Source organism: Alligator mississippiensis, chromosome 4 (assembly GCF_030867095.1).
Source record: "Alligator mississippiensis isolate rAllMis1 chromosome 4, rAllMis1, whole genome shotgun sequence".
Taxonomy (NCBI): domain Eukaryota; kingdom Metazoa; phylum Chordata; order Crocodylia; family Alligatoridae; genus Alligator; species Alligator mississippiensis.
This window is the reverse complement of record NC_081827.1, coordinates 74,682,571-74,970,928: the sequence shown is the minus strand read 5'-3', so window position 1 is coordinate 74,970,928 and position 288,358 is coordinate 74,682,571. Positions and strand designations below refer to the sequence as shown.

General features: G+C 42.9%; 2 protein-coding genes and 2 long non-coding RNA genes across 13 annotated transcripts; 3 read left to right on the top strand and 1 right to left on the bottom strand.

The window, feature by feature from the left end:
- Positions 1-7,205: 7,205 nt before the first annotated feature.
- LOC109284145 (uncharacterized) lies at positions 7,206-24,904 on the bottom strand. Its single transcript, XR_002091480.2, has 4 exons — positions 24,842-24,904; positions 23,338-23,401; positions 19,539-19,635; positions 7,206-9,119 (listed from the first exon to the last, which is right to left on the bottom strand). It is a non-coding gene; the product is annotated as an uncharacterized LOC109284145 (long non-coding RNA).
- Positions 24,905-25,157: 253 nt separating this feature from the next.
- LOC132250030 (uncharacterized) lies at positions 25,158-42,531 on the top strand. The gene is made up of 2 exons (XR_009461619.1): positions 25,158-25,240; positions 42,196-42,531. It is a non-coding gene; the product is annotated as an uncharacterized LOC132250030 (long non-coding RNA).
- Positions 42,532-73,240: 30,709 nt separating this feature from the next.
- On the top strand, positions 73,241-231,059 carry OSBPL8 (oxysterol binding protein like 8). Of its 10 annotated transcripts, XM_059726106.1 has the most exons (25): positions 73,241-73,353; positions 91,269-91,379; positions 122,336-122,447; positions 133,168-133,204; positions 141,513-141,650; positions 181,623-181,693; positions 187,742-187,822; positions 188,975-189,076; positions 191,174-191,377; positions 200,830-200,914; positions 202,197-202,368; positions 204,971-205,208; positions 206,838-207,022; positions 208,690-208,771; positions 209,428-209,526; positions 211,170-211,266; positions 212,019-212,117; positions 213,963-214,081; positions 215,455-215,544; positions 220,542-220,678; positions 221,113-221,298; positions 223,074-223,161; positions 223,539-223,644; positions 224,222-224,327; positions 225,888-231,059. In XM_059726106.1, exons 3-25 carry the CDS (start codon positions 122,394-122,396, stop codon positions 226,021-226,023), a joined length of 2,712 nt encoding a protein of 903 aa, XP_059582089.1. In that variant the 5' UTR covers positions 73,241-73,353; positions 91,269-91,379; positions 122,336-122,393; the 3' UTR covers positions 226,024-231,059. The 10 variants fall into 10 exon arrangements, with proteins under 10 accessions (XP_059582089.1, XP_014451341.1, XP_014451345.1 ...); XM_014595855.3 differs by lacking the exon at positions 91,269-91,379; XM_014595856.3 differs by lacking the exon at positions 91,269-91,379 and having other exon boundaries at positions 73,242-73,353; positions 213,984-214,081.
- Positions 231,060-231,514: 455 nt separating this feature from the next.
- Positions 231,515-235,335, top strand: BBS10 (Bardet-Biedl syndrome 10). The gene is made up of 2 exons (XM_006269906.4): positions 231,515-231,720; positions 231,920-235,335. The coding sequence occupies exons 1-2, from the start codon at positions 231,530-231,532 to the stop codon at positions 233,958-233,960; spliced, it is 2,232 nt and encodes a 743-aa protein (XP_006269968.4). The 5' UTR covers positions 231,515-231,529; the 3' UTR covers positions 233,961-235,335.
- The last annotated feature ends 53,023 nt before the right edge of the window (positions 235,336-288,358 follow it).

Here is a 288,358-nt window from a genome sequence, read left to right as displayed (position 1 = left end):
TTAACAAGCTGTATTAACCATACATACAGAAAAATTATGTATTTGAGCTTGTCATTCTGAAATCATATTGTGAATTATTCATAATAAAGAAGCCATAGCTGGCTAAAAGCTGGCCAGATTTTCATGGAAGAAAAAGTGTGGAACACTTTTTTTTAAGTTAGTGCCAAGCACAAGGCATACCAACAGATGCCAGTGATTCCCAAAAGAGATAAAGGCCCCTCTGGGTGCTTTTCACTGCAAGATATCTAGGGAAGCATGCAGCAGGGCAATATTTCTGAAGGGAAGTAAGTGGGAAAATTAAAATATTTTTTGTTTGTTTTATCAAATAATTCATAAAATAGAAAAGTTGGAGAAACTAATTAAAATACAAATCTTAGGATCTAAAATAGAATTTGATAATTTGTATATATTTCCTTTATGCTCAGTTTGGAAATAACCCACAGTAAATTAAGGAACATCAAAAAAATATTCACAAAATTGAGTTGGCAAGGACTATACTAGAAACAAAACTGATATACAAGTTTGAGAGATCCAGCTTCTGTTTAAAAAAAAAAAAAAGATGAATCCTCACACAAGAACCCCTGCTCTGGTTGTTTGGTGCTGTTCTGAGTAGTGTGACAGTCTGCAGGCAGTCTGTAGAAGAGAATTCCTTCAGAACGATGGCAAAAATCACAGGTGGCAAAAATCTATAGTAAAATCTTCCGTGTTTCCTCTTCCAGCCACTGACAAAGTGAGTATAACCAAAGAAAAGAGGGTGTTGATGTCACTGGCACCTCATCAATTTTACACCAGCTGAGTCATATAATTGCATATGCTTGACACACAACTAACGTTTTATACAGAAAAAAGCACTTCTGCATATTTTGATAATGTTGGAATTTTGCCTCGATTTATATAGGGAGGATAAAGCAGAAATAACAGGCCTACCAGAAGTAGCAGCTGAATCAATTTCCAGTCTTCTAGTTTGCTGCATATAATCACCTAAATTGAACATCTGAGGTGAAGGTCTATAAATGTGCTTATTGAAAATTAGAAACAAGAGTAATGCCCCATTAAGGCTATTATTTCAAATCCTTGAGTACAAATTTTCACGAGAATTGCTATTCTAATTCAGAAGCAACCATCCACCCGGGTTTGGTAATTGCTGACTATCATTAGCCATGCAATACAAAATCTGGTTTATTAATGTAAAGCAATCCTGTAAACAATAGTGACATAGCTCGTTAATACTGTATATCTAATTGGGATTGATTTTCTTTACTCCCCAGGTGACAGCAAAAAGCAGGGCAAAATTTTTTCCAGTTGTAACTCATTTGAAGTCAATGAACAATGAGACTTGCTTACTATTCTTCCTGTACCTGAACCAACTGCAAATAGATCGAATAATATAAAAATGTAACTCAAGTATAGACATGATTCCCAAAACTACAAGATTCACTTTGATCTTAGACTATATTAAAAATCTTTGCATTTGATGCTCTAAGGGTTTAAATTCTTTAACTGTTTGACTTCCGCAACTGCATGTTCCATGAATTGTCTATAAACCCATCTGCTGGGCGGCTGAATATACCAGGTATTTTAACACTCTATTGATTTTAATGACATTTTAATGGATCATAGCAGAACAGCCAGCACTATGTTGTGGAGGATCTGCAGTGAAAGGCTTAAGTTAGCCCAAATATACTGACAACTGGAAAATATCTTGTCAGCTTCTGAGTGGAGCATCAAACAAAAGACAGTGATCCTTAAAATTACAGAAGGGTAATAGTTCATAGGGTGTTCAGCTGGACGCCAAGAATCTATGCATGTAGTGGTGTAACGAACAGAGTTGGTGCCCAGGACAAAATCCTGTGGCAAAGCGGAAAAGGTACATGGTTCCAGGAGTGGGAGTAGGGGTGGGGGATAGGGGTAGGAGTAGGGGTCAGGGTGGCGCACAGGTTCTGAGAGCAGGAGGCAGGGGTTCCAAGAGTGGGGGCAGGGGGCACGTTGGTTCTGAGAGCGGCGGGGGGGGGGAGTTATCATTCTCCCTTATCATGGCTTTCTGGGACAGTTTCGATACTAGTCAATTCCTTTCCCACAGCCATCTCATTCAGGAGGTCCTCTCCCTGCAATTCACAGGAGCCAGACTCACTGCTTGATCTCAGCACTGGCCTTATGTACCTCCAAAGCCCTACCTCTTCCATTCAGGTTGCTCTTCAGACACCCATGAGCGTTTCCATTTAGGCCTGATAGCCAGCTTGCCTTCTTCTAGTGGAGCTCGGCTCAGGTGCCTACAACTGTTACACCTGTGGTGCCTGGAGTTCTGCTCCTGCGATGCTTATTGCAGCGTAGCTAGCTCCTAGGATAGTCATCTTCACTCTTGTGCTTATTGCAGTGGTAGCTCCTATTCCAGCTGTTATTGGCCAGATTGTTTCACAGTGACTAGCCCTTGCTCAGCTGCTAGTCCTGATGGCTGTGAAAGCTTGGATACTGCCTCTTACACAAAAATGCAAGACAGTGGCTGGGGCAAGACTGGGTTGTGGTGACAAGTCTGCCACAAGAAAAATCAAGTCTCCACTACGGTTGCAACCCATTAGGCATAGAGAAAGTGGAGCTTGCGGCACCCAATACCAGACCCATGCCATAAAAATAAGAGTGATGGTTCCTCTAAAAGGAAAGTTGTTGGCAGAGACCTGACACGCTCATCACATATGTATCTCCAAGCTAAGAAAGCAAGAGAGAGAGGCTGAGCTAGCTAACAAGAGAAGGCAAGAAAACTACATATACATTTCAACTGAACTAGCAACTAAAAAAGACAAAAGACAAAATAAACATTTCAAGCAAAACCTGTAAAAGGTGCACTGAGTACAGGTAAGGTGTCCTGTACGTGACAAAAAATGCATGCCTTGCTATAAATAAATCATATTTCTCAAAACAGGCATCCAATGTCTAGGGTGTTACAAATGTCTCAATCATTCAATGTCTGTCTGGAGTTTTGTAAATAGACCATCACCGGTACAGGCTAGTGCAAATTTGCCCCATTATTAAACAAATACCCAAAAATAGGTCCAGTAACGAATGCCTCTAGGTATCCTGTTTAGCCACTCAAGACCCATCCCATTTAATTGCCGAGCTAGTCAGTAGCTGCAAGAAACATAAGTCTTCAAAACTGGACAAATCCAAAACCAGTTTAACAGTTGTAATGTGATGGTCACCCTTTCCCTTCCTGCTTTGTTCAGACTTTAATCAACCAACCATCAAGGAAAAATGCTCTGAAGCTATACAATTAAAACAGTATAAACAGCAAAACAGAACTGCCAGCAAGGTGTTCAGTCCAGGGAAGATCAAGAAGCCACCCTGCATCAAGTCCATGAGTGAAGAAACCATGCTCTGTGAAAGCTGTGAAGATAAGAACCGCTTCCTGCCTGCTTGGGTTAAACTCTCTTGCAGCTAAAATAATATGAGAATTGTAATAGCCCATGTATTGAATATTAAGAAAGAGTCTTTTCCTGTCATTTAGTTTTATAACTTATGTAGTTATTAAAGCAAACCTTTCTGCTATTAATCAACTGAGTGTTGTGTCAATTCTTAAAGCACTAGGTTTAAAACCCACTTGTAAGTGCAACAGTCCCATCCACCATGCTTAACCTGCTGCATCTCCTTAAAATAACAGGAGCCATTCTAGGTGGTGGATTTGCACAGAACTCAGTGGTATGTTCAAATAATGAAGCACTAAAATAAGCTCTTTTTAAATATCTACCAGTAATTTAAATCTATTCGTCCTTCTGGAATTTCAAGACAGGAAGTGGAGGTATAGATGGTAAGGGTCATCATCACATACAAAACAATACATTTTTCTCAGTTAAAAATTACAGTTAAAAATAGTTACAGTTAAAAATAGTACAGTTAAAATAAACTAGAAGTTTTACTAATATGCTAGAGCTGTATTATTCAGTTTAAGATTGAAGAAAAACAAATATAACTTCATTGAAAAGTGATAAAAACAATCTGCAGGGCTGTGAAATAGGAGATTCATTACCAGGAGCAGCTAAAAAGACAGCAGAATTGCAGAACACAGGATAGCTTGATTGCTGGAACATCAAGACCATTAAAAAATGAGAGGGTCAATAACACCATCCACGGCTGCTGAAAGAATTGGCCAGTGCCATAGCTGAGCCACTGGCACAGCTGTTTGAGCACTCATGGTGCTCCGGCCAGGTCCCTGAGGACTGGAGAAGGGCCAATGTGGTGCCCATTTTCAAGAAAGGGAGAAGGGATGAGCCAGGTAACTTTAGACCAGTCAGTCTTACCTCTATTCCTGGGAAAATGCTAGAGAAAATAATCAAAGAACACATTTGTGAAGGCCCAGCAGGGGAAATGATGCTGAGGGGAAACCAGCATGGGTTTGTCACAGGTATATCCTGCCTGACAAACCTTGTAGCCTTTTATGACCAGGTCACACACTGCCTGGATGCGGGAGCCAAGGCTGATGTCATCTTCCTGGACTTTAGGAAGGCCTTCAACGCAGTTTCGCACCCTATCCTCAGTAGGAAGCTAGCAGACTGTGGAGTGGATGCCTTCATGGTCAGGTGGGTGGCCAACTGGCTTAGGGACAACACCCAGAGAGTGGTGGTGGATGGTTCCTTCTCGGCCTGGAGGGAGGTGGGCAGTGGGGTCCCGCAGGGTTCGGTCCTCGGACGGATATTGTTCAATATCTTCATCAGCAATTTGGACAAGGGTGTGGAGAGCACCCTCTCCAAATTCGCTGATGATACCAAGTTGTGGGGCAAAGTTAGTACACTGGAGGGCAGGGAACAGATTCAGGCTGACGTGGACAGGTTGGATCAATGGGCAGGGAGAAATAGGATGCAGTTTAATAAAGATAAATGTAAGGTACTCCACCTGGGAAGGAGGAACCCTCAGCACACCTATAGGTTGGGGAGTGTCCTTCTCAGCAGCTCGGAGGCAGAGAGGGATCTTGGAGTCATAAATGACTCCAAGATCAACATGAGCCAGCAGTGTAACGGGGCCATCAACAAGGCCAATCACACCTTGTCGTGTATTAGCAGGTGCATGACTAATAGATCAAAGGAGGTGATGCTCCACCTCTGTGCGGCACTGGCCAGGCCACAGTTGGAGTACTGTGTCGAGTTTTGGGCACCGCACTTCAAGAGGGATGCGGGGAATCTCGAGAGGGTCCAGAGGAGGGCCGCTCACATGATTAGTGGCCTTGGTGATAGACCCTATGGGGGGAGGTTGAGAGAGCTGAATCTCTTCAGCCTTCACAAGAGCCGGCTGAGGGGAGATCTTGTGGCTGCCTATAAATTTATTAGGGGATGTCAACAGGCAATAGGGGAAGCGCTGTTTACTAAGGCGCCCCAGGGAATGACTAGGAATAACGGGTGTAAACTAGTTGAGAGTGGATTTAGGTTAGATATTAGGAAGAAATTTTTCACAGTAAAGGTGGCCAGGATCTGGAATGGGCTTCTAAGAGAGGTGGTGCTATCACCTAGCTTGGAGGTTTTCAAGAGGTGGCTAGATAGTCACCTGGCTGGGGTCATCTGACCTCAGTCCTCTTTCCTGCCAGGGGCAGGGGGTCGGACATGATGATCCATTGTGCTCCCTTCCGACTCTACAATCTATGAATCTATGAACCTGTGGAATGAAGTGTTATGAAGAGATCAGGGATTGGCAACCCCTGGCACGTGTGCCAGAGTGAAGCCGTTTTCCTTAGCACACCACAGCTGACTTGGACTCTGGGCATCTTCTGCCAGCAGCTGCCCAGGGCTCAAGCTGGCTGTAGCTGGGAGGCTGCAAACAGCTTCATGGGGCTCTGCAGCCCTGGCACCGGTTCTGTGGCTGTGTCAGCTGTGCGCACACCTCTGGGCACATGGCTGGGAAGGGCCCTGAGACAGCTGTGGCAGGAAGCTGGGAGGATGCAAACAGCTGCACTGGACTCTGGAGCCCCGGTTGCATGGTGGCAGCAGGCTCCGGCAGCAGCTTCATGCTGGCAGCTTGTGCATGCGTGACTCACAGTGCATTGCAGGAAAGGGGCTGGGGCAGCACAACCCTGGCCCCTCCCCCATCACCCATCCAGAGGCATGTGTGCAGCCACCCCCAGCCATGAGGACTGGGCCCCTTGTAGCTTCCTGATCTCTGGCATGCCACATTGAGGAGTGGGTGGACATTGGACATTGGAGTGATTTGGTCATGTACTGGCCAAATGTACCTTCCCTCTGTGACAGCCCTAGGACTGGTAGATATAGAACTGTTTGCCTTGCCTGCATTTTTCTTATTTGCTATCACTGTGTATCAATAAAATTTACCTATTATCAAATGGAGAAGTCATGGTCGGTCTGAGATGGCCTGGAACAAAGTATCTGGGTCATAAATCCAGTGCTAATATCAGCCAGCAGATACACACTGTTTAGGCTGTTAGGCTTCAGACATCCTGTGATGCATCAGCAGCTATCAGGATGGGGTCAAGGAGCTTAGCAGGCATGCATAAGCAGCAGAGGAGAAGCTGAGAGCTAGAGCAGTGGCTCAGATGGTTGAGGGGCTTTCCCCGTTCTGAGTTGGTGATCTTATATAAAATGTCGTTATGAGTGCTTACCTGTGCTTTTGCCTTCATGTTGTGCTCTTTGTATGAGAGGTTCAATCAAGGGTAACTCCAAGGTAAACTGGGTTTGGACAGTGGGATAGTGGGGTGCAAGTATGCTTCCTTGGGGGCCATTAATATATCACCTCCATCTGCTTTGCTTCCCATCTAATTTTACAAAAAATATCTGTTTTCCAGCAGACCTTGTATCAGCTCTGTAAGGTGTAGATCTTTTGTCATTTCCAGTGTTTTGTGGAGGAGCCATTGATGGTTAACTGTATTGTAGGTGGCTGTTAGGTCAATGAACACAGCTCCTGTGATTTGGCCTTTTTCAAAACTGTCCTCAATATGTTGAGTTAGATTTAGCATCTGGCTCGTTGATTTTCCAGGGCAAAAGCAGCTGTGTTCTGGGATTAGGTGTTTATCCACATATGGGGCAAGCTGGTTCAATATCAGTCATTTGTACACTTTGTATGTGTAGCATAGCAGGGAGATAGGTCTGAAACTCTTTGGGTTGAATGGATCTTTCCGTGGCTTTAGAAATGCCACTACCTGAGCATATTGCCATATTTTTACAATTTTTTAACTGGCTGTCCACACGTATAGGCAACGGAGCCATTCTCAAGTCTAGGATCCAAATCATTTGATTTATTCAGTAAGCATGTCATCAAGGCTGGCTGCTTTCCTGGTCTTCAGTGCATTTATACCAGCATTCAACTTAGTCAATAAGAAGGGGCTTATAACAACAGATCTTTAGGGTACTTGTAACTTTCCAGTCTGAGTTTTTTTGTTTGTTCTTGCACTTTTCCCATGCCGGATAAATTACCCCACTTCTTGTTTAAAGGCAGCTTGGGTATCTCTATCCTACACTGCAATCTGCAATATAGCCATACCCTCTCTACAACCTTTAAAGAATGGAATAATAGAATCATTCTGAAGTATTTTAAGACTAAATGTTACTCTCCTTTAATGTAGTGCAATTAATGGTTTGCATAAAGGTGAGAGAGAGAAATTGGCTATTAAGTTATGAAGATAATCTGAGAAGAAATTGCCAAGAGGTGTTACATAAGAGCCAACTGTTAAAGGTACTTAGCACATTCCTGGATGTTTTATATTTTTATAGTAAATTATCTGTCAAGATTACAATGTATAAAGCGCTAAAAGAAAGGACAAAAAACTGGAGGATGGGATGCCATGCTAAGGGAGGAAGAAATTGTGAGAAGAGACAGAGAGATGGAAAAGAACTCAGCAGTGAAGATAGGAGGGAACAGACAGAAAAATAATAGACCAAATGAATTGTTTGTGCATGTACCCATATGTGAAATAGGATTGAAGAGAATGGCAAACAAATGTTCGTTTTTTGGATAATGTAATGCTCTTCAAATGCCCTTCTCTTCAAGAGGTCTTGGCAATTCCTAGACTTTTCTACTTAAACCAATAAAATTCTCAAGAATTGGCAACTCTATGGAAACTGTAGGAAACAGCTGCAAACTAGAAGACTTGAAATTATGAGAAAGTGTGGTTAATGACTGCTGCACTATGTTCCAGTGTACAATAATTATAGGTATCTGGTAAAATCTAAAGGGGAAAGGGACAGATGAACTGGAACAGCCTAAGAACTAGGAAACTGTCTGAACTGCAGATTTCAGATGTGTATCTGCTTCTGAATTTCCACTGAATTTTAAGGGGGAAGCTGTAGTGTGTCATTTAGAGATATTTTCAAGAGGAATTTGAATGGGGAAGCAGATAATGATTCCAATTTTGCATTTACATAGTTTCATTCATGTGAGAATTTCTGGATGATAAAAGAAATCTATAAAATTAGAGAATGTATTTTGAGGTTCAATGGTACCAGCATTTGAAGAAAAAAAAGACACTTGTGTTATTGTTGTAAGAATGTAAGGACGCTAGTTCTTCCCCTCTGCATTTTCCTACACTGTTTTATTATTCCATCGTATCCTTCTGTCAGACTCTGCCCATCTGCTGTTTCTCAACTATGCTAAATCAGCACCACTAACTGGGCTGTATGTCAATCATTCAGAAAGCTCTGTTTTTAGGTGCTGAGTCAGGGAAAAAGGCAGGAGTGAACAGAGTAGGAAAGCAGAGGTAGGACAGAACAAGAGGTTTTAAAATATCAGATCACTATTTTAGGAAACTTAAAAGGCATTTGTAAACTGTGAAAGATTGTTTTTTACCTCTGTCAACCTTCTGTGTGTTTGAATATTTAACCTATTAAGTTGTACAGATACCTTTTGACCATGTAAGTCCAGGCACTGGTGTTTTAAATGTTAAATGGCGTTTTTCTATAGGGCTTAGGTAACGTTAACACGCTCTAGCTGATATCAATCTTTTGACCTTCTTTCTCACTTTGTCTTCATTTTGTTACTTCTTCCCTGCTGTTGCCTTTTTCCACTCATGGCCACACCACCGAGCTCAGCAACAGCAGTAGAATTGCTTGCTTCATTCTGCTGACAGCCTCATTTGATCAACCACTCTTTGGCTTTCACCTGCATAAGAGAAGTTTCCTGCAGATGTGTTCTTCCTGGAAGAAATTATAAGATTTGCATATTGTTAAGCATGACAATCTACTCCCTTAATCTTCTGCTTCCAGACTGCAGCATATAAGGAGCTAGACAAAAAGGTACTCTCTGAACTGCTACAGATGGCTTCTCATGAAGTGTTTGTTTTATTTCCTGTCAATCCCAAATTCCTTAGTGTCTCCACCCTTTTCCAAATAAAGTGGCATTTTGTTTAAAAAAAACCAATCTGCCTACTTAAGTTTTATCTGTTTGTCTTAGCGCCCTAGATACTGTGCTAGAGATTTTCAGAAGGTTGCACTAATCTTTGGTTAAAATTACCATTTACTTTAATGGCACAGGATGAATAATTGGGTATGCACTCTTTAAAATTAAATGGCAGCTACTTTCAGTAGCACATCTCCTGGGATATTGATGGTTCTGGGTTCCTGGCTTGCCCCCTTCAAGTGTGTATGCAAGTACCAGCTTTGCCCTGGTGTTGTCCTACCCGATGTTCTCTGGTTGCTCTACCTTCAGCTGCATCCTGCTCCTTCACAGAGGAGAAGAATGGAGAAGTGAGTCATCACAAAGCAAAACTGACCTCACTATCACCAACTCCTGTTCATTTGGTGAAGGATAGGAACTCCTCATCCTAGTCCCATGCACAAATATGATCCCTTCTTTTGCCCATTTACCTCAGACTCCCCACTTCTCCTATGCCCTTAATATTCCAGAGAGATGCACCATCTTTGCTCTCTACCATAACCATATGTCTTGAGTAGCTTAAGTGTTGAGCAGAGCAACACCATTGCTGGTGGATAGGAGATTTTTTGCGTGGTTATGAATATAATAGAACTGCTGGCATATAATATTGTATATATAAATGGAAAAAAAATAAATCCCACTTTTAACCCTACAAAAGTGGGAGGGAGAGCATGACTACAATGCTAGAAGCAAATAGCAGGGTCCTCCAGGTACCTGTGTTGAGACTGGTGATGTATAATATATTTGTAAATGACAAACAAAGGTGGGTAAATTAAAAGGTGGTCAAGTTTGCTTATGACACAAAGTTATTCAAAGTGAAAAGAGTAAGGCAGGCCATGAGGTTACAGGAGAAAAGTTACAGGAGGATCTTGCCAAATTAAGTAAATGGGCAACAAAATGGCAGATGATATTCAATACTGAGAACTGCAAATTGATGGACATGGGTGTCACGCTGGGTCATGGGTGGCCAGGTCTGGGACCACTCATGGATCAAGGTGCAAACTGGGGTCAGAAGGAACAAGCAGTTTCCAGGGACAAGCTGGGTCAGGAGACTCAGAGGTCAATATAAGAACAGGATCTAGAAACAGGCCAAGTCAGGAAGCTGGGGATTAGGCAGAGAGTGGAATCAGAAAGGAAGCTGGGTCAAGAAGCCAGAAGATCAAGCACAGAGCAGAGTTGAACACAAGCTGGAGAAACCAGCAAGGCAATATGGAATCAGGTTGAGCCCTGATGCCCTGACACTTCTTGTTTGGGTCAGAGATAGGCGGGGAAACTGGAGAGTCAGCTGACTCCAGCTAGCCACTCCAATGCAAGTGAGTGGGCAGAGAGTCCCTCCTAGAGGCTTCAGGACAGCCTTTGCCAGTCTGGATGACTCGGGGCATGCAGCATGCTGGCTCAATTTCTCCAACTGGCCTTTGTGGAATTTTTTGAGCAGGTTGGGGCATAAATGTTTTCTGCTGGCTCCCACACACAAACCTCAGGCCCAGATCCCTCCTAGCCTATCAAGCAGTGAAACTTCCCTCTGCCTCCAGTATGAATGTAAGACCTTATAGATTATTTTCCTGTCCCTGGATCATTACTCAGAGTGTAGAGGTTGGGTATGGTGGGAACCTATCTACAGCTTGATTAGTGACACATGAAATACAAATCTTCAGGGTCCAGGGCAGTTGTAATTCAAAGGATACTGGGTATATTTGTTTGGTTATGCAGAAGGAGCTGAGGAAGCTATGATCCAGTTTCCCTGTGAGCTGGTCTATTTGGAGGTATTCAGTTGACAGCCACACTTACTGCCCACAGAGTAGCGGGGCTTGCTGACAGTGCTGGTCTGCCTCCTGCTTATAAGCCTTTTATGACCTTTGCAGGTATTGCCTTAAATTTCTCATATTGGAGGGCTCTTGGAATCATTGTGAAGTTTGCTAAAAATATCAGCTCAGTATTCAGCAGCAATCAGAAGGATAAGAAAATGTTAGGAATTTATCATGAAAGGAAATGAAAACAGAAAGTATTTTATTGTATTACTTTAAAAATTGATAGCGTGCACACCTTGAGTACTGTGCATGGTTTTGATCCCTGCACCTTGAAAAGAAAATAGAAAAACTAGAAAAGGTACAGGGAACTAGAAAAGGCCAGTAAGGATGATTAGGGCTATGGAGGGGCTTCCATAGGGGGAGAGACTAAATAAGATCGGATTTTTCAGTTAAGAAGAGAGATGCTTGAGAAGGGACCTGTTAGAGGTGTACAAAATTTTAAATGGTGCAGAGATAGTAAATGTGATTTATTATTTATGGTATCTTAAAATACTAGAACTAGAGAAAAAATGAAACTTTTAGGTATTAGTTTTAAAACCAACAAAAATAAGTTATATTTTACACAGTGGGTAATTAGCTTGTGGAATTCATTGCCACAAGTTGATGTGGAAGCTGATACCTTAAACCAGTTCAAAAGAAGATTAGACAGATTCTTGGAGGAAAGGTCCATCAGAGAGTATTGAACATGGTGTATAGGGGTACAGCCTTGAAGACTGAACTTCCTAAAATTCTAATTGCTGGAAGCTGCAATGGGGAAGGAACAGGGTTTGGAAGGCTCTTGAGTCCAGGCCCAGCAGGGTATAAAAGAAGACTCCCTTGGCAACCAGGGAGCCAGTGGCCAGGGAGTCAGCAAACAGGGCCTACAAAATGGGTAAGCAGTTTGCAAGCAGTTGCTGAGGGCAAGAGGAGGAAGGGGGAGAGAAGCCAGGCACCAGGCACCAAATCCTGCCCAGGGAAGGTAAGTGATCCAGCTGCCTGTACCTTTGGTTTGCTGAGTATTTTTTTGGTGGGATGTGTGTCTTTGCGGTGTGTACTCTGAGAAGCTGTGAGTGATTGCTGAGTGATAGCTGCCTGGGCCTGACAGAAGCCCTAACGAGGGGTCAGAGCCAGTTCAGGCCAAGCAGTGTATAAAAGGAGACTCCCCAGGCAACCAGAAAGCCAGTGACCAGGGGCTGCAAACAGGGTAAGAAAGTTGCAGGCCCCTCTCCCCATGGGCGACCAGTCCTGACAACCGGGGGGGAGGGCTGCAACTGATCCTGCCAACCAGGGCGGGGTCCCAACACAGCCAATCTCACTGCCCAGAGGGACCCCTACAGCCAATCCCATGATGGCTGATCCCTGCGGCTGCTTCAGGGAGTGGCTGCAGCCACTTCTGGGAGCAGCTACAGTGATCATCCAGCGCTTGCAGGGGGGGCACCTGCACTCCCACCTGCCCCCCCGCCCATCGTCTAAGTGGTGAACACGGTTGGTCAGGGGGTGCACCGGTGCCTTAAAGGGGTGCATGTGCACCCCCGATGCACCCCATACATGTTGCCATTGCCTCCCCACTCTTGCCTCTTTTTGAGGGGCAAGCCTTTCAGCTTGGCACGGGGAAGCAGGAATAGAAGGAATCTTTTGGGGCCAATGAGCAATAAACAGGCCAGCTTCCAGGTGAATTTGCTAGGGAAGGTCTGCTTAGAAGAAGAGCAGTAAAAGAGAGAAAGAGACCCAGGGAAGGACATAGTAATGCCAGAGCCACTGCCACTGCATGCACCTGTTTCTGTCCAGGCAGGACTGCTCGCCATCAAGGCTTCAACCCAGGTCCAGGTTTGGCACTGTGGGGACTGCAGCTTGCAGGTTCCTTCCAGTGATGGCCAGGTCAGGGAGTTCCTATGGTGTAAACAGTGCCTCCTGGTGGTGTCTCTCAGGGAACAGGCAAGAGAACTACTGGAGGAGGTGATGAAGCTCTGAAGCATCCTCCACCATGAGGCATTCATCGATTTGATGCTGGAGGAAAACTCCGGGACTGTGGAGGAAGAAATGCCAGATGCAGTGCTAGAGAAAGAGGACGTGGGCACCCAGGAGAGTGGAAGCTGAAGGCTTTTGACTTCTGGCAGCAAGCAGAGATCTTCATCTCCACCTGCAGTGTTTCATCTGGAGAACAGATATGCAGCCCTGGAAGCAGAGAGGGAGGAGCATGTTTCTTTGGTGGAGAAAGACAGGCCAGACCTCACCAAGATGGGAAGGATGGAGACAATCACCACCAAGAAGAAGTGACAAGTGGTGGTAGTTGGAGACTCCCTTCTGCGGAGGATGGAGGGAGCCATTTGCTGACCTGATCTCTTGTCTCAGGAGGTCTTCTGCTTGTCCAGAGCCCGGATCCAAGATGTTACAGAAGGACTACCGAGGTTCATCTGGCCCTCCGACTACTACCCCGTGCTACTTATCAATGTGGGCACAAATGATACTTCCAGGAGAGACCATGAGCATATCAAAGTGACTACAGGGCTCTGGGTGCAAGGGTAAAGAGGTCTAGGGCTCAGGTTGTGATCTCATTGATCCTTCCAATCAAGGGAAAGGGCCCAAGTAGGAGCAGGTGCACCCTGCAGATCAACACCTGGCCGCACAGGTGGTGTTGCCAGCAGGGCCTTGTCTTCTTCGATCATGGGGTCTTCTTCCAAGAAGAAGGATTGCTGGGAAGAGATGGGATCCACCTGGCAAAGAGAAGGAAGAGCATCTTCACAGACAGGCTTGCTAACCTAGTGAGGAGAGCTTTAAACTAGATTTACTAGGGGATGGAGACCAAAGCCTTGAGGTAAGTGGGGAAGAGGGTGACCTGGAGGAAGAGCAAGCAGGAGTGGGCAGCAGGGGAGGTGCTCTCATACTTCCTGAGAAATCAGGGCAATCAACTAGTTACCCCAGGTGCCTGTAAACAAATGCACAGACTGGGAAACAAGCAGGAAGAATTGGAAGTCCTTGCACAGTCATGGAACTATGATGTGATTGGAATAACAGAGACTTGGTGGGAAAGCTGGGATGTGTCACAACTCAGTGATTTTGGTGCCTCGGCACGGTGGAATTTTCCCGCCACATGAGAGCCTCTTGCAAAAGTAAAGGCTTTCTGTTGTTGCAGAAAACCCCGGTGCAAGAGAGTTCCCGCCATTCGAATGTAAATTTGTGTCCCGCTATTGGCCAGTTCTAAATTATGCACACGTGGCGGCTAGTGATTGGCTTGCTGGCCATTTAAAAATTAGCGCGACTTCCGCCCAGGTCGGAGAACTTTGAGCACGCTGCAGAGTGCTTCTGAGGAGATCTGACTCGTGGCTGAGCTAATCGATAGCCTGATCACCTATCGATTCTTCTCCCCGTCACCGAGCGCAATCCCAGACGTATCCCTTTCCCTGCCAGCCCGATTTGTAGATGGACGTGCTGGCCTGAGCCCTGCCAGCTGGAACAACTAACGTAGTTGTTCAGATGACCAGACCGTTTTCGTCGCAACAGCAAGCGACGTAAGTAAAGTTTTACAACCATAAAGCTTTCTTGGCCTCTCTATTCACCAGCCCGCCCCGACAAATGAGTAATTATTAAATCACCTTGAGTCGGCTTTGGCCTTCCGAGACAGGATGACTGGAGCACTATTATGGATGGGTACAAACTGTTCAAAAACGACAAGCCAGGGAGAACAGTGCGGGGAGTTGCACTTTATGTAAAAGAACTATATGATTTCTTAGAGCTCCAGTATGAAGCTGGAGTGAAGCCTGTTGAGAGTCTCTGGGTTGGGGTCAGAGGGGAAAGCAACAAGGGTGATGTTATGGTGGGGATCTGGTGGGGACCATTGGATGTGGTGTGCCTTGATTTTAGCCAGGTTTGTGATATGGTCTCCCACAGCACTCTCTCAGGTAAGCTAAGGAAGCAGGATGAATGGACTGTAAGGTGGATAGAAAACTGGTTGGAGCATTGGGCTCAGAGAGTAGTAATCAATGGTTCGATCTCTATTTGGCAGCCAGTATCAAGTGAAGTCCCCCAGGGGTCGGTCCTAGAGCTGGTTTTGTTCAATGTCTTCATCAATCTGGAAGATGGCATAGAGTGCACCCTCAGCAAGTTTGCAGATGACAGTAAGCTGTGGGGAGTGGTGGATTTGCTGAGGGGTAGGGCTAGGATTCAGAGTGACCTAGACAAATTGGAGGATTGGGCCATAAGTAATCTAATGAGATTCAAAACCATATAAAAAGATGTCATCCTTCTGCTCTACTTGGCCTTGGTGAGACTGCAACTGGGGTACTGCATCCAGTTCTGGGTGCTGCACTTCAGGAAGGATGTGGAGAAGCTCGAGAGAGTCCAAAGGAGGGCCACATGCATGATTAGAGGCTTAGAGATCAAGTCATATGAGGAGAGGCTGAGAGACCTGGGACAGTTCAGCCTGGAGAAAAGAAGACTCAGAGGGGACTTGGTGGCAGCCTATAAATATATCAGGGACCTGGGGGAGCAACTATTCACCAAGGCCCCCCAGGAGAGGACTAGAAATAATGGGCACAAGCTGACTGAAGATTGCTTCAGACTACACATAAGAAAAAGCTTCTTTACAAGTTAAGCACTGAGGGTTTGTAACAGGCTCCCCGCAGAGGTCACCCACCCTGGTGACCCTGTGTAAACTGTCACCCACCCTGGTGATCTTCAAAAAGTGTCTTGCTGCCCATCTTGCTAGGTTCATCTGACCCCAGCAGTCTTTCCTGCCCAAGTGCAGGTGGGCTGAACCCAATTATCTGTAAGGTCCCTTCCAGCCCTTAAAAACTATGAAAAGCCTTGCTAAAATCAAGGTACACCACATACACCAGTCTCCCTGCATCCACAGAGCCAGTCACCATGTCATGAAAAACAATCAGATTGGTCAGGTATGAATCCATGTTGACTGTTCCTTATCACCTTCTTCTCCACATGCTTAGAAATGGATTCCTTGAGGATTGGCTCCATGATTTTTCCAGGGACTGAAGTGAAGCTGACTAGTCTGTAGCTCCCTGGATCCTCTTTTCCCTTTCTTAAATATGGGCATTAAGTTTGCCCTTTTCCAATCATCCTGGGCTTCTCCTGATCACCATGAGTTTTTAAAGATGATTGCCAATGGCTCTGTAATCACATCAGCCAACTCCCTCAGCACCCTCGGGTGCATCCCATCTGGCCCCATGGACATTCAGCTTTTCTAAGTAGTCCCCAGCCTGTTCTTTCACCATGGAGAGCTGCTCACCTCCTCCCCAAACTGTGTTGCCCAGTGCAGTAGTCTGGGAGCTGACCTTGCCTGTGAAAATGGAGGCAAAAAAGGCACTGAGCACTTCAGCCTTTTCTGCATCCTCTGTCACAAGGTTGCTTCCCCCATTCAGTAAGGGACCAACACTTTCTCTGATTTTTCTCTTGCTACTAGCATACTCGTAGAAACCCTTCTAGTTACCCTTCACATCCCTTGCTAGCTTCAACTCCAATTGAGCTTTGGCCTTCCTGACTTTATCCCTGCATGCCCAAGTAATGATTTAATATTCTTCCCTACTTATTTGTCCGAGTTTCCTCTTATTATAAGCTTCCTTTTTATGATTTAATTTCTTGAAGAGTTCCCTGCTAAGCCAAGCTGGTCTTTTGCCATATTTGCTAGTCTTCCTGTGAATCGGGACGGTTTGTTCCTGTACTCTTAGTAAGGCTTCCTTCAAGTACAGCCAGGTCTCCTGGATTCCTCTCCCCCTCACTCTGGCTTCCCAGGGGATCCTGCCCATAAGTCCCTGAGCGAGTAGCAGTCTGCTATTCTGAAGTCCAGGGTCCTTTCTCTGCTGCTCTTCATCCTTCCTTTCCTAGATTACCTTACCAGCCCAAGCCCTAGGCTTATATCCTCCCAGGGCCCTGCCCACTTCCAGTCAGCAGGCTGCCTGCAGGTGCCTGCTAATTGCCTCATTTGCCTAGCCTGCAGTGCTCCCTGACTAAGTTGCTTTTACCTTAAGGCTAGGGACAGATGTTACACATAAACTAGTTTAAATGATCAGAAACTAGTTTAAACCTGTAACAGAACAGATGTTCAGTGCATATAAACCAGTCTGAAAATGGATGAAACTGGTTTGAGATAAACCTAGTTGAATGTAGTATCAGACATAATTGATTTGGGTCAAACCAGTTTATGCAATATCTGTCCCAGACCCCTTGTTGGTTTAAGATATATCAGACTCCCCCAGCATCCCAGCATGCTCTTTGGGCAGGGCAGGGCTCTCTGCTCCACAGCAGGGTTGGACCTTCCCCTCTGCTCCCTGGCTGGAGCTCCAGCAGAGACTGCAGGCACAGAACATCTGCCTGGCTTCTCCCTGCTAAGGAGGGATTATTCACCCCTCCCCTCTGGTTTACGCAGACACCTCAGCATTAGCTAGCATACCACATGCTGGCTATGGTCTGTGCTGTTGGGCAGACAGGGTTTTTGGTGTTAATCAACAGGTAGCTTAATGTCCTTCCTTGGAAGAGCTGTTTAAGAAGAGCTATTTAAGAAGAGCTCCTTTAGATAATGGAGAGAGGCTTTGTTTCTTAATGGGTTGAAAGACACTTAATGGGTTAGAGGTAATAAACATTCCCTGCTGGGCTGCTTAGGACAGGGGAGAGGATAATAAAAGCATCCTGCTGAGGCCTGGCCACACCCGTCTTCAGCTCAGCCCTGTGGAAGGGAAGGGAGGGCTGCTCTAGAGCCCCCCCCCCAGCTTCTAGTATGAGCCACTGCAGGCATGTGCCTCCCTTTTCATTGCAAAAATGCAATGCTTATCCATCTCCAAATTGGTTCAAGCTTTGCAAGTTAGACTAGCCTGCAAAGACTGAATCAATTCAGACTCAGGCTTTTTGAATGTCTGACCCTAACCTAAAGAAACAGGAGACCCCAGGCTCTCTGTTACATGCTGTTACGCCATTCAAATTGTAGCATTTCACTGGTGTAAATCTGCTCCAAATCAGTTCTTATAATGATCTTGTTAATCTTTGATAAAATGGCATTCATTAGGTGAAAATGTTCAATGCATTGCAATCTAGACTTTTTTACCTCATATTTAGAGGAGCGACCCTTCTTTGTTAAGGGAAATGATTTAGTTTTTCTTGTCAGTGAGCACAGGACTTGGTCTGCTTTCTCTTCTAAGCCTTAATTTGACCTATTTAAGCTTTGTCTTACAGTGACCAGCAAGTTGGGCTTTTAACTTTACCAGATGCTGTTTGACTACTCTAGAAAATAATGCCAAGCTAATATTATATCTCTGTGTAATTACAGCTTTTTAGTTCAGTAGGGTATGATTAGCTCAAGCTGTAACTCATTTACGCATTATAATTACAGTGCACTCGGCCTCATAGTCAGCTCTGACCTACAAAGGGTGTGTTCCTAGTGTTATTTTTAACAATCTGTTGGTGATGCTTAATGGTATTTCCAGTGTTTTCAACAAAAAAATGTCTGAAATTCAATGAGCATTTGGCAGCCTCATTAGAGGATACTAACATCAAGCCTTTCTGGATATTCCTGAGTAGTTTGCATGCTGCTTTCATTTCTGCTCCTTGTACTGTCACTTTCATAGTGTTTCTTCATTCAGACAAACAACATAATAAAAGAAATGGGGCTGTAATATCTTTCTCTACTGTAGCACAAATGTTTGGGAGAGAATCCCACTTTTAAAATATTAGTAATTTCATTTCTGAAAATTGGGACTGTGTTAAAATCCACAAGTTTATCATGAGGCATATTCAAATTACAGAAAATACTGCAATATAAGAGACAGTCAAAAGGCATAAACACTGATCCTCTCTGTCACACATACATAAATACATACATACATACATATATATATATACACACACACATATACGCACACCCTACGTTAGAGATATATATATATATTACAATGGACACATTACTATAGATACATATATTACATTAGGTATATATTACAGTATCTATCTATCTATCTATCTATCTATCTAAATAGATAGATATAGATATGTACACATACCCACATACCTACTTATATACACATATTATATAACCTACTGCTATTAGAGGCACTAGGTGCTTAGTGGCTCAGCCTGATAAAATATGGTTTAAATTTGAATCATTTTAGTATCTTAGATGTGTATAAAGTAATACAGTTTAAAAGGAAGGCTCTCCCCTGTATTGTGGGAGATTTACCTCATGCATTTCAGTTAATGCCGCTGGATGTTATTATATATGGTGGAGTAAAAATCCTATGACCAGTATAAAAGAGTTACCCATTCCAGCTGAACTGTTGGCTTTGTCATGTGAGCATTTTACCACTAGGCACTGGACTTCAAAAACACTCCCTCTTTTTTTCTTTACTGAAACGGATTGATTTTTATGAAACCTCTTCTCTAAACTGCTCTTACCTCACAGTGCAGGAGACAGGAATTTTGATAAGTCTTTTCTGCAGGGCTTGATTTGACTTTCACATGCCAGTAAGAATGCCAGCAATCCTGGTCATTTCTTCGATAAATGGAGAGAAAATATTTCACATTAATACAATGATTTGAATGCCTGGGCCAGTATTTTAAGTTAGACAAGAATTAGCATAATGGCCTGTAATATAATCAGAACTCACCAATGTTCCCTTGTCCTGCTATGTACCTACAAGCCCTAGAAATATAGTAAAAAGGTAATTGAGTATAATTTAGAACGCATGGTAAATAATGTGTTACTGTACCAGGGCACAGGCCTTTTGGATTAAGGTAGGAGCAGAAAGTAAATAAGACTATTAATGAATTCAGAATACCCTTGCTCTGGAAGAAGTGATGTTGCAATAAATAACCAAGATAGTCAAAATTATTATACCTCCCCACCACATTAACTGGAGGTTTTTGGCGGGAAAATTGATTGTAGGAGCCCAGAAATTTTCCTCCCCCTTCCTTCTTTAATAAGAGACACTGGACTAGATAGAAAAGGCAAGCAGTTATTTTCAAAACAGCCACAAGTTGGGCTTCCCCTTTGCCTGCAGAAATGAAGGCTCACTTACAATTAAACTGTACCCTGAACTGTGTATCTATCGCTGTAGTAATGTGAAGGGGAATAAGCAATCCCTAATCTGAGGAAGAGGTTGATTTGGAGTTGTAGAAAATGGCTTTGCTAAGCAGTGGAGCTCAGAAAGCCCCACAATCTGCAGTAAATTACTACCCCTGAAATAGTAGGGAGAAATTGCTCTCAGAGCTGCAGTTGGAGCTCCATCCCTTAATATGGGCTTCATTTTAGCTGCACAATCCAACACAAAACGAAGAAGTAAACAGACACAGTTCTTCCTCCCCCTTCATGGGGTAAATTATGTTAAAAAAAATTAACTTCTTTTTACCATTACCCTATGATCAGCTATACATGCAACCCATTCTTCCCCCTCTATTTCTGTGGCATCTGTAGCTTAGAGAAGTGCCATATAAATTTGTTCTCCTGCCATTTCAACCTTGCTTCTCTGGTTTCCTATCCTGAAGACCTGGGCAACTCAAGCCAATGTATATGAAAGACTGCCAGGTACCAGATGATAGGATAAGCTGTCATAAGAACAAGCTCAGAACAGTGTTCACTGTTCATTGCTCTCAGAGTGAATTACATAGCTTAACGTCTGAAGACCCTGCAAAAAAAGGGAAGAGGCAACTAGGAATCAAATATATCAACTGCTTTTGAACCTGATAAATCTCAATGGAGTCTTCAAAAGCACCTTCACCATAGACTCTGCTTTTCTGTAAGTCACATACTTCACTTAAACATGAATGACCGTTAACACTTAAATATGTTTTTACTTCTGTTATCTTCTAAAAATAATAGGGTATAGGAGTAAATATGTAAAGAGGGTATTCTGTCACAGGGATAGGGTATGAATATACTTATCATCACTAATAAATTGAATAGTTCTAGGTTGTATAGGGCCCTATAATAAGTGACACAAAGAGTAGCATAGTATCAACAAAAGAAGACAAAAAACTGTGCTACATTCTCTTTCATGCACCATGGAATTATTTTGGAATTTTTTCCTAGGGAAATGTAGAGTTTCATGGCTCCTACATAGCTTTCCTGAGTATGTATAACATGTTAGGTTACATTACCTAGGGCTTGTTTCTACCACCACCATAGCAAGTAATGAAATGCAATTCATCATGAATATAGGTATCAAGCAATACATTAAAAATCCTTATCATTTGAAAATATGTTAGCAAGCACTGTGAAAATGGTAAAAATGCAAAGGGAAACAGAACCAAAAATGATGATGCCTTTGGATTGACTTCAAGATCACACAAGTAAAGTTGCTCTTTTTGCCTAGGTGTGTCTGTTCCTTTTCCTTGCTCACTACTCTGAATTTTTATTTCTTGATTTCAGTTTCTGAAACCAGAATAGGTGTGATCAAAGCAGCAGTTACTTATCTTTAAAAACATGGCCCAGATTAATTTATTTTTAGGTTTCTGAGAAAAAAATGAAAAGCCCAAAGAATTTATTTATTTTCTAACTAGAAAGAAAAATACATTATGAACCATTTATTAAATTAAACTGTACAGACTGTTCCAGCAATTTGGTGGGTGCCATTTAAATTACTTTTATTGTTGGTAAAAACTCAGGATTTTTTTGCTGGCATTTCAACTTTCATAGATTCATAGATGCTAGGGTCGGAAGGGACCTCAATAGATCATCGAGTCCGACCCCCTGCATAGGCAGGAAAGAGTGCTGGGTCTAGATGACCCCAGCAAGATGCCTATCTAACCTCCTCTTGAAGACCCCCAGGGTAGGGGACAGCACCACCTCCCTTGGGAGCCCATTCCAGACCTTGGCCACTCGAACTGTGAAGAAGTTCTTCCTAATGTCTAGTCTAAATCTGCTCTCTGCTAGCTTGTGGCCATTGTTTCTTGTAACCCCCGGGGGCGCCTTGGTGAATAAAACCTCACCAATTCCCTTCTGTGCCCCCGTGATGAACTTATAGGCAGCCACAAGGTCGCCTCTCAACCTTCTTTTGCTGAGGCTGAAGAGGTCCAGGTGCCCCAGTCTCTCCTCATAGGGCTTGGCCTGCAAGCCCTTAACCGTATGAGTGGCCCTTCTCTGGACCCTCTCCAGGTTATCCACATCTCTCTTGAAGTGTGGCACCCAAAATTGAACGCAGTATTCCAACTGTGGTCTGACCAGCGCCTGATAGAGGGGAAGTATCACCTCCTTGGATCTGTTCGTCATGCATCTGCTGATGCACGATAAAGTGCCATTAGCTTTCCTGATGGCTTCGTCACACTGCCGACTCATGTTCATCTTGGAGTCCACTAGGACTCCAAGATCCCTTTCCGCTTCCGTTCCACCAAGCAGGTCATTTCCTAGGCAGTAGGTGTGCTGGACATTTTTCCTCCCTAGGTGCAGCACTTTGCATTTCCCCTTGTTGAATTGCATTCTGTTGTTTTCTGCCCATTTGTCCAACCTGTCCAGGTCTGCTTGTAGTTGTTCCCTGCCCTCCGGCATGTCCACTTCTCCCCACATTTTTTTTGTGTCATCCGCAAACTTGGACAGAGTACACTTCACTCCCTTGTCCAAGTTGCTGATAAAGACTTTGAAGAGTATCGGTCCAAGGACCGAACCCTGCTGGACTCCACTGCCCACACCCTTCCAGGTCGATACCAACCCATCCACTACGACTCTCTGGATCCGACCCTCTAGCCAATTCGCCACCCACCGGACTGTGTAGTCATCCAAGCTACAGCCTCTTAACCTGTTCACCAGTATGGTGTGGGATAGTGTATCGAAGGCCTTCCTGAAGTCTAAGTATATGACGTCAACCCTGACTCCTGTGTCCAGGCGTTTTGTAACCTGGTCATAAAAAGAGACTAGATTAATCAGGCATGATCTACCTGCTACGAACCCGTGCTGGTTTCCCCTCAGCATAGTTTTTCCTGCCGGGCTCTCGCAAATGTGAGCCTTGATAATTTTTTCAAAGACTTTGCCAAGGATGGAGGTGAGACTGACTGGCCTATAGTTGCCTGGGTCCTCCTTCCTCCCCTTCTTGAAAATGGGGACCACATTGGCCCTTTTCCAGTTCTCCGGGACCTGGCCCGTGTGCCATGAGTGTTCAAATATTCCCACCAGTGGCTGTGCAATGACTTGTTCATTTAATAATTTTTTTACAAAATTCAGTATTTTCTGTTAAAATTCTAGTTTTTTCTAAGAAAACCTTACTTGAATATGTTCTTCCTCTTCAGGCGGGAGAGAAATTTCAGTTCAGTGCAGTTACTTTTATCTCCTGTTACAAAAATAATTTTTAGCAATGTGGTCAAGAATTCCTTGAGGAACACTGCAACTCCCATCTCCATACCATTTTCCAATGGACTTTTAGTCACAATTTAGCTCTGTGTTTGTAGATTATATTTGCTAGTACAGGGGTGCTCGATCCCCTGCCTGTGAGCCAGATCTGGCTTGCAGAACTGTGTGATTTCAGGACACCCCAAAGGTGCAGAAATTTGGCAGTGGGGGAGTGGTGGCAACTGCTATTGCCACTGCTTCCCCACCATCGCATTTCCAAGTCTGGTGGGCTCAATGACATGGCCTCATGTGCGGGACCTGGCCGGCACACAAAGGGCTGGAGCTGGGGCAGTGGCCCTGATTTGGAGCATGTGGGGCCAGAACTGAGTGGTGGCCCCAATTTGGTGCATGTGGGTCTGGGACAGAGGCTGCAGGCACAACATGCCGCAGCCTTGAGCGCACTGGATCAGGCCCATGTACTAGATCCAGCCCTTGGACCAACCCTGCACTACTCATTCAGCCCACAGGGTCATAAGGTTGGGTACTGTTGTGCTAGAACACACAGAGTGCTTTACCTTGCAGGGTTAATGCTGTCTTGTTTTCTTTTTGGCACGTGTCCTACTTGCTCTCAGTCCCATTCCTTGCCCTCAGTTACTTTTCTGGAACATATTCCAGTTCTCCATTCTGTATACTTAAACTGAGCTGAAGGATGAGCAACCTCACTAAGTTTCTCAGCTGCTCTGTGGCTGGTGTTTTGCTTCTTAAAGAGATAAGAGGATTGTAACTGCCTCCGCTCTAGTAGGTGCTCCCACGCCGCCCTCGCCCGGTCTCTAGATTTTATGGACTCCGGGCTTACAGGTGGGCCCTGAAGGCTACCTCTGCTGAAACCCGGAAGGCCCCTGAACTCGCCTGCCATGACTTTGAATGTAACTTCAGTGGGGGGTCCTCCCTTGGGATAGCCACTAGAGTAGGCGCGGTTCCCAGCGGGCTGTCTTGGGGCTCCGTCCTCCCCTACACCCCAGCCACTTGCCACCTGTGGTTCTGTCTTCTTTCGGCTCCACTGCTGCCCTCTGACCGCCACTGCCTCACCTCCGACCTGCCAGCCATCCACCCAGGTCTCTGGCTCACTATGGCGTCTGCCGGGGTCACCAGCCCCAGCCTGCTCCCTCGGCTCCTCCCTGAATCTGGGTGCTCTTCCCAGCCCCGGCCCTACTACTTTCGAAGCGGCCGGCTACTTCACCAGCCTTCTCGCCTGAAGCATAGCTGGTTCCTCCACTGGCCCTGCTGCTTAGGCTGCCGCTGGTCCTTTCCCTGGCTCTGCTGCTCCAAGTGCAGCCAGTTCCCCCACTGGTGCTGCTACTTGCGGCGCAGCCGGTTACTTCCCTGACTCTGCCGTTCCAGCTGCAGCCGGCACCTTCACCGGCTCTGCGGCGTTCCCTACCGTCAATTCCCTCTGAGGCTTCAGTGCCCCAAACGCCGCTGGCTCCTTCCCCGGCTCCGCGGCGTGTACCGTCGTCAGTTTCACTTTCGGCGTTTTAGCCGGCTCCGCAATCAAACCTGTGGCCAGCTGTGTTGCCGGCTTCCTTGGAGCTTGCCCTGGCTCCGCCCCTCGCTCTCAGCCGGACCGAGAGCGGCGGTTGCTCTCCTCCACGCTGGGGTTCCCCCTCGTGGTCCCTCCTCATCAACCGCCGCGCTGCCCTGGTGGGGCTGCTTTTTATTCCCTCCAGGAGGTGTCCTCCGCCCCCGCTGCTCAGCCACAGCCAGATAAAGGCCCGGCTGATTCCCCATGCTGGCGTCTTCGGCGTGCATGGCTCCCCCGGCTCTTCCGGTCCTGCAGAAGGTAAGTAGGCCTCCTTGCTGCCCTGGGGTTCCTCTGGCATCCCAGCTCCCCTGGGACAAGGATCAAACTATTAAGATAATTTTCTTCAGTACCAACTCTGATTCTTTCTGTAATTTTAGTAACACTATTTTACCACTGCCAATACAAATGTTCTTCTAATTTCCCTTTCTTCTCTGATGCATATTCCTGTATTCGACAACGTCATTTAGAGTTCCAGCAAATGTCTCTCCACAGATTTTGGCAAACTCTTCTAACTGCCCACTCCTTTATGATGGCGTGTCAAACTTCCGTGTTATAGCATCATAATTATTTTCTTGGCTCTTTAGTTATATAATATATCCAGACTTTCTTTCCATCATGCAGGAGAGAATTAACTGTCCCAGTTAAGTTGTTCTGCTCATTGGACTGAAATTTAACACAATGTACAATTTGTGGGGGGAAAGTCCTTTGAATGTTCCAAATTTCAAAACACTTCTGACCCCATGTTACATCATAAGAATGAGAGATGATACATTTCTTAAGACTGTCAGCACAACAAAGATGAGACTCTGACTGAAATTTCAAGTTTCCTCTAATTTTGAGTGGCCTTCTATTTTGGGTGTTTAGCTAGATATACCTGAGACCTGATTTTAAGGAAGAATTAGAACTCACATGTGTAGATGACATCAAGTCTTTTATTGATCTGAAATATTTATGTTACATACTTCTCTGGTCCAGAATTTGAGCCCTGTATTTACAAGTAAATTAAAATAGGTGATATTCCTCTTCAGCAATGTTAGCAGGGCAACAAAGTTATCAGTCAGTGTCACATTTGCTTAATGGTTGAGTTATTGCATAGTCAACGCTGTGTTCCAGGGATATGTCCTTTTGAGAGATTTGTCCTTTCTTGTACTGACTATGTCTAGTCAGATAATTACTCCTCTATTCAGAAATGATTCCTGTCCTCAGACAAATGTGCCTCATGCTTACTGTTCAGAAGTGTCTCCTCCACCGTCTTTCTACTTTTTGGCGAGGACAGTCTTTAGCAGAACAGCCTTCACCACTGCTTTCATTTACATATTCTTTCTTTGCGTATGTAGATTTAAAGAGAGAAGTGAGATCTGTCTTAAATCAATTGAGTGGCAGAACATCAAGGGGATAGCTTAAGCCCGATGTCATGGTGATGGATAAACTATAGGTACTTATAGGGACAACTGCTTCATGCCAGATTAAGATCAAGATTAAATCTGTGGAAATAATGTCTAATGATTTACTTGTTCTGAAGGCCTGAAACTAGATTTGGACGTGTGAGAAGCAGGTTTCTGATAGTAGTAAACAAAAACAAATCTCTCATCAGGTAACTAAAAGCAAAGAATCGGGAAAAGTAGCAAATACTAATAGAGAAAGTTATATTTCAAACATGGCAAGACCAAAGATACCGATAATTAAGGCCTAGAATGATTGCTGCTTCTAACGTCTGTTCAAAATGACACACTGCCCACATTTAACTTGGTTGAAATATAAACACTTTAGCTTCATCTGCACTGAGTCTCTAGAAACTAATTTAGGACTGCAACATTGCTAATTACCATTATAATCTGTTTATTGACTTTCCTCCAAAGACCTGAAACTACTTTACACTGTGGGTTGGCAACCTCTGTACTGGAGCTATGGCTTCAGCAGCAGGGGAGGTTTCTTGGCGTGGCACTGTAGCTGAATGTCCAGGGCTTCAGCACAGCAGGAGCTCTGCCTATGCCATGCCACAGTTGGCCAACATGGCCTCTGGCAAAGTAGGGTTTTCACTCCACTTCACTGCATCTAGGGGGTGGTGAGAAGCAGCAGCAGCCAGGTTCTAGTACCTGCCCCCAAGCTGGGTTGTGCCAGCCCCCTGCCAGAAAATGTTGCCAAACTCTACTTTATGGTGTTGCCAACTCTCATGACTTGTGGCATTGTTCTTAAAATCTATGCTTTGGGAATGTGAAAAACTTAGCTCTTTCATATATATATATATATATATATATATATATATATATATATATATATACTCACTCTCTCTCTCTCTCTCTCTCTCTCTGTATTTATATGCTAAGTCATATACAACTTCTGTGAAGTAAACAGCATGCCCATTTTAGAGATGGATGAACTGAAGGACAAGTCAATATAGTGGCTTTGAGCCACCCGTTAAAACATAAGCAGTAGCAGTACGTCATTGGTTACTCTATGAGGAATTTTTTCATGGACAAACACAAGTACCAGCTGAGCATGGTTAGCAGTTCTTACTCCTTATATCCTTTTTTACAGTGTAAGTTTTTACCTCTCCTATGCTGATACAGCTCTCAGACTGGGTAAAGGGCAGGTGGATAATGATGTCACCAATGCTTCAACCCTGTATGTCTCCCAAAAGTCTACTCAACTCACAGCACTGGAATTCTTTGGTTCCTGTGTACCAAGAGCACAAGGACCAGGGCTGTGCTTGGTTCCTGAGCAGATGTAGAAGGGTAGGAAAAGCTTCTCAAAGCCTTTGTATTTATATAAGTCTACTCATCATCTCTCCTTTACAACTCAGTGGTATAACAATGAATACAATTAAGAGTCCTGATTCTTCTGCCTTCTTTTCTGAACAGAGACAAAGCTATTGGAGACGCCTGCTCTCTCTCAGCTACAGAATATCAATTCTAGAAGATTGAACATAAATTCAGTCCTAAATTGTCTCCACTGAAGTGGGTAGATTTGTGGCCAAGATAATTAGCTTGAAGTCTACGCAGCTTCTCTGCACTAAATAGTAGTTATATGCTAAGAAGTCCATTTCCACAGTTCTTGCTCTCTCCCTTTTATTTTCTTCTCTCCCTTCTATTTCCTGCAGTTAATTTTGTTTACTCTTTCTAGAATAGCCTCACAGCCACAAAGAAAGATTAATGAAGCTTATGCTACTTGTATCCGGTTTATTAAATGCTCTTCCTTTCTGTGTTGTGCCCAGAGTGTGCTGTAAAGGATGGAGAATGTAGATGTTTTTAATGATGACTGAGCATTAGTGTTTCTTCAGCCCTGCCAATACTGCTAGACAAGTAAGAGGGATAATTGCCTTGCAAGTGCAATTAGTCTAGGAAGCTTGAAGGCAAAATTTCCTTAAAAAACCACCAACCTAAAATAAGTTATTTGACTGAGTCCTGTAAGTTTGGGGCAAATTACCATTTCTCACTTTAGATCTGGGTTTGTAAAGCCTTATAGTAGCTATTCCAATCTTCTTTATATTTGTTTCTGAAAATGCCATTTTATAATTTCAAACTCTTTTCTTTTTTTCACTAGTCCTGATACACAGATTTATTCTGTATCTTTACTTTCCTTTTACCCCGTTCACTCTTCTGTTTCTCTCTTCCATTTCCATCAAACTTCTGATGTTGAATGATTTACTCATTTCAAACACTGTGATTCAGTTTGCCACTTTTTTATTTACAAACTGTAAATAACTTCTTTACAAATATTTTATTTTTTAAAATGTTATTTTTTTAAATAACTTCTTTACAAACATTACAATACAAATAACATTGTATTACAATACAATACAAATAACTTCTTTACAACCATTACAATACATTACAATCACTTCTTTACAAGCAATAACTTTTATTTTTTTAAATAATTTTATTTTTTAAATAACTTCTTTACAAACATTTTATTTTTATATAATGTTCTTTTGTTTTAATTTTCCTAAAGGCAATGATATCTTAGGGTGCTATCTTTTTGTTGGACCAACTATGTAGTTGAAGTAAAGATAGACAAGCTATTCAATACAAGACAGCCCTGATGAAGAATGTCTTGCATTCAAAATCTTGTCTAACTTTATGCAAACTATATAATCGGTCCAATAAATGATACTGCCCTATGAAATTCCTGCCTCTCACTTAATTTGCCTAGGATTTTCTGTATTTTGCTGTGTATCCCAGGTCAACTGACACTTTCGCACAGCTTTGTCTCACCCACATGGCTCTAATGCCCAACTCCTGACTCTTCTGCAAGCCTGAGTCCTACCTTCAAGTTCTGGGTAGAGACAGATGTAATATTTGAAGCACTTCAGAAATGGAGTATTTCAGCCATGTATAGACCTAACACTGCCTGCCATGGGCTCCAGCTGAGCTGATTCAGAGGTATGCTGTCCAGTAAGGGGGCACAGCAGGGAAATGCAGTGACCTGTGTATCTGGTGGCAGAGCAGACTGTCAGTGTACTCTGTAGCACCCAGTCTCCCAGAGCTGTTATCAGTGAGAGGTCTCCTGTGCACCCCACCTCCACTGTCCTCGACCACCCCCTCTACCAGCACTGGAAGATTAAAGCGCTTCAAATAATATCTGTCCATGACTGCTGTTTCCTCTAACCCCTGCTCCTGCAACCCAATTCTTGCCCGCTCTGCATTTGTCTGCTGCCATGGTTTCCTTCCTGTACCTGTGTAGGACATGATGTCTTGCGTTGCATCAGGGCTGACAGTAGCATTACGAAGAGCTTAGATTATGGATTGTGTAGGATAATTTGGATAGGAATGATCCTGCCTTAGGCAGGGAGCTAGACTAGATGACTTGTGGAGATCCCTTCCAGCCCTACTTCTCTATGATTTCTACAAGACCAGCTGAGTCCTGCCCAGGAGCAGCAGGAGGAGCACTGAGAACTTAAAAGGGATAACGTCCCTGTATCTTGTATCACAGCAGGCTGCAGCAGTTAGGAGCAGCAATTGCTGGGACTGTCCCACTCATACTCTAAAACTTTGAGTTGCAGAATATTTCAGGTAGACAAAATATTCAGGGAAGTCTACTGTTGAACTCCAGTGTCTCTACTGAGCACGTGACCTGGCTTCAAATGTTTATAATCTGGCTACGTTTGGGCCATTTTTCACATCTCCATTGTAAATATCAAAGTATGGAGATGTTACAGCTTCTCTATGACATGGTGGTAAGGATTTTTTCAACATGGACAAAACAACATATTTTTCACTAATCTTGCTGCACAGTGGAACAATTTCTTTACTGAATTTTTTCAAATATATGCAAGAAAGAGAAAGGGGAGAGAGAGAGAAAAAAAGGCCTAAGGCATGGAATCCTTGAGCAATTCCAGAAAGGTCCAGTCTGAACAGCAGAAGTTTAGCAAAGGAATCAGCATGTGATTTTAGGCTCTTGGAATAGTAAGTTTCAACCAAGATTGATGTAAACGGAGGTGCTCCCAACTCCATTTATAATTAATAAGATTTATTTCTCCAACCAATATGAGAAGTAAGCAATGAATAAAATCTAGTATAGAATAGTATGTATGTTTTGCCAATAAAGTACTAGTATTACTATAGTAATATATATATATATATATACGGGAACAATGGTAGCTCGTCTCCTAGAAATCCATTTTGTTCCACACACATGAATCAAAAGGCAGGTAAAATAAAGTAAATGAGCATTCAAAGTGGTAAGGATGAAATTATCTGATTAGTCTTTTTCCTCTCTAATTCCTGTGAAGTGAATCAATTAATTTTAGACAAGGAATATAAGTTAACAAAGGTAGCAACTAATGACGCAGTAAAAGGTGCTAATATAATACAAACTTTCAATTTAATGAATTCTTTTAAAAATCCAGAAAGGACTGCCATATGTTATCATATCTCAAAAATGGCAGAATAGTTTTAGACGTTCAAATTTCAGACCTCTATAGTTCATCAGCAGGGACAATATTCAGAGGCTCTCCATTAATTATATTCACTTTTGCCAAAAGAGTGGGCTATTCAACAGCAGTTGATCATACCAACTTTTCTAATGTCAGCCTTTGTGAATGTCATTGCCCTGTACACAAGTTAATCAAACTGAACAGTGTTTAGTACTCTGTAATGGTCTAATCCAGAAACTGATCTGCCCGAGGGTAAGCCCGTGGCTTGAGAAGCTGCAAGTAAAGCCAGGGTGCCCACAGGGCCCATGGCTCATGCTACTGCAGCCCACAGAGCATGCAGCCCCTGGCTGCTTGGAAGCTGGACATCCCCGCTATAGATGAAGGACTTGGTGCCAGAAAACATATTGGTAACTGTGAAGTTTGAGATTTCATCTAAAGCCCAGTGGAATACATGGACACACAGTAGGTAAAAGAACTACAATACTTTTGAGTAAAACAGAGAGACTCACACAACACATGCAGTCAGAGGTGATTATTACCGGTGCATCATGCACATACAGAGGCTCTGTGGATAAAGCCCATGGTCAAAGGAAACGAATCATTTTCCCCTGTCTCTGTGTTCTCTCCTCCTTCCTGTCAAGACCTCAATCCCCAGCTCATGCCATTGCTAGAAACATCAATGCATAGGGAAGAGGAGGAATAATTTTTGTATGCATAGCCCAATACATTGCTTTGGTGTGCAGTGTTGAGTGTGCTGTACGATCCTGGCTCTTCAAAAGGAGCAGCAAAATAGCAGTAAGAAAAGCCCTTCCCACTCATATGCTGATTGAGAAGCTTTGGTCCCCATTGACCTAGCACCAGTGAATTACAGGCAAAGATAGAAGACTGCCAGGCTTAAGCCTACATCCTTAAGGAAGGGAAGAAGAAGGATCCTGGGAATTATAGACTACTCAACCTCACCATGATACCTGGAAAGATCACGAAGCAGGTCCTCAAGGAGTATGTTGTGAAGCACTTAGAGGAGAACAATGTGATCAGGAACAGCCAGCATGGATTCACCAGGAGTAAATCATGACTGACCAACCAGATTTCCTTCCAAGATAAAGTGACATGCTCTGTGGATGTGGGGAGAGCAGTGGATGTGATATATCTTGACTTTAGTAAGACTGTCTCTCATGTCATTCTCATTAACTAAGGAAATACAGACTAGATCAGAGGTGTCAAAGATACAGCCCATGGACCAGATATGGTCCACAGAGCTATATCATCTAGTCCCCAGTGCTGCCCATTGGTCTCAGATGGTGTCTTTACATGTGCTCCAAGGGTGGGTGCTTTAATTAAAGCGGCTCTTGGGAGCCATTTTATTTAAAGTGTCAGCAGCAGCTTGTGTATGCAGTGTCTCACGCTTCACAATGGCAGCGGGAATGCTTTAACTAAAGCTCAAGCTTTAGGTAAAGCCCACCCCCACCCCGCCGCCATTTTGAAGCATGGGGGCACTGAATACACAAGATGGTGATGCTGCTGGAGCATAGTAATTGGCACACCCCAGCAAGCTTGATTAATCGAGTTTGCTCTAATGTGCTGCAAGAATAGAAGGCTAAGAGAGGATTTGAAAAAAAGTCTTCAAATACTTGAAGGGTGATTACAGGGAGACAGCTCTTTTTCTGTGGCTGTAGGGGACAGGCTCAGGAGCAATAGCCTCAAGCTGCAGCAGGGAAAATTTAGATTGGAAATTAGGAGGAACTTTCTGACTCTGAGGGTCATCAAGCATTGGAACAGGATACCTAGAGAAGTTAGAAGTTTTCGAGAGCAGGTCAGATAGCCACTTGGATGGGATGGTTTAGCCAGGCACAATCCTGCCTTGAGCAGGGAGCTGATTTAGATAACTTTCTGAGGTCTGTTCCATCTCTATTTTCCTATGATCCTACAATCCTACCTGACCACTGGAGAACATCGGTACTCACATGTAAGGAGCACTGTCCAAAGTCTTTGTGGCATTATATCAAACTATGGTGATATCACCTATTACTGAACTACCACAATACACATTTTTCAGCACAATCAGATCATTTTCAATTCCACCACATGAAAAAGCTATTCTTATTCCTTTCCCTCACTTTTTGGCTGCTTAAACTGGGAAATAATAATAATAATAATAATAATTATTATTAGCCTCCTTTTTTTAGATGCTCTTAAACTTTCTCCTACTGAATGCCAGACCTTAATAAAAGATGATCTCTGTGCCTTCTCCACCTCTTTTCCACAATCACAGAACAGCTACTTGGAAACTACTGGAGTTGCTCACATGGAAAAATAATATTAGGGAAGTATTTCATATATTTTAGCTACCTATTAATACACCTTAGCAGCTGTAAAAAAGGAGGAGGAGGAGGAGGTGACAGCAGTGAGGCTGCTGTCTAGGACACAGAGGTCTCTGTATCACTAATACAACAGACAGAAGCAGCACATATTCCTTGCTCAGATAACACAAATGCAGATGCTATCTCTGTTTGAGCATTGAGCTGGCTCTGCTTCTAAAAAGGTTATTCAAGGTGAATTCAGTAAAAAAGAAGACCTTTAATAGAGCTACTAAACTACTATGCATCCATTTCTGAAAGGTAAATAAATGTTAGTGACTGTTGTCTCCTCTGTATATTGCAGCATGTATGTTTCCTTCTGTATCATTGCTACCCAGAATTTATTGTGGAATCATTAGTATGAAATCTTCGTGTTCTCCAATTCTAAGAACAATTCAAAGACCTATACACAGAAATGATGAGTTAGTGCATAAATGATCAAGAGCACCAGCAACACTATGTACATTTTCTACCAGGATATAGTTTGCATTGTTAGACATCTCCTTCATTACTTGTGACAACAATGAACATCACCCTCAAGTCAACAGAATGTAAGGACACTGTAGCAGGCCCCAGGCCCCAATGGCAGCCATGATGTCCCCCTGTGGCCACTCCAAATCTAGGATCAGGGCCCTAATCACTAGACCAATGGTTCCTTTTTCCTCCTGGTAGGATTACTCTTAGCTCTAGGGCAGAGGCTGGCAATTATTTGGGGACAGAGGGTCACTTACCAAGTTTTGGCAAGCTGTCAAGGTATTCATTTCCCTCTCCAGTGCAGGGAAGCAGGAACAGCTCCATGGTCCCAGGCCAGAAGCCTCTGCTAGGTAGGGGCTTCTGGTTTGGGGGCAGGGCTGGGTGGGCCTTGCTGCTGGGTCCTGCTGCTGGCTCCCCCTGGATCTTACTGCCCCTGTCTCTTGTCATCTTTGACAGGCAGCCATGAGCAAATAAATATTAAATTTTCTAAATTTTTTAGGGGCACTGCGGGCCTGATAGAAATGCCTAGTGGGCTGGATCCAGCCTCCTAGCCATATTTTGCCTAGCCCTTCTCTGGAGTGTTTCCCCCACTGTCTCAGTGATGGGCTACACACATGCTAGTAACTCTACTGAGGCACAGATTACTGGCACATGCACAGCACTTGGCTGGCTTGGACAAGCTCCTGAACCAGAAGTAGCATTGCCCCTTAGTATAGTGCTGCACATGCACCAGTGAGGACAGTATTTTCCTAGTTCAGACTGCTGTAAGTTTAACAGATTCAGGGACAGGCTCCCCAAGAAGCACTATGCATCACAGACACATGTAAGTCATATTCTTCTCCTCCTTCCTTTCTCCTGTCCTGGTATCAGTAAATTGTGATCCTTTCCTTGTCCTTCCTGTCTCAGCTGCTCTGGCTGTAAAGTAAGATAGAAGGGAGCTGAGGCTCTGTCTACTCCATGCTCACATGCTCCAGCCCTGCTTCCTCTTGAACATTCAGACTCCCTGCTAGCCCACCTACTAGTGTAAGCAAAATTCTTACTTCCTTGAATAGGCACAATGTTTATATCACCATCCAGTATTGATTTTGACTCCATATCCAGAGCTCTGAGCCTGTTATTTCCTGCTGCATACATGCCAGCTTTCAGCAGTACCAGTGCACACCCAAAAGCTTTGAGTGCTGCTCTTGCCATGACTGAAAGCAGCAAAGCCTTCTGGGGCATATTGGAGCTGCTGTGGGTAAGAAGAAAACAGATGGAAAATAGGTTTAGAAGCTCTGGGGATACCAGTGGTGCTTTTGGGTATGTGGATAGCAGAAAATGAGCACAGTGTAAGCAGCAGAAAAATGCTGATCCCTCTCACCTGCTCATAATTATTAGGGGTGTGATTAAGCTACCCCCTTTCAACACTGAATAGTACCTGTGACCAAGGGACTGGTATCTATTCAGAAATCATATTTAATATGGAGCAAAACTATGGTAAAAGTGGAGTTTTGGAAGTCTGTAAATTACTTCTTAAATAAAAGATGTAGAACGATGCTGACCTAGCAGCTAAGAAGCTATTTGCTGAAATAAAATACTGCACATCTAAGATGTGAATTTATGTTTATGTTCTTACCTAACATAGTTTGCCTTGTGAGGAATGTAAGTCAAGATGTGCTCTACAACAATTTCTTTTCTTTTAAATTTGATTTTCTGTCTTCTTTAATCCATCTTGTTTTTGGAAAGTGCATGGTCAATTTCACAGGCAGCCCTCCCCAAAGAGAGCAAGAGCTACAAGTTCTCTTGTGAATCAATGACAGCAGAGGCAGTTCCATGTCTTAATCCTAACTAGAGATCTCCTTTATGAAGACATAGGCAGGGGTGTCTTCTCCCTCTAACTTGCATCACAAAATCCCATGGGCAGGGGATCCCAAAGTGGAGACTCAACTTGTCAGAGGAGTAGAGGTGACAGCACCTCACCTGCTGAGTTGTCCCATGTATTTTAACATGATGCTTTGTGAAATAAGACATGCAGTCTGAGCAAAGGTAGCAAAATCAGGCGCCATGTAAGCATGACTACTTGCTTTTGCGGCTGCAAAATGGCCTATTAATTTATCATGTCATAAAAAGAACTAGCACAAAAACACTTTGCACAAGTTACAGCTACAGGCAGAACATAGTGACTAAAGCACCTCCACATGCCATATTACTCAGGGATCTAAACTTCTAAAATCTAAAAAGAGCCATTTAATACCATAAGAGAGGACTGCTGATTTTTCAAAGGTGCCTCATACTCAACTGGCTGCATACTGGCACCTAATGGTTTTAAAAGTTGAGAGAAAGGTTCTTTACTTATGAGATGTATAGGGGTTAATGATGGTTGTGATACAAGTGGTTTACATTAAAATAGAAAAATATGAATATAAATATGTAAGCATATTAAGATATGCCACCACTGTCAATATATCCAGTGGCATTATACTGGTACAGTGAGTTTTTAGTTTACCTCAGACATATATGACCTACCATTTTATCTGGTAAGGGCTGCAGACATTGTCAAAGAGTCACCATTAGGGAATTTTACTGAAGAAGAGTTTTAGAAAAGGGTTAATGAGATAATGAGATTTATAAAAAGGAAATGCCAAACAGAGCTCCAGTTTATAGCCTGTCATTGTAACTGGTCAGCTTAATAACCTACCATGACAGTATCGCAGCATCTGTCAAGTATTAAATTATCCACGCAATACTTCTGAGAGACAGAAAGGTTTCTTTTAGTTCACAGGTGGGGAATGACTTGCCCAAGAACACATGAGTGGGTGCATCTACGCATCTACACACATGTAAACACTGTGCCCAGGAGCAATAAACTCTGTTGCAAACTGTGTTGGAGTTTATTGCTACACAGTAATTGCATGTGTCGATGCACCCACTAAGTCCATAGCCTGATCTCCTGTGCCTCAACCACAAGATGGAAAATAAAAAAATAGTTACTATATAAAAATTAGAAGGATCATTTCTATCTTAAAATGCAGGTCTGAGTAAAATGTTCTTGCCTCTCATCACTTGAATGACCTGATTCTCAGAAAGTCCCTATTTGCCATTGGAGTCTGAAATGTGCTTCCCTTCACAATGGTTTTAACAAGCACCTGTTTGTCCTTTTTGATCTTCTTACATTGCAAGATCAAAACAAACTCCCACTGACATAAATGTAGGTTCTTATTAATCTTAAAAGTATAAATTGCTGCACCCAGTTTCCTTTATTGGATAAGCAGGGCCTGGGGTATTTTGTTTGTTGTTTGGTGGATATTACACAGTAAACTATACCATCTGTTGACAGAAGATCTGATCTGGTGTTTCCAGTTAAAGGTTTTTTTTTTCTTCTGTTATTAGCTACATTACTACTCTGTGGATTAGTTTCTTATCCTTTTTACAGCTTTCCTGGTTAAGTCATTTTGTGTGCTGCATATACTAACATTTTGTCTCAAATATTCTGCTCTAGTTTTTTAACTTTCAAAGTTGATTAACATTTTGGGGACATGCCTGGAGCACAACTCTTCAGTGTTGGACATAGCTGCCTTTTTGTCATGTTTTATAAATAAAAAGAATACGTTATTTCCTTTATAGCATTTTAGGCAGAAGTTGATTCAATTTAATACAATGTTCTTGCAAAGCAGGCTTTCTAAGCTGACTAGGAAAAATGCACGATCATAAATCCGGGAGTAGTTTTCCAATTCACTACATCTCTTTATTTATTGCTTTATTTGCAACATCCCTTTAGACCACTCTTGGAGAGCAAGAATAACAAGCATCTGTGTGCACCAGCAGAAATGACTGAGCTGCCCAAAAAACTCTGTTCAACAGTACAGGTGGGCTGAGCTGCTTAATTGAACAGATGTGCCTGCCTCAGCAAATTTTCCTTCTCATACATTAGAGATCATCTAAGCATGAAAACAAACAAAGGAATACTGGACTGGTTCTGTACATCATCACCTGCTATGAAACTACACCTACCTTTTCTTTCTGAAGAACACAACACACAGCAGGGACCAACTTAACACTGGTGTTGTACTGCCTGTCATTTGCAATGAAAGAACTAATGTTGGGGGACTAATAATGTTCTGCCTTGCTTTTGTATTGCCAGTTTGGAAAGGGAGATTTCACAGTTGGAAGCTGCTGCTTCGGGATCTCTTTCACTGCTACCTTTCTGCAGGACTCCAAGCCACCATATATCATAGACAATGTGCCACTTGTTTAAAACATAAAGACAACATCCGCAGTAGAGTAGAAACTGGTACTTGTTTAAATTCATTGAGGTTATCTGGAAAAACACTCCTTTTGTAAAGTCTAGTTACAAATGGTAAATGGTGCTTTCCCTGTTTACTGTAAAAGACAAATATTATTTCACAACTTATTGAAGAAAACAGGAGGCTTCCACCTTTACTTCAGTAAGCAGGTGGTGCTCTCCTGTCTCCAGTAGACATTAGACACATGCATGCACCCACAGCATGTCTCCAGCATTAACCCCCAACCCCCGAACAATATATGAGTAGAAGCCTATGATTTTTCTATTTGAATGTTACCCTTTTTAAGGCGAGTTCTCCATGCTGTACTAAGACCAGTAATAGCAAAGCCAATAGACTGCCAAAGCCTTTCAGGTTTTTTTTATTTTGCAAATAAACAATGAAATATTTGCCTTTATGCCAGGATAGATGTTGATGATGAGGCACAGCCAAAAGCAACAACAAAAGAGAATATTTTTTTCCCAGTTTGACTATATAGAAATATATGCTGGACTTTTGGGTGCCTATGTTGGCCTAAATATGGATTTACTTGCTTAAATGTAAATACCCAATTTTGAAAAAACTTAATTTATAGTTAAATTGTAGTTTCCAGAAGTGCAGTTTTTCCATAAACTCTTAAATCACAATAAATGAATGCATCATTCATTTTAATTGTGCATAGCTCAGGCAAACCAAAAGCAAAAAAAATATATTTCATAATCTGCTTTGTTAATTGTTAGCCAAGTGGTCAAATAAACAGATTATTTTATAAACTGGTGAATAGCTGTCTAAATTACACAGCAATAAAACACGGTGTATACAAATACACAAAAGATAATGCCAGTAGAACTACTCTTATTGATGTCTTCAGCTGTACTAACTATAGCTTTAGGTTTCCTTTCTAAACACTGGGAATCCATTAACATCAAAATAATGCAAAAAAGGCTTCCCAAGAATAGCCAATGAAAAGAAAGACAAGACAGACTTTATACTTCATGGAGTTGGTAAAGAAATCCAACTCTGTCAGACTATTAAGTTCCTAGGGAACTTCCTATATGAAGAAGGTCAAGTATGTTCTGACAAGGAATAAGGAGCTTTGGAAATGTTACCACTAAGCTATGACCTGTAGCACAGTAGTGATACATCTCCAATGATCTCTGTTTTCATAGAGTCATAGAGAAGTAGGGCTGGAGGGGGCCTCCAGAGATCATCTAGTCCAACCTTTCACCAGGGGCAGGATCAGCCCTATCCAAACCATCCTGCACAAATCCGTTGTCTAGCCTATTACCAAAACTACACAGTCAGGCCTGACACAATTACAAGACATAACATCCTAACCTGTCACAGAGCAGAAGGATCATGATGACCAATGTCCTGCTGCTGCAAAGGTTGTTAAAATAATAATAAAATAATAAGAAAGGTTGTTAAAATATTTTGTGCAATTACAGTGTCCTAGCATTTTTCATAGACTTCAGCCTAATACCCAAGTGTAACAGGGTGGTCTGTCCCCTTAAAAAGGGGCAGCCAGCCCTGTTAAGAACCTGCAGCTGGGAGGCATTCTGCTGATAAGGGAATGTCCAAGACCACAGAAGAGAAGCAGAAAGGATCAAGCTGTGAGGAGACAGCTTGCAAGGAGATGTTATGTTGCTGTACTGATGAAAAGTCAAAGTTAAAAGTCTGTCTTCAAATGTCTGGAGAAGATGGAGAATCTTGGTTTGTTCTGTTTGTGTTGTTAGAGATTGAAATTTGTTTGGTGGGAACTGAACTGCTGGGGAACTAATAGCAGAGCTAACTGACCTGTGAAAGGCAATGCAATAAAGGACCTGCTTATACCAAGGTACTTCAAATGAGACCTTTTTCTGCTCACAAGCTTGTTCGTGCTGCTGTGCTTCATAATCACCTCACACTGCACAGCCAGAAAGGACCAGAACACCCTGCCTATTTAATACCACAGGCTCTAATAATAATGATTTATTTTGATTTGAAATTATATCAGGACATGTCGGGGGGGGGGAAGAGGGGGGCGGATACCAGAAATATATCAGGATGTAAAAATGGCTGTATAGCTAAGCTCTGTACCCTACTGAAGCACTGAAGGTTTCCTGAAGGAGCTTCAAGCAGGAAGCTATTACACCCTACACTGTAAGAGCTGGGGTGCAATAGCAGAATGGCAATAACACCTTGCTACAGATCCAGAGGTACAAGTTGAAACTGAGCCCTAGATGAATGTCAAAGGCTACCCTCTGTTCTATGTGGGTACATCATCAGGGATCCAGATTGTCTCTGTTTAAAAATTGCAAATTCTCTGATAAAACCCCACAAATTCTCTGATTAAAAAGCCCCAAATCCATGATTAAAATAAAATGCCACTGTATATATAGGTATCAATTGAATACAATGTTTTATTGATATATTTACAATTTTAAAGTAATTTGGAAGCCTAGCAGTGCCTCAAATACTATTCCAATATTATGAAAACCTTAATCTGTCTGTCTGTCTGTCCATAATGTTTTATTTGCACTCTGATTGGCTGACTGAAACACCCAGCCCTGGTTGTTTCAGTCAGTCCCCACCCTGCTCCCTGCAGGCAGCAATGACGGAGCGGGGAGGTGTGGGGAGGCCACAGAAGCTGGCCTCGGCCCCTGCCCATGCTCCTTGGAGGTGGCAGCGGTGGCTCTTTAAAATTAAAGTGGCGCGGGAGGGGACAAGGCCACTGGCGCTGGCCTTGGCCCGCCCCTCTCCTCTTTCATTGTTGCTGCCTGCAGGGACAACATGGCAGCAGTAGGGGGGAGGAGTGGGCGCAATGCAGTGGCAGGTGGTGGAAGAGTGGGTCCAGGCTGATGTGGCAGCAGTAGAGGGAGAGGAGGAGCGGGCCTGGGCCCAATGCGGGGGAAGTGGGGAAGGAGCAGGCCTGAGGTGGGGGGAAGTCAGGCCGCCACGGTGGTGTGGGGGAAGCAGTGGGCCTGGCCCAACATGGCAGTGGCAGGGGAAGGGGAGAAGTGGGCACTGCCTGGCTGGGCAACAACCCCAGCCCCAGCCAAACTCCATCCCTCCATCCTTCCCTCCCTCTGCGGTGGCTCAACCTCCCCACCTCATCAGACTTACCTGCGAGGCCTGCTCTCCAGGCTGCCTAGCAGCCATGTGACTGTGTGAGTGTGCACATGCACATGGCACCCCCTGCCTGACTACCTTTCTCCCGCTCCCATGAGCCCCTTTAAGGCTGGAATTATGCCATCTTGCAGAGTTCTTTGCAGAAGTGGAAAATCCATGTGTTTGTTAAAATGTATTTTTCTCAGTCAAAGGAGAAAATCTCCATTTTTTTTCATTTTTCTGTGGGGAATGGAAAGCCTGGATCCTTGCTCATCACTGAAGCTGGGAAATTACAGCATCACATCTGGCTGTATCACTGCCTAGTCTGTTGGCTTCAAAGACTGGGGTGCCTTAATCATAATATGTAGCAAGGCTTGGGTAAAGTTTTGATTATTATAGGTCCACTTACAAGAAACTATTCTTCTCTCACAGAAAGATGGAAATTACTATCTGCTCAACTCTTGTACCTTCTAAAAAGGTTGACTCAGAAACGATAACTTTGGAAATATCCTTCTATTTGTTCATCTGACTGAGGTATGCCAAGCTAATACCACCAAAATCCAGGGCTCCAGCTGACAGGAGTACAAATTTAGAAGATCTACATCTCCAGTCTAGTCAAATGAGGAATTTCTTTTATTATGCATGAAAGAGACATGCAAATGGTAAATTTGGAAGAATTAGTGCAGCTGAATCTGATGACATCACTTGTGTTTCAGTAGGTCACACAATAGACATGGAGAGCCAACATTAAGGCATTTTGCAAGTGCACTGATTTAAACAAGTGCACTGGTTTAACTGAGCGATGTTTTTTAACTTGATTATTGGCAAATTGAAAACTGCTTAACATTATTTTATACCTGTGTTATCTTAACTACTAGTTTTGGATAAACCAATATAAATGATTTAAGTGTGCTTACATAAGGGAATATTTTAATTAAACCAATTAATTAAAAGGTACATAATTAAACTGCTGCAAGATTTTAAAGAATACTTTGGTTAAAATTTACTTGGCATGGTAAGAATACTTGTAAAAGATGTATGGAGTTGTGAGGCAGCAGTACTAGCTATAGAGCTTCTCAGAATCAAAGAAGACATTTTTAAAATCAACATAAATCCTTGCTCCAATACGATTTGCAGTCAAGCTATTTTTTATTTCAGTGGGATCAGAATTTTACTCAGAATGGAAAGAAACAAGAAGCAGAGGTAAGAAGTGAAAGTGTGAAGAAGATGGAAAGAACAATGTAACCTAGAAGCAAAGCGATGGACTTAGAAAGAAGCATCAACATACTCTGCATCTCTGTAGTCCAGCTGTCAGAGTAAACAAGCCCTCTTCTAACCATGTGCTCAATGGTATTATAAGCAGAGCTGGTAGCATGATAGTTAAGATTATCTGACATTTTCCATTATATGACCCTGTTTTCAATTGCTCTTTTCAACCCGGTTGAAATTATTGCAAACTTTTTTTTTTTTAAATAAAGATTAACCTAAAATGGTTCAACTGTTTCAGACTATGCAAAGACAGAGAAAAATATCTTGTTCTTCCCTTTTAAAAATGTATGACCATTTTTTTTGAGATACTCTTTCATATCCAAGTTTTGAAGTCTTGTAAAGGGGGAGCAGATGCCTTTGCATCATGGATAAACCATTTGTCATCCCCATGAAAATCTGCCACGCTCATACTGGCTGTGTTCAGCAGAGACCTGTTAAGAACTTGGAAGCTCAACAATCTCTGAAGATTTTATTTGCCCTGGGCATGTTCCATCCTAAGGCTGAACATGATGAACAGAACTTTCCCTGCTACTGCTGCTCCTGTTGGCTACAAAGGGCCAACTCACAGGATCTTCATAAAATTCTAGTTTATTGGACGGATGCAAAAGTAAGACCATAAATCTTGGTGCTGATCCCCTCAAACACACACACATTCATGCACATACACACACACTCACAGTAGCTAGCTATGAACACTAAGCACCGATGTCAAGATATACCTATCCCCAAGCACTGGAGTCCACCGTTGATGGCCAGTTGAGGCTTCTTTCAGTGCGATGTTATTTCAGAAGGGGGTCACTGGCTGGTCCTTCTGGCTGGTCAGGCAGGGTGCTGGTCAGGCCAAAGAGGGCACCATTGGAGGTCATTCTTCACTGCCTTTTATCCCTCTCTGGCAGACTTTGGTGACTCCCCAGTTCTCAGGCTTACCCAATCCAGGGGTCGTTGACCTTGAGGGATGTCCTTGGTAGCTGTTGGATAGCAGCTTTCAGCGCCAGGGGTCACGTCCGCACATACGTGCAGTCTCAGGAGTCTGTTGATGAATTTAGATTGATTCACTGCCATGATTATTAGAGTTCTGGAAGTAGTTGATCAGGGGGTATTTCAGCCCCAAGGGTCTGCTTCCAGCATTGACTAGTTCAAACCAGGGCTTCCGTACCTTTAACAGTAAAGTTTCAAGGAGTTCCTAACTCTGTATTGATTCTTTCCTCTTCTTGGTCTGTAGTTTTGTAGGTGTTAATTGCCGCTTGTTAACTGGTTTATCTCGACTACCTACTGTGTTACACAATCCACCATGATTCATTCAGGGACCCACTCCATACAGAGATTCCTGCCCTTGCTAACATTGTTACATGGTAAAACTTACTTTTAAACTTAAAGTACCTTTGTAAAAGCATCTACAAGCTCTATTTTCACTACAAGTACACCTTATATATATAAAAAAAATAATATAATAGAAGAGAGAGAGAGAGGAAGGAAGAAAACATAGAAAAGAGAAAGCATTCTCAAAAGTGGGCAAATACTGCAAAAGGGGCTTTTGCCATATGGAGAAGCTTCACATTTGAGGGTGGGGGCAGGCAAAAAGGTTTCTTGCTATACTCCCAGCTGCTGTGAGCCTCTGTGGCCCCAGAAATGAATACTGTGAACCAAGAGACTCTCAACTCCTTCTTTTCTAGTCCAGGAACTAAAGGGGAAGATCCTGGCTTGTTTAAAATTCAACAGCTGGACCAGAGTGAGGCGGGGGACAGAAATACAATGGGATCAAAGGAGAGTGGGGCTAGGAGCCAAAGGCAGGAAGGTGAAGACCGAGACTAGAATAGAAGCCAACCAGAAGGACTACCTTGAAAAGCAGACTGGGTTGAACTGGATTATTCTAGTTTCTCCCATAGTTCTCCTGAAGGGAGAAACTAGAATAAAGAACCTAGGTAAAAGAATAGGACTGGGAGTGGCAGACGGAGGGGTTGAGAGGGAGACTAAGGCTGGAAGAGAAGGTTGAGAGGCGACCTTGTGGCCGCCTATAAGTTCATCGCAGGGGCACAGAAGGGTATTGGTGAGTATTTATTCACCAAGGCGCCCCTGGGGGTTACAAGAAATAATGGCCACAAGCTAGCAGAGAGCAGATTTAGATTGGACATTAGGAAGAACTTCTTCACAGTTCGAGTGGCCAGGGTCTGGAACGGGCTCCCAAGGGAGGTGGTGCTCTCCCCTACCCTGGGGGTCTTCAAGAGGAGGTTAGATGAGCATCTAGCTGGGGTCATCTAGACCCAGCACTCTTTCCTGCTTATGCAGGGGGTCGGACTCGATGATCTATTGAGGTCCCTTCCAACCCTAACATCTATGAATCTATGAATCTATGGAAACAGATATTTCCTGTGTCACTCTAAACATTTTTCTGGCTCCAAAAAGCCCAAGCAAACAGACATCTGGGCCCCTTCTTGTGGCAAAAAAGTTCAAAATTATGGCCACGACAATAGTTGATAAAAAAATTGTGCTGCTTTTTTTGTGGCTGATGTCTGTTTGCTTTATGACAGAAGGGTGCAAGCAGTCTGAAGCTGTCCCAGACAGGTACTACCAGGGCTTCAGGGGCCCGATCCTGCACACTGTGGGAATTCCCTTGTAGGATCAGATTCCTAAAGCCCTGGGAGGGCCTGCCTGAGTTTCCACAAATGCAGAGGCATGTCCTTGTAATCTCCTGGTAGGGTATTCCCCAGATGTGAGTAATGCCCTGCCATGCTTCACTCTAGACAATGGATACCAGTGAAGCAGAAGAACTGTGCTGGGAAGCATCCCAGTACACTTGATCCTAATCCAAGGATGACATCTGTTTATAGCCTCAGATTGCACCATCATACAGTTTCTCATCGAGACTCAGGAGTGGTAAAGACAAGGAGCTGGAGGAAAGTGGAGGAGTAGTGTGATGATGACTGACTCCATGACTGGACAGTGCCTAGGCCTGTGGCATTCATGAATTTATAGGAAAGGGCCAAATGTTATTAGTTCAAGAAGCCAGAAGTCTGAGGAGTATATAAAGGCCACATAATGGATCAACGCAGCCTAGTGGAGTCTCTGGTCTCTCTCTTTTTAAATAAAAGATAAAAATGGGGAAGAGACAAATTCTTGGAGGAAAGGGCCATCAGTACCTACTGAGAATGGCAGTTAGGGATGCAGTCTCTGAATAAGAAGTTCTAAGACTGTAAATGCTGGAGGCTGCAAGTGAGAGAGGAACAGTGGAAAAAAGCCTGGTCATACCAAGTTCATTCTCCCTTTCAGCATATATTCCCTGCCACTATGTGACATAGGATACCGGGCAAGATGGACCTATGGTTTAACCCAGTAAAGGACAATTCTTATGTTTTTATCCTTGTTCTTCTGTTCATGTTCAGAAGTTTCTGATGTACTACATCTTGTATAATTTAGTATTAGCTTATCTTCACTGTGGTTGTTGCCTGGTCCTTCCTGTTAGCAGTGCTTTTTCTTACCACTAGAGAAAGAGGTCAAGGAATCTAGCATGGAGAAATTAGAATGAGGGGCCTAGAGAAGGACTGTTAGGTGTACAAACATCTACACATGGTTCACAAGATAAACCTAAAGATTTCATACAGGAATTCATAGTGTTCCCACTATAAGAATAGGACTGCCTGCTGGAGACATGCAGACATTATACTCTTCCTATAATGGGGGTACTTATGTGCCAAGAGGAGATAACAGGATCATTCCTACAATTTTATCACTTAGCCTGAAGCTGCACTTTTATTGTCCACTAAATGAAACAGAATTCTGCTCTGTTCATCTAAGGAGGCCACAATAGAAATATTTTAATAAACAATACTGGAAAAGTGTGTAATGACACATATTATAGTTTCTCACTTACTTTTGAGGTCATCAATGTAACCAAGAACTCAGAATGAATTTTAGTTGGTGGAATAAAGGGATTAACTGGGTAAGAATTTTTTTTTTCCATAACAAAACATAATCTCTATCCTAGCCCACTACTGCCGATCTGGACTCAACTCTTTGATGCGCTCACACAGATCTGTGCCAACACTTGAATTACTTCACAGGCAGCATGAAAATTTCTTGCTGCTGCCAAGACCAGAATCAATAAGTGTGCATCCTTTGTATCTGACAATATGTTATTCATGGTAAGCAGGCAAGTACAGAGGTGATTCCAGAGGACTCCAGGCAAAATATGTCAGGAACTGTGCGTGCCACCATCCCCACCTGGCTGAAAAAAGAGGCAAGGCAGGGAAAATGGATGCTTGATTTCCCAGGCATTCAAAAGGCTCTCCTTGCATATTGACAAGAGTGGAAAAGAAAGCAGGCAGGAAATAAAAGGCATTTATTTTGCCACCAAAATGCAGAAGCCTCTCTAGTTCCCCTGGTTAAGTATAGTATATGTCATGCTCAACAGTGAAATCCCTTGAGGTTTGGGACAGACTTCCCTGCTATTTCCTAATGAGTTACAAGGCACAGGATGCTGGGGAAAATGGTCAACAGATGGAGCTGGTGATTTGTGTATAGTCAGAAAAAGATTAGCAAGAGTTTTAAAGGAGCTATCTGCAAACTTTATGCACTGTTTTTACAACCCATTCATTATTCCTAGATTTGACATCTTCTGTGTGGTACAGGAGCAGTACACTTCTCTAATGAACACGATACAATGAGCAACGATGAAGCTGTAGCAAAAGCCTTTATGAAGAGGCCTCTTATGATCACCTCAGAAGTCACTAATTCATATTCTCTCTCAAAGTCTGATCTCTTGGCCTAGTCAAACAATATTTAGCACAGGATATGAAGCAGAATGGGGAAAAGGCTGATTTTTATTTCATATGTTTGTTGCTTTGATCCTGAGATCAACCTGAGAATTAGGTACAATTTAGAATAGGTAAGGAATTGTCCCAGCAGCCAGGTCAAATGCACATTAGCTATGTCCCTTTTCCCTTGGCCAAAATCCTGGCCCTGATGTAGGCTGCCCCTTAGACAGTATCCTACACTATGGATTGGTGGGGCTTCCAAGCCAGTCCTTTGTGACTTGTATGCTTTTCAGGCACTCATCAGATATAATAAGGGAACCTCCAAGCAAGCCAGTTATGTTGCTCCCCAGATGCTTTGTTTTACTTACTGCAAAGCAGCAGGAGAAGGGACTGAAGACCCTGAAGACCCCACTTTATACATATGAGAAATCCAGACCTAAACGGGGAGAGGCATAAAAACAAGTCTCACAATGGATGCAATCTTGCACTCCAAGGGTACCAACACTTCCAAGCTTTCAAAAATCATGAGAGCTGCCTAATAACATGACATTTTATTAAAACCCCATGAAGTTAGGATTCTTTTTATTTGCTCTCTGTTTTCAAGCATTTGTCACTATGCATGCTAGAAGCTTGATTTTTTTTTTAAACAAAGGCTGAAATTCTTATATAATTACAGGACTCTGGGGGCTGGAGCTTTAAGAAAATCAAATGTCACAAGGAACTCAAGACATCGAGACATTCATTTGTAACAGTTGTGGGTACTATGGCAGAGCCCAATTTGACTCAAGTAGTTCTCTCCACTTGTTTAATCAAACAGCAAATGTAAAGTGAAATGGGTCATTGCGTCAGAACAATCAGTAAGCAATGTAGCTCTCTCCAGGAAAACAGATACAAGAGAAGGAAGGAAAATAAGTGTAGGGAAGTTAAGTAATGTTCCAAAAGATAAGGCCACCCTATACTCATGGGTTTGAATTAATTCAATTTAGCAGGGTCAGATGAGCTTCATCCCCGGGTCCTGAAGGAACTGGCAGAGGAGATCCCCCTGGCAATGAACTTCATGAAGCTGTAGGAGACAGGTCAGATACCAGAGGACTGGAAATGGGCCAGTGTAGTGCCCCTCTTTAAAAAAGTCAAGGAGGGAGGACCCAGGGAACTATAGACTGGTTAGCCTCACTTCAGTACCTGGGAAGTTACTGGATCCTAAGGAAGGCCATTTGTAAGCATCAGGAGGAGGAAAGGCTGATCACAAGCAGCCAGCATGGATTTATGAAAAATGAACCATTTCAAACAAACCTGATCTCCTTCTTCAAAATGCACTGCTTGGGTGGATGGAGGGAATGCTATGGATATAGTGTATGTGACAGGGGGCCATCTCAAGACTGAGTCTCATCTTTGGCTCGCCCACCTGTCTAGGGGCAGTCTGCCCAGTCTCACCTGCCACAACTTGACGAATAAATAATTGGTGTAAAATACAGGAGGTTCCCCATTTAATGCCCAGATGCCAAGAGCATTATACACAGCACTGTACATCCTGACACTATGTCCTATGCCTCACAGGTGGCATCCAAAATAAGTTCTTAACTTCTGACCCAAACTCAGCCTCAAAATGTCTGAGGACTTACTGGGGCCTCAGGCATCAATGAACTTACCTTGGCCTAACTGCCCCTCTTCCTGGGCCTTCAACTTATGCCCTCCTACTAGGGCCTTCCACCTGTGCCCTCTCACTAGGGCCTTCACTTATGTTATCACACTTGTGGAGGTTGGCCGATGTGTTCCTCTTCAGGCTGCCTCTACAGCCCTACTCAACACCTCACCCCTGTACAGACCTTCAGGGCACCCCTGCACAGCCCTTCAGGTCACTCCTGCACTCCTACTCTGCATTCCCTTGCACAAAGTCCTTCATGCTGCCACTTCTCACCCTACTCTGTGCAGGCCACCATACTTACTTCTGCCCTCTCACTAGGGCCACTCTACTGCCCCTTCTCACTGGGGCCTCTGGGGTCTTGCTCCCCACCATGGGGCTCAAGTGCCTCTCACTAGGCCTGCCTGGCCTCTGTGTCTGTCTCTACAATAGGGTCACCCACCAGGATGTGGGAGCTAGGGTTGGTGCCCCTCCCCACCTTTCATTGGGAAGGCAACTGGCCTGGAATTTCTGGGGAGCTACCTTGCCATGGGCAGCCCCACCAGACCATCCTTCCCCAGCAGGGTGTAGTTTTCGGTCAGACCCAGGACCAGGAGCCTCCTGCCATCCCAATGGCTCCTGCCTTTACTTCCAAGGTGTTGTAAGCCACAGCTCCAACTGAGCAGTGTTATTTTCATGGCTGTAGCCAGCAAACTGCTGGCTCCCTTGAGGGCCTGAGCTCAAATGGAGGCTGCTCAGCCCCCTCTTCCTATCACATTGTGCTCCTGCTGTCATGTGATCACCTCATCAGGGCTGGCCCACACTTGCCGGCTGCCCTGCTCTGGCTCTTAAAGTGCCAGGCACCCAAAGGTGCTCTGCCACAGTGTATCTGGACTTCAGCAAGGCTTTTTACAAGTTCCCACACAACCTTCTTACAAACAATTTGGAGAAATGTGGGATGGATAACATTTTTACAAGCTGGATAGATAATTGGCTCAATAGCTGTAACTAAATGGTAATTATTAATGGGTCTATGCCAGAATGGCAGGAGGTTTTGAGTAGAGATCCACAGGGGTCTGTTCGGGCCCAGTGCTTTTCAACGTGTTTAGTAACAATTTGGATGCTGGCATAGGAAGCTTCTTGAGCAAGTTTGCAGATGACATGAACTGGGAAAGACCGTGAACACATTAGAGGATGCAAGCACAATTCAGAAGGATCTTGACAGGTTGGAAAGTGGGGCTAGAGCTAACAAGATGAAGTTCAACATGGACAAATGCAAGGTGTTATAGCTTGGGCAGAATAATCAAAACCACAAATACAAAATGGGGGATACCTGGCTAGATGGCAGCTCTACGGAAAAGAAGTTGGGAGTCTTGGTAGACCACAAACTCAATATGAGTCTGCAGTGTGATGCAGCCACACAAAGGTGAGTGCAGTTTTGGGCTGCATCAATAGATGCAAGACAAGGGAGGTGATAGTGCCTCTCTGCTCGTCACAGGTATTTTCGCATCTGGATTTTTTGCTGAAAAAAAGTGTTGTGTAAAGAGTTTCACCTCATTCTATTAAGCTGATACCTAACAAGCAAATGAGTTTAGAAGTAAGCTCATTTCTCCAAACACACTCTAGTTTCCTTGTTGTATAGCCCTATTATCAGAATAAAAAATAAGCAACACCACATTACCACCTCTGACCATTTCCAGGTACTTGTAGCAAATGGAAGCATAGCAATACACATCTTAATCCATATTCATACATTATAAAATAATTAACTACTTCATTATTGAATTAACTTTACTGTGTAAAGCATATCTTTAATAACAACTCTCTTTTACATGGCTCACCCACCTCTCAACTCTGTCTTTATGCTCTTATATTATCATCGGCCTCTGGAGGTTTAAATAAAAAAAAGGTCTTCACTGCACATTGTGTTGCACCAACATATTGTAAGAAACAGTCTCTGCTCTAGAGACTCTGAGTGTTAATTTTAGACATAAAAGTAGGAATAATAAACATGGGAAGAGGGTGGCAGATGGAGAAAAAACAAACACGTGAATATAGAGGCTACTCACTCGGCACAAATAACAAGTTTTTTGTTAAAGCTTTTACTGTTTCAAGACATAAATAAGCGTTAGGGATACCAGGTATTCTTGTCTGGTAAGTAATCTGTTTAGCTATTTTCAACTGGCAGTTTGCTATATGTCTCCTGGTAAAGGTAGCCCTTGAGGAGGACAAAGTGGGAGTTTAGTTGATTAGTTTTGGGAGGGTGTCCCAAGCATACCAGACAGCAAAGAAGAACATACTGACAACTGCAAGAGAAGCGTTTCCAGCTTCTGTCCCATGCCAAATGAGGCTGATTTTCTTACACATCAAAAAAAGGATGTTCATATCAAGTTCTATCACTGAACCATTCTACTGGCTCCCCTCTCCTTTCAGAAGCTGGTTCAGCACTGCTTTTGGGTGTTTGTTTGTTTTTTTTTTCTTTTTTTAACCTTCTACAGGTTTGCTTCAGTTATCTTAAGATAACTTACCTTTCTTTTCCCTATCTCAGAAGTTGTCTAGCCCTGGCTTGCTTTCTCTCTAAATAAAGTTTCCAAACTGTTAGTCTGAAAGCCTGCTCCAGGTTTTAGTATTGAGAATACCTTTCTCTTCCCACTTTTTTAATTCACACTTGCTTTCAAGTGTAATCTCAAGACTTTTTCTTCTCCAATGCCTATACTTCCCTCTGCTGTTGCTTTTTTATTTTCACTTTGCAGCTGTATCACTTAACTCTAAAATATTGAGATTTGCTTTGCAACACGTTACATAAAATATGTACTTTTATCCCTCTTGATTTTTTAAAATTTATTTTGTTCTTTACCTTGGCAAATCTGGATAAAATACAATGATTTTTTTACTGAGTTATAGGGGTATGCAAAACGGGCTGTATTCGATTCGGATTTGGTCCGAATCAGGGACAGTGATACGATTTGTTGATTCGGATCACTGTCCCTGATTCGATTCAGCCAAATCTGAATCTGAATCATAGAATCATAGAGCTGAAAGGGACCCCAAAGGATCATCGGGTCCAGCCCCCTGCATGAGCAGGAAAGACATCTGGGATCAGGTGACCTCAGCCAGGTGACCGTCCAGTCTTCTCTTTCTCAGTTGAAACCAACTCCAAATTTATAGCCATGTAACAGAACAGAATAAGGCCAGAAATGTGCGTTTCTTCTGTCATGTGTAGCAAATAGCCAGTCATTTTCCTGCAACATATACTCGCATCTGAGGTTCCACCATTAAATATGGTTCATGTTTTGCAACTTCCTGACTGTCATAAATGTGCATTGTGTGTAGGTTTGACTTTATGCAGCTACATCTAGTTTAGTATTAATAAGAAAGGATTACTGAATGACAAGTACTATTTTTCATTTCACTGACTAGTCAGTTCACTCAATACTAGTATTTCAAGTGTACCTTCTTTACTGCTTTTGATAGCCTCCCCCTTGGCCTCTCTCTTTTGCTCCCCCTGCTCTCTTCAGACCAGATCCTATTTCCCCTTCATGTGCCCAAGTGGCTTGCACACATTCATGTAACTGCAGTTTTTGGCACTTGCACAGTTTGTGATTCAGCACTGTGCCCACTATCCTACTGGACGTGTTCAGTAAGGCTGCACCCCAACCAGGCAGCAGCCCAAGAAAAATAGCAATACCTACGTATGTATGTAAGGCCTGGCGAGTCCTGAAATTTTAGTTGGAGAAAACACGTGACTAGAGGGTGTTAGGCAGAGAGGACCTTCCCTTGTTTTAACCCAATAGCTTAATGAGTACAGCATTTGCCAAGGAACAGGAGATTGCTTACTTAGCAGAGGCTTGGAATTGTGTTTTCTGCTTTCTAGCTAGGCCACAGGCTAGTCATCACCCAGAGAAATCTCCTGACATCTTCTTAAACCTGGTCCACCGGGCAGCCAAATGAAGATGTGTGAGGCCAGGAGAAAGAGCAAAACCAGAGGCTGTGCACCACAGGAAGGGTGGGAGTCCTAACTTTTAGCCTAGGCCCTTGCTTCTAGTAGGCAGAAAATTAACCAGTGCTGGCTATCCATTTTATCCAATGAATATTAAATGCAAGATGCAGGGGTTCAGCTTCAAAGGGAAAGCTGGAGACATCCCTGAGTATTGCATAGATTGTGGCCTAAAGGTTAGGGCATTTTGCTAAGAAACAAGAGAAGCAGGTTCAAAACCACTCTGAGTGTGCTAGGCTTTATGTCTGGGCTTTCCGCTCCCTGAACAAGTGTCCTAGCTACTTGGCCATTAGGCTGGAAGGTGGAAGGAGCCCCCTTCTCCTCCTTCTGGTAGGTTTGCAAGCAAATTGTGCATAAATGCCCACAACTGAAATTATGCAGCTTCATACAAGATGCTTAGGCAGGTGAAGGGTAAATAGGATCTGGCCCTTTTATGTTCTGGGGAGGACAAACTGGGCAGGTACAGGTTATGGTCACTACTGTAGCACTGGCTTCCTGGTGTATGTGCAGCACAGGCAGAAGAGAACATTCCATTTCCCTAATTAACACATTGATTCAGTAAAGCTTTTAAGTATATGCTCTGTTCCCTCAGTCTTGGTTTCATTAATGACAGATTATAGCTACTAGTTTTCTATATGTCCTTGTGATGTCTTCCCTCTGCCCCCATACACCCCTCTTTTCATGGAGAAACATGTTCCAAAAAAAAATTCTAAAGAGGCATAGAGATTTAATAACTTGGATTTGTTTGCATCAGTGGCATGTGGGTCTCCAGGATGCCACACAATTAACTCCAGTCTACTTTCCCCATAGTTTTCAACCAGCCTTATTGCTTAAAAATAGATGCACTATAAGTCTCTTTTGTCAAACAATGGAGACTTCAAGGTTTACCCACCAATCTTTTTAAATGCAGCCAAGACAGAGTTCATAAAAATCCTGGTAGGAACCAGATGGTACTAGATGTAGAGAATGAGGTATTGACAGTACAAATATTTGGTGACTGCTTCTTTGGAAGGCTAAAAAGCTAGCATCATCCCATGTTTAAAAGCAATTATTAGCTGACAGCTTTGCTAGCTGTCCTTTGAAAAAGTAATTGCTGGGCACAACTTTAAAAATGAATCAGGCCCAAAAGTCATTAAAAATCTCCCCTGGAGCCAACTAACTACCTGAATGTCAAATGTATTCAATAGTATTAGAATAAATGGCCAGCTGCTTCAGTACCTTCTCAGTGCAAGAATAATCCCATGCAGACAAGCCAGGAATAGAAGACACCCTGAGGGTGATACCATTGATTAATATAGCAAAAATACTGCCCACTAGACTCTACCAAAAAAATCACTAAGCTAAGCAGGCCAGATTGGAATGATCCCTGAAGGAAATGTTTTAAACAATACCAAGATCCTACATTACCATGCTCCCAGAGATGCAGTCTAATATCCCATTTTTCTTCATCTTTGAGACTGGAATAACATTTGACAGGACAGATGGAGAGGTCCTTTCACCATCTCTACATTTATTTAAATGGTAGAGATAAATGAGCCTTTTGAAACTCCCTTAGTGTTCTAAAGCTGGGAATCTCTATTTCTCATATTATGGCAATATGTTTCCATAGCCACCTAAGCAACAAGGATATTTATCTAGCTCACCAGGCTCTGGGCACTATTGGAATATCCTAATGATAAGTTATTTGTGTTTTGATTGTGAACCCTTTTGTACTATTTTTCATATATGCGAGAAAATGCTCAATTCTAATTAAACATTATTTTCAAGCTATAGACCTAGTTTTGCTAAGCATCAATTGGATAAAATCCTCATTTTCACCTGATCTCAGCTGGGGCTATAAGCCAGTGAAAATATATTTCTTTCACTTGGAATTTACTTGAAGGGGTACTTTCTTCCCATATGTTTAGTGACAGAAGATGGTAAACAAGAGCTGTCACTGTTGGCACAAATTGGAAACTTCCATTGTAGTCTCACTAGTGGTTGATGACTGAATTAATATAAAAACAGACATACAGTTCCAGTACTACTTGGAAACTTGCCACAGATATAGATGTTTGATGTATTGTATCAGCCCTATAAACTTCAATATGAGTATGTGTATGTAGTTTTTGATATAGAAACCAATCTATACTTTCCATATTACAGAAAAGCCCTGGACTGGGACAGCTGGGGAAAAATACACTTACTGTTTGTGTTTTCACTACTCCATTCTGCAGATAAATATGGGGCTTGAATAACTAGGGGTATGACTTGGGTACAGACAATTATTACTGGAGAGTGTCCCTGGGAGTTGTAACAGCTATATTCACAGATAAAAATTAAAAAGAACAGAGGACTCAGCTATTTTCCAAGGAAAAAAAAAATGATGCTATTGAAATGCTCCTGTAGTTTATGATACTTAAGCAAAAATATCCAGACAGCTTCTAACTAGATTTGGAGGACAAAGCTGCAGTATGAAGGAATGTCAAAAATTCCCTGAAGTTAGACACATTATAAAGCATACATGTCATACATAGGGACCTACTGAAACTGCTATTTTGTGTCTTCCGTGGAAAATGTGAAATAGGGTGTTCTCTGTGGAAAACAGTGGGCTCCATGATTTCAGAGGGCTTTCTAGGAAAATGAAAACTTACAGTCAAGCAGAGAAAAGGGCTGGAAGCCCTGTGGTCTTGGAGCAGGTGGGGAGGATGGGGCAGGGCTGCTTGCAGCAGAGAGGCTGCAATCAGCTGCACCCAGGTCTGTGGAGCTCAGCTCGTTGCCAGCGACAGGCGCATATGCCTTTGGGACAATGGTGAGGAAGGTGCTGGGGCTGCACTGCCCCTGGCCCCTTCCCTGCCATCCACCCCGAGGTGCATGTGGAGTTTAACTGAATGCTTAGACTGGGGATGGCCTGAAACCACAGCTTAATTACCCTGATTGAAGCCCAGGGAAACCATTAATCCACACTTAATAAGGCATGGATTAATGGCTTTTCCAGGCTTGATCAGGGTAATTAGCCACGATTTTGGGCCATCTGCCAATCTGCAGGGGGGGGCGGGACTGCCGGGGCCCCACCTCAATAAGTCCATGAAAATGGTGGCCAACTTCACAATCTTCCTGCAAAATCGGCCGCTGCCTCCTTGGGGAAGACCCCAAATCATGCATCATCTGTGATGTTCATGGCTATTAAATGTGTACTGAAGGGAAGGGCATAACTCTCAGTCTGTCATGGCCCAGATATATGACACTGGTTTCTACCATGTGTCACAAGGACATAAAACATAGGAAATAATGAAAAACAGTAGACAAGGGACCTTACAAGCACAGATGTTGAATTTCTTCAACATGTTCAGGGTTTTCAGGAAAGTCAGTGTCAACAAACAACAAGGCTTTTGAATGTCAGTAATTTCAGAAATAAACAGTAAAGTAACAGTGGATTTGTGTGAAACAAAGGCAGAAGGAGGAAATGTGCATGAGTTGCCTTTCACTGATGTGAAAATATTTTAGATGTTTTTGACAGGCAGAAGACTACTTAGTCATGACTTACACTTGGAGGGGTGGATCCTAATTTGATTTTCCAGTGCAAAATAAACATTTCACAGGGGTTCTGGGAGGTGCTTTTATTGTGATCTCAATTCACGCACAACTGTCTGTGAAATCAAATCATGTATGATACTAGACTATCTATCACAAAACTTCCACACATTGACCCGATAACCACACTTGGACAGGGAACATTTTTTATGTTCTGCAACAATTTGCCACAGACCAACCATCTGCAAAATAAGTGAATTTAATTCTACTGTCCAAGGACATACAAAAGATTTCCTAAAATGGTAACATTGGAAACTCCACAGAACTGGATGTTTCCACCTCCACACTAAATTGTCCATATGTTAAAGAATTTTATATTCTCAGCAAGATACATTTTTTGACTTTCCACTGTCAAAGTTTCTCAGATGTTCAAAGTCTTGCAGATATCTTCTGTGTGTGGTGGTGATCAACTTGGTATTTTTTATGGATCAGAGCAGTTACAGAAAAACAGCTACCTACTGAAAAATCCAATTTAAATGAATTAGGGTTCTGAAATGCATATTCTTGATTCAGATCTAAATTGCCCAAAGTAATGAGATGGATCCAAATCAGTGGACCCTCTAATGCAGTATTCTGCCTCTGACAGTGCCATCTTATTTTGAGGTAGCTGGGAAAAAAATCCTGTGGGGAAAAGTTACAAAATAACTTGATTCTAAAGGAGGCTTCTACCAATCTTAGTAGTTAGGAGTTGATTTATAGTCTGAAACATGAGTGTTTATGCAAATAGATCCTCTCACCAATAGCTGGACATGCTCTTGTTATCTATTTGCCCAATACAGTGATACTGACACAAAGAATTCCAAGAAAACTGGATTTAGAGGTATGCAATCTAACAGCTAAACAGCAGGAGGAGCAGGTGCACTCTGCCTCTCTGGTACCAAGCACTCTCGAACAGGTTAGGTCACTAAAATCCTACTAAAAGAGCTAAATATGTTCTGATAAAGTGCATTCTGCTGTACATGAGACATTTAACGGAAGAGTGGAAGCTCCTACTACAAAATCTCTGGCACTTGGCTAGAAAATGGGGGAGATAGAGGAACATATGGAGAAAAAAACTCTCTCCCAGGACAATATGGCAGCTGTCATAAAATACGGTATATTAAAAAAACCCCAACCTGTCAGACAGAAACAGATTAAAGACTGCAAAAGAAGAACCTGGCAGAACAGTTCAGAGCAAAATGTATTTGAATGTGGGAAGAAATGGAGGATAAAAACCTTTTGGTACTTGACTGAATGTCTAGATTATATGTAAAAGCCTGTGTTCTAAATAACCAAATATGATACAGTAGAACAATGCTATCAAATTCTACAGAAGAAAATCAAGAGCCAAATGAAGGAGGTGATACTGTATGATGAACTCGCACAATGCTAATGCCTGTAACATAGTGAGGAGCTCAACAACTGAGCTGCCCATAAAATAAAATGGGATCTCACTGCTGAAAAATTGTACTGATTCACATTCCTTGACTTTTGTCCAACAACACAGAGGAGAAAACAATGCTGTATTGTGGGGGAAACAAATAATAAAGATAATAATGCCAGTCTGAAGTAATTGAAAACAATGGGATTCTCAGTGGAAAGCAAGGTAAATTGAGAAATATTAGGCTTCATGTCTGCAAAACAGCACTTGGAACTAAATTCTGCTCTCATTATTCTCACCTCCTTGACTTATGATCAGGTACTGGCCCTATTTTTTAATTACACAAATCATTCAGAAAGCATCAAAATGTTTATTCCAAAACACCCATACTTTGTAGTCAAGGAGTTTCTATTGAAAATTATCCCTTAATCATGAATAACGCATCTGTAATCACATTATACACTGATTTCTAAACGGTTTAGAATATTAGCACTAAGTGAATCAAATACACAGATTGAATAGACACCCCAAGTAACAACACTGCCTGCATGTACCCGCACCCCAAGTAACACACTACCTGCAAAGCAAATTATCCTAAGCCATTTCTCTTTTGTGAGCTATGTGGAGAGTGTCCTGAAGAGAGCAACTGAATACCTCTAGAAGTGGTTTCCTTTAGTAATGATAACAGGCAAAAAACCATTTATTTTCATGATCAGATTTTGCAGTTACAGCAAAGAGCTGGATTTCAGCCTAACAGAAAAGCCTGTTTCAGATTGAGACTATAAACTACAAGATGCTTCAATCAATATATAAAGCTGAATTCATTTTATCAAAAGACAAGTGACTAATACCCTTATTGGAAATAAAAAGTGTTTGAGGTCTTCCATATAATTGTGCCAAACTTTTTATAAAAGTTATAATATCCTCTCAATTCATCATTCAAATGTTAGGTGTCAACAAGGTTTTTATCATGTTTCTAGAAAATAACTGAAAATCAGAAAAGCTCACTTGAGGTGTATGCCTATATATGCAATTGAGAGTGAAGATGTGCTTTACCGAGATACGAGACACATTCCAGGAAACCCCTGGCAGGACAGCAGAGAAACCATACTACTTTAGAGACCATTCTTTCTGTTGATCTTTCTTCTTATTTAACGTTATTAAGGAGACCAACCATGTTTACATTGCCATGACATTAGATGACACCATGCTAACTGGATTGATGAATTCCCTAATAACTGTAGAAATATTCTCTCATAAGCTTTGCTGCAGTTACTACTGTGTAGACGTATACAGCACCTAAGAACCTAAATAATGGAGCAACACCACATTACGCTGTACAAACAAAACAAAAAGATAATCCACCCCCGCAAAAAAAATCTTAAAATTAAAGTAACATTAACAATTTTATTCACAAAAATCTAAGTGAATTTAAAAGATTTTACTGAGAGATATGGTGGGCATTAAGTAGGAAAAACATAGTTCCCTGGTCTCAAAGTGGGCTGCTTTGCTCTCCTTCCCTTGCCCTCGCCTTCCTTGCCTCTCTACTGCCCCCTCAGCACCTCCCCCACCCCCTGATCTCCCTTCCCTGGCTCTCCAACACACTGAGCTGTCTCTGAGTTCTGGTCTCAGCTGAGGGTACTAGAGGGAAATGGTGATGGCAGAGCACTGGGATAGTTGCATTTTAAACACCCATCCCAGGCATCTTGCTAGAAATGGGGCAAAAACATTCATTTCATCAAAATAATGAGATACCTGGATAGGTGTTTAAAATGGGACTGTCTTGGTGAAAAACTCGACTGTAGCATGAAAGGGCACATAAGCAGTTGGCAGGTTTTGTGTGGAAGGATGACTGCACATGTGGCTGGGCTGCAAGGATGCCCTACAACTGGTGCGTTAGCTGATGGAATAGCTTGATGACTACAGGGTGGGCAGCCCAGCCGCTGTCTTAATTATTTGTTGCTTCCCTGCTTGACTTGAGCATGGAAGGAATAGGTGGAACAGCTGATTCCAAGAGGACTAGATCAATACTTTAATACTACAGCAAAGGCTGTGTTAACCGGTACTTTATTAGCAGGAAAACTCTATTAACCAGCATCCGAGGCATGCGGCAAAAGCAAAACCAGAAGTACCGGAGGCAGAGGTTCTTCCTTTTATAGTGGTTTTCATCCTCTCCTGAATATCTTCATGGTGAAGGAGGATAACAAGGAAAGTTCTAAACCCTTTTTCACATGTGGACCCCTACAAATTTTGAATGGAAGTGTGGACCCCTTTGAATTGTAAGTGTGGGTATTCATGCACTTTTGATTGATCATAGTAGTCTTTTATGAACCCCTTAGACATAGTCTGTGGACCCCCAGGCATCCACAGACCACAGCTTGAAAACTACTGCCTTAGAGGAAATAGAGTTAACTCTTTTGCTGCTCAAAAAAGACTTGACAGAGTTGTAAATGAAGTCACAGACAGGCTTTGCAACAGAGCCTGTACAGGCATATCACAAAAATGACCACGTGGTACACAGGACAGATTTGAATTGTTGTATCTAACACTATTTCCCTGATGTGTCTTGATACCACAGGATTTGTGGCTTACAGAAATGCTGCTCTGAAGGGCCCTCTTAATGTCTTACTCATCCTTCTGCACATCATAACGCTAATGAGTAGGAAAGCTCTACCTATAATTTGTCAAAATGTTCTGGGTCCTCAATCTGAAACTGTAATAGTTTAAGGTCATTCTGGTCTGTTCTTTGCCATGGGTATCCCTTTTGTCACAACGTCCCCCACAGTTGCATAGTTTCATAGTTGGTAGGGTCAGAAGGGACCTGAGGAGATCATCAAGTCTGACCCCCTGCCATGGCAGGAAAAAGTACTGGGGTCAAACGACCCCAGCAAGGTGTTCATCTAACCTCCTCTTAAAGACCCCCAGGGTAGGAGCCAGCACCACTTCTCTTGGAAGTTGGTTCCAGATCCTAGCCACCCTGACTGTGAAGTAGCACCTCCTGATATCTAGTCTGAATCTACCCTCTGCCAGCTTATGACCATTATTTCTAGTCACTCCTGGTCGTGCTCGGGGGAACAGAGACTCCCCCAATGCCTGCTGGTCCCCCCTGACTAGTTTGTAACAGGCCACTAGATCCCCACTCAGCCTTCTCTTGTGGAGGCTGAACAGGTTCAGGTCCCTTAGCCTCTCCTCGTAGGGCCTGCCCTGCTGTCCCCTGATCATGCGGGTGGACCTCCTCTGAACCCTCTCAATGCTGTCCACATCCCTCCTGAAGTGCAGCGCCCAGAACTGGACACAGTACTCCTTCTATGGCCTGACCAGTGCCGCATAGAGGGGGAGGATCACCTCCTTGGACCAGCTTGAGATGCATCTGTGGATGCATGACAAGGTGTGGTTGGCCTTCCTGACCACGTCCCCACACTGTCGGCCCATGTTCATTTTGGCATCAATAACAATTCCAAGATCCTTTTCTGCCTCTGCACTGACAAGAAGGGAGTTCCCCAGCCTGTAGGTATGCTGCTGGTTCTTCCTCCCCAGGTGCAGCACCTTGCACTTGTCAGTGTTGAAACCCATCCTGTTCTCATCTGCCCACCCCTGTAACCTGTCTAGGTCCAATTACAGCATATTCCTCCCCTCTAGCGTGCCCACATCCCCCCACATCTTAGTGTCATCAGCAAATTTGAACAGGATGCTTTTTACCCCCTCATCCAAGTCACTGATAAAGATGTTGAACAGCACAGGTCCGAGGACCAAGCCCTGGGGGACCCCACTGCCTACATCCCTCCAGGTTGAAAATGACCTGTCCACCACCACTCTCTGGGTGTGGCCCTCCAGCCAATTAGTGACCCATTTGACTGTGTAGGTGTCAACACCACAGTCCTCTAGTTTTTTAATGAGCATGGGGTGAGAGACAGTGTCAAAGTCCTTCCTGAAGTCCAGAAAGACTACATCCACTGCTACCCCTGCGTCTGAGGATTTTGTGACCTGGTCACAGAAAGCCACCAGGTTGGTCTGACAGGACCTGCCTCTAATGAACCCGTGTTGGTTGCCCCTAAGCATAACCTCCCCTGCTGGCCTCTCATGGACATGCGCCAGGATAATTCTCTCAAAAAGTTTACCCAGGATTGAGGTAAGACTAACTGGCCTATAGTTTCCTGGGTCCTCCTTCCTCCCTTTTTTGAAAATGGGAACCACATTGGCCCTTTTCCAGTCCTCTGGCACCACACCAGAGCACCATGAGTGCTCGTAAAGCCGTGCCAGGGGTCCCGCAATGACCTCTGCTACTTCCCTCAGCACTTTGGGGTGGAGATCATCAGGACCAGCTGATTTAAATACGTCCAGTCCCTCCAGAAGTTCCCTGACAGGGTCCTCACTGACCCTAGGCGTGGGTGCGCCTCTCCGGTGGACGGGCTGATCTGGTCCCTGCTCAGGAAAATGGAGGCAAAGAAATCATTAAATAGGTTAGTCTTGTCGTCTGGTGCAACAACCAGATTTCCTAGCGTGTCTTGCAGAGGTCCCACATTATCCAGTACCTTCTTTTTGCCCCCTATGTATTTAAAAAAGGACTTCTTGTTGTCCTTGATCTGGGTAGCTAGTCCCAGTTCCATCTCCGCCTTGGCCATCCTGACTGCCCCTTTACAGCCCTGAGCAACTGAGGTAGAGTCCTCCCTGGTGATGGCCCCTCCCTTTCATTGGGTGTACGCCTCCCTTTTAGCTAGAAGATGTTCCTGTATGCTTTTGGTGAGCCATGGGGGCTTTTGCGCCCTCTTGCCCCCTTTGATCCTTGTTGGGATTACCTCCCTTTGGGCTTGGAGGATCGTCTCCTTAAGGAACAACCACTCTTCTTGGACACCCGACTCCCCTCCCCTCCGGGACCTCAGTACTTCCCCAACTATTCTTCTTACCTCATTGAAATCTGCCCTCCTGAAGTCCAAGGCTGCTGCCTTGCTGCAGGCTTTTGCCACCCTGCACTGGATGGTGAATTCCAGCAGGTGATGATCTCTGTCGCCCAGGTGGTCGAGCACCCACAGCCCCCTCACGAGCTCGTTGCCTGTGGCCAGCACCAGATCCAACAAGGCGTCTCCCCTGGTGGGGCTATGCACCTCTTGCGTTAGATGGAGGTCCTGTATCTCGGCTAGGAACCTACGTGAGTGGTCAGACCTGGCTGACTACTCTTCCCAGATGTCTGGAAAGTTCAGGTCACCCATGATGACCATGTCTTTTGACCTAACTACCTCCGTGAGCTGACTTAAGAATTCCCGGTCTAGCTCTTCCCCTTGGTTGGGTGCTCTGTAGTAGACCCCCACCGTTAAGTCCCTTTCCCCTCGACTCCTTTGTATTCTAACCCAGAGCACTTCAGTGTGCCCCTCATCTGACCTTGTGCTACTAGATGAGGATGTGTATTCCTCCTTGATGTAGAGCGCCACACCCCCACCTTTCTTCCCTGTCCTGTCCCCCCTGTACAGCCTATAGCCCTTGATATTCACCGCCCAGTCATGCGTTGGGTCCCACCACATTTCTGTGCGCCCCACTATGTCTGGGTTGGTGTCAGATAGCAGGAGGGTAAGTTCCTCCTGCTTGTTCCCCATGCTATAAGCGTTTGTGTAGAGGCATTGTGTAGAGGCCTCCTGAAAATGTGTGCACTGGTCCCCTAATCTCAGTACTGCCCGTGCCCCAGTTTCTTACCTTGGTATTTATTCTGCTCATTGTTGGTCCAGGCTGGGCTGTTCTTGTGGGTGTCACTGGTTTAGTGGTCCAAGGCTTCCTCCACCCTCATCTTCCCCGTCCCCCGACAAGCCTAGTTTAAAGCCCGCTGGAGGAGATCCGCCAACCTAGAAGAGAACACACGCTTACCTTTGGGGGAAAGGTTGTGTACAGTATTCCAGATTTCTAACATTAAGAGAAAACCTATAAAAACCAGTTTTAACATTTCATTGGCTTAGCATAGCACACTAACTAGGCGTGCCTATACATGCAATTAATGAGACTAAAAAAAGTCCGGCACATTTTGAACTGGAGTAAACTAATCCCATTGTCACCATCTACACATGCATTTAAATTCAGTAATTTACTTCGCCATTGGATAGTACTTGTGTCTGACAGGACTGTCTGAAGGCTCTGTAAATTAGTTTACACTAGCCCAGTTGCTGCACACAAGTAGATGGTGACACTTCACTGTGCGGTAAATTAGTCTACTGAGCAGCAAAGCACACATGTAGGCGCACCCACCGAGTCTCAAACCTCTCACCCAGCCTTCGTTAGAAATTAGGGTTTCTTTCCATAGATGGTGTTATTGGTATCTGTCCTCTGTCATGTTCTAGTAAAGTTCCAAATATGGGGATGGTATAGTGCTAGAAGAGTACACTGGGATGATAAGGGTTTTTGAGGAGGTATAGGGAGAAGGACAAGTATAGTATGGATTCACAAGAAAGTTCCAACTAAAGAATTTTATACCTAGGTAGTCCAGTAATGATTTTAACACCTATGGGTTCTGCTCATCTAGAAATGGGCTCATATTTTCAGAATCCAGGGATTCTCAGCCTATGTTTTAAAAAACTAGTTTTTTTAATATCACAAATGAAACAACGTTACCTACAAAGGGCAGTGCTTTGAAAAGACAGTTGTAAGTGGCTTAACTGATGTCATAAAGCGAGTTGAAAGTGAGTTGTGAATAGAATCCAGGTCTCTTAATTCCCAGAATGGGATTCAATCCACTAGATGGGCTTATGAATTAAAGCTGTACAATGAAAAAGCCCAAGTGAATAACTCTTGTCAGAGTGAATTATCACATTTCAGGGCCCTCCTTTAGGGAGAACTATTGCTTAATTATAGGAAGCTTTGTACAGGGAAATTTAAAATCTATTCTTTCTAATTATGAAAAAATATTCTATATAGACTATTAGCATTATATGTCTGATTGCTGAGAAGAAATCTTCTGTACTCAGGAATATATTTTAGAATGTTTCTCCTAAAAAGCATTAAAAAAAGAAAATTCAGTCTTTTAATTAACTTCTAGTATTTGTGAAAAGGAAGAGTTAATGTCAATGGAACATTACACATGATAATCGACTCTTAGTGATGCTGCTACGTAATTGAGGAAAAGCAAAGGAAATTATGAAAAATATATTGAGCTAGAGCTGGGAAACTTTTTCAAAGAAACATTGTGCCTGGCAACGTTCTTTATAATTTCTTTGGTTCAAACATGAAGGTGCTTAGCATTCCTTGGATGCATTGAGTACCCATTAAAGTCAGTGGATGTCACTCAGCACCTCCAGAAATTGTTCATTACATTGCAGGACTGAGTCCTTACAGTCAGTTTGTACCAAATAAAAAATGTAAATGTAATAAATGTAGCTGTACACTATTGCAGTACAGCAGTAGCTGCTCACTGTGGCAGTATATATCTAATGACAAATTCACAGTTGGCCTAAGTGGAAACATTATGATTGAAGTCAGTGGAACTGCACCCACTTACAAAACGGTAAATTTTGCCCTTACCATGTGTATTAACTAGTCAGAGGCCATCTCACATGCTGGATTGTAGATTTTAATATACAGTATATTTTACTTTCAATGTTATTAGCTTAATTGGCTACAATATTTTTAAAAATGTTGTGATTATCATAATATTTTAATGATGTTCATCATAAAATGTTGAGCGACATCAATACTTCTATAACACACTTTGCAATGAGTTTCAGATCTAGTATTGTCAGCCCCAAAAGTTCAAAACTATAAGTAAGAACCCCCGCAAACCGAGATTTTTAAACAGATTATACTGTTGATTTTGGTGTATTTTCCAATTTATCTTCCTCCTCTCAGTATCTGTGGCAGTCTCCAAAATTTATAGCATAAGGCCCAGCAATTATTTATGTCTTGTTTAGATCAGTAATTCATTATACATCATACAGCACCAACATCAATTTTGCTCTTCTGACCCCGTATCTGCCTATCACCAACTCTAGCAATTAAATATGCCCCCCTGGGATTTACCTTCTCTGTTCCTCTCACTTTTCCTGGAGTTCTGTGTCACTGCCATCTCTCAGACCTGGGGAACAGTTGGAGGTGAATCCTAATCCACTTGTCAAGGGACAGCTTCAGGGTTTTTTCATCCTCTTCCAATCCTCCCAGGCCTAGTATGAAAGGAATGGATAAGAGAAGCAAGATGAGCAGACTGAACCATTTTTCACCAGGATGGAAAGCCACTTGGACCTATTAGGATGGGAGTTCATCAGTCACTGGAAAACTTGTTCCGCCAAGGTACAAAGCATCTGGTACAGGGGTGTCCAACCTTTTTGAATGTGGGGCCGGATCATGAACTTTTTATCACCCAGTGGGCCGGCGAGCCATATTCAAAGACCTCACAGGAAGCGGTATCACATCACCCCCACAAAACGAAAGTACAGTGTTTACTTTTGTTTCCTGTCACAGCACCTCGGGCCTCAGAAAACAGCTTGGAGGGCCGCATGGTGGCCCACAGGCCGTATGCTGGACAAGCCTGATCTAGTACCTTCATTCTGATATGCCACATAGCTGAGTGGAGAGCATCTAGACCAGTAGCAGCCAATGTTTTTGGCAGCCATACCACAAATTAAGTCCAAAGTATGAGATAGTACCACTCTAATAAAGGTCTGCTGATGTCATCCAGTGCCACCAAATCCCATCGCCACCAGGACATGGCCACACTGAAATTGGCAGCACCTAATCTTCAAGCCAGCACTGAATCCCAACTCCTGCCCTCTCCCCAAGTGCCGCACGAATCCTTTTCCATGCCCCAAGTGCTGCCTTGATTCCTGTCACCAGTTCCCCCTTTAATTTAATGCCTGGGGCTTGTGTGCCACATACACTAATTGCCCATGCCACTTGTGGCATATGTGCTGTGGGTTAGCCACCACTGATGTAGGCTGCAGTACTTCAGAGAAGGACCTAAGGGTTACAGTAGACTAGTGGTGCTCAAACTTTTCATCTACCAGGCTGGATGGGCAATGCCTGATCCTTCTGCAGGCCAGACCCAGTCCAGTGGAATAGACACAAGGCCCCATCTAGCATCTCAGAGTGGGGGGGCAACCTGGTCCTGAGAACCAGGCCCAGTCGGGGAAAGGGGCATGACCCAGTCCTCATCCAGCCCCATGAGGAGGGGGTGTGCCCTGGTGCCAACCTGGCCTGGCAGGGGAAGGGGGCATGGCCCAGACACATGACCCAGGCTTGAACCAGCTTTTTCAGGAGGAGAGGATGTGTCCTGGTCCTGCAGGAAAAAGGGAGAACAGCCCAACCACAACTCTACTGCATGGAGGAAAGGGAATGTGGCCCCGACCATGTGGGGGAGGGCTGTGTCCTGGCTTTGCCTCACCCCACAGGGCTTGGGATTTTGGCAGCTGGGAAGGGTGGCAGTACTGGCAGTGCTTCCCCCGCCACCAAATTTCCTGACCTATGGGGAGCCCCACAGGCCAGATCCTATAGCTCTGCAGGTCTCATTTGACCCATGGTCCAGAGGTATAACAACTCTGTAGTAGAATATAAGCTGAATATAAGCCAACAGTGTGCTCTTGTTGTAAAAAAGGCCGGCAGCCAGCTGGGTTATATTAGCAGGAGTGCCAGTTGCAAATCAAGGGAAGTAATTTTTTCCCTCTATTCAGCATTGATGAGGCCTCACCCAGAGTACTGTGCCCAGTTTTGGACCCCACACATCAAAGAGGATGTGAACAGTTTGAAAGAGGCCAGCGCAGAGCAACAGCAATGATCAGGGCCCTGGGAGACAAGGCTTACAAGGAAAGACTGAAAGAACTAAGGTTATTTAGCCTGGGGAAGATTGAGGGGAGATTTGACTTGAAGGGTCATAGAGTCTGTGAGGGTTGATGCTGAGCCACCTGGAACCAGTTCATCACCTTGCTAGGATGGTGTATTCCCAATTGAACTCACCTGTCATAACTTTGGTGTTAAGGAGAAAAAGGTAGGAAAAATCCTCGGAGGCAAGATGGCTGTTAATGATTCAGGAGGTCGGCTCCTTTTCGCAAAACTCCACCATCCCCACACCCTGCCCTATCCACACCAGATGTTTTGGGCTTGCTGTTCTTAGCCTTCACTGCCAGGAGTTCTAATTCCAGGGTTATTGGGTCCTTGTTCAGGGTGTTCCCTCTATTCCAGTCGCTTGCCCTGTTCTTCCCTGCACAGGGCCCAAGCTGGCCTTTCCCAGTTCAAATCTCACTCTTGACTTCAGGACTGGGACTGGAATTATTACCCTGCCGGGTAGTAACCTCTTCCTCACCCTTCTTCTCTTCCAGGTCCGTGGAGTGATTCACTTCATCCTTCTGAATTGGACTCACCAGATGGGATGTCATCACTGCCTTGTCTTCAACTCTTCTCAAGTAAGTTGGCTGCTGGGACTCTGCTCTGAGCCCCGGGGTCGAACCCCCTCCACCCCACCTCCCCATTGTGGTCTCTCTGTGCTCTCCACGCTTCTTTCTCTTTCTTCTTTCCTGGGAATCAACCCCAACTGCTTTGTCAGCATCCCTTAAATCTCCCATGCTGGCCAGCCAGGCCTGCCATGGCAGCATGTGATTCGCTGCCTCCCTGGCTTTCCTAGATGATTTGCTTTAGGGTCTGCGGCGCAGCTTTTTTCTTGTCCGGGCTGGATGTGTCTCTTTTTTCCCTCTGGGATCATCCCAGAACTGCTGGGTTTGCCTTAGTAAACTTTGATCTGCCATGGCCCTGGCTTCCCCAGCTGATTCCCCTGATCAGCCAGGGCACAGCATCTCTGCTGCCTGGGTTCATGATGTCTTTTCCTTTGTTCAGTTTCACCCCCAGTAAGTTTCTTTTCTCTTCTCTTTCCCTCGTGTCTTTGCGACAGAGCGTGTTAGCTGCCCTGTCACAGAGTCATACAGAAGTAGGGCTGGAAGGGACCTCTGGAGGTCATCTAGTCCAACTCCCTGCCTGAGTTGTTATCCCTATACAAACCTATACATCCCTATACAAACCATCCCATACAACCATAATCTAAACACTACATAAGGTTACCCTCAACATTGACACAACATAGACCTAACACCATAACATGCCACCATAACCTGCCACAATGTTCTATTTCTGTAAAATGTTGTCAATATACCCTCAAGAGATCTTGTGCAGAAGGCCATGCCTCCCACTACAGATGAAGGCAAACCCCCCCACAGTCCATACCAATTTGAGCATGGGGTAAAACTCCTTCTTGACCCCAGATATGGTGATCAGTCTGACCCTGGGCGAAGGGGAAAGACCCTCTAGCCAGGAACTTAGTGAGGTTCAAAACTAGACACAGAACTCCAATGTGGCTTCATCAGTGCCGAATAGAGCGGAATAATTACTCCCCTCAATCTGCTGGCAATGTTCCTACTAATGCAGCCCAGTATGCTATTAGCCTTCTTGGCAAAAAGGGAACACTGTTGACTCATATTCAGCTTTTTGTCCACTGTAACCCCCAGGTCCTTTTCTGCAGAGCTGCTGCCCAGGCAGCCAGCCCCAGCCTGTAAGGATGCATAGAATTTTTCCATCCTAAATGCAGGATTTTGCACTTAGTTTTACAGTAGCTAGGGTCAGGAGGGACCTGAACAGATCATCTAGCCTGACCCCCTGTCACAGGCAGGAATGAATGCTGGGTTCACAAGACCCCAGACAGGTGATCATCCAACCTCCTCTTGAATTTGTCCAAGGTAGGGGCGAGGACCACTTCTCTGGGAAGTTGGTTCCAGATTTTGGCCACCCTAACTGTAAAATATTGCCTTCTGATCTCTAACTTAATGTACCCGCCTCCGTTCGATTAGGAGCTCGCGCGCCGCCTTAGCCCGGACTCGGGATCTTGTGCCCCCGAGCTTCGTTGGTACACCCCAGGGTTTACCCCGGCTGGTATTAAGGGGGACCCCAGAACTCGCCTGCCACGACTTTGATGACTCTCTCAGTGGGGGGTCTTCCCTTGGGGTATCCCCTGGTGCCGGCCTCTTTGCGGGTACTCTCGGGGCTCTGTCCTCCCCTACACCCTGGCCATACGCCACCTCAGGTCTTCCTGTCCTGGCCTCTCACCCGTCCTCGTCTCGTCCTCTCTCTCGGCTCGGTCACCCTAGCCCCTACCGGCTGTCTTCGGGCCGGGTATGCCTCTCCCAGTTGGAGGGTGCTGTCCTGTCTCTTCCTTTCTGGGCTCTCTGCTGCGCTGCTCGCAGCCTGCTCCGCCTCTACCCGGCGGCGTCCCGCACTCCGCGGGTGGCGGCTGATCCCCTGCTCGCTGGGGCTCCGTGCTCCAGCTCTCTCCCTTCAGCCGCCCTGCTGCTTCGGTGGGGCCACCTTTTGTTCCTCCCGGCCGGCGTGCCCCGCCCCCGCCGCTCAGCCGCAGCCGGATAAACGCCTGGTTGATGGCCCGCACCGGCAGCGCCGGCGCGTGGAGTTTCTTCAGGTCTTCCAGCCCTGCGGGAGGTAAGCAGACCCCTTGGCCGCCGTGGGGGTCTCCCAGTGCCCCCGCTCCCCTGGGACACTTAAACCTATTCTCCATCAGCTTATGACCATTGTTCCTTGTAACCCCAGGTGGTGCTGGGGAGAAAAGAGCTCTGCCTATTTGCTGTTGATCCCCCCTGATGAGCTTGTAGGCCGCCACCAGGTCCCCCCTCAGCCTCCTCTTGCTGAGGCTGAACAGGTTCAGGTCCTTCAGTCTCTCCTCACAGGGCCTGTCCTGCTGCCCTCTCACCAAGCGGTTGGCCCTCCTCTGAACCCTCTCCAGGCTGGCCACATCCCTCTTGAAGTGCAGCACCCAGAACTGGACACAGTACTCTAACTGCGGCCTGACCAAAGTTGCATAGAGGGGGAGTATTACCCCTCTGAACTGGCTTGAGATGCACCTGCGGCTGCGGTCTGGCATTGGCGGCTCATGTTCATCTTGGAGTCAATAATGACTCCAAGATCCCTTTCCACCTCTGCTTTCAAGAAGGGAACTCCCCAGCCTGTACGTATGCTGTGGATTCCTTCTCCCAAGGTGCAGCACCCTGCATTTGTCTACCTTGAACCCCATCTTATTCTCGTCTGCCCACTTTTGTAGTCTGTCTAAATCTAGTTGCAGCCTCTCTCTCCCATCAAGTGTGTCCACCTCATCCCACATCTTAGTGTCATCAGCAAACTTGGACAGCGTGCTTTCCACCCCCTTGTCCAAGTCGCTGATGAAGATGTTAAACAGTGCAGGCCTGAGGACCCGCTTGTCTTTGTTGAACCTCATGAGAGTTCTTTTGGCCCAATCCTCCAATTTGTCTAGGTCTCTCTGAATCCTAGCCCTACCCTCCAGCATATCTACTACTTTCCCCAGCTTGGTGTGTCATCTGCAAACTTGCTGAGGGTGCAACCCATCCCATCTTCCAGATTGTTAATGAAGGTATTCAACAAAACCAGGCTCAGGACAGACCCCTGGGGCACTCCATTTGATACTGGCTGCCAGGTAGACATTGAACTAGTGATCGTTACCCATTGAGCCTGACAATCCAGTCAGCTCTCTGTCTACCTTGCAGTCCATTCATTGAACCCATACTTCCTCAGCTTGCTTGCAAGAATGATGTGGGAGACGGTACCAAAAGCCTTGCTAAAGTTAAGGTATGTTATGTCCACTGCTTTCCCCACATCCATGGAGCCAGTTATCTCATCATAGAAGGCAATCAGATTGGTCAGACATGATTTGGCCTTGGTGAATCCATGTTGACTCTTCCTAATCACCTTCTTCTCCAAGTGCTTAGAAATGGATCCTTTGATGACCTACTCCATGATTTTTCTGGGGAATGATTTGAGGCTGACTGGTCTATAGTTTCCTGGACCCTCCTTCTTCCCTTTCTTAAAGATGGGTACTCTATTTGCCCTTTTCCAATTGTTCAGGACCTCCCCCAATCACCACAAGTTTTCAAAGATAATGGCCAGCTGCTCTGCTATCACATCAGCCAACTCCCTTAGCACCCTTGGATGCATTGCATCTGGCCTCATGGATGTCCAGCTTTTGTAAATAGTCCCTAACCTGTTCTTTTACCACTGAGGGCTGCTCACCTCCTCTCCAAACTGTGCTGCCCAGTGCAGTAGTCTGGGAACTGACCTTGCCTGTGAAGACTAAGGTAAAAAGACGTAGAGTACTTCAGCCTTTTCCTCTTCATTTGTCGCTAAGATGGTGCCTAGTTCCTTCAGCCTCTTCTCGTCTGGTTTGTCTTCCAAGTCCTTGATCATCTTTGTTTGCCTCCTCTGGACCCTAACTTCTCCGTATCACTTTAAAATGTGGAGCCCTAAACTGCAAACAGTACCCCAGATGAGGCCTCAATCAGTACCAAGTAGAAAGGCACTATCACCTGTCATGTCCTGCACCTAATGTTTGTTGATGCAGCCCAAAACCACACTTGCTTTTATGGGGCTGCATCGCACTGCAGATTCATATCGAGTCTCTGGTCCACCAAGACTCCCTAGTCCTTTTCCACAGAGCTGCCATTCAGCCAGGTGTCCCCCATTTTGTACATATGTTTTTGATTATTCCACCTGAGGTTCAGCACCTTGCATTTGTCTGCATTGGATTTCATCCTGTTAGCTTTAGCCCAATTTTCCAAACTGTTGAGATCCTTCTGAATTGTGCTTGTATCCCCCAACGTGTTCACAATCCCTCCGAGTTTCATGTCATCTGCAAACTTGCCCAATCAGCTGTTTGTGCCAGCATCCAAATCATTAATAATCATGTTGAACACCACTGGGCCCAGGACAGACCCCTGTGGGACTTCACTCAACCCTTCCTGCCATTCTGACATGGACTGGTGAATAATTACCCCTTTACTTACGTACCTATTGCTTGCAGCTACCTATCCACCTTGTGGTAGTTTTATCCAGCCCACACTTCTCTGATTTAAGAGAAAAGCATTGCTGAAGTCCAGATACACTATGCACAGCATTCCCTTCATCCACCCAAGCAGTGAGTTTCAAAGGAGGACATCAGGTTTGTTCAACATGATTCGTTTGTCATAAATCCATGTTGGCTGCTTGTGATCAGCCTTTCCTCCTTCTGATGCTTGCAAACAGCCTTTCTTAGGATGTGCGCCTGTAGCTTCCCAGGTATTGAGGTGAGGCTAACCCACCTGTCCTTCCCCAGGGGGGTCCTTCTTGCCTTTGTTTAAAGAGAGGCACTTCACTGGCCCTTTCCCAGTCTTTTGCTTAGCAGAGGAATTAGCACAGCCCAGTTGAAGTCCCCAGCCTCAGTTGTAGCCCACGCCGGGGCAGCACTTAAAAACACCTTGCCACATATTGCAGAAAAGGGGGGCAGCAGCAAGCAGCAAAGCCCAGAAGAGCGGGACATCCCCGCGGTAGAAAACAGGCAGAGCTAACGGGGAGAGGGAGAACATGGGCTTTTGTCTGCAGCTGTGCAGGCTGCTCTAAGCGCAAGGCCTCAAGCTGCAGCGACGCGCGTGGGGGGTAGAGAGAGAGAGAGAGAGAGAGAGAGAGAGAGAGAGAGAGAGAGAGAGAGAGAGAGAAAGGGGTTGGGGGGGTGTGAGTGTGTGTTCCCCGGCAGGGGCGGGGCCACTCGAGCGCCCCGCCCCCCGGGCCGCACCAGTAGCCCCGAGCGGCGCCCTCACGTGACCGGGAGGGGGCGTGGCCCACCCGCGGCCCCGCCCCTCGGCCCGGCTTGAAGGCGCCGCGGCGGCTGATGAGAGAATCAAGTAGCGACGTGCTGGGCTGATCCCCGCGGCGGCTGCGCTCCTGCTGCCGCCTCTCCCGCGCGGAGGTGAGAGCCGGGGCGCACGCGGGGTGCCCCGAGGCAGGGGGAGGTGGTGGTGCGGAGCTGGGCGGTGTCCTCCCGTCCACGGGCGCGGGGCTCCTCCCCCTCGCAAGTGGGTCTCTTGCCCCGGGCCGGCGGGGGGTGCCTGTGTGGTGCTGCAGCCCCGGCGCAGGGGGAGATGCGGGCCGCCAGGACTTGTCGGGTTTGATGTGTCTCTTTATTGGGCGGCTGCACAGTTGGGCTAGGGCTGGAGTTTCTCTCCGGGTGTCGCGGAGGGCGCAGCTCGCGACCGCGGGAGCCGGCGGGGCTGGGCCGGGCGGGCTCGGCAGTGAGGGGCAGCCTCTGCGTCTCCGCTCCCTGGACTTGAGGGTGCCTGGACACGTGTGGGGAGGCTGCTCTGACCTGCTGCAACTACTGCACCTCATCAGTGCAGACTCGATTAATGGAGTCTGCTGGAGCGGGGTAAGTAGTGCTCTGCAGCCAGCCTCCTGTGTTTTGTGTATCGATGTCCCCACGGGGGTTTGAAATGCGGGGGGCTGAGCTGCCCCCTAAGAGATGAGCCCCCGTGCCTTTCTAAGCAGCTCAGGTTGGGGCGGCTCCTTTAAGTTGCCATTGCCACAAGCCCCCTCCCCACAGGAGTCCCAGTGTAACTTGAACCCTGGACCTACACTTCATAGTGGCTGTGGGGGCACTTCAACTCATTCAGTGAGATTTAGCTAAAGCGCCGGGAGCACCGATCTGAAACATGAGGATGATGATGCACAAGATGAAGCATTTGCCTCCTTGGAACAGCTGCAAAATGCCGTCTATGCTGGAGACAATAAGGGAGAGAGGAGCAGCGAGGTGAGTAGGGGAGCCCTGGTCAGACCTGGTTCATTCTCTCAGCAGCACGTGCTCTGCCACACTGTGACCCAGGCCTTTTGATGCACCATTCTGGAATGTGGGCCAAAGCCTACCAAGTACGCCTATAACCTTCCCGCCCCCCTCTTGATGAAGGAGGCCGTGAAGGGGATCTCAGTGATCGCTTGGAACAACAGGAAGACAAAACGGGGACAGGCGTGAGTGCCGTAGGTTGAATACAAGTGCAGCAAAGGGGGACGCTGGCCAGCACCCAATGGCCTTCAAATGAGTTCAAGGAGCCAGTGGATGCTGGCCAGTGAAACTGCATCCAGAGGTGAATGGTCAGTGGACAAGAAAGCAGCCCCATAATCCCTGAGGGTCCTCCTGGCCAGAGCTTCCTTCCTCGTCAAATATTTTGCCAGCTTGGCTAGGGTCAGTAGGAGGTTGGCCAGGAGGTCCCAGGACTTAATGAGGCCACGGATGGGGAGTGCATAAACAGGTAAGGGGAGAAGTGCAGCCAGAACCTCTGCAGGAAGTTCTGAGGAGACAGTGAAGGAACCACAGCCTGGCTACTCCAGGTACATGTGCAGTGACATGGGATACTGGGTACAGTGGACCTGTGCTCTGACTCAGTAATAAGTATTTATTTGGTATTCGTATGTTTTCATGACAAGCTTTTGAATGCAAGGTACTTTTCTTCATGGCTTATGTTCAAAAACTTGTCTAAGTGTAGCCCAACTATGTAGTTGGGCCAGTTAAGAATATCACCCCAAGAAATCCTTGCTGAGATAAATAAAGGAAATAATTGCTTATCTATCTGTCAGCAGTGCTAAAAAGAGCAAGTTATTGACTAACTGGCTAATACTTCCAAGGGAACAAAAAATACATTTCTGGCATCTTAAGATATACTGAAAGGCTGCTGGTTACACAGGACACTTTTAATAGAATGACTCTTTTAAGAGTGTACCCACGAGTATGTTAATAAATCACTGGTTTAATGAAACATTGTTAATCTGTTCAGATTTGTCTGACATCTTGTTTGGTGTTTTTTAACAAATAGGCTTTTACAAATTAGGGATGTTTGTAGAAATCACCTCCTTTAAAAGGAATGTAGGTGCCACAGAAATGAGCTGTTTCTGTCATGTTTTGATATGCAATCACTTAATTATGCATGGATTAAAATTTTATAACAACTGAATTCTTTAAGTGGCAGACAGGAAAGCTTCTTAAACATTATTTTTTATTAGAGGATTCTTTTAGCTAAATCTTAGGTGCTTTTAGTTTTTAATCTTTGGAAATAGATTAGAATATAAATCCGTGTTTAATGTATTAAAATCCAACTTGCATGCTTGAAGATCCACATACATTCATGCTGTAGTTACCCCGATCTTTTTTTTTTTCCTTCTAAATTAGTATAGTCTTTGGAATGAGGTTATCAGGGTTTATAAACTGCACCAAGTGACCGCAGCTATCCCATCATAGACATTGTGTGGGAGAGTGGATACGTGCTGCCATTCCTTTGCTGTCCTTGCCGACCCTATTCTTTGTCGTGGAAACACACACAGAGTACTTTTGGGTCAGGTCAGCAGAAGCTTTTATTCAAAAGAAACTACAGCTGTAGGGGGAGTTCCAAAGTGACATGGATTTCCCAAGCACTTGGAAGGGGTCCCCCCCCAAAAGCAAAATCAGGAGGCTTATATACTTTTTAACAGTTGCTTACAACTCACGTGATCATATAGTGAAATTAGCATGAAAAGTGGCTATAATATTATTTCATTATTTCTTTGCTGTAATCAGGATGGGAATTATGAGGGAGGTGAGGTTAGTTCACAAACCTCCTTCTTGCACCTGGAAATCTACTTTGTACATACTTTTTTTTTTTCTACCTTCAAGGCCGTGGTGAGCGAAGCATTTGCAGAAGAGTTACAAAGAACAAACACTTGCCCTTATCTGTTCTACTGTACAGAGCCAGCAATTCTACACAAAGCGGTTATGTCATCTTATAACTAAAATAATCAAAGTTTAAGGCATATATTTTTTCTGATTCCACATCTTGTAAGCCTGCATGAGTCTGAAACTGAGATCCCTTAGTAGTGGCCTTAAAACAAACAAACAAGCAAAAAAACATGGTTTCAGTTCACTGATACGTGGTATCTTTAGACAACAGTATAGGAACTTTTTGCTTGCTCTTTTTAATCTTGGAATCCAGTGCAGTCACCTAATGTGTGCTAGAAAAAACAGAGATATGTCTAACTTGCACCATGCCTTATTAGGTGTTGCTGTAAACTGGTTATTTGTGGCTGGCCAATGTGTAAGCTGCTGTACTTAACTTTTCAGAGTCATCCTGTAGCAGTTGGGCAGGGTTCTTACCTACTTTAATTCAATGCTAGTTTAAAAAAAAATGCTACTCACTGGGAAATAGAAGGGGGTCCCATGCTAGTTGCCCTGTATGACTAGTGAGCTGGTAGCCTTCAAGCACTGTTAAATTTATAGCATAGTCCTTTCAGAAAAAACACAGAGTGGCAAAACAGCTCTGAATGAAGCACCTTGTTCTTGAAACGTCCAAGTCCCAGCAGTAAATTCAGCATTGTTTCTACTTTAGCATCAGTCCAGGTAGAGATGGCTTTTTCAGTCTGGAACCAGATAAAAATAATTTTCCCTATATTTTTTGTTTGTTTGTTTGTTTAAAGACTGAGGTTTTGGAAGGGTGTCTGTCAAAGAAACTTCATAAATACTCATCTAAGGTAAACATTGCTTGGGAAACCTTGAAATCCCTTTGTTTTGTAAAGTTATATCCATGGGAAAACATGGGGCTTCTGCTTTTTGAGTCATCACCTCTATCTTAATTTTGCTTGATCTTAGCATTGCAAATTCATGTTTTAGGTGCTGTGGAAGAATCTGACATCCTAAGCCTCATCCGAATTGTAGCGTCTTGTGTGCATGCCCACACCCGGCTGCTGTGCAACCCTTTCCTTTTGCCAGCAGTTACACCACCTTCACCAAGCACAGTAAAACTCTTGCTAACATTTAGCAGTCAGCAGAAGACACGTGTGCCTCTCCCATGCTGTATGCCAGATGCAGCAGTCTCAGCGGCTGGTGTCTTTCTAGAATACACTTTGTGCTCTGGTGACAGCTGCCACAGCTGAGCTGCTGGAAGCACATCAATTTGTTTTGCCTTTGTTGGCCTGGTTGTCTGCCTTGGGTCTGTGGCCAGAACCGCTGAACTCCTAAAAAGGCTTGTGAATCAAGAAGGTGAAGGCTGGATTACGAAGTAAGGGTTGTGTTGTAAAATATAAAGTTCTCAACAGCTGTTGTGCCAGTTCATTTAATGTACTTCAGGGGCATAATCTGTTTACAGTGGATTCTACTTAAATCCATACTGGATAAATAAGTAGTTTGCTTTAACTGCATAACAAGATGTTGGTCCAGACTTTGGCCTTTAGGATACACTGTAATAACTAGTATGCAGACATCCAGAGTTTAGGTGCAGAACCTGCTTTGGTACATAGCCGACTATCTACTTTGTAGGTATTGCACTCAGTTTAACTGCACAGTAAGTGGCAACACAAGTGGTTATTTTATTTTATTTTTTTTTAGTTGGTCTAATAAAAGGTATCATCTCTGAACCAGGTGTACTAGAGTTTTGCATTTCTTTTCCTCTCAGACTAATTAGGCTACCAAATGCATCCCTGAAAAATGCTTATTGGCATTTATGCTATACCTTCTGGGAAATGGTATAATAAAGAAAGCAGATGCCATATTCCAATGTAGTGTTGCTCTGGCAATGGAGCCACATTGGTCTCAATGCAATAGGATTTATGACTACTTTGATGGCTGTACCAGTTTGAGGAAGAAGATGGAAAAGTGGGGTACAGTATTTAAAAGAGGAGACCAGATAAGGGGACTCTACCTAAAGGAATAGGATTGAGTGGCTGTTCTGGAAAACACTGTTTATACTGGCTGTGCCTTGGGATGGCTTTGGCTTGTCTATTCTGGTTTTTGGAAGTGTCCCCACATGCTAAGTTCTGTACAAACAAAAGCCAGATTTTTTTGTGTGTGTGTGTGGCCCCCAAGGACTTTGGTCTTGTGCTTTGTCCTTGCTAAATATGCAGTTAGCAGAGATCCTGCTAATAGTACTCCTGTGACAAAGATTTGGGGGGAGGGGACTGCAGCTGGAACACAGTAGAAGGTGAATTTGCATGGTTCCTATGTTTACAGGAAATGAGACAGCATAGTTGAGCTAGAGGTTTTAGAGCAGTACTGTTTCAAGCAGGCAGTGGGGTAAGGTGTGGGGGAGTTTGCTCAGTTAAGAACCCATTATATGTGACATTTTGGAAGAGCCATCTCTAGGTCTCTCTTTCCCTTCCATACGTTAGCTTACTATGCGGAATCGCTAAAGCTTTTTAAGGATCTTGGCGAGACTGTCTTTTCAGTCTTCCTGTTTACAAGAAAGAAACAAGTATTGCAAGATAAAGTTTTGGAGTCCTCAACTGCCATGAATTAAGTCATGGTTTATGGGCTATATCTGTGTGACCATATGTCCCACCTTGGGGACAGTTCTAGCTTTTGGAGGCTGTCTCAGCCGTTGGAGAAAATTAAAGCAAAAGTACTAAATTGGCATGAATCCACCTGCATGTGCCTGACTTCTGACTCAGGACCTAGGCATGTGTGGGTGGGTTCATGCCAATCCAGATCTTCTGCTTCAGTTTTGTCTGGGGAGCCCAGCCAGCATGCTGCTCCCTGGTCCACTTGTGCAGTAGAATTGGGATGGGGGAAAGAGCTGAGGGGTCATGTGCATGTGAGCACATGCCACACTGTCCTGCCTGGCACCACTCCTAGGAGCCATGGGGTGAGGAGGTAGGGGGTGTACACATGTGCTGTGCCGTGCCGTCCTGCCCAGCCCCATTCCTGGGTGGCTCAGGTGGAGGGTGGGGAGTACGCGTATGTGCTGGCTCCCCTCTGTCCCTGATTTTTCCTTCAAATTTTATTATGGTCATCCTAGTTATAGCCCCACTTCCTAGAGGAATCCCACTCTCCCTCTCCTAAGAGAGAGTTACCTTCAACTCGGCATGGTTGATCTTTCTCTTTATGTTGGGGCCCTTTTATGTTGACTTCCAAAGCAGGGCAGCCTTTCTCTGGAGAAAGAGGCCATCTTGCAATACTACCCTGGCTGCTGGGAGGAACTGCTTTCAAAAGCTAGTTGCAGAAGTTGAATCTCTTCAGTGCTTTTGCAGCACATACTTTGCAGCTGTAAAAGCAAGTGAAGCTGACAGTCAAGGTTTTGAACAGTAACGGTGAAAACAGCTACCCATGTATTTAATCCTGTTTCTTGGGTGCAAGGGGATATGAGCAGCTTGTAAGTGCACTGAAACTGCCTTCCTAAATTTTCCAGCCTGTCAAAATGATGCAGTGCCATTTCTTGGAGTATCATTCATTTTATAACTGAAAGGGATTAAAAACTCAGCTACCACTTAGAAAAACTCGAGTTTTGCAGAAATGGATGGTTTAGCGTCCACTCTTATCCTCAACTGGAAAAGGAAAACTGCTTTTGCCCAGAGGGAGAAAAAAAAAATACAAAACCCTTTTTAAAATTTATAAATTAGGTGAGTGTAGTTCCTTTCACTGATGAGATTTGATCAGTGCTGGTTGCGTAGAGGAAGTCATTGTTAGCATAATAGTTAAAGCAAACAAGTGGTCAGTCAATGGTGACAGCATGTTGTATATTTTTTCCAGTCACTTGGTCAGAGTGAGTTCATTTCTGCATCTACTTACTGAAGTCTGAAGCTAGTCTTGTGGTGCCCTTTAGCATCTGAAGATCATTAGCCTCCGAAATGCACAAAACAGTGTGTGGGGTCTTTTAATCCTTTGTTTAGAGAATGTTTCTATAATTGGAGACTTGCATATAGAATACATTTTCAAACCATTACTGTGTACTACGGCATTAACTTGCAGCAATTGCTTGAGTTACGGGCTTTGTCTTGGGTGACAGGTGACGGCCATGTGACCCAGGGCTAATCTGCTGTTTGGTGCAGTATGCCTTGTTACTCTTTCACTCCTTTGCAGTGCTGTGCTGTACTGTGCTGCTGCAGATTGATATGCTGCGGCTTCAGGGAAGCTCCTGGGACAGGGAAACGGGAGCAGAGAACAATCCTGCTTTTTGGGAGCAAAGAAATAGCTTGGACTTGAATGACTGAAGTTTATGAATTTTTGTTCTGCTGAATAGGAATGCAGGTTTTGGTTAGCAGTTAGCTTTTCCCTACTGCAGTTGCTCAGGCATCTAATGGAAAGGGTGACACATCTGGTGAATTATTTCCCTAACATTCTTAGCATTGAAGTACCAAACTTGACATCTTACTGTATAACTGATCTAACTTAATTCAGTTTTCCTCTCCTTTTGTCTGTGTTGCATTTGTCACATTGAGCTCTGTTTTCTATTGCCAACTTCTGGGGCAATGACCATTTGTGCAGTCCGTAGCACTGATCCAAGTCTCTGTGTAGTACTTTGTTAACTAGAAGGTAGGGCAGGGTGGCATGGTAGAAACTGACTAAATGAAAGCTCATGAGTCTCAACTAGTTAAACTGAATGAACTTGCAGAAGGAAGAGTTAAAAATTGAGAGGCATTTAAATACAGAGGGAAAGGACGGGACACTAATGAGAGGCAAAAAAGTGGGTTGAAACGGTCAATAGGGATGACAAGGTTAGTTAACTCCAACTATTAGTTCTTGTGTCTCACCATATGTTAATAGCTACTCCAGGTAACAGGATAATAATCTATATAGTCTCTGAAACCATCTTTAACACAGTTGAGTCTATGGATAATTTCTTGTTCTGCCACTTCATGTTCAAGTTAGTTCTTCAAATTTTATATAAGAACAGCAACTCTGAAGTCAGGGAGGGAATGTCCAGAGACGCTAAAGTGTTCTGCCACTGGCTTTTATGTCTTTCTGGACCTGAACTTAGGTGTCCACTCATTCTTTCACATAAGGGTTATCCTCTGTCCAGTGTAGATTGCATATATGGTGATGGCATATGTTAGGAAGGTAGAGGAGCAAGTGAATGAACCCCGGATGTCATACATTTCCTGTGGTATGAATTGTGTTTATGAGGTGGCAGTGCTGGCATCTGGACTGACAAGGCCTGCTGGCCTGGTGAGAAGTGGTGTTAAGTACATTGCTGGAAAGGCCTTGTTTGGGGTTGGGGGCTTGCCTGTAAGTTGGAACAAGCTTGCTTATCAAGACTACCTTGAGGGTCCTCATTCCCTAGGAAGAGCTAGAGATCCTTAAGGATGTGTCCAAGCTGGGTGGTATAGGTGACTACCAGAGGAGTTCTGGTAGGTAAATGAAACTATTTGAACAACTTGTGTTTTATTTCAGAGAGAGACAGATGGTTAACTCAGTTGTGCTCAGCCATTGGCCTGCAGGCCAGATATGGCCCCTGGATTTTCCCACACATCCAAAAGTTTGGTAGTGGGGGAGCAGTGACAGTGTTAATTGCTGCTGCCCTGCTGCAAATTTCCAGACGAGTAGAGAGCCCTGCATGAAATCATGCAAGCCTGTGTGGTTACCTTGTGTTGGTTTCTGACATTTTGTGTTTTCAACATAAAAGCGCACCAAAAGAATTTTAGAAATCGCCAAGTGGAGTGCTCATAATAAATGGGCCTTTGCTGTGATACACCTTTTATATTACACGCTTGTATAATTTGAAAGCAGAGGCCAAACAATGTAACTGAGCCATGGAAATGAAGAGCCTCCTTCAAAGTCCATCTTCTGTGTCAGCTTGTACACTTGGAAGGGAATCTCATGATCTTCTAGCATAATGCAGGCAATAGCACCTATCCCATTAATTCCATAATCATTGGATGTGAGCTTTTAGTTTGTCTTTGTAGAAGGCTATCTAGTCTTGATGTATGGCAGGGCTGTGTAACTTGCAGGCAGTGGGGGCCACAGGCTGTGTGGGCCACAGTCCACAAGGAGTGACTCTTCCCTTGCATGTGCAGTGTGGGCAACCTGGCTCCCAACTCCACTCTTGGCTATGCAGGCATCCCAGGCAGCTGCCCCTCCCCCTTTCTGATTCCCCTGGAGCAGGGGCACTAAGTAGAAGCTGGAGGAGGGCAGGGGAGCTGGAAGAGCCCTGTGGCAGCTATGCCAGGAGCCTGTGGGCAACATGCTAACCCTTCAGGGGTTGCCAGTTGGACAGACCTGATGTAAGGATTTGAAGGAATGTTCTATCATGCTCTTAAGTTGTTCCAATTGCTCCATGTTGAGACTGAATGAAGTGTGTGGTTTTTAAACTCGTTTTATTTTGGCTTCCAGCCATAGGCTTTCCCTAATGCCCTCCTGTTATAAAGCCCACTGCTGAAACATCCCTGCTTCCCAGGCAGTAGTAGACTGATCAAAATACAACCCTTAGAAGCTGAGTTACTATATTTCTTATTTTAGCTCTTGTAATTTTTTTCTGGACCCATTCAAACTTGCCACGATTTTTCTTCAAAGTGGTCAGTGTTTTTAATAATGTTTTAATTAATATTATACAGGCAGGTGATGCCACTTCTCTATTACTGCTAGGTGTTTTTTTGCTTATGCTTCCAGTGATCAAGATATTGCACTTGGAGCATGTTCAATTAGCAGTCCACCTGTAAGTCTTCTTCTGTGTCATTGCGTTCAAGGATATAGTTTCCCAGGTTTTGATCTCTGTTCTTGGCTTCTACATGTCACTTGGACTGTAATAAAATGCAGGTTCAAGTGAGTTCATTTTACTAGTCATTTCATCTGAGACTATAAGTGTATATATGTCAATTTGTTAGTCCACAGATTTGTGTAACTAAGCAGGGAACTATGATGTTTGGGAATAATGTTAATTTTGACCTGAGAAGAATTGGGCAAAACTTTCTCTAAATGCAAATTGTTACGTAACTGCCTAGTATGAGGCTAATCTGCCCCATCCTGTGAAACAGCTGGCCCTGGTTTATGTCATAACATGCACTAGATTAAAAAGAAACCTGGATCAGCTCCAGTCTCACTTCTTGTGTTCGGTGAAATACAAAACAAAGATCTCCAAATAGCTGAATTGATACATCTTATAGATGCAGTGTAGAGCAGAGTCTCAAGAGAAGCAAAGATTAAACTCCAAAATATATTTAAAAAAACAAAACAGAAATAAAACTTTGTTGCTCATGTTGAGTAACAACTTGTTTATTTCCCCCTGCTGGAATTAATAGGGCTTTTTGCAAGCAAGTGGTGGAACCCAGTCCAAAATAACTGAAGAGCTAAAGTCATTCATAATAATGACATCAGATTTCAAATCTAACCTGACCTAATTCATATTCAAGTATCTAATTGCACATAGCATGTTCTACCATGTTGGGTAAATTTATTTCAATAGGAAAGTTTGTGCAGAAGCGTGCTATTCAACTGCTTCTGTGTCTCTTGCAACTTGGCTTGGAAAAGGGTGGGAAAACTCATTCCTTGCTAATGCCCTTTTTTAGCTTCTGTAGCTTTGAGAAATGATCAATTCCAAAACTGTTAAAGGGATATTGTTATGTATCTTGTATCAGAATTAGTTGGAAAAGAGTGAATACTTTTCCCCCCAACCTGCTTGGCTGTCTCATCTAGAGCTATCTGCCTCTGGGTATAGAAGGCCATCCTGTAATCTAGTTACTACAGCACAGTATACTATATCTGGGGAAACGTGGAAGTCAACACTTCCAGGCAACTTAAATTGTATTGTGTCTTTCAAGACTCAGTTAGCCTAAGACCATGTTAGACAAATTTTTACTCTTATCTAAAATGGGCACTACTCTGGGTTCTTCTCATGGAAGATGCCTTGTCAAAACTTCTTTGATTTAGCAAGAATTCTCAGGAAGATTAAAATATATCAGAAATCTGAAACTGCTCATTGTACAAAACCAAATAAAACACTTGCATAACGCAGCATAATAATAGGTTCTGTAGTATCTGTAAATAAGCTTGTGGATTCAAATTAATTTTGGTTTCCTTGTACAGGATGTTTTATCTTGGACAGCATAGTCTAAACAGAATGTGATATGCCTGTAGGCTCTATGACTTAGGCTCATAGGCTTGTGCTTCACTTCCTCTCTTGCTTGGTATGCTGTGATGATAGGCAGCAGTAAAAAAAATTGAGATAAATGCTTTCAAAACAGCAAGCACTGATCCCATGGAAACCTATAGGAACTTTTTACCTATTTTAAATGGACAAGGGTTTGGCCTTAGATAAAGTGATGTAATTGTTTTATGCTATGACATGGTGTGTTGATCCAATTATGCTAGACACAAATAAGAATTTTATGCAATTACTTAGAATCATAAAGCAAATATAGTAGATGTCTCCTGTAAAACCAACCAACCTTTCCTTCTGTCATTGGTATTATTCTCAAGCTTGGTTCATAACTACCACTGAGAGCTTGCTTGTTGTGTTACTTTAACAGCTCATTTCTTGACTTGACTTTAGGTACTACTGAGCTATAATATTGTTGTCTATAACAACTGGTTTAGCATTGTTTTTTTTTTTTTCAGATTTTGGGGAGGGGGCACTTGAAGTTGTCATTGTGACGTGAAAAATTTTGGACTTACAGGACTGACTTCTGTTAAAGTAGCAGTTTTTTTCCCCTCTAACAAAGTTAATTTTGCATTCTAGATGCCTCACCTGAGTTAGGTTTTTGTTTTTTGTTTTTTGTTTTTGTTTTGTTTTGTGGGTTTTTGTGTTGTGTTTTTTTTTTTTAATTTCTAAAAGTAGTTTTTCAGAATAGACTACATAACCATTTCACTTTGAAAATTTTCTTGTAAAGAAGCATGCACAAATATATAAACATGCCTACCTTTAAGGTCTACAGCTGTTTTGTTCCATACAGGACATAACGCACATAATATAACTAAAATAGAACAGCGCTATTCAGAATCAAATTGGAGAAGAGGAATGAGTAAAATATTGATGCTTCTGAAATTCAGTAACGAACCTTATCTCAGGCATTCAAGTAAAAATTTGGTCTTTGAACTCAAGAGATCTTAGTCTTCATAGAAAGCCAATATATTAATTTGAATGTATAACATTATTTTTAAAGTCGGGAAAACTTTTTTTTGGTAAGTCTTTTCAGCAATTGTTCTTCGCTAAAATAACTTACCCCTCTCGTGACAAATTGTGTAGAGTTCCATCTTGCCAGTACACTTTCATGTAACATGGTGTTGACATCTATAATTCACACTGCTGCCATTTTACTTTCTCTTGGAAAATCTTTCCCTTCAGCTATGTGTGTAAGATGTTTGTAATGTACCACCAGCTGAATCAAAGGCACTGTGAGAACAGGCATGAGTGTAACAGGTGTCTGCTTAGGAAAACATCCTTTTGAAATGATGATAAAAAATTACTAGCTAAATCAAAGAGCTATGACTCATTTTGTTTAAAAATATATAACGCGACTGAGCTTGCCAAAGCAAAACCTGTTCTCTGAGACCTTTGTAACGGCTGCCTTCCCATTCTCGCTTCTGCTTTTACAGTATGCTGCCCTGAGGGCTTTATTTAAGACTTCCCACATCTTGGGATCCATTGTTTTGGTGCTGGCATTATATTGGTCCAGGTTATAGTACAGATGCACTTGTTCTGGTATAAAAATAGATTTTACTGATTTGACTCTTCCTTTGAAACTCTCTCTCCACTTGGCTGACAGGGCATTGTAACGCTTCTTTAACGCCCCAGGTACAACTTCAGTATGTAGACTGGATCCTTGGTTTCTTTCCATCTTGTTTCTATGCTGTTTGTCATTCATTTGTTCCCACTCTTATTTTGCAGAGTAGGGATTTGTTGTGGTTTGTTTGTTTTTGAAGTGCTGTGTTGCAGGAGCACACGCTGAGAATTAGCCCATGGAAGTCATTCTTAGTGTTTCTGCTTTAACCCGCTTCTGTAACCACTTGTTAACACTGCTATTAGCAGGAGTTGAGTAACCTACAGCTGCTTCTGGGTCAGAAATGCTGTTTTCTACTAGTATTAGGAAAAAATATGTGAGCACGTGAATTTGAAAAGGGGTCTGTGCCTTTTTTTTCCAACTTGTCTCTTTATAAATAGCTTTTATTTTATTGCAGCTTTCTAACAGCATGTATAAAATAGCTGAAACATTAACATTTATTCCATATGCCTAAGTTACAAAACTGACTAATATGGTTGTCCCTGATTTTAGAGTTTTTATAGTCCTCAGGCTTTTGCAGGAGGCCTAGTTCTGCTTTCTGGCAATGGTCAGAGCTTGTGTAGCAATGAAGTGCAGGGTAAGTTATTTTTAAACACATCTGGCAAAACAAGGCGCATTATGGCCCTTATTAACTTGTTTTTCATGAGGACAGCTGCTGTACCCCAAGAAGCCCTTCTGTTGAGGGGAACAGTTTTCTGAAGTGGATGTGGGTGCAGTTGTTAACATTTAATAGATTGCAAAAAGGCCAGATCAGTAGTATGGTTGAGCATTAAAAATAACGGACTCTTCACAGTGGAAACTTCTTGAAATTATTGGTTTCAGTATATGGAATTTACTTGTAGCAAAATCTTATTGGGTTTGGGAGTAGTGTAGTTGAAGTAATGGGCACGTATAGCTAGCAAGCTATTGAAAAAGTGAGATGTGCTATTTTGCTTAGTGGTTTATAGTTGTAAGTTGGCACTTAAGTTTCTGTTGCTGCATGTAAGCATCTAGTTCATGCAAAGATAAGGATGTGTATAAACAAATGTATTTTGTGTTAGTTTCTTGTGTAAGGAAAGGGGTTTCTTTGATATTATGGAAAACACTTTTAAAAAGCGGAGTGGGGAGGAGTGCAGCATTCTATCTTTGTTCTTCCTTCCACTTTACCTTGGCTGTTCCCCTTCAGAGGTCTTCAGGATAAGAAAAGAGTAATATCATTGTAGTATTTTTCCACCTATGTTGTAGGTGTTATATTTAATTGCTAGTTACTTTAACAACTCTGTATTTTTACTGTTAACCCTTTAAAGTTAATTCAGGAGAAAGATGAGTTGAATGATTCTTCTTTGGAGAAGGTAAAATTATGGGAAAGATGGTGGGGAAGCAGCTGTAGTAATTAAGGGAGACTGGGAAGGCAAGAGTTTAAAGAGAAGAAAACCAGTTAAGCAATTAATGCAATTAGGCTTTCCCCCAAAGCTGCAAGTATAAATCAGTAAGACTCCAGATTTTGTAGAAGTCTTCAGGACACCACAGTAGTGTCTATGTCTAGTCACTTTCAGCACTCTTCAACTATCTGTCTAAAGAGTACATTACTATAAATCCCCAGATCCTTTCTTGCTGTCTTCATTCAATCTATTTATTTCTGTCAGCCAGCCCAGGAGTGACAAAAGCAAATTTTATTTGGGGGAGGGGCATTAAATATAAGTGGAACTGAATGGCAAAACAGACTTTTCTCTTTTAGAGTCCAGCTTGGTTTCTCACCTTTGCTTGAAAGCATGAGACAAAAAAAAAAAAAAAAAATTCCTCTAATTGTAGTTTAACTTTTTGAAACTCCAGCATGTAAATTAAAGAGATACTGAGTATGTGGCTTTAATAGAATTCTAAGCTTCAGCCTTAGGTTGTCATTTTTTTTTTTTTTTTTAATGACAAACTAAAAAGCAAATAAGTGCCCTTTTAAATAGGTTTCTTGTCATCAAAATGTATCCACTCTTCTTTCCATGCCATTTCAGGAGGCATTTCTAAGAAAGGGTTGTGTGTATTTTCCCTGACAAACTCTTATTAAGTCATGAAAATGGGAATATGGAAAAAGATCAGTCGAGGGAAGAATCCTCATATCTGCTGGAAAAAAAGTAGCAGTTCTCTTTTCATCTTCTATGTTACTTCTACAGTTGTATCTCCAGCCTGCAAGAGGAAAGATAATATGCATCTTCCTATCTTTGTAGATTTTGCTTGTGAAGCAGATTTGAAAAAGGCATGTTCTAGTAGGCTGAGTAAAATTCCAGGGGTAGGAAGGTAAGTGAGTTCTGGTTGTTTAAGAATTCAGCTTCTTCCACTTTGATGTTTACTCTGAAACCTTGTACAACCAGCCTGACTTCAGCCTGTGCCTCATGATGTGAACATGCATTCAAATGACCTGGGAAAATTCTTCTAGGTTTGTTTCTGATATTTATTTGTGTGTGTGTATATATTTTGTTAGCTATAAAGATATAGATATCTAAACAAAAATCCTAAAGACTTAGTCATCTTCCACTGCAGTTCTTAGTAGAAGAAGGATTTGGATTCTTTACCACACATCTTTGGACTGATCTCCTGTCTTCCTTCTCTCCTTGTCTGGGCTCCTTTCCCTCCTTAAGTATAAGTTTCCTTAGCATTGCTTTGGGTTAGGATTTCAAAGCCTTTTAGTGAGGTTTGAGGAGTTATTTTGGCTTGGATTAAATATGTATATTAAGCATGCTGTTCAGTGGTGGTAGTGTTTGATATGTTTTTGCATCTGAGGCATGGGGGTAGGGGAAGAGGAGCAGAGCAGTATTAGCTGGATGAATAACATTTAATTGATATGTGGCTTCCCCTAACAAAAATACAAGTACATACAAGACCTGTTAGAGTTGATGTAATTCTTTCCCTTCCGTTTATACTCTTGTAAGACTGCTGCTTTAAATTGGGCGATTAAAACGGAGTGCTTTTCTACCTACTACTTGTCTTGGCTGGATCTCTAGCTGAGTTTTCTGCTCTCCTTTCCAAAGTTCCCTTTCCTCACTGTTTGTACAGGTACTTATAATAACAGGCAACTTCTGTCTCACCTTTTGTCATTGGGGGAGCCACACGTGACTCTCCGTACTTGTATATCTGCTGCATAGTTTTCCTGAATGGCTACAATCTTAACTTTCTACTTCCCTAGCCAATTGTTCATTCACTGTAGGAGTGCTGTTTAGGAATAACATTCTTCCGGTTTCAAGGTTGGCATAATTTGCAGTGGAAACTGACCTTGCGATCTACACAATTCCTCTAGACCGGTGGTTTTCAGACTGTGGGGCTGCCTATGGCCCAATTGGCACACTGCTGCAGCCCATGTGACATCTTGTTTAAAATTTTTTTTAATGAATACACAGGAAGTAAGTTGTGTGGGTGTGGTCCACGTAACACTGAGAGCTGCAAGTGTGGCCAACTATATGGCAAATAGGTTGAGAACCACTGCTTTGGACTGTCAGGGCAAGATGCTTTCAGTAGTGTTCCTATGAAGTGTATGATTTTTGACTCCCATGAATCTTTCCCCAGAGTGCTATCTGCCTTAGAACAAGAGTTGGACTCTGTGGAAAGCAAAAGTAATATCAAAGACTGCAAAAGTAACTTTTTTGTGAACTATCAGCTGATGATTACCAGCTAGGTCTTGAAATTAACCTAAGGTCACTAATAGAAAATTTTAGATTGTTTTGCTTGCAGTGGTTCTTAGAAAAAATTTGTAAGACTTGTCAACTGTATACAGCCTCTAGAATGCAAATTGCAAGGAAGCTCTTTTTAAAGATCTAATCTGTAGGCAATCTATAAGTTTCCTTAGCATTGTTTTGCGTTAGCTGTCTAAATTGTGTGCATGCCACACACAACAGGAAATAAGAATCTCTGCCTTGAAACATCCTGGTCTTAAAACAATTGGACTGAATTTGGACTCTGTATTATTCATTGCACTAAGGCTGATTCTGGCTGTCTCGCACAGCTCAATCAGGGCTGCCCTGTGTACTGCTGCCATCTGTCTCCAGTCAGATTGAGATGTGTGCAGTTAGCGCTGCAAGCTCTTTGCTTATCAGCGGCTCAGCATTTGAATTTATGTTCAGGCATCTCTGGGTTAAGTTTTCCTACCAGAAGAATAAACCTAGGAGAAACTTCCCAGATCATTCTGAATGTGTGTTTGCAGTCTTTAGCCATTTTGTGAGGCACAGGCTAAAATCAGGTTGGTCATACAAGGTTTCAGAATGTAAACATCAGGGTGGAAGAAGTTGAATTCTTAATCGTAGTGTTTAGGGTGGAAGGGACCTAAACAGATCATCAGGTGTGACCCCCTGTCCCGGGCAGGAACAAGAGCCAGGGTCATATTGCCCCAGTCAGATACCTGTCCAGCTGCCTCTTGGAGACCCCCAAGGTAGGAGACAGTACCACCTCGCTTGGGAGCCCATTCCAGAGCCTGGAAGCCCTAACTGTAAAGTAATGCCTCCTGATGTCCAGCTTGAACCTTCTCTCTAACAATTTATGGCCATTATTCCTAGTAACCCTGGTGGTGTCTGGGGGAACAGTCTCCTGCAATTCCTGCTGATCCCCACCGTCTGGTGAGTTTGTAAATGACCACCAGATCCCCTCTCAGCCTTCTCTTGTGGAGGCTGAATAGGTTCAGGCCCTTTAGCCTCTCTTCATAGGGCCTGCCTCGCTGCTCCTTGACCATACGAGTGGCCCTCCTCTTGACCCTTTCAATGCTAGCCACATCCTTCTTGCAGTGCGGTGCCCAGAACTAGACGCAGTAGTCCAACTGTGGCCTGACCAATGCCACATAGAGGGAAAGGATCACCTTCCTGGACCTGCTTGTGATGCAGCTGTAGATACACAACAAGGTGTGGTTAGCCTTACTGACCGCTTCCTTGCACTGGCGGCTCCTGTTCATCCTGGAGTCAACAATGACTCCAAGATCCTTTTCTGCCACCGTGTTGACAAGAAGGGTGTTCTCTAGCCTATAGGTGTGTTGCTGGTTCCTTCTCCCTAGATGCAGTACACTGCATGTCTTTGCATTAAATTCCATCCTATTCTCATCCGCCCACCTCTGTAACCTGTCTAGATCTAGCCGGATTCTGTCCCTCCCCTCCAGCGTGCCCACCTTGTTCCACAAGTTGGTGTTGTCAGTGAATTTGGACAACATGCTTTCCACACCCACATCCAGATCTCTGATAAAGATGTTGTACAGTACAGGTCCCAGGACCGAGCTTTGGGGGACTCCACTGCCCACATCCCTCCAGGTCAAAAATGACCCATTCACCACCACTCTGGGTGCAACCATCTAGCCAATTTGCCACCCATCTGACTGTGTCGGCATCAATGCTGCAGTCTCCTAATTGTTGGGTTTTTTGTTTTTGTTTTTTTTTGTTTAAGAGAATGTTGTGGGGAAACAGTGTCAAAGGCCTTCTTAAAGTCCAGGAAGACAACATCCATCCCAATGCCCTCGTCCAGGGACTTTGTGACGTGATCATAAAAAGAAACCAGGTTAGTCAAGCAGGACCTGCCCTCAATGAACCCATGTTGGTTTCCCCTGAGCATTACCTCTGCTGCTGGGCCCTTGCAGATATTCTCCTTGATACTTTTCTCAAAGGTCTTTCCAAGGACTGAGGTAAGACTGACTGGCCTATAACTGCCGGGGTCCTCTTTTCTCCCCTTCTTCAAACAACCAAAACTCACTTAACTTCCCCTTCCTGGAATTTTAACTTTTTTTTTAACTCTAGGACATAAGTTTTCCAATCTGCTTTACCATCTTTGTAGGTTTGCTTGTAAGATGCACATTATCTGTCCACTTGCAGGTTGGAGATATGACTGTACAGGTAACATAGAAAATTAAGGAGAACTGCTACTTTTTTCAGCAGACGTGAGGATTCTTCACTTGAGTCCTCTTATTCCATAATCCCATTTTCATGATGTAATGGGCGTTTGTCAGGGGAAAAAAAACCACCGAACCCTTTCTTAGAAATGCCTCCTAGATGGCGTAGAAAGCAGTGTGGATAGATTGTGTTGACAAGCCTATTTAAAGGGCATTTATTTGCTATTTTGTTTAAAGAAATAAATAAATAAATCTATATTTAATTTTAAAATGACAACCTAAAACTGAAGCTCAGAATTCTGTTTAAAGCCACGTACCTTTTATCTCTTTAATTTACATGTTGGAGCTTCAAAAAAGTCAAGCTATGATTAGAGGAAGGGGTTTGTTTGTTTGTTTGTTTGTTCGTTCGTTTTTGTCTCAAACTTTCAAGAAAAGGTGAGAAACCAAGTTGGACCCTAAAGGAGTAAAATCTGTTTTCCCATTTACATTTGCTTATATTTAATGTCCGTTCCCCCCCCCCCCCCCCCCCCGTAAAACTTCCTTATGTCATTCCTGGGCCAGCTGACAAAAATAAATAGGTTAAATGAAGACAGCAAAAAAAGGATCTGCAGGTTTACAGTAGTTTTACTGTTCAGTTTGTTTAAACAATGTAACAGTGCATGAAGCAGTGTAAAGGAGAGAACAATTTGACTGCTGGTGGCCCAGATGGAGTGGTTTCATGGGCTTTATGTTTGAGACCACTGGTATAGAGGTTTAAGGTGGATTAACTCTCAAATAGCTGGTGGTATAGTGGGTGGTGGTTGTTTGCTTGTTCTGTAGGGGAGGAAACAAGTTAAAAGAGCACAACTACAGCACAAGGTAAATGAAGAAAATTGAGCTTGCAGGATAACTTCACTTGAAACATGATCCACCCATATGTCACCTGCCTGTGAAAAGTGCTTTCGTTATCACGTATGGTACAAAATCTAAAATGAGCTCTGTCTCCCTCCTGAACAGTACAGGAGGAAATGGAAGCAAAATAGAACTTTGACATTTGCCTTCATTTTGAACGATCTATTCTTGTATTTGAAGTGTTCTCTTTCAGTTGCTTAGAAATATGTTCGCAGAACTGAAAATCTTTTTTTGGGGGGGGGAATAAAACCCTCTCCATCCTAAAAAGGGAAATGCACAAATATGAACGTTCAGCACTAATGTCTTAACTAAATAAAGTGTTAGTGCATCTGCTACCAGAAAGCTCAAAGGATTGTAATTGTTCCTATCAATTATTAATCTTCCTTTGCTTGTGTAATTATAGTTGTGTTGCACTTCTTGCTCTAGCTCCCTTTTTAATAAATGTTTTTTCTAAATGCATACTTCTCAAGGTTTTGATATTTAGAGGATATTATTCATTAAAGCACTTAAGTTTGCTTGCTAAATAATGCATTCACACTCTCTCTTCCACTTCTTCCCCCCCCCCCCCTTTTTTTTTTCTCTTAGATTCTGGTCTAATATGTATACTTGTTTTTCCTTTCTCCCCCTCCCACTTCTTCCAGTATGAATGTGGGGTAGGAGGAATAACTTTTTCTACTTGATGACTGTTGGTTTCTCTAGCACATTGCACAGGCAAAACAAAGGAACCAAGTGCTCCTTTGTGTAAAAGTCTTTTTTCTAATGCCGATCTAGTAAACAGAAAATATGTGAAATCACAGAACAGTAGGTTCCACTTGCTGCTCAAGATGGATTTCTCTTTTGAAACTAGTGGTCTGCCACTGTTTTCAGGCCATGAGCTAGAGCAACTTGGCTCAGGGCAGGGATGGATAGGTGCTGGGACCAAGCTGCCACTACTACTTCTCTGTGCTGTAACATAGAGGAAGCACCCATTCATAGTATCATAGCAGCTAGGGTCAGGAAGGACCTGAACAGAACATCTAGCCTGACCCCCTGCCACAGGCAGGAATGAATGCTGGGTTCACAAGACCCCAGACAGGTGATCATCCAACTTCCTCTTGAATATGCCCAAGGTAGGGGCAAGGACCACTTCTCTGGGAAGTTGGTTCCAGATTTTGGCCACCCTAACTGTAAAATATTGCCTCCTGATCTCTAACCTAAACCTATTCTCCATCAGCTTATGACCATTGTTCCTTGTAACCCCAGGTGGTGCTGGGGAGAAAAGAGCTCTGCCTATTTGCTGTTGATTCCCCCTGATGAGCTTGTAGGCCGCCACCAGGTCCCCCCTCAGCCTCCTCTTGCTGAGGCTGAACAGGTTCAGATCCTTCAGTCTCTCCTCATAGGGCCTGTCCTGCTGCCCTCTCACCAAGTGGGTGGCCCTCCTCTGAACCCTCTCCAGGCTGGCCACATCCCTTTTGAAGTGCGGCGCCCAGTACTGGACGCAGTACTCCAACTGCGGCCTGACCAAAGTTGCACAGAGGGGGAGTATCATGTCTCTGGACCGGCTTGAGATGCACCTTTGGATGCATGACAAGGTATGGCTGGTCTTGCTGGCTGCAATCTGGCATTGGCAGCTCATGTTCATCTTAGAGACAATAATGACTACAAGATCCCTTTCTGCCTCTGTGCTTTCAAGAGGGGAACTCCCCAGCCTGTATGTATGCTGTGGATTCCTTCTCCCAAGGTGCAGCACCCTGCATTTGTCTATGTTGAACCCCATCCTGTTCTCGTCTGCCCACTTTTGTAGTCTGTCTAAATCTAGTTGCAGCCTCTCTCTCCCTTCAAGTGTGTCCACCTTGCCCCACATCTTGGTGTCATCAACAAACTTGGACAGCGTGCTTTCCACCCCCTCATCCAAGTTGCTGATGAAGAAGCTAAACAGTGCGGGCCCGAGGACTGAGCCCTGGGGGACCCCACTGCTCACATCTCGCCAGGTTGAGTACAACCCATCCACCACTACTCTCTGGGTGCGCCCCATCAGCCAATTTTTTATCCATCCGACTGTGTAGGCATCAATGCCGCAGTTGCTTAATTTATTGATGAGGATGGGGTGAGAGACAGCGTCAAAGGCCTTCTTAAAGTCTAGAAAGACTACGTCCACAGCAACACCATCATCCAAGGATGGTTATGGCTTCTCCCCACCGCTGATGCCCCATGTCTGCAGGTTGGATCCAGTGGCTTTGAGCCAAAGTTTGCCAATCCCTGATCTAAACCATACAAAATAAGAGCAGGGTACACACCACAATTTAAATTCCCAATGATGGAGATTTCACAACTTCTATAGATTAATCTGGTCCAATGAGCAACCTCCCTCCTTCCCCACACTTGGAAAGCTCTGATTATCTAAATGAAATCTTCCTGTTTCTGTTTAGGCCAATTAACTTTTTCTATTCCCAGTGGATACAGGATAATTGCCTCTTCTGTATTTGAAGATTCTTTGCAACCCTCTCCTTGGCTTTCTGTTTTCCACACTAAATAACCCCGGGTTCTCTCGTTTTTTCCACGTCAGGCGTTTTAGGCCTCAGACTTGCTTGCTCTTCTCTGGACTTCTTCCCATTTGTCAATCTCTTCTTGAAATATGGTACCCCAAACTGGATACGTTTACTTCTGGTGAGCTCTATCCAAAGTTGAAAGGTGTGCGAGACTACACTATATGCAAGTCATAGAAAATGCCTGCTAATTTCATCATTTGCTTTTTCTCTTGAACAACATTGCATGACACAGATTCAATTTGTGATAAAATATAACCTGTAGATCCTTTCCTGCATTATGGTAGCCCTAGCCAGTGGTTTTTCTCACTTTGTATTCATATGTTGAATTGTTTCTTCCTAAGCAAGTGCATCTTATTTCAGCTTTTCATTTCATCAGGTTGTATCTTGAACCTCTAACAATGGTCAGCAGCCCTTGGCTGATGTGGGCTGGAGCTTGCAACCTGACTGTAGCTGTTGGGTGGAAGTCTTTTGCTACCCAAATCTCTGATGGGTCAGTTGTCTATACTAATTTGACCTGTTCTCCAGCAAGAGGAGCACGGGCTCACAATGGAAGCAAGTGCTGCAGAGAGGATGGACAGCCTGGTGCAGCTCCATGTTACCTAGCTCATGCATTGGTGGCACTTCCTCGCAACCAGATCCAGCCTGCAAGCTGTAGGTTGTCCACCCCTGCTGTGCAGAGTAGGAAATTTCCCCCAGCTTGATATAATCAGCAACATTTTTAATAAGTGAGCATTTAATTCCATCCTCCAAGGCATAATGAAGGTATAGAAGTATATCAAATCCAGAATGTTCTCCTGGGAATCTCTTTTGATTTACCTTTTCCAGGTTTGACATTTGATCCTGATAATCCAAGCAGTTGTGCCCATTTTTTTTTTTACAGTAATTTCAAGATCATGCTTCTCTTATTCTCTTTTGAGAACGTTGTGGGGGAAGGTGTTCAAAACCTACTATATCTTTTTCTCACATATACCTTGCACCTTTTCTTTCAAAACCAACTGGAGGAAATTGGGGTGCACACTTTTATATACAAAGGAAAGGGGCTTCCCTTGGATCCAGAAATTTGGCTGGTGGGAACAGAGTGATGGCATTAATTGCTGCAGCTCTGGGAACGATAGCAATTTCATGCTTCCACTGTTTTTCCCCTCTCCCTCCACCCCTGCCAACACACTTCCAAACCCATGGGGAGGGTCCCACAACTGTGCAATGGATCAGAATGGCACGTGGGGCCCATCTGGCCCAACCTGGCACACCATGTCTAACCTAGCACATGCTCCAAACCTGGTACACAGCCCCAGAGACTGTGCAGGATCAGACCTGGTACATAGTCCCTAGGTTGCCAGATTGATTTGTGCCTCGCAGCCCCTGGCAACCCTAGATCTTTGGTGCTTAACTGTACTACAAGGTAAACTTTCCCCCTTTGTGCCCCCCCTTTTGAAGGGGGGGCTTTCTAAAAAGAGCATGTGTATAGTATTCAGGGTTATACACAAAAAAAAAAAAAAATATGGTAAATAAATTTTCAGAGATTGCATCTGCTACTCATTTTTTCTCTCCCCCCCCCCTTTCCCCCCCGGCTCAAAAAAAGTAAAAATATAATTTAAGGTTCAAGTTTGCTCTAAATTGGGCAGAGCCAAGACTTGACTCTGAGTGTCCTGTGTCCAGCTGATGGTGGTAACTTCCTAGTTATTCTAAGCAGGTGTGCTCCCACCCAACAGACATGACTAGCTGTTAATATTCTGTGGATTATAAATCTGTCCTCCTCCTCCCTCCCCCCCCCCCCCCAACACTACCCACAATTTAACTGTAGATTTTTTTTTTTTTTTATGGTTCAGCAGCTAGGATGAAGTTAGCTATAACACTTTTGAGTAGGTACTGTATCCTGTAGTGCTGTTCAGTAAGAGCAGAAGATCAGCCAGCTCTCCTAGCATCCTACTTACTTACTTACTTACTTACTTACTTACTTCTTACTTAAGCTGTCACTGTAGGAAAGTCATAGCTTGACTCATCATTACTTTTTCCTATATTCATGTGTACTGAGAATATAAGGGTGCCTCTGAATCTTCCGAGTCTGAAGTACTGTTCAAGTGACTAGCCTACTCTGTTAGTAAGAATAGACTGATAGTTGATATGGCAGAAAAAATGCTCTTTGTAGTTTGAAGGAGAGAAGAGACTGGCTAGACATGGAAGCTAAGTAAACATCATCCTTGAGAGAAGGTCTCAAGAGAACACAGTTGAATTTCATCTATGGCATGTAGTTTATAAGTTTGCACACTGCTGATAGCATTATGATGTAGGATATAGAGAGTGACTCTGGAATTATGAAGACGGGTTTAAAGGCTTTAGAACACTTGAACATAAGTGTCTTGTAGATGGGGATATAGAAGATGAATAGCTTCTCTGTTAGGCTATACAAATGTTTTAAACCACTGACTAGAGCACTCTGGTCAGTATTCCTACCATATATTTGTCAATATTCTATCCATTTCCAAACTGGAGGGAGAAAAGTAAGCAAATTGACACATTTGATTTGTTCCAAAAATAAAGTGTTTGCTTCCAATAAAAGGCTGCATGTAGCTTGTTTAGAGAACCTTTGATGCAATGATATTTGGGTTCCTTTTTGGCCACAAATGTAAATACAGTTCTGGCACAAAAGGTATTTCTTATTTTGTCGAAGAGCATCTGGCTTTGGCTTGATCTAAACTGATCTTCTGCAAGCTGAAGTCTGCTCCAAAACAAGACAGTCCAGATGGTAGGAATTTAGAGTAATGAAAAACAGTTTCTAAAATAACTGCGTTTCTTATGTTTTAATGCAAACTCCAAAGGAGTTCTCCTCCCTTTAGAAAATGGGTGTGCAGGGCTGCAGGATAAAAACCAAACTAGCTCCTCTCTTCTTCGTATTCTTCCTTTTTTTTTTTTTTTTTTTTTTTTTTTTTTTCTAATCTATTCCCAAGTCTCAGGAAATAACTTGGGGTTTGGGGGAAAATCTTGGAGAACAAATGGCAGCATTTCCGAGGGCTTGATAGAAACTTTCTGGAGATCAGTTTTATTCTTCAAAAAATGAAATTTGCCATACATATGACACAGCTGTACCTGATGTTCTAGCTCCAGGATGCTTACTCTGCCTACCTTCCCACATAGGATATTTTGGATTCCAAACTGTAGCTTTTAACCTTCCTGGGTAGAGAGAGAAGGCAAATGTAGTGCCCATATTTAAGAAAAAGAAGGAGGATCCAGGGAACTACAGACCAGTCAGCCTCACCTCCATCCCTGGGAAAATGATGGAGAAGGTCCTCAAGGAATCCAGTTCTAAGCACTTGGAGGAGAAGGTGATTAGGAACAGTCACCCTGGATTCACCAAAGTCAAGTCATGCCTGACCAATGTGATTGCCTTCTATGCTGAGATAACTGGCTCTGTGGATGTGGGGAAAGCGGTGGACATAATATACCTTGACTTTTGATACCATTTCCCACAGCATTCTTACAAGCAAGCTAAGGAAGTACATATGGATTCAATGAATGGACTGTAGGGTGGATAGAAAGATGGCTGGATTGTCAGGCTCAGTGGGTAGTAATTGGTGGCTCAATGTCTACTTAGCAGCCGGTATCAAGTTGAGTGGCCCAGGAGTTGGTCCTGAGGCCAGTTTTGTTCAACATCGTTATTAGCGATCTGGAAGATGGGGTGGGTTGCACCCTCAATATGTTTGCAAATTACACCAAGCTGAGGGAGTAGTAGATACACTGGAGGGTAGGGCTAGGATTAAGAGCAATTTTAGGCAGATTTTGAGATTGGGCCAAAAGAAATCTCGTGAGGTTCAACAAGGACAAATGCAAAGTCCTGCACTTAGGACAGAACAATCCCATGCACCAATACAGACTGAAGGCTGACTGGCTGGGCAGTGGCTCTGCAGAAAAGGACCTCGGGGTTACAGTGGACACCAAGATGGATAGGAGTTAGCAGTGTGCCCCTGTTGCCGAGAAGTCTAATGGTATACTGAGCTACATTAGTAGCAGCGTTGCTAGCAGATTGAGGAGGGTAATTAATTATTCTTCTCTATTCTGCTCTATGTAGCACTGGTGAGGCTACATCTGGAGTCCTGTATCCATTTTTGGGCCCCCCACTATGGAAAGGATGTGGACAAATTAGGGAGACTCTAGTGGAGAGCAATGAAAAATGGTTCAGGGGCTGGGGCCCATGACTTTTGTGGGGAACTGGATTTATTTAGTCTAGAGAAAAGAAGACAGAGGGGATTTGATAGCAGCCTTTGTCTACCTGAAAGGTAATTCCAGTGAGGATGGAGCTAGACTTCTCCATGGTGATGACAGAACAAGGAGCAGTGGTCTTGGGTTGCAGCAAGGGAGGTTTAAATTGTATATTAGGAGAAATGTTCTCACTAAGAGGGTGGTGAAGCACTGGAACAAGTTACCTAGAGAGTCGGTGGAATCTCCATCTGGCTTGATGAAGCCCTAGCTGGGATGATGGTGTTGGGGCTGGTCCTGCTCTCTGAGCAGGGGGTTGGATTAGATGACCTCCTGTCATTGCTTCCAGCCCTAATTTTTTTTTTTTTATGATTCTAAGATGCTTAACTTGATGCATCATAATATATTTTGAGCTTTAACAAGCTAATGATCTGTATTTGTGGGGACTTTGACATTTGGAATGTAGGACAAGCTTTTTTGTGTTTTGTGTGGTGGAGCAGAAGAGTACAATTTGTTTCACTTTAGTAGTGGTTTGTCTGTTCAGAAAACTGTCTTTTTGCTAAAGGTCTTTGAAAGAATTTACTTTTTTTTTTTAATGCTATCCAGAAACTTTTTGCTGTGCGCCCCTGTGTTTTTTGTTTGCATAACTCATGCCGATTTTTGTATTTAAAAACAAACAATGTCTTGTCAAGCCACTTTTTAGAATTGGTTACCATAAAAATTGGACTGGAAGCTTCTATCCCTGGAAAATTTGGCTTTTGAAATGCATGATACTCTGTACACTTGTTTCTAAGGAACAACTAGATGTGACACTTGCAGAGTCCCATTCCATGCTCCAGAGCAATGAACTTTGTGAAGAAATCCTCTTTGAAACCTACATGTTTGGGTAGAATTTTTTTAAGGTGACTCTCTCAAAGCTCCTCTTGCCTATTGCTGTGTCCAGGTTTAAGATGCACTGCATGTGCTGAAGAATGAAAGATCCAACTTTTCCAAGTCTGGTTGGTTTGTTTTTGTTTTCATTGGGTTTTTTTTGGGGGGGTGGTAAGATACAGTCAACCTTTTTTTTTCAATCTTGACCAGCTCTTTTTTGTGATGTGGAAAGAATACTAGCTAGAAAGCCTTGCTCCTGTGCAGCTTATCAGCAAAGGAGCATCTTTTCAAAAGGGAGCCACATGGCAAACAGCTGGGTGGCAAACAGGTCCCACAAGTGTTTTGTTAGGCACTCCCTGCCTTCCCCCTCCTCGTCTCAGCTTTTCAAAATATCTGGAGGGGCTTTGTGGTCTTGGGGATTGTGTCCTATCTCTTAAGTAGGGAAAACTTTGTATTACCACCTGGGACTTACTTTAATCTTTGACTCTTAATGCTCCAAGTCAGTAGTGCTTGATCTTTTGGCCCTACGAGATGAGTGACCCAGGGTTGGTCTGTGGGCTGAATCCCATATGTGGTCATGCGTTGCGCTGGATCTGGCTATGCATATCAGCATGGTCTAGCATACAGGGCTATGTCGTCATCTGGCCTGTGGGCCTCCCCACAGGTCTGGAAGTTTGGCAGCAGTTAATGCTACTACCTTTCCTGCAGGCCTGGAAATCTGGTGGCTGGGGGGTAGATCTGGAGGTTGAGCATCACTAGTCTGAGTCTTCTTTCCACTTAGTTAATTAGCATTTTCCTTTCAGCACTTGCTCTTACGCAGGAAGTCTTGTCCATATTGGCTTAAGGTTTTGCAGCCTATGGCTTACAGGCTAGTTTTGGCCTGCAGAGCTGGGGCTTCAGCAGCATTTGGTTTGGGGCAGGGATGTAGGAGGAGTCTCTGTAACGCATGCAGCTGGGCAGGAGATCTTGCTGTACTGTGCTGCAGTTGGCTGAGCAGCATGAGCTCAGATAAAGGTGGACAGGTCTTAGTGTTGACTCGCCTCTGGTCTGAGCTGGGAAATTCCTGGTCTCCCTTCCCTGCCTCTGTTGGCAAATGTTTCAGGGATATGCAGACCACAGCTGTGATATAACAGCTAATACAGGGGGTGATAACAATACAGGTTATCAAAATCAGTCCAGTGTTAACAATGTTTCATTCAGAAATATGCAGATAATATTTGGTGGCTTGCACTGATTTGCTGCAGATTAACTCCCCTTTCCCCTTTTTAAAGCAATTTAAGAATTTGCCTGTCTATGATTCTGATCTGTTTTACTACCACCTGTAAGAAATGGTGAGTATTATAGGGGCACAGTGTTTTCATTTTGGAATTTTTCACAAAGATGGCTTTTGTGAATAAGGAAGGTTTTAGTTGGGAGGATTTTTAAAGCATCATTCTAATTTGCTATCTTGGTTGCTTATAGATATAGTTCATGTTCACTGTTCCTTCTTTCCTGTTTCTGGCTTGTGCAGACAGGAATGGTGTTTTCTGTATAAGCTTCAAATAGATTTCTGAATTTGTGATTTGGTGTCACATGAAATAATGATCATACTTAATACAAAAAGATGGAAGCAGTAGGAAACTATAAACATTACTTGGAGATGTCTTGTCATTATGGTGTGACAACCTCATATGTAAATGCTGCAGTAGCGTGACATTTGAATGTGGAAGGAGAATTATAATGATGTTAAATAAGTAAAGTTCTTATACTTCAGTGACTCTGCCTAAAATTTGAGACTTTCATGCTGAGGTATGGGGGGGGGGGAGGGAGGAAATCGCTGCTCAGGAATAGATTGTCTTGGAGCTAAGCTGGGGAGAGTACTTACTTTCAGGTGTGTGTACAGTAGGGGGTGTATGAAGTGGGCCATATTCAGCCAGATTTGGGGGACAGTGATTCAATTCGCTGATTTGGATCACTGTCCAGATTTCAGTTCAGCTGAATCTGAAGATTTGATTCCGATTCGGAGAATCAGGGATTTGGCCATAGGCAGAGCTTTATATGGGTTGTTTTTTCCGTTTTTTTTTTTTTCTACATGTCAAGTGGTACCAGGTGCAGCTCATGAACACTGAGATGATGGGGTGGATGGAGTGTCCCACAGGAGCATGGGGGGGGCCACATGCTTGGCGGCAGACGGGAAGCCTTCAGTTTGGTTCGGGGAGGTTAACGGATCTCCTAATTCGATTCGGATTCAGCTGCCAAAGCAAGGCAAAACTCCTCCGAATCGAAGCAGCAACTGAAGCTTAGCACAGCCCTAGTGTACAGTACTTCAGTATACGAAGTAGAGCGTTTCTGGAATTGGTGGTTAAGTGGTTTCAGGTCATTAGATACATTTCTAATAATGGGGAAAGTTTGTTTCTTAACTATTTACGAACTTGGAAGGCTAGTTAAATAATTTGCTGAATACAGTACTTATTGCTAGAGGTGCACTGATACATCAGTTTGATATTGGATTGGCACTGAGATATAAAAAAAAAATAAAAAATTGTCTATTGGAAATCGGCTTGATTTGGTCAATAAATGCCTGTGCATATGCACAGCTGCAGCGCAGCACATAGGCAGTGAGGAGCACAGACTGGCAGCTTGGAGAGCTGCGTGTGGTTGGTAAGTCTGTTTTATGGTAGAGGGGAGGGAAGGGGTCTGGTGTGGGAGCAGATGAAGGCCCCTGCAGTGAGGAAGGGAGTGGAGCAGGTGCTGCCAAGCCGGGGCAGGGGAGGGCACAGGATGGAGCTGCGCAGCCTGTCTGGGGGAGCTCAGGGAAGGGGTGGCCCCCTGCTGTGCACACCATGGGAGGGCATTGTTCTGGGGGGGGAAGCATGTGCCCCTGGAGCTGCGCAGGGTGGGGTGGGCTGCTGCTGTGTCCAGGGCTGTGCCATGTTCTTCCTGGCATGTAGGGGGTGGGCCGGGGCTATGCTCAGGGTGGGAGGTGGGGGCTGTGGCAGAGCTATGGCAGATTTTTAGGGTGGCTGTAGCTCCCTGCCCCAGCTGGGCAGTGTCTGTTCCAGCCCCAGCTCCACTCCCTCACCACGGGGGGCCTCGATCTGCCCTCCCCCTCCCTTTTCACCACAACTGACTTACTGGTCCTATTTTCCAATATGCAGCCCAGCTGCATCCTGCTGGTATTGGCCAATATGCCTCCTTAAAAATTGGCTCTTAGTATTAGCCCCCAAAATCTCTATTGGTGCACCCCTACTTATTGCAGTTGAAAAGAGAATATATTGTAACTACTTGTCAGTATTCGTTCATATTTATAATACGCAGCCAGTTAGTTTCTCTCACCAAATGATAAATCATGTAAGTCAGTCTGCAGTAATGTTTCTCATAATTTTAGCACTGTTCTAAGATTTATGGGGGTTTTTTTCTCCAGCAAAAACAAGGAGACTATCCAGTAAGTGGCACTTCTAATGTGGGGTGAAAGCTTTCACTCCAAACAGCTTGAGTTGCCCCCTGTCACATTTGCCTACCATCTGCCCCCAAACTCTACCTGGAAGGTAGAAAACCAACTTTGCATGCATCAAACCTTTTTTAGACCTACAGAAGCTTCTTTGAAATAATTATGCACAATTTGTGAACCATGTTCAAACCTTTACTTAAGTGAAGTTTTGTTTGCTATTAAGCGTTTATCTGCAGAGCCTACATGTTTTATTGCGGCATTTAGCATTTTATACCAATACCAAACAAGTCCCCCATTGGGGACGACCTTGCCAGAGAAGCATGGATTAAGCTGAACAGACTGAGGTCTGGATACAGATGCTTCAAAAAAACACTTTACAAAATGAACATCTTGAATAGCACACTGTGTGAATGCAGTGTCCTACAAACAGTATTTGTAAAGATTCCAACTTAATTGAAAGTTGCAGTCTTTACAAATACTCAAATGGGGCAAATGGAATCTGCACTTTGAGTGATAATACGTCTAATAATGAGTGATAATATAGCAGCTTATATATTTGAAAGCTGACATCTGACGCCATATGGAAGAGCAATGCATGTTCTAAGCATAGGTAGAATAATTGAGTTTGAGTCCAAGGATGTGTTCCTTAGCCATCCTAAGCAAGAAAAGGGTAGAAACTACTGGCTAGCTAGAAAAGATGCAGACTTCTTTGACTAAGCACAGACGTTCAAAAAGCATGAGACTGAATTGATTCAGTCTTTGCAGGTTAGTCTAAACTGCATTGACTGAACTGAGAAGCAAGTGAATAGACATTCACTTTTGATTCCTGAAATACAGCCACACCACATGCCTGCAGTGGCTCAGGTTAGAAGCCGGGCGTTAGGGAGGTGAACACTAGAGAGAGCGCTTCTTTTTCTTTGGTAGTGGCTGGAAGGCTGAAGAGAAACTGAGCTAAAACGGGTGGGGTGTAGCCAGGTCCCAGCAGGCTACTGAGTGCGACTTCTAGGCTTATTTCTGAATGGTGGCAGGGTTTGGTCAGCCAGTGTCCCAGCAGCACCTTGGGCGATGTGGGGGGGAGAGAGGGAGTTGGCGATCAGGTGGGTAAAGCTGGGCAGACCCTGGCTGGGGGGAAGAGGGAAGACAAGGGGGTTTATTCCTGCTCCTTCCCCTGAAGTGCTGCCAGGCTGCCAGCTGGCCACACCCCCACTGCTCAAGCCGTGAGCAGTGGAAGAAATACCAGGCAGGCCCTGGCTGGGGTCCCATGCCGGTGGGAGAGGAGACACAGGGGAGTTTCATAGATAGATAGATTCGTAGATTGTAAGGGGCTGGAATGGACCTCAGAAGATCATGGGGTCCAGCCCCCCTGTACCAGCAGGAAAGACAACTGGGGCAGATGACCCCAGTGAGGTGACTGTTAGTCTCCTATTGAAGATTTCCAGGGTAGGTGACTGCACCATCTCTGGAGGGAGCTTGTTCCACAGTCTGGACACCGTGACTGCGAAGAAATTTTTCCTAATGTTGAGCCTGAAATGGTCTTCCAGGAGTTTGTGGCCATTACTCCTGGTTTTCCCTAAGGGTGCCACGGTGAACAGTTGTTCACCGAGCCCTTGATGTATTCCCCTGATGTAGCCGTAAGCTACTACCAGGTCCCTTTGAAGCCTTCTCTTTTTCAGGCTGAAGAGTCCCAGGTCCCTCAGCCGTTCCTTGTATGGCTTGCCATGTGAGTCTCTGATCATACAGCTGGGCCTCCTCTGGACTCTCAAGCTTTAGCACGTTCTTGTTGAAGTGCAGCATCCAGAACTGGACACGGTACTCCAGTTGCAGTCTCAGCAGCGCTGAATAGAGCGGAAGAATCGCTTCCTTGCTGTTGCTGGAGATGCATTGATTGATACATGCCAGAGTATTCATTTGTTCTGCTGGCAACAGCGTTGAACTGCTGGCTTATATTCATACTGTGGTCTATGGTTACCCCCGGGTCCCTTCTGTTTGTAGTGCCGGTCAGTTTGGCGCCGCCAAGCCTGTAGGTGTGTAGGGGGTTGTTTGTCCCCAGGTGGAGCGCTTTACATTTCTCAGTGTTGAACTTCATCTGGTTCTGACTTGCCCAACTTGCTAGCCTGTCTAGATCCGCCTCTATCTGCAGCCTATTTTCGAACATGACCGTGCTTCCCCATAACTTGGTGTTGTCTGTGAACTTGACGAGTGAGCTCTTCACCCCTGCATCCAAATTTATTGATAAAGATGTTGAAAAGTACTGGACCAAACACCGACCCCTGTGGGGCACCACTGGCCACTTCTTGCCAGGACGACACAGATCCATTCACTGGGACTCTCTGGGTCCTACCCTGCAGCCAGCTTCGTACCCACCTAACTGTTGAGCAGTTAAGCCTGCAGTCCTCTGATTTTCTTCTGAGAACATCGTGGGATACCAGATGAAAGGCTTTTTGGAGTCAAGGTATACAATGTCAACCTCCTTTCTCTCATAACCTGCCACCTGGGTAACTGATCATAAAAGGAGATGAGGTTGGTAAAACAATCCTGCCAGCAACAAAGCTATGCTGGCTGTCATTCAGAATCCTACTTTCTGCAAGACTATCGCATATAGGCTCCTTGATGAATTTTTCCAGGATTTTCTCTGGGACAGAAGTTAGGCTAATTGGCCTATAGTTACCTGGGTCTTCCCTCCTGCCCTTCTTGAAGGTGGGCACAACATTGGCCCTCTTCCAGTCCTCAGGGACCTCTCTGTAGCATCATGAGTTTTGGAGCAGTTTTGCCAGGGGCTCTGTGATGACTTCAGCCAGCTCCTTCAGCACTCTCAGATGGAGTTCAATCCCCCTTCCTCCCCTCTGCCTCAGCCCGGTCTCCCATGGCCCTGCCCCTTCCAGTCCAGCATGGAAAAGTATGGCAGGAGCTGCTCTGCCCCCACCAGGCAGACTGGGCTGCATCCCCAGCTGGGCTTCCTACCCCCTTGTCAGCCAGCCCTTACTGCTCAGGTTAGAGAGTGGAGGGGTGTGGCCAACCCTGCTTTGCTCAAGCAGACAGCACACTCCAGGGGTGCAAAGCATGCTAGGATGCTGGGGGGCTGCTTTAACTTGAACCAGGAAAGGGTCTGGGACAGAAATTCCATAAATGAGTTTGATGTAAATCAGTTAAGTCTGATGCTATCTTCAGCCAGGTTTATCTTAAACTAGTTTTGGTTACTTTGAATGGCTTGTGTGCACTGAATGTCTGTTCTGTTGCAGGTTTAAACCAGTTTCTGATCACTTAAACCAGTTTATATGTAACTTTTGTCCCTAGCCATTGTGACGACATGCTCATCTGTCCTGTTAATGTGAGTGGAACTAAAGAGTGAGCCCCTTGCAGCAGTATAACTTTGTTTCTAAACACCTTCTGCATAGAGAGCTAAAACTTCCAAGAGGAAATGGAGGTGTAGAGAGCCTTCTGCTATAGAAAGTCTTCTTCAAAGGCCTGTATAACAAAATGACTTCCAGACTGAAGGCTAGTGTCCATATAAAGTTATGGAAACAGATTCCTCTGTTATACCTCACTAGGTAACAACTGAATGAAAGGCATGTTGCTGTTCAATAAATACTTGTCTCCTGACTTATGTAATGAGCCATTTTGGAAAGACTTTTTGCTGAAGTATGTCTTTGTTAGGTGATGAAAAGAGTGCTTTCCATTGATGTGCATGAAAACAACCTGAATTAGTTCTCTTTAATTGGTAATAATCTATGAAATGAAACTTGCTTTTTCTGCCAGTTCCAGTGTGTGTAGGCTGCTTAGCATTTTAATTACATTTTTTTAAGTTGCATTACATTTTAGTGTTTAAGATAAAGTATCAACAACCTTAAAAACAATATTTCATCAGTGTGTGGGAGAAAATATTACTAGATGTGGAAGTGTTTGGTATTGAGTGTTTTTTTTTTTTTTTTTTTCCCTTAATTGAGAGGAAAATCCCCCAAAACATAAGTAACCAATTCCTACATATTGGTTATGTATATGGATACAAGAAATGTGTGAAAATGTGAATCTGTCTGGCACAATGGTTTGAATAGTTAAACTTCCCTCTCTTCCTGTTTTCCTGCTTGTTCACTCATCCAAATGAACAGTCTGTAAATTTTATATATACTTGCCTGGAACAAATGATGAACTGGTGTATGTGGGGTGGGTGAAAAATATAGACACTATGTGGAAGCTTTTCTTAAATGGAGAGAACTCAGTCTGCCAGAGGACTTTCATTTCATTTCATTTTTTTAGAAGCTAATCCGTGGATGCCACGGCAGCAAACTGTCAAACTCCTTCCTGACAAGTGTTTGATACTTATAAATTATAATGTGGGAGGTTCTGCAGGCTTTTGTTCTAAAACCAGTATGGCACTTGCCTTAGTGACACAGTGATATCTTCTTGCTTAGGTGAAATACTTTCTGGTTCTGAAGTATGACATTTGATTTACTCTTGTCAGAATTGAATCACATAGAAAGTGTGGTCATCAGCAACTTATGGCATGGTCTTCTGAGATGAGGTTTAAAAAGGAGAGAGGGTGGGGAGGTGTATTTTTTTTTTTTTATTTTTATTTTTTTTCTTCTTGCTACTGCTTTGTGAGAATTTTGGGTCTCTTCCTTTCCCTGCCCTTTTCCATATGGGACTTTGACTTGATCTGTCTCTCTCTGTCTTAAATCAACTTCCCTTTGTGACCAAATAGTCGAGTCTTATTAATCATAGTCTATACACAAAGGTTGGTTGTGGATTTTTGTCTTCTCTAACTTCACGACATGTATGTGTCCTAACCCTAGTAATCTTGGCTGCATATTATCTGTACTCTGTGTACTGCGCTGGAGACTTGTGCGAGTTCAAACTCCTTTGAAAAAATCCAACAGTCTTCAGATAAATGTGTTTTAAAGGAGTTGACTGTCACTTTTTGTAGTGAATTTAATTTATCAGGTTTTTTTTTTTTAAATGCTTTCAGTGAAACTTTTCTCACTTCATTATTGGGTCATTTGAAAAGTAACTATATCAGGAGTATAATTACTGAGAGTCAGGTGTCAGAATTCAGTCATAAATTGGAGTTGGTACATTTGCTATTGAAATAAATGGATTTTCTTATACCAGTTATTTCGCAGCTATCAAAGGAGCATAGCTTAGGGTGAGCAAGGGGGGCCTGGAGAGAGAATTGATCGCTAGCCTTGAGTGATGCATTTGGAGGGCATCTGTGTGATAGCAGGAATCAGGGTCCTTAGGGCAAGTAAGATTCCCCTGCCCTTGCTGTGCAGCATTGCTTCTTTGAATGAAGATTGAATCTGGAATGGAAAACTGATCTGGAGTCTCATGGAGTAATAACAGATGGGACTTCTAAAAAGAAGAATGTACTTGCAGTCGTTCATGGATGACAGACATTATATGGCATGCATAATACTGAAGGTAGGTAATCCCCTTTTTATTCAAGGGATCTGCTACAACAAGGGTTTTCAACCTTTTTTTAGTCTAAGTAACCCCAGTGTCCAGACCCTGAGCAGGGGGGTGGGGATGGAGCACTGCTGCCTCCCAGGAGCAGGGCTGGGGTGAAGGCAGCGGTTTTCCTCTGCAAGGTGATTTTCTGGCCCTAGCGCATGTTTGCAAGTGGTTTCTTGTTCAGTGGGACAACTGCAGTGGCTCAGTTGACCTATGTGACATTCTGCTCACAGAAGTGGTGCACTGAAGGGGATGGAAAGGGCAATGAGTTTTGGGGTTTTTCTGTTTTTTTGTTTTTGTTTTTTTGTTTTTTTTTTTCCTAAATCAGGACTACAAGGAAAAAGGAGACATTTTTACGATAAAGGAGTAGTACTTACTTTACCCTACTCCCTTCCCTCACTTGCTTATTTCTGCCTTCCTACTCTACTAGTTAAACAGTCATAAGGTTGTGAAGAAAAGCAGACCTGTTAGGACATCCTAGGTTCCATGGAAGACAGCTTGTCCTTTTTTAGGAACAGCAATTACTGCTCCTGTTTAGTACTTCTCCCTTATTGAAGATGTGGTTAGCTATATCAGGCAGAAGGTAGGGTGGGTTGGTACCAATTAGTCTCTAGGCCTCAGAGGCACGAGCTATGTAAACTGTACTCAGAAAGGCATGAGTCTCCGAGATGCCATTCTGCCCTAGTTTCTGCCCTTAAAGGAGGCTGTTCCAGTGCGACAGCCAAAGACAAAAATGCATTTGTTGGCTTAGACCATGAGGAACTTTGTCTTCATGGCCATAAAGGCAAAAGGTTTCTTTTTGAAGCCAACACCTAGGTATTACAGAAATTGTTGGCACCTATTTGAAAGATGCCTCCTTGGTGCAGCTTAGTGTATATTTGAAGTTTCATAAAGAACCAAGCTGAGGCTTGTGGTTAAGTGCTTGTTCAAGCAATATGAAGAGTTGAGTGCTGCCTAGTATGTGCACAGCTGCAGAAGAACCTAGACCTATGCAAGTGTCGACATAAAAAACCATCATGGATATTCTTCAAGGAGATAATTTGAGATCTACAGCACTATACCCACTGCTGCTATTACAGATTTCAATAAGAAGCAGATTCAGAGCCTGCATATGGGGCATTCAGTACAGGGAAATGTACACCATGTAAGAATTGTGTGTAACTTTAACTGAAGTAAATATACCTAGCTCTTCTCTAAGTTCAAGATGCTCCTAGGCTTGAGACACCTTGCTTCTTGTCTCAGCCCCTGCTGAATTACACAATATTTGAGGGGTTGTTTTTTTTTGTTTTTTTGTTTTTTCCTGAAGACCCTTGCAGGAACAGAAAGTACTTTTTTGCAAATAAAGGAGTTATACACAGCAATGAATTTTAAACAAATTGCAAAAATTTAGGAGCAAGTTTGAAGCATCATTGCATGCTCTCCGGGATGAATTATTTTTCTGTTCTGTATCTGTATAGCACTCAGCATAGCATAGTCCTGATCCATAAGTAGAGCACTTGGACCCATAGGTACCATATTTACCTAAATCCCAGATGACTTGGAATTTAAGATGACTTCTTTCCCCCTCCACCCTGTTTTTAAATTCTAGACATGGAAAATTTTTATAACTTTTATATATATAAATTATTTTTTTCAAAGTCTAGAATCTAATTATTGGAGGCCTGGGGCACAGAGTCAGAGCTCCAGCAGATTCTGCCCCTCCCTCCACACCCCCTCAACACACTTGAAATCCAGGACTGGTGGGGGAGGAACCTTGCCTTCGGATTCAAGTAAATATGGTATTATAATATGAGGAGCTTGTGTGCATCAGAATATAACCACCATACAGCATAATGGTAACTTCATAACTTTTTTTAATTAGGAAAGACATAAAAAGTGCTGAAAAAAATAATTATAATAATTATGTAAAACCCAGTAGTATACTTGCAATACAATGCCTGCTTTGGGTAATCCTGTCTCATGGGATGCTATAAAAACAGAGAAGGGGACCAGAGCAGAGAGATTAAAGTCATGCTATGCTTGCATGCGAGGAACACGTGAGATGCATAAACCTAAAACCTTTAGCAAAGAAACATGATAAGCATTCACTGGGATCTCTAACCGGTAAAAGTCCTTGAATAAGTGATTTTACAATTAAATGAGAAGAGAAATTTAAGACTGATAAAAGGTTCACCTGCAATGCGAAAGAATAGAAGAATCAACCTAGCTTTGCTGTTTCAGGCTGTTTGCAAGGCTGGCACTTCTTTGAAAGAGTGGATGAGAGACAGCAAAGGGAGAAAACGTACTTAAAATGGTAGCATTGGGTTCGAAGTGGCAGTGTTGCTGTGCTTTAGATCTTTTATGTGCATTAAGTTTAGCTATTTCCAAAAATAAATATTTTGGCCTCTTAAAGTCTTTAAAATGGGTGTGTAGAAAGGACATTGATGGATTCCTGCCACTTCCCATTCCTGTTGCACAAGGTACCTTTTTTTTTTTTTCTTCCTTTAAGATCTTGGGAGGGGGGGAAGACTCGAGCTTTTGTAAAGAAAAAGGTCTTGGTACTTCATGATTTAAGAGAGATTTTTTTTTTCTTTTTTTCAGAAGCATAACTTTTGAACATAGTACAGTTTAGCCTTCTTTAGACTTCTTCTCTTTATTACAGAGTTGCTTATTAATGTTCTGTGGCAACTGTCAATCTTTGGTATCTTATTTAGTGTAAGCATCTTGGAAAGAAACTCAGCTCAACCGTATGAGTCTTATCATTCTTTTCATCTACGGAGTACAGAACTGTCAAGATCTACAACAAACTTTTTCCTCCCCAAAATGAGAACAAGGAGTTTTCTTCTGGGCTCTGCTAATAAAAATACAAACACACACTTGCCAAAGTTCATGTGTCACTAAAGACATTCCTGGTTGGTTCTGTCATGCACAAGTTGCTGTAATAGAAGATACTTAACATGGAAAGCTAATGCAAGGTAAAACCATACAAAAAAAAATTTAGAAATAGTAAGCTGGCCCCACTTGAAATCTCAGCTGAATTGCTTTTAATTACAAAACGGGTATTTTGATTACAAGTTTTGTACAGCCTGTAATTTGCATGTGAATGCGAGGACCACTAATGCTTATCATTGTATGTAATTGAGTTTTCCATATTTTGGCAGTAGAAGCTTACTGCTGAGTTTTCTGAGAAGGGAAACTGGCAAAAAAATTCCCTTTTTATCTTAGACTTTTCTGCAGTTAGTGTTGTACAATAATTCTTCAAGTTCAAGATGTGTATCTTAAATTTTGAGAGGCCAAATAAAGGTGCAATGGGCAGAGAACAAATTTTCCATTAAAGAGAACAATGAGACAGGAACAGTAGGTGTAAATACATGAAGTGACTTGTTTCCTTGTTACACATCATGGAGTATTGAAAAGATTTAGGAAGTCTAATTCTAAATTTCCATTGTTTATGCCAAGTTGACTCTTCCACTTTTTCTTGCTTGCCCAATTAGAATCGACTACCCAGTTTCACTTCCAGGTTCCTGCAGTATTTGCAGTCCAAACAACTTTTTACCTGATTTAAAGAAACAGATACTTAAAGTTTGAAGATTTGATGGGACTTACATTTTGAGTTTGAACTAGTCAAATGACTCTTTGTTTTTGTTTTGTTTTTTTTTCTTTCTTTTTTCTTTTAAGGGAGCTATGTCATCAGTTGTTTTTTTTTTTTTGTTTGTTTTTTTTTGACTGCATGCCATAATTATCATGGGAACTTCCTTAGATCCTTGTTTGTTGTCCTGTATCTCGTATGTTCTTGGCTTTCAAACATTGATTTGAGACTTTTACAGTTCCCTTTGCTCAGTGAATGAGTGAGAAATTATGATTTAGGCTTATTAAATACTTTAAATGCCACTTTTATACATTGGGTAGCTCTGTTCTACCCTGCCCCTGTATTTTGAAGTGTCACTTTTTTTTTAAACAAATGGACGGGTTCCAGAGGCTACAATAATTTTAATAGCTCTAGCAGGGGATCCTGCAAGATTAGAAAATGGCTATACAGTACTGAGACCAAGCTAAAACCTTTTTAGATAACCCACAGTCCAAGCATCTACACTCTTCAAAGACTTGCAAATGTATAAGTAATTAAGATTCATTTTACCTACCACCAAAATGTAGCCACTGCTTGACTCAAATCTGGGAATTAAAAAAGTGCACCACTTCAGGACAAGAAATGCAGAATGATTCATCTGGCTGAAACTACCCAAAATTCTTTTGGGACTTTTTAAGCAAACAATGTTGATGAGACAGTAGGGAAGCATTCACTTTTTTCCTTTGGGTGCATGGTAGGGGAGAGAATTTTGATATTACTAGATCCTAGGTGTTTGGAATACTTCTAGGTTTTCAGATAGAAGCATATTTGAAAGTTATGATTTCTAAGCTGCAGCCTGACACCTTACTTGGTCACTTCCTAATTATTGATTCCCATAGTAGAAAGTACTTTCTGGTAGCTTATTTTTGCAGTTTTTTTCTTGATAATTGCCATTTAGCTCTTAAGTAATTTGGATCCTGTTTTGTATACCTACCTGAGGGAAGGCACTAGATCTCGGATTCGCTCCCTCTTAAATTTATTAAACAAAATTATTCAGTGGGGTTTTTGTTGTCTTTGATTTAATCATTTGTTTCCAGGCCTGATCATGTGGTGATTCCACCCGCTTAAGTAAGAGTCAGGAAGGACATTGATACCAGTGTAGAGGTGCTTCTCATCTTGCTCTAGTTTGTTGTGTCCCCCAAAAAAACCCAGAGGCAAATCTTCACTGGTATAAGATACAATTGTGCGCATCACAGCATTTTTCATACTAGCTGTTTAAAGCATTTGGCTTATTGCTTGCTACTCTGCCACCTAGTGGCACAGTGCTACAACAGATGCACCAAATAGGCTGCTATGGTGGTGTAGGTGGGCGTTTGTCCATTCTTGGTCATGATGTTACTTGTATCTATAAACAGAACCAATGTAAATGATAAAGATGGAAATGTTATCAGCCTGAGGGCGTGAAACAATACATGGAATAATGCCACAGAGAATAGTAGAATCTGCAAGTCTGAATGCAAAAATTAGTGAATTGGGATTGCAAACCAATTGAGCAATGTTGTTTGAAAAAATATCACAAGCTGCTTACCTTACTGTTTTATGTTGGATGCTATTAGCACACAACATATGTGCATGAACAAAAAGAAGCTCAGCCCCAAAGAGCTTGTAATTAAGAGAGATACAGGATGGTAGGAAAAGAAGGATACAGGCAGTCCTTGGACTTGCAACACAATTGGTTCCTGAAAACCAACTCTTAAGTCGAAACGTTGTAACTTGAAACTGATTTTTCCCATAGGAAACAACGCTATAAATGGTGGATTGGTTCCTGAACCAAGGCCTTATGCCCTGTTTTCACCCAAAATAACCCAGAATTTTGTGCACTACTCAATCAATTATGGACTAGTAATAAAGCTACATTTATTTATTTTATACTGTACTGGGACTTATCTTTTTTTTTCAGTACAGGTAGTGCTGTAGTGGTAGCAGTGGCGACAAGCGAGCACCAGACGAACTGCCCGACAAATGGTTCCAAGACACGTGGCCAGAGCAGCAGCGTGCCACTTGTCCAGATGGGCATGGGGGGGGTGGGGATCTGCCCTAAGCACAGCCTGCCCAGCCCCAACCAGATCTGGGGGCACAGATTTCCCTGCCCCCCTCCCCCCCCTCACCCCATGCCCTCCTGGACAAGTGGCAGGAGCTGCCAGATGAGCTGCAGCTTCTCCCATGCCTGTCCATAGCCCCTATTCCCAGCACCACTGGACAACTGGGCAGGGAGGCATAGAGGGGCCATCCCACTGCCAGGGGCTTAAGCCTCCAAAAATGCCTGCTCCTTTTCCCCCCCCCAGCTTAAGTCTCCCTGGCTTCTGCCACCCTCTTTCTCTGGTGCTTCCTCACCCCACCAGCAGCCTGCCCCCTCCCCGCATTTCCCATGGGGCAAGCCGTAAGTCTTCTCTGCTGGTCAGAGGGGCCTGCTTCAGGAGAAGTGGCAGTGGGATGGATCTTTGCTGTTGCCAAGCCTCCCTGCCTGCCCCAGGGCCAGGGGCAATCTGTTGGCAGGCCACCCAGCCCCTACCATGCAGGGGGACACAGGTCTTCCCTCTAAGGCAGCAGCATCACCCCTGGGGCCATCCATGAGAGGGGCAAGGTAGACCGCTCTTGTCCAAAACCTCAGGTACCTGATCCAAAGGGGAGGAATCCTTCCAGCCCCCTGGGCTGGGTCCCTGCTGGCTTGTGGCGCCCCCAGCAGCCTCAGCCACACCCCTGCACTGCCCCACACTAGGCCAGGCCAGCCTGGCCCTTCCTGGAGGGCTCTTGGGCTCCTGGTGGCTGCAGGAGCCTCTGCAATGCAAAAGCAGCTGTGGGCCTGCTCCTCTTTTCTTCCTCCAGGCCCAATCCAAGTCTCCTGTCTGGCGCGTCCTTGGTGGGAGCGGCGACAGAAGGACCTGGATAAGCCGCAGCTTCTGTGGCTGCCCATAGCCCACGCTCCCAGCGCCACTGGAGCCGGGGCTATGGGCAGCTGCGGGAGCAGCCTGGCACTGCCTGCCTCACCACAGGGGGAGCAGCTGGACAAGCTGTAACTCAGTTCCTGGAGCTATGGGTGGCTGCTCCACCCCCCCCCCCCCCCCCTGCAGTGAGTCGGGCAGTGCCGGGCTGTTTCTGTGGCTGCCCATAGCTCCTGTTCCCAGCACCGCCAGAGTGCGGGCTGGCACAGCCCCGGCACTGCCCACCTGGCCCCAGCAGGAGCAGCCAGACAAGCTGCAGCTTTTTCTGTACCCTCCCATAGCCTCAACTCCCAGAGCCCCATGCAGCCCCGTCTGGGCAGCGCTTGCTCCAGCCGTAGTCTCTCTCACTGCAGGGGCGTAATCTGCCCCTACATGGCCCTTCCTTTCCCCCTCCCCTTCCACCATGACAGATGCTGTATCCAGCATTGTGAAGTCGAAACCCATGCCAGAACTTTGAAACCAGGTATCAATTTACAAATGTCGCAACTGCTGTTTGTCATCACTTGAACAGTCGTAAGTCGAGGACTGCCTGTAGTACAATGAACCCTTTATACAGTTAATCAGGTAGAGGGTTTTAAGCAAGTCTCACTGACAGTTTTCTTCATCTGCCCCTTAAGCTGGTTCTCACCAAGAGGATTTATACTCTGGTTGTTAGCATAAGCTAAAGCCTGTCTTCATGCTGCTCTGATACCCAGGTTAGCTAGATTAAACTAGTGTGTACAAGCATATCTGTGCTAAACTTCACATTCATTTTGCTGGGTTGAGGTGCAGTCAATCTGTGGCCAACTCCCCCCACTTTTCTCCCCTTCCATTGTCTTGGTAATAAGGTTCTGTATTGCTTCAAGTGTGTGTGTGTGTGGCAGCGTAAAGTTGGATCATAGCAGTTGACAAGGCTTCTTGTTCTCCTTAATGAAATTATACTCTGCATTTGGTGACTGTAAAGTATATACATTAATGATCAAAATGTGCTGCTTGTGCTTTCTTTCCTTTTCTTTTTAAATACACCAACTCGTTCTCAGTGGCAAAATCTATATGGATATTGGTAGGTGTCATTTTTAGCTCTGCCTTATGGAGTCCTTACTTTCATTAATATTGTGATGTAGCAACCGTTTGTAAATGCTCACATGTTTTGAAAAGGGGAATGGTAAATGTTCTCTTTCACAAGGAGAGGCTGTACCATAAGGTTGAGGATATATATAGGGCTCTGTATAGTGTGTGATTATGCAGATGCATAATTTGTGTTCCTTTACATTTATTACTAAGTGGTACAATAATCTAAGCTTTCACGTAAATTTAATCTGGCTCTTTTTTTTTTTTTACAATTGTGAAGGTAACCTTTGCATGGTGAGCTGTGTAAATAGTGCTGTGATTACTTTAAATAGCTTGGAACATAGGTTTGACTGGTGTTGACTGTTCCACTTATCTCTGTGAGATGCTGGCTCTAATCTGAATTCAGGATACTTAAATATTGACTCTCTTTTTTTTGTTTGTTTTTTTGCTTCCGATTATATTGGCAGAAACACTGTGCTAATGTATTTCATTGCTGTAAGATATAATGGTAATACTTGGCCATGATATAGGAAGGACATTGTTACTAGCTGTCACTGTGCTAGTATAGGGATTAAGGAATTCTCTATTCCTTTCAAAGCAGGACAAAGGGGGGGAAAGGGGCCAAGAGGCTTCCTTGGCTGACCAGAGAAATCCAGAGCAGTCTACAGGCTAAAAGGGGGGCATATAAAAAGTGGAAACGGGGAGATATTACTAAAGAGGAGTATACCTCCTCTGCTCGCACTTGTAGGGAGGCAGTTAGACAGGCCAAAGCTACCATGGAGCTGAGGATGGCATCCCAAGTTAAGGATAACAAAAAATTGTTCTTATATAAGGAGTAAAAGGAAGGCCCAGGGTAGAATAGGACCTCTACTAAATGGGCATAAGCAATTGGTGACACACAGGGGGGACAAGGCTGAACTCCTCAACGAGTTCTTTGCCTCAGTGTTCCTAAGCGAGGGGCAAGACAAGTCTCTCACTGGGATTGTAGAGAGGCAGCAGCAAGATGCCAGACTACCAGGCATAGACCCTGAGATGGTGCAGAAGCACTTGGAGGAACTGGATGCGGTTAAGTCGGCAGGCTCGGATGAGCTCCATCCGAGAGTACTGAAGGCGCTGGCTGATGTCATTGTGCAGCCACTGGCAAGAATATTTGAACACTCGTGGCATACGGGCCAGGTCCTGGAAGACTGGAAAAGGGCCAATGTGGTCCCCATTTTCAAGAAGGGGAGGAAGGAGGACCCAGGCAACTATAGGCCAGTCAGTCTCACCTCCATCCTTGGCAAAGTCTTTGAAAAAATTATCAAGGCTCACATTTGCGAGAACCCGGCAGGAGAAATTATGCTGAGAGGAAACCAGCACTGGTTTGTAGCAGGTAGATCATGCCTGACTAATCTAGTCTCTTTTTATGACCAGGTTACAAAACGCCTGGACGCAGGAGTAGGGGTTGACGTTGTTTACTTAGACTTCAGGAAGGCCTTCAATACGGTATCCCACCCCATACTGGTGAACAAGTTAAGAGGCTGTGACTTGAATGACTACACAGTCCGGTGGGTGGCGAGTTGGCTAGAGGGTCGGACCCAGAGAGTCGTGGTGGATGGGTCGGTATCGACCTGGAAGGGTGTGGGCAGTGGGGTCCCGCAGGGCTCGGTCCTTGGACCGATACTCTTCAATGTCTTCATCAGCGACTTGGACGAGGGAGTGAAGTATACTCTGTCCAAGTTTGCGGATGACCCAAAACTGTGGGGAGAAGTGGACACGCCGGAGGGCAGGGAACAACTACAAGCAGACCTGGACAGGTTGGACATATGGGCAGAAAACAACAGAATGCAATTCAACAAGGAGAAATGCAAAGTGCTGCACCTAGGGAGGAAAAATGTCCAGCATACCTACTGCCTAGGAAATGACCTGCTTGGAGGCAGGGAAGCAGAAAGGGATCTTGGAGTCCTAGTGGACTCCAAGATGAACATGAGTCGTCAGTGTGACGAAGTCATCAGGAAAGCTAATGGCACTTTATTGTGCATCAGCAGATGCATGATGAATAGATCCAAAGAGGTGATACTTCCCCTCTATAGGGTGCTGGTCAGACCGCAGTTGGAATACTGCATGCAGTTTTGGGCGCCGCAATTCAAGAGGGTTGCGGATAACCTGGAGAGGGTCCAGAGAAGGGCCACTCATATGATTAAGGGCTTGCAGGCCAAGCCCTATGAGGAGAGACTGGGGCACCTGGACCTCTTCAGCCTCCGCAAGAGAAGGTTGAGAGGTGACCTTGTGGCTGCCTATAAGTTCATCGTGGGGGCACAGAAGGAAATTGGTGAGGCTTTACTCACCAAGGCGCCCTTGGGGGTTACAAGAAATAATGGCTATAAGCTAGCAGAGAGCAGATTTAGACTAGGAAGAACTTCTTCACAGTTCGAGTGGCCAAGGTCTAGAATGGGCTCCCAAGGGAGGTGGTGCTGTCCCCTACCCTGGGGGTCTTCAAGAGGAGGTTAGATAGGCATCTAGCTGGGGTCATCTAGACCCAGCACTCTTTCCTGCCTACGCAGGGGGTCGGTCTCGATGATCTATTGAGGTCCCTTTCGACCCTAACATCTATGAATCTATAAGAAGAGTCATAATTTCAGAAGCCTCCACTGAAGTAGCATAAAATAATTTAATCAAACAAGAGAAACTGGTAGCACTGTACTAAAACAAAGGGGCAGCCACAAGGAGAGAGCCTGTAGGATCAATGCTTCCTAATGTAGTGTGCCCTAATGCATGCACATCTAGATGTATGATTTGATGTGGCTGCAGTCCAGCCAGCTCTTAGGTGCTAGTAGCTTGTAAGAAATTGGAGAGTCCAGCTCTAACTGAGATGAGATGTATTGGACTCCTGTGCAGTTACTCATGACTGGTTCTGGCAATGAAGACTCCATTTATAGTTTAATAGTTGAGTCTTTTGGAGGCTGAGAATAAGAATTGCTTTTTTTTTTTTTTTAATGCACAAAAGAACTATTGCCAGGAGTATTTTTATTTATTCATGACCCACATTTGATTGTCCTCCCTAAGATCTTGTTGATTCCTTTGTCATACGTAGTGTTCCGCATTCTCAGTTTTTATTTAAACAAACAAAAAAAATCTGGGAATTTTTCAGGGTTTATCTTCAAAACATAAAAACTGGGATGAAATCGGGATAAAAGGAAAACAATTGTTTTAAATTAGGGGAAAATCGGCAGTGAGGAAGGGAGGGAGTAGGCTGGGACAGTGGGAGGGGCACAGTGTGGTGTAGCCTGTTGGCTGCTGCTGGGGCTGCAGCAGGGAACAAAGTGGGAGGAGCTATCAGTGGGTGCGGGGTGAGGGGGCATGGCTCTTGCTGCTATACACCACCTGGGAGGACTGTGGGCTGAGGGGCCTGTGCCAGGCTGTTCCCAGGGGGCACGTGCCCCTGGATCAGTGGCAGGAAGTACACGGTGCTGCGCCCTGCCTTTTCTTCCCTGGCTGCACTCGCCCCTACCCTCTGCTGCAGTAGGCTGCTGTTGGGCTGCCTTGGCACTTGGAGGGAGAAGGGACCCAGCACTGGCACTTCCTGCCCCACCTGGGGTCAGAGCCAGGAGCCCCGTGCCCCCAGGCAGCGGCTACAGCCCCACAGGCCCATGTGGAGCAGCTGGGTGCAGCGCCTGCTGCAGGGAGTGGGACCAGGCTGTCCCACCTGCCCTCCCCCTCCTTCCCCAGCGGGGCTTACAGTTCCCAGGACAGAGCCAAAGCCGGAGCCGTCAGGGTGCAGCTCGGACCTGCCTGCCCCAGGAGTGATTTCTTGTAGCCCGGCCCAGCCCACCTGGGGTTAGAGCTGGGAGCCTTTCACCCGGCAAGTGGCTCCAGTCAACCTCGCCCAGCCCTCGCACTGCCACTGCTTCCTCCTTCCCCTGCTCCACATGTGTCCTTCCGTCCGTCTGTCCGTCCGTGTCCCCCCCCCCCCCCCCCCCCCTCCGGTCTGGCCAGAAATCTGCCTTGAGTAACAGGCACAGCGGCAATTCTTTAGCTTACCAGCATCACCTGTTTTTGTTTGTTTGTTTTTTCAGTTCAAATCCCTGTTAATTGGCACAAATGGGGAATGGGTCATTCCCCACTCATGCTAGTTAACAGGGATTTGAACTGAAAAATGGGTGTAAATCAGTAAAAAATGAATGACTTAAAAATCTGGGAATTTTATCAGTGAAAATCGATAAAAACAGAATGCAGAACTATAGTCTTATGATGCTAGGAAGCAGGCAACAGCAACCACTTGGTGCTGAAAAGTGCTGTTTACCTGCTAAGCTTGTTGACTTGCCAAAATTGACATGCTTCTTTTTACTGAAACTTTTGTATTTGAGTTGTCCTTTAAACTGTATACTACTTCTTGCCTGTTAAAAGAGCAGAGACCTAAACATAGAAATTGGCTTGCATTCAGCTATTTTCTTCCTTCACCATCCATCTTTCATGTGGAAGTCACAGATCCTCATAAGTGGTAGCTTCTAACAGAGGCCAAGGTCATATAGCATAGTAAAAATTCTTTGAGCTAGTTGCACCTATCGCTTGGCCCTCGTTCCCTCAGTGTATTAAGCATTCATACCTTAACTTGCCCTCAGGTGGAGTTACAGAGTTCTTCCATCCTAGATGGACTCCATGGCTGCTTTCAGAAAAGCAGGGGCATGCACTTGCAGTGGCACAAATTTTGTGACATTTGTGCTTTAGCATATGCCCCTCCACATGAACTTTGCTGCAGGACTAATTGTCCCACTGTGGGCAAACTGCATTTGCCCAGCCCCTCCTGGCTTTTCAGCCAGCAACAGCTGGAGGCTGGGGCCAGCACCTTGTGCCTATAAATAACATGGTTTTGCTTATTTTATGCCTCAGTTTATTGTGCTTGTAAAATGGGAAGAGGCTGTTTTTTGCGTTAAATTGGCTTGGAGTTCAAAACAAGCTGGTGTCTGTCTTTTGCAGTGGTTTTATAGTGTGGTATGAACAAACATCAGACCTCAGCATCCTGTTTCTTGTGCCTAGAAAGGAGCAGGAAGCCCTTTTGAGTCAGAGTGGTTTTGGTTTCTGAGTTTTTCACTCCAGTGACAAACAAGAGTTCAGTTATTGCCTTGTTTGTGACACAGCTAGTTTTTGGGTAAGTCACTTTGCACATTCATGCCATATCTGCAAAGTGAAAACACTTTTAAAACTATTGGGAGAGCTTAAATATTTACATTCTGACTACAGCCAGTGTCACCGATCAGTTCTTTTTCTTTAAAAAGTGGTTCTTTGTTCAGTACAGGTTTTGATATATGATGTTTGGAACTTAGGAGGTTGTCAAGAGAGAGGTTGTGGGGGAAAAACCTAATATTTCCTGTCACTCTTTTATGAATGGCGGGGGGGTGGTGTCTTTTGAGGAAAATGGTATAGCTAACTGTAAATACACAGCATAACATGCAAAATGAGATGGCTTAACTTTGGTCATTTCATTTTACAGTCTTCTTTTTTTTTTTTTATGTTATAGCCTCTTTCTGGGGGTAAGCTGTATAATCATCAAACGCAAGTAATGTAATTGGCGTATAGTAGCAGCTGGTCACTTTCTTTTCTTCAGTAATGCAGTGTTCCACAGTTGAGTGGTGCCAGGGATGCTGAGGAACAATTTTATTGAAGTCTGATTGTAACTTTGTTCTTTTTTTAGGATACGCAGGTTAGCAGGATGGAAGATTTCTAATTGAAGAAAAAGAAGAGAAGGAGATATGCAGAGCAACATGGAGACTCCGCTTTTTGATGGGGAATCTGATAGAACTTCAGTGAGTAGCTTGAATATTATTTCCTGTTCCAGTCCATACTCCTGAAATAAAATGCGAATGTTTCTTTATTATAAATAAGTTCTCAGCTTGTAGTGCTGTATATATTTACATTCAACATAGGAAGTTGTATTTTATAAAGTATTTGTATCAGCAGTAATGAAACGGACTAAGCTTTGCGGAGCTTGCCTGGTGACCTCACGTTATTACTTTTCAGTGCTACATAGTTTCTATGTATGAAAACTTTTGATAGGACTTCGGTATTCACCCTTTTGGTATGGGAAGCGGGGAAAGGCATTCAGGTAATCTTGATGGCCACCATTTGAGTAGAGCAGGATTGTCTTTTTGTCCATCAGCAGTTTTAATGGAAGCATTCTCTGAAGTGATGAGGGAACAAGGAGGGAATGATAGGTATTAGCAGGACTATTTCAAAGGCAAAAACACTTAACAAATGGTTTCCATGGAGGACTGAAATTTGTGAGGCAGGTAATATCAACCATTTTCAATTTGCTACTATTAAAGATTTCTTGACACATTTAACCTTTAAAAAGTAGCAATTTAAAGTGGCCAAATATATTTTAATTATAGGTGTAATGTTAAATATTGCATGTTTCTATTTTTTACTACAGCTGCTGTTAGAAATATTCTCAAATGGCAAGAACAGACTAGAGTTTGGTTTTTATTGTACTAAAGATGATCAATAGCACCTTCATTTTTTTTGCTTCTAGAAAACTTTTAACATTGAAATATGTTGCTTGCTTGAAGTTTTTGACAAGTAATACAGAAATACTATTATCACTTTGAAAATTTGGAATAAATACTTTGGAATAGGGAAGAACTGAAAAGTTGGGCTAATTCTGATCTTTTTATGAAGAAATATGGAACATTTTTGACAGACTTTAAGTGCTTTTGAAAGATCCTTTTCAAAGGAGTATGAAATAATAAAAAAAATTAACAAGTATGGATTTGAGGCAATTAATTTGACTGGACTCATCTGTGTAGGCCCAAAAAAGTGAAAATTTTGATCTGTGGAAGATCACTGTCATCTTGGAGGGCATTAATGGGAGAAGTCCTGTTAAGGTTTCTTGGCAGGTGTTGGTAGAGGGGGTAGAGCTTTCCCCCCTTAATTTTGTGTAGAACACAGGCAAATGGCCTGCTGTAAAACTGATGTAGATAAATCCCTTATAGAATTGTCTCATCTGTGCTGTTAGTACTATCTTTCCTTTTCTCGTATTGAACAGAATTTTGCCTTTGAGCAGGAGCTTTGGAATTCCATGGAGCTTTAAATAGTTTAGCTCAGGGGCGGGCAATTATTTTGGGCAGAGGGCTGCTTGCTGAGTTCCAGCAAGCCATCAAGGGCTGCGTGACAGGCAGGCCAGGGCAGATGAATATTGATTTTTTTTTTTTTTTTTTCCTCTAAATTTTTTAGGGGCTCCATGGGCTGGATAGAATGGCCTAGTGGGCTGCATCTGGCCCCTTGGCCGCTTTTTGCCCATCCCTGGCTTAGCTGATACAGGATTCAATATGAAGTCTTTTTTTTCCCCCTTTCTGAAGCTCTTGTATATTCTTGTGAAATTTATTTTATTGGTGGGTAACCTGCAGCATCACACAGTAAGCAAAACTGGGAGGTAGATGCACAGACTTTGCTGTTCTCAAGGTAACTTCTCTTTTTAACTGTTGCTACACATCTGTGTATTTAAAATAGCATTTCCACTATTACTGTTATACAACCATTTACGGACTGGTGGCAGGGTGGAGGGTGAAGATAAGAAAGAGGACATTTGGCCATGAGAAGACATAGTACTGGAAGCCAGGAGGGATTTGAAATGGGGTAACAAGAAACTTTGAGGTACATAAAGAAGAGGTGATGGCTTATGAGGCAGGTAGTGACAGACCTGTCAAGCCTTCCAGTTAACGGATTTTAGAAGGACATGTGGAAACAAATCAGCAATGGGATTCCTGGAAGAGGTGGTAGAGTAGAGTATGAGGAGATTCAGGATTTGAGAGAATAAAAAAGATTTGAAGATTATTAAGATCTTGTATGTCTTTGAAACAAAGTATATAGACACAATGAAAGGCTGGGGAAAGTAGCTTGAAAAGAGTATATCTAGATGGCGCAAGGTTGCAGATGTACGTGAGCTAGCTTTAGGTATTGGAAGCACTAGAGCTGCATTAGCAAAACTAACTGGCCTGGGCAGAGCATCACACTAATGTAGCTCTAGCATTGCTGGTAGCCAGACTAGGCTGGTATTCTCACCTGGCACTAGCATGGTTTATGGACATGGCTACATGCACTGAACTTGAGCTATATTATTTATTTAAAAGCTCTTGAGAAGAGAAGAGCATGGCTAAGTGTATTTCTGATATCGAAAAACCTAAGTAGTAACAGGAGCCTGTTTATCTCATCTAGCACTTAACCTGTGTATGGTTTTACTCCAGGTTTGTAGGAAAAGCAGCTCCCCCTTCCTCCCTGAACACAAATTGTTGCTTTCTTACAGAATTCCACAGGAGAATTAGATAACCAAGGAAAGGGCACAAAAATCTAAATATGCTTAAAATACCAAAATGAAGAAAAGGTATTCTCTGTACCAAAAATAATTTGCCCAAGTCTCTCCAGGCATATTGTTTTAACATGGAATTTTAGGTTGAATACAGACCAAGATATCAGATTTTTTTTTTTTTTTCTGTGATTATTTAAAAAATATTTTTTAAATATCTCAGAGATGTTCCTTTAAAAAAAGATTAAATTTAAATTCTAGTTTGAGTTGAGTTAGATCTGTGAAGTCAAAACCCTGAATATGAATGCCCTGGTCTTAGGGAAATTTGAATGTTGAACCCCTACTTTTTTGAGGGATGTAGGGAAAGAGTTGTTCTTGTGTTTGTACCATAGTTACGTAGGTGTTGGCTCCAGATTCAACCTCCCCTAAAAGTGTGAATGAAGTCCATTCGGCTCACTTGTGTTTTGAAAGCTTCCTTTTAAACCTCAGACCCTTTTTAGTTGTACTAGTCTTTTTTTGTATAATAAATGATCTGTGGCTTTTTACCAGATTTTTAAAGAGAACTGCCAACCTTCTGGACTGTGCAGGATTTCTACATAGTTTCCTGCCAACTCACCTTATGGGCTTTTTGCTAGCTCCATTGGTGACCTGCCAAATGTATTGCCATAGTGTTGAAAAATCGTGGCTTCCCTGTTCCATGCTTGAAACTAGGGGTTTGGAAGCTTCGACTTGAGACGGCTCCTTGCTTCATGATGGGTATTTGATGCTTGCCTCCCATGCCAAACAAAAATCACCAGGGTTATCCATGGGAATTAAAGTGGTGGTTATCTTGCATACCTGCCATTGTGACCCTTCCCTAAAGAAACTGAGCCCCTGCCAGTGTGGCAGAGCAGTTGACTCTATGTTGCCCCCAAAGGCAATAGTGGCCTGTAAGAGTACTGTGCCAAGTCCACGTGTTCTGTACAATGGTATTGTTGTTGTGATTTATAGATTAAACCCCACTTACAAATACTGGAGTGTTTTTGTGGTTCCTTTAAAGGTTGGATTTTTTTTTTTCCCCCATTTTAAATCAGAAAATTTAGGTTACTTTCATACATAGAACAAGTTGCTTATGTAAAACACTCCCTAGTTTTCACTAGGAAATGACTGTTCTTTCTTTTTTTGTGTGTTTAAATAAGGAAAATCAACTACAGCATTGTTAACCAGTAATTTTAGGTGTAGGTCACTTTTAGTTTTCCAACTTTTTGCATTGAATTTTTAGGTGTAGCTGTTAAGAATTCAGTGAAGTATGATTTTAAATATCTAATGTATAACCCCAGGTTCTTAACTCAGAATTGTAGTCTGTTGAATGTCTCTCTGTTAGGGAGTGATTGAATTTAGACTATTGGCAAATATACTGGTTGATTGGGTTTTTATTTTTCTTTTGATGCACAGGAAATCGGAGTGGTTGGGTAGGCACAAACTGCAGTGCAAACGTAGAACTACCCAAGATCACCTTTTGCTATTGCTACTGTTGATTCCAAGAGTTGTTTATGTATATAAAATGTCTCTTTTTGCTAGAGGTGTGTCTTGCCCATCTTTACATACAACCAACCCCCCCACCTTTTTTCCCCTTATACCTAAGAAACAGATTCTTCCTAAATTGGATATTAAATAGTTTAGATATGACTTTAATGGTAACTTTTGTTTGTTCTTTCTTGGCCTTCTGGGCACACTCACTAAAACTAGCATTCACTAGGGAAAACTCTAGAACTTTCACGCCATTTATCTCTACCTTTTGGAAGTCTAAAATATCTAATAAGCAATAGTTTTGTAAAAATTGTCTCATTTGCTGACCATGTCATTTTTTAAAAGCAGTCGCATCCCGTCTGTCTGTGTTGTGCTCCCCCTCCCCCCAAGTGTCTGGGTAGAATTTTCCAAGGCAGCTAAACCTGATAGAAAGTCCAGTGGGATTTTCTCTACTTAGGTTAAGGTAGTTAGCCATGTTAATCTGAAATTGGGGCAGGGCGTCACTTTAGAGACATGATTCATTCAAGAAGACCTCTTCCCCAAAAAAGTTAATGTCTAGGTGCCACGTTTCCCTGCCCTTTTTTTCTATATAGGTTGTTGATGTTTTTCATATCTGAAGGAACAGACAGACAACTCCAGCTCCTCATGGCTCCCCCCCCCCCCCCCCCCAGGTGAACTCTACCCAGATAGATCCCCACGTACACACAGGAACATGCAGTTTCCATTCCCAGGTACACCATACCTTATGCAGACCTCCTTTCTTCACGTTTTCATTTTATGGAAAGCTCGATGGTTCACAATATTTGTCAGGGTTCAGCTCTTGCCCTTAGGATCACCATGTGGCATGTATCTGTCCCAATTAGGGTTTTCAAGCCAGTCAATTGACCTGTCAATTGACTGCAGATTTTTGACCAGTCAGTCTGACAAAGATGATAGCAATTTTACAGAACACCCCAAAAATCTTTTTTTTTTTAGTTTTCTTGACAGAAATGTCACCTTTTTAAAAATTGTTTTTTTGACATTTTTCCTAATAGGAAAGGTATGCATTTTCTGTGTTATTTGGACCTATTGGCAATTTTTTACAGTTTTGACAGATATTTGACTGGTTAACTGACCAAACTTTATTTGATGGGGTCAAATACCCAACCCTAGTCCTAACTGGGATGTCTTCTCTCCCTGTCTCAGGTGGACCCCCACCTGCACAGCAGAACCCAGCACTAGACTAAGTAGACACTGGGGAATGGCCCCAAATAACTTAGAACAGGGTTCTCTGCCACCACCACTCTGGCTCCCCTGAGACTGAACCTGAGCAGCACCCTGGGACCTGCTTTCTGGACTGCTGTGAGCAAACTCTGTCTAATTGCTGGGGCAAATGGCAAATTACTTTGACCCTGTGGAGACTGTGTAGGCAACTTTGTTTTAATCTTCTGATTAAATTTACCCAGGTGTGCAGCTGATAGTTTAGATCAACATAAAATTGCACTTTAATTGGATACTTTTGTATAGATGTAAATTTGTTACAAATGTATTTATAATGTTGTCTTTTATGTTGGAAAATAAAGTACTGAATCCTTCCATGCTTTGGAAAGCAGAGCTCATTGGGCTCCTGTGGCTTTAAGATAATTCACAAAAAGGTTAGAATACTTGAAATATCTCCATACTGGAGGATTTTGCTGGCTGCCAGTAATCCCACAGGATTTGTTTCTGGATACAAAAGGATCTGTGGCTTGACAAGGGCACTCAGTCTGTCTTCCTCATTTTCCCGAGAGGTAGAATGACCTACAACTGACATTTAGTATAGTCTCTCCCTCTAATATTTCCTCCTCCTTCTCTTGTCTTGTTTGACTGAAGCACAGTTTTCACTTACAGGTAAGAGGGCATCTGCTGCTCTGCAGGTTAAAGCTTCATGGCTTAGCTGGTAATTGAGCAGTCCTGAAGGTGCTGGACCTCCAAGAGGGTAGCATATAAACATAGATTCATGTTCCTATTTGAGTGCAGCCACTTTTCTTTTTCCTCCATTTGAGGTGTAAACTTTTGGTTAGTCTGGCAGAAATCTACTTGAAGTTCTCCGCAGGAAGTGTTCATCAGAGATATACCATCTGGCTCCATCAGAGTTTGAACTCCTACAGTATTCTTTTAAAGAAGCTGTAGAGAAACAAAATAGAAAATGCAGTCTTTAAGCATGTCAGCTTTTGAAAAGATCACTGCTTTCAAATTGTGGACCCTCTCTATACAATTTGAAAATTTTTTCTTGTGGTTGCATAATTTTATTTTTATTTATTTATTTTTTTGACAGTATGATTGGAAGAGTCTTTTTGATAGGGAATAACTTTTATCTCAACTACCATATTTATTCCATTCCAAGATGAGACGCTCCCCCTCCTCACCCCCGCTTTAATATGGGAGGGAGCCCTTCATCTTAGAATTGAGTACAAGGGTGGGGGATGGGGCAGGTGGCTGCTAGGGGCTTGGGCTTCAGCCCCAGCCCCTACCTGGGTTCAGGGTTAGAGCCACAGCTGCACCCTGCCTCTTCCACTTCACTACTGCACCATCTCCCCTGGCATGCAGTCTCTGTTCCCCCACCTGCCCCCTTTCTTCCCCTCTGCCTTCCTCCTTACCCTTGCTGCATGCTGGCAGGCTCTATGCACACTGCAGCCTGGGGCACTGAGTCCACAACCCAGCCCTGTAGCAGCACTGCTCAGAGGGGTAGGCATATCCAGAGGGCAAGCTATTTGACTCACACTGGGGGTAGAGAATGAATGACCCTACAATAATTAGGTCCTATACATGGAAAATTACAACTAGTTTATACATTTTTCCATGTATAGAACCTAATTATGGAGTGGGGGAGGGGATGTCTTATATTCAGGGTCATCTTAGCGTAAATATGGTTTGTTTTTCAAAATGTCATCAGATACCCATGCATTTGCATGCATTCATTTAACTAGACACACATATTTTAAAATCAGTACAAGTTACAATGTTGACACTCAAATCGGAAAAAGCTGAGGGTTGTTAGGAAAATAATTGTTACTCTTACATCCCTCCCCCAACAGAATGTCAATATTTCTTTGAAGAGGAAGGAGCCTTGGCCAAATATTCTAGAGCAGACTGTTTCCCTAGATGGAGCACTTGGTACTCAACTGAATAAAGGTAGATTGAAAAGTTTCAAGCAGTCCTAGTATTTAAATGTGAACTTAAGCTGCAGAAGTCAAGGTAGAGGTCCACCTAATAGGCTAATTGATTTGGAGATGCTTAGAGTCAGTTGGTCTCACAGCTGACTACCTCATTATTCTGTGCAGACAGTTAGTTTAACTGGTACAAATGTCTGTAGACAGGTGTTTAAAAGCAGTCATAAAAATGCATTGTTAAAACAAATACTTAAAACCTTGAATCCATTTTTCTTTCCTGTTTACACTTGAATTCCAGGTCAGTTACCCTGGGTATTAACTGACATCAGAGGTTAAAGTAATCCATAGGCAGTTACTTTGTCCTGTATTAAAAGTTTACTTAATATAGTGCAGCAAAACACCATGAAAGTAGGGCTCAGCAGGGTAATAACCTTTTTTCCTTTAGTAGCCTGTATGTACTATACATACACTTTAATCTGTGATCATAATTTAAGGATGTCTTTTTAAAAAAAAAAAAAAAATTATAGAGCACTTGTGCATGTCATAAGCATTATTAAAAGTATCATCTGTACTTAAAGAGATGTTTCATAAGCAAGATATTGGATCTAGCTTTTTGGTTTGCTAGCCTTTTAAAAATGCTTACATCTGAGAAATGACTAGGTATAAATAACATTTTAATGAGGACAGGTCTGTTACTTGTCATCAGGTATGACTGCTGCCTTTTGTGACAGTTGTATTTTACTGCTCTTTACTCAGGTTTTTTCTTGCCTAGATTAAAAAGGCATGTGGGGAGGAGCTAGGTCTCATTTCATCGTGTGTATCGGTGGTTACTAAGTACCAATCGGTGCAACTTGTGTGAATTTCCTGTAAGCAATGGGACTGCACCTGTGCTTGAGGATCTGGTTTTAATATTAGAAAATTCATTACTGATGATCAGTGACAGTCTGAGAAGTGCAGGCTTAGTTTTCAGTTGTGCTGATTTTAAAAATGTGACTCTTAATATAGAATTCCTGGTGCAGTCTTCAGAGAGAACTTTATCCTTTTTAAGGTAAGTATATTTGTCTCTCTTGGGGGGTTGAAATTAGCTAGTTATGCAGTGTTTGACCTGCAGTGGTGCAAACTGCAGATGATGCAGATAGTAAAGTAGGAATCTGGGAAATATCTGGGGCTCTTGTCATTTAAAAGATACTGAACTGGATTACTTCTGTGAAGATACGAGCCTAAAAATATACTTTGATTTCCTTCCCCCCCCCCCCAAAACAAACAAACAAAAAAAAAATATGGTGTCTAATGCTTATAATTTCAGGCTTATGCTGGGTCAGCCAAAATGCAGTCTGTCAGTATGAGCAGACTGTTTATTGGTGAAGATCACAAACAGAGTTAGGCAAGCTTGTGTTACAGGCTGTAGCATAGCAGCACTTCGTACCAATCTGTAGAATTAGCCATGCAGTGCTGAAATATTTACATTTAAAGGCCTTGGAGACATCTTGGGTGACTAGCTCTGTTCCATGGTATCAGTAGTTCTCATGTCGTTACTTGCTCAGGGCTGTACTTCAGAGGCAGTTGGTGTAGGGCCTGTTGCTTGCTCTTTCAGTATTTGTTACCAGTATGTAAGTACAGACCATATAAGGATTAGGTAACTTACAGGGGACCAAAATATTTTTAAATTTTGTTTGCTCATTAATGCTTTATTTCCTGCTTCTTGCCTTTTTCTTCAAAAGCCTTGAGTGTGTGAGCTGGCAGATATCGGAACGACCAAGAGAGCTTGGTGTTCAGTGTCATTGATCCTGCTGGACTGATTCTTACACCTTTTGATGTACTTGTGCATGTTACTGTTTCTCTTGGCTGTGGTGTTCCTCTTAGATATAAAAACAGTATAAGATAATGCAATCCCACTTAAAGGTGTACTTTGTCCTAGTCTTGCTGTATTATGCATCTAAAAGAATTTAACTATACTAGTCAGCTGGCTCCCTTTAATTTGTGGGATTTTTGCAATCAAAGTTCCTTTTCATAAAAACATTTTCTGTCACCTGCTACTCTATGCAAGACCGAAGCACACCGGGGTAAAATTTGACTGCCTGACTAAATAGCTAGCAACTGGGGAAGTAGTCTTTTCAAAAACTGCCAAATGCAGCTAATTAAATTGAGGGGTTCAAAGAACTATTTTCCCTTTTTTGTGATGCATCATAAAGGTTACCTGCAACAAAAGTAACAATATTTTTAGACTGAAGAACTAATTTTATGCATCTCTGAGCTATCCATTTAGCAGTATGGATTGATTCTCTGAAGGCAGGAGACTTCTGATACCCCTTCGCAGGCCTGGGTACATCCTCACTTCAGTTCTCTTAACTCGCATGCATACTGAGATTTTTTTTTAAAGTAGAGTAGTGTTTGCATTTTGTAGGGTTTTTGTTTAAAATTTTGGGCCTGAACATAATACCAGAATATTTACTTGTATACAGTGTTCTGTCTAAATTATAATCCATGCTGGACTAGGTAACACTTTAAAATTGAAAGGAAGAAATTGACACGGCAGAGAGGCATTTTGGAGTGACATCTTAAGAGGAAAGATGCATGCTTATCGTGGTCACCTATGCTTCTCTCCTTTTTTTTTATCACACGATTTGTGCATGTGTATGTGTGTGTCCAGTTCTAAGTCTTTTGGGGCAGAGGAAGACCATCTCTTATATCTATACAACTTTTAGCATAACAGGGCCTCTGATCCTTATCGAGGCTTTGTGTTGAAATGGGTTTTATATCTTTACTTTGTACTCAGAGGTGGGGCATGCTATTACTTGGTAACTCTGCTCCATCCTCCCACAGTGCATGAAGTTATATACACTTCAATGGAAAATAAACTGAGGAAGAAATTTCTGTACTAAAAAAGATACAGATATTATGCAACGAATAGGTATAGACACACATTTTGGAAAGTTACTGGGAAAAAAAATGCCTCTTACCTGGTTTATAAATGTTAAAGCTATAGAAAGCAAAGAATACTTTGTGTTGTGAACAAATAACTGTACTTGCACTGAAAGTAAATTCTAAATTCGCGTTGCACAGAATAATAATGCCTAGCTGCATCATCCTAGTGGGTATTCACATATAGGAGTTGGTGTTTATGTAACTTCTGTTTTATAAAGTGAACAGCTTATTTTGCTAGTAGAAAAAAATATCTCCAATTCATTCTTCAGTGGGATTTCTGTCCTTTTTAGGAAAGTGTCCCTGTAAAGAGAAACAAAATACAAATGGACATGTCTCTGCTGTTTTATGTGAACATTTTAAAATTGTTTTACAAGTCCTACTCTGAAAGAGGGCATATGCTCACTAACCATACACAAGCTATTAATAGCCTTTCCTAAGCGTACTTGTCAATTATGTTGCTTCAGCTGTTTGATTTTTAAACTGCTAATCTTTTAAGGGCTTGCCTTCAGTATTGATATGCATGTTGTTTTAGTTATAACTAACTCTGTTTTCATTGTCCTTCTTCTTTCCCTCTGCTGCCACCTTTGCATATTTTGCTTCTTCCTGGCCTGGACTTTTTTGTTTGCTGTTCCTCGTTCTCCAATTGCACTGCACAAACAGCATCCTGGTGAAATCAGAGACTCCCATGGACCATCAAGTAAGTGAGAGTACTTTCCTACAGTATACTTAAATATATGAAAAGACATCTCTGTGGGAGCACATGAGTCACAGACTTTTAATGCAAGGATTTTCTTCAGTACATGGATGTTGCTGTCTGGTCTTGGTTCTTGTTTTCGTGAAGCATAGTTTTTTATAAGGGGGAGTGGGGTGGGGAAGAAAAGAACAGATAGGATCCTGAGAAAAAGAAATAAGGGAGAGCAGCAGAGTAAGGACCCTGGACTTCGGAAAAACAGACTAACTTGCTCAGGGAACTGATGGCCATGATCCCCTAGGACAGGGGATGTCAACTGGGGGTATGTGTACCCCTGGGAGTATTCTGAAAGGTCTTGGTGGGGGTGGGGGATAGAGGGCTGGGGTAGGGCAAGAGCAGGATTGCACTGATGCTGCTCTGCTGCTGCTACCCCCCCCCCCGGGGGACCCTTACTAAAAAGGGGGCTGCTGGGCATACACTTGTTAAAAAAGGCTGAAAACCCCTGCCCTAGGAGGCCAGTCCAAGAGGGAGAGGAGTCCAAGAGAGCTGGTGGTACTCTAAAGAAACCTTATTGAGGACACAGGAAGGAACCATCCCAATGCGCAGGAAGGCTAACTAATAAGTACAGTATGGTAGAAGACCAGTGTGGCTTAGCAGGGAACTCTTCAGTAAACTAAATCACAAAAAAGAAGCTTATAAGAATTGGGAACTTGGATAAATGACTAGGGAGAAATGTAAGAGCATTGCTTGGGCATGTAAGGATGACATGGGGAAGAACAAAATACAATTGGATTTGCAGCTAGCAGGGGACCTGAAGGGTATTAGGAAGTGTTTTCTACAAATGTGTCAACAACAAGAGGAAGATCAGGGAAAGTGTGGTTTCCTTGCTAAATGGGGGAGGCAGCCTGGTGACAGACGATGTGGAAAAGGCTGAAATACTCAATGCCTTTTTCATCTCTGTCTTCACGGACAAGGTCAGCTCCCAGACTACTGCACCAGGCAGCACAGTTTGGGGAGGAGGTCAGCGGCCAACAGTGTCAAAAGAACAGGTTAGGGACTACTTAAAAAAGCTGGATCTGTACTAGTCCATGGTACCAGAGGGTGTTGAGGGAGTTGGCCAATGTGATTTGTGGAGCCACTGGCCAACATCTTTGAAAACTTGTGGCAATTAGGAGAGCTCCTGAGTGATTTGAAAAGGGGAAATACAGTGCTCATCTTGAAGGAGGATCCAGAGAACTGGTCAGCCTTACCTCAGTCCCTGGAAAAAATCATGGAGCAGGTCTTCAAGCAATCCATTTCTAAGCACTTGTAGGAAGAGAAGATGACTAGGATCAGTCAGCGTGGATTCACTGGGGCAAGTCATGCCTGACCAACCCGATTGCTTTCTATGATGAGATGACTGGCTTTGGGTCTGTGGAGACCAGTAGATGTGATATACCTTGATTTTTAGCAAGGCTTTGATCTCCCGCTGTAGCAGAAAGCCCCCTTTTCCTCTAATGTAGCAGAAAGCCCCCTTTTCCTCTTGCCTGCATTTGCTCTCCCCTCTTTGGATATGTTTCTCTTTTTCTACCTGTTCTTCCTTCCTCTCTCTTTCACTTTAAGATAAGGAATTGTATTTTAAAATTTGTATGTGTGCATTTTGTATCTCCCCTTGTAGTTTGGTATTTTTATCTATTTGTGTGCCATGGCATTTGTAGCTTATATTTTATACTCCTCACCTTTCAACTTGCAACTAAATGTGTTTTAGTAAGTTATACATTGTAACATTGTTAACAAGGGCAGGAATCAAACTGCCCTTCCCTGTATCAGGCTGGCCTCTGAAAGAGTGAGTGAATCAGTGATTGAATGTGTAACATGGAAGCAGGCAGCAATTATCACCTGGAAGGTGAACTCAATAGAAGACAATGTAACAACCGGGAAGTCTCTAAACCTCACTGACCAAGGGCTAGAAGCCCTGGCCTAACTTAATCAACACCAGAGAGCAACTTTTGGGCTGAATATCTCCAGATCGATCACTCCCAGAGCCCTATTCTAAATTCATCAACGGACTCCCAAACCTGCATGTACATGCAGACGACCCCTGGGGCTGACAGATGCTGTCCAGTAGCCACCGAGGGGGGGGGGAGTCCCATGAGGGTCAATGACCCCTGGATTGGGCAAACCAGAAAACTGGGGAGTTACCAAAGTCTGCCAGGGACAGATAAAAGGCAGTGAAAAGTGACCCTCAGTGGCACCCTCTTGATCTCCAACTCGACCAGACCTGTCCAGCCAGAAGGACCAGCCGGCGACCCCCTTCTGGAAGATAACACCACACTGAAAGAAGCCTCAACGACAGACTCCAGCGCTTGTAGGATAGGTATACCTGACTCTGTAGCCTGCTACTGTGTGTGTGTGTGTGTGTGTGTGTGTGTGTGTGTGGACCAGCCCCAAGGTTTATGATTACAGTGTTTCAATCTGCCTAATAAACTAGAATTTTAAGGATCCCGAGTTGGACATTTGTAACTGTTCAACACCGCGATATTCTCGCGAGCAGGCTAAAGTACGAGTTGGATAAATTTAATGCAAGGTGGATTGAAAACTCCCTGGATCATTGGGCTCAGAGGGTAGTAGTCAAAGGCCTTATGTCCAGTTGCCAGCCAGTGTCAAGTGGGTGAAATGGAGCCGATTATGGTTGTCTTCTGTTTTTGAATCTGTACCTGGCAATGCTGGAATAGAATGTCAAAATTTGTTCTGATGCTGGATGTCCAAGGCATGGCATGCCACAGTGCTTAGGACACTTTTATTAGGGGAACACACAAGAAGGAAACTTTTTGACTTTCAAACATTCTTTATAGATTTTTCTTTTTTTTTATTGAAAAATCTCTTGTAAATATGATTTTAGCAACATATTACATATCACCTGTTGGAATACAGGCTAATGGTAAATGTGAGTGAGGTAATAGTATGTGGAAAAGTGCATTTTACATAGAATTGTTAGCTGATTCTTGATGGTCCTTCTAGTACTCAAACTTGTTCACAATGTGGATTTGAATTGAAGACCATATTAGCCCCGATCCATAAAATATTCAGTGTCTATAAGGTTCAGTATTGTTGCATGTGGCTTTTGGTGCCACGCTCTTTTAGTTAGGTACCAAGTCTCCATATACAATGCGCAAAGAGAGTTTGATTCTTGAGTATAGACTCAACAAAAACCATCTTACTGAGGTGAGAAGCTGCGTAAGCTTGCCACTGTGAGACCTTGAGGATGTGGCTGTGTCTTAATCCACATTTCTCAAGGTTATAGGCTCCTTCAGCCTCAACTTCTGAAGGTGAGCCCTGGGAGGCCTTTCTTGCATCACATGGTTGCCGAAGGAGGAGTTCAGATAATAACCTGTTTGCTAATAATCTAATGCTTAAAATGCTTCCATAGGAAGTGAGAAACCACCACCTTTGGCTGTGTTTTTAAAATCATGTGATTGCTGTATTGGGGGGGGGGGGGGGGGAGGGTCTCCTCTTGAATGTTTTCAGATCCATCCCTGAGGGTGACATAGGTACAGGAATATTTAGTTAGTGGATCTTGACAGGACTTCATCAAAAGCTAGGTATCTGGCTGCATTACTCCCTCAGGGTGGTTTGAGTGCTGTCCAAATTCTAAGGGTTTGAGAGAAGTTTGTTTTCTTTGGTTGTTTTTTAAATGTCAAAACTGATGCTCCTGTAAAGTTAAGTGCTTTTGAGGCCAACACAAGTTTTAGCAGGGATTTTTTTTCTTAGGACTGCAATTTTTTCACTTGGGCACTTTTATTATTCTACTAAGGCAAAGTCAAACAAGTCAATAACATGGAGTGAAAGCCCTGTAGCTGCTTGTAGGTGGACTGCATAAGTACTGTGATTCTTTGTCAGGCAAGTGGCTGATTGGAGTTATGTATAGAGCTCATAAAATAATGTTTCAGGGTTCTCATTGCTCAGTTCCTAAAGAGCGTTGTACTACTTCGGATTTGAAAGCTGCTGCGTCCTGTCTCAGAAAAAGCTTAAGGCTTCATTTTACAGAGGTGTTGAAGCACCTGGAGTTCTGGGTATGCAACACTTCTGAGAATTAAGCTGTTGGTATAGTTACTTTTATTGAAGAGCAAGAAACTTAAGTAGATGAAAGGGAACCTCAAATGAGTGGGACAACTCTTGAGATGGGGTATTCTCCGTTTTCTACCAAAGTTTGCGAACTGAAATCTTCCCTTTGTTTTCACAGACTTGCAGAGCTGTTTACCATGTTAATTGGAATGATCCCAACTTTAAATTCTTTTCTTTCCCTTGATCATCTCAGTTTTACAGATTAAGTTAAAAAAATTAATCAGAAGAGATTGAAGTAAAAGCTTCATTTGTTCAAGTCCATTTATGAGGCAAAATCCTCACCTTGAGGTACTTAAACTAACATTTTAAAACTTAAAACGCTAATGTTTTAAACTGCTAAAGAGCTCAGAAGGAGAGTCCTAGCAGTTGCCAGCAGAAAGATATTTTATAGGTGTAATTTATTGCGCTTCCATTGCCTTGACTAGGTGAGCTTTGCTGCAGGACAGAAGGCTGAGACCATAATGAATTGCAGTCAGGGCTTGTGGACAGAGGTGATATCTTTTATTAGACCAATAAGATTTTTGCAAAAAAAAATCTTTAAAAAGATTACAATGAATTACAAACATTTAACAGGGTACATGGTGGCAAATGACAGCTTTTTGCCAAGAAAGCATCAAACTGTGGTGGTCTCTCTTAATCCCATGTGCTTAATTCACTTGCCTTCTAAATTACTAATCAAGAATACACTACATTTCCTGAGCCCTGAAACTTTCACACTGAAGCATGCCAAGTACTATATAAGCTAAAAATATTAGGAACCATTAGAAATTATTATATTGTTAGCATCCAGCAATAAATTTTCTCAGGCTAATTCCTCAGATAAATGTGTATAATATGGGTTTTTAATGTTTTACTTTTGATATAAATAACCAGTTGATACTATTTACAGTACAAGGTTTTGTCTTTTAATGAAAGCTACATAGATTACAATATGGACACTGCATGCAATCTAGGGGATGGGGGTGCTGCCATGTCATAATTAGAAGATTTGGGAAATGATCATTACTTACCAGTAGATCCACTAGCAAACAGTAACCAGCAGAGGGCATTGTAGTACCATATATAGAGACTTTTCATGTTTTCAGGTTCTGCCTACATGCAGCAGAAGAAACACAAAACTAGTTGCACTGCCTTGGTATGTAAACAGAGAGAAGTAAAAAACGAGAAGGCATTAGGAGGGAGTAAACTTCTTAAGTGATTTAACTGCTTTTTTCAATTTGGCTTAGAATTGTTGCTGTTCAAACTCTTTTAAAAGGACACAAAGCTATATTTTAAACACTTACTTAAAATCATAGGAAAGTAGGACTAAGGGACTTCATGATGTTATCTAATCCAGCCCCTTGTTCAGGTCATCCCTGACTAAACCATCCTAGTCAACTGTCTGTATAACTCGACCTTGAAAGTTCTTCCAGGGATGGAGATTCCACGACTTCTTTAGCTAGGATGGTCAAGTACTGGAACAGGCTTTCTTACAACTTTTTATAACTGGGGACTACTTAGTCGTGATGGAAGTGGGCTGTGCGGCAGCTCCTTTAATTTTGGAGCACCCTTGCACCCATTCCCCCCCCCCCCCCCCCCCCCCCCCGCTGATTTGGCAGATGAGCCCCATTGCCCTCATCACTTGCTTCTGATGGCTGCGGGGTGAAAACTTCAGTTTTAAAATATGCCAGTTTTTGACCCCCATGCAGTCAGCAGCAGGGCCAGAGGGGCCCCTCCACCTATCAGCAGCAGGAGACGACAGCCATGGCATATTTAAAACCGTGGGTTTTGCCTCCCTGCGAATTGGGGGCAAGTGGCAGGGCCTCTCTGCCAATCCGCGGCATGGGGGTACACGGGAGAAACTCAGATTTAAAGGAACCACAAGATTATGGGAATGATTGAAGTGGACTTCCGGTATGAATTCCAGTGGTCCCTATTCGTAACCCCAGAGGCGTTGAAGTAGAACATTCCTTTTTCTGAATCTCCTCATTCTTGCATTTTTGTATGCATGCTGACTCGGTGCTATAGAGTGCTAGTATCCCAGGCATGATGTGTTTGAATCTAGAGAAAAGTACTTGAATTGAACTCCACTTTTTTTCCCCCTTCTCTAGTCAGGGTGAGCAACTGGGGGTCTACCTCCTACCCAAGTTGCTTGAGTATTAGCTCACACTAAGTTTTACTGCAGTGTTTCTCAGCTAGGGTGCCATGAGATCCTTTTAAGGGTTGTGCACAAGATTGGGTGTGCAAACACCTACATGATTCAGGAGGTAAGCCCAGAAATTTCAGATAGGAATCCATACTGTCAAAAATGTTGATCCATTATGGTCTTTTGAGTTCTTTGCAACAGAACAATTGCTCTATCATTTTTTTTTGTATCAAGCAAATAAAATTTAAGTTTTGAAATGGGATGCCTCAATTCAGAAATATTATAAGGGCAGGAGGGTTGCCCCGAGTCTAAAATGTTTGAGAACCACTGGGGTAGTGCACACAGAAGAGAGCCTTAGACTTCTGCTCCTCTGTTACAGCAATACAAGGAATAGTGAAATGGGGACTGCTACTTTACTTCCTGATGCTGCTCACACACTACTTTCTGCACTTCACTGTAGTGGTATTATAGTAACAAAAGGGGGAGATGAGCACTTTATGCAGCACATGGTTAACTTGTGGATCTCATTATCACAGGAGGTTTTAGAAGCAGAGTATACCCATGTTCATAAAAGAATTGGTATACCCAGGTTCAAATTCATGGATGAGAAATCCACTAATATCTATCAAAAAGAACAGGTATGTATCCTCTGGCTTATCAAGATCAATTGTGGTAGATGCCAAGGAGGGTACTGAATAGAAGATACATTACTTGAGCAATATCCTGTTTGTATGCTCTTCCTCTAAAGCATTCACTCCTGCTACTGTTAGACTGGACTGGGCTAGATGGATCATTGGTCTTGCCTAGTATGGCACTTACATTGTTATGAAGTAAGGCATCAGGCATCTGCTCTGTGGAGTGTTGTCTAGTATACTGAGCTCCTAAGCTTGGCAGAGTATAAAGGCAAGCTTCTCTGGCAAGCAGTGTGGGAGTGGAGGGGGTGGGGGGGGGGTGAAGGATGCAGTAGGGGGAGAGTCCACTAAGGTAAGGCAGCAAGTGGGCAGGTGGCAGAGAGGGAGGGGCAGGCAGAAAGGAGGGAGGCACAAGCACAGGGCGGGTAAGTAGCAAGGGGCATGGGGAGCAAAGGTACCAGGGGTGACAGGTGGCAGGAGGGGGGGTGTGTGCGTGCGCGTGCATGGGAGGGTTGAATTTAAGATGACCCTTAGTAATTGGATTGTTGTACATTATTTTTCGTAATTATAATATTCCATGTATAGAATGTAATTACTAGGGGATTATCTTAAAATCAAAGTCATCTTGAATTCGGACAAATATAATAACCTAGTATGTTTTATAAGAGGGTGGGGGAGAGAGCGAGAGAGAGAGCACATTTTTTTCTCAAGCTGTTGACCTTTTGGTAGCTTTCACAGGAGAAACATTTATTTTACTTCTGTGTATTACTACTTTTATCTGTCCCTTGCCTGTTCTTCTTTCCACCCTTTGATAGAAATCTAAGCTTCTCAAAGTGAAATGCATCCCTTTTTTTTGCTTTGGATTTACAGCTGTGGAATGTATCTTGGGCTGGTGAACTTCATGCAGGGCCTGGATGCATAAGATACTCGTATGATCAGCTAGGCCATGGATTGCCACAGAAGCAGGAAAGGAAACTGGATTTTTAAAAGCTACACAACCCTCTCTAACACCAGGGTTTCACAAGGGATAGATACAGAGGATTCATATAGCCTCCCTGACCCCACTATTCCTCTTCTGTTATTGCTTTCCCTAGCCAGTCTTACAGTGTGGCATAACTAGGACTAAAGTAAGCAGTGCACCAGCCCTGACTGATTTTTAAGAGGGGACTACTATTCTGGCACTCCCAGGCAGTCTGCACCATGCCACAGCAGTTTGCGTATGGGAAGCTGAGACATTTTGACACTAGCTGTCATCCTCCTTCCCTGGACATTTAACTCTGTATGTTAAGGAAGTGAAAACATCTGTAGGTTAGAGAACTAAGGTTTCATAGGCTGAATCTGACTGGTATATTCATAATGGTTAGAAATTTCATTGTTGGTGGTTTTGGGGGGGTCTTTTTGTTCTATCTACTTTTTATCACATAGTTGAGGTGATGTAATTTTTATATTTCAGCTGTTGTAACAAACAGCGATGAATCACATATTCTGACTCCAGGAAAGATGAGCCAACGCCAAGGGAAGGAAGCCTATCTCACTCCAACCAAAGAGCTACTCCAGCCATCGCTCAGTCCAGGAGCCGTCCACAGCCATGGTAAGAGATGGGTATCTGTTTCTGTTATTAATGGGTTCAAAATGTTCAAGACCTATTTCCAACACATTAATCAAACATTAAATCTTGACTATATACTGGTTTCTAAAATGGAGAATTCAGAAAAAGGAAACCTGCTAAAGAAATCTGTTAAGAACATTGTCTTAAAACACTTTAGACAATCATGCTGGAAAAACTAGTTTTTCGGTTTTTTTTTTAATGGATCAATTTAATGTGTTGCCTTCTGCTAGCCAAAAACATTACATGTACATCCTCATACTGTTAAGAATAAAGGTGTTAATTGCCTAAAAACATGGTATATGGTGCACAGTCTCGTATAAAGTATGGTATGACTCTGGTTGCAAAATAATCCATGCTCGACAGTGAATAAAATAAAATGGACAACATGTAATTCAGTAACTGTTCTTCATGTTGTGTTTTGTATAGTTGTATTTTTGTTCAGGACTTCACATTGAATATATTGTATTAATAAAAATATTCCAAGGAAGTAAACAATGTAAGCGAAGATTATAGTTTGTGTATTATATCAAGTGGCACATGGAAAAGCTGGATTGCTGGAGGATCTCATGCGGGGATGTGTGTTTTCATCTTAATTCACAACAGCGTCTTTCTGGAACATCTTTTGTCAGTTATGACAATTGATGTAAACTTACTTTCCAACAGATACAGACTTAAACAGTGGACTTTGGAAGCCATTTTAAAATACTGACTCAAATTTATATTATCCAAGTGTAGCAGGCTTACCTTTTTCAGAGCTTGGGTTGAGTCTCAGGATCGAGGGTCTGCTGTTTGATTGGTGGAGCCCTTGCACCAATCCGGAGGCAGCACAAGGGAAGCAGTGCCCTGCCCTTTTCCAAAGGGAGGGGGCAAGGACCAGCTGGACCTGAATTGGAGCTGCACCAGCCAGGTCCAGAGAACTTTGGGGGTGGAGCCCCTGAAGAGAAAGGGGGAGCGTGCTCAGCAGGCTGGGGAGAAATGACGAGGGACAGCGTGGAGAGAGGGGCTCTAGAGACAGCCATCCTCGGGACCGTGCTTGAGCTTCATCGGCGCACAAATCAGCGTGTGGGGATCAGGCTCTAGGAGCTACTCAAGGCAGCTTGAGTCTGTGAACCCAGCAAGCAGCTGGGCAGTCAGTGTGCAGATCAACACATGGAGAGCTGATCCTAGGAGCAGCTTGCGGCTGCTTGGGCCTCACCCGGTGCACAAGTTGGCACAGAACCGCCTAGGAAGCAGCTTGCAGCTGCTCACATTAGCCCCAGCCCTAGGCCAAGTGACTGGAGCCCCGCACTGCAGCCCCACTTTTAACTAAAAGAGCCCCAGTACCCAGAGCAGGGCCCTGGAATGGGGAGAACCCCCGGTGTGAGACTGGGGAGTTGGAGCCTGCAAGGACTTGGCGCTTGTGAGAGAGAGCGAGCCCGGGGTGCCCAGTGCAGGGCGCCAGGCCAAAGGCGCTGCTGGGGAGAGGCTCTTGCAGGATTGGCCACCAGGGGACGAGCCTTGCCTTCTCCAGAGAGGAAGCATGACGTAGTGGGAAAGTGGGCCCCACAGGGGAGGCTGACATGGGTGAGAAGGGTCTGCTGCCTCCACCTTCCATTGCGGGAGGATGTGTCCATATCCCAGGGCCCTAAAGGGGAGGGGATTCAGGGAAACCTCTCGGGGAGGTGCTGAGTGCACTCCCTATTTTGAGGTTGTTGTGTTAAGGGCTATATAGCTGAGGGTATTTTTTAAGGGGGGTTATATGGTTTATGTGTTTTTAATGTGTATATTTGTATTGTTATTTGTGAAGGTTTAAAGAACTATTCTGGTTTTAGTTACTTTGGTTATATAGGTTAATATCCCTATGTGTTAATTGTGTTGTATAAGTTGTAAGTTATTTGGTATTATATGTGAATTGTGGAATATTATATATAGTATTAAATGTTAAGCCTTGTAAATATTCTGTTTTATATTAAGCGTCTGTATTTATTCTTGTAATAAATTGTACATAGTTAAGTATTTGGTTTTGGCCCAGCTCTATAGAGAGGGGAGGAAGCTGCTCAAGTAGCTGACTCCTTCCTTAGCACACTGCCTGACCACCACCACCACCACCACCACCACTGTCATTGGAGGACAGGGCACACCCCTTAGGTGTACCCGGGCTACACAAGCAAATATAGTAGTTGAATCTAAAGTTCCCAGTGAGTAGGTGGGTGTCTGTCAGTATTGCATTTCTGCCCTTTCATCACATCAGGCTTACTTTCTAAAGGTCTGCATAGCTGAAGGTGTGCCATTGTGTCCCTTCTTCCCTCCCTCCAATCTTTTTTAACTTCTGTTATAGTTAACATCACAGCCTAGACAGTATGTAGGATGCTGTCTTGATGCCAAGGATGTACTCGAGTCCTGTCAAGGGAGGCGTGTGTGCAGTCTTGTGATTTTTATTTTATTTTTTTCCTTTTCAGTGCTGTTGTTCAAATTAATTAGCCTCATTCTGATCATCTGCTGCCATAACTAGTATTTTTTTTTTCAGGTGTTTAGATCCAGCCTCATTTCTTTTCTCCATTTGTTGCTCTCAGAATTAACCTGCAGTTTCACGTCACCAGCCATTTTCACACCCCCACCTCCAACTGCTTTACTATTTTACTGTGCATTAGGTTCAAACTTATATTTATTCTTTGGCCTTCTGTTCCTAAAACTCACTCATTGACTACTTCAGACTTTGGTTTCCCTTTTGCATTTTGTTCTGGCTAACCTACTTTTCCAATCACACGTGGACTGGGTGTCTCATCTTACCTTAAGTGTTGGTGCCTTCTTTCATTCTCCATCTTGTGCTTACAATCTACTCTTCTAATATGTTTTTTGTCATTTCTCTCTCTTGGACAATGAAGAAAGAATAAAGGAACACCTAAAGTACTTGTTTTCAATTAACCATTACACAATTACTATCTTTATCTGTTTCTCTAGTTTCCAGTCAGTCTTATGACGTGACTTTCAAGGTTTTTTCTTTTATTGGCCTGTTTTAAAGCAGATCTGCTGTTGTAGGAAGGACTTTTTAAAAAAAATGTTATGCAGTCTTGGTTGCTGACTCGTTGCTCTGCTTCCTCAGGTTGAGGATTGAGGATGCTAGTAGTGTTTCTCTGCTTGGATTATTTACAGATCTTTGTTTTGGATCTTGCTTTCATGCATCAAGTCTCAAGCTTCCCTCCAAATTTTCATACCTGTTCAGTCAAGCTGCATGTCAGATCTGGTAAAACAGGCCACAGCATTGGATACCACATGAAAATGAGGGGTTTATCCCAGACCCCACAATAGGTTTATGAATTGGAGATGTGTAGGACAAATAAAAGAAAAAATATACCTTCAGTGTGAAAAGCACAAATCTTAATTTTTCTTCCTTTGTTCTTCCATGCCTTAAAATGAGCCAGCGAAACTGCTGAATTACATCTCTCTCACACATTCAAACCAATGGCCCTGTTCAGGGTTGGCAGCTCAAGCATCTGTCTAACTAATGCAAGGGAAATAGATTTCTGACACCTCTCTCTGGCTAGGGCCAGAAGTTACACAAACCAGTTTAAGTGATCAGAAACTGGTTTAGACCTGTAACAGAATAGAAGTTCAGTGCACATAAACCAGTTTCAAAATGGCTGAAACTGATTTAAGATAAACCTGGTTGAATATAGCATCAGACTGAGCTGATTTAGGTCAAACTGATTTATGAAACTTCTGTCCTAGACCCCTTCCTGGTTCAAGGTAAATCAGCATCCCAGAATTTTTGCAGCCCTGGGCTGTGCTGTCTGATTCACTGGCTGGCTTACTGCTGCTCTGCAAACCCCTGCTAGGGTCTGGGGCCAGGGAGGAGAGTTAAACTTCCCTTCCCCTGAATATGGAGCTGCTTGCCCTGCTTGCTTAGTGCTGACTGTGACTGGACTACAAATCCCAGAAGCAGCTGGGAGCAGGAAGAGGCAGTGATAAGCAACCCTGCAGAGTCCTTCTGCTGTGAGTCTGGACTGCAAATCCCAGAGACCTTGGGGGCAGCAGGAAGAAGAAGCAAACACACAGTTCATGCTGTGTGTCAGAGAGCTGTGCATTTGTGCCCCCTGGCTTCTGTCTTGAGTCACTGCAGGCATATGGCTACATTTCCTGAATCAAAACTGAATGTTCATTTGCTTATTGGTTCATTCTTTGCAGCTTAAACTAACCTGCAAAGACTGAATCAATTCAGCCTTGGGATTTTTGATTGTCTGTACTTAACCTCTTTGTCTAAAATGCTTACTTTGCAAGCAGTGGAATATGGGCTCATTCAGAAAGTGCATCTTAAGATTCTCCCTTCCATCAGGGTTTTGTTTTTTGGGTGTTTTTTTTTTTTTTCCTCTCTCGAGGTTCCTGGTCTTTATTAGGACTCCTGGTACATTCCGTTCAGACAGGATTGACTTCAGCTTGGAACTATCAGGAGATCCCTTGGATTTCATCCTATATTTACGGACAGCGTGTCATCTGCCTCTGGTACAGCACTTAACTTGATCTGAAGTGCAAATTGCCTTCTCTAGACAGTAGTATAGTTTCATAAAAAATGAACTCTGTGGTTCTGCTGTAAAGACTCTGCCGTCCGAGCTGGCAGTGGTATTAGAGAAGTGTTTATTCTTAGTTGTTAGTTTAGCTTTTTCAAGTTTATTAATTGGATATCAAGCACTGCTCCCTGCCCCCATTGTATTCCTATGATTTTTTTTTTTTCTGTAGGAGTTCCCTTACACTGTCAATCTGCTAAAGCATCTTAGGTGCATATACCCCTGAGTTTGAAATTGCCATGAAGGTCAATAGGCAGACAAGGTTCCTTGGGTGAATTTGATATCTTTTATTAGACCAACCCAAACGGTTGGAGAATAGTTATTAAGCAAGCTTTCGGGTTCAAAAACCCTTCGTCAGGCTAAGGACGCTGCAGCAGTTGGTGTGTGCTCTTCCTGGATGGAATGAAAAGTAAACAAGCCAGGGGCTGGGCTGGGCTGGGGAGTCAGTTGCCAGGCAGATTATAATGCATCAAAAATCCAATGTCTATGTTTAGTCCCTGATCTCTAGTATCCAGCAGGTTGATGAAATGGAGCTCATAGGCTCGTCTCTGGGATGTGTTGTGTAAGTTTCCCTTGAGGATCAGGACTGAGAGATTGGAGAGAGAGTGGTCCTCCTGTGAGAAATGTGCCCCCACCGGTAATTGGGTGTTTCTGTCTTTGATGGATTTCTGGTGCGCGTTCATTCTAGCGCGCAGTTGTTGTCTGGTCTCTCCTACATATCTTCTATCAGGGCATTTGGTGCATTGGATGAGGTATACTACATTCCTGGAGGTGCAGCTGTAAGATCCTGGGATGCTGATGGCTCTGTTGTGGGGTGTAGTAATAGTGGAGGTGGTGGAGTTGTGGGGGCAGGTTTTGCATTTCTTGTCATGGCACGGTCTGGATCCTTTTGGTGTGTTCTGGGGTTGAGGAAGTTTGCTTCTGGTGATGAGGTTGGCGAGGTTCGGTGCTTGTCTGAAGGCTAGGATGGGTGGCTCTGGGAAGATCTTTTTAAGAATAGGGTCTCTTTCTAATATGGGTTGCAATTTTTTGAGGATTTTCCGTACAGGTTCAAGGGATGGGTGATAGGTCATAACCAGCGGGGTGCGATTTGTGGGTGTTTTTCTTCTGTACTGCAGCAGTTCTTCACGTGGTATCCAGGTGGCTCTTTCAAACATGCGATCTACCTCGCTGGAGGAGTGTCCTCGTTGGGTGAAAGCCTTTTAAGATTGGTGAGGTGGCAATCCCGGGTGTTCTCTTCAGTACAGATGCAGTGGCATCTGAGGGCTTGGCTGTATATCACAGCTTTTTTGGTGTGTTTCGGGTGATTGCTGGTTCTGTGCAGATATGTGTGTTGGTCTTCTTGTATACTGTTGGTTTCTTGTATACTGTGGTCTGTATTTTACCCTTCTGGATACTGATCATTGTGTCTAAAAAGGGATTGCCACCTCACCAATCTTAAAAAGGCTTTCACCCAGCAAGAACACTCCTCCAGAGAGGTAGATCGCATGTTTGAAAGAGCCACCTGGATACCACGTGAAGAACTGCTGCAGTACAGAAGAAAAACACCCACAAATCGCACCCCGCTGGTTATGACCTATCACCCATCCCTTGAACCTGTACGGAAAATCCTCAAAAAATTGCAACCCATATTAGAAAGAGACCCTATTCTTAAAAAGATCTTCCCAGAGCCACCCATCCTAGCCTTCAGACAAGCACCGAACCTCGCCAACCTCATCACCAGAAGCAAACTTCCTCAACCCCAGAACACACCAAAAGGATCCAGACCGTGCCATGACAAGAAATGCAAAACCTGCCCCCACAACTCCACCACCTCCACTATTACTACACCCCACAACAGAGCCATCAGCATCCCAGGATCTTACAGCTGCACCTCCAGGAATGTAGTATACCTCATCCAATGCACCAAATGCCCTGATAGAAGATATGTAGGAGAGACCAGACAACAACTGCGCGCTAGAATGAACGCGCACCAGAAATCCATCAAAGACAGAAACACCCAATTACCGGTGGGGGCACATTTCTCACAGGAGGACCACTCTCTCTCCAATCTCTCAGTCCTGATCCTCAAGGGAAATTTACACAACACATCCCAGAGACGAGCCTATGAGCTCCATTTCATCAACCTGCTGGATACTAGAGATCAGGGACTAAACATAGACATTGGATTTTTGATGCATTATAATCTGCCTGGCAACTGACTCCCCAGCCCAGCCCCTGGCTTGTTTACTTTTCATTCCATCCAGGAAGAGCACGCAGCAACTGCTGCAGCGTCCTTAGCCTGACGAAGGGTTTTTGAACCCGAAAGCTTGCTTAATAACTATTCTCCAACCATTTGGGTTGGTCTAATAAAAGATATCAAATTCACCCAAGGAACCTTGTCTGCCTATATCCTTAGATCAACACGGCTACAACCTAAACCCCTGCACCATGAAGGTCAACAAATTCAAATTCTTGGAAAAGGACAGTACAACTAAAGTTTTCTGGAAAAGCAGAGGATATGTTTCTGATACGTACTGAATTCTGCTTTTTCCCCCCCTCCCTCCCCGATTGGATGACATAATTACTTCTGATTTGATGACTTAAATGCTGCTGAGATGTAACTCCTTAGTAACAGTACAATTACAGCAACAATAGTTGTAGATTCGTAGATGCTAGGGTTGGAAGGGACCTCAGCAAATCGAGTCTGACCCCCTGCCCTGGGCAAGAAAGAGTGCTGGGGTCAGATGACCCCAGCCAGATGCCTATCCAGCCTTCTCTTTTATAGACCCTGCAAGGTAGGGGAGAGCACCACCTCCCTTGGAAGCCCATTCCAAATTCTGGCCACCCTTACCAGATACCTAGCTTAAATCTGCTCTGTCAGGTTGTGACCGTTGTTCCTTGTTACCCCAAGAGGCACCCTGGTGAACACAGCATTTCCAATCTCTTGCTGTGCCCCGCTAATGAATTTGCAGATGGCCACAAGATCACATCTCAGCTTTCTCTTGAGAAGGCTGAAGAGATCCACGTCCCTTAGTCTCTCCTCATAGGGCTTGGCCTGCAAACCCCTAACCTTATGAGCGGCCCTCCTCTGGACCTTCTCGAGGTTATCTACATCCTTCTTGAAGCACAACACCCAAAACTGGATGCAGTACTCCAACTGCGGTCTGACCAATGCTGCATAAAGGGGAAGTATCGCCTCCTTGGTTCTATTTGTCATGCATCTGCTGATGCATAACAAAGTGCGGTTAGCTTTGCTGAGGATCTCGTCACACTGACAACTTATGTTCATCTTGGAGTCCGCTATGATTCCGAGATCCCTTTCTGCTTCTGTGCTGCTGAGAGGGTCATTCCCCAGCTAGGGCTGGATCATTATGCCCTAGGTGCAGCACACTGCACTTGTCCTTGTTGAACTGCATCCTATTGTGTACTGCCCAGTCTTCCAACCTGTCCAGGTCCACCTGCAATCCTTCCCTGCCTTCCATTGTGTTCACCCCACAATTTAGTATCCTCTGCAAACTTGGACAGAGTACACTTCACGCCCACATGCAAGTCACTGATGAAATACAGTTACAAGGATAAGGGTAGATAAGGGTCACTTGATATAATTCCTGAAATCAAATGGAATGTTTTGCCTTCCCAGCTTACTATATTTTGATTCTATCTTGTTTTCATTGTATAGGTAGTCCTCAGACTTACAACACAGTTGGTTCCTGAAAACTGTCTTAAGTTGAAACTTTGTACCTCAGAACCAATTTTCCCATAAGAAACAATGTTAGAAATATAGGATTGGTTCCTGAACCAAGTCCCGATACCCTATTTTCACCAAAAATACCCCAGAATTTTGTATTTGATCAATTATAGATCAGTAGTATAGCTACATTAATGTATTTATGTTGTAAAGAGCAATCTCATTGATTTAGAGGGACTTCTTTGAGGTGACTTTGAGTCTTCTCAGGAGTCTTGGTTGCAGGTTTTTCTGGAGTCTTGTCTGCTTTCTTAAAGTGTCCAAGGAAGTTTGGACAGGTGTTCTCCAGGGAGATGAGCGATGCAGCGAACTTGTTCGCTGTCATGGCATTGCATCGGATCAAGCATTCTAAAGTCGAAAGTGACATCAGAAAGTTGAGACAGGATGTCAATTTATAAACGTTGTAAGTGCAAAACGTTGTAACTCAGCGTTGCAAGTCAGGGACTGCCTGTAGCTCTATTTTTCCATTTTGTGTACTATTCAGAGTTCTTCACTAGTATGACTTTATGAAAAGAGACGTTTGTCACTTCATGCAAAAATAATACTGCTTTGTTTTCTCCTGGTTAGGATATTTCAAAAACTATGTTGTACTGGTGTTCAGCACTCCTGACTGCTAGTTCTGGAGTATTTTATAAAGGCTGGTATCTGTCATTGCCACAGGAATATAATATCTCTCTTGACTTGTGCTGTAGTCTGAATGTAATCTGGAAATGGTTTGTGTGTGTAAATTACTGTAACTTGGTTTAATGGCTTAAGTAACATTGACATAACAATCAATATTAGTTCTTTTTCTGTGAATATTGTGCTCTGTCTCCACTTAGACTAGTAATGTAGTAACTCAACGCACACACACGTATGTGCGCACACATTCACATCACATGAACTGTGCACTCTTAAATATTTAGCGTCTTAAATAAGGCTTTTTCTTTTTAATGATGCTGATGCAAATGGGTTAATTAAAGCCTGATAGAATATAGTCAGTCCTTGTCATTTCTGTTGTAAGTTTAAAACCCAGCAGGTCTCTCTTGGAAGTGGTAGACTGCATGGTACACTAAAGAATTTATCACTTTGTTAATTAATCAGTTCTTCTCTCATCATCATCATCATCATCATCTTGGTCACTCCTATTGGTTCAAGTGCTTATAGCATAAGGTTCTATTTTGTGCCTGTATTGTATAGTGCTTTGGAGTGTCCATCACTATTATTTGCTCTACTTTGCCTCAGCAGTACAAGTAATTAATTATTTTGTCTGAAATTAACTGAAGAAAACTAGCAAGAGCATGACTGTATTGTTCTTGTAATCTTAAGTAAAAAAAAAAAAAAAAAAACATTTAAAAAATTCAGTGCTTGTGAAGCGTGTAGTGTCACGTACAATCTGTCTAAAACCCTATCGTAAACAAAAGAACATGTATGGGATGGCTCCCTGGAAGTTCTCCCAACATGCTTCAGTTCTAGCATTTATGAACTCTTCACGGGGGAAATTAGTACAATCTTTGCTTAGTTGATCCATAGCTTGTCTATGAAGAAACAAGCTAATTGTGGTGGGGTGCCCTGTGGTGTGAAAGCTGTAATAATTGCCTTGTGGGTAGCTGTGTTGCTTCAGCAAGTAAATCCCAGGTAATTTTATAATATTAAAAATAAATAAATAAGCTACTTACTCACCTGTTTAGGGAAATACCTAGAAGTTAAAATGTCTATATCCAGGCAGTTGCTTAGACTTCAGAGAAATATTCATTTAACAAAAGTAGTGACAGGACTTGATGCTTCCCAACAACCAGGAAAATATTCAAGGGGAAATTGTAAAGAGCAGTTAATTCCAGTGCTCTTACCAAAACTGCTGGCACTGTCAGTTTTTGAAATAAGCTTTCATAAATACTGTAATGGCCTCTTAATTTACAGTGCACTGTCGCATTGAATCGCAACAACTTGAGGCACAACTTGCATCACAATATGAAATTAAACTTCTATATTAAGCTTCTGTGCACTGTGTAAACCTGTTATTTTCTAATTATTTTATTGTGAAGGACTTTTTTTTTTTTTTAAAACGCACATTTTTTATTAACTTACTTCTACTCTTCTGTGGTGGCTCCTCAAAAAGAGTGGTCACAGCCTATTTAGCCTACAGCTTGTTTAAACAAATGGCATATGAAACAATTGATCGCATGTCCAATGGCTTCAAAAGAAAAAAAAACCTAGTCGCCATATTTCACTTTTATTAAATCCGTTTGCTCAGCCATAATAATGAATAAAATACTTTGCAAGTTGAGAAATGCAGAAACCAAATTGTATAAATTATGTAATATAACTTTGCAAAATAAATAGATAAATAGCTGTGTGCATTCACAAACAATTAAGGTTGGAGTTTAAGAAGTGCCTAATGGATAAGAGCAAAAATTGTCTGAAAAGTGCTTAGTTTCTGAAAATCACATACTTGTTTTTCAGTAGTTATACAGTTTGAGTTGCTTACTATTTACCTGCATCTTAAAAGTAGCAGTCACAAAAGAAAAGTTATATTTGACTTAGACCTATTTGTAAACACAAATAAAATGTTGTTTTAGTTCAGTTTATGATGTTCCTGTGGCATGCTACTTGTCTATACCAGGAGGCTTGTTTGTGGGGGGAGGCGAGGGTTGGGGTTCTGCATGAGATCTAAATTTTAAGACTGTCAGCTAGCATATTACATTATCTCTTGAGTTTGTAATAAAGCAGTCTATTTTTGAGAAGATTTTTTATTTTAAAAATAAATACTGTTTTAGTCTTAGAAATAAGTTGAAAATATATTAAGCATTTTTGGAAGAGTACGTGATTGTGATGAAATGGACTTCAGAAATGTTGAGATTCTGTGACAGTGCTAAAACCGAATACATTTTCCAAAGATAGCATTGTACTGGGTGTGTGACATGAAGTGAAAGCCTTATTCAGGGGTTTGTGTAACCAGAAAGACTGAGAAAATCATTAAGTAATCCTGTAAGTGGAATAAATTCTGAATTGCCCGGGGGGGGGGGGGGTTGTTGTTGTTGTTGGAGGGTTTTTTGTTTTTTTTATGATGCTTTGCTTTAATCGGGGGTTCTTTTTTGTGTGTGTGTCTGATCAGCAAGCTGCAGTAAAGTTTCATTTTAAGAGGAATTACTTGAAAATATAAAGGTAATAAAACATAATTCTAGACAAAATAGAAATCAAATAACAGCTTTTAAAGTAATAATAGGCTAGTTGAGGATTTTCTTTTTTTTTTATATTTCTCTTCCTTTTTTCCCTGTCACTTGCTGTTTTAAATGGTTTAAACTTTGAAAGAATCTGTAATCGGTACTTCAAAATGTTTTTTCCATTATTAAATGTTCAAAGATAGCTGCATTAAACAACTCTTCTAAGCTATGTTGCCTTTGGCTTTGCCTTTTGCAGAAATATAGTAATGCTGTCAGGCACTTGCATGTTAAATACTATTTTAAAATATATTTCGCAGTAAGTAAGGCTACAACATACAGCTTTCTGCCACCACAATTTTTATGGCAGCATAAAATGTGAGCAAATAGATTTCTTTGTCTTACCCCTTTTGTGAGCATAACAATTCCTAGTCACAGTTTGTGCTACTTCTTCATGTCCACCATCTGTTCCCTTACGGCAGGAGAGTGTAGGCAGGTCTGCAGCTGTGCCCTGCTAAGTGCTCCCAGGGCTTCCAGGATCTGATCCTGGGACCCCAGTAACCCCTTTTCAGGGAAATTCCTAATGTCTGCATCTGCAGCAGGATTCCCAGGGCACATGCTTCTCTCTGCCATGTCCTAGGTTGGGGCATGGCACCCGTAACTATTGGCTCGGGATTGGGTCTCAGGAGTAGCAGGGGCCCAATCCTGAACGACAACAGCCCCAGCAACACCTTTAGATGCTAGTGAGACAGATCTGCTCCAAACAGGCATCCTATTTATACGTGAAGATGCAGGAAGATCAGAGAAAGTGTGGGTCTTTTACTGAATGGGGGAGGCAACCTAGAGATGTGTTAAGGATAAGGCTGAAATGCTGCATGCCTCTTTTTTTTAACCTCTGCCTTCACAAGCGAGGTCAGCCAAGCTACTGCATCTGGCAGCACAAGTTGGAGAAGAGGTGAGGAGCCAACAGTGGTAAAAGAATAGGTTTAGAGACTGTTTAGAAAAGCTAGATGCATACAAGTCCAGGGTGCAGAGCTGTCAGCCATTAACTTTGAAAACTCATGGCAATTGGGAGAAGTCATGCATGATCAGAAAAGGGCAAATATATAGTGCCCATCTTTAAGAAAGGGAAGGAGGAAGACCCAAAGAACTACAAATTCATTCGCTTCACATCAATCCTTGGAAAAATCATGGAGCAGATCCTGGACGAATCCATTTCTAAAGAACAGTCGGCATGGTTTTACCAAGGACGAGTCATCCCTGACCAATCTGATTTTCTATGACAAGATGACTGGCTTTGTGGATGCAGAGAGAGCAGCGGACTTGATATACTTTGACTTTAGCAAGGCTTTGGATATGGTCTCCTACAACATTCTCGCAAACAAGCTAAGAAAGCATGGGTTGGATGGAAGGACTGTAAGGAGGATAGAAAACTAGCTGGCTTGTCAGGCTCAAAGGGTAGTAATCAGTGGCTTGATGTCTGGTTGGCAGCTGGTATCGAATGGAGTGCTCCAAGGGTCAGTCCTGGGGCTAGTACTGTTCAGTATTTTCATGAACAATCTGGAAGATGGATGGGATAGAGTGTACCCTCAGCAAGTCTGCAGATAACAAGGTGGGGGGAGTAGTAGATATATTGGAGGGTAGGACTTGGAGAGACCTCAACAAATTGGAAGATTGGACCAAAGGAAGTCTCATGAGGTTCAATAAGGGCAAGTGCAAAGCCCTGCACTTAAGATGGAACAGTCCCATGTGCCAGTACAGGCTGGGGACTGGCTGACCAAGCAGCAGCTCTGCAGAGAAGGACATGGGGATTACAGTAGTCAATAAGCTGAATATGAGCCAACAGTGTGTCTTCTTCCCAAAGAAGGCTAACAATATACTGGGGTGAATTAGTAGAAATGTTGCCAGAAGATTGAGGGAAGTGATTTATTCCCCTCTTTTCGGTACTGGTGAGGCTGCATCTTGAGTACCATGTCCATTTTTGAGCCCCCTGTTACAGAAAGGATGTGGATAAATGGGAGAGTCTAGTGGACAGCAGCAAAAATGGTTAGGGGCCTCATGACTTCTGAAGAGAGGCTGAGGGAACTGGGCTTGTTTAGTCTGGGAAAAAAGACTGAGGCAGGATTTAATAGCAGCCTTCAACTATCTTAAGGGTGACTCTAAAGAGGATGGAGCCCCTTGCTAGCAGGGGCTGCTTTAATTTGGCTCAATGTGCTGTGGTTCTGGATACACATATAACTCTGGTGCCTAGGGGCTATTGGCTCTGCGTGAACTGCACCAGAATTTGGCCAATAAATATCACATGTAGACATGCCCAGGGAAAACTTTTGCTAGGAGGAAAGTAAAGCACTGAAACAGGCTACCTATTTTTTTTTTTTTTTTTATCCATTCCAACTTTTGAGTACCTTGTCCTCCATTCCAGCATCTTTTTACAAGATGGCTAGGAGCTTTTCAGAAGGGAGAAAGAAGAATGAAGAACATGGATAGAGGCCCTAAAGATAGCTGATCCTGAAAAACAGCTCCTTCATCTTTGAGGAAGGAAAACACTTAATAATATATGTGACTAATGCAGTTTGGACCTTTTTATTTTGATTTTATTTAGTAATTAATGTTTCTGTGTTATGATTAGGATCATAGACCAAAGTTCCTGTCTGTATATTTAGGTACCTTTTAAAAATCTGGCCCTGTTACCTTTAACTCTGTACATCTGCTCTTTTATTTTCATCAGGGACATGTGGCTCTCTACAACAGTACCAAGACTGGAGTGTTGTTGTAGTTGGTATCTGCCTATTTCCTGGGCCATCACAACAACAACAAAAATCTCAAACAATACGCACTTGCTTCTCACATTTTGGTACAGGTAAAATAGCCAGCCTGAGGGTGGCAGGCTGGTACTAATAAACTTGGCTGTACCTTGCTCTGCTACATTTGAGTAGTCAGAGAATACTTCATTGTTAACTGATTTGACAATCATAAGCCATATCACAGGACTTGGCTTAAAATATAGCCATGTTTATAGAAGTGATTGAGCAACCTTTTATAGAGTGATCAAGGTTTGGTATGCTCATAGATTGACAATAAGGTTTGTTGTGGGGGTTTTTTTTTTAGTTCAGCCTATTTGGTAGCTTGCCTGAATAAGTAATTGAAAATGTCTATTCCTGTAGTTGTTAATTGTGTAATTTACTTTGAAATGTATTGACTGAAGGAACTTTTAAACTGTAATCTCAGATATGTATTTGGAGCCAAAAGACTCTTATTGAAGGGTCCCATACCGAACATGAAAAGCAGTGCAAGTGCTTTCTGTGTCTATTTATAGACATCCTTTTTGTTTGGGGGGACTGAGCAGTTTTGCAGTCCCAGGCAGAGCCATCCCTAGGGGTGTGGGGGGCCCGGGGCATATCAGCCTGTGCAGGGTGAGGCAGTGGCGAGCAGTTGGAGAGCGGTGCGCTGCAGTGGGGCCTGTACAGCACTGTCTGCGGGGCCTCCCAAAGCACGGGGCCTGGGGTGGCCACTACAATTCATGTCCCCCCTCCCCCCCGGATGGCCCTGATCCCAGGACTTGTTTTAATGTTTTGTTTGGCAAGATACAGGCAGAAGAATTTAGAACTTAATCTATATAATTACTAGTTTTTCTGCCAGAAAACTTCGAGAGCATCTGAGATTTTGCTTTTGCAGCAAATCTTGATTTGGTTCTGTATCATAAATGGAAAGATGAACTTGGCTGGAAAATACAGTCGATTCTTATTAGCAGTGTGCTGGCTCTGATGCTGTGGTGCTCTGAAGTGGCTTCTGCTGTTAGGAATTGTCATCTGAATACATGGCATAGAAGATGTTTTTGAAGGCAACTTTTCTGGGTAGAAGAAGGCTCTTGCTTTTACCAATTGTTACTGCAGATAAGCATTAACTGCAATGAAAACAAGGTTGGGGTTTTAAAGCTATATGCAGGACCCTACTTGTTAATATAAGCCATTTACCTTGGTTTACAAATTAACCTTTTCAAATGGGCTGCTTGTAAATCCCTTTAATTTAGGCCTGTATCAGTGCTACTTTATTTTGATTTAATATATTTTCACAAATGGACAGAATCAAAACCTTTCACAATTGAGAAATCCCTGGCTTTAGGCAGCTGTAGCAGGCAGACTACAAACAGCTGCACTAGGTCCATGGCAGTGGAGGATGCATGTGGCACGGATGGAGCAGCACAACCCCAACTGCCCTCCCCTGCTGTCTGCCTGGACACATGCATTCATCAGCTACCAGCAAAGATGAACAAGCCCCTCATGGGCTGCCACCACGTGCTTCTGGCATGCCAAGTTGAAGTGTGGGTCGAGGTTAGGGTGTTCTTGGCATGCTGGCCAAAAACACTGCTGACCCTGCAATAAAGGTTAGCATTCTGATAAGCTGCAGAGGACCTTAAATTTGAAGATGAGCAATTTTGTGTTTGTAGGTGGGGGAAAAAAGGGAGGCATTGGCAGAACAGAAATATAGAACAGGTGTAGGCTGAAGTGCTAAGCTGGGAAACCTGTCTTCCAAGCATTTCTGTAGATAAATCTTGCTTTACTTTTATCTATTTCACAGGAAGGAAACACATTATTAATAGAAATGTGGAATAGGGCCTAGGATAAGTACAAATTGTGTGAACAGAGTATAAAAGGTAGATCTTAAAGATGATAGGAAAGAAGAAATGCCGAGATTTATATCGGCCCTTTATGGTGGTGGTTCAGTGGAAAGACTGAATTGAAGAGTACTCACTTGAGTGACAGGTGGGGAGGGAGGTAGCAGGACTGTTTTTTGGAGGAAATGTAAGGAAGTTTAGGTTACGTTTACTTTTAGGGGAATATTTAACTTTCAAGGGTAGACATACAAAAGATGAGCTAAATTGTGTGTAGAGGGAAGGAGGCAAGATTGGAATTAAAGAGAAACTTGTGAGTCTCCAGCATAGCGATAAAAGATGAACTGATTTTGGCAAATGAGATTGCCACGTGGAGTGAGAAAAGAGAAGGGGGCATTGGAACCAAAGAAGAACAAGACATTGAAGCTGATTTTTTGGTCTCGTATGCCAGAGGCGGTCAAGAGGTCAAATAGGGAAACACTGAGCGCTAGTTAGGAAGATCTTTGACTCGAGTCATTTCAGTGGCATGTCCAACTAGAAGCAGGAGAGGAGAGGCTCTTCCTTGGTTGGAGTTGAAGGAAGAAAGGTCTGGTGACCTACTTTTGGTTGGAACATGCCTAACCACTATAACATGAGCTATTTAGGTCAAATACTCTCATTTCCTAGTGGTGTTAAGTAAAGATTCATCTGAGTAGGACACCTGTTGCCCTTTACTCCTGGTCGACCAGTGACTCTAAACTTTTTTTTTCTTTGGAACAAAACATTATTCATTTTTCCCAAAGATGGGTAGCGCACAAAACAAATGATTAAGACTCCATATACTTCTTCTCTTTTAAACCTTATGCCTGTCTATGTGGGGAAGTTGGCATGTACCAATTTGCAGTGCACAAGCTACTTTGAACTGATGTCCCATGTGAGCACTCCTGATGCGCGGAGTGCTTCTTTATACTGTCTTGCTGAGTAGTGTGTTCTAAGAGTATCTTCAGTGTAATTTAAATAAGTTATTTTCACAGAGTGGGAAAGGGCTGAGGATCTGCTTAATGTAGTCACTTGATACAGACTAATTTTGTTGTTTTTTAATAAGGTAGTTTCAGATGTCTCCTTAGTTGACATTATGAATTAAATATATAAACAGTACGTCAGATCTTTGTTCTTGGCAGTGACCCTTGTGTTATATGAAACCATGGCCTGTGAATTGGGGAGGGGGCAGTTATACCAAACCCCAAGCTTGAGGGAAGGAGCAAAAGTTGACAGGTTTTTGGGTTTGTTTTTTTTTTTTTTTTCTTTTTTAAGAGACATTCAATTATAATGAGTAAAATAATTGCAAGCGGTATGTGAAAAAAGCAGAAGTATATTTTCTAGAAACTTTATATTTAAAAAATGATTTGTTCAATTCAGAATTCCTGTAGTTGCTGTTTCTAAAATAGGAGGTGGAGGCTCCCCACCACTAGGATGCTATCAGGCCCCCAAATTTCTCTTATGGGTTCTGTATATAATAGATGTTCTGTTACTATTTATAAAACATGCTGATGCACACGCCTCCCTAGAACTTGCATGACCATTACACAACAAAACCAGTCGTTCCTTATCATTTCTTTCCAGTGCTCTCTTGCCAAACTCCTGCTTAGATCATATTTCATTACCTTTTAGAAAAACTAAGCTACTGTACATTTACTTCTCACGTCCTTGTCATAAACTAGGGGTGTTTATACATGTGTTCCAGGAGTGGGTTGGAGGGAAGGGCATTTTAATTAAAGTGGCTCTGAGAGCCTCTATTTAAAGCACCTGGAGTATCACATGTATCGATGTCCCCATGCTGAAAATGGAGGGTACTTTAACTAAAGTTTGTTGAATGACCTTCAGTTCAAGTGCCTCGGGCAACATTTTTCAGCACGGGGATGCTGATGCATGTGATGCCAAGTCTGCTGGAGTGTGGTAATTGCCACACTCCAGCAGACTCAATCCAGTCTGCTCCAACACACTAATTACAGTGCATTGGAGCAGCCTTGCTGCACGTGTACAGGTGCCCTAGATGGTTTGTATCTAGAAATCATGCATGTCTGCAATTTGTTGGTTGATAGATAGATCGATATTTAGCAGATTTTGTTCTAATCTGACAGGGGTCACAACATGAATGCTTCTGCTATGGCCTTGCTACTGCTACTTCATGAAGCGAGGACACAAACCAAACTGCAGCTATCATAATAAATAGGTGAAATACTGTATGTTAGAAGGATCTTTGACAGGAGTCTTACTTAGCATATTTACAAAGTCTAGTGATTCAGTTTTTTCATGTAAATGCTACCATGATGCAAGTAATTTATTTGTTTACCTACTGGTTTTCTACACAGGTTTCCCTTGCTTTATGCGGGTTCTGTATGTGCAAATTTACTCCTTATGTGATCACCCTTTTTATACCAAAAACGTTATATGTGAGATGATAAATTCACTCTTATGCGACCTGGAGTGGTGGGAGCCCGCATTCAGCTGCTTTGTGCGGTGCATTGTAGGAGTGACGCGCACCAAAATATAGTGTCCTGTGCTCCTTACTCATAGTCTGTGACATGTTTCTGTTGTTGCCATTCCCGTTATGATAGTTCCCTGTGATTGTGTGAACTGTCTGCTGTTGGTGAGTACCTAAACAGTCTTGTAAAAGTGGTAGAAATGGGTCTGGGGGTCAGGACAGTCGAGGTCTTGGAATGTATCCCTATTTGTTATATTATAAAGTGAGTTCCCTTTATGCAGCTTCCAGTTATGTGCCTTTTCCAAGAATGCATGTATGGCATAAAGCAAGGGGAAACCCGTGTGTGTACAGTATAACTTCATAAATCCAGATGCCAAAAATTCAGAATTATCAAAAATCCAGCGCTTTCCCCCTGCCCCCCCCCCTCCCCCCCAGACGTGGAGGGGGAAGCTTGCATGTGGTGGCTGCCACCACTGCCATTGACCACCCCGTGCTGCTGCGCTGCATTCAGCCTCTTCCGCCCCCTCTCCCCTGATGCAGCTCCGCAACCAGTTGCTGCACCAGTTTAAGAAGTGTGGCATTATCAATTTTTCTGCAAGTGCTTGGTCCTGTTAACGCTGGATTTATGAGGTTATACTGTGTGTGTATGTATATATACAGAGAAAACTAGTAGGTAAATAAGTAACGTGTGTGTGATGCATTTGAATTCAATAGGAGTTTGCCTAAGAAAAGCTTGAAGTCTTTTAGAACTGAACATTACCGAGGGCTGGCTACCAGTACCAAATCACCAACTTGCACTAAAGGCAGCTCTTGGTAATGTTCAGTTCTAAAAGACTTCAAGCTCTCCTTAGGCAAACTCCTATTGAATTCAAATCGCTAACAACTTGGCACCGAGGGGTAGAGAACAGTGCTCTAAACAAACAGAAACTGGTTTCTACCAATGCCATTGAATTGAAGGGCAAAAAGCAAACCTACAGCAGTAAAAATGAATTCAGTATTTGCAAGCTTGCTTGTCAAAGCCATGTTGAATACAGTAACAGAAGTGTCCTTCTCATAATGGTAGAACAAGTTAATGTTAGTTATCCAGGGCATCTTCCTGCTAAAATAAAATTGTTTTCTAGACTAAATATAAGAGCACTGCATCCAGTCTAGCTTTAAATGCTAATAAATTATAGAGGCTAAGAACTTCCTGCTCATATTCAGCCTGAAATTAATTTACTCATTCAATTGCATAAACATAACCATTTGGTAGTTCCCAAATTAATTCCTCCTTTCTTCCAGGCTGTTTTAAATCCAGTTTGGTTTATATAACTTGATCATTTCCTTTGTGCCTTCAAAGTCTGTCAGCCTAGCTTTTTGGTGCATCCTCTGTCCCAGAAAGAAGGGAGTTGATGAATCGTTAAGGAAAAACTCGGCAGACTGCCTTTGTTTATCATCCTCAGCTCTCAGATTGCTTAACTGTTACGTGAGGGTTTTCCAAGAGATTCTTTAGGTGAGTGAAGACTGATGAAAATGTTATCTGTTTGTGTTCTTTTAAGAATGTAATCGTTTTTTAAAGTAGTGGTGCTAAGATTGGAGAATCAATAATTCATTAGCAGATGGCATAAAGAGTATAGTAAAGTTCTCTCAGAAGGAGCACTCCCTATCTGTTTGACTAATGCCTTATGAAAACTAGTGCACCAAATAAAACAAAAGGGCAAATTTGAAGAGATGCAAGACAGAACTTACTTAATGGTAAGTCATGACCTTTATCTCCCTCCAGAGGACGTTTGAAATGGCAGTCAAAGTGCCTGCATGTATTGGTTCTGACCTGTTCTTTTTAGGTAATATTGCCATACTTTAATGCTTTAGAAATTAAGCTGGGCTTGGAGAAAATGGATCTCAACCAATGCAGTATGAAACAGAGTATTTAATCATGTTATTTCTTTGTAATGTGTATTCTCTTCCTTTTTGCTTTGCCTGAAAATTCAGTTCTTAGTTTTCTTACACTTTCATTCTACTTATTCTGGTGATCCCTGTTGATTGTAATTCTGCTTCATATGTACCACATTCATGGCAATTGCCTAAATTTGGCTAGGAAGGTAAACTTACTTACGCTATCTCTTATCTTGCTATGAATTGTCTGTGATGAAGAAGGATACTTTGTGCCCAAAAACTTGCCTACTTCTCCCATAACTACAGAATTGGTCCAATAAAAGATATCGCAAAAAAGAACCCTGCTCTCGCACATTTCCTGGACCACCATGGCTCCAGCAGTACTCCAGCCTACAAGTGCAACAAAGAGGGACTGAGCAGGTAGTGTAGCTGAGCCTGTCCCCATTAAGGGAACGCTCAAAGACTCTGAGCTGATTATACTACTTGAGCTAAAATAGGGGTGTCAAACTCACCTGGGGCCCCTGGTTAGATCTAGACTGCAGTTCTTTGCAGGCTGGATCCAGCCTGGGGGCAGCAGGTGGGTATGCAGTCAGGGGTCTGGTGGTGACAACGAATCCATGGAGGTGGATCTGGGGATGATGGTGGCAAGCTGAGCTCACTGCCAACAGCTGGGGCCAAAGGGGCCCCGAATTCCATGGCAGGCCACAGCCCCCAACTTCTGGTAGCCCAGTGGGCAAGTTAGAGAGGCTTTGTAGGTCAGATGCAGCCTGTGGGGTCATATGTTTGACCCCCTTGAACCTAAGTTCTTTGTAATGTGCTGCCATATATACCAATAGAGAGAGAGTCTGACTTGTCTAATTACACTTGTGTATTAAATGAAAACACTTGTATTTCTTTCTCTGTATAGTAGCCATATCACTCACTTAGAGAAATATGATGGAAAAAATATGCCTCGTGGAACCTAAACTATACTTTGGAGGGCTCAGTTCCGTGAACTCCAATTTTATTTGAATGGGCTTGCTTGTATTATTGGGATAATGTCTAAAAGTTGGGTCCCAGTCGGAGGTGGTAACGCGTTAGTGTTGAGCTCCATTTTATTAATTTTTAAATCTCTCATATTGTCAAATTAAAACGTTTGCCTGCTTAATTTTTTTCTGTATGCAATAATTTTTAAAAGACAGCGTCTTGGTATGGTTCTTGCTTTTCAAACAGCATACCCTATTGAATTCTAGTTCAACGTGAGCTCCCTTTGTGTACGCATTTAAAGCATTACATTTTGGAAACAATATGCCCCATGGTAGAGGACTGATGCTTGTTTAAAATTGCATTTACTTGTTTGCGGGGGCAGCAGAGATCTGAACTATTCATGGGGATGTGTTCAAAAGGCACAGTGTATCGCCATAAATGCTCAGAAGAATAAAGCTTTTCAACAAATGCTTTCTTTGCAAGTAAATCTCAGTAAAGCTGACCTACTTGAACCTGAACTGTTGCCCTGGGGAATTTCACAAGTGCTGCTGATTTTAAAATTGTTGAAACCTGAGTAATGAAGAAGGCTACGTGGTTAGGTGGGAGGAGCAGATGCAGCGCAGTCAGTGAGATGCCGGCTACAACCAAGTGCAGTTGTCAACAAGCTGCAGAGAACCTTGATGCAAATGTGTGACTATAATCCGATGTGCTTAAGGAGTTAGTTATATCTCGACATAAATAGTCTGCCTTGAAATTACAAAAGGGAAGAGGATATTTGATAGGGTTAAATTGGTTTTCCCTCTGTAGATTAGCACATCTTGCAGTATGAACAGTCTTGTGGCTCAGATGTCTCTCTTGTGAATCAAACACCGGTGGTGTCTGAAGGCAAGTATACTTTTAAAAGCTTGTTGCTTTCATAGGAGAGAGACTTAGCAGCTGTTTGCAAAAGTAAATGTAAAATTCAAGCTGTTTAGAAAGTTTTACTGCGATTTATCTGCTTAGGAGTTTGCCTTTTAATTGTGTTTGATATATGCGGAGTCCAAGTATACTGCCAGTTTTCTAAAATTATACCTATTGTTGCTGCTATTTTGTGTGTATATGCGCGCATGTGCCAGGTGTGTAATATGAGATTTGTTTACAGATTTGCTTTTTGAGGCGTGTCGGTGGATAGCACTAGAAATGTTAGTCCGTATTACTGTCTCACACTTGATAGTGGTCTGGTTAAGAAGCTTGCCTCCCCTTCTCAGCTTTTGCAGAGTTAATTCATTTAAGATTTGTTTCTGTCCAGCTGTTTTTCAAGGAGGAAAGAAAATGTTCCCTGTTCTTTCTTCTTTCCTCCTTTTCCCCCTCCCCCCTTTGCCATCCCAACAAAAACACTTTTTTTTTTCTCTCCTTCTCCTTTTGAAAGCTGCCTCCAAAGGAAAAAACTCCTTAAATAGGTTACTGGTACAATAGTAACATTACTTGATTGCATAATAGCCCTGTGTCTTGAATCCGCTTTTATAATTTTTTTTTGCACAGTATTTAGTTTCGTTTAAAAGTTCTGTTTTGTTCTGGAGCGTTAAGTGCGGGGTATTTAGTTTGGACCTTTTAATTTGGTATGCCCACTAATACATCTATCCCCTAGCAAAGTTTTCTCCTTTTGATTAGCACATGCATTTTGAGATTTTTCTGCTTTAAAAAAATCATATTAAAACCACAACCTTTGCAAGCTGTTTGTGCTGGGAAGTGTTTAGACCGCTTGTTTGCCTCTCTTCTCTGCATTCAGATTTAGTTCTGCCCCAAGCAGTATCATAAAAGAATGTCTTAAGCCTTGTGATGTGATAGATTTATCAACTGGCTTTAAATTTACTAGCAAAGAAGCCTTGGTTTATCTGCAAGCAAATAAGGAGTATCCATCATATTCTTCAAAATGTTTGCAAGAGATATGCAGCCTTCATTTGAAGAGAATATGTCAAAAGATTACTTTGGAAAAATAATGTGGTGTATACACTTGAGACAATAGGGCCTTTTGTCTGTTGGCTTCTTACTTTACTCAATTACCATTTTGAGTTGCATGGTGTTGTAATACCTTACATTTTTTACCTAGGCAATGCAGGTGGTTGCATTTATTAAGTAAATTTTAAAATGATCTTTAAAATAATTTGAACTGTTGCAAGCACAAGTGCTCTCTGGCTTGAATATGGTCAGGATTTAGAATTGGTTACTGCACAGTTCACATTGATTAGTCCCCTGCCTGTAGTTTTCTGGTAGCTACATGTTTGGTAGTTTTTGTTTGTGCATGTCTTTTAAAAGTATGTAGTTTTTTGCTGCTTGTTCTCATTGATTTTTTTGCCAGCTCACAGCAAAATGTTCATTGTGGATACAAGAGAATAAAGTTCTGAGACTAGGAGCAAAAAGTGCACCCACATTCTTACCCCCTCATTTTTATAAACCTGATGATGTTTTGGTCCATAAGACCTGATCTTAGAGTAGAATTTGTTCAAAATATCTTTCTTTTGATTTCTAAATGTATTGGTAAATTCTTGTGGGTCTCTCTCTACACTTATCAAACTTGTATTTGAAAATGTAGTGGGCATTATGTAGTTTGTAGGCCACTTAGCACAGCTTTGCAGATCACCAGGGATCTCTAGGTCACAGTTTGGGAATCCCTGCTTTAAATCATGTGCTGCTTGTATCAAGAGCACAGAAATCCTGGCCTGGATCTCAGTAGTCATGGAATGAAGTGGGATGCTGACTGCACAACATGTACAGTGGCAGTACAGACTGTCCCTTGTTTGTCTTCCAGAGCCCAACAGCGCTGCAGTGTTATAGCAGTAGCTCTTTAAAAGGGAAAAAAAAATCCTCTTCTCAAATGCACTGGCCTGAAGTGAAGGAACATGGAAAGCTTACTTGTACTTATTTATACAAGTAACTTAGTCAATTTCTAGTTCTCCACTTCTTTTGAGACTGGAGAACTACTAAATGCTTGTGGCCAAACCCACTCAGCAAAATTAAATTGACAGCTAACTACCTCTCCACTAAAATTAGAGTAGATGCTAAAAACTGCATTTTAATTCAACTATTAAGGATGGAAATCTGGACTTCTCAAAGTTTGCCTGTATAAAGATAAACCTGTATTAAGATAAAGATGAACCTGGTTGAGTGTAGTATCAGACCTAACTGATTTAGGTCAAACTGGTTTAAGAAACTTCTGTCCCAGACCCCTTCTTGGTTCAGGTTAAATCATGGTGTTGTCATCTGTCTGTCCATTTCTCTTCCCTCCCCCCCCCCCCCCCCCCCCCCCGGGCTTACTTTCCAGCTCTTGATCGGGCTGTACTGTTTGTTCCAGAGAACAGGGCTGGCCCACCCCTCTGCCCCCAGTGCTGGAGCAATGAGGGCTGGCTGACAAGTGGGGTGGAGCAAGCCTGGCTGGTGATGCAGTCCAGTCTCCAGGGGGGTGTGGGGGGGGGGGCTGCCCTACCCCAGCCCCAGGCAAACCCTGGGTGGGGTCTGGGGTCAGGGATGGGGGTTAAACACCCCTTCTGCTCAAAATTACTGCTGGCTGTGACCAGACTACAAATCCCCAAGGCACCTGGAAGCAGGAAGAAGTAGTGATGAGCAACCCTGCAGAGCGAGTCTGGACTGCAAATCCCAGAGACCCTAGGGGCAGCAGGAAGAGGAAGTAAACACACAGCCAGAGCTGTGCTCAAGCGCCCCCAGCTTCTGGCCTGAGTCACTGCAGGCATGTGGCTGCATTTCCTGAATCAAAGGTAAATGTCTGGTCACTTTGGCTTCAATTTAATCTGTGCATCTTAGACTAACCTGCAAAGACCGAATCAATTCGGCCTCAGACTTTTTGACTGTCTGTCCCTAGCCCAGGTGCTGAAATGCACAAAGCGAGTGCATGTATAGAGATAACCTAACACTGAAACTAGAGGTGCACCAATGCATTGGTCCCATATCGGATCGGCACTGATCATAAGGAAAGTTGACTTCAGCTTTTTTTGGCTAATGTGGCTGATTTTATTTTTAAATGCCCTGTGGACATGTGCAGCTGCAGAGCAGCATCCAGGTGGCCAGGAGCGCAGCCCAGCAGCATGGAGAGCAGGGGGGGCTACGGGAAATTATTTTGGGGAGGCTGCAGTCCCATTCCCCTCTGTAGCCCAGCCCCTCCACCTGGAACAGCCTGGCGCCACCCTGGCCTCAGCCCGCCCTCAACCCCCACAAGTCTGGGGGCGCTCACCCCATATGCCCTCCTGGGGTGCATGCAGTGGCAGGAGCTGTCCCCTCCCTGTGCCTCCCAGATGAGCTGCTCATAGCTCCATTCCGCATCCTGCCCTGGCTGTGCAGCCCCTGCCAGATCCCCAGCTCCACTCTCTCCCCCTGTGTGGGGGCCTCGGTCCAGCCCTCCAATCAGCTTCCCTACCCCTGCCCCTTCCCCTACAACTGACTTATCAGCTGGACTCTACGCTCCATGCTGCTGGGCTGCATGTTGGAATCGGATCGGTATCAGCCGATATGGATTGTTAAAAATTGGCTTGCTAAAAAATTCTCTATTGGTACACCCTTAACTAAAATGTATTATATTGATTTTTGTCCATTGTGGGCCTTAAATTCCTTTATAAAACCAGAAAAAAGTGTGTATGTTTCAGACAGCGCTGTTCCATCCTTTCTAAGTGAAATGGGGCCAAATAATTTGACAATAAGCTACCTCCAAGTAAACTCAAATGCACAAGAATTGATTTGGAATCCTTTTTAATTTTGCGATGGTGTAAAGTGAGGGGCTAAGTACAGACCATCAAAAAGCCCAAGGCTGAATTGATTCAGTCTTCTCAGGTTAATCTAAGTTGCAGAGTTTGAACTGATAAGCAAATAAACATACATTTACCTTTTGATTCAGGAAATACAGCCACATGTCTTCAGTGGCTCAAGTCAGAAGCTGGGGGGCACCAGAGCATTCTGGCCTGCTAGCCACTCAGTCTTTTCCCACCTTCCTGCTGGAGCAGAGCGGGCATAGCTGGGGCCCAGCCTGTGCTCTGCTTGGGGTGGGGGGGAGGACAGGACGGGAAGGAGGGAACAGCAGGACTGGTGGAAGGTAGTAGCATAGTTCTTTTTCTTAAATTATAGATTGAAAATTATAAACAGAGTCTGGGAGGTATGTTCACTTAGTATTCCTGCTGCCCCCAAGGTCTCTGGGATTTGCAGTCCAGCATTACAGCAGCAGGACTCCTAGGGCTGCTTGGCGCTTCCTCTTCCTGCTTCCATGTGCTTCTGGGATTTAGTCTACAGTTGCAGCCAGCACTAATTAAGCTGGCAGAGCAGCTCTATATTCTGGGCAAGGTGAGTTTTTAACTCCCATCCTTCCCTCCCCATCCCCCCCCACCCCCCACCCCAGCCAGCCCTTACTGCTCCAGCTAGCGACTAAAGGGGTGGGCCAGCCTTGCTCTCTGGAGCAGACAACACAGCCCAGCCCAGGGCTGAAAACCATGCTGGGGTGCTGTGGGACTGTGATCTAACTTGAACCAGGAAAGGGTTTGGAACAGAAGCTTCATAAACCAGTCTGACCCAAAGCATAGATTTCATAAACGTTAGGGGCTGGAAGGGACTTTGAGATCGAGTCCAGCCCCCCACCAGAGGCAAGAAGTCTGCAGGGATCAGATAATCCCAGCAAGATAAACATCCAAACGCCTTTTGAATGAGTCCTGAGTAGGTGCTTGCACCACCTCGGGGCGGGGGAGTCTGTTCCAGGTGAATTGGCCTTCTAGAAGTTTGTGGCTGTTAGACCGAGTTATCCCTTGGGGAGCCCTAGTGAACAACTATTCTCCCAGATCCTGATGCACCCTCCCTTATGTACTTATAGGCAGCCACCAAGTCCCTCCTGAGCCTTCTCTTCCCAGGCTGAAGAGTCCCATGTCCCTGAGCCTCTCATAAGGCTTGCTCTCTTGGCCTTTGATCATACGGGTTACTCTCCTCTGGACTCTTTCAAGGTTATCCACATCCCTCCTGAAATGGGGGGCCCAAAACTGGATGCAGGGCTCCAGCTGTGGCTTCAGTAAGGTAGAGTTAAGCAGGAGGATGACATCCCTGGTTTTGCTTGAGATGCATGCCAGAGTTTGGTTTGGTTTGGTTTGCTGGCCACGGCATCACATTGGGGCTCTTGTTCATTTTATCGTCAATCAAGACCCCCAAGTCCCTTTTGGTCATGGTGCTAGCAAGTGTAGCAACACCAAGCCTATAAGTATGATCAGTTAAGTCTGATACGACATTCAACCAGCTGTATCTTAAACCAGTTTCAACCATTTTGAAACTGGTTTATGTGCCCTGAACTCTTATCCTGTTACAGGTTTAGATTAGTTTCTGATCACTTAAACTGGTTTATATGTAACTTCTGTCCCTAGCCAAGATGTAGGAATGAAATAGGAAATTATCCCTCAATATTTTAGCAAGTGTTGTTTTTAGCACTTTATGGAATGCTTGGGCATGGGTCTTTCTTCCCCCCCTTCTTGTTTTTTGTATAATTCTATTTGTGTTCTGCTTTCAGCTGTAGTAAACATGAGCTAGGTGTCATAGTAAAAGCCAATTGGAGGGATGAGGTGTCTATTTTACTTTGTGTATGCCAAATGTTGGGGAACAAGATTTTTTTTTTTCCCTCCGATACTCAGACTTATTGAACAGTAGCTTCTCAAAGATAGTGGTGTGGAACAACTATTTGGGTTCTTTTATGACACTTTGGGTGCAAATATAAGCCTGTCTTCCTTTGGGGAAAACTTTGACCTCAGGGAATCCAATTGCTTTAGTTTCTGTTACTCTTAGAGTGTGAGGCCACTAATAATCCATTTATACTTGCCTGTCTACTCTAGAGGACTAGGTTGATGGCTCAGGTGGCCCTTTCCAGTTCCATGTTCCTATACTTGTAGCCAGAAATTTTGTGTAGCAAAGCCAATAAATTGACAGCCTGGATCTAGAATGAAGGAATAAATGTCCCTGGACCCTTAAGAAGTAGATTTGTCCCCATACCTTTTTCCTTGACTAAAAAAGAAGAGGTTGGTTGAAGAGAAAATTAGCTTACCCTGGCAGTATAAGGGGCAGATCTAGAGCAGGTAGCTCATCTGAGGTGAGAGAGAAAGTGCTTAGATTAGAGGAGGGTGTATCCTCTTAATTTTCAGCCGGTATTTCTTTTCCTTCTGCTAGGACAAATTACCTTGGCTACCAAGTGCAACTTGTGGACACAGTAGAGCAACTGCAGAAGTTGTGGGCTGGAGCAAATGGCATATTCATCTTTTCTTTCCTTTTGTCTTCCTTCTTTTTTCCACTTAATTCTTTTTTAAGAGCTTCAGTCTTTTCTCAAAATACGTAGTTTTATTTCTGTTCATAACTGAGTAGGAGAGAATTGGTTATGCTTGATTAATTAAAGAGATTCTCTCCCCATAAATTTAGAGGGTTTTGTTTTCCTGAGTAACCTGTAAAAATGGAGCCATGGTATGTAATCACATGGCTTAAGATTCTAGCATTATGCTAAATTATTATTTATAATTATTTCAGCAATCTTTCTTGAGAAAGAGGAAGCCCATAACAAAATTGCAGGCACAATTTTTTTTTTTTACGTAAAAAAAAAAAATTAACCTAGCCTTAAAAACAGCCATCTTCTATTGTAGAAACGGAGCCATTGTGCTTTGCATCTACATGTAATACTTACACACACACACACACACACACACACACACACACACACACACACACACACACACACACACACACACAATGTACTGTGACATAAAATTGGTTGTAGGTTTCCTCTGTTGTACCAATTTACAAGAATTGGGGGATATATTGATGACACTCCCTGACAGAAGGTAGCCCTCAGTTTTCAGACTGAGGAACTAGGTATGTGGAACTGAAGCCTTTTTAAAATGCAAATTCCTGGAGGAAAGTACTGTACCTCACCGGGTGTGCATGCATTATTAAACTGCCACCTGCTGTCTAGTTTTCCTCTCTTCCTGTACCCTCCCACCCCCCGAAACAAAAAACCAAACCCAAAAAACAAAGAACTATTGACATGCATGCTAGTTGAACATATATGCTTTTTTACATTTGACTTTATAAGTGCATACAAAATTAAAATGATAGGTAGACAGAAGCACTGTATAACTTGTTTTCTATCACTGGATCCAGGCATTGCAGGTGCTGCAGACAAGTGCATTGTTTGAATAAAAAAGGCATCTTCAGGAAGATGGAATGATATAAAAAGCATGGTAGCAAGGCAAGCTTACTGTTACATAATTCATTGAAGAATGAATGCAACTGTGAACTACAGCGATCCAAATCATTTATCTGTCTTTCTCTGAAATTACTAGAAAAATAGTACGTGCCATACCTTTTTCAAAAAAAGAATAATAGCTAATAAAGTGGTGGAGTATGATTGGCTAGAAATAAAACTAAGAGGAAGCAGAAACAAGTGTGTTGGGACAGGTTCACTGTTTTTTTGTTTTGTTTTGTTTTGTTTTTACCATGCACTAAATTGTAGGAAACCTTCATTAACTCTTTCTTGCTTCTTCCCCATTCTGTGTAATTGGGTTGAGCTGCCAGATTTAGAAACATCAACATTTAGGAATGGTCCTGAATGCTCAGTGCTAGTGTTATTCAGTTACCTCCAGGTGTTGCAGCTGTGGTTGTTTCTGCATGGGGCATGAGGTTCAGGAATTTCAAGTCCCAACTTTTTTTTAAATACCTTTCTTGCCTTGTCATGCCTTAAACATCACTGGGCCATCAGAAGACTGCATGCATTTTTAGAATCCTTAGCATCATAAGGAAAAGCAGAAAACTAGGAAAACTTAAGATAAAATGCTCTTCCATTTTTTTTCTTTCTCTTTCATTTTGCTGCACTATAACTTTATGGATGGAAAAATTTGGCTGCCTTCTGTATTTGTGAGCCAGTGTGACTTTCAGGCACATGGGACCTTATGAGACTGGAGTGCTTTAGTGTTAGCCAGAGACTGTATTTTATTATTCATTTTGATCTGAGAATTTCCAGTGAAAGAGGAAATGTCTATCCTGTGAGGAAAGAACCAAGTTGGCGTAACTTTTTGTTTTCAGGAGGGCAGGGCATGACAGAGTGGGGAGTGGTGTTTCTTATATTTTCTGGTGCGTAAGCCAGATTTCACCAGGGGTTTTATTTGAAGTGCAGTGTAGTAGGAAGCAAGAGAAGTGCCTAGCAGAAAAGAAAACAAGTAAGAGAGGCGGAAGTGCTAATTGTCAGAGGGAAGCAAGAGTTGACTACACAAAATGCATAAACAGGTTTAGGGAAGCTTATTTGGTGATTTACCTGCTATAAATCAGAATTAATAAAAGTTGAATTCATCAGCGTCCTACAAAGTTAGGTCAGAATTTCATCTGAAATAAGTCCGTTCTTCCTTCATGAAAAACTTAGGTTTAAAAGTGTTCATTACCTAGCTGTCCCATTAAATAATGTGTTCCTTAAGCCAACATCCTGGTTTGTTTGTTTGTTTGTTTTCTATGGCATGTACTTTCCCTTGGTCAGAAATGGAAATGTGGATGCCCGTTTTGCTTTTCTCCTTGAAAGCAATTAAAACTGCCTTGCATCCAAAATAAAGTAGTGGTGAGGCTTCATCGTTAACAGTCGTCATCATTGTTGGTAAACGGTGTATAGACTAGAGCCTAAAATAGAGGTAAAACATTGTCATCCATCTCAGATTTGTCATGGCGGTGTATTGTTCTGCCACGAGGTCTCAAATAAGAATTGCACAATAGATTTTGAAGCGGGGAGGGGGTTCTGTATGGTATACATTTGGGGCTCAAGAAATAAGCAGGCGGAGGAATTTGTAAAATAAATCCAATCTCTGAGGTCTTAAATAATGACAGATGCTTCATGCTCAGAGATGCCTCATGCTCTGTAATGAACAGAAGGTGACTGGAGACTTGATGCCACTTCAGTATGTGGGCTGGTGGGGAATGGGAGCAAAGCCATTCCACTTCCAGTTTCCTAATATAATCACTGCTGGTAGCATAACCTCTTGCAGTTCATTGCTGTTTTGACAACTTCTGGTATCTTAATTTTACTGTGTACATGTGTCCTTCGTTTGTCTCATGTCCCTTTGGGACCTCACCAATCAGAATGAGCCAAAAAGCTGTTACTGCAACATTCTTGTTCCAACCAGCTAATGTTAACCAGCCTGCTGAGTGAGCATAATCCTTACACAGACAACTAACTCATGAAGGAAGAAGGTCCGCTGCGACGTAGGTTTTCTTCATGTGCTGGAATTTCATCCACTGTGTTTCCTCTGCGAACCGATGGCCGAAAACTTGTCCGGAATGCTTCGTTTGGAGGATACAATGAACTTTCTCCTACTTTACCAGGTTTGTGTTTTGTCTCGCTTTTTTGCTCTGGGGCTTAACAAAAATTACTTCACCGAAACGCAACGTTTTTGAAAAACAGGCTGATGTGCTGGTAGTACCAAAACCGCAAAAGAATATTGCAGATTCTGACTGGGTAGTGAAGAATCGCTAGAAAAAAGTTTTGGAAACTTTTTCTTTTGCAAGGAAATTGAGTGTCTGAAAAGAATTTTGTGCAGACTGGATAGCTGGTGGTTGTTCTCAACTGACTGTCTCTCTCTTAAGCCAGTCGTTTATAATGGTGGGGGGGAAAAATGCGATGCCCATGAAAATATTCACTAAGGACTTATTTTAAAATTATACCAAAGGTTTTAAACTATGCATTCAGTTTTTAGCATGTTCCTCGCAACGGCTACCCAATTTACGTACATGGTGGTGATCTTGTTTAGAATGACAAAACAAGATGAGTTAAGGCTAAAACTTTAGTCTTGCTAATCTTCTTCTTTCTCCCCAACCCCAACATGCCTTTTTATTGCAAGGATCTCCAGTAATTGACTTGATACATCCTTATACTTGTACTGACAGGGAGGTATGCAGGAAACAATGCTACTAGTTCTACCACAAGAGGATTTTTATAATTTCATGGTGTACCCAAGATGCACACATCAGCTACTTTCATGAATTCCTATGGCCCACTTCAGGAAACCTTTGATCTTTAAAAGTCTGCTGCTGAGCCTCTAGTTCGTCCCGTCCCGCCCCCCCTCCTCCCCCCCCATCTGCAGAGCAGTTACAGTGTGAAAATATCATTGTAAAAATGGTACTTATTTTTATGTGCATACGTCTGAGACACTAACTTTGCTATTGCTATATCAGGTAAGCATAATGGAGCCAAGAACTCTAGTAGAAGAAACTAGGTTTTTCCTTTATTGAATGCCTTTAACAGAATAGTTAACACAATTCCAGTTAAATCTCAGAAAATTCATAGAAGGCAGTTGGTTTTGCAGTGTCACTGAAGGCACAATTCAAGGATTAAGAAGCTGTTGAAATACTGCTGCTGGCTTGATTTGGCTTGCAAAATCTTTCACAGGTAAAGGTACTCTGAGAGAACTCAATTCACTTCATGCTTCTTGAACCCACGGCTTGGCAGTTTAAATCATTGTACTGGTAAGCTAAGCACATGCCACCTGGTAATCACTGGTCCAATAAACATGGATCAAAGTGTCCTTCCTCCAGAGTAGGCCTGCACAATAAATACATCCCTGGCTGTCGATTGAAGAATGACATTTTCCTTAAGAAATAAGATAAACAGAAAATTTAGAAACCTCTATTGGAAAAGTCCATCTGAAATGTGCACACACTTCTTGGAAGCTTCATAGTTGCTAAGGTTGAGAGGGGGAAGGAATGCTGGGGTCAAACAACCCCAGCATTCTTGTAATTATGTCTACCTTGTTGTGACTATCTTGTGTAGATAAATATCAAGATATGTGACTTAGTGAAATAGGTACATCCTACCGTTTTTTTGTTTTGTTTTTTTTTTTAAAGCAAACAACTCCTTAAGCTCACACGTGTGTGTGTGTGTGTGTATGTGAAATTTTATATGTATTGTGTGTATGCATGTATACTATAGTATAGTATACACACACGTTTACTTGGATCCAAGATGAAATTTTTCCTCCCCATTCAACGTGGGGGTGGGGGGATAGCTTTCTTGTCTTGGATTTGTGTACAAGGTTGGAGGGTGGGAGGTAGGTGGCTACTGCAGCTCTGACTTCTGCCCCAAACCCAGGTTGGGGCCAGTCCCAGCTAAAGCAGCCACCTACCTGCCTCCCACCCTCCAACCTTGTACACAAGAGCTGGAAATTTAGTCCTTGATAGTCTACTTTAAAATTGGCTGTGCTTAAATACCTAAAAGTTGGGAGTCTCTATGGGGCAGGTACTGACAGACCTGCTGCCATTCTGTACCATCTCATCTCTTGTTTTCAGATTTAAATTTTCTCTTGCCGTAAATATTCAGACTAGACCCATTTTAATTCTTCTGCAAATAATTTGATTCTCCTGTTAAGTATCCTGCAAAACTGCATTTTGGCCATTGCTCAGATTAATCTTACTTTGCTTACCTTGTTATCAAAGTTGGAAATCTTGTTTATCTTGGATGTTTTTCCTGATTTATCTGTGGCTTTTGTATCAGTACTTATTTCCCTATAATAAGGGACAATATTTACTTATTTGACTCTGTTAGTAGACAAGGATGAACTTTATATTTTTACCCTTACTTGGTGCTCCAAGTAAGGGGGTTATTTGAGAAATATAAGATTTAGCCCTTGGAACAAAGGAGATGCCTGTTTTTTTCTTTCCCAAAGTTGATTGTAGGATACTTAGCAAGTGCTGCTTGGTGAAACTAACACAGTTATGTTAAAACTCACTACTGGAATTTCCATAATTAACTTAAGCTCCCAAATGTCACTCTCAAACTGACAAAGAAGAGTGTTTAGATAACTCAATGACTGACTGTGCTGAGTAATTGGACTTCCAGAGATGACAAAACGTGTCGTCTTAGTTCTGAAACTGTACTTCAGCCAGATCAAAATGAAATAAACCAGGGCTGCCTAACTAATTGCATGTGAGGGGCTTAGCACCTAGCCCACAGACCTCTGCCGTTCTTGCTGCCTCCGTCCTCAGGCTTCTTCTCCCTCCTCTAGCTTCTGCTTCCTGCCCCCATGCCTGGGCAAAACAGACTGGGCCACGTGGTGGAGGAGGGGAGGTGGAGGGCAGGGCGGCATGAAGACCCATGTGGCCCAGAGGTCTGCAGCCCCAAGCCACTGCTAGACAAATAGTAAATTCTGTATATATTTATTTTTGGTTAACTTTAGTGGGTTTTGGATCATGCCATACGAACCTAAGATGAGGGCCACAGTCTGGCATATGCCAAAGCTATATTTGTTTTGAAAAGGTGTTGAAAAGCAGGCTTAAATACAGTATAGCCCTAAAGGCTCATGACAGTATCTGTGATAAGGTGTGTTGTGTATAGCTGGTCCCCAGGATGCCATGTGGCAGGCGAGGGTACTGTTGGAATGGAATAGCAGAGCTATAGCCACAATCCCTATGTGCCAGTAAAGCCTGTTGGACATCTGAATTTCAGCCTGATTTAGAATTCCCCTAAAGCTGTCATAACTTATCCTAGGAATTGAATTTGCTGCTTTGGATTGAATAAAAGTTGGGTTGGTCATTTTTACCATCCCGGCCCAAGGATTTCTCATCAACTCAAAGGTCAACGTAGTCCATAAATCTGAATGGATTAGCAATTCAGCAGTCAGATTTTTGTATTTTATATAAATGTTCAAGATTCCTGGGTTAGTACATCTGCTTACACTGATCTTTCTCATCTGTAAACTATGCTTTAAAGCTTCCAGTCAAACAGGGATGACTGTACCAAGAAAATGAAATGCAAAATTGAAATTTGTCAAACTAAGATAAATTTGACTCCATTTTACCCTATAGCAGGGGCAGGCAATTATTTCAGGTGGCGGGCTGCTTACCCAGTTTTGGCAATCTGTCTAGGGCTGCATGGGTAGCCCTGCCCCTTGACAGGTGCCCTGCCCCCTGGTCACCATCTTGGGATCAATATCCCAGGGCGAGCATTGGTGGGGCCCAGAGCAGGGCGCAGGCTGGCAGGGGTCTGGAGCTGGGCTAGGCTGCGCCAGCAGGGAGAAGGGGGAGCTGGCCCGGCTCCATAGAGCCCCTGCCTGCTGGAGCCCTGTACTCCTGCCGCCCATTCTGGGCCCTGGGACACCGGTGTGGGCCCTGTACTCCTGCACCCACTCACTCCCAGTGCTCCCCCAGCCAGGCAGAGGGCAGCGCACAGCCCCAACCCCCTGCTTGCTGGCAGGCAAGGAGCTGGTGCAGAGCAGTGGGAAAAGCGGTCCCTTGCCTGCCCCGTGGCTGGTGCTCCCTGCTGCAGCTGCTCACAGCCCACATGGGGCTGTCCTGAGCAGGCACAGGCAACCCCACATAGGCTGTGAGTGGCCGCCATGTGGGCTGCTGGCCACAAGGCGGGCAAGGGGCTGCTTTTCCCCCACACTCGGCACCAGCTTGTAACCCGGCCCTGCTGCTAGCCTGCGCCCCACACTAGCTCCGGGCTCACCTGTTGGGGCTGTGCTGTGGCAGCAGCAGCTGTGGCCCCCCCCACTTGCAGTGCTGGGCAGTGTTTGCTGCTGCTGCCCACCTGGAAATCCCACGCTTGGCAGCCCAAAGGTGGTGGTGGCAGCCTACAGCGGCATGAGCTCTGGGCGGGCCCATGGCAAGTGGGAGGCCACAGCTGCTGCCACTGTGGTGCAGCCCCGACAGGTGAGGCCGGAGCCGGTGCAGGGCCCAGGCTGACAGCAGGGCCAGGTTACAAGCTGGTGCTGAGTGGGGAGGGGGGGGGAAGCAGCCTCTTACCCACTCCATGGCTGGTGCCCCATGCTGTAACCACTTGCAGCCCATGTGGGGCTGCCTGTGCCTGCTCAGGACAGCCCCGTGCAGGCTGCGCGCGGGTGCATCAGGGAGGGTGGGGGAGGGGCTGCTTTTCCCAGTGCTCTGCACCAGCTCCTTTCCTGCCTCTCCCCCCGTGCCCCCCCATTACCTGAGGTTCCCGTGCCGCGGCAGCCACGTGGTCCCAGGCCAGAAGCCCCTCCTGGGGCTTCTGCCTGGGTGGGGGTGGCAGGGCCAGGCATGCCCTGCTATTGCAGGAGCCTGCTGGGCTTCCCCTGGGTTCTACTGCCCCTGGTTCCTGTCACTTTTCACAGGAACCAAGGACAGATAAATTATAATTGTCAACATTTATTTAGGGGCCCTGCAGGCCGGATAGAACGGCCTCACAGAGTATATTTTGCCCACCACTGCTTTAGGGCCAGCAGATATACAAATATAGCAATGACACAAAGCCTAATGTGCAGACTTGCATATCTTTCTTTTGTTTCCATGTTGTCATCTTTCAAGAGTTCATCTATATTTATAGTTAGGTTTTGGCATTTATAGCTTCTAAAAGATGTGTGTTTTGGTTTTTGGGGGGGTTGTTTGTTTTTCCAACCAGCACATTTATAACACAATTCTAACTCAAATTGTTCAAGAATGTCATAAGTCAAGGAGGCAGCTAATCCGACCAGAGTCCATGCTGAGTAAAATGCTTTTTGAACAAAACTGTCTATTCAACATGTAACAGGGCAAAATTTCTTAAAGGTTGTAGCCTAGTAGTGCTAAACGTTTCATCCCTATAGGCTGGATGAGTGGTATGGGGCCAATCCATGGGGCAGATCTCTTGTGGGGTTGAGCCTCACACTCCCAGCCCCACATGCTTGCAGGGCAATGCTGTCTGGTCCGCTAGGTTCTCTGCAAGTTCAGAAATTCGGCTGCAGGAGAACGGCAATTAACACTGCCACTGCTCCCTCCTGCCAAATTTTTTGGACCCATGCAGAGCCTGGTGGGCCAGATGTCGTGGCTCCGTGGGCCAGGGATTTAACATCCCTGTTATAGACTAACATTATTAAGGAAGGTGAAATACTAAGGTACTTCCACCTTGTGAAAATGCATGGCAAAAATGGGGTTCTGTATAAGACTGTGGCAAGACTAGCAGTAGCATTCAGCATTAGACCCCTTTTCACAACTCAAGAGAACCATCTCTAACGTAGTTGGGGAAAAGTTAGTTTTATCTGAGGACATTTCTGGGAAAAACGCTGCAAATATCTCAGATCTTTATTTCATTTTAAAAAAAGACCAAAACCAAAACTGCTTACTGCCAAAGGGCTCCAAAATGTAGAACATTCTCAAATATCAAATGAGTGTAACCATTGTGCTTATGCACGTGATTAAGTAATGAAATCATAAAATTGTGAAAGGTATATCAATAAAACTCGGGCAACTGAATGCCAAAGAGAGAAATGGAAGCAAGATGAGATAAAGATGGCTGTGCACTTTTCTGAAAGTACTTATATCCCAGGCAATCTATATTCAATCTTGTACTGTACTAAGTGCAGTTAATTTTTAAGTCTGGTTCCTAACAAACTTTCAGATGGCAGAGAGAGGGTGGGTATGTATGTGCATGTATCTGGAAGGAAGGACCTTGAGCCACCATGGTTTTTAAAAGGAAGCTGTGAATTCCTAGGTGCCTTAAGAAGCTTTATCCTCTTAATGACGAGCCTAACGTCAGCACATTCTTGCTTATCCCAGTTGCACACGACTTAATAAAATCAGTCCTTGCAGACTCCGGTAGCACTGTCTGACCTATTCTCCATTTAATGTTTCTACCTAATGTCCAGAAATGTTAAGGCCTAGATGCAGCTCTTTGTTCTGTGTTGCATAGAAATATGCCTAAACGGCTTTAATAGGATTGTCAGAGTTCCTCTAGGGACTGTGCACAGATGTAAGTCCATATCAGAACTCTGACTTTAGAGATTCAGACACTTTAAATGTCAGAAGAGAGCATAATGATCTTGTGTGGATTCTGGCATAAGCCAACAGAACATCATTGAGTATTTCCAGCACTGCGCCCAATGATTTCTTGATGGAGTAGAGCATTTTTTTACAGAGATATCTGTCGAGCACTCTTATGGATGCATTATTTTCTGGGTAACTATCCATACTTGATGTGTGGTATTTTTTTTCCATTCTTTTTAATTTTAACTGCCAGCAGCTTGATCCTGATAATCTTCGTCTGCCACATTTGGAGCCTTCCACTATTACAAGTTGTCATCTTATGTATATTGCACTGTGATTTAAATTACATTTCACATTGTTTAATATTACCTGGACGCTTCACTCTAATTTGGTGGGTGGAATATCTCCTAAATGAACTTTTTAGTGTGTGTGTGTGTGTGTGTGTGTGTGCGTGCATGCAAAAGGATCAAAAAACAAAAATGATTACTGCTACAAGTTTGTAAGCTACTTTTTAGCATGAGGCCCAAAATCGTCGTGAAAAAAAAACAGCCTGTCTTTAATAGCGTGGTGGAAGCAAACTTCCTCATCCAAAATATCTGAATTTGTCACTTGACCTGCAGAATGCCAGATAGGCATAAGTCTCCTGTTCAGGCATGTCTGGTCTCCTGAGGTAGCTCCCTCTGGTGGTCTAAATCTTAATAGCTAGCTGGAAATGCTACAAGGCTCTCAACTGGTTACATCTGTTCAGAAGCACACTTTTATCATGTTAATTTTAACTGTTATCTGTCTTGTGCCTGGGCAGCTTGTCAACAGTTGTATTTTGACTTGTAAATAAAAAGCTCCTCGGTACATTCCAGTCAAGCACTTGGATTGCAACAGAAACAACTCAACAGAACGGAGCACTGGTGTGATTTTTTTTTTTTTGTTCCAGACTTGTCTCCAGAGTATGCATGGTATCACCTAGCCTGTATTCCAGGGATATGCATGCACCCTTACTAGAACATGCATGCTAGAAAGAATTTTTGACATCGTACAACTATGCAAAGACTGTTTAACGTGCTTGGCTAGTAATTGATCCTTCTCTTGGCTTTAGGACACTCATCAGTTTTGTGGTTTTGTTTTTATGGGGAGTTTATTTTCATTTTTTGATAGTACTGTGACAACTCGTGCATATAATTATTTTGGTATATAAAAAAGTGTTTTGGGATCGATTTTAAAATTAATATTTTGTTCATGTATGCCATACCAGAATTGATACACAAGCACAAGGTTAAGCTATGAAGCAGTCTTCCACATAACACAAAAACTGTGACTTGCCAATCTTAATCCTTCTATGTTGTCTAAGTATTTTCACTACGTTGTACATTATGAACATTGAATTATTGCATAGATGCTGTTTTAAATACTGTAATAAACAAGGTAAGCAGCTTCAGCTGCTGCTTCTTCAGATGAATGTTAAGACCTAGCTAGCAATTTCCAGTCAGTGCAATATGCATAGATATATTTTGGTCCTACAGACTAGGCAAATGCTTGGCTAAGTTGTTTTAGATGGGATTAATGTGTCCTTTGAGCAAGGGAAGACCTGTGGAGGTCTATTTCAGCCTTCTTTTTTGAGTCCTTGTTCTTAACAGAGATTCTGAAAGCAGCTTTATGGTAAACAACACACTGAAACTTCAAAACCTTATTTTTATTAAGTAGTACTGTTTTCATCTTGATTTATGGTGAAGAACTGATTTTTAGTTTTTCATGAAATGTATGTGCACCATTGTGCAATGCTGCCCATATAAGTGAGATTTGTTAATTAAGTCTTAATTTCTGCATCCAGGCTAAATAATGTAGTGTTGTAATATATAATGATTTGCATAAAATACTGTCTTCTCTTTAAGGTTTTGACAAAGGGAAGGATGACGGGTCACAAAGTAAAGAAGATTCAGTGCATTCTATGTCAAAAAGCAAGGTAAATGAGAGCACCATCTCCAAAAGATGACTTAACTCTGCAGTTCAGCATATTTTGTGTGCTGGCTTTAAATGGAAGTTTATTTCATTACAGTGAGCTGCGGTCTCATGGGTTGCTGTTCAGACTTCTCGAGAGATGAAAATTAATATTTAAAGAGACAGCTCCTTAATACTATCCTTATTGAGATGACATTAAATGCAAAACCTCGGTACAGACTCATGAAATGGTTATGGCTTCTTGTTAGGTGGCGTCTCTGAGTCCAGTGCTGCCTAATAGTTCACTGCAATGGAAAATGGATAGAAGCCAAGTCGTGATATGGAACATGAACTCCCAACCTTTTCACCTATAAGTGAGAGCATCATTCAGCAAGATGCATGTAGTATCTCTTAATGGAATGGATTAAGGGTAGTGAAAGAAGCTTTAATATGGAAAAGCTTATTTTAGTCATTTTAAGAAGCTGCAGGTTAAACTACACAAAAACATTTAAAGATGGTATTTCAGAGTATACAGTAGCCAAATAGAGCCTGTTCTGCAAAACCCTGAGGCCTCCTGCATGGGAAATGCTGAACATCCAAGTCCCAGGTAGCTGTCTACTGATAAGAGTATCTGGTATTCTGTCTTTGGCTTTTTCAAATTGATTTTAAAGTCTCTTTGAAGATTCAGGACTTGTAGTTGGCTCCAAATGCTTCCCCCCCCCCCCCCCCCCCCCAATGTGGTGCAATTGCAGTGCAAAAGCACAGCACTGGTAGTACGGTGAGAATGAATATGTATATCACCCTGTCCCCCTCTGTTTACTAAGCAGGAATAGGAGTGACTTGAGCCAGACAAGAAGTGGAAAATATTAGTATGATTCCTGGACCAAATAGCTTTTGTTAAAGGAGATTAAAGATTGAGAGCACAGGTTGCTAATCTGAGAGTTAAAAATCTTCCAGGAATGTTGCAATCAGAGTACCTACCCATGGGAAATCTGCAAAAGTTAAACTTTAAATATTTTCTTCCCATTTTTAAAAAAATCATATAACTGTATGATTAAGGGTTCCAGGGATGCCAGAGGGTCTCTAATCTCTGTTGCGACTCCAAGCCTGTAGGTTTTCAAAGCTTTGCTTCATAGGAGTCTGTAAACAATGATAAAGGTAAACGCCAGGAATATGCCTGGACATTGCAACATATATTGTCTTTGCATCAAAGACTTTTTCTAAACGTACTGAAAAGTTACCAGATCATGCCAGAGAATGTATTGTGTGGAAGTCCAGTATAATAGTACATGGGACATATTACTTTGGTCTTTCTTGTCATACATTCTGTTTCTGCCCAAGTGCTTTAAAGTTGCACTCGGGGTGCATCCCAGCAGTCTATATGAAGACGGAGCTTTCCAATTTCAGTTTTTTGCCATGTCCTTTTCATTCTTTTTGTTTACGTGCTCTAACTTTATTTGGGCCTTAATCCCCAATAGTATATAGGTGTCAAAGGTGTTCATCTTAAGCAAAGGCTATCTTTGGCTATAGGGAAGGCCAGATTTTTATACAGTGTCTATAAGAGGGAAGTGTCCTTTTACAGTATTTGATGTGCTTCAGTTGTTGTTTTTGTTTTTTTGTTTTTTTTTTTCTTTTAGTCACCAGTACAAGGACAGTCCTTATCTTCACTTGCCATAGAATTGTTAGCTGGCTGCATCCCTTGTTTAATGACCCCTTTGTAGAGAGAGAGAAATTTGCATGGAAGATGCTTTTCTAAATCTTCACTCGCAAACATTTAAAGTGGGTATTCTGTGTTCTTCATACACCCCTTTCCCCCCCCCCCCCCCCCAATCAAATCCCTACTTAGAGTGGGGGAACTAAAAAACTGCAGTTGAAGTTCCCTGATAAACTCTTACTTTATTCAGTTTTAATAAACCCTTTTACCTGGATGTAATATTGTACACCCAGGAGTACTATCTTCCTGCTCAGTACCTTGCAGTTGATAAAAAAAAAAAAAAAAAAAAAAAAAAAACTTTGGAGATCTGTGATGTCATAGTTGAGGATATTGGTGTGTTCTGAAGTTAGTTTAGTGCCTTAGAACTCAGGATCACTTCTCATACAAAGGAGAACTGTCTAATTTTCTTCCACCCATGGATCCCGTTAGTAGAAGAGAGCAAGAAGATATGACTTATTCTTCTTGTCTTTGATCCAAGTGTCTGGTCCTGAACTTCTGAATCTTTCTTGACATAGAAACTAGCATAATCATTTTCTCAATTTTTGTGATGACTGACTTTACTCATTCTTTAATTTCTTTAAGTAATACTTCTTTAGTGATTGCTGAGTATTAATTGCATTTGTTTTTGCATCTTTCCATTTCTTACCTTTCCTTGTTTTGTTCTATCTTGCCCAGTTTTGTAGGTGTACAAGATCCAGATAGGCGGGACAAAAAGATTATTTCTTTCCCAACTTAATCACTTTCTTCTTGTAATTCTTTGTGTGATATTTGATGGTACTTAATAGCTTCCTGTACCCCAGGATGAACTTCATGGTGACAGAAGATGGCAACTGGCTGTTCCACCTACCAAAATTTAAGGTCTTTTGTCTTCAGCAATGGATTGGAACAGTGGTTCTGAGAACTACCTGTAACCCGGTACTTAGGTACAACAGGTACCTCACTGGGAGTTGCAGTTAGTTCTTTACAATCTTTATTTTTCTTCATGTTGTGCGTTGTAGTTCTCTTATTTATGAATCTAAGCCTTAAGGAAGAGCTTGATAATTTTTTTTATTAGAGCCCAGAATGTTCTGTTTCTGACAGATACCTCCATAGCAGTGTCTCAATAGTGTCATATACTTGGGAATTGAGCCTTGTTGTGAAGACTGAGGCTTTATAGTTCTGGAGTGAGATTGTATTAATGTAGGGTCCTAAGTATAGGCTTTCCCTTGAATTAGATTGCATCAATAAGTTTCATAGTTGGTAGGGTCAGAAGGGACCTGAGCAGATCATCAAGTCTGACCCCCTGCCATGGGCCAGAAAGAATGCTGGGGTCAAACGACCCGGGCTAGGTGATTATCTAGCCTTCTTCTGAAGACCCCTAGGGTTGGAGTGAGCACCACTTCCCTTGGAAGTTGGTTCTAGATCCTAGCTGCCCTGACTGTAAAGTAGTGCTTCATGATGTCTAGCCTGAACCTACTCTCAGTCAACTTGCAGTCATTATTCTTAGTTGCTCCTGGTAGTGCTGGGGGGAACAGGGACTCTCCCGTTCCTCACTGGTTCCCCTGGTGAGTTGTTTTTGTTTTTTTATAGACGGCCACCAAATACCCTCTCAGCCTTTTCTCTTGTGGAGGCTGAACAGGTTCAGGTCCCGTAGCCTGTCCTCATAGGGCCTGCCCTGCTGCCCCCTGACCATGTGAGTGGGCCTCCTTTGGACCCTTTCAGTGCTGTCTACATCCCTTCTGAAGTGTGGCGCCCAGAACTGGACTCAGTACTCCAACTGCAGCCTAACCAGTGTCGCATAGAGGGGGAGGATCACCTCCTTGGACCTGCTCATGATGCATCTGTGGATGCACGACAAGGTGCGGTTAGCCCTACTGACCGTGTCCTCACATTGGCGGCCCATGTTCATCTTGGAATCAATAATGACTCCAAGATCCTTTTCTGGTTTATTTTGATTGACAGCCAGAAAACTTAATGTTACTTTAGCATGTTCCATTAACCTTTTCTAATGGGTACTCCTAATGAATTCTCCTGGCATCTTTCCATATCTCTGTTCTGTTCCTGCTACTGTGATAAAATTCCTTCAGACTTTATCAGACAAGAATTTAAATTCTCTGAGCATTTAGCTATAGAATCTGAACTTCACTTAAGAATGGGCTTCCAGTATAAAATGTATAGGATGTCCATCTCTCTTAACATCCCAAATTTCTTAGGTAGAATTTAGGGAAAACTTACCTTTTGCTGGGAAAAGCTGTGCTGATATAGTTATTTTCTTTGAATAATCTAAACTTCATTGTTTGCCAGATAGGCTTACACTTGTCTTTTGGGCACCTGCTTCCCCAATTATAGCAAAGGAGAGAGAAAAAGTAAATTTATTCTTTCTTTAAAATCACAAAATACAAACTAAACAAAGACCTGTCGATTTTTAAGGGTCCCAGGTTAAAAAATGGCTTATTTTAAAATTAAAGCAAGAACTTGCTACCAGTTCAGCTCTTAAGTGCAGGTATTTATGCAGGTGCTGACATAAACGAGACTGAATGTTTTAAAATACAGAATGAAAAGAAACACATTAGCATGCTGCCCAAAGTTAAATTGGGATTAGTTCCAACAATAATGATGTCTTTTTGGATCTTATGTTCTTGTGTTTAAATGTTGTGCTTTTTTTCTTTTATTGGTTGCTTATCTAACACTTGCTTATTTTGGACTTGGTCGCTATAAAGCGGGGTTATTCAAGCCCTGGCTTGTAGGCCAGATCTGGCCCAAGGAGCTATGTAATTCAGCCTTTAGGTCTCCCCACGATTTAACACTGCCTCTGCTTCCCCACCCCCAGTTTTCTAAGCCCTATGTGGCTGGATTGGCTCAAACCAACATGGCCCTGCACAGAGGCATTGGATCCTATTTCTGCATGGCTGGATCTAGCCAGGGCCTGATGCAGCCACATGGCAGTGGCCCACTTATGGGCTTATGCAGCTGCTTTGGGCTGAGACTGGGCCAGCACTGCGCACTGGATTGGGTCTGCAGACTGGATCCAGCCCATGGACAGACCTGGTACTGCTTCAATCCACGGGCAGAAAAGACTGGGCAGTGTTGCACTATTGTGTTTCAGAGAAACTGAATAAATATCACATTGTAAACTAAGGTTTTTAAAGCGGAACGGTCGGTCTGAAAAGTAAAACGGATTACAGACAACAGGTCAAAAAATATTGTCCTCCAAGGCTTCTTTAATCCCAGGGCACTTTGCTAAGCAACCAGCGTCAATCAAGGTTACATTTCAGCACATGAAGAAATAGATATCTCTCTAACTTGTCTGAAGTTTATTTTTAAGACCATAGCAGATACTTATTGAGCAGTTTCCAGTGGTGATTAAATAGGTTACAATGATAGTGACAGGTGACATAGACATACCAAGTAAGAAAAGTATTCTGTAATGTTACAGGCTGCTGTGGCCACTTGCTAGTTATTGGCTGGCTCAGTCTTTTCTTCCAGTTCCCTTTCAGCTAGTGGGCAAGAGAGGCAAAGGAACAAACTTTGAACCTTTCAAGACATGACAAAAAAAAATCATGTGGTGCTGAGGCAGCACATTTGCCCAGCTGTGAAAGACGACTCAGGTTTTATAAAGCTAACTTGAGTCCTATTCCCCTGTTTGGTAGCTCTTGGGGGAAAGAGTTGATTAATTGTCAGGAGTTTGGGGGACAGGTGGGAGCTGTGAGAGTGCTGTTGGGCAGCTGTAATGCGTTAATTTATACACTGGACTTGATTCTAGTCTGAAGAGACTGAATATTTCTCTTCATGGGTCACTGGGGCCATGGGGAAGATTTACATCTAGCTTGAGGAGACTGCATCTTTCCCTTCATGGGTCAGGGGGTAAGTGCCTTAATAACATTTGTTATGGGAGGAGTTCTGTAGCTGGGGGTGGAGGCTGTAGATCAAATTTATCAGATTTCAAGCTCCTCCCATTTTAAATATAGTACCTATACAAAATAGAGTACTTCTTATAAATAAGAACGAAACCATTGATCTCTTGCAAACGATTTCTTAACTAATCAAGAGTTTGGAATATTCAGCAGGGGTTCCTTAGCAACAGGCAACACATGCTAAATATTTACTGCATGTAGCAAAGCTGCTTCTGGAGGAATCGCTTGCATGCTTTCAGTCCTTGAAGTATCTTATCAAGTAGAACTATAGGTTGTAAATAGATCAGATTACTGGGAATTTTATTTTTGGTGAAGAAAAATAAAAGGAAACTGAACAAAGAGCAGAAGTCTATAGATAAACTCATGCATGCCACCAATATTACTTTTGTGAGTGGCTGAAATGTCATTCTGTTGTATCCAGGTATCTATCAGTATTACTAATTGTTTTTTATTTTATAAATTTCAGTCTGAATCCAAGCTTTACAATGGCTCGGAGAAAGACATCTCCTCAGCTTCAAGTAAGCTCACAAAAAAAGAGTCTCTTAAGGTGAGTTGCTTTCAAAATATTTTTCTTAGGGCACTGTTTTACCTCGTTTGACTTCCTGAAGTTTGACTGGAAAATAGCATAAACAAGGCTTTATAAGGTGTTAGGAGAAGTAGTGTTGCTGAGTCTTTTGTCACCCCTTCAGTTTGCACCAAATCGTTTCTTGCATAGTTATGAGGCGCTATGCTTCTATGATGTAGACTGGGATGATGCACAAAATGGGTAGAGGTGCCTCTTGTTGAATTACCAATGCCTTATCATGTGTGTATTGTTGGTACTGCATTCTATTAAGTTTAAAGTAATCTTAATCTTAAATTTAGTAAGAAATGAGAAGCAAGATGGCTACAGACATTAGCTGATCTACCATTATTGGCAGGAAATGGCCCATTATCAATTTCTGCTGCAAAACAAGTGAAACCAAAACCTTAGTCTCTTTCTACTGTCCCTAAAAATAGAGGGGGACTTTAATTTTAGATGCTTGAGTTGGATGCAAAAGGGTGATACTCCTAAAGTCCCTTCCAGTCCTACTTTTTCTATGATTTGATGGTTTTTCAGAGACTGTCAAATTTTAAATCGAATCTGGCCCCCAAATTAGCTTGGTGGGACTTTTTGTTTTTGTTTTTGTTTTTTAACAGCATGCAAGGTGACATATTTTTTTTTACCCAAATTCATTGGCAGATCTTAGCTCTTTTGAAACCTCAAATATGTGACAACTTAAAATTGTTTAGTAATTGATTATAAATGAAGATGAAACTAACTCATCTACTACATGTTTGTCAGGATGAGCAGTGAAGAGTTAAATATTAAAGTAGTGACAGTCAAATGAGAAGTAAGCATCTTTAGATTATTGAAAGAAAAAAAAATTAAGTGATGCTTATATGAACAGTAAAGTATTCTTAACCTTGACAGTCTGTATCCTTTAATATCAGAAGTGGCTGTTCTTGAAATAATTTGGAGATATCTTGTGTTGAAAGCAAACATTTCTTTGCATCTTGATGCTGCTTCTGCATCTATTACCTGTTGTGTTTTGCACCTTGTTTTTCCTGGTGGGTTGGTTGGCTGGTTGTTTTGGCTGGGGCTTTTTATTGCTCTCACTTGCTTGTTTCCATGGATTATAAAGTTTTTTTTTCTATTTCTTTTATTTATTAATTACAGGTTCAAAAGAAAAATTACAGAGAAGAAAAGAAGAGAGCCACGAAAGAATTACTTAGTACAATCACAGACCCATCAGTTATTGTTATGGCTGATTGGCTGAAGGTCAGAACTTGTGTGAAACCTGAGCTGAAGTTCTAGCAGCTGCCTACTGTTTACCTACCAGAATAGAAAAGGCTCGGTATCGGAGTGGGTTGCTGATTTAGTGTTTTTCCAGGAGCTGAGCAGCTATTAATTGCATCCCAGAGGCTCCATGCTCGACTCCTACAGGACTAATGTAGGAAACCTAGCTTTTACTTAGAGTAGTCACCCTAGTTAGTCTACCTTGTGTCTTGCAATCTTTTTTTTTTTTATGAGTTCGGTTTATGATTTCTGGTTTTTTTTTTTTTCATTTTGGTTATTAATATTTAATTGTAGACTTTCTGCAGCTTCTGTTAAAAGTAGCAAAAAGGCCACAAACTAACACAGGTTTCTTCTTGTTCACTTGCTTTTCTCCCTTATGACCTATAATTTTCTGTAGGAAAGGTGAGAAGTACATCCCTTCCACAGCTACTTGTATCAATAATAATGTGGTCTTTTCTTAACTTAATTTTTAAAAATATGTTACTTATGGGAAAGCCATTTAGTTCTTTTTTTGTACAAAATATTTACCCTGAGCCATATCTCAGTGTAAATACCTACCTTATTACACTGCATAACAGGCAGGTCTCTGAAGGTCAGTGGGGGTGTGGGCAAATGTAATAATTGAAATGTTTCTAAATTTAAACACCTGGGGACTGTTCAAAAAGGACATGTTCCAGCTAGAGGACACACACACATGCCCCTGTGCTGTTCCTAGCTGAATGTTTCAAAACTAAAGCCTCTTCTAGCATCAGCCATGGCCATGGGGGATTAGAACAGGGTGTAATGTCTTGTGGCTCTGTGCTGTGCTTACTCCTCCCTGCCCCCTTATGGGGAGGGGAGTTACTGGGAAGAGTAAAGAGGTGGAGAGGTGTGGGTGTGTTGGGGGCAAGGGCAGTGCAGGCTTCCAAATGGTGTTAACCTCTCCTGTCTTCAGGGTCTTGGGGCTGGAGGGCCTGGCTCTAGTGTCAGCGAGGCTTCCAGGGGGTCTGAGACAGGAGGGGGTAAATCTGGCTTCAGCCACAATCCAGCTCTCCATGCACATGTAACCAAAAGTGAAATATTCCAAAATAGTCCCTCTTTTAAAGGAAGTGCTTTTTTGGAGCAATTCACTTGGTTTTGTGTTTTCAAAGGGCTTGTCTATCTGTACAGATTTCTCTTTGAAATGTTTCAGTTGTTACTTCTCTCTCACCCTAAATTGGCATTGAATCAAGTGGATGGGAAGGAATAAGGTTCAGAGCCAACAAAATGTTAATCAGACATCCAGACCCTAGATCAGTCATTCTTAACCCTAGGGTGCCCTGAGATCCTTTCAGGGGTGCTGAGGGGTGCCACAGCATATTAGCACTGTGAGGTGTGCAAATGTGATTTATACAATAAACCCAGAGATTTCAAATAGAAATCTGTAACATCAAAACAGTGTTCAAGTCTTTTTGAGTTCTTTGCAACAGAAGAATTGCTCTGTTTGTTTGGTTGTTTTTTTCATTTGTCAAAGAAGTGAAACCTAAAAGCTGGCATATTCTGAGGGATGCCTTGACTCTAAGGAGGCATTTTAAATCTGTGGATAGGTCTATTGTGTCTTAGGTAGAAATTGAAACCTGTGTATTTCAAGTGTTATATATAAAATCAGCTAAGACTTTTTTTCACATTTATTTTGAATCAAAATAAAATTTCTAAGTACTGTTATGGCCCGTTGTAACACGTGCCAGCTTCTCACTTGCCTTAAGTGTGTATTGGAGCATACCACGTAGCAATTCCAAAGGCTTGTGTAACACACTAACAATAAAATATACTGTAGTTCTTCTTCCAGAGGACTTTAAGTTTCTGAGATCCAGAAGCATTCTCAGATGTTGACTTTTTGTGTACCTTCGGTTGTGTAACATCTAAACCTGTGTTACCACAGAGAAGTAGAGAATACTGTATTATCAACAGACTTGCTTTGTTTTAGATAATAGCCATCAAATGACGTAGGCTTAATTTCTGTCTTTGTAGGAGAGATGAAATTCATTTTTTTTTTTTTTTTTTTTTTTTTTTTTTTTTGGTCAGGTAGAATCCTAAATACCTGTTTATCTTTTTCTGTAGATTCGTGGCACCTTGAAAAGTTGGACCAAATTGTGGTGTGTGTTGAAACCAGGAGTACTACTTATTTACAAAACCCCCAAAAATGGCCAGTGGGTAGGAACAGTGCTCCTGAATGCTTGTGAGCTCATTGAGCGGCCTTCCAAGAAAGATGGCTTTTGCTTTAAACTCTTCCATCCCTTGGAGCAGTCCATATGGGCTGTTAAGGTGAGGAACTGGCTCCTTATTTAAGACATCATTGTTTCTAGTATTGAGTAGAGGCAACTTTAATCAGTAGATGGGTAAACTTTTCTATTTTATTCAATATTAAATCTTCCAGGAATTCTGAGCATGACACAGTAGTGTCTGTTGCTGTACCCTTCTTCCAGAAATAACCATGTGATTTCTGATTTATGCTTTGTACATTGTACTTCTCTTCACGCTTAAGTTGTTTTGTTTATTTTATCTAGAAGGGGCCCTGGTAGAAAGGAAAAGGTATTATTGAAGAGGTTAATAAAATACATTTTACCTACAGAAGCGATATTTATATACATATGTTTTAATGGGCAAGAAAGATTGGAGGGCATAACAGTATATTTTAAATTATTTAAAACATTTTTGTAGTACACAGAGCTCATACATTATTATATTAAATGAACCAAATTAAATACTAATATAAGAAAAAAGAACTGATTAATTTCATCAGTGGTGAATGTGACCCAAACTGTGGCTTCTTAACAAAAGCTTTTCCAGGTTATGGTATACCTAATTTTAAGGGTAAATATTGTCGGTAAGCTCTAGACCTGTTTCTGGGATTTTTGTCTTGGAGATGAATGAGAGGTATAAACGTAAACTTGCAAAAGGTAATTTTGCATAGTGTATTGCCATTGATTATGCAATTTAATTTTTTTCCAAATGTGTTATGAGATGGGGAAACTTAATAAAAGAGAGTAACTTATCCAAATTGAAAGAGGGAGCTGATTTAGATCAGTTACAGTTTAGCTTATTAAATTCCATGTTCTGTGATTTGGATAACAAGACTGCCACTACCTCAGTCAGAGACAAAAATCCAGACCTGCTGTCATCTTAGAGCAGTAGCATGCATCACATTTGAACTACCATATTTACTCTCAATATGACAACTCTGCCCCCCCCCCCCATCAGCATGGAGAAAAAAGCCCTACGTCTTATTTGTGTGTAGGAAAACCTCACTATATATAAATATTGTACATCATTAACCTCCTGCCAAAAGCAGCATGTACTTAGCTGTAATGAAAAAGCAGTAATGGAAATCAACTGTGGAGTTGACTTTTAAATGCAGCGAACACTGAGCATGACTAAAACACATAGCCCATATTGCAGAAACGTACTGATAGGAACCTACCACAGGGATATGGTATTCGCTATTGTACAGTCCCCCCCAACTCTTTCAAGCCAGGGTGAGCTACTACATTGTACCCATTTCAACTTTCCTTTTCACTCCCACAGCTGAACTGTGCATTTCTTTCCCATTCCCAAGGATTCTTGTTTCTTTACCAGCCTTAAGTGTCTGGCACACATCACCAAACAGTGCTCCAAACAATTCACCCAGAATCCCTTTGTTGCCTCCTCTCTCAGCCTGACCCACATGATTAGCATGGCCTTGCCTTCCGTGAAGTGGAGCTAGACTAGGTTGCCCTGTGCCTCATCTGTATATAAAATTTTGGAGGATCCCAGGACTCGTGACAAGAATACCTGGTTCCAGTCTTGAGTGGGGTGTTAATTAGCACATAGATTTTTCATGAGGGAAACTAAATCATGCACACACTAAGCAGTACTGAGCTGTGAAGTCACTATGGCTTGAAATACTGTTGACTCTGGGGCCCAGTCAAATGAACTTTATGGAAAATCATAAGCCTTTTGGCTAATATGCATAGTGGATGCATCTACACGTGGGCTTTACTGTGGAATTTCACTAATTAGCTCTACAGTAAAGTGTCACCATCTACACATGCGCTGGCATAAGGATGCAGTAAATTAATTGACTCCCCCGTAAGAGTACTGTTGGGAACAGCACTATCTTATGGAGGAGTCATTTATTGTGGAGAGCAGAAAGCACATGTGGATGGTGACCAAGACTGCAGCAGTTTGAACTGGGGAAGAAGTTGTGGGGACTGTTACCAATGGGATTACTTTTTGCCAAAGCCCTCAAGGATTGACACAGCAACTTGTCTGATGTGGTATCAAGTGAACTTTAATAGTAGCCTCTATTCTGGGGGTGGGAGGGGGAGAGAAAGGGGATGAATAGTGGAGAAGTAGCTGGGGAGCCAGATGTCAGGCAGATTATAATGTGTCATAAATCCAAATGTCTATATTTAGTCCATGGTTTTTAATATCCAGGAGGTTGATGAAGTGGAGTTCATGTGCCCCACCATTTCTCACAAGACAACCACTCTCTCTCCAATCTCTCAATTTTAATCCTCAAAGGAAATTTACAAAACACTTCCCAGAGATGAGCCTATGAACTCCACTTCATCAACCTCCTGGATACTAAAAATCATGGACTAAATATAGACGTTGGATGTATGACACATTATTATTACCTGCCTGACCTCTGACTTCCCAGGTACTTCTCCAGTGTTCATCCCCCTTCTCCTCCCCCTCCCCCCATCTATCACCCACTGACTCTTCAATCTACATCTTCACTGACTACCTGTCTTGCATGCATACCAGCCCAGGCTCTGGCTTCTTTACTTTTCATTCCATCCAGGAAGAGCACACAACAACTGCTGAAACTTCAAAGCCCAACAAAGGGTTTTTGAACCCGAAAGCTTGCTTAAAAATTGTTGTCCAACTATTTTAAGTTGGTCTAATAAAAGATATTCACATCTACCCAAAGAACCTTGTCTGCCTATGTCCTTAGACCGACATGGCTACAACTACACCCCCTGTTAGCATAACTCAGTTTGCTCACTACACAACCTGACCCCCTCCCCCCTCAGATTTATTTTCCCTGCTGTAGCAGTTAGAGGAGAAGAAATTCAAGGTAAACCTCCACTATTTAGATTCTATACCTGGGAAATTATAACACATTTATAATTTTTCTATATATAGAATCTAGTTATTGGGGGCATTATTTTTATATTTGAGTAAATATGGTAGTTTTATCCTTTCTAATGGTAAGACTTTCCAAGAAATACTGGAAACAGAGAGGTTTTCATTCTTGTATTTGTGCTTTATCTGAATAATATCATTTATGAGCCTTAGATTGCTGTAAAATTTTGAAGTGCATAGTATTTTATTTAAAGTCTTTCCAGATCTTATTTTAATATTTGCAAATAGATTTCACTATTGAGATTTATGATTCTATTAAACTAATAATCCTATACAAAAACACTTGTTTTATTTGTGTGCCGAACAATGAGGGAGATACTGACCATTAGAGGCATACTTCCTATGCATGGGCATAGCCAATAAAATCCTGAAGTTTATTATTTGCATCACTGTAGGACCTAGGTGTTCTTGTGAAGCAGGACTTTATACATCTTAACAAAAATTTAATCTGTGCCTCTGCTGTGCGTAAGTCTGACCATCATACAGGACATTCCAGTGCTCTGCTACTCTGTCGATACGAAACCCGATGCCTTTGTCCTCTCTTTCTGTTCAAGAGAAAAAAAAGAGAACCTAAAGGTGTCCGGTTTGGTATCAGTAGAGGACAGCCAGATTTGTCCTCTGATGGCCACCCTAGCTGTGTGTAGTTTCATTTACATTTACATCCATTTTCCTCTGTTTAATGTGAGGGAGTTAATGTAATTCTCAATAGCTGTTTCTTTTTAGAAACTGGTATTTGTTTGAAATGTTATCTTTAAACTGAACATTTAAATTAATATTTTATTTGTTTTTTAGTTCAGTATAGTTGACTGTAACTTCAGAAATGTTTCTCTTAGTTTCTCCCTTTTCATTAACATACTGATTCCTCATTCCCTCCTGAAACTGCTGGATTTTTCTGTTAATGTGACTTAAAGGTTCACTAATTGTATGAAGGGTAGCACAGTTCTTTAACTAGTCTACTATGACCTAGCTCTGCCAAAGATCACAAATCAATCTTAAATTGGGGTCTGTGTGAATCAAGGCTACTTTCTTAATTGCTTGGCAATGAGTGCTGGATTTGTTTTTTGTGTTTTAACTAGATATTTAGAGTTTAGAGGACATTCCCCACCAGATTTTAACTATTTTAAGGTAGGTCAAATTTTAAACCTGAACAAATTGATATCGTCCACTTTTAAATGTGCTGAGGGCTGGAGTGGCATTTGTTCATTCTGGTATGGCTATATGCAGATTATTATTATTAGTTTTAATTAGCTGAAAGTCCCTGAGGTTTCCTGTCTTGTCCCTGGTCAGTAATTTGCCAGATACGCTACAGATCATATTTATTCTTTTTGTGGCAAGACTAACTTTTTCATAACTTTCATAACAATAGCTGCAAATAACTGGCTGGAGAATTAAGCTAATGAGAGAGCTAGTTGCAACACAGAACAAAATTCATTGGCAACCAGTCTGGGGACATAAAATAATTTGGAACTTTTTAACGCAAGTTTTTTAGGTTCTGCAGAGGTCATGCTTTTGTTGCAGTACACTTCCATGTCTATGCCCATCTATTGTATTGCTGCTCTCCCAGTAAAAACTAGGAGTGCACAAGCAATCTTTCAACGTACCGTCTCCAGGAGAAGATGTTCCATGTTCACACTGGAAGATCTCCCCTCTGAGGGAGTTTCTTTTTGCACGAATGAAATACCTGGATGCAGCTTCATGCCCCCTCTGGGTCTGGGGAATGGCGGGGAACTTTGTCCTGATGCTTCACTCCCCTCTCTGACCTGTCAAGGAGAGGAGTGAAGCAGCTGACTGCTACTTTGTACCTCTTTTCCCAAGGCCACCAACTTCCTGGTCTGGGGAGTGGGCAAGGGGCTTTGCTTTGCTGTTTCGTCTGCTCTGCTCCCAGACGCTGGGAGTGAAACACAGGAGCAGTTGTTCACTGCCCCCTTCCTGTTCCCCAGACTGAGGGTCCCTGGTTGGGAAGGCACGGAGTAGTCTTTCCTCGTCCTCCATGGTCTGAGGGGTGTGAAGGAGCCACTGCTCTGCATGCCTTCACCAGGCTAGGATCACCCTGATTTGGGGAGCAAGGACAGCTGCAGGCTGCATTCCTGTACTGTATCCTCCCTTGGAAGGATTTCTAGTAGTGGAAATTTATCAGGAATTTCCACTGCTAGAAATGATTGACTGCTAATACCTCAAGACAGGTCCCTCTATTTTCTGGTTATAATGTTCTGAAGCTTCCGGCACACTACTACTTTGTTCATTTTCCCCTCAACCACTTAAGTGAAATATTGACACTGTATTTGCTGTGCTGAGACTTGGATGAATTAAGTTTTCCCATGAACAGGTTTGAATGTATTTTAAAACATTCTTTGTTCATGCTTGCACCCATTTGTTTGCTTTCTGAAAGCACTCAAGACACTGAGTTTTATCGATTTTTTTACAAGTTTTTTGCTGAATGTAAAGATCAAAAAACGTACACAAAACTTAAATGAACATTTGTGCTGGGAGTAGTGCACAGACACCCAGTCAGAACAGTATAAGTACAAAAATGTATCTGAACAACTGTTTGCTGTCTATCCATAGTTTTTTAAATAAGAAAGAAAGGTCCAGTGCTTTGGCAAGCAGTTATCGAAAAAGACTAGCTTTGGATGTCACTGAAAAATGCCCATTCAGCTCCAGTCTCTTAATATATTTTGCCCAAGCCTTTAAAAATCAACACTTTTTCGCTTGAACAGACCCATCTTCATTTCTAAACTGCAGCAGCACAGTACAGAATGATTCGTAATTCCAGCATATGAGTCTCACCTGCTGTATAACACTAAATGAGTTGGCTGACTTTCATCGCTGACAGATTTTGGGCTTCAGTGTATTACCTGCAGCCAGGTCACTTAACATTTCCCACAGTACTGCAATACCCTTTCCTTCAGTCATAGCTCTCTTGAAATCAGTTGCCTGTATGCTGTTTAACCTTATTAGTTCTTGGTAATCTATGTTTAGAGAAGCAACAGTTCTTCTAGCATGAAAAGGGCCCCTTGTGAAGTTTTCTGTATAGTTAACTCCCTATCATAACTTCCTTTCTCCCAAATAATACTTATAACTGTACAGTCTTTCATCTACGTTTTGAAATATCCCCATGAAGGACAATTTTTTTATCACCCTTTTGCTGCTCTTATTCTGTAATGTTCAGAAAATCCTGACCATGTTCTGCACCAGAAATAGCCTGTGTATATTGTTTCTTTAACCCTGCCAAGATTTATTTCCTTACTTAAAATGTTCCGGCTGTTTTATGTGCTTGCTTCTAAAATCATTGTCCTTATCTGCTTCTGCTCCAAACCTCAGCTTGCATATAAATTCCCTCTTCTAACTCTACTGCCTTTTTTCATTAGTCTCACTAGTGGAAACCCACTGAGACCCAAAGGGATTTTCTTTTCAATTAGATTGATGGAGAGCAGGTTTAGCACACCTTTCACCATGGCTGCTAACCTGTTACTACTGTCCCTTTTGTCTGTCGATATTTATAAGAATTTTTAAAATGAAAGTTTTAAAGAAGGCTCTAAAGGGATGTTCACTGTTTCACCCTTTAGCCATGTGGCAGAAAGAAAAAGGTCTTTAGGAACAAGTTAAATCAGAGTCTAGAGGACTTAATTTTAGGTAATGTGGATTTCTGTATCCCCTGCTACCGTGGGGATCGTGGTGCACTCTCTTCTGCTGACACCTCCAGCAGAAGTATACTTGAATACTGCACAAATGAGGAGAGTGCCATAGTAACTACAGTTGCAGATAGTGTCCTCTGTCAGCTACTCAGGCCTATTTGTGTTGTCAGGGAGCATGACTCCATCTTAATCTGGCATTTTGGAGAAAAGGTAAGAGCACCAGGTAGCAGAGCAAAGTGCTTTTAAGTGGTCAAGCTTTTGGTCATGTCAACTCAGAGTTAATTTGAAGTAGACCTGTTAAGTGAAGGGGAAGTGTCTTGTCCTCTTGTGACTTGCTCTTGTGTCTTCAGGGGCAGTGAGGCTATGGCTCTAATGTACAACAGCAACCTTGAAGGGGAAAGTATATGGAGTTTTGCTCTTGGCAGGTGCTGCTATTTGTAAAGAGGCGAGAGTAGATAGAGTTGGTTGCTGTAAAGAATTGGGCCTCTTCACTTGGGGGGATTTGTTGTAAACTAATTCTTGAATTCTCACATAGCAGTGGCTGTTTCCCAATTTGCTTATTTTCACTCTCGTCTCCCAATGCAACACAGAACTGAATAAAAATAGGTCCCAACAAGAATCTCTTGTAGGCCTAGGGACAGACATTACACATAAACCAATTTAAGTGATCAGGAACTGGTTTAAACCTGTAGCAGAACAGACATTTAGTGCACGTACCAGTTTGAAAATGGCTGAAACCAGTTTGAGGTGAACCTGGTTGAATGTAGTATCAGATTTAACTGATTTAGGTCAAATGCGTTTATGCAATGCCTGTCCCAGATCTCTTCCTGGTTTAAGGTAAATTGGGGTCCCCCAGCATCCCAGAAGCTTTGCAGCCCTGGGTGGGGCATTCTGCTCCAGAGCAGGGCTGGCCCTGCCGCTCTTCTCCTTAACTGGAGCTCTGTTGGAGACGACTCACAGCAGTGTCTGCCTGGGTTCCCCTTGCGCTCTTTTCCTCTCCCCTTCCCACTCCCACTCCCTGCTCAAGCAGGGATTCCCCCTCCCCTCTCCCACAGCACAGACCATAGCCAGCATGTGGTATGCTAGCTAATGCTGAGAGGGGTCTGTGCAAGGCAGACAGGATAGTCTGCTCAGGGCAGGGGTGGGAAATTCTTTCAGATGGAGGGCCACTTAACAATTTTTGGCGAGCTTTTGAGGGCTGTATGAGTAGCCCTGCCCCTGGTCGCCATCTTGGGACGGGAAGCCACGCCTCCTGACCTTTGTCATCAGAAGTCCCTCCCCTTGTCCCCAGAAATACTCCTTTCAGCAAGGGGTTTTGCCATCTCAGAACCAGAAAAATACCAAATTATATTCTAAAAATCAAACATATGCAACATTCATTAATTTGATTTCAAAAATATTTTTGTTCTGATTTTACATGCATTTGTGTAGTGCACATAGAGGTGGTTGCACAATAGCTTACTCTTGTATACTGTTGGGGGAGTGGGTATAGGTTTGTGGGGGGTCATGGGTGTGTGGGGGTTGTGGGAGCATGGATAGTTGTGGGGTGAGGGAGCATGTGGATATGTGGGGTATGGGTGGATATAGGGTTTGTGTGGGATGGGTGGCTGGGATGTGTGAAGTGTCAGGGTCTGCATGTATGGCAATGTGAGGGAGGGTGTGGGTGCATGTGTATAGTGGGGTGTGTGTGGGACTCGCCCTACGAACAGACACACATATACTCTGTGCCTCCCTCACTGCACACGTGCACACTCACACGCACCCCTCCTGCTCCTGGCCCGGTGCTCCCGTGGTCTAGTGATTCAGCTGGGAGCCACATGGTGCTGGAGCAGCTGGCGGGCATGCAGGGAAGCAGTGAAAGTGGCAGCAGGCAGAGGCTTCTGGTTGGGAGGTGGGGATGGGAGGGGTGGGGTTGGGCCGGCCTTGCTCCTGGATTCTGGCAGCTTCCCCTGGGTCCTACTGTCCCTAGATCCTGTCGTCTTTGACATGCAGCCAGGAGTAGATTTAATATTAATTTCCTAAATTTTTTAGGTGCCCAGCAGGCTGGATAGAATGACTTGGCAGGCTGGATATGGCCCACAGGCCATATTTTGTCCACCCCTAGCTTAGAGCTTTTTAGAGCTATTCAGCAGGTCAGCTGGTAATGTCCCTCCATTCCTTCCTTGGAAAAAGCTGTTTAAGAAGAACTTGAACTAATGAGAGAGCCTTTTGTTTTCTTGATGGGCTGATAAATGCTGTGTAACTCCCTGCTGCTTTCCTGGCTGGTCAGGAGCAGCGGAGGTGGGGGGGAACCCCTCTCTCCCTCCCTAATCAGAGTGTCCTGCTGGGGCCTGCCCATGCCCCCTTCCCCCCCACCCAGCTCAGTACTGTAAAAGGGAAAGGAGGGCTGCTTTAGTGCCCGCCCCCCCCCTCCCCCCAGCCTCTAGCCTGAGCTACTGCAGGCACATGCCTGAATTTCTTCAGTCCAAAGGGAATGTCTGTGCAGTTGCAAATTGGTTCAACCTAGGCATGTTAAACTAACCTACAAAGATTGAATCAATTCAGGCTCAGGCTTTTTGAATATCTGTCCCTAGCCCAGAAGAGATGAGGATAACTATCCCGGAGCAATATTATCAGTTTGTGGCTACTGTGTTTCTGCTGTGGGTGGCATTAGTAGAGCATACACAGTCTATTAAAGTGCCTAACCTAAAGGAATAAATAGCAACTTGAATCCTAAAGACCTTTCTCTTTAACGTAAGATTGAGGTGGGAACTACACTTTAAATCTCTTAAAAGAAAAATCGAGTGAAAGAGGGCAACCCATCTACTGGTTCACATCTTCATCTGTTTTTGTTGAGTGATACCGACTCTGCCTGCCTTTGTCAGCTTGTTGTTAATGCATCTAACACTAAACTATAAAACAGCTGAATTCAGATTAATGTCTAATGATTCTGCACCTGATTTATGTTTCAAGGGTCCTAAAGGTGAAGCAGTTGGGTCAATAACTCAACCATTACCCAGCAGTTACTTGATCATCCGAGCAGCTTCAGAATCTGATGGTAAATAAACTTTGTTTTGTTTTTACTTTCAAAGCAACTGATTAGTGAAATCAGATGATTCCATTTTTCTTTTACAATGGCAGTTGTAGCATCATGTTTTGCAGTTACAGGTGCTCTTTTTATTAAGTTGGTATATTTAGGTGGTTCTAGTGAAAACATTTTTATTTAATAACGCACCTTTTGACAAAATAAATCATAAACTGATTTTTTGGGCTAAGTTCAACCTGCTTAACAAATGCACACTGTACCCTGGGTCAACATTTTAAATGCCAAAACCCTTAAAAGTTATAAAATGAATGGCAAGACCATGTAGCTTTGCAAAGCTACGTTTGTGCAATGGTTCTAGCAATTTAATCATATCAGTCCAGTTTAATTTATGTACATCTTATACATACCTAGCAGTGTTTTCAGTTTAAGTTTGGTAAACTTCAAGAAGATGTGAAGAGTGACTTTCCTGAAGTTCCCTCCTAGCTTGTATGGCTTAAATCTGTTTCTTATCTCTCAAATGTTTGGTGCTACCCTCTTAATGTGAAATACTCACTAACCTTGGAAACTGGTATACTAGGGGAAATGGTAAAGATGCCCTACAGAAGGATCAGATTGAAAGAACAGATGTTTCCTTTTCATCTGGAAATGTTAGATCTTGTCTATTTGACTCAACACTTCTTTTGAGTGTCTGCGAAATAGGGTGCACAATGGAGGACATAAGATCAATAAACAAATAATAATGCTCAGTATGAAAAAGGTTAGTGCTTAGGCCCCCAGGGTTCAGACTTAATGATTGGTAGAGGTTTTAATGTTTTTCCTCCTCTTCCCAATCTTTAGTGTTGTGTTGTCTGTAGCCAACAATTGTTGCATCTTGCACATGAAGTATGTTTGTTTGGTCGCTTTAATATTAAGATGGTTTCTATCAAAACGGGATGAAAGATGCAAGAATATATATCTGAGCCGCCCTACTGTTGAAAGGCCCAGAAAATAAGGTGGTAGTCACCTTAGATGAAGGTAGAGACATCTGCCATACTGTCTAGTATGCCATTCTGGCCAGTCCTGCCCAGAAGCCTTTCTCTCACCAAAGCTGGCCATGAAGTATTTTTATAATTTAGCACATGAAGGGTATTACATCAAAGATGCTGAAGAAACAAACTCTTACAGAAGATGCATGCTTGTTTTCCAAAGATAAAGTGAGCAGATGTCCTAAAGAACTGTGAAGTGAACAATATCAGATTTGATGATAATGTAAACATTTAAAGAATTTGATTTACTAATAAGCCTCTGTCTTTAGGCAGGTGTTGGATGGATGCGTTGGAACTGGCTTTAAAATGTTCAGGCCTACTTAAACGTACAATGATTAGGGAAGGTAAAGAACATGACTTGAATGTTCCAGCAGAAAATACACATGTATCTTTCTATGGATTGCTGCGTGCTAACAACTTGCACAGTGCAGAAAACTTCCCGTAAGTAAACCAAGCCCTTAATTTAAATGTTATATAGAAAGAAGCAGACTATGAAAGGCTGTTTAAAATTCCTGTGTCTCAGACATATTCATTCATTTGAAATGACAGTTATGGTCTTCCATGGCAAGAGCCTCTTTTAAGATGGGTGTTTCAACTGCATTTCAATTTTGTGGGTGCCATTACCTTCATTTTTTAAATAGAACTTTTCAGTGACACAAGGTAAAATTTCACCTTTAATCATCCAATCTTTTCCTTGCTAGAAACAGTAAAGAATTCTTCTCATCTTGGCTCGGTCTTAATATTGGCTATCCCTCTAAAATGCATTCTATTCAGAAGGTAGATTTTAGTGCTCACATAATGAGCATTTTGAAAATATAATCTTAACCCAGCAAGGTGAATCAGTGGTATTTACAAAAAGGGGCACTTATTTTTCAGACTGACCAAATTTATTTAAAGAATACAGCGAAAGACATTGACCTTCTCTTAAATAATTTATTCTGGAACTTCAGTCATTGTCTGGTACATCTGGAAATGCAGCTGACTGATATAAGTTGTTTACAGTTATCCTTGATGTTTCATGGGCCTGGAAGAACTCCAAAAGCCACAGAGCCCGAGTTCTGGGAGAATACACTAAGAACAATACATTTTGGAATGGATATTTAGTACTTTCACTCTCTAATACTGGACAACAGAAACAAAAGTGGATATAGGGATATAGTGGATATATAGGTACTGTGTCCCTACTTGAATTTTCATTTTCTGCTTGGAGATATGTAGCCAAAAAGCTTTCCTTGATTACTTGAAAGATGCAGATTGTACCCACAACAAACCATTTGATTAGCTTTCCTCTTGAATTGATCAAAATATGCCTTGACTTTATTGCTTGTTCCCTTTTTTCATGATTTTAAAACAATTTTAAAGTATTTTTGGACAAGCAAAACTTTTCTTACATAATGTAGCACACACTCCACATATATGTGCATATTAAGCTTATTTTTTGACAGACCATTTCTGTGTGATAACAGTATTTGGTTTTTTTTGCTTTTTTGTGTGAGGTTTTTTTTTTTTTTTAAACCTCAATTGTGGTGTCTTTATGTGGTCATCCCTTATAAACAGATTTAGAAGTCATTTAAGTTCACTGCTTGCATCTGGGTTAAGAAGGCTTTTGTCTGAGAATTTCCTCATGCTTTAAAAAACCAGGAATACCTTGTAGCAACAAGCTAAGCTCGGTTCCATGTCCTGCTTCCTGTACATACATCTCAGCTTTTTCTGCTTTACAAACGGTGCATTAGAAAGTATGTGCCAGGAAATCTCGACCTCCACGATTTTTCCATCTTTTCCTTCCCCACGCCATCTGTGCGCCCTGGGTCAGGGTGTGATTGATCTTTACTCCAAGTAGGTGCCCTCCTCTCATGTTTGTTGCTTGTCTCCCCAGGATAGGATGTTGATTTTAGTTAGAGTATACTGGGAAGACCTCTTATTTGGAGAAATACAGTGCTGTTGGCTAATCAGCCTGAAAAACCTGCACTGAGGTTGTCTTTTTACCTTAGACCCAAGTATTTGACACAGTTCATGGAGCCATTGTATACAGACAATCAAGTAACTTTAGGGACTCTTGAAATGCCTCTGGTCCTCCCACTCCACACTAACTCCTTTCAGCCAATAAAATGGCTGTATGCAACCCGGTTGGAGATGATTAAATTGGTTATCCCTAAAACACTAATGCTGCTACTTAATGTGAGCTGTTTAGTTGGTACAGATTATGATCATAATTCAGATGCAATGAACAGTTTAATTAAACACTAAAATAGTTCCTTTTAAATATAGTTTATTTCTAGAGTTTTAATTAGGCATAATTTGAAGGAGTATTCATGTTTAAGCTGGTTCGCTAGAAGTAATTGAAAAATACAACTTGCCAAAAAATCTCAAAATAGGCCCCTCCTCCTTTTTTCCCAGGTACATGTAACTCATAAATATATAGACAGTGAGGCTAGCTGTACATTTTTGGGGAAGATTTTAACCAGTGGGGGAAGAGGAATGGAAAGCAACGTCAACTGAACACAGTCATTGCTGGAGAAATGTTAATGAGATGGCATTTCCCTGAGCTCTGTCTCTTGCTTTTAAGTTGTGCTGTACTAACCTTTTTGATATAGGAAGTTCAGTTTTCTCAATTGTATTAACTAACTGGACTATATATCTACTTGCGTGTTTCCCTGTGTGCACACAACATGCTTTTTAAACTAGCCCCCCCCCCCCCCCCAATTACCTAGGTTACTGTTAAACATCCTTAACCATTTACTTTTTCTTATGCTTAAGCACCAAAAAAGCAGGTCTTAAAGTTTTCCCTTACAGAAGTCCTTACTTCACAAGGGCTGGTAACAATTTATTAGTTTAAAACAAAGCAAGCTAAAATAATACATGTCTGAGAAATGCAAGTTGGTAAAGGTCCTATATTATTAAATGTTACTAAGTGCTGTCAGGTCAGGACTGATTGATGACTGATGTCCCACATCATGGTAGGTCTTGAGTTTGGAGGTATGGAAGTGTTGGAGTTGGTAAACTGCAAAATTTGACATTATTTGTGTAATTTTTTTCACTTCAGACTAAATGACAGTGAAATTGAAAGGCAGCATTTTAAGGATCAAGACCTGTACTCTGACAAATCTGATAAAGAGAATGATCATGATCATGATGAGTCTGATAATGATGGGCTGGGGAAAAGTGAAGAGAGTGACAGTGACACGTCAGAACGGCAAGATGACTCTTACATTGATCCGGAACCTATTGATGATCTCAAAGAAACTACGTATTTGGAAGAAGCTCATGAAGAACTTGGAGAGGTAAAAATGTCATCTTTTGTGGTGCCTGTCTTATTTCTGGATTTAAAATTGACATCAGCATTTTGTCGAATCAAATAGGACAAAGTTGCTGTATTGAATTGGCCTTTATTTTAAGCAGGCTTGCCATGCAGCATGCACTACTTGTCCTTTGGTAGATTCCTGCTGTCCACCATTCATGGGGTTGACCAAGAGCTTTTAGGAAAGGTGACTAATATGATTCTGAACCATTTTGTTCTGTATTGTTGATATAGCTTGTTAGTTTAAAGAGGCAGTTTTGAAACCAAGGAAAAGGGCTAGAAGCATTTGTTTTTTAAATGTGAGTTGATTCTCCTTTTTATATAGTTCTATTTTTCATTCTGTCAAAGGGGCCTGGAGTCGCAGGATTTGCAGGACTTAGTGGCTGACTTGTCTTCAATTTGCATTAGCACTTTGCATAGTAATTCTCCATTGGTTCTGTGTGGGAACTAAATTATATATTTTATTACTTTCAAATACAACTGATTTGTTTTTATAGTTACATTGTCTGAAAAGGAATCCTTCAATCCTTACTCTGGCATCTTCCCCTAGGAAAAACTTTTTTTTACCAGCAGTAGATAGTAGGTAAGGTGGCAGGTAGTAATAGTTAATCTGTCACTCAAAAATAGTTACCTATTTTTGGCCTCAAAAATATTTTTGCTTTTAACTGCTCAACTAGCCGATAGTTAAACTGCAACTAGTTGCAGTTTGTTTTTGAAATACAACCTAGTTTTTTGTTCGCTGACACTGCTGTGTTCCTTTTTAAAGATCTTTCTCATAGACTAGAACAGTGGTTTTCGACTGGTGGTCCACAAACTGTCTCAGGGGTGGGGGGAGTCTGTGAAAGATGACTATGATCAATCAAAAGTGTGTGAATTTTTAGGGGTCTGCACATGGGAAACTGGTGCCTCCTGAGTCTGGGGGGACACCCACAGACAACACTGCAGGTGGTGTCATCAGCAGGGGCAGAGCTGGTGAGCACCCACAGACACGGCTGGTGGTGTCACTGGTGAGGGCAGAGCTGGCGAGTGGATACTGGCAGGGACGGCCCTGTCGGGGTGGCACTTGCCCCCCTGTGCCCTCCCTACCAGTTGCCTATGGGTCTGCAAATGAGAAAAGGTCGAAACCACTGGACTAGAATGGCCATTTTTAAGTGCGCACAGCAGCATCAGGGAAGTAGTCTCCTAAGGGAAGAAAGGAATGAGAGACCACTGAAGGGCTGAGGTGTAGACCTGAAGTAGGAGCCAATATTCAAAATAGTGAAGAGCTGCCCATGTCTGCCACCTGAACCACATCTAAGAGAATAGAGGGGAAAATAATTGATGCCTGGAAAAGGAGCCAAAGGAAAGAGCTGACCATACTTTTATCTGGAGGACTTTCACTTCATGTTTGGATATGATGAAAGGGGAAGGGACTCTTGTTAAGGCTTACATTGCATTTCTCAGGATAACTCTTGCTCATATAAAGAACTGTGGAAGGGTAGTAACTGGTCAGGCCCCGTGTATCCTAAGCTAAGGTGGTCTTTAAAATATACGCAGGTTTCCCTCTTCCCTAAGGGATCTTAGGACATTTTGAATTCTGTTCTGCTTTTGAGTGAATACTTTTTCCTTTTAGGCAGGGGAGGCTTCTCAAACAGAAGTAGTATCAGAGGAAAACAAAAGCCTGATCTGGACACTGTTGAAACAAGTTCGTCCAGGAATGGACCTGTCCAAAGTTGTACTGCCTACGTTTATCTTGGAACCACGCTCTTTCCTGGACAAACTCTCTGACTACTACTATCATGCGGATTTCTTGTCTGAGTGAGTCTGTTCTTAGCTTATTTTTATGGTCAAAATATTGAAATGGTTTTGTAGTTTTGTTTGCCTTGTTTAAACTGGTGCATAGAATGCTGTGCGCCCAAAAGATGGTCTGCCAACATATCAAAAGCTATGCTGTAAGATTTTCTTGGCTCATAAAGGAGGAATGACGAAAGTTGAGATGTTGTATATCGCAGGCAAAATCTTATGGTAAGAATTGGATAGCAACTTTCACTCATGTTTCAAGCAGCAGTGACAGGAACAAAAGAGAAACCCTTCAAAATCTGGTCTTTTAAGGGAACTTTCTCTCCTCTTAAGTTACAAAGTAGTTGCTATTTAAATGCTTGTTTGGGTGGGGTAGAATATGCTGTCACATACAGCCTAGATTAATTCATTTACTTTATCTGAGCAAATAAAGAGATACAAAGGATGTGATATGGAATATTCTGCTACTTCAGTTCTAATTTGCTGTGCCCGTTAGAGCTGCTTTTTTCCTTTTTTTTAAAGCAGTGTCCTCTGTAGATTGGAAATTGCATGGGCAAGGTTTAATGGTGCAGGGGTTGAGATGATACTATATCTTTGCAATGCTGCTCATGTTCTTCAGAACTGAGCGTATTTGGTCTGCAGAAGAAATACTTTTTCCACAGCCTTTTTAAGTGTAGTATGGGAAAAATGCATAAATCTTAAAAGTTTTAAATTATCCATATAAAATAAATACAAAAAGGATTCTACTTCAGACGGTAAACTTCTGAAGTGAACTACATCTGTTTTGATCTACATTATTAAACTACAGTGGAAAAGAACAAAAGATGATTAACTAAAACAAAATAGTTAAATTTCAAGAATGCTGAAGCATCTCAAAATGAAAATGTCTCTATTTAGGATGCTTATCTTAACTCTGCATTACCAACTTGTTCATTGTACCTATCCATTCTAACTAGTAGCGGAATTTTTCTCCCCACGTTACATTAGGAAGAACTTGCAAAAAAATAAAATAAATAAGTTTTAAGAGGTAGTCTCTTGAATTTTGTAAAAAGTTGTACTATGATTATTTCTTTTATTTGGCAGCATTCTACTATAGTATATTCAAACAGTTTGGCTGTTGGAAAAAGAAATCTTGGAATATTCATAATCCTCATCTGCAGACTTGTTGCTAGCTGTGTCCATTATGTAACCAGCAGATAAAACTGTACCTGTATACCTAAAAAAAGATGTGTGCTTTTACCTATTCTGTTTGCATCAATTCAAAAACTAATGACAAGGTTTATCTCCAGTTCAGTGAGGATATGGTATAAGTAGAGCTATTTGGAAATGCCAGAAGATGTGCCATCTGAAATATAGTTTAGTTTTATCAAACCTAGGGCATGAATCCATGAGAAACCTGGCTGAAGTTTTGGTGGCTTGTAGGTAATTTAGTGCTCTATTTTATATTGGAAGGTATTTCTGCTACAAAATTTCCTTTCTCTGAAAGTTTTAGAAAATAATCATTTCATTTTGATTCGGACTGAACTAAAATATTCTTTTTGCAACCTGAACATGTGTTTTGCCCTGCTGTATTGCAGTCCATAGCCATGTAATTCAATAATGATGGTAGATTACAAATGATTGGATATCTATTGTGGTGTTTCAATCTGATCTTTAATCTGATAATTTTATGTAATGTTTCATAGGGCAGCTCTTGAAGAGAATGCTTACAATCGTTTGAAGAAAGTAGTAAAATGGTATTTGTCGGGATTCTACAAAAAACCACAGGTAACTTTCTACATCTTATTCCTGCCATTGATTAAGAAAGAATGGTAATAGTAACAGTAATTATGTTAATTTACTTTTTAAATATAACATGTACAAATAAATAAAACTCTTCTGTTTTTGAATGCAAGCAGCATTTAAAATACTCAGTACCTGTTTGTTTTTTAAGTAAATGTTGAAATACCCAACTTGTTTAAAAATGCTTATTTGCTTTGTTCCTCACTGACGATAACATTCTGTGTGGAGAGAGACTGCCTGCACTTCATAGCAGCACTTTTTTTACTCTTCAGGCTAACCCCTTTACTTTCCTATAGCTTTTTTTTTTTCTTTCTAGTCATCCAAATGAGGTAAGGTATTTATGTGGCAGTTGACTTAGTCTGCTTAATCTCAGGCAAATGAATGCTCAAACTTTGCTCCTATAAGAACCTGGTGTCTCCCATTATACACAAAGGGAAAAGCAAATACTTGCTGGATCTTCCATTGTCCCTCAGAATTTGTGGGTGCAGTCCTCAAAGACCAACTCTTTTACTGTGCATTCTAACAAAAGTGGGTTTTTTCATTTTATATTTGATAACGCTAATGCCAGTTTTGTTGCATAGTATTGTTTAAGGTGTATGCTTGTCTTGTATGATCAATTTATCTATGATGTTTCTGTACAGGGGCTAAAAAAACCGTATAATCCTATACTCGGTGAGACTTTCCGCTGCATGTGGATTCATCCAAGGACCAACAGCAAAACTTTTTACATTGCTGAACAGGTATTAGCCAAAATGTTTTAGAATTGTAATAGACGCCTCAAGAATTTGGCAGCAGTTGATTCATTTGGCTTTGATTTGATAAAGAAACATTCAATAAAGATCTTCTGAAGACTTCTGTTGGTCCCCATTGGGTAAACTTTTTAAGCACGTACATAAACTAAAATGTGAAAGCAGTCCCCTGGCTCGTTTTACACTGATTCTCACTGCCTTGATGAGTATTAAGAGCCGAGGTTGTTGCATGACATTTTCTTCGGGTTTGCTTACTCAGGAGAATAGCATGCAGTTTTGGAGAAACCTAGTAAGATCACTTCATAAAGCTGCTGCCTTGGGGACTTGCTACTATCTGACTACTGCACCAAGAGCAGGTGTTGGATTGCTTTTGGTGAGGGAACAGGGTGCTGGCAGAGCTGCGTTTGTCTTTCTGTTCAAGTAATTGAGTTCCTCAGCTCACCTTCTCTCAGATGTCGCTCTTAATTCCAGGACAGATGCAGACAAAGGGGATGACTTGTAAGAAGGAAGGAGTTTGTGTCTGAATGCATCTCCTCTGTGTTACACCTCTGTTTCAGAATAATATATCTAATGTATCCTTTAGTTCAGGATAGAGGTGATATTTCTATCTGTGAGAGGAAGTTGCATGTTCACTCTTCCACATATTCCTCAGAGGTAATTCCTTAGCCATACAGTTAGGTATCCAGTTCCTGTAGTAGGTTTCTAGTGAGGCTATAAATTCAAAAACTGAGTTGCTGTTGATCAAATTAACCATGCTATGCCCATCTGAGAGCAAGGCTGAGCTAGTTGCTGCATCAAAAGAAAACCAGTTCTGTTTGAATATCCATCATGCACAGTATTGTAGATTAGTCTGAATGAAAGTGGAGCAGAACTAATGAACCCATGTGGCATGGATTTCCCATGTCAGTATATTCCATTCTTCAGCACCCAAATAGATTTAACAGAAACATTTGAGTCTTTCTTCAGAAAATTGGGTGTGGCCATTGGAGACAGTTTTTTAGCTTAGATTTTTTTTTTTTTTAATTGAGCAGCCCTTACATGACTACACCTATTCTGTGAGTAAATATGATGCGTTGAATAGCATGTTCACATAGTCTAGCATTTAAAGTTTCCTCCTTCTCATTTCTTCAACACCCTTATTGAATGCAAGGGCAGGTACTACTTTAAATATCTTCCAACCTCTTAGCTGTAACAATTTTACCTCTTGGATTTCCAGTTACCATATTTTCTTGCATACCATATGCCCCAAATAAGACACACACCTTAAGGTAGGCAGAATGAATGAAAAGATTTTTCCAAAATTGTGGCTGAAAGCTGATTGCAGGGAGCTCACTGGCTACTTCAGGAAAAAGTTGACTGAGCAGCCAAATTGGCAGCAGCTATCAAGGCTAAAACTAACTTTTGCCTGAATCGCTCAGCTGGCTGAGGGCCAGTGACCTACTCCATGCAGTCAACTATCAGCCCTGATTCTGGAAAAAAACTTACTTTAAGTTCTGCCTGTCCACAAAGAGGCACAAGGTCTATGTGGTATGCATCTTCATTTTCCTCCTTTTTTATTTTTTGGCAGTTCATTAACTAGCACAAGACTTATTACAAAGTGTTATCTGCTTATGTTCAAATATGTCTTTCAACAGGTGTCTCATCACCCCCCAGTATCTGCTTTCTATGTTAGCAACCGGAAGGATGGGTTTTGTCTCAGTGGTAGCATTCTGGCCAAATCCAAGTTCTATGGTAAATTTCTATACTATTGTTCACAGAATCTGTTGGAGGAGTTGGAAATTCAGTTAAGTATTTTAATGAGTGGCATCTGAAGCCATAGCTCTCTTGTTCTATAAATTGTATTTAAGACTTCAAAAGCCATATAAGCATTGAAGAATCAGATTAGTTACTTTTGGATTTGTCCTTCCCCATATAAAACTTCATGGCAACTCCAGCTTCTGCTGCATGCTCTGTGCCAGAAGCAGAGCTACTGCCACTGCCACCTGCTACATGCCTCATGCCTCATGCCATGGTAGTGGTACATGGGGCATATGGTGATGACGGCTCCAGCTCCGGCTTCAGCATGGGGCATGCAGTATACAGCAACAGCAGGGCTGCAGCCAAGGAGGTAGGACTGCTTTGATGACAAGTGAAACAACATCTAGGGAGTGACTGGGACTGTATCAGCCTTCACTGTCCCTCCTGCTGCTGATGGCCATGTTCACTGGGCCCCAAAGTCCTGGGATTCTGCAGTAATCCAATCCCCCAGCCATGATCCCAACTTCTGGTAGCCTGGCAAGCCAGGTAGAGCAGCTCCGCAGACCAGATCTGCCCCTCACATGCCCCCTCCTGCCCTCCACCCTCTTCCCCCCTGCCATAAAGGATCAAAATGTAACAGTAGGTAGTCCCGTCTGCTTAATTGATCATTTTGCTGATTTTGAAATGCCTGTTGTCTAGGAGTTTGGAAAAATACATAATTTCATTATAGCTTCTTTGTCTTTCAGGAAATTCATTGTCTGCCATACTGGAAGGAGAAGGTCGGTTAATGTTCCTAAATAGAGGGGAGGATTATGTAATGACCATGCCATATGCTCATTGTAAAGGTAGGTTCTTCCCATTCAGGAGGTAAAAATGTTCTAAAAATAGAGATTCTCCTAAACTGTGGATAAGCTTGATTTAGAGACAGTCTACTGTAAAGTGAATATGTCTGAATGTGTATAATACTAACAGTTGTTTTAATTCTAGGTGTTCCTAGTTTTTAACACAATATAAAAAAATTATTTTTTCTGTTACTTAGCTATTTCTGTTTTGATTAATTTTGAAGCAATCCTATTTTAATAGCAAAAAATACAAATATGCTTGGAGTTGCATTAAAAATAAATAATTAAAATCAAAAGCTGATTGATTTGACTACCTGAGCTGTTTCACGGCTTTTCTGACCTAGAGGTCTGGATATTTTTAACTAGTTTTTAAATGCTGCCTGGCTGTTTCCCTGCTTTCAGTTTTTTCTCCTTATCTAGTTTTACAGCAGTATATATGAAATCATGTTTCTAGCTGTTCCCAAAGTGTTTATTTTGTTTACTTAACAGTGGATGTGCCTATACATCTTCCCATGCACTGTTTTATTTTTATCTAATTTTTACATCATTCTTTCACTGCGAAGCCAGCACTTCAGCTTTTTTATTAGAGAGCTTGCTTCTGATGATATTCTTGAGAACTGAACTAAATGTTTAGCTGCCTCATTGAAAATTAAAATATTTCCTTGAGGCTCCCCAAAATAAATGAAGATGGGAAACATGTGTTACTCTAATATTCTCTTCAATTAGAAAACAGAGACTATTCAATGTTTATAACATTCGAAAGGTCTGTCAAGCCTGCTTATGTGGCTTGCCAACAATGTACAATTGTCTGCCTATAGTCACTTCTCAGTGGGAAATATATGTTTGCTTTATACGAATATTTGGGTTATATGATGGGCAGTAGGACACGTTTGAACTAGAATGACTCTGGTTGTAACACTATTTGCTCTTTATCCAGTGTGTCCAACCATATATCAGCAGAGGTTTGCTGACCACAAGGCACAGAGGCTGTCACTTATGAAAATGTTGCTGCATAGTAAAATAAGAAATCGAAATGAACTGTGCATAGTTGAATGTTGGAATGTTTAGTTATGTTTTTCCCACTTCTTTCTGGGTTCTTAATGTTTTGTTTCATGCCAGAAATACTGTGCGTTTGTGTCAAACCACACAAAATAATACCTACATAAGTACAGCCATATGCATCTTTAATAGAGTTGCTGTTTCCCTGCTATCAGTACTACTACTCCTGTAGTCTTATGTTTGTTTAGCTTGAATAACTATGTATATACATTTGGTGTGTTTTAATTTGAAAACTGTGACATCTGTTTCGCTCCTGTATGTTGGGAGCAGAAAGGGACGATTTGGCTCAGTCATGGGAAGACATGCTTTCAATAAACTCATCCCCCACACCATTGTATTAAGACCACATTTCAAGTAAGTTTTCATCTGGTGAAAACCTACTGATCAAGCGAATTTCCTTTGCTTACTTGATTAGCAGGATATTTACTATCTGTCTGCAAACTCCTGTTAGCATATCTCCTATTGGTAAAAGTAAATGTCCCTCATTGAAGTCAGCAACGTGTACTTCCAAAGCAAGCAGCTCTTAATTCATCTTTCTTACGGGTAGTACAGCTGGTGTGGTTCAGTTTTCATTACAGTACTTGAAACACTGATAGGCAGCCCATAGTCCTGACTGGGGGAGAGAAATTCTGAAAAAGAAGGGCTTCCTTACCTGTCTGCTCCATCAAACACTGAAACATTCACTCTGAAGTATTTGAACAAAGAATTTTGTGTTTGTGTGCATCTTGCTTTAATTATGTATAGAAGGTAAAAGCCCATTGAAGGGAATTTATTTTCATCTTGTAAAAGATGAGCTCTGCTTTTCTGCAGGAATTCTTTATGGCACAATGACTTTAGAGCTTGGGGGAACTGTCAACATTACATGCGAGAAGACTGGATATAGTGCAACAATTGAATTCAGATTAAAGGTCAGAAGGTTTTTATGTGGACAAGTGGGTGCAACAAGTACATTTTAAATTTGGAGAGAACTCTTACCAAGTCACAATTTAGAATTTCCAAATCAGTCTGTGGTACCTGTCTTTAACTGCTGCAGGCTTAATTATACAGTCAAAAAATGTATAACCTTTATTATAAACTGCTACTGACAAAGCCATGCAAATCTAGCAAGTAAAAAATCCTTCAGGATTAATGCTGATGTGGATCACTAGTTAGCATACTCTTGTTCAAAGGTCCCAGATTTATACTGGACTTAAAACTCTGTTCTTAATGATATAGTATGCATGTGCTGTGGGTCAAAGGAAGCACTTAAACCAGTGGGTTTGGCAGGGGGAGGGGGTTGGCTCTGTTCATAATAAAATTCAAGAACCCCATTGCCTTTTTAAAAAAGATGAAAGGATGATTTCAGTGGTTGGACTAACATTCTTCATCTTTAAAGTTGTTTTTCTGTCCAAGGCCTTGTGACAGTCGCATGGATTATATCATAGCTGCTATATTTGCTAATAAAATAAAAATCTTACAAATCTCTTTAGTTAAATACAAGACCAAAAATAGATGTGTAAAATCTTTCCATGCTATTGATACTTTATTAGATATCTAAATTATGCCCTCTGCCATAAGGAGTCCTCATGCTTTTTAATTGGGATGATACACTGAGATGCAACAACCCCTCAAGTGACATGTGACAATACCTCTGGTAACAAATTGCTGCCCAGCAGTGTGTCGTAGTGTTGCTCTCATGCTGACTTAGAGGATAGCATCATTTGCTAGATCACCAGTGCTGTTTCGTGCAGCATTCTGCGGGAGATCTGATCACGTCATCTCGGCACAGCTTCTGAGAAATGAGAGGATAACAGAAGAAGTTGCTCTGTCTGGAGGCCTCATCCCATGGTTTAGATGGTCACAGGATGCACCTACATGTGTCCCTACGGCACAGTTGTTACTGTGCCATCATTTAGTACTTCCTTTTAGAAATGCTAGATGATGGCGCAGTAACAGCTGGTACTGTGCCATGCTGGCAGAGCACAGTTATTTTTTAGCTGCTACGTTGCTATAGCAATGTGCTATAACAAGGGAGTGCATTGCTACAGCAGTGTAGCTGTGGCGTCACGGTTTGCGCCCACCGACGCTATGTCTTTCATAGTGTGTTGCTACAGCGACATAGTCACGTGTAGACGCACCCAGAGACTTGGATTGAAAGTAATCTGGCTTGTCATACCAGTGACATGAGAAATAAATCTTCTTCCTCAACCTCCCTCCCCCTCCAATAACTTGTCTTGTATACAAACATTGTATTAAACTAGAAAATAAACTAATATCTTTTTTTAATTGTTTTATTTTGTAGCCGTTTTTGGGCAACAGTGATAGTGTTAATCAAATATCAGGGAAAATTAAACTGGGCAAAGAAGTTCTGGCTATTCTGGAGGGTCATTGGGTGAGTAATGATTGAGTTTTTATTTTATAAACTTTGCCTGTAATTAGGAAATTACAAGTGAATAAAAATCTTCTTTCATATTTTTGGTAAGTTTGCCTAGAGATCAAGCTATGTTATTTTGCCTGTAAAAACTGATGCTGTAGAATTGCATCTTTATATTGACAGTCTTGCTATATAAACCCAGCTTTCAAGAATGTCTCTACAATCTAGATAAGATTTGTTTGTCACTGTGTAGCTCTCTGCAAGGGAAAAGTTGTCTGGAAAGGGTGCATTGTACCTGTGTGAGAGAGAGATTGTGAATCAGTAGCAATATCTTACAGAATGATATAATTGATATAATTACAGCCTACTATACACCTAGAAAACAAAGGGCTTGCCTATATTAGCAAGCATCTCTGTAGCCCCCTAGTAGAGATGTAGCAGAAAGGATTTTCCTGCCGGTGGCTACATCACCACTGCAGACAATGTAAATTTAAACCAGCAGAAGCCCTCTTCAGTTGACAAAGCTGTCTCTAAACTGGGGGTTTTGCTGGCATAGCTATGCTGGCAAAGCTTTATAGCATAGCCCAGGAGTTTTCAGCCTTTTTGGGTCAATGTACTCCTGCAGCTGGACGCAAAGTGGGGTGGTGTATGGCTAAATGTGGAGTGGTGGCAGCTGCTGCATACAACTTTCCCCCAACATCCGGGCAGGCGGGCGGCCCCTGATGTGTAGCGGTGCTCCATCCCTGACCACCTGCACGTACCCCCCAGGGCCTTCTCAAGTACCTCTGCGGGTACGTATACCCCCAGTTGACAACCCCTGGCATAGACTATGCAGGAGACCTGGAGTTCAAAGCTGCATCTAGTATATTAAGTTTTGAGGCACTACTGCTTTGTTGTATTAGAGCCCCATTAGTCAATACACATGGGCTTTGATATGCAGTTAGTTTAAAAAGCATGGAGAAAAATATGTCCATGTTTTTCTGGTTCTGCAAAGATATTTTCTAGACTCCCTTTTTTTTCTCAGCTATTTTAAAGGATTGAAAATCTAATTTGTACATTTCTGTAGCAAAACTATAATATGTAACATACCTGCATACTTACGAGCCATCTGTACAGTAATCTAGTGCTTAACTGATAGCAGAAACTTCCTAGAAGGTTTTCTTCAGCAGCACTGAAAGAGGATGACTTTGAGAGAGATGAAGTACATGAGGATAAATCGCAATAGCTTATTCAAGGCTTGTGGGATGTGTATCCTAGCTTTGCTGTTTTTTGAAGTTAGCACGTAAGAATATATTTTGTTTAATAATCACTTGCAGTTCACAATTTAAAACTCCAAGTTCAAGTTGTCTAAATAGGTTTTGTGATGTGTCCTAAACCAGAGGGTTTTCTAGATCTATTTTAATTATAACCAAACTTTTTTTTTCTTTCTTACTGAGGTGCAACCAAATTACCTACGTTAAAGTATAAGTCTTATTCTGTGTCTGTACTACAATCCAAGGCATGACTGGGCCATGGGTAGATGTATCCACAATATAACTAGTCCAGGTAGCAATAGCAGTAAAGATGTGGTTGCATATACTTCAGTATAAATATGTTTCTAGAGTTCCTGGTAGATGTGTACAGCTACTGCACTCACTGCTTTAGTTTTCAATACTAGCACCATTGGAGCTATGGCTTCTCTGGCTGCAGTCACATCTTCAGCTGAAGTGTAACCTTAACTTGTGCACTGCTACTTGGCATTGTCACACTAAGACTTAATGGGTTTTTGAAGTGCTGAACGAGAGGATATTGCAATAAAGCAACTATAAAACAAGTTTTTCTCATACATTAACGTGTCTGCTGGAATTCACCATCCAGCGCAAGGTGGCGAAAGCCTCCAGCAAGGCAGCAGCCCTCAACTTCAGGAGGGCGGACTTTAATGAGGTAAGAAGACTAGCGGGGGAAGCACTGAGGTCCCAGAGCTGGAGGGAGTTGAGTGTCCAGGAGAATCGGTCGCTCCTTAAGGAGACGATCCTCCAAGCTCAAAGGGAAGTAATCCCTACACGAATCAAAGTGGGCAGGAGGGCGCAAAGGCCCCCATGGCTCACCAAAAGCATACGGGAATGTCTCCAAACAAAAAAGGAGACGTACACCCGTTGGAAAGGAGGGGTCATCACAAGAGAGGACTATACCTCGGTAGCTCGGGAATGTAGGGGGGCAGTCAGGAAGGCCATGGTGGAAATGGAGCTGGGACTAGCGACCCAGATCAAGGACAACAAGAAGTCCTTTTTCAAACACATAGGGGGGCAAAAGAAGGTGCCAAGTAACATAGGGCCTCTGCGGGACATGCTAAGAAATCTGGTCATCTCACCTGATGGTAAAGCTGACATATTCACCAATTTCTTTGCCTCCATATTTCTGGGAAGGGACCCGGATATCTCTCCCACTGCCCCCCCCCCCCCCCCCCGAGGGCCCTGTGGGTGGCACACCCAGGCCTAGGGTTAATGAGGACCTTGTCAGGGAACTTCTGGAGGGACTAGATGTATTTAAATCCACAGGTCCTGATGATCTCCACCCCAGAGTGCTGAAGGAACTAGCAGGGGTCATTGTTCATTGTAGGACCTCTGGCACAGCTCTACGCACTCATGGCGCTCGGGCGATGTGCCGGAGGACTGGAAAAGGGCCAGTGTGGTCCCCATCTTCAAAAAAAGGAGGAAGGAAGACCCAGGAAACTGTAGGCCCGTGAGTCTTACCTCGGTCCTGGGGAAACTTTTAGGAAGAATTATCCTACCACATGTCCAGGAAGGGCCAGCAGGGGAGGTTATGCCCAGGGGCAACCAGCATGGGTTCATTAGGGGCAGGTCTTGTCAAACCAACCTGGTGGCCTTCTATGACCAGGTCACCAAGTCCTTGGATGCAGGTGTTGCAGTGGATATAGTCTTTCTGGACTTCAGGAAGGCTTTCGACATAGTCTCTCACCCCATTCTCAGTAAGAAACTAGGAGACAGTGGTGTTGATGCCTACGTGGTCAGATGGGTCACTAACTGGCTGGAGGGCCGCACCCAGAGGATGGTGGTGGACGAGTCTTATTCGACCTGGAGGGATGTGGGCATTGGGGTTCCCCAGGGCTCGGTCCTTGGGCCCACACTATTCAACATCTTCATCAGTGACTCGGGCAAGGGGGTAGAAAGCACCCTGTTCATGTTTGCAGATGACACCGAAGATGTGGGTGGAAGTGGGTACGCTAGTAGGAAGGAACAGGCTGCAAACGGATCTAGACAGGTTACAGGGGTGGGCCGAAGAGAACAGGATGGGGTTCAACACTGACAAGTGCAGGGTAATGCACCTGGGGAGGAGGAACCAGCGGCACACCTAAAAGCTGGGGAACTCCCTTCTCGCCAGTGGTTAGACAGAAAAGGATTTTGGAGTCATTATTGATGCTATAATGAACATGGGCTGACAGTGTGGGGATGCGGTCAGGAAGGCCAACCATACCTAGTTGTGCATCCACAGATGCATCTCAAACTGGTTCAAGGAGGTGATCTTCCCCCTCTATGCGACACTGGTCAAGCCACAGCTGCAGTACTGCGTCCAGTTCTGAGTGCTGCACTTCAGGAGGGATGTGGCCAATATGGAGAGGGTCCAAAGGAGGACCACCCACACGATCGGGGGTCAGCAGGGCAGGCCCTAGGAGGAGAGGCTGAGGGACCTGAACCTGTTCAGCCTCCAAAAGAGAAGGCTGAGAGGGTATCCAGTGGCAGTCTACAAACTAGTCAAGGGGGACCAGCAGGCATTGGGAGAGTCCCTGTAACTCCTGGGATTGCTCGAGGGAACAAGAAACAACAGATACAAGCTAGCGGAGGGTAGTTTCAGGCTAGACATTAGGAAGCGCTATTTCACTGTGAGGGCGGCTAGGACCTGGAACCAACTTCCAAAATAAGTGGTGCTGGCTCCTACCCTGGGGGTCTTTAAAAGGAGGCTGGACAAACATCTGGCCGGGGTCGTTTGACCCCAGTATTCTTTCCTGCCACAGCAGGGGGTCGGACTAGATCATCTCCTCAGGTCCCTTCCGACCCTACCAACTATGAAACTATGACTGCCAGATATGGAGAAAAGGTTGCAGTCTTGCCAGTGAAACGTAATTAAATCCCAGAAGGATGGGAGTGGGGTGGGGTGGGGGGAGGGTTGAGGACGATAAATACTGTAAACTTAACCTAGCTTTTAAAAATGTTACTTTTTTGTACAATATTTTGTAAGTGCTAACAAAGTGTGTGGGTTTGTCGTCCCCCCCCTCCCCCCCCCCCCAGACTTGTTTAGGTCTTGAAGGGTGAAACTAAGTCACTCTGTGGCAGGTGTTTCTTCATACTGTACACTCTCTCTCTCTGCTCCAACCAGTTCATTTATGAAATTGCTTGATATAGTCAGCTGGAAAGGGATTGTATCTGTGGAATTCCTGTGCATTGCAGTATGATTCTTTTCTGTCAATGTCAATCGACTAAAAATCTTATTAATAAAGTACCATATGTTTAGATAACTTAACAATTTATTAAAAACGAGAAGGGGAGACAGATTTTTGCAGTGAAATGCACAGTTCACTGCTACTTTTTCTTCCAGCTCATATAAAAGTTAGCTAGGCTTAATTGGATCTTGTCAAAACATATAGACGATAAAGTTTAGGTGAGAACAGAAACCAACTTGTGTATTTCTTCTGTTTCCTTGATTGCTGAATAACAATGCTTTTGATTATAAAATTATTCCGAGTTAAGATGCTAGGAAGAAATGCCATGTGAAATGCATTGCAGTTTTCTCTTATGCGTTGCTTAAAAATATTAGTTTAATCTAAAACTTTCAAGTTAGTGGCAGTAGTGGAAGGAATAAAACCTGGTTTTGAACTGCCTTTGAATATTCCCAGTCAGGTGTGCCAAGGAAATAAATCCCTCTTTTTCCAAGCAAGTGCCTTTTTTGTGGCACTCATTCCTCAGATTGTAACTGGTGTAATTTTGTAGTATTTGATAACTGAATCCTAAAAATTACAGGATAGCGAAGTTTTCATCAGTGACAAAAAGACAGAAGTTTCAGAGACCTTTTGGAATCCAACAGATGAGATCAGACAGCGCAGATTAACAAGATACACTGTGAAGTTTGAGGAGCAAAATGACTTTGAGTCAGAAAAGTAAGTTCATTAAATATGAATAGTCCAGCTCTATTCAATTAGCTCCTTTAAAAGATGGTGTGTGTTCTCTATCCCAGTATGCATATGAGAGGATATGGGACTGTTAATTTAAAAATATTGGATTTGGAGAAAGTGACCTGGGTTCTGGTTCCATTGCAGACTTTTGGGACTTTGAGCAAGTAGTTTGCTTTCCTGGTGTGTCTTGTTTCCCAATCAGCATAGTGAGTAAAAAACCCCTCTAAAGTTCGTTTACAGAAGTATTTTGGCTCAGGGAAAAACTATTTGTACTGAAAAGTTTAGTAACATAGTAAATGGCAACCTTTGTGTAAGTGAGATTTGCTCACTTTAAAATAAATTGTTACTTGCACTTATATCTGTCACTTAAATTCTAATCCTTCAACCTTATTTTATTGCATATTTATTTTATTGCCTAGACTTTGGCAACAAGTGACTCGAGCTATAAACAACAAAGACCAAACAGAAGCTACTCAAGAGAAATATGTTCTGGAGGAAGCTCAGAGAAGGGCTGCCAAAGAAAGAAAACTTAAGGGTGAAGAATGGATCTGCAAACTGTTTGAACAAGATTTAGTTGCAGGGGAGTGGCATTACAGATATGCAGAGTGAGTCATTGGAGTGTGTGTGTTTGCACTTAAAGCTACTCATTCAATATTTAATGAGCTCATCAAATATTGTCCCCTATTCCCTTAGCTCCTTAAAGGGTAGCATGTGTTCTCAATTCCAATATACACATAGGAGATTATGGGATTGTTGGCTAAAAATGTTAGGAGTTCTGCCTGCAGACATGTGCCCTGAGTCCTGGTACGACAGCACAATGCACATGCTGTGGGAATCTGCTCCTGCAGAGGTATTCCTGGGGCACGTATCTGCAAGCACAAAGTGGGCATGCATGTCCCTGCAGGGGATTCCTGGCATGTATTTCACCCTGCCATTCCCTGTGTCTGCAAATGTGCCCTGGGAATCCCTCCTCTCCACACACACCTCTTCCTCACACACATATATAGATACAGGTATCTAGCTGTGTGTGCGTGCACCCCACCCCTGGACAGTCCCCAATCCCTGGCCCTCCAACCCCTACCCCCCACAAACTTACCTCTATCCAACTGCTGGAGCTGCTCCCACAACCCTGCCTGGATACATGCTGGCCACATATGTGCACGCCCTGCCTCCAGTCTCCCTCCCCTGCTTCCTCAGACCCAAACAGCTCCTTACTAGGGCAGGCCAAGAAAAACTTCAAAGTTGAGCTGACCAAGATCCTAGACATCTGATCAGAGTGAAAAAACAAACTGCCCAGACAGAGATTGAAGGATCCAAAAAGAAGACATGTCCAGGAAAACCTGGACGTATGGTAACCCTAGTGTAGGGGAGTCCCAACAGTTCTTATCATCTTCCAAATATGACACACACACGGTTTGCTTTTAAAGGCTTGTGGCTCTGCATCGGAGGATAGAGCTGTAACTCGGCAAGTATACAAACAAGTATGACTCTTACCTTGTCTGCCTGTTGATGCTTAATGGCACTTCCTAGCAACTTCCGTGAGGTTTAGTTCTTAGACTAATGGCAAAATTGAGCCTTTTTCTAGTGAATTATTATGGGGTGAATGTTGGAGATGGTATTGTTTCTTTTGCAATACTAGATACTTGTATGTACTCAAAAGGGCAAAAAGCAAAATATTCAAAAGGGTGGTCTTACCCCTGCAGTACTTCTGAAACAGTGTTGTATCTATCATGTCAGCACCTACTACACACATTATCATGTCTGAGATTGGTTTTGAGATCAATCCTGACAACTCTGTACCTTTTTAATAAGAGTTATATCTAGCTAGAGGAGGAGGATTGTCCATCAGAAATATTCACATATAATGGAACTGCTCTTAGACCCATCATGGAGCTTTGAGAGCTATGGATGAAATGTTCTATAGAAGAACTAGATACCGCATTTCCTCTTGAAGAGCACAAGTTTTGGTTTTTTTTTCCTATGAAGATCCAGAATATGGTATATTCCTGCAAAAAGTTAAAAATATTTATATATAAATATAGGCGCACATTTTATCAAACTTCACATTGGTTGCTGTGTTAGTCTTTCTTATTAGTGAGAGTAGATAGTGACTGGGACTTGGACACTTAGCTGCCCCCTCATCTTTAAGCATATAGACCCTCTAGCTTGGGACAGAGGCATGGCAGCAGGATGATCAGCAAGCTTCCTTACTTGTACTTATCTTGTTGGGGTTCATATGTGTGGGTGTCAGACTGGCACTATTTACTTTAATATATGCATGTTTGAATCCTTTCCTTACAGTAGGAGCATGTAAATGCTTTTCCTCTTAATTAGGTTGTGATTCTATGATTCCAAATAATTGTGTCTATTCTCTGTATAGTACCAGACCATGGGATCTACTGAATGATATGATACAGTTTGAAAAAGATGGCGCCATCCAAACAAAAGTTCGACATAGGACCCCAATGGTACGTTCTGACTTGGGTCACAGTAATCATAACCAAGATGAGACTTGCGGAGTCAAGTTTTAAATTTGGAGCTCCTCAAACATTGACTGTGTTTACTCTTCTAGAGAAATACAGTCCAGTCAGTCAGTTCCTAATCTTGCCCTCTAACTACTCTGTGGTAAGCATTAAAACTGACTTGGATAGAAAGCACCTGGTATGTTGCAAATGATCTAATGTAAGCCCTCCAGACCTTGGACTGGCTTTACATTGCTAATATTAACTCAAGCTTTCTATGATGTCTTGTGTTTTATCTGATACAAAACAGCCACTCTTGTAAAATGGATTTTTTTTTACTACAATTTTGGTTCCATGTAGATAAAGATAAATGTCATTTGCAGGTTAGTGTTCCAAAAATAAAGCGAAAGCTAGCCAGTCAGCAAAAGAAAGGGGAGTGTGGTTTCTCCTCTCCAGAACCAGATAATCAAGACTCCTCTGGAAGTGAAGGTGGGTTAAGCTGCATCTGTTCAATAAAGCTATTATTTCACAATATTTGTAGTATAAAATAGCTACTGAGACTGGATAACTTACAGTCCTAGTTCCTTGGGTCTGTATTCACAGAAAAACTAAATGCATAACACAGCGTGAATTGATCATTGCATTAGAAGTGGGATATCAGAAACTTGTAATGTCTTAAGCATAACGGTAATTTAAATAGGCTTACCTTTATATTAGCATTTCTGAAACTGTCTGTACACTTATAACGGAGTGTTTCCTTTATCAAACTGAGAGACATTCTTTTAAAACATAGTTCCATGTTTATGGCAGATTGCAATTAATGCAAATATTAGTAGTAGCTTATAACTGAAACTTCAGTACTCAGCTCAACAAGATCAGCTAATTTTATTTGTGCTTCGTATAGATAAATAACAAAAAACAAAGCTTTTAGCAGAACTTCAAATTCAGGGGAAAAAAATCACCAAAAGCATGTTTTAAACCATTTTTATTTGTCACAGGATTAAGGGTGTTTAGCCTTGACCTAGCCAACCATTCTTGTAAATTACATCTTGCATAATTTTTATAGCTCAACTACTAAAGCATAATACAAGAATCAGAAAGAAGGGGACAGATCTGGGTGAACTACAGAGTGCCATTGAATCTATAAAGGAAACGCAAGAAGACATTAAGAGGTAGTGTTCATATGCTTTAGAAGTTCAGAGTTTGGGGTGTGTTCTATTTTAAAATAAGCTAGAAATGTAAACTACTCTTATTTAAACTGGTTAATGAAATAAAAATGAAATAAATCACTTCATATCTTTTGACAATGTGACCTGTTGATCTAATAATTATTTCTGCTATGTACAGGATACTCTAGGATAGTTCATAGAAAGATGTTGCTGTTCTAGTAAACCTGATTTCCACCTTCCCCCCTACCTCCCCCCAGTCTTGGATTTAGAAATAGGATAGAAAAATAGCATTAATACAGATCAGCTTCATTGTGGTATCAGGTAGGATTACTGGAATTCCACATTGCACAAATGACTGAAGATTTTTTTTAACTTCTTTCTACTTTTGTGGGCAGCTCCACCATTTAAAAACTAAATATTATCTCCTCCATATGTGAACAAATTCAGTGCCATTTGTTGATGTTGCACTTATTTTGCTCAGTACATCTTGGTAGAACCTTAACAATGAAAACAGTGAGTGATGAATTTAATGTCAGTGCTTATTAAGTTTTTGCATAAATTGCCCAGCATGTTCACATATGTTAAGCTTCCATTGATTGGAAAATTTCTGTAGAATTGGGGGAAAGAGTTGATTATGCCCATTGCTCCTAATTTAAAAAATAAAAAAGCCTTATAAATTTAAATTTTCAACAACAGTAAATTATGAATACCCATTTAGCCAACACCTGTTAAGGAATGCTGTACAGGTAATTCCATAGGTTCTGTGCTGCCTTGTAGATTCTTATGTTAAAATACTGTAATGGTAATAGAAATTAGATGTAAAAATATCAAGAAAACAAAACTGCTAGGAGTTAAATAGCCTTTAATGTAAATCAGTGTAAAGTTAAGAACTGTTCTGTGGACCTTTGTGCTTAAGCATTTTAAATTCAAGCACAAAAATGTGAGGTTGACTTTTTCACTGATCTTAATAGAGAGCTACAATGTAAAATGTGTTGACTTAGTATCACCTTCAACAAGTATGAAGAATATATGATTTCATAAGTGAAGTCCCTCCTATTTTATTTTTTTACCTTTTTTTTTATTTGTGGTGGTTTAATTTTTTGTCTTGATTTTTGACACACTGTGGGCACGTTTACATGTGTGCTTTATTGTGCAGTAGCCTATTTTGTGCATTACGTCGTCACACCAAAAACCATGCTAAAATGCTAATGCACAGTAAAAATAGGCTACTGCACACTAAGCTTCACTTTAAAAAAACAAAACAAAAAAAAAAACCAAAAAAAACCCCATGCACTTTCTCTACTGTGTATTAGGGCAGCCTAATGCACATTTATTTCATACCTCACATTAGAGGTAGTAAATTTAATGTACGGTAGCAAAGCACATTAATGAACATGTAGACAGGTCCTGTGTAAATTCTTTTTTCTAAAAGTAGGCAGGTGAAAGTGCTTGATAGATTTTTTTTTTCATAGTTTTCAAGAGTTGAACTGTTAAGAACAGCAGCATTAACAGTTTCTAATAATCAGCTAAACACTTAAGAGTCTTTTTTTAAATACTTTATAGGGACATCATGGCTCTACGAAATCGTGTTACTTCAAATTTACCACCCTTGGACAACAACTTTCTGCAGCTTAAGCACTATGTCTTCATTTTACTCCTGGTTCTGCTACAGTTTATTGTTAACTTCTTGTTCAAATAAGAAAATCTTAAGAGACTCTGAACTGGAATGATCAAGCCCTTGCTGGGACCATATTTTAAGTTGGTTTGGACTTTAAGTTTGCAATATTATCTAAAAGAGCACTGTAGTAACAACTTAAAGAATTTTTGCCTCAAATCTTTATGCATTCTTGGATCAAGATCATATTCCTGCCTACCCAGTTGGTGAGAAACATGTAAGTGCCAGTACTCTTGCTCCTTGTCTGCATCACATGCATACATGACACTAGCCTTGTGTTTTGTAGTATATTGTAGGCTACTGACTTTTTTAAAAAAAATCATCATAATGTTACTCAAAAATCAGAGGTGTTTTTTTTTTCCTTGCAGTGGGGACACCTAATTCACACTGACAGTGATAATGAAAAAATGAGAAATGACAAGCCATGTAACACTTCAAGTCACCATTTTGTAACAAAATACCACTTGTGTGTACTTAGACTTACTATTTTCTTAAACTTGTGGAGGAAAAAAAATCATTTATGCCCAAATGAAATGGATGCATTTCTTTAGGTACAAAATTTTAATTAGATGGCTGTCAATATTCCACACACATACTATGTTAACAGCCCACCAACACTTGTATTATGAACTCCGTATTTTGGGGTTTATATTTGATGGCTACGTTTACTTAACTAACAAGCATGAATTAAGTTTGTGACTCTCTTACAGTAAGTTACAAGAGATTACTTGCTGACTTCAATTTTTTTTGTCTCGAGTTACAGAAACAGCTGGGATGTGCATTAAGTGTAAAGGGTTTGATTTTAGTCTCTGAAAAGAAAAGAGATTTGAGACGAAGTTAAGTCTTGCTGTTAAATTTGCATTTGCTTGTGTGCTGCTGAATTTTGCATGATCCACAACAACACACCTCAGTTAAATCCAAGAAGGTGATGAAGTGCTAAACATGGATTAAATTGCTCTTTGTTGCAGCATATACACTGCATAATCTTACATGCTGAGGTGGAGGCCTTCCTTTCTTCCTTTCATAAATCAATAATATGGAAGTAGGATCCAGATTTTGAACCTTGTATGCTAGCATGGTTTGTGCTTTAATAGGCATAATTTTGTATACAACTCATGTCAGCAAAAGAAACTTAAATAATCTTTAAGTGTCTGAAAACATGAGATCTTTGCTCTTCCCCTGGACCCTGTGTACTAGGTAAGAGATCAGAGTGACATAAAGGTTCCCTAAGAGCCTATTCCAAGGAACACAGCTACCCTGGGGAAGATGCTCATCATCTTCCCATGACCTCCTTTACAGTCAAGGCACAGAGGACATGCTGGAGATAGGAATGGACATCACAAAACTTATAGGACTGTGGAGATCTTGGGCAGTGCTACAGCCAGTGGGTCGTTCCTTGAAGGGTGCCACAATTTAGGCAGGCCCTAAAATTGTCTGGGCCAATCCTGCCCCTAAAACAGCCTGGGATTGGGAGTGGGAGGGAGGTGGTGTCAGGGTGGCTTAATGCCATTTTAGCCCCTCCCACCCACTAACCCCATCCCACCTGAGTGGTGTAGCAGGGAACTCGCACATCTCATCCTTTGTGGACAAAAAACATTTAATTTAGACTTTTACCTTATCTGCCTTGACTCTTCGTTTTCCTGTGTTCCTCTCAGACATTCCCTACCTCCCAATTCTGTTTACCTTCTCCCCTATTTTTTTAGTCTCGCCTACGTGACAAACTTTTACTATTTATGCATGTCATAACCCAGTGAGTTTGGTGCCTCGGCACTATGGAATTTTCTTGACACACGAGAGCCTCTTGCACAGCGAGGGTTTTTGCTGCATAAAGAACCCGCGTGCAGGAGAGAGTTCCTGCCACTTTGCAGCTGTCTTTGCAGGATGCATTCTCTTTGCAGCACAGAAATGCACGGTGCAAAGAGTTCCCGCCATTCGGATGTAAATTCGTGCCCCGCAATTGGCTAGTGCTAAATTATTCACACTTGGTGGCCGGTAATTGGCTTGCTGGCCGTTTAAAAACTAGCGCGACTTCCGCCCAAGTCGAAGAGCTTTGAGCACGCTGCAGAGTGCCTCTTAGAGATCCAACTTGTGGCTAGCTGATCGATAGACTGATCACCTATCGATCCTTCTTCCCGTCGCCGAACGCAGTCCCAGACGTACCCTTTTCCCACCGGCTTGAATTACGGACGAGTTTACTGGCATTGGCCTCGCCAGCTGGAGCAACTTACATTGTTGTCCAGACGACTGAACTGTTTCCGTCGCAGCCACCCGCTACGTAAGTAAAGTTTTTTGCAACCATTAAGCTTGTCAGCCTCTCTATTCACCAGCCCACCCTGACGAACGGGTAAATTCTGAATCACCTCGAGTCAGTTCAGCCCGGCCGAGACAATGCATCCTGCCTGAACGTAGCTATTTCCTGTCCTCCCCCCATATACCCCCTCTTGCACGCACACACATTCACACTCTTAAAATGTAGTTGGGTCTTGAATCATTTTCTAGAAAACAATTCTGTCAACTTCTTCTGTATATTCTGTTATGACCAAGCCTGATTTTGGTTTCTACACATGGTGGGTAAAATCTGGGTATAGAAAGTCCCTTAGCATAAAAAGGGAGGTAGTCTAGCACAGTAAACCCATAACAGACGGCAAAAGTGGAAGCAGTCAAAGTGCTATATAAAATCAAGGGGTGGTCTAAAGATGAGAACGTTGTAATATTTATTTGGCATTTAGTTGGCGTTGTCCATACTCTTACTGCTGTCATGATAAAAATATCACATTAGCTAGCAGTTGCTAGGGTTTTGCCTAGTAAAAAAAGTGTGTGCATACTTTATCCCATCTTTGAGAATCACTCAGTAGTGAACTTTGAGTTTTGCATATGTGTAGAAGCTGGAGCTAGGCAAAATGACCTTATTTACACTGAAGCTGATTTTTTTTTTTTCTTCTGTATATTTGTAGCTGGTTACTTGAGGTGTAAACATGCTTAATTCCTGACCGAAAAGGCAAAGAATATTTCCTGAAATTGTTAATGAAAAACTATAGGCAGCAGGTCCTCCTGACTCTAACTTATTACTCATGTATTAAGAAGCACATACATTAAATGTCTGGTGGTTCCTATTTTGTTCTGATATTTGTATGAATTTCCCTTAGATGAAAAGAATGAAGGAATTTACTGCCTAATTTTTCTTTCTTTCTTTCTTTCTTTCTTTCTTTCTTTCTTTCTTAAGGCAGGCTGATCTCAGGCCTAGCTTGTAAAGCCTTTTTCTTGATAAATAATGTCATATCTAACCATGATGTATAGTTGATCTTGAATATTCTGCACATAGTCATAAAAATGATTGTACAGTTTGCAGTTGTCTGAGGGCAGCGGCCTCCTAATTTTTAGCATTTAAAGCAGAGCACTTGTTTTCTCGCTTAATTACAAATTCTATTTTTATTTCCCTTTGTAAAGGAAGTAGAAAATATTCATAACTTATGATTTGTTTTCATATGGCGTTTTGGTTGTTTTTAAAATGCACTTAAGTCTTTAATTTTGCCATTTAACTAGTTGCATTCAGCTGACCTAAGAGTAAGCCTGTCATGTTACATGTAATACGTGTAGTTCCAGCAATAGATACCATAATTATTTCACAAGTTGCTTCCTTTTGAATAGTTTGCATCACTTATAAGGGTACAGCATGTTATTTTCCAAATTTAAAACTCCAAAAATTAATTCTCCATGATGTCCTATGAAAGAGAGCATTAATGTTACAGTTCACTGCCCTCCTGTGCCTTTTGGGAAATTCTCTTGCCAGTTTACTGTTAATGAAACAGAACTTGGATTCTAACATAATCTGTCTAGCATAATGTGAAAAAGTAGGGTTGGTTTTTTTTAAGAGGCTGTTAGTTCACTTCTTTCGTTCTGTAAATACGTAGCATGTTTAATAAGAATGCTGTACTTTTATAAGATTTTTAATTCATTATTGTATTTCAAATATATCTTCAACTTGGAAAGCATTGAAAATAGATCTGGTATTTCTTGTGTATTGTAAACAGTGCCTTCTTGATGGATTTCATGCTGTTTTGAGGTATATAAAGAAGACTCGTTAAGTTTGTGCCATATGTACACTTGACCTATTTGCAGGGGCTGTTATATATCTGAAGATGTACTTTCCCACTTAGTTGGATTTTTTTTAAATCCTTTAAAAATAGAATCCTTCCCCTTCTGTTTCGGTTTCCAAGAACTTTTTTCTGCTGAGTTATAAATATCTGGTTTCTCTCTCTCTGTTCTGTACAATGAAGCTGCAGTGCTTTGTGGTACCACAGAAAGAGCCATAAAGAACCCCATAGTAGCACAGATTATTCTGGCTTCATTTCATCTTTGACTACATTAATGCAGAATTTGAATGAGGTAGAGAATTGAAGGGAGGTTGCCAACGTACAAAGGGAAACTAGACACCTACTTCTGTTTTGTTTTGTTTTTTTTTGTAAAAAGACAAAAGTGTTCTCTCTTCAAGCATTTATATCTTTTAATTAATTGGCAGTTTTGAACAGTCTACAAATCGGGTGTAACAGATGCAACAGTCACTTATCTGACGAAATGGGAAAGGACGTCTTTCAATTATATAGCCTGCCACTATTTATTTCTTCTTTTCCTTCTAGTTTCATAACTTTATGTAACACAGACTAGCTCATTTTTATTCACTTTATTTAATGTATTGTTTGGATTTTTGTACTGTTACACTTTAAAAAAAAAAAAAATGAAAATGGACTGTTACAGGTAAGCTGTTTAGGACCAGTGTCTCACCATCCCACTCACTATGTAAAGAGCCAGAATTCATGACCAATTATTTATGGAGGAAAAAAAAATTTGCTCCCTGTCCACGTTTTGTTCCCGTATCTCCACTGGCGTGAGGTCAGCGTCCCACGCGCGCACAGGGTCTTTCGGGGAGCGACTGCATGCGCTGGGGTAGCGCAGGGAGGGCCTGTCACTTCCTGGGACGGGGATGTTGCGCCTGTTGCATGCTTGGCTGTACATCCATGTTCAACTCTGTTACTTGTGAATTAAAGCACTGCCACTGGTCACCTGTCTTGTCCGACTGATGAATAAAGAAGTTGTCCCCACTTCGTGCGTATCAGAAGTAAACGGCGAGCGTCTGAGTGGAGCCGGGCCCGGCGCGCAGCGCCCCAGGCTGCCCCCAGCTCTGCCTGCTGCCCCAGACAGGGGATTGTCTTATTACGATTTAGGGTTTGGGTGTTTTTTGGGGTTTTTTTTTTTTTTGGATGGTTTGGTTTTTTTTATGTCGCCCCGCGGCCGCCGGGGGGGTGACGCGCCCCTGCTTCGGGACAGAAGCCGCCGGGGGGACGGCGGGGACTGGCAAACACAGGAGCGGCGCGCGGGCACCACCCCCGGCCAGGCCCCGCCCCCACAGCGAGGCCGTGGGGGCGGTCTCCCGTGGCCCAGCCCCTTCCGCTTGAGGCAGCCAGTGCGGAGCCTTCGTCCCTCGTCGTGACGTCATGGCGCAGGCCGGCCCCCGGAAGCGGCGCCGGTTTCCATGGAGGCGGCGGTGGTGCTGGGCGCGGGGCGCTTGGGGCGCGAGGCGGCGGCGCTGGCGAGCGCGGTGCGGGGCTCGCTCGGGCCGCGCGGCGGCCACGTGCTGCTGGCCCGGTCCACGGGGGAGGCGCTGCTCGCGCGGGACGGCGGCCGCGTGCTGCAGGCGCTGAGCCTCGAGTCCCCCACGGCCAGGTACGACGGGGGCCGGCAGCGGCCAATCTTAGGGCAGCTGCGCCGCTCTGCCTGCCTTCGAGTGCCTCTGCCCCGTCGCTGGCTCGTGCCCCAAGCCGAGGCCGAGGGAGCCGCGACCCCGGCAGCACCTCGCAGGAACCCACGGGGTGGAAGCACCGATTTGATTTTCTCCCTTTTCTTTCCTTCCCCCCGGCTCTAGGGTGATGGTGGCGTGCGCCTGCGCACACCAGGCTGCCACTGGTGATGGCGCCAAGACGTTCGTCATCTTTCTCTCCAGTCTGCTGCAAGGCCTTCTGATGGCTCTCGGCAAGGGGGTGGCAGCAACGGCATCTCCCATTCCTCGGCAGGGGCAGAGAGGGAACAGCTGCATGGGGCGGAAGGAAATCGCTCAGTCCCTCGTGGCCTTTCAGACCCGAGTACTGGACCAAGTGGTGATGCAGGACCTAGGGAAGCACTTCCTGTCTGCTTTCCCTCACCTCACAGCTGAGATCGAGAGGCCTACGCTGGAGTCCATATTTGAAGCTTACTTATGTGGAAGGATAGGAAGAACTCACTTGAAGTTTCTTTCCCAGTTGGGCTGCGATTACTATTACCTGTGCACGCCGTGTGAGACGGGGAGCAATGAAACACTGAATTTCGTGAATGACTGCTTCATGGAATTGCACACTGCTGTGACGGGCCTTCCGGTTTCCAGCTCCAGGGTCCTGGATGGACTTGTTCTTCAGAGAGATTTTGTTGCATACTGTCCAGCAGATGGTGACATAAGAATGTTAATAGTCACAGACTCTATCCTTCCTGCTCTTTCTGCCTCTGGTGTAGAGTTTATTGTGAATACGCAGGTTCAGTATCAAGCTTCTCAAGCTTGGATTTCCAAAAGAACAGAAGCTGTAATGAAATACTTGCAGAACCACAAGGTTAAGGTGTTACTGTCAAGTGCGAAGCAAGAGGAAATGGTTATTTACTATGCAAAACTAAGTGGTATATCTGTGGTACATTGTTTATCACCAGAAGAAGTCTCTCTTCTTTGCAGGATTACAGGAATCTCACCATTCAGATATTGGGACAACATACATAGTGAGATCACTGAAACTGCCACAGCAAAATTTTGTCGGCCTATCCTGCTTGGCTCCAAGAGATACGTTCATCTTGGTTTTTCAGGAACATCTGCCTTTCGGCCTCATTGTGTAATTCTTTGTGGACCAGTGCATGGTGTTACAGAGCAGCATGCATCTGCTTTTCATGGAGCATTTAAAATGTTACAGCTGCTGTTTAAAGCAGTTGATCAAACTGACAGATGTAAAGAGAAAACTGAACACCCAAATAAATCTTCAGATGCTTTGGGTTGTAGTTGCCATTCAGCTACTCCACAGAAACTCAAAACGGAGGATGTTACGCATAGCAGTGACAAGACCACTGATCAACAACTGAATGTTATTAGGTCTGAAAGGGAAAGCCAGCTGACAGACTCTGCCATGGGGACAGGTGAAAATCCAGCATTTGTTCAAAAAGATTTGCAGAAATCCCTAAACCTTGCTGTGCCCATCACAGAAATAGAAAATGATAGGTTTCCAGGGCTCACTAATAAAACTCCTTTTTTAGGAGACACCGAGAACTTGCATTTGAAATATAGACATCCAAGTGAAATACAGGTTAAGGGTGAAAGTAAGCCAGTTGTCTCTAACCAACACATTTGTAAGGTTGCCACAACAGTGGCAGGAAATACCAGTGCTGAAGTTGTACCCAGACATCTGAGAACTATTAAGGACTGCTGGAAAGAAAGCAGAGAGTTAGTTCCATTTGAGGATGAGAGCAGTTATAAAAGTTCTGTTCAAAATTATTCTGGCTTGTTCATACAGGCAGGATCAGTGTTGCCAGTAGGAGGTAACTTTGAGATCTTACTGCATTATTACCTCTGTAACTATGCAAAACAATGTCAGCAATCAAAAATAAGTATTATTTCTACTATAATTGCTGATGCATTGCTAAGCATTCCAGAAATCCTTTACAGGACAGGGAGAGGCAGTGGTTTTCCTAAGTTCTATCTTGAAGCCATCAGTGCACTCAGAAATAATCAGCCACTGCCCAGGCCTCAAAAAGGCCTAGAATCAGTGTACTGTAAATACCTGCTGGTTGTTTCTGTTCTTCATTGTGTTACAAAGCTTCTGTCTGTTGACTTGATAATTGGTATTAAGAGACTGCCTCAGATAACTGAGGCTAATTATTCCGAAGAAGACTTGTGAAAAAGATGAGGGTTGTTTTTTTTTTGGTTTATCACGTGTTCTGGACAACAGGCACGCCACAGCTTACTGCAGGCATTAATAGAGCCAATTTGAGCTAATGTGCCTGTTTCTGTAACAGTAAAGGAAGGTATAAGCAGATCAACTTCAGGTTATTTACTGCTGGTGATCTCCACAAAAGTTTCGTAGTTTCAAGCACAAAGGTTACAGTATGCAAGTGCTGGCTGTCTACACTGCTTGCTGTATCATGGTGCAGAGAGTCTTATGTGGGTCTCTGCCCATGAATGAAGCCTGTCTCATTTTGAGGTTTAGTAATGCAAATTAGCTTTGGCCCTTTGTTTTATGACAAGTTACCAGACTTCACAAGATATTAAGTTAGCTGAGAACAAGGTTTAACAACTGTCACAATTTCTCTTTAGTTTTCTTAACCTTAATAAGGAGTTGAATTATGTGTTTATAAGCAGTTTGATATCTATTTTTACTGTTAAAACATGGAGGCAGTAAGCTGTAGGCCACTGCATTTCATTCCTGTGAAAGACTGCTACAAAATGGGCGCCAGCTTTTTTATTTTCTGCTGAAATAAATGTTGGCCAAACAAACAATGCTAGGAAGTAAACTCGCATTCTGTCTGGCCCACTGTTTGTTCTGACAAACTAACTTATAATGTGGTATTATTTCTGACTCCAGTATTGAGCTGTACTGCCTTATATCCTGGTGCTATTATAAAAATAAGCTGAGGCAAAGAGAGAAATGCACCTTTTTTGTTTCAAGGTTAGTCTGAACTTGATGTATTAATTTTCATGTGTTTCAGCTGTCTCTCTTTTATTTGTGCGCTGCATGTTTCAGGGTAGGAGGCAGATAGTCAATAAATGAGCAACTGCAACCACAGAAGGTATCATTTGTTCCCTTTGTAGAATTACTGCACTTTATATGATTCCTGTTGGTATTCATATTAAGTAAACTGCCTTTAAATTAAAGTAGTATGAGAAATTTAAAAATCGTATGATATAAGCAAAGCGTTCAAGCCAGGAGTTCTCATCCTTTTTAAACTTAAGGTACCCCCTGTAATTTTTATGAATTTTCCAGCTCCCCATTTCAAAAATTAATTTATTATTACAGCGTTTACCTCCTTGTAGAATGACTAGGCAGTGGGTGGGAGAGGAGAGTGGTCAGGCATCTTCAAACCTAAACCTGTGTTTATCTCCTCACACCTGCTTATCTCCTCATGCCTCCCATCCTCCTTCAGAGGATCTGGTGGTATCCCAGATTGCCACAGCAGCATGGCTGAGAATCACTGACTCAAGCAATTAAAACTGGAATTCAGATTGATCACCATTTGTGCGTCCCTTTTGCATCTTAATAAATGATGTCATTTTCACTCTGGAGTTCTCAAATTTTTTTTTCAGATACTGCAAGAACATTTTCTACAAATATAATTTTCTCATTACAATTTTAAAAACTTCTTGGTACCTTGTTAGCTTTTGGTTTTGTAAAAGTTTGTATTTTTGGTATTGCATTTTTAAGCAAACATTTACTGTGCCACTTGAGCAGTTTTAGGCAGCTTGAGTAAGAAGAATTGCACTAAGAAAGTTGCTTAAAGAAACATGTTGTGATGCCAAGGGTAACTTTTTTGCTTTAATGAAAATATGGCTAAAGTGAAGCTCATTCGGTTCTGATGTGTCCCCTGAGGCTGCTTTTGTGTGTCTAGCCCCAACCTCTGGTATCTGGAGTGCATTGTCATAGAAAGCTGAAAACAAGACAAGCGCACCCATATTAGTCGACAGGGTTGCACTGGGGGTGCAGTCACACTCCCCTTGGCTGTGGACTGCATGTGCAGTGAGCTCTCCTAGCTCATCGGCTGCTTCTCCTGTGGGAACTCTGCCTGTTCAGGGAGCTCTCTGAGCTCACCAGCTGGTTGGCATGGGCTCTTTCTGAAGCCACTGCTTTCATGTGGCTCCAGGGTGCAAGGCATAAGTGATGTCACCATTAGCCCCCACTTTTCCACTACCCTGAATTTGGCACAGGGAATGGGGGGGGGACGGGGGACAAAGGGGCAAATGGAGGGAAGCAGCAGCCATCTCGCAGCATCTCCATGTTTCTGTTCTGGGCAGAAAATTAGCTGCCCTGCTTAGTTTTGAAAGGGTATTTTTTGGAAAAAAGGTAAGTATTAGGGGTACACCAATAAAGAATTTCTTCGCCGATACCGATAGCTGCTTATTAACCAGCTATATTGACCCATACCAATCCAATAACTGATATTACCTGGGGGTTGAGTCATGCCAGGCTGCATGGGCGACTGGTGTCCTGATCCTGGGAGGGCACCAGTGGCCAATCGGGGCAGGGAGGGGGTGGTCCCCCAGTGGCTGATAGCTGCTGGCAACAAACTAGAAGTGCCGCTGGCGCTTCTATCGCAATCCCTACTCTCTCAGGGCGGAGAGGGCACCAGCTGTCGCCCCCCACTCTGGCTGGTGAGTGCCAATCTTTGTGGGGTGGACATGCCCCCCCTACACATCCCTATGCCAGGCCAGGTTGGGTTGGGCCAGGCAGCTCAGCTCTACCCCCACCACCTCCCAACCCCAGTCATGCCTGCAGCATTCCACACTGTTTACAGCACCCACTCTGGCCACAGTCTGCACCACACCAGTGCGCAGGACACTGCAGCAGCTGCTCTGCTCCAGCCCAGCCTGGCCCACTGGTGAGGGGCTGGGGGTATTTCTGGGGTCACACTGGCTCACAGGAAGAAACCCAGGCATCCAGTGGCCCTGGCCCTGTGGGCAGGAGGGAACCCAGGCATCCGGGGCCCTGACCAGAAGGCATAATTATTGGAGAACGTTATTGGCTACAACAGCCAAAAAGTCAATAGCCAATAATGTAAATTTCCCTTTTATTGGTGCCAACCCAATAGGTAAGCAATATGTCAGTGCACCTGTAATGAGTATGATGCACAAGTAAATATAGTATGACTTCACTTTTGCTGTTCTCAGTATAGTTAAAACATTAAGAAATAGAGATCAGTTGTGAATCTCTATTCTCTCTATATTAAGGTTGGATGGGAGAAATGTGACAAAATGTTATCCACTTCACATTTAAATGTTTAAAATACCTTTGTGTTTCTCCATTCCATTTCTTCACCCTTCCCCAACCCACTTTCATACCTCACTCACATTTAAGCATGAACAGGTCTAACAAATGTATTGGTATTGGGGAGGGGGGGGACGGTACTGATACAAATTATTACTATAGAACTGTTACCTCTGCATGATTCTCTGGTGATACAATTGTACTGTTCCAACTGTAACACTGCTTTGTTCAGGTCAAAGTTTGGGCAGTTTAGCTAACTTGTATCCCTACAAGGTTATGCAAATAAATCAAAACACGCATCAGATCTTCCTCCTCTTTTAAAGTGGCTTAAGTGTATGTTTGTCCATGTGGCAAGCAAGTAGCAGGTGCTCCTGCGTTGAGCCACCCACCTCACTGCGTCCAACCACCTTCCAGGCTCTGAGTGCCTTCCTGGGGGTGCCCCACATCCAGCCGACCTCCTTCCTGGAGCACATCTGCAAGCCTGGGGGTAACACCACCACCACCCAAGGTCTGGATTGATCTTGGCCCTGTGCGCCCTGGGAAACACAGGCCTAGTGGTCCTTGAGGGTACTTGACCCACTGCAAGAACTTGGGGTGCTTCCCTCAGTCTGAAGCACAAATAGGTCTCCCTTAGTCAGCCAAACCAAGGGGACCCCAAGGCATAACCTAGCTCCTCTCCCAATAAGTCTCCCATGCTAGGTACAAAGGAGAAATTTATTGGTTACAAGGAGTAGGTTTGGAATAGGGTACAGGGTAGAGCAATATCAGAGACGTACCTTAGAGCAAACAGCGGTATGGTAGCCTTTGATCACACATCAGAGTTACTGCAAGCTATATATCTAGTTAGATCTCAGGTAGCTTACTCACAAGTATCATCCAGAGGCAGGGGGAGATTCCATGTGGAGGCAGGCAGTTCATTGATCATGAGTTTCAAGAGAGGGAGCAAGTTTCAGATGGTCCAGCTCTTCTCTCTCTGAGTTTTCATTATGGCTACTGCTCCTCCTCCTGGGCAGTCCTTAACTTATATAGCCCTTATGACCTCATTTACCTGATCCAATGAAGGCCAGCAACTGTTGGCTGCCAGCAAACCAATTTGAAATGCATCACTGATTGCCGGGTAGACTGGCAGGGTCTCTAGCCCCCTCCCAGTCATGATGACATTGCTTAGAACAATAGGGAGTTTAACCCCCCACCCAGGTGTATGAGGCCAGTCATGTTGGCAGAGGGAGCAGGTTTCCCCCTCCCTCAGGAATGTAACCAGCTCAGGTTACAATTTAGGGTTACCTGAAGCTGATGGGGCCAAATTGTCAGATTAGGCATCCGCCTGATAACAGAGGTTGGGAAGAGACAGAGATGGCATTCTGCCACAGTCCATATCCTTTATTTCATGACTGAACAGTTACCAAGTCAAGTATTGGCAGACAAGTTTCTTTGAGTAAATCCGATATCTTTTATTAGCCCAACTCAAATAGTTGGAAAAATTCTTATTGTAATTTATCCACTTTTCTGTCCTTGTAGTTTGGGAGTCACAATTTTTCACTTTTTAGCTACTCATGCCCTGTCACTTTTGGCCAGCTGAAAAGATGCTGCACCTCTTCCCGCAGATTTGGGACTTCAGTCACCATTTATGACTAAAATTGGCAGCAGGGCAAAAGGGGGGTGGAGGGGTGGTGAATGGGCAGTGGTATTCACCTCCCTGTGTTCCAGAGCTGCACCACTACATCAGCCACAGCAGCTGCACTGACAAGCTGCTGCCCCGCTGCCAGAAGTAGTTTGTCCAGCTTGTGAAAAGTCCACAATCTGAATACAGCCCATGAGACAAAATGAATTGGTTGCCGGCAGCCTTTGGCATTTCTTTTGATTAAGATATGTAGGGATATATTTTAAAAAGCTTTCCACCCCAACACAATGATTGCATGCCTGTTTTAAGCATCATAATCCATATTGGGAAGAGATGGCATTATTTACACAATCATATGACTGTCCTTAAAAAATATATGCAGAAATGTTATCCACACAGAAGAAGCATGTTCATAGAGGCCACATTTTGAAAATTTGGTCAGTAGAACAAGTCCAGGAATTGAAATTGCAGCCTGGTAGATCAATAGAGACTCAGAATGGTAGGCTTTTTAGCTGGTAATTATGCTATTTTTCAATATTGTAGTCTTAATTCATTTTCATAGATGGCATTTCAGATACTTCAGTTACACTGGTACAGGACCCTCTGCTTCCAGTGTGCGCTTAATTAGCCCCATTCTTTAACCTTATTGGCAGCCACAAAGAAAATTGCTATGGGGGACAGATTTCTATGCAGAGTACCATTCCACTGTGTAGTGACATGAACTTACTGAATGACTAGAGGACATTCAGTTATATACTGGAGGAGGTTTTCAATTTTTCTTACTGGAGTAACTGATGCAGAAAGAAATTTGCCATGCTTGAAAGGGTGATGGCCAGAAACTTGATTCTCATTTTTATGGAGAAGTGATACTTGACTTCTGAGTTTGAACAGCCAGGGAAAATCCCGTTAGAAATGAGTGGAAATTCTTACTTTTAATACTGGTAATGCAAGCAGAAAGCTCATTGGTATTCATTTATACCTTATTATATCTACATTTTATATATGCTATCAAAGTAGACTTCATAGTCTACCTTCAAGCACGGTCAAGTGGTTTTTTTCCCCCAGAAGATTACTATTGGAGAAAACCAGAGTGATAATTGAGAATTTTGTCTTGGTTATAAGAGAGTCCCTAGTGCTTTGGTATTTAGTACCAAATCTTTATTAAGTTTAGTAATCTTTATTAAAAATCAAGTGGGTTAGGATAATTTTGCATTGTTTCACTAATACCTTTCTAACACGCTCCTCTAAGGGCCTCAGCTGAATGATTCATTAACATGTGAACTAAAAAAAGGATCAAAATTGTACTTAATAAGCATCTTTTTTACTTGAATGGAATAGTAGCCACCTAAACATGTGCTGAGTTTGGCTTTTATTATTTAAAGAATAAGTATATTGTTAAAGGTAATACCTCAATTGTTGTTTAACCCTGAATGTTTATATAAATAAATGTAGTAATTGAGCCCTTTTATTTCAATTATGGCAAGATCCTGTAAAGCTGCTTGTTAGAACAGGCAAGTATTAACCTACAAAGAAATTTGTTTTACTTAACTAATTGCTCTTGAAACCTGATCAAAATGTTATAATTATTAGCATTTAAGAATAAAGACTGAATGTTTGTTATTTACCATAGCAGTATCCAAACCTAGATAGAAAAAAATCAAGGCGTTCTTGCAAAAAAGTAGTTTTCTGTAATAAGTTGCCTGTATCTAATATAATTGCAATATTTGTTGGCAGTTTATATAAGTCAGTAATTATAGTCTTCCATTAATTAACATAAAAACAGATGTTTTTCTGTTATGAATATAGATTTTTCCCCCATGTTGATTTTTAAACCACCAGTTATTTTTTAGCCAAAACTAAATCATTTTTAAAGTAAAAATAGTTACTGATCATAAAATGGATATTAATTTAATATGCAAGAGCTGATTCCATGTCTATTGTATCATGCAGAAAAAGACTAGATTCTGGAAAACAGGGTTAACACCTGCAAGATGCGAGAGAGTGTTAAGCAGTGTATTATTTGGTTTAAAACACTGAGGCAAAGAGACTACAAAATAGCTTTGCTATAGAAAATGCTGGTTTAGCAGCAAGTTTATCCCACATCATTGGCAGATAAAAGAACTGCTGCAGTGAAGCTCTTATTCAGTGCAGGATTAAGGACACATCAGTAACATTGCTTCCTGTTTGATTTCAGTCTCAGCTGCCCACAGTAGAGCCTGCTATATACCATTACAATATTTCCTTTCTAAGGTATTTTAAAATATATTAGCTTTACAGAAGAGGTTGTGGGTGTTTTTGGCACTCTCCTCCAAAACATTGCCGACCCCTGGTCTAGGTTGTATTTGGGCCTTTAAAACAATGACAATTATTGTTCACGGTATTAGACTCTGTCCCCAAGGCACATGGTTTGGTAATTTTCCTTATAATAGAAAGATTGTCTCAGTCTTTTGAACAAAGATGCAGTATTGGAAAGAGCACAACATAGTTTTACATTGTTGTGAAAGGTTAAATATGCGATCCATTTCCATTATATTAGTCAAGTGTTTTTATCGTGGTTTGTTGGTCAGTTAGCAAAAAGCCCTCCCAAAACAAATTGTGAAGGCAGTATCTATTTCTAGAGGGCCTGATTCTGCAGTTCCTATGATCTGTGCTGGACCCAGGTTATTTGGAAGATGTGTGATTAGGAGTTAAGTTGCGGGGTGGAAGAGAGACTGAGACTGGCTGGCCAAGGACGATAGGAGTGGAAACCAGTGAGATAGAAGGGGAGGTAGATATGACAAGTAGCCAGGAGGTAGTGGGGAGAACTTGCACTGGTTGGGCAGAAGACTAGGACAGGGAGCTAGGGATAGATTGGAAATGCTGTGGAGAAGCAGTGAGAAGGGAGGAGACAGGAATGGCTGCCTGATATTGTAATGATGGGTGCCAGAGGAAAGTTCACAAAAAAGTTCAAAAGAAAATTACTGACTCTCTCCCGAGTGTGGCTTGAAGAGCGTGCAGCAAATAAGGCCCACATGCTAAACACTGAGGAAAAAAACAATATATGAAATAACTGATTGATAAGAGAATGGCATGCATTGTTTTCGCTGAATAAGGCAGGGTCCTATGCGGTCATGTATTATAAGATGAACGCACAGAGAGGCCCAAATTTAAAGTGGCACATTCAGCCTTAATTCTGATACTTCCTAACTTTCGAATGCTTAATATCTTCAGCCTCAGTGTTCTTTGCAGTGTGTGTGTGCATGTGTATATGTGTGTAATAGTAGTAAGTGAGCTGAAAATTAGGTATGGATGAATTGTGTTAGGTTTACTAAATGTTTTATTTCTTGTGGAAGAAAGGTCTTCTGTATGTTGGCAAGTTAAAAACATACTTTTCTTTCCATGAGTCTACTTTTCTGCCATTCTCAATTCCCATTTTCCTGGTGCCTTTCCTGCATCATATTGAAAAGCACAATGTCTTCTTTGATGCAAGTTCCACTTTTTTTACATGTGATACAACGTTATAAAATTATTCTTTTTAATAGTATTGGAAATAAGCAACAAGAGGGATCCAATAAAATTGGACCACATGCACAACTGATTCTCTCCAGATTCTGCTTGCCTCTTAATGCAGTCCAGACTGAATGAGATAAGTTCTTTACATCTGTTCCCGTGGAAGGAATTAATTATGCAGTGAATGAGCATCTGAACTGTAGCATAGGACAAACTGGAAGCTCTGAAGACCAGGAGCTATAAGATGTATTTTTTAAACACAATTATAAAAAATAAAACTGAACTCATAAATCAACATATTCTAAATTTGTTGTTTGCTAGGCAATAGACAATCTCAGTTTTCTAGTGTTAAGGTGCAAAAAGTCCATCTAGGAACCATGAGTCTTCTTTGGCAATCCCTTGCAGTCGAGGATGATTGTCTTCCACGACTGTTTTATCTGTGTATCCGAAGATGGCTGATGAGGCCTATCCGGGATCGACAGACTACTGCAGCTCAGACGTGTTTCTGTGTGGGGTGGGTGGCACTGGATTTTTTATTTGGTACACAACATGTTGTTTCTGCTGCTCCCACTTTTCCATCTTTTGTTGTTGTTTTGAGGTTTCGAAGTACTGAGATCCCTGCAGCAGATTCTTCTTCCATTTGGGGCAGTCCTAGGTAGTAGTCTCCCATGAGTTGACATCGATGTTGCATTTTTTTAAGTTGGCCTTGAAGACATTGCTGAAGTGCTTTCTCTGCCCCCCCCCCCTCCCCCCCCGAACATATGCCTTGGCTGAGATGGAAGAATAAAACTTGTTTCACGAGTCTGAAGTCAGAAGTATCAGGTGACATGGCCGGCCCAACAAAGTTGATGCCAGATGATCATCACCTCAGTACTCATGGTGTTTACGTGCAGGAGGACGCTAACGTTGGTATCTCTCTCTTCCCACTGGATTCGGAGGATCTTCTGCAGGCAGTGTTGATGGTACTTTTCCAACAACTTTAGAGGTCTCTTGTACATTGTCCACATCTCAGCTCTGTACAGCATGATGGGGATCCAACTGCTTGATAAGCCATGAGCTTGGTTTTGGATCCAATTGCACAATCTTTGAACACCCATTTCTTTAGGCGTCCAGAGACTGCACGTGTACATTTGAGAGGATATTGGGTTTCTTTGTCAGTGTCAGCCTTGTATGAGAGAGGGCTTCTGAAGTATGGGAAATACTCAGTATATTCCAGAGTCTCACCATGTATCTGGATTACTGGATCTTGTGAAGGAGGGAGTTAGGCTGGGGCTTGGCCAGGGCTGGGGCAGGCCCAGTCCAGCCAGGGTGGGGTGGGGTGTAGGATGAAGCCGCAGCTTGTCCAGAGGGGCACGGAGAGGGGGTGCAGCTCCCGCTGCTGCACACACCCTGAGAGGACATGGAGGGGGAAGGGGGGGTGAGCTGCAGATAGAGGAGTAGGGAGGCGATAGCAAATTTTGGGGTGGCTGCAGGCCCCCATAGCCCCCTCCCAGCACCCCCACCACCTGCCCTGAGTGCAGCCCGGCCCAGCCCTTGCTGGGAAAAACCTAGCACAGCCTTGACCCCACCCCACACAGCCCAGCACTGCTGCCACATGCCCTGAGCACAGCCCTGGCCCAGCCCTGCCCCTGCGATAAGAAGATTCTGGCACAGCCTCGGCGCTAGTCTGCAGTGGCAGCCACCCCACCCTGTGCGGATCCGGGGGCACATGACCCCCTTCATGTCCTCCCGGGGTGTGCACAGCGGCTGGAGCCGCCCCCATGCCCCTGGACAAGCTGCAGCTCCATCCCTTTCCCTGCCCTGGAAGGGCAGTGCCTGCCCCAGCCCCACTCCCTCCTTCATCACGGAAGCCTTGATCTGTCCCTCCCCATGCCTCTTCCCTTCCCCATTCCCTTCCAGCACAACAGACTTATCTGCTGCACGCAGCTCTCCATGCTGCCAGGCTATGCTCCTCACTGTCTATGTGCTGTGCTGTGGCTGTGCACATGCACGGGGCATTTATCGTCCATATTATTGGCCACATCAGGCCAATTTCTGATAGTCAATTTTCTTTATATCAGTGCTGATCTGATATTGGACCGATGTATTAGTGCACCTCTATCAAGAAGAATAAACTGTCTCCCTCCGAATGTCAGAATGGACTTGGTGAAGGTTGGCATAGGATTCCTCCTTGGTTTCATCAGCAGCATCAAGAGTTGGGGCATACGCACTGATGACAGTGACATACTGGCTGCCTGCCAGTTTAAGACTGAGGAGTTATGAGGTGCTCATTAATTCCATTAAGGATCTCTCTGCATTGAATTCATTTTTAATGGCAAAACCAGCTCCATGAAGCTGGTATTCTCCTTCCTGTTTACCTTTCCAGAAGAAGGTATAGCTGCTTCCATGTTCTTTGAGCTGCCCATCTTCCCCTCACCGGGTCTCACTCAATGCAGCTACACTGATGCTGAGTTACCTGAGATCTTGGGCCATGACTGGAGTGTGGCATTCTAGGCATTCACTATTACGGTTGTCCACGAGGGTCCTGATGTTCCAGGTCCGGAAAATAATGGCCGTCTTTGCTGGTATTTTCATAAAGGTGATCTCACTGAATGGGGTTGTCCAATTAGGAAGAAATACAGGATACTGTATTAGACAGACTATATTTAGGGCACCTTTTCTAGGCCCCTCGCCATGTGGAGTGAGCAGAGCAGATCCAAAGAGGGCTGCTCAGTCACAGTTACAGCTGCCAAATCACGCTCCTGTCTCACCCAAGTGCTAGATGACATTCTTGTAACTGCTGCATTCAGGACACCTCATGACTTGGAGTTGCCAGACCTCACAGTTCTGCTCCTGTCGCCATTAGCTGGTTGCCAGAGGGCTTAAGGAATGTGCTGGCATGGAAGATGCCTGTACATGACTTGTTTTATTGTGGAGAAGCTGCTGCACATCAGCGTCTACACGGCTCTTGACAGAATGGGACCTTGATCCAATGGCAAGGAGACCAAGACAACTGGAGACAACTCATTCTGCTGCAGCCTTCATCCACCTTTGCAGTTGTTGAGATTCTAACATCTTCCACATGCTTTGCTGTTGAGGGCTTGTAGACCTGTAGCTGAAAGCTGGGCAAGCTTATTAGCCTGCTGGGTAAAGCTTATTAGCCTGCTCTGAGGGGCAGAGCTGTACTGCTACCCAGCGCATCCACAGGTGGCGAATAGTGGAATGACCTTCAGGAAAGGCTAGCTGTGAAATAAACAGGAGTAACTGCCGAATACGTAGTTGCGGACCAAGCAGCAACAGTGGCACCAGGCTGTGGTGAGGACAGCAGATGGCAGTGGTTTCCCTCCTGGAAAGTCACATATAACCTTTCAGGGGTGTACTTGGTAGCCGTGTTGGTCTGAGACAAAAAGACATACAAAAAACTAGAACCCGTGGCTCCAAAATAATACCTTTTATTAGGCCAACTGGAAAATGGCAAGAAAATTGTCCTTTTCTGCAAGCTTTCGGAATCAAAGTCCCTTTGGGACATGAGTTCTAGTTTTTTGACCTTTGATATACTGTGGTGCTGTGATGCTGTGCTGTGATCACCAGCTTCAATGGTGCTGTGACATGGTGAGTATAGGTTGCCGCTATAATAACACCTTGGAGTATGTTTATATGGCAAAAGACAGCAGAGACACAGTAACCATGTTTTCCTAGATGTTCTCATTGTTGTTCACTTTTTGCCATATTAAATAAATGTGTTACTGGTTCTTCATTATCACTACCCTTGTCTTCCTTCTATTATCTTTTCTATTCAGTTGTTTAATACCTAGATTTCAGCAGGTCACAAAAAAATCCAAGTGCGCTGAACCCACTTAAAAGCTGCAGGATCAGACTCCAAACTTTTAAGGCAAAGATGGAAAGAATGGAGTTAATTCCTTCTTGCAAGTGACTGTAAAGACTATAAAAGTGCCTATTTTCAGGTCATGGTAAGTAATTTCAGTATAATTAGTTCCATAGCATGCTTCTAGAACACAAAATAATCGGTTTCAAAATTTTTCATGTTAATTATGTTCATTGTTAGTCCTACAGCAGATAAAAGGGCAGCTATGTCATGTATTCATGAAAAAGCATAGAATATTATAATTTTGCTAGTCTAGTAAAAACATTTGTGCTTCAACCATGGTGTATAGAAAATTTAAAAATGTACAGGTAATAATAACTGAACTTTAATGTTATGAAACAATTGTTGCTTACTGACTTTGGTTACAGCATTGTAGCTGCAAAGATCAAATTATAACAAAACTGTCTGGCAAACGGCTCTGAATAGCTCATAACTTTATTGCTAGCAATATGAGGAATTCCGGGGACCCGCAATTAAAACTTGTTTTCTGGAGACACATAACAACGTATGTCTGAGGTTAGAACTAAGTCCAAATGCAGCAGCATCGGCAAATCATGTTTTGTGGTCTCATTAAATGGAAAACTTGTAATGATTTTGCCTTTACATTTTTGCACCATATAGGTTTATATCAAAGAAACAGAAATGCGGTTATACTTCAGAGAAATAAATTCCTCTTCATTATTCCCTCTGGATTCCGGGTGTCAAGATAAGTGTTTATCTTCAGAAGTAAGAATAAATGCTACTGCTTTGAAATGCTGCATCTACAACTCCTTATGTTATTGTACTTGTCATTGTGATATTTCTGAATGCTCTAGTTCTAAGCCTAGAATAAATTTGTTCAACTCATAAAAGCACCCACATTTGTAGGGAGAAAATGTGTGTGCTTGGCTTTCTTTTAGCTTCCTTGCTTATGACTTGTTGTATTTTCCCTGACTTGTCCTGAAGCTAAATGCCCGTTTTGCAGTCTCATGTGACTTCTTTCATTATTTGTGCCTATATAATATTAAAGGCTTGAGGGTATCTCAGATTTTATTAACATCCTGGATGCCAGACTTTACTTTAACTGGTCAACTGTATGTTTGCCTATGCTTTACTACTCTGTCCCCAAATTATTTGAATACAGAATAGTCATGGAATGGGTTAATAGAATATGAGAACATATAGGGTATTAGATTTGCCAAAGGCACATGTTGAGGAGCTAACAAATGTGAGCACAGTGATCTGGGAAAATACTAAAGCCCCTGAGTGTTGACAATGACTGGAGAATTTTAAAAGTGCTATTTATTTTACTTAGGGCATTTCTCTGAAGGCTTTGTACTTGAACCTCATCATTGTAGTATATGTATAATTATAATGATTGGTATAGTCATAATTCAGATACAGCAAACTAAAATTGTGAGAGGGAAAAAAAGAGAAATTCCAGCAAAAAATAAAATGAGCAATTCCAGCTAATATTTTTGCTCAGGAAATAATTCTCAAACATGAAGGATGGAAATGTAGTTGGAACAGGAATGAGGATGAAGACTCTACAATTTCTCCTTAGCTTGCCATTAACTTACTGTATAATCTTGGCTTCGTCACTTAGCCCAAAGTCTCCAGAAATGACTGCTAATTTTAGGTGCTTTTATGTTTGAGTTCTCATTTTGAGGTCTTCATGTCAGAACCGATGGTTCATTTCCTTTGGGAGTCAAAAAAAAAAAATTGAGACACCCAAAATCAGTCAGCACGTTTGAGAAAGTCAGACTTGATAATTTTTGTCTTAATTTTCTTTTTTGATAAAATGGGAAAATGGGAAAAAGAGCCCTTACCAAGACTGGAGATGTGCAATCTGTGATTTTAAATCAAGAGACAGAACCAGTTTATTTTATTTAGTCTCAGGGTAATGTAGAGAAAATAGTTTTGAAAACCCATATACTAGCAACTCCTTTCTTCAGTCTCTCCTTCCATGGTTTCCTGCAATATAACTAACCATAGAAAAGGAAATGACTTGGGAGGCTGTCTTTTTTCATTTGGTGCAAACATTTCCTCAAGCAATTAACCAACTGGGGCTTGAACCTCCCAGCAATGCAGAACAAACTGTATCCAGAATATCTGGCATCAACAAGCTTCTAGTGGGAACATTCCCATCTGTTGCGTTCTGTGTTTGTAGTGGTAGAGAAACAAACAAAACATTGTGCTTGCATGACCTAACCAGGTCTCTGTGCTCAAATGAGCACTGCGGTACAGATGATACCAAAATGATTTGGGGCACGGGTGGGGAAAGATGGGGTAATGGGAAAGATTTTTGAAGAGGCGTTAAGAAAAGCCATCGTGTTTAGGCTACAGCAATGTTTCTGTTTATTGTTGCCGAGAAGGCTTGAGTAATCTGTGGAGTCTTTCCTAACAGTCTGCAGGGAGAAAGCAAAAAGGAACTGAGGAGTTAGGCAGGATGGTAAAACCATGAGACGGTTTTGCTTTCAAAGCATTCTACCAAGTGAAATAGCTGAAAATACTATATTTTGCAAGACCTACTATTACAATGACAAATAATGACATTTTTATTACTTTATTTGTGTCTTCTCAGACTTCGAAGGATGCTGTTCTGTAAATACCAGTCTCTCTTTGTTCAAACTATACATGGGTCCAAATCAAAACCCTGAGCCCAAACAGCACGTGATATTTGCTTGGACTCCTGATCCATGTTTTGAAGTGTCAGCGCTTCAGTCCTGATTTACCTGGGAGAAGCTAAGGAACAAGTAATATCTTTGTTCAGGCTCTGTGGTAAGATATTAGAGCCACTGCCAGTGGAATCAGAAGTGAACCAGTATTCATGAAAAGCATGTATGTATACTAAACTAGCAGATACTGAATGCTTTTTGATTTCTGTACCTTCCATATATGTGGAACATGACAGATCCATGCTAGAAAAACATTTACAAACATTTAGCTTGCTTTCAGCATTTCAATTCTGACTTTGAACCTCAGTTTGCATCACGATTTTGATTCAGCATCCTAGTAATTTTGAAGTATGTTTTATGAAAAATCATGATGTCATTATCCTGAGTGTTGTACTGGCAAGCAGAAGGAGCCATTAGCATTTGCAGTGGAAGCTTTAATTTTCTGTTAATATGTAGCAATATATTTAAAGCCATAAAAAGGGGGACACAGGAGATTTTGATTAAAAAGCAGCAAGGGAAATTTACTGCAGATCCATGATCTTCTAGAGTATGCACGTGACATTAAATATCAGAGCAGCGATGGAACTGGAAAGTGAGGATGGCTTTTATTTTTTTTTGCCTTTGCCATGACCAGGAGGCATAGAATAACCTAATTCCATGTATTACGGATAGTTAGAAAGCTGTCTTTCCCTTGCTGGGTACAGAAGAGGGTCGTTTAGCAGCATTTGTCTTGACAAATTATAAAATCAAGTAGAGATGCAAAAACAGAAAATATATATGCTTTGGAGTCTTAACGTTCTGTGTATACCATGGGAAGAGAGTGTATTATTTTATTTTGCCATAAGCACAGTGCAGAAAATCCCAAAGAAAAGACATTTAAAAGTTTTAGGTCTATAGGGCAAAGTACTTGGTCTAGGTTTAAGGCTGCTGGTCAAGACACAGATTAAGGGGCTGGTGACTCAGTGGACTTTGATTCAGTCCTTAAGTGACATAAATACTGCCCTTTCATTTGTCATTGTGGTATAAAGCAGACGCAATTGGTTATCTGATGTGAGTGAATTTCTTGCCTGTGGTAACATAAATATAGTGTAGCAAACCTGACAGAACCCTCTCCTGCTCCCTCAAGTTTTCAACATACTTAATGGCCTTTTGCTTACAATGTTTACAAAAAGAATAGCTCTCTCCCAGCTCTCATTTGGTCTCTAAATACAGTGCACAAAGTCAGCTTTTTTTGCTCTTCTTGGTATTCTGGAATGACTATAATTTAAATAAGGGATGAACCCAGCTGATGACCATAGACACTATGTTTATTGCAGCAGATCCCCTCTCCTATTAGTTTGAAAAGACCCTCTAGAGACAAAAGGAGCCTCAGCTCCTTTTACTCTCCCACTGTTCCTGAACAAGTGGAAGCCTCTCTTTCCTTGGCAGCTTTTTCCTTTCCAAGTCAGATACTGCATCATAAACATATGAGCAGGTGTAAAAAACAGAGTTTTTTTGCACTGTTTTGTGCTTGGGTTGTCATCAAGCACTGAAGAAGGAACATGGAACTCCTAGCGCCTGGAGACTGATGTGTCTTTGAAATCATCTCTCAGTGATTTGTCAGCATATGCATATTCTGTTAAAGGTTTGGAATCTCAGACACAGGAATCTCTACTTTTTCAGAGTTTTTTCAAAAATATTTTTATGTGCTGCCCTTAGAGCAGATAAAATCTTGTTTGTGGATGTCACAGAAAGGAATGCCTGTATTAAAAAGGTTGAGAATCACTGCTTTAGACTCAAGGCACCAGCTCCCTCATAACCCGCTTTGCCCTGAAAATGCCAGTTCTTAGCTTTCACTCATTTCTTAACTATGAAAAAATAATAGAGCAGGGGTTGTCAATCAGTGGTACCCTGGGGGTACTTGGGAAGGCCCCAAGGGGTACGTGGCAGTGGCACAGAGAAACAGGGATAGTTGGGAAGTGGTGGTGCAGGGGGTGAGGCTGCCACCATGTGCCACTTCCCTACACCCAGGGACTGGGCTGGGGAGGTCAGCAGGGATGCTGGGAGGGGGCTGCAGCCACCTCAAGATTTGCAGTAGCCCACCTGACCCCTCCCCCCAGCACTGCTGCCACCCACCTGGAGCAGCATGACCCCTCTCCCCTACACCGGGAAGAGCCCAGCGCTGCTCCAGCCACAGCCCGCAGCAGCAGCTCATCCTGCCCCATGCAGATCTGGGGGCACCCCCCCCATGTCCTCCTGGGTTGCGTGCAGTGGTGGGAGCTTGCACCCCTCCCTGCACCCCCCGGACAAGCTGTGGCTCTGTGCAGGGCCTGGCAGGGTGAGCGCAGGGGTCCTGGGGGCTCTGTCCCCTCCAGCCCAGCGGCACAGTCAAGGCTGGCCCTGCTCCGGCCCCCAGCTGGGGGCCCTGGGTGGTACGGGGCCGGTGCCAGGGTAGGTCTAGGTCTGAGGATGACGGATTTGTTGGTGCGTGGGGGTGCTGGCGCTGGGCAACTACTCCAGGCGCAGGAGAAGGATGGGCACAGTGGGCCCTGGCCTGATCCTGGGCCTGGCTTGGCTTATCTCCCTCCCTATCCATACTGGGTGTCGTCCCCCCCCAGCCACCCATGGCCCTTTCCCCTCCTCTGCAGACTTCCCCAGGGCCAGCTGTTGGCATACCCTCAGCTGCCCAGCTGGAAGGGGGTACAGTTCAGAAGGGGTACCCACAGATGGGGCAGACTCCTTAAAAAAGGTTGAAAACTCCTGTAATAGAGCAATTCTTCTGTTGCAAAGTGCTCAGAAAGACCACAGCAGGTCAGAATGTTTTTGACGCTCTGGGGTCCTATTTGAAATCTCTGGGTTTATCTTGTAAATTATAGGTAGGAGTTTGTACACCAACAATACTAACATTGCACAGCACCCCACATCACCCTTAAAAGGATCTCATAACACCCCCGGGGGCTGTGACACCATAATTGAAAATCACTGTATCCAAGTTGAGAAACTGATAGAAATATGATAGATAGAATAATTTGAAGTAGGAAATTGTTTTCTTATTTTCAAATCATTGCTAATTTCGAAGTGGATTCGTTGTTAAACATAGTAGTTTATCTTACACGTTTCTCCTTTCGTCTTTTAACTTTTCTTTAAAACCTAATTATTAGCAGTTCACGTCAGAGCAGCCCTCTAAAGTGGGTAGTATGTTTGTATTCAGATATAATTAAATTCTAAAATTTGCAGAGCAAAATGTTTTTTTCCCCCTGCCTTCTGGTGGGTGTTTTGAGAAGTGGTTTATTAATGAGTTCTGATCCCCCTGCTCATAATGATGTATATAAATACAATCAGCTCACATTTGTCATTGGCTAGTTGGTTCACATATATCCATAAGCATAAAAGTTATGCGGTATAGTCCAGATCCTGGCATAAGAGAAAGGCAGACTGCTGGGCTCAGTATTTTAGTACTATCTAAGCAGGCTGCTTTTCAGCCTATGTTAGATGTCCATCTAAGACTGATTGGCACAGAAATTACTGTATCATCTCTAGATATTATTGCTGGTATGTTGGGAGGGGGCGAAGCTAGACATGCAGCTCAGAAATATTATGTCTGATGCTCCCTAACAGATGCATGCCAACAAAGGCACACACTTTCTGCTAATTGTATAACAGATTGTATTAAAGGTCACTTAGTTCAAGAATTACATTCCTGTAGTCAGTTATATTTTGTTTCCTGTGTATTCACTTCCTCTTTGAGTTCAATTTGTCCTCTGATAGTGCCCACGATATGCTTGCCACTTTTCAGGTATTAGGGCAAACACAGTCCCTTCCCAAAACGCTTACTAAATCAAAAATATTACTTTGAGATTCTTCGAAAGTATCAGTAGGATCTGAAACATTTCACCTTATTTTTAAAAGATTGACAGCTATTCAAGTTGATATCGACCCTTTAATATGTGCTATTGTGTAACTGGACAAATAATGGGGTGTATTTGAAAGTAATTGAACAGGATGATTTCTAGAAATACAGGGGAAATATATCTTTTACATTTGAATTGTTTTACAAAGAGTCTTGCAGCAATGCTTTCAGCTGATGTCAAGAGCTTAAAAAGCCTAGATTCTGATCTTATTTACTTAGGTATAAAATCTAGTATGTGACAAGATAGTCCAAATTTACCAAAGTGTAAATGAGATAGGTCTGTAGCTCTTCCCTGAGTGGCTGAACAAGCACCTTAAACAGGTCACTAAGTATAAGCAGGCAATTTACGAAGAATGGCAAAGGGGGTTGTTGAGTACAAAGACATTTCACTATAGTCAAAGAATGCAAGAATAAGGTGACAATGTCTACAGTATAACTAGGTTAGATTTTGTGAGGAAAATTTAAACAAACAGCAAAACACATATATCGAATAAATAAAAACAGGACTAGGAGGAAAGAAGTTGGGCTGCTATATGTTGAAGACAGGTGAAGTTCAAGGACTAAAAAGTCCAGCCCTTGAGCCACAGATTCATTTGCAGAAGTTGAGGGTCTTTCCACAGGGAGAGTAGACTATAGGCTAGAATTAGTCTCTTTTTCCTCACTCACTCTCTCGTCTCTGCTTCAAGGGCAAGATGTTTTTCCTTGACACTGGTTGGTTGAGGTTGTGACACTACTGGGTATCAGCCACAGTTATAGGTGTGCATTTTGACTGAAGTGCTTTGGAGGTCCTGCTGGAAACCTCTTCTGCACCTGGAAGGTTTTGCCTCTTCCACTCAAGGTCAAACTAATAGCCAGAATTGGGGTCAAGAAGAAAATTTTCTTCCAGGTTGGACTGGCAATAGCTGTTGCCAGGAGGTGCGGAGAGGAGAGGAGAGGGGTTGCCTTCCACTGTAAGCACAAAGACATGGTCCACTTCCTGGGATCCTATGAGGATATATTATTCAATTTCTTCTCTGCCATTGCAGTGTCAGGATATGGCTGTGCTCTAAGCTGCTTTTTACTTGTGAACCATTGTACAGAATTTTTGGTTTGAAATGTGGTTTGTGGCTGTAGTATGTGAGGGGTTAGAATGGATGATTTTTAGGTTGCATGAAAATGTAGGGGTTGAACTTGATGACCAAGAGGCCCATTTCAGTCCTATGTCCCTTATAAAATACCCATAAAGTATATTTCCTTCCCAGTCTTCATAGCTAATAAATATAATTAGCTTCTTGATTTATGTGGGCAATTCCCATGGGAGTTAATGGTGTTTTACTTGTATGTAAATAATAGAATATACCAGGGGTGTCAAAGATACAGCCTGCAGATCACTATCATCTGACCCCTGGTGCTGACTATGGGTCTCAGAGTTGACCCACACACCACATGCAGTGTGCAGGTCTGGTCTGGGACATGTGCTGCATGCGGCATCTACTCCAGCCAGTCTGCGGGACTGATCCAGCCTGATGGGCTGGCCCCATGCCCTGTGGGCCAGATGAGTTTGACACTCATGGAATATGCCCCTAATAATAGAAGGGCATTTTAATTGATTTTAAAGCAAAAAATAGCCCTTCAAACCTGATTTTTCCTCCCCAACTGTGTTAAATAAGTATGGTAAAAATTACACAGAAAATATAAGTGAAAAAGATGAATAATTCTTTATGTTATAGAGACTATTAAACACAAAGCCCATCTAATTATCATGCATTTAAAACAATGAGGAATAAAGGCATATTTAAGGATAACAAAACAAATGCTCACTATGATTTAGTTAACTCAGATGAAAGCATTCAATATTTGCTAAGAAAATGATGAACCTTAAAAGGCTTAAAAGGCTTTAGAAATTATAACTAATGAAAACACAAAAGGATTAGGTATTACAGATGAAAATGAAAGTGGGTTATGTAACAAATCTGTTGTTTGCTAATTGAATTACTTTAGAATTTCTTCTGTAAATTAACAGTGTGAATTTGATTGCCATTGCTATGTACTAATCTATTTTTTGAGACTGTGCACCAAGCGATAAGCAACCACTAGAGACTTAGCAATATTTATTGTTTATTAATCTTTTTCACTCATGGCTTTGTATTGGAAGAATGTGGACTTGGTGTCATACGAATAGTTTTAAAACATGCTCTAAGTCAGGGCTGGGCAATTATTTCAGCTGGAGAGCCACTTAGCAAATTTTGGTGAGCTATCGAGGACTGCACACACACAGTCTCCAGGAAGATATCATTTTAACAGATTATAGATTTTAAAAATCATATACTAAAAATGAAACATCCAATGTAAAATTTTAATTTTATTTTAAATAATCTGTTCTGATTTATGTTTTTTGAGTAGTGCATAATAGGGGTGTGCAAAGCGGGCCATATTTGATTTGGATTTGGCCCGAATTGGGGACAGTGATTTGGTTCATTGGTTCAGATCACTGTCCCTGATTCGATTCGGCCGAAACCAAATCTGAAGATTCAATGCTGATTCAGAGAATCAGTGTTTCGGCCATAGGTACAGCTTTAAATGTTTTTTCTATATACCTCGAGGTACCAGGCATGGCTCGTGAACGCTACAATGCTGGGGTGGATGGAGCATCCCACAGGAGTACAGGGGGCGGGGCCCCCACCTACTCAGTGGCAAACCCAGAAGTGGACCGGAAGTACTTCTGGTCCACTTCCAGGTCTGCCAGGGAGCACGCTGGGGGCCCCCCTGCACCCTCCCTGACTCAGTAATTGGCTGCAGGAGGACCTGCAATATTCCCAATGCACCTGTTCCCCATGCAGCTCCCCTTGCCTCCTGTGGCTCCTCCTCCTGCCCCTGCTGTTCCACCCCAGGCAGCAGGTAGCACAGGGAAGCTATGGCAGCCATGGGGACGTGTGCCAGGCATGACATGCCCAGCCAATGAAGGGGAGAAACTGCAGCTAGGCAGCTCCAACCTCAGCACTTGGAAACTAGAGCTCCAGCACTGGGGTGGGAGCTGCCCGGCTGCAGCTCCCCCCCATCTGGCTGTGTGTGTGGTGCCTGCTGCATGTCCCCACAGCCTAGCTGCACTGCCTGCTGCCCAGAGTGGTGCAGCAGGGGAGGGAGGAGGAGGTGGAGCTGTTGGAGGTGGTGGGGAGCTGAGTAGTACCTGGGGAAGTTGTAGCAGGAGCAGCCCCACCCGGAAGTTGTGTGTGCTGACCAGGGCTGTCAGTGGGCAGGATCACAGTGTGGGCTGCCCTGGGCAGGAGCAGGCAGGGCTCGGCTCCATGCAGGACGCCACAGGCCAGATGCAGTCAATTGGCAGGAGCCCACCCATGGGCTGGATCCAATCAGTTGGTGGGTTGGATCTGGCCCATGGGCCATATTTTGCCCATCCTTGCTCAAAGCTCTACCCATATATAATTCCAGAATATTACTTTTTTAATGAATATATTTCAAATATATTTTTGAACTGAGTAGTTTTGAAATTTACTGTCATCTAGTGAGCCACTGAATCAAGTGACCTTTAAATCTGTAACAATAGGCATATATGTTCTGAAGTCTGAAAGGTATAATGTGGACATGTTGTTTATTGTGTTGCTCTGAAGTGGATTTACCATGAAGTAGCTTTATCACAAAGTCCTATTCTTTCCAACAGAGTTCATGGGCAGTTATTGGGAATTATACAACAAAAGAACTTTTCCCACTCGAGGTTCTGGAAAATCAATATAATCTCTTCACCGCATAGCACTGAAACCCCTACTGAAGCTGTTGCTAATCACAGTGCCCCTTTGCCACCCAGGCAGCTTTCTTAAAGCACCAACTCAACCTGCCTCCTTGCATTAATTAATTCTAACTGTTTCTCTAATGTGGCAATTCTAGATAATATGAAACAGGATCCAGCTGCACTTTCAAACACTCATGAGGTAAGAAGGTATTTGTTTGGTACTCTTTGTTGTGTGATAGAAATAAGGTCTCTTGATTTTTAAAGTGTACTTGTAATAACAGCTTTGTGATTGATTACATACCTCTCCTTTGCTTCAGGTATGAATCAATGCCAGCAGGTGTTTATTGCTTGGTATGCTACAAAGAATGAGATATTATCCTTTAAATGCTGCATTGCGTTTTGTAGCACTTCCAAAAACAGCTTATATTGCCACTATACTTAAAATGAGTCAGAGCTCCATAAATGAATTGTTACTAAACAGCACGATAGAAATTAGGCCTTTCTTTACTCAGCTGAACTGCATAAAGCAGCTGCTGGAAATATTTACCTTTTTGGCCTCATCTTCAATAGGAAATAAAAGTGCATTTTAACATGTTAGCTAATCAGCTAGCATACATATTAAAAATACCTCTTGCTTGCATACACTAGGCTTTTAATGTGTCCATTAATGTTTCTATTTCTAATATATGCTATACACTTTTTTTTTTTTTCTAGCATGGTCCTGGCCTTTGAGTTTAGAACCCAAATACTACACCCTTGGGAGGAGATTTTCCCTCTAATTTTTAGATAGCTGATCTAAGGCTTCAGTGGAATCTATATCTATATATTCCCCTGAAGGCAAAGAAAGAGTCTGTGCTATATGCAGTGGCAGGATCCAGCACAGGGTTGGTTTGCGGGTGTGATCTGGTGCACTGGGTCTGGCCACGGCAGGATCCCATGTATCAACTTGACCCCATGTGTCAGATTCAGCTGAAAAGTGACTCTATGCTGGATTGCTAGGACCATGTCATCCAGACTACCTGGCTTCCCTTGAGTCTGGAAACTGGGCAGTGGGGGAGTGGTGGCAGAGTTAATTGCCACAGTTCTGGGAGCAATTAATATTGCTACTGTTCCTCCACCGCCAAATTTATGAACCCATGGGGAGCACTATGGGCCAGATGATACAGCTCCATGGGTTGGAGGTTAAGCACCAGTGTCCCAAACCAGAAGCAGTGTAGTCACATCAGGTGCTTTTTACATGCGCACTTTAATGAGCATTAGCCTATTTTAATGTGAATTGAAGTGTCACAAAAAAGTGTGCTTTTGCTCATGTGCATTAAAATAGGCTAATGCACCTTTTTCTAGTACCTCATAAAGGAGGGTACCTGTACATGAGCGAGAAGGCTGCTCCGAAGCTCTGTAATTACTTGATTAATCAAGTCTGCTGAAGCATGGTAATTACTGTGCTACAGCAGCTTCCTGTGTCTTGTGTGTCAGTGTCCCAACACTTAAAAATGGCAGTAGGGGTGTTTGAAATAAAGTTCATTGAATGAGTTTCAGTTCAAGTGCCCTCACCACCACTTTTAACTACAGGGATGCTGATGCACAAGACACTGCAGTGCTTTAATTAGAGCAGCTCTTGGAGCCACTCTAATTAAAGTGTTGCTCCCCTCTCCCCCCCACCCCCCACGGTGCATATGTAAAAGTGTCATGGGGTACTAAATTTAATGCGCATTAGCAAAAGCGCATTCATGAACATGTACACATGCATCATACCATGCTTTAGGCAAGGCTAAATAGCACTGTTGAGTAAATGAGTTGGTTCCCCATGATAATTACCATAGCCTCTGTACAGTGCTATATGACTACCCCTGCATTGCTTCCAGTTTAGGAGTCAGTCCAGCCAAAGCCATGTAACATGCAGTCAAAGTAGGGTGCCATTGCTGGGCAAAGTAAAAGTTACTGTATAGGATTGGAATGGACCTAGATGACCTCCTGAGGTCTCTTGTAACCCACATTTTCTACAGAGCTGGTCAGAGAGCAACTTGCTGATCCCTTCCAGTCTTGTAAGGCTTTGGTTGTCATTACTGTACTGAAGTAGTCTATGATATGGCCTTTAATTCACAATAGCTCTTTGACTTGAGTTAAGCAGTGGGAATATGAGCAAGTAGTATCAGAATGGCCTAACAAAAGGTTGTCCAAACAATAACTCAGGTTTCTTTCAGGAAAAGCCTTATTGTACTTCCATTATCATTTCACCTTTTTGCCTGTGTTTTTGTCTCTTAATATTTCACAAAGCAGTGTCCATCCTTCCAGCATACCACTGGGACCCTACCTGCCTAATCATAATCTCTTGCTTGCCAAACAGGCTACACCCTCCTTTGAATATAAAATAGATGACAAAGTGTGGTATTGGCTGCTTGCAGCTCTTACCCCTACCAGAATCTTTGTGGGCTGCACATGTGAAATGAGCCCCTGCCAAGCCATGAAAAAATGTTCAAGTGCTTGGCTGCCCTTGCTTCTGCCACTGCCTTCTCCACTGGAGCTCAGAACAGCACAGTCAGTCAGGAGCTGTTTCTGGCCCTTTCACCCTAAGTGTAGGTTTTAATAATTTCTTTTTACTTTGTTTGGATTATTTATTAAAATAACAAAGCAAGGCATTGTTATTATAGCCCCTTCCATCCAAGTAGCTGAACATACTTTGCAGGATTTAATTAAGCTTATACTGTCTGTATGTTGGGATGTGATGACAGAGCAACTAATATGCCTGGCTCTGACTCGAGATGCATGAATTTGAGCCCTGTTCTGTGCTTATACTGAAGGCTGTCCTCAGTCCACCCAGCTCTAAATGAGTACTTGGTTATTAGGATCAGGCTATCATAGGCTGGTGCATGTGACTGTAGGCATGTAACTCCCTTGTGTGCCATTGCCTATAATAACTGGCATAGCTTATACATGTTAGCCTGATGGGCTGTCGGGTTTAGACAGACCTTTGACCTGACTTTAGTTACTCCCATATGCGATAGTTGTGCATTAAATTAATTTTACAGACGGATAAATTAAGTTGCAGGAAAATTGAGGGAGACATCTGAATTCAAATAGTCAAAGTTGGAAATAGACTCCAGAAGCTTTGGCTCCTAGCTGCCTGCTTTCATCATTGTTGCTCCTTTCCCACTGAACTGCTGCTTTAGGAAGAGGATAGTTGCTCATCCCACGATATTATTTTCTCCGAAGGTCAAAAATAAAACTAAAAATCCAAGAGGATCATTTAAAAAAAAAAAAAAAAAAGCTGAAACTGCATCTTGGATTAGGGAATTTCCTAGAGCTTTTTGTCTCAGACAAGCACAGTGCCTCCAGGAAACTAGCCAGCACTATACCCTTCAAAGAACACAGAGCAGGTGCTCCAAAATGCAGAGCCAGCTCTGTAGCATGGCTCTTGTGTGCTCATGCTAGGCTGAACGCGGTCAAAAGATTTACCTCAGGGGACATACCCTAGATTCAAAGGAGAGGGACTGTCCAATTAAAGGATTTCTGACAAACTGATTTTGCTCTTTTTTTTGCTGTCTCTCCACTTTTTAATTTTTTAAAAAATTATTATGAAGTTTACCTTTCATTTGCTTTTATTTGGGAGACCCTGGTGATCTAGAGCATCCTAATCTTTCTGCATCTCATTACCAGACCACTAGAGAACACCTCTAGCCACAGCTTATATCGGGCTAGATATCTGACAGTAATGCATATCCTGTCATCACTAGTACCGTTTTATTCCATGATTTTTGTCCTCCTCTTTTATTCATTGTGAATGTTTTTCTGCTACTTACCCTGCTACTCTTCTCTACTTTAAATTATGAGATTAGGAATGATGTGCAAAGGTAAAAATTGGAACCCATGTTTACTCCTCTTATAGCAAATAGAGAAGGCTTGTACTTTTTACAGGTCGTCTTCTGTTGTTAGATGTATGTAGTTAGAGACTCGGGTCCCATGTAGTATGAAGTAATCTATGGTGAATGAAAGACTAGTGAAACAATGACATCACAAGAGATAAGAGTGAATGATAAGCAATGGAGAGAAGAGATTTTTACTCAGATTGTTTAAAACTATCAATTTGTGTATACCCATTTGCTTTTAAAGACTGCGTGGTTACACATTGGATAAAGGAGGCCTTGATCAAACATTCAATAGGCAGCCCCTTCAGTTAAGGTGTGAGGAAGCCTATGGAGAAACAGTCTTTGGGCTATTTTATCTTGATTTCACCTTTGGGGCTGAAATCAGGGCTTCGGGGAAGTGAACTGGAATTACTGTATGTTGTAAATTAAAAGTCTGTGCATAGTCTATTAATATTAAACTTAAACAACTGGCAGAAAAATGAATAGTTAATCACAAACTCTGACTTCTATCTGCAGTGAAAAACAATCATGATTCATGATAGATATTTCTTCTAGATGGGGGTGGGAAGACAGAAAAGTTTCCGTTCACACTTCTGTCTACTTGTATTTCGTTTGGATGAGTATTAGCCGAGTATTAGCCAAAGTCTAATTGGGTAAAGGAGTTGGGGAGGCATGAGCGGTCTGGGGTAGGATCTGTCTAGCACAGTGGAATCTTGGTCTTTGACTGTGACTGCTAGGAGCTACAGTAATAGAAATAATTATAGTAATAGTAGGGTCTGGAAATGAGAATGGTAATAATGTATTTTGATGTGTGTTTATATAAATATATATGCACATACACAAAATACTTTGCAAAAGTCAGAATTAGAAATATAGTCATAATGCTACATAAGTTTATCCCATTATTGATAGACCTTTTCCTGATTCTTTTAGGACACTTATCTCGGTGTACAAGTTTGATACCTAATCCTAAAAACACATATTCATGTGAGTAACTTCATTACTGAGGTTTGGTGGGAATTTGGTGGGACTACTGTTTAAGCTCCCCAAATTCAGCCCTTACAATGGCAAACTCTTTGATTTCCCCATGGTAACATGAAAAATGACCAGAGTAGTTTCACCAGAATTTTTTAGACCTTTTCCATTACTATACTGTCAAGTCTGCCTATAGTTAGCAAACGTATTTTTTTTCAAAGTGTAAGTGTAATTTTTTTTTGCCAAGTTGATAATTTGAGATAACATAGTCTAAGGTATTTAAGCATCAGCATTTTCACCTGGCTTGAAACTTCATCTTTTAAAAAGTTCTTATTTTAAAGCATCATGTTCACTTTACTCTGCCCTGCCCCAAGAAACAAGACCATTTAGTCACTAGCTTAGGACATTCAGTTTTGAATTATTTTGTTCAGAGCGCAGTATCCTAGTCCTGTCTTCTTCAGAAAGAATGTTGAAGCCTAATTTCTCCCAAAGGAGAGTGAAACTTTAAGCCTGAGTCACCCCTTATGCTGATGTAAATAAGAAGTAATTCCACTCAAGTCTGTGGAGTCACAGCAGAGTAAGTGAAAGACGAATTGCACTCTACATTTTAAGGGGTGGGGGCAGTGGCTATGCAAATGGGGTGTACATGCACCCATTGAGAGTGCCGGTGCAGGGGGGCATCTGGGAGCGCTGGTGCCCTGCCCTGCATGTGCCAGCCAGGTAGTGCGAGTGCCGGATGTAGGCCACAGCTGCTTCTGGGAGCGCCATGGCCACTTTCGGGAACAGCACAGCCGCTCACCAGTTGGTAAGTTTTGCTGGTTGGTGAGATCTGCTGTGCCCCCCCCCCCCCCCAATCTCTGACTGGTCGGGGGGGGGTCACATGCCCCTCCTGACTAAGGCAGCACCAGTTGCCCATGGTGGGGGGGGAAACTTTTTAAAAATTTTGATTTATGAAGCACCGAGAAGAACGTATTCCAAAAAATTACCACAAATCACTGTCCAAGATGCTGGTTCTGCAACAGTGAGTCTATCGTTCCACTTCACCATTTTAGGTGGTTATAGGGTGGATAGGGATGTGTAGATATAGGGTAGATAGGGATGTGTAGATATAAGAGTTAAAAGATGATAATGTTATTACCCTACCTTAAAATAAAGATGGAATGCATGACGGGATGCCACCTTAGAGATTAACAACTTCTGCTTGCTTTCAGACTAACATGGCAAACTACCTCTCTTTTAAAATAAAGAGAAAATAAGGACAACACTAGAAGCTATTTTATTGAAACTTCATCTTCAGAAGCCATTTTCAACCAAGATAACTGGGATGCTCTCAGATATTCAGCAAATTACAGACTACCTATTATCTGTATGTGGCCTGAAACCAATTTTTTTTCAGAAGGAGCAGGCAATTCTGTTTTAGGTTGAGTGTGGCTTGTTTGTGCATAGACATTAGATCCAAAAGAAATAGGATGACAAAAACTGATTACTTGCATGCTTAATCTCTCAAATGTGTCAGGAAGGAAAATTCAGCTTTGTTTCACTTGCTACTGAGGCACCCACTGACAAGTGGGAGTGTGAGACAGCCCTAGAATGCTAGTAAGTACATGGGTAATCCAGCAAACTTCAAAGGAACTGTAGTAGTCAGTCTGATTCTACACTGCTTAGCTAAATCTTGTGTCAATGTCTTGGTTAGTAGTAGGTCAACTGTAAAGAAGTGTTGTTTTAGGAATGCTGCATATGGAGCTTTCATTAACACTGGACATCTTAAATTGATAGGCTGCTTGAGGAGGGCATTATTTTATTTTTATGCTCTCACTACTTTTCTCATTGTCCTCTTTCACCTTACTGTCCCCTTTTTGTCTCGCTCATTTTTGTCACGTTTCTCTTTTACAGCAAATAGATGTTACACTCTGCCAACTTATATATTTGGGTTTCTTCGGTCTATCAAGCTAAGCCCAAAAGAAGGCTGTAAAATAGATTAACAAAAAGCAATGATTTCTCAGGAGTTGCATAAAGGTGAGGTAGGCTTGATGTGTAGTTAGAGACAGTTACAAGTGGAATATATTTATTTTGTAACTTTTTAAATGAAAAGATGCAGGAAAAGATTTCAGAAATGATAAATGATGAAGTTATTTTTTTCTATTCATTCTGAAAGTAGGTCATCCAGGCACTACATAATAACAGGACCAATAACTGTCTTGGTTAAGAAATATGTGCACTTAAAGATGCTGTCACTGCAGCATTAATGGTAGTCAGAAACCACAAGTAATACGTTGGTAAGAAGGATTCTGAATGCGTTATATACAAAGGCCACAGTACTCCTGAATTAGGAAAATGGCTTTTCCTTAGAAAAACCATAGGCAGCCCCAAATTGCAGTAGTAGAGTACTGCAAATAATGTGTTAGAGTCTGCTGACTGGGATTTCCAGGGATAAGCAGTCTGCGCTTACGTGTCTGAGGATAGTAGAGTCTGCTGTTGCTTTGTGTTCTCCTGGATGGAATAGAAGACAATACACAAAATGCAGGTCTGTGAAAATGCAAATGTGTGGCAGTGAGGATCAGAAGCCATAGGAAACAATAGGTGTGAGACAGCTAGGTAGGGGAGGAAAAGTGGGGTGTTGACCTCATGATAAAGCTATATTCTATCACCAAGTCAACATCCTCCTTTTCCCCCCACCTACCTGTCTCACACCTATTGTCCGCTCTGGCTTCTGATCCTCACTCTCATGCATTTGCATTTTCACAGACCTGCATTTTGCATATTGGCTTCTATTCCATCCAGGAGAACACAAAACAGATTCTCTCTGTGCCTGAAGAAGGGTATTTGTGCCTGAAAGCTTACAAAAAACATTTTTCCAACTATTTAGTTGGTCTAATAAAAGATATCACATTTACCAAAAGAATCTTGTCTGCCTATGTCCTTAGACCAACATGGCTACAACCAACACCCCTGAGGATAGGAGGCATGTTTTAATCTTTAAATGAAATGAAAAATTCAAATTCTGTTCCATTTTATCCAGTTTTGTAGTATTTGCCACTAAAATAAGATAAAAATGTCCATGTACATTATATCCTGTAAAACTCTGAAATGGTGTGCTTCACAGCTTCAGCAGCTCCAGCATACTGTATTTACTCAATTCCAAGATGAGACTTTTTCACCATTTAACAAGGATCTGAGGCTGCAGGGAGGGGAGCGGGGGCAGAAGTGGTACAGAGGGGAAAACAGGGGGAAGGGGGCCTGAGGCTGCAGGGGACGGGCCCAAGGGGGAAGGGGGGATGGGACAGGTGGCAGAAGGAAAGCTGCCTGCCCCCTACCACCTGCCTGTCTACTGCCTGTCCCCACACTGCATCCCTCACCGCCTATCCCCCCCTCCCACTGCCACCCCTCTGACTGCTCCCTCCATTGCCTGTCCCCTCACCACCCTCTCACTTTCTGACTCCCTGACTGCCCCCCTCATTGCCTGTCCTCCCACTGCCTGCAGTAGTGGTAGTGGGGGGAAAAATTTAAGATATTCCTCCAATAATTGGATTCTATACATGGAAAGTTATAACAAATGTATACATTTTCCATGTATAGAATCTGATTATTATGGGATCATCCTAAATTCAGGGTCATCTTGGATTTGGGTAAACATCGTAAGTGATTGAACGGATATTCAGAAAGTGAACAAACATAAAGAGTGATTCATTGATCAAATGGGCCTTTGAACCATACTCTAGCAGTCCTTTATGGATGTTTTGTGTCCTTTGTAGATGGTTTATGCTGTATACACTCACATTGTATGCTGCTTTTTCCTCCTTTGTAGGGTTAGCTAAAAATATCTTGCCCTCTCCTCTTGCATCATATTTCAATGCAGGAGGAGACCATATGTTGTCAGATATTGCATTTACAAAAGATGGCCATTTTATTGTCCTACCACAGGTGTGAGAGTAATTTTGCTGTCAATCTTAGTTGTAGAGTTAGTGCCCTGTCTTTTAAAGAGAAACCTCTTTTCATCAGTGGTGGAGCATGGCCTTTAATAGACCTTCATAGACTATATACTTCTCCCTGACTAACTCTAGGTTAAGAAGAGTAAACATTTGCAGTCATATTATTTATTTGGATTACTATAATGCTTGGAGCCTCACCAATTAGATACAACCATATAGATGGGGGAGTCCAAGAAAACAGTGCAGCAATATTGGCCATCATGATAGACAGTGGCCTCTGTTCAACAGTATCATAAATGCTGTAATTTTTCTTGTAAACTTCACTGCAAGGACAGATTTTAAAGTCAGAAGTGCCACAACCTCTATACACTTTACATGCCTCTCAGTGAGCCTGACTGGCCCTCAGCCCTGCTTCACTATTTGGCGCTGGGTATCTGTCTAAGCAGGGAGCTAATCCTTGGTTTGCTATAAGTCAGGAGAGACCTGAATAGAGAAAAAGATAATGGCCCAGTCTGTGCCATCACTGCAGAAAATGTTAGTCTAAATGAATAACTTAAACCCAGTATTATATTCTCCTGTAACACTTACAGGTTAAACACATTCCCATTCCCAAAGAACCTGGGCTGGCCATTAACTTTTCTCATTTGCTGAACCCCAGCACCTTAGTTTTACTACGATATCAAATTTACTCAAGATTAGTAACTGCACAGTAACTCACGTGTAGATATGACCCAAGAGCTAATTTGCTCCCAGATCAGCCCTGCCACTAGGGAGACAGCCTGAGGCTAGCCCCAGGGCTCTGGGCTGGGAGCCTCTCCTGCCCCAGGGCGGGGCTGCCTCTATGGCAGCTGCTGCCTCATTCCTTTAAAAGCCCGTGGACATTTTGATCCCAGGGGCACAGCAGCAGGGGGTCTGAGGACAACCTAGTCCCTTGTGTCCCCCTGGGCAGGCTGCAGGCCAGCTGCCCCAGCCTGCCTGCACCTCAATGCCACTGCCTGGCACTGCAGTGTTGTGCAACTGCTTGGCCTGCACTGTCTGCTGCTGCAGATTCCAGCCAGGTCTACCAACCCCCAGGCCCAGCTGCAGGCAGCTTAGGGCTGCCAGGGCCAGCTTAAGCTGCCTACAGCCCACCCCCAGCAGCCTGTCCTGAGCCTGCAGGTGCTGTGGGTCATTGCCTCTGACACGTGGCTGTCAGTCCCATGCTGAGCCCCTGTGCTGGGCGCTGCAGGCAGCTGCCCAGGCCTGTCAGCACAGGGACAACTGTGCAGAGGCCCAGAGAGCTGGTGCAGGAACCCCAATAGTGATGTCTTCTCTGACGCCCATGCCCACACCTGTGCCTGCCGCCCAGGGCCCTAACTGGTCACAGGAGGAGACTGATGACCCCATGGCACTGTAGGGTGAGGTGGAGGTGCAGTGTCAGTTCAAGCAGGGTGGGTGCTCCAACACCCATGTCTATGAGGGGCTGTAAGGCCGGATGCAGGAATGCAGGCACAACCAGTCAGTGTGGCAGTGCCACATAAAGATCAAGGTCTTGCAGGCACAGTGGGTTGCCATCACTGACCACAGCCAGCAGTCAGGGAGTGCACATAAGTCCATGCCCTTTATGTGACAACTGATGGACATCCTTGCACCCTAGGATCCAGGCCATAGCCATGCTGTGTACAGCACAACAGGTGGCCTGCCCAAGCCCCCACTCAGGCCTGGCACCCACAGTGACATGTCACCAGAGGACGGCCCCTTGGGACTGCAGCTGCCCATCCCGCTGAGCTCCCTGACTGCATCCTCCAATAGGAGCTCAGGGAGCCTGGGCCAGTGTCTACTGCACCAGCTCTGCAGCCCCTGCCACAAGGCATGGCTGGCCATGATATTAGCAGCCGCTAGCAACACCAGCTCCTCCCTGGGGAGAGGGGGCCCTGGCCAGGCACCTGCCAGCTGCACCCCACCGTCTGAGGACCCCTTCCTGAGCCACACGTCATCACTGACAGCCGTGACCACATGAGGCTGCCATCTGTGCCAGCCCTGGCCATGTGGTAAGGCCCACACTGGGAGGAGGGCCTTCCCCACCCTGCCCCTGGCTCCTGCCCATGCCCCCGATCTCCACCCAGCCTTCCTGCACTCCCCTAGCCCAGGGTCCCATGTCCGCACCACACACATACACACAGCACACAGGGGGGCAGGAGAGTACAAAATTTGATTAAGCAGTTCATGCCCCCACAGCTAGGTGGGCATGGGCCTCTCGCAGCACATGTGTGAAAGTGCCGTAGTACACAGCACGTCCATGAAGGTGCCGCAGTGGTCCACAATGGCTTGGAGCACCATGGAGTGAAGCCCCTCTGGCTGTAATAGGGGTGGTCTCTGTGGGAGGGGAAGGTGATGGGGATGGGGGTCCTATCCAGGGCCCCAATGCACTGGGGGAATCCCAGGGCACAGAACCACAGCACCACCACCAGGGGGTCGTGCACATGGAGCACCACGTGCCCAAGCATGTCCTGAAGGGAGCCACACACCTCCAGATTGGCCTCCCCAGTGGTGGCCTTGCCCATGCCAAACAGGTGGCCAGTGTACGGAAGGCTGTTGGGCATGGCCAGCTTGAGCAGGGTGATGGCCAGCCAGGGGTCTGCGGGGTGAGGTAGCTGCATGCCGGTGTCCCGCCACTCCAGGTGTGGCTGGAGCTGCCCCAGGAGCTCCTGGAAAGTGGCCTGGGTCATATGGAAAATGTCCAGCCACTGCTCATCATCCCAGGTGTGCTGGCCCTGGCGGGCCCAGAAGTGGTAGGGCTGGATGCCCAGGTGGGTGACAGCATTCCTGGTGGTAGCATCTTGGAGCCCGCCATCGGCGTCCCTACCAGGGTCCAGCCAGGCAGACAGGGTCAAGGTGGCAGATGTGCAGCAGTGGCCTTGGGGTGGTGCATGGTGGGTGGGTGGGCAGGCAGGCAGTTGCTACATGTGGGGGAACTGGGAGCAGCAAGACGGCCGTGGCCCAGCTGGCAGTTAGCACAGGGTACAGGGCAATGGTCATCACTGCTAGGGGTAGGGGCTGGAGCAGCCATGGTACAAAGAGTCATAGGCAGTGAGGAGAGTGCTTCTGCATGATGTCCCTGTGCTATGCATGCTGCTCCTCCACAAGGAAGTGGTTGGCTAGGAAGCATTGTGCAGGGCTGGCTTTTGAAGAGGGCTGCCGGCAGCTGCTGCCAGAGCCTGGAGCTCCTCTCCCCTTCCCCACCACTGATGGCAGCAGAGGCCCATTGCAGGGCCCCAGGAAGTGGGAAAAGATTGGCAGCAAATCTGCTCCCCCTTTCCTGCATGTGTAGATGTGTGCCCGGGACCTTTTGCTTGAGAGTAATTTACTTGCGAGTAAACTAGTGCCTCATCAAATGCATGTATAAACGTACCCAGTGTGGATTAATTCTTAAATATTTACCTAACTTTTCAAGTGGATTTCACAGCCCACTTTAATCTCTCTGCTGTCACATCTGAATTGCTACCAAGCTCTGAGTTAACTGGATTGAAGCTAGCTCGCATATGCCTACGCAAGCTACAATCAGACCTTGACCGCAGCACAGACATATCCTCAGAGTCTGTTTTGTTTTTAATTTTGATGCTTGATGTTTCTTTGCCTATAAATATGAGTTCTTCATTCAGCAACCCATTATTTATCCTGCATTTATTGTAGGAAAGGAATTCAAAGTTAATGGACAAAGTTCATCCTTGATGTAACCTCATTGAGGTTAACAGAGTTAATACCAGAGTTAAATCAGCTCACTGAGTCAATCTGGCATGAGACATCTAATGAGTTGCATCAATTTTGACATGATGCCAAAGAGATGATATCACTGCTGCATTACCGGAATCCCTGCTGCAATACTAAAGGCAGGGAGAATTTAAATGACCAGAATAGTGTCTTGTTTTGATAGTTCAAAGGGTACAAGTACATTTTTAAAGCTCTCTGTCTTATGGTAATGCATTCCAGCAGTTGCCATGATCAAAATGACAGAAGTAGTCTACAGATCAAATATGAACAGCAAATTTGAATTCAATAATGTGGGAATGAAATGCATGCTCTCTAAAAGTGGGGGCATCTGGTTGAAAAAAACTAAAAGAAAGTGGGGGAGAATCCTTAAATTAAATGTTGTTTTTCAAGCTGTGAAGATATCTGTGGGATTTCTCTTAAAGCTATTGCAAGAAGCCTGGTGACAAGTCAAGTGATGGGTGTAGGGTAGGGAAAGGTTCTAGGCAGACACTCCACAGTGAAGCACAGTGATGCAGTGATGGTATCTGTAGGGCTATTTCCTATTAATTATGTTACCACTATCATACTATGTTACATTCCCTTTTTTCCATTCAAGTTCTTTGTTCTGTTTTATTAGAATAAAACAACTGGCACCTGACACTGGTTTCTTGACTCTTGTACAGATCTTTGACCCTAGTTACATGATTATTCCAAAAAGCTGAACTAATTCATTAGTTATTCTACAGTATCAATTCTGTTTCTTTGTTCTGAAGATTTCTCATCTTGTTCTTGTGTCCTCCAAGGTACCAGGGTGTTATCCCTTAATACTGGCAGGATCTGATGGACACCATTCTGGCTACTAGAACCTTAGTCAAACTGATACCGATGCGCCTGTTTTCTACCCTCTATAACAGTGGTTCTCAACCTTTTCTGTACCAGGACCCATTTGTAAACATTGATGGCCAGTCCCAACCCACAGCTCCTTGGCCCTGCTAATGCCCCTCACTCCCAAGCCCAGACCCCTGGCCATGCTGGTGTCCCTCACTCCTGACCCTCAGCTCCCTGGCTTTGCTGATGCCCCTTACTCCCAAAGCACAGACCCCTGGCCTTGCCAGTGCCCCTCACTCCAAGCCCACAATCCCCTGCCACCCCCAGGCCATGCTGGTACTCCTCACTGTCAACCCATAGCCTCCTTACTCCCAACCCAGCCCTGCCAGAGGGAGCCCCCAGCTGCCCCCATCCCACTTGGGCCAAAGCATAGTAGCTGTGGTTGCTCCAGCTCATGCGGGCAGCAGCAGAGCAAATCCAGCACAGGCTAGAGGGAGGAGAAGGAGAGGCCTGTGGCACCTCCTGTTCTGGGCTGGGGCCAGCAGCCCAGCCACACAGCTTCACGCCATCCCCTTCATCAGCTGGAGGGGCAGGCACTTCCCCCCCTGTCCTCCCTCCCTGATGCAGCCTTGGCACCCAGCCACCTCCCCCAGGTGCCCCCCCCCCGCCCAACACACCCATCCCCTCCACACCCACAGTCCCAAGCCCTGGACCTCCAACCCCCACTCCCCATTGCCTGCATCCGGTTGCTGTGGTTGCTCCCACAACCCTGCCTGGCTGCATGCTGGCCACGTGAGTGTGCGCACGCAGACACATGTGCACCAGCTGCCTCCAATTGCCCGAAGCAGCTCCTTGCAGGCTGGAATGCCACCAGCCTGTAAGGCGAAACGCATACTTTCCCACATTTGTCTGAGACTTACTTGTAACTCATTCAAATATTCTTGCGATCCACTTTTGGGTTGCGACTCACAGGTTGAGAAACACTCCTGTATAACTCTTCAGCTGGCAGTTCTTTATAAGCCTTTTTCTGTCCTCCTCAGCGTGAGCAGAACACATGTAACAGCTGTTTCCTCTTCAGTTTATCTCAGTTGCATCTGGTAGTGTTACTTAACACTACAGAATAGTCTAAGAAGGTGTAGTGGTCTTATTTTGGTGAGTGGGTACACTGAAGGAGAACACCGTAAGAGTGAAATAATGGGACCTCTCACAAGGTCTTCTTCAGCCAGTTGTACTTGGATATCAACCAAGAATTTCTGCTGGGGGTAGAAACATGGCACTAGAACACAACCCGTTTCTTGGAGCAGTGGAGATTTCCAATGGTGTTCTTGCTCTCTTGCCATTAAAGAAGGGTTAGATTGCCCTTAGGGAGTGGCTCTGAGTAGAAGTCCCAGGATTAGTCCTGGAAGAGAGATGTTGCTTCAGGAAGCAGAACCTCAAATTGATTATCTTTCTGCTTGCCTATGGTAGGGCAGTAGTAAGTGTTTGTTGTCCTTTCTTTGAAGAAAATAGAGAGCATTACATGTCTGCTCAAGCCTGTTGGCTGAGACATGCAAAGGGCTGCAGCTGAGCTTCTGCTCATTCCCTGCCATCCTACTCTTCTACTCTGCAAAACAGAAAGGGAGGGAGTGCACAGGCATCCACCCAGATCTATGCAGGCTTCTCAGAAGTGTGTGACGTTCTCTCCTTCACTCCGCTGGATGGGTGCATGAGTCCAAATCACAACTTGGCCATAAGCATGTTCATTAAAGAACTTACCAATGGCCATTTCTCAGGGTCCCGGTCTGTTGTCGATAGCAACACCTACAAGGTAAATGCTGTGAGGGACTGCATCTTTAAAAGTCTGTGGCTTTGAATGATTATTGAACACATAACAGAGAGAGCAGGAAAAGGGGATAGCAGGAAACAAGTTCTTTATCTTTTGCTAAATGCTGAGTGAGAGCTTCGCTTCCATGCTGTGGCTTGAGTAAGCAGGGCTTTCCTACTGCTGCTCCCCCTGGGCTGCTGCAGTGAGTTCTTCCTCTTGCCTCAGTCTGCTTTAACTCCAGCCTACAAAGGTGCTGTTCATTAATGTCTGAAAGTGCTGCTAATCCTGTAGTAGTCATACTTCCAAGGAACTTTAAGAAGTTTGACAGAACAAGGAGAGATGGCGTCAAGTTGTGTTTAGGTTAGATATTAGGAAGAACTTCCTTACTAGGAGGGTAGTAAAGCACTAGAATAGGCTATCCAGCGAGGCTGTGGAACCTCCATCATGGATGTTTTTAAGACTCGGCTAGATAAAACCTGAGCTGGGGTGAATAGTTGGGGATGGTTCTGCTTTGAGCAGCAGGTTGGATTAGATGACCTCCTGATGTCCCTTCCAGCCCTAATTTTCTATGAGCACCTATACATATGCAGCAAGCCTGCTCCAATATGCTGTAATTACAGCACATCAGAGCAGATTCTGCTGGAGCACAGTAATTACCATGCTTCAGTGGACTCCAGCATCTTGTATATTAGCATCCCTGCACTGAAAAATGGCAGCAGGGGCACTTTAACTAAAGTTCATTTCACGAGTTAAAATGCCCTCGTCACCATTTTCAGTGTGGGGACACTGATACACAAGACGCTCCAGGTGCTTTAATTAGAGTGACTCTCAGAGCTGCTTTAATTAAAATGCTCCTCCCCCCAAACTCCTGGAGCACATGTATAAATGCCCTATGATTCTAAGGTAGGTATTTAATAAGCCAGGGCTTCTCTTACGTTGTTCCAATGTCCATCTTTAAGGAGTTAAAAACATAAGGTCTTTACTGAGGTTTACTTATTGAATGAGAATCTCCCCATACAGTCCTACATAAATGAAATGTATGGTGTATTTTTGTGTATTTCACAACTTGTGACTAGGAAGCTGGTTAACTTGTCTCTTGCTAGGTCATTTCTACATAGTAAAACAATCAGTATGCAAAACAACAGCTTTGCCTTTGAGGCCTAAATAAAATGAGTCAGGAAAAGAAAAAGAAATTAAATTCAGCTTCCCTGAGCTTGTTTGAACTTCTAGATCAGAGCTTCATTGCTGATGTAACATTTCTGTTTGTCACCTGATCCAACTGGATTGGGATAAATATTGTCCTTTGAACTTCCAAAGGATAATTGCAAATAAATGGCTTATATCACAGTCTTACATCAAATCCTTCTGTACTGTATATTCTTTGTGCGTGGTTATAAGCTGGCAATACATTTTCTGTTTGTGTCATGGTAGATCAGTTGCATAGAGTTGCATAGTGTCTGCAGTTAATGAAAGAGATTATTTCATAATGCAGCTACTATAGAAAGTGTAAATTAATCAGAATTTAGATTTTAGTGGTGTTTTATGTAACTCTGTTTTACTTTGTGCTAGTCAGAACTAGGGGGTTTGTATAAATGCTGAGTACAGTATTTAGCTATTTAAGAGCCATTGTTACCTTGCTCCTTAGCAGCATTTGATAAACTCCTTGCTACTTTCTCTCTGTTATAGTATCACTTCCTTTTTGCTTGATTTATGCATCCAGTTTGTGAAACCTGCAAATCCGTACCATAATGCCTTCAGCCAACTACAAGGAGCCATGCAGCAAGGCTTTGTGACTGTGCTGAAGTCCTCTTCCTGGAGCTTATTGCTGGAGTTAACATAGACCTTTTATCAGTTCACAAGAGTGGCTACAATTGCAGGATGAAAATGGTCAAAAGCTCCTCGGTCCCATTTTCAGAAGTGTTATATTAAAAAAAGTGGACCTCCTAAGTGCAGGGCTACTGCGCTGCTGCTGTGGCAGCAGCAGGAGCCAGGGGCTGGCAGATCACACTACAGTAGCAGGTAGAGACTTTAAGGTAGGTAAGACTGACACCCCATCTCCCAACACACTCCCCCCTCAGTAGCACACCCCAGCCATTCTGTTGCTCTCAAGCCAGGTTTTGCCCAGGGTGCAAGACTTGTGAGTTACGTTTCTGCTTAGCCATGTTTTATTCTGCACCCAGAACTGCTTCAGCTGAGCAGCACAGATCAGTTCTGTCACAACCTGCTGCTGGACAAGCTCTTAAGGCCCCATGTGCTGCTGGGGAGAGTGCCATGGGCTCATGGAAGTATAACAACAGTACCCAAGGCCAAGCCTAGACTGCCAAGGCACTGTGCTTGGCAGTGGCACCCTCAAGCACACCACATCGGTCTGCACTAGATACCTCCTAAACTGGAAGCCCTGTAGCTGCTTCCACACAGAGCTTAGGCAGTAACCTGCACAGAGCAGCATGGCATGCTTGAGGGCACCACTGTCCGATGTAATAAGTTTGCTATGTAGATTTGGCTTTCATGACCTGAAGATGGCAGGTGCTAGAGAAACGCAAAGAATTATTGTTATGCCATGACTTACTACACAGGAAGCAGAGTATGAAAAATGTACCACAGGAGGTACCACTGTTCTTCTGCCTGATATAGACCTAGATTCATAGATTCATAGATGTTAGGGTCGGAAGGGACCTCAATAGATCATCAAGTCCGACACCCTGCATAAGCAGGAAAGAGCGCTGGGTCTAGATGACCCCAGCTAGATACTCGTCTAACCTCCTCTTGAAGACCCCCAGGGTAGGGGAGAGCACCACCTCCCTTGGGAGCCCGTTCCAGACCTTGGCCACTCGAACTGTGAAGACGTTCTTCCTTATGTCCAATCTAAATCTGCTCTCTACTAGCTTGTGGCCATTGTTTCTTGTAACCCCCGGGGGCGCCTTGGTGAATAAATCTTCACCAATTCTCTTCTGTGCCCCCGTGATGAACTTATAGGCAGCCACAAGGTCGGCTCTCAACCTTCTCTTGCGGAGGCTGAAAAGGTCCAGTTTCTCTAGTCTCTCCTCGTAGGGCTTGGTCTGCAGGCCCTTGACCATACGAGTTGCCCTTCTCTGGACCCTCTCCAGGTTATCCGCATCCTTCTTGAAGTGTGGCGCCCAGAATTGCACGCAGTACTCCAACTGCGGTCTGACCAACGCCCTATAGAGGGGAAGTATCACCTCCCTGGACCTATTTGTCATGCATCTGCTGATGCACGATAAAGTGCCATTGGCTTTTCTGATGGCTTCGTCACACTGCCGGCTTATGTTCATCTTGGAGTCCACTAGGACTCCGAGATCCCTTTCCACCTCTGTGCCACCCAGCAGGTCATTCCCTAGGCTGTAGGTGTGCTGGACATTTTTCCTCCCTAGGTGCAGCACTTTGCATTTCTCCTTGTTGAACTGCATCCTGTTGTTTTCTGCCCACTTGTCCAGCCTATCCAGGTCTGCCTGCAGCTGTTCCCTGCCCTCCGGCATGTCCACTTCTCCCCATAGCTTTGTGTCATCTGCAAACTTGGACAGAGTACATTTCACTCCCACGTCCAAGTCGCTGATGAAGACATTAAAGAGTATCGGTCCAAGGACCGAACCCTGCGGGACCCCACTGCCCACACCCTTCCAGGTCGAGACTGACCCATCTACCATGACTCTTTGGGTGCGACCCTCTAGCCAATTCGCCACCCACCGGACTGTGCAGTCATCCACATCACAGCCTCTTAACTTGTTCACCAGTATGGGGTGGGATACCGTATCGAAGGCCTTCCTGAAGTCCAAGTATACGACATCCACCCCTCCTCCTGTGTCCAGGCATTTCGTAACCTGGTCATAGAAAGAGACTAGGTTGGTCAGGCACGATCTGCCCGCCACAAACCCATGCTGGTTTCCCCTCAGCATAATTTGTCCTGCCGGGCTCTCACAAATGTGAGCCTTGATAATTTTTTCAAAGACTTTACCAAGGATGGAGGTGAGACTGACCGGCCTATAGTTGCCCGGGTCCTCCTTCCTCCCCTTTTTGAAAATGGGGACCACGTTAGCCCTTTTCCAGTCCTCCGGGACTTGGCCCGTGCGCCACGAGCATTCGAATATTCCCGCCAGTGGCTCTGCAATGACGTCGGCCAGTGCCTTCAGCACCCTCGGATGGAGCCCATCCGGGGCTGCCGACTTAAAGGCATCCAGTTCTTCCAAGTGACTCTGCACCACCTCAGGATCTACGCATGGAAGTCTGGCGCCTTGCTGCTGCCTCTCTACAACCCCAGTGAGAGACTTGTTGTGCCCCTCGCTTAGGAACACTGAGGCAAAGAACTCGTTGAGGAGTTCAGCCTTGTCCCCCCTGTCTGTCACCAATTGCTTCTGCCCATTTAGCAGGGGTCCTATTCCTCCCTGGGCCTTCCTTTTACTCCCTATATATCTAAAAAACAATTTCTTGTTGTCCTTTACTTGGGTTGCCATCCTCAGCTCCATGGTAGCTTTGGCCCGCCTAACTGCCTCCCTACAAGCACGAGCAGAGGAGGTATATTCATCTTTAGTGATCTCACCCTGTTTCCACTTTTTATGTGCTCCCCTTTTGGCCCTTAGGCTGCCCTGGATTTCTCTGGTCAGCCATGGAAGCCTCCTGGCCCCTTTCCCTCTTTTGCCTCGCTCGGGGATCGTCTTGCTTTGTGCCCAAAGGATCGTTTCCTTTAGGCACAGCCACCCTTCTTGGGCACCCATCCCATCAAAACTCCTACTCTGCAGTGCTTCCTTGACTAATCGCCTGAGTGCAATGAGATCAGCTTTCCTAAAGTCTAGCACTTTTACCCTACTAGTTACCTTACCCACTCGCCGTCTTATGTTGAATTCTATTATAAGGTGATCACTGTCTCCCAGATAGCTACCGATCTGGAGGTCCCCTATCATGTCATCTCCCGTTGCCAATACCAGATCCAGTATGGCATTCCCCCTAGTGGGACCATGCACCTCCTGTGTCAGGTGGAGGTCCTGTACACAAGTTAGAAACCTGCGTGAGCGATGGGACCTTGCTGTCTGCGTCTCCCAGCAGTTGTCCGGGTAGTTTAGGTCCCCCATGACTACCGCCTCTTTAGCTTTTATGGTCTCCGAGAGTTGCCTCAGGAGCCCCGCATCTATTTCTTCCCCTTGGTGTGGGGGTCTGTAACAGACCCCTACCACCAAATCCCTTTCTCCTTGCCCCCTATGTAGCCTAACCCACAATCCTTCTACTTCCTCAACCTTGGATTCTGTCTTGATGAGGGTTGATGTATATTGCTCACTGACATAAAGTGCAACCCCCCCCCCCTTTCTTCCCCGACCTGTCCTTTCTATACAATCTATAGCCCTCAATATGTACCGCCCAGTCATGGGATGAATCCCACCAGGTCTCTGTTAGCCCCACTAAGTCATAGGTGTTTAGTGCAAGCAGGAGCACTAGTTCATCCTGCTTGTTCCCCATGCTCCTAGCATTAGTATATAGGCACTTGAGCCCTGCGACTGGTGTCTTTGCTGCTGCCCCGCTCCCAGTCCCATGGGGCCCATTGTTTCTTACCTTCTTGTTCCTTACCTGTTCTGTTGTGCTGGTCTCCCCATGGCTTTCAGGTTTCCAATGCTCTCTTTCTTTAGGCTGGGCTGTCCTTGTGGGTGCCACATGGTTTGTTGGTCCACAGCTTCCCCTGCCCTCGTACTCCCCTCCCCCCGACGAGCCTAGTTTAAAGCCCGCCGGAGGAGATCCGCCAACCTTGAAGAAAACACACGCTTACCTTTGGGGGACAGGTGAAGCCCATCCCAGCTGAGCATGTCCCTCGTCGTGATGTGCGGGTCATTGTCCAGGAAGCCGAAGCCTGCCTCGAGACACCACTGCCGAAGCCGCCAGTTGGTCTCTCTGATGCAGTTCTCCTGCCGTCTTCCTCGTCCGGTCACTGGTAGGATGGAAGAGAAAACCACCTGGGCACCGAACTCCTTCAGCACGCCGCCCAGAGCACAGTAGTCTGCCATCAAGTGATTGGGGGTTCTCCTGGCCGCATCATTAGTACCCACATGGACTAGGACCATGGGGTAATAATCGGTGGGCTTGATCCTGGCCTGGATTACCTCCGTCACATCCCGAATCTTTGCTCCAGGGAGGCAGCATACCTCTCGTGCCGAGGGTAGATCATAAAGACTGAACTAACTTAAATCATTAGCTACTTCAAAAAGCTGCTGCAAGCTATGTAGAGATCTTAGTATTTTCCCTCTCAACAGGTCATGTTTGTTCTCTCATGTTTCTTTGCATTGAGGGACCTGGCTGGATGCAGGGATGGCAGATTGGGTAGGTGAATGGAGCTCGTTTCAGTCTTGGTGAGAATGTGGTTGGAAAATGGGGTCCTTGTTTATACTTACCATGCTCATCAATTCTGTCATTAGGTTTTTGTGGCAGAGAGCAGCCACCACTGCCAAGCTGCCAGAGTGCATGCATACCAGTTCTGTGTGGCTCTACCAAGGCAGCTGTCAGCAAGGCACAAAGTGCATGCTGGGAAGCTATCCCTAGCTGAAGGGACTGCTAAAGCTGATAGAAGGTGCAGGATTTTCTATATGTGCCTTCTGTTGTCTGCCAGATGGCAGCAGAAGCCTTCTTTCAGGGATAGAGAGGGTGTAACTGTCATGAAAAAAAGAGTTTCTGCTGCCACTGGGGAACTTTGAGTGTGGACACACTTCAAGTTTTGATAGCAGATGACAAAACTGTGTGTGTTGACTCTCGGAGCTCCTGTGGTGCGTTACATCTGGGGAATCTGTATGGGGATGACGTTGCTTGCTTCTCATGATGGCCACAGTGCCTGTGGCTCCTTTGTGACTTTTGTCTTCATGCCATAACTAATTCATGTCTCTTTTAAATCTTCTGCACTAAATAGGTAAAGAGAGCAAGAAGAGTAAAGGACTTTTTCCATTCATTAATAACTATTCCATAATTTTATTTGAGATGGAATTAGCCAGTCTGTCATTCCAACACTTAAGCTGCCAGCCAAAAAATAGCATCATCCAGTTATGAGATCGGCTCCAAAAGTCTAATGAGGAGACATCGCTTTATGGGTATTATCTGTGTCTTGTTCCTTAGTAGGAACTTCCACCTTCTTGTTTTTTGACAACACAATCTGTGTAACTAATTCACAGATATAACAAGTTGCCTAACACATTTCTCTTCCAGAAGCTCTCACGTAACTAGGACTCACTGTGTTATGGATTTGTAATCAAGTCTATTATTTTGATGTCATGTCAACAAGTTGTAAGCCCTGTGCTGTGCCAAAACTCCATTTAACATTTTGCTCCTTCAATCCTACCCTCTCTTCTCTGACATGCTTCCTACAAGAGGATCAAGAGCAGGGAGCAGACTAGTCCAGCTGTTTGCCATTCAGGGAATTGCCAGTGGCATGGTTAGGGGCAGTTTTTAGCTAGCTTGGCCCAAAAAAAGCCTCATTGTAAAATTTCTCCCATACTCCTGTTTGGTCTAATCAGCAAAAGTTATGAACACTACTTTAAATTATTTGCAGTAATGTTTTTCAGAAGGAATTTTTATGTCTTACAAGTCCCTTTCATTGGAGGAATGCTGGTTTTACAATTGTGTAACTTAGATCAGAATTTGTCTCAGGATGTTTTAAACCATACTCTGACCAGGTTCTTGAATACAGTACGTTCTTTGCCAACTGTTACAGTAGATGAATCTTCTGAGTACACTTCAGAGTGCTGTTATTCTTCAATCTGTTAATCAGATAAGTTCTTTTAAGTGTTTCTACAGTAGCCTTTACAGTAGGGAGTGTCTTGCTGATACCAGCTATCGGGATGCTGCTGTCATTAATCAAAGAAACTGGTTGCCTTAGGGAGAGGAAAATGCAGTTTCTACCAATGTGCAGTATGTCCTGCCAATCATGCTGCTCTGAAGAAGATGGTAAAGTTTGATTTACCTTTGGATCCAGCATGATACAGTAAAAAAACAATCCTCCCCCCCCCCCCAAAAAAAAAAAAACCCAAAAAAACAACCAACCCAACCCAGCTTTGCCTGCAGAAAAGAGACAGATTCAAGGTTGTAGCTGTGTGTCCTACTTTAACACGTGGGAAGAACACTCATAATTTAGATACTGCTGCTTAGATTTCAGTGAAAGGTTAGCTTTTCTGCTACTTCCTTCCTTTGACTTTTCTGTAGGATGGTCCAGGTCATTTACCCTTAGTGTGTAGGCAGGTTCAAGATTTACTGGCACATAGGCAAGCCTCTGTTTGCTAGCTCTTTTTTAAAGCCAGTGGGAATCTTTTCATCAGGTTTAATAAGTTTTGGATCAGGCCTCAGTGAACAAATTTTGAGCAAAATGTACTTCTCCCTCTTTCAAACAGCAATAACTGAGATCCTGCTCCAGTGACAGATAAATTGCAGCCATTTGGCTGGGCAAGCTCTGAAGAGCCGAGGTGACTGGCTTTCTGCACCGTAACACCTCACTCTGCAATAATGGGTGCAAAAAGCATCCAGTCAATACCTACAAAAACTTGTGTAAAGACATGCCTACAAAATACAATGCATGCTCTGTGGAAATACCTAAATTAGTTTGAAACAAGATATTTAGGATGTTGGAAACAGTAGGGCTGCATTAGTGGGGTGTCCGAACTATTATACTTACACAATGGTTAATCACCATTTGTAGCACTTTGGCCCCCTTTATGATGCACCTCCATTCTCATCTATCATGAGCTGTCTCCCCTCTAATCCTGTCCTACATTATATACCTTCTGGTCTCTTCTTATATTGGCAAGGTCTACATTGAGGATGTTGTTCTATGGCTGGATGCTTATAGATCATTTTGATGGTTCTCAATTCCACCACTCTCACAACATGGCCAATTCACCCTAAATGCTGTACACATATCACACGTGTAATGATGGGTGTCCCACGATATTGCATAGTTTGTTACTTCTTTGCTTCCATTTTCCTGTTGCTGGGTCTTTCACTGGTCCAACTATCTTCCTGAGAATATTATTTTCAAAACTAATCAGTTTCTGTTGGTCTTTCAGCATCACGCCCCAAGTCTCACTTTTGTACATCATTACAAGTCATAGAAATGATATGTTATAGCTGCAGTTTCATTCTTCTTAACTGTATCTCAAACCTAAGAAGTCTCTTGAGAGCTGCAGCTCTTTTATTCCCATTCTGGATCCTTGCGCTAATTTTCCTGTTCATCTCATTGATGTCTTTCAACAATGAGGCAAGATACTTGAATACCTGGACCTTCTGGAAGTTATTGTTTCCCATATGGAGATCTTCTTTTGCTCTTCCATTCTGTTCTTGTTAGTGACCTTATATATTTGGTCTTCTCACTGTTCACTATAAGCCCTACTCTCTCGGCCATGCTAACTAAAAGTTTATGCATTCAAAAGAGTCCTTTATTATTGTTACATACAATGCCTATGCCATCTGTACACCCCAAAATATTGTGCAGTCCCTGGAGTAGGACTTTGTCTTTAATTTCAGTCATGGATCTGACAACTCATTCCAAAACCATGTTGAACAGTAGCAGGGAAAGTGCATCACCTTGTCTCAGGCCAGTTGTAATGCTGAAGGCATCAGAGGGGTTTCCTGAGCTAATATAACCTGCTCATTTTAAGCCAGTTCTGATATCTTCGCACAGCGCTACATTGTGCTGTGTAGACAGTACCCTGTACTCCTCATCTTCTAGTTTTCAACAGAGGTCATGTCTTGGGAAATCTTCTGTGTTGAAGTGTTTGTAAAACCCCATAAAGAGATGTTACTCAGCACTCAGTATTTCCCCTACACATTGGCAGAAACTGTGAAAACTATGGAAAACAGACTGTTCTACATCTAATAAAATAAGATAATTGTATGAGTGAATGAGTATCCTCTACCATTCTACCCTTCACTGTATGAGGTCCCCCACTTTTACAGGTGTTGTGATTAATATAATGTACTAACTCCTGTTCAGAGGCCTAATCAGAAGAGCTCTCTGAATGGATACAAGGTCACAATCCTCACCCCAAAGAAATTTCTGAAGGTTATGCCTAAGAGACTTGTAACCAGCTGTCCTGGAGCAAGGGATTCAGTGCTGTGGCCAGTAACACCGTGGACAATGGCCCTTTCTTCACCAAAAGTTTTGTTATCTGGGCCTTAGCAGCCCTGTGCTAATATGTTATGGCAGCTAGACAGCTAGTTGGGATACTATCACTGAAAGACCCTGTGTAGACAGTACACAGACCCCTTTAAATAGCAGAAGAGCCAGTGGTGATGTTGATGCTAGCAGGGTCCTGGGCTGCTGTTCTTCAGATCGCATTAACAGCTCTCAGCATCACTGAAGCCGGAAGACTTGAGCAGCAAAGAGCCTCAGCTATGTGTGGGTGGGAGGGCTCAGCCAAGAGATGGAAGATTGAATCAGTGATATTAGTCAGCTTCCTCTTTCTTTCTTGGTGTTTTGAAAATTTAACAAGTGTATGTAAAGGCCACACAAACATTAATAAATCAGCAGTATGGCAAACAATGAATTTAAAAAAACAAATCTGTACTTTCCTGCTCTAGAGAAGTATCTCACACTAATCCTTTAAGTGACTTTGCTGGGGTTTCCTAACTGTAAACATCTTCTGGGCACATCAAACACATTCCTAACAGATGGCTCTGCTCGCCTTGGTGATTAATGACCAGGCACCCTCATTTGGGAGCTTCAGCTGCTGGAATGACTAAACCTCAGTGAACAGAAGCTGCAACCTTGCTAGCTCAAGCCAACATCCAGCAGGTTTTTGTATGCAGTGCTGAGCATTCACTAGCTTGGAAAAGAAGGAACATCTTTTACTTGAGGGTTATTTATGTAATTCCCTGTCTTTACACTGAGGTTAATGCACCTTAATCCTTCCGTCTCTTGGAACTCTTCTAGTGTGATGTTAATTGAATGCCCTGAGAAAATGAATAAAGATTTGGTTTGTTGGCAGATAATTTCACACTGACACAAACGAAACATTTAGAAAAGCCGAGATACAAAAATTCATGCGACTCTGAGCCATAGGCTGGGTCCCAAGGAGATGAATAGAGACTAAGGTTATCACATCTTCATTTGGTCACTGATGCTAGTTTAATGATTTCAGCCTAATATACTTGTTTAAACCAAACAATCTATTACCTAATTTGCTTTACCCCTCCTATTTACTGTTCTTGTTGCTGGGATGTCTGACTGCTTGCTTGGCTTCTTTATTTTTAATTCTTGTTCACTTAACCTAGCTTTTTTTGTTATTGCTAAAACAGATATGCTATTTAATTTTGTGGTAATGTTACAAGCATAAGGGGATATCCAAGGCAAAAAAAAAAAAGTGAATACTAGACACTTAACTCTGCAGGGTCAAACCTGTGCCACTCCCAGGGGTTTACCTTGGTAAGATTAAAATATCTGATCTTCACTGTGTGTCTTTACTTGAGGAAGAAGGTTTTGCATTCAAAGATTTGTCTAACTCTATCCCAACTCTATAGTTTGTTCAATAAAAAATATCAGCCTAAGAAATTGTTGCCTCTCACATAATTTCTGGACCATCATGGCTACAATATCACTTTTATACTTTTTACTTTGGGGGTTTTGAACTTCAGGTAAAAAAGCTCTGTACTTTCCTTAGCAGTGAAGGTGAGCCTTTCCTTATTCACGTAGGGTCAGCCCTTCAATTCATTGAAATCCAAAGGAATTTTATATGTGCCAGTGTTTCAGGACTGATGTTACGTATTTGGTAAAACGGAATCCCATAGTTTAGATTATTCACACACCACATATTTAAATCATTTTAATAAAGCACCAAATTCAGGCCCTTACTGTTTAAATGCAATCATAAACAACATCTAGAGAACAGTTATGTGCTTACTTTTACACATGAATAGCTTCGCTAAAGTTAATTGAGTCACCTCTGGGTACAGGCGAAGTCCAGGTGCAAGTGTTTGAAAGGCAGAAACTAAGGAAAGAATACTTTGAAGAAATGCTACAAAATGAAGTGGATCCATGGGATAGGAGTAATGGAAATCATTTCCCACTTTAATTGATATATACTTCTGGCCTGGAAATGATTTAACCCTGGTAGTTTCAAGGTTGTTTTTCTCTTGCAGTGGCCATTTTTACTTGGGGAGAAAACTCTCGAACATTTGTTCACTAAAGGCTTCTCCTAGGAGAGCAGCGACTCTTCTCAAGTGAACCTGGATGTCTGTTTGTATGCGGCCCATAAGGAAAAGATACAACTTACTGCTCCCCTCTGCAGGCATATAGAGTTTTAGCCCAGTGCCCCTTACATTTCTCTCCCTTGTGGAAAGAAGTTGAAATGAAACAGTAGAGATTGCACTGGGGTTGCCAACCCTCCGGGATTGGCCAGGAGTCTATCAGAATTGGCATCCGTCTCCCGGTGACTACTGAAAGCAATCCAGGAGCGTGTGCTACGTCTTCGAGGTGTGCTGTGCACAGAGCCGGGGGCAGGACCGTCTCCCCATCCTGCAGGGGGAATCTCCCACAATAGCTTCAGTCAGAAACCCGAGATTCCCCAGTGATGCATGAAAAATACCTGTGAACATTTGCAGCTACTTTTTGCTTTCCTTGGCTTATACTTTTTTTGGATGCTATGAAGACCAATGACAAGAATTTCACTCTTGGATATTCAAAGTTATGCTCCTAAAACTATCTGTAGTCTCTTAAATAAGTGGCCTGACTTTCAAATGCCTAGGCCTCTCCCTGACTTCAGGAAAAGCTGTTGAATGCTTAGCAATTAAGACAATTAACCAATGTAATTAGGTGGTTTAAAGATGGATCTAACATATTATGGCAAGGGCAATTTTCAACATTCAGATTGAGAAAATGGATAGCAAAATGATCTTGCAAGTTTGGCGGGGAGGGAAGTGAGCTCTGTTTAGCCCTCAGATTCCTGTGCATGTGAAGTAGCTTTCCATCAATGTATGCATTTCTGTTGCTATTTTATGTATAGGATTCAGGTGTAAAAGAGGGGCCTTCATATAGAAGAAGTCTCTTAGACATGTCACAACAAGTCCCAGTCAATATTTTCATGTTTGACTAATTTACCATTTCTCTAACTTTCTATGATATATTTTAGTGCAGCAGAAGTTTTCACTCTGTCAGTTTTCTCCTTCTGGGTAATACTGCAGTGAATGTTTGACCTTTGGTACTGTAGTTACTTTAAAAATAGCCTTTAAAGGTAGGTTGCTTCTGGGTGTTTGTGTGGAGGAAGAGTGGTATGTGTATTTCATCCATATATTAGGAAGTATTATTTGTTCTTTTTCTAAAATATGCAAAGAACGATCAAGGATTATATTTCTGGTTTTTGGGAGGGGGGTTTGTAAATAAGCATCATATCACCACCCTAGGTAAAGTCCTAAACATGCAGGTATAACTTCACTTCAGGAAAATTAAAGGAAGCAGCTAGGTGATAAGAACTTTTAGGCCACATTAAAGAAATCTGGAAAAATAACAAGGAATTCTACACTAATCTTCTTTTACGGGCCTTTATTTCACCTTTACATGACATGGGTTAAGACAGGTTGGATGGAAATATCCAATGCTTATTGCTTATCTGGAAATTCAGTTGGCTGTTTCACCTTATACTGAACACAGTTCAAGTCAGGTCTCCAGTACCCAATGGATTATGAAAGTGACTGCCTAGATTTGAAGGAGATACTGTTCTGTTGGCTTGTGGTAGGAAATAAAGCAGCTGAAAAAAGTGATGAAGTATGTGGTGTGGGGGGAAAGCAAAAGACAGCAATGAAAATTGCTTTGGGTTCCCCCTTCTCTTCCTCTTGTCTCCTGGGACTCTGTCCCCATCCGCTCTGAGGTGTAGCGTGCACTCTGTAGATGACTCAGTAGTAGCACATATTCTGTGTATTATAACTGAATGAATGTGCACACAGATGTGGAGTCTCAGGGGCTGGATAATGCAAATGCTCCAGGTCTGAATGAGATTCTTTACACAGGGCTGCAGAGCTGCTCTCAGGAGCGAGATAGCTACTCTCTCCCACTTTCTTTCAGGGGTATGCAGAAGGTAGGGGAAGGAGGCAGGGCTATAGATCTGGCCAGAGGAGTCAGTAACAGCATGCTGTAGTCCTGGACTATTCCTGCATGACATAATCTCTCCCCAGGGGATTGATTTGCAAAGGTAATTTTAAAGTAGTGCTTTTCTTAATTGGTTTCAAACCAATGGATTCTGCAATGGATTCAGGCTTACTATTTTTAGTTATTTTTTTCAGTAATACTATTTTTAGTATTATTTCTGTAAGGGGAAAGAATATACCACTCACTCAGTGGAAATACCTGTGTAGGAGCCAGGAAACTATAACTTTCTGGAAGTTTCTTCAGAAGATACAATCCCAATACTGTGTCTACCCCACAGACTTACCTGAGACAGGAGGCTCTTTCTATGCTTCTGCATTGCCTGTGTGTGTCACTTTTGCTGAAGCTCTCTGTCTATTGAAGCTACATGGTGAGGAACACCCTAGTTGGTGCCTGGCCTGTCACCCCCACATCCCTCATGACAGGGCTAATGCAGGTTTCTCAAAAAGGGAATACAGTAACTGGCTACATTAATTTTCCTTTTGTGTTCGGTTCTTGAATACATGAAGCACAATGTCTTCAGCCACCCCCAGTGCTTCCTGCTATTCCTTCTTCATGCCCAGAAAATAAAAGAAAACCCTCTTTTGGTCTGGGGGAACTTGAGGATACTGCTGTGTAGGTATCTCATCCCTTTTCCTGGGGAGAGATATGAACACCGGGTATCATTTGGGCTACAGTAGGGGTGTGCAAAGCGGGCCCTATTAGATTCAGATTCGGATTTGGCCCGAATCAGTGACAGTGATTTGATTAATTGATTCGGATCACTGTCCCTGATTTGATTCTCCTGAATCCAGATCTGAAGAGTCGATGCTGATTTGGAGAATCAGCGATTTGGACATAGACACGTTTTTAAACATACCTCAAGGTACCAGACACAGCTTTAAACATACCTCAAGGTACCAGTGCGGCTTGTGAATGCTGCAATGGTGGGGTGCATGGAGCATCCCACGGGAATGTGGGGGAGCCCTCCACATGCTCGGCAGTGAACCTGGAAGTGGACCAGAAGTACAGTTGTGAGCGTGGCCAGTGGTGGATGTAGCCTGCCATGAAATCAGGGGCCCTGAGTCCTAGTGAACATGACTCTCAGTGGCCAATGAGCAAGAAAGGAATATGAAACACACCTTCAGTTGCTCTGCAGCCACCTGACCCGTTGCCACTTGTGCACCTTCACCACAGCAAGCAGCTGCCTGACCTAGAGCTGCTTGCCTCACTGCTGCTGTGGTGGCACGACCACCACTGTCACCACTGCCACCGCAGGGCAAAAGCTGCCACCCCGTGCCAGATCCAGCCCACAAGGGGCTCCACAGTCTGGATCCGTCCCAGGTCCACACGTGAGTTTGACTCCCCTGTTCTGGAAGAAAAAAAGTAACAGACATTGCTGAAGAGGTTACCATCCACATTTTAAACACACCACAAGATAGTAACAGACAGAGTTGGGTAGACAGCAGGAGGAGCGACAGGTACCTTTAGACACTTGAGGTCTCTTCCACCCCTGTGATCCTGTGAGTGTTTGTTTCAGCCTCAGATTCACTTTTCTTTCTTCTCCTCATTGGTTTTTCAGATGGCAGCTACAACTAAAGGGCAGCACAGGCTCAGACTGAGCCTTCATGATCACTGGGGAGGTCCCAGGCAACTATTTCAAATTAACATAATTTTGGAGGGTGGCAAAGAAAATAGCTGCATTTGGCTTTGTGCTTCCTAACATAAGGCACAGAGCATACAGTATATATGGCATTTGGTTGTTCTGTGAAGCATACTATACAGCACTTATATATATTTAGCCAGTTAGCTAGTTCAGTGAGCATTGTAACTTATTTAGTTATGAAAAGGCTTGTTTTGCACAATAGGATGGCTTATGTTGCTTGCTATGGGCCTGATCTAATCACGTTCATTGATGTCAAATGAAAGACCCCCATTGACTTCAGTGGCAGCTAGATTACACTCTGCATAACTGCCCCTTAGTAAAGGTAATGACAAGACAGCAAAACCTGTTGCAAGAGACTGACAAAAAAAGGTTACTTTACAGAGGTGGCCTTCTAATCAAGGTGGAAGGGAATTGTATTCAGTATACCTTTTGATAGGGTCACTTAAGATAAGGAGATTGCTTAATAAGGTTGGTATCTTGCACCGATTTTGCTGCACTACAATGGTGGTAGTACCAGCAATAAGGCAAATGAATTAAAAAACCAAAAGAATTGTGGTATATAACTGTATAGTTCCCAGAAAGAAACAAGACAGTTTCCAAAGAAAATCTCTCTCTTTGGCATAGAGCTTCATTCACAAATTTGGCAACAAGTAATTGAAAGCAATGCATGGGGTTGTGACAAAATCATGACCTGTAAGTAATATCATCATATAAGTAAATATGTTTGGGGACTGTAACCAGTACTACTAAATCAAGCCAGAGTTGAAATTCTCTGTCCATTGAAATCAATGGGAGTCCTGTCATCAATTTCAGTGGAGGCCAGAATCCCAGCTCAATAGTTTCTGTTAGAGATTTAGCACATGCTGAATCAACAACATATGCTATCAACTACATATGCTATATCTTTGATGATGGCCCAGTTAAAAGCAAAGTCTTTGCCACGGTGTCCTTGCAAATGTAAGGTTAGGCCCCATCTGACTTCACAAGACACACTGGAGACTGAAGAGGTGAATTATTCTGTTTTGAAATATTAGGTAAAAGACAGCCTATCTTGGCATCGTTTGTTTCTTTGATCAAATGAAAGTACAAAGGGAAGAGAAGGCCCAATACTTTGCTTTTCAGCTTCTAAAGAGTTTGAGTGCCAACAAAAAAAAATCTTTTAGAAGCTATTTCCATTAGTCTCTGAACT

Bases quoted from the DNA above. Each gene is read 5' to 3' on its own strand.
- OSBPL8 (XM_014595855.3), top strand. From the start codon at position 122,394: ATGCAGAGCAACATGGAGACTCCGCTTTTTGATGGGGAATCTGATAGA. The intron at 189,077-191,173 runs GTCAGAACTTGT...CTTTTTCTGTAG, and splicing joins TTATGGCTGATTGGCTGAAG to ATTCGTGGCACCTTGAAAAG. The intron at 208,772-209,427 runs GTAACTTTCTAC...GTTTCTGTACAG, and splicing joins GATTCTACAAAAAACCACAG to GGGCTAAAAAAACCGTATAA.
- BBS10 (XM_006269906.4), top strand. From the start codon at position 231,530: ATGGAGGCGGCGGTGGTGCTGGGCGCGGGGCGCTTGGGGCGCGAGGCG. The intron at 231,721-231,919 runs GTACGACGGGGG...CCCCGGCTCTAG, and splicing joins CTCGAGTCCCCCACGGCCAG to GGTGATGGTGGCGTGCGCCT.